This window comes from Perognathus longimembris, chromosome 28, assembly GCF_023159225.1.
Source record: "Perognathus longimembris pacificus isolate PPM17 chromosome 28, ASM2315922v1, whole genome shotgun sequence".
In the NCBI taxonomy this organism is placed as follows: domain Eukaryota; kingdom Metazoa; phylum Chordata; class Mammalia; order Rodentia; family Heteromyidae; genus Perognathus; species Perognathus longimembris.
The window spans coordinates 30,650,673-30,939,030 of record NC_063188.1 but is presented as its reverse complement, the minus strand read 5'-3'; the positions used below and the strand labels follow the sequence as shown (position 1 = coordinate 30,939,030).

Genomic DNA, 288,358 nt, shown 5'->3' with positions numbered 1-288,358 from the left:
CAGAGCCCATGGATGAAATCTTTTGACCTTGCCACAACATCAGGACACAAACAGTATACCCAGTGGGGCAGATTCAAGCTTTGACCTGCATCAGTTCAAGACTTAAAGTAGAACAGAGCACTCTGCCCCTTATAGTGTGCAACTCTCCACCACTATGCAATTGGGGGCGATCTTAGTTTAGTGTCAGTCTTAGTAGACAAAGGACTGGCTCTTCCACCTGTTATCCAACCCCAGGTAGCAAAGTTCCCATTAGGTCATGGCTCACAATTATACCTCTAGAATTTCACTGACACAAGGCTGAGAACAGTGCCCCCCAGTGGGATATAGTGGTACTCCTTGCCAGGCTATGGGCTCAGAATGTGACCTAATGGGTGGCCACACATGTGGCATAGAGCCTGGTTATTCTGCCAAGCTCTGGATGACCACAGAGTACAACTCTCAAGGTAGAGAATTGAGGAAATGTGCAACCCTTTTTAGTGTGTCTTCAAACTGATGTTGAACAGCACAGTGGATTTGGAACAAATCTAAGTTCAGATCGCCCCCTAGTGCTTATACAGTAGCAACACACCAACCGCAGATGTATGGCAATTCTGAACCAGAAAATAAGTACTCTGTGTCTTGTATATATGTTTATCTGATTTGAGGAAGGGAAGAGGAATAACAAAATGGTGAGAAAAAGGACAAAGTGTGAACTAATGCAACAGCGATACTCACAAGACAAGATGTTGGAAATGAACTTTACAACTTGTGGTGGGGGGGAGTCAAGTGGGAGGGAAAGTAGGAAAATCGGGGGATAGGGTAACACTGTTCAACAAGAAATGTACTCATTGCCTGGGGCCAGTGGCTCACACATGCAATCCTACCTACTCAGGAGGTTGAGATGTAAGGATCATGGTTCAAAGAGCCCACACAGGAAAGTCCAATTAACCACCCAAAAAACGGTAGTGGTGCTGTTGGTCGAGTCGTAGAGTGCTAGCCTTGAGCTGAAGAGCTCAGGGACAGCTCCCAGGCCCAAAGTTCAAGCCCCATGACCGACAAGAAAAAGAAAGAAAAGAAAACATGTAACTATAACTCTTCTGCACATCACCTTTACAATAAAATAAAACAAAATTGTTAAGAGAGCAAGATAAGAAAAAGGGAAAAAAACCTGCTTTGAATTTGTGGAAAGACAGAATAGGAAGACAAAGTCAGATTGGCAAGACTGGAAAAAAAAATGCCTACTCTTTCAATACCCAGATGCCACAACATACCAATAAGTATCAAGAACTTTCAGGAAAATATGCTCTTTTTTTTTTTTTGTCTGTCATAAACCCTGGGCCTGGGTACTGTCCCTGAGCTCTCCAACTCAAGCCCAGTGCTTTAACTCTTCAGCGATAGAGCCACTTCCCGTTTTTTTGGTGGTTAACTGGAGATAAGAGTCTCACAGATTTTCCTGCCTAGGCTGGCTTTGAACCGCGATCCTCAGATCTTAGCCTCCTGAGTAGCTAGGATTACAGGCATGAGTCACTGGTGCCCGGTGAAAATATGCTCTTATTTTGTGGTCAAAATAAGGCAACATAAACTAACCGGAGAGAATCTACTATGTGCAAACTCTTCTAAGGGTCTCTGAAACAAAATGAGATTTAGGAGAGCATAGAAGAATACTGTAAAAGAGAAACCGAACACACAGGGAAGAAATGTTTTAAAATAAAACAGAAACCCTTGCTTTAATGAGACACACAAAGTGAAAACTAAAATATGATACAAGGTATCAGAATAGATGAAACAGAAGAAACCATTTGTGAACTTGAGGAGAGGCTATATGAAAACATGCAGTTAGGGCTATGGGTATGCTTCAGTAGTAGAGAGCTTTGCTATTATTGATGAGACCCTGATCTTCAGGAGCACAAAGGAAGGAGGGGGGTAGGAGGAGGAGGGGATAAAGGAAGGACAGAAGGAAGGAAGGAGAGATGAAAGGAAAGGAAAAGTAGAAAAGGAAGGAGAAGGAAAGGAGAGAAGAAAATAAAAAGGGAAAATCAAAAGGGAAAATTTTTAGTAAGGCAGAATTGAAGGGCTGCAGGTATAGTTCAAATGGTATCTAGCAGGCATGATGCCCTGGGTTTGATCTCCAGCACAGGAAACAAAAGAAATAAAGAAAGCCTGTGGGCACATTAACACACAGCATTAAAAGAGTAAATATTCAGTTTATTTGGTATCCAAGAGTCATTGAGGGATCACACTTCCATTCACTTTATGATCTATGCCTCACAGGGCCCTAGGCCAACTGTTTTGCAGAAAGGCTGTTTGCCTAGAATTCCTATAGCACACAAGACATAGTTATATCCCCTAGTAGATAGGAACTGACCCCAACAATAAACTTTGGTAATAAAGACAAAAAAAGTCATTGAGATTATAACAGAAAGTTTCCAAAAGCTAAAATGAATAAAAATATCCAGATACAGGAAGGTCACCAAGTCAGATTCAACTCTCCTAATACCACCCCAAGATATATTATAATAAAAAAATTCAAAGATGTAAAATGAAGAACTGCATTCTCAAGACAGCAAGAAAAAAAGAAAAGTAATATCTACCTAAAAGTGTACCTATTCACCTGACAGTCAGCATAGCAACAGAAATAACAGGCATGGACAAAGTAGGCTGAGGTTTTTTAACAGTACCTAAGAGGGAATAGAAAAAAAGAACTTTGATCAGAGGTTGAAAGACTTTTTAAAGATATAATAATCAAAACAGACACAAATATCATTGGAGTAGAACAGAAAGTAACCGGAGTAAACCAGCATATCTATAGCAAGCTATTTTTTTTTACAAAGTTACTAAAAATATACATTGTAGAAAGGATCACATTTTCAGTAGTGTTGGGAAAATCCCTTTGACAAAGAAGAATGTTGCTAAACCCCAAACTCTCACCAGGAACAATGTATTAAAGACTTAATTGTAAGATCTAAAACTATGAAAATACTAGAAGAAAATACTTCAAAACATTGGAATGAGCAAAGAGTTTTTAGAAAACACCTCCAAAAGACAGGAATCCAAAAGCAAAAATATAGAAATGGGATTATATTAAACTAAGAAGTTGTATTACAGGAAAAGAAACAATTATCAGAATAAAGAAACAGCCTACAGAATGGGAGAAAATGTTTGCAAACTATATATCTGATGAGGAGATAGACAGACAGCCAGGACAGACAGATAAGATAGATGTGCTGAAAACAATCACTTTAGGAATATATCAAATGCAGATGATAATTCTAGGTGTCTGCAATTGGGTGTAACTCATCCAGACAATAATTAATGACTCTCCTGGTTGGACCATATTTTATTTTATTTTATTTTATTTTTATTTTTGGCCAGTCCTGGGGCTTGGATTCAGGGCATGAGCACTGTCCCTGGCATCTTTTTGCTCAATGCTAGCACTCTGCCACTTGAGCCACAGTGCCATTTCTGGTCATTTTCTGGATATGTGGTGCTGGGGAATCGAACACAGGGCCTCATGTATACAAGGCAAGCATTCTTGCCACTAGGCCATATCCCCAGCCCTGGACCTTATTTTAAATAGCAAGACTCAACAGACATACAACCTAAGCCACTGTGCACTTTTATCACACTTAAATTTATACAATTTATGTATTCACTAACTACACTTATCTGATGTTTATCATAGTAGACAGTGCACATATAAGTCTTTTGTATAAAGGACCATCTATTTTAGCACTTCAGGCCCTGCTGTTTGAGCATTTCAGACACTTCCTTTTTTCATCTTCCTATTTCTTTTTTCATGTAAGTCTTTTTAATGGGGTTCTTATTTGGGAATCAAATGTTTGAGCACAGACATTAACATCAAAGCATGAGAATGGACACTATACAGATCAACAGCAATGTTTGATTCCATTATTCTAGGGAATGGAGAAACAACTACATTCATTAACAGAGGGATCAAATTTCTCCTCATTCATGCAAACATTAGTTGTTTTCCATTTATTTGGCTATAGCTACCTACTGAGTACACAGTGGTATCAAACTCTGATTTTGAGTAGTAATTCTCTAATGACTAATGATACTGGTAACCTTTGTAAATATATTGCCTGTATGCATATTCTTTATGTTAGTTTGTACTAGGGATTGAATAAAAGGTCTTGTACATCCATTTGTATGTCTTTTTTGAAGAAATATCTATTCAAATCCTTTGCCTATTTTCATGTTATTTGTTTTTACTGTTGTGATTTAGGAGGGCTTTATATGCTCTGGAAACTTGTTCTCTATATTTGCAAATGTTTTTAACTTGTTTTATAATTACTAATTTTTGAATGTTTTACAATGAACCTAAGACTATGGCAATAAATACACATTAATTGAAACCAAATTTGGGTATGCTCAAAATCAGGGGCCTGTAAGAGAAGACCACTTTTTTTTAGATTAAATTTTTCTTTTGTCTCTCATCTGTTTGCTATTTTCTGGGATTGGAAGCAATGTGTACTAAAAAACAAACTTGGGCTGGGAATATGGCCTAGTGGCAAGAGCGCTTGCCTGGTATACATGAAGCCCTGGGTTCAATTCCCCAGCACCACATATATAGAGAATGGCCAGAAGTGGCACTGTGGCTCAAGTGGCAGAGTGTGAGCCTTGAGCAAAAAGAAGCCAGGGACAGTGCTCAGGCCCTGAGTCCAAGACCCAGGACTGGCCAAAAAAAAAAAAAAAGAAAAAAACAAACGTCTGCTCTTACCTCATTTATCTACTGGCCTACTGAACTCTGCTTGGTAATAACAATGAATTCTCTGTGAGCAGAGAGCTCTGTGAGCCAGTGGCTCACACCTTTAATACTAGCTACTCAGGAAGGTGAGATCTGAGGATCACAGTTTGAAGCCAGCCAGAGCTTATCTCCAATTAACAAAAAAAAACAAAGAAAGAAAGAGAGAAAGACAAAAACAGAGAGAGAGAGAGAGAGACAGACAGACAGACAGACAGACACAGAGACAGAGACAGAGAGACAGAAGAAAAAAAGGAAGAAGGAAGGGAGGAAGGAAGGAAGGAAGGAAGCTGGAAGTGGAGATATGGATGAAGTGGTAGAACACTAGCCTTGAGCAAAAAGCTCAGGAACAGCATCCAGGCCAGGAATTCAAGCACCAAAACAGGCACACACACACACACACACACACACACACACAAAAAAAAAAAAAAACCTCTCAATATGAAAATGAAGATGAAGAAGGGCAAGTAAAATGTAAGCATTTACAATATAAAAGATAACACCTACTACATACTAAATAGTGGCCAGGGAACATTGTCATCATTTTCACTCTAGCAATTAGGAAATTAAAATTCATATTTAATAATGAGAGGCAATACAGCTGATGAATGGTGGTAAGGTGAATTCAAGTCTGTCTTTAAAGCTCATTTTTCTCTATGTGACAGTATTAGTCATTATGATGAAATTTCTTCACTGAATCAGAAATTGGACTAAGTGACTTTATTTTCATTTTTAGATATTAAATGACATACTAACATAAAGAAGCATTGAGCTTGGTGTCCATGGTGATTTTTATAGGTTATAGACATCTAAAGACAAGAATCTTGCTAACTTTGAATAATATTAAGAGCAGCAACATATATATATATATATATATATATGGGAAATTAGTAACTGTGATGGCTATATATCAAAAATTGAGATTAAGCACACAAAAAGCAGAGATATATGATAATCACTATTTTTGGAGCTTTATCATTGTTTATGCAATAATAAACATAAAATTTATACTTACTGTACTCAGTATGAACTTGTTTTAGTGATATAATTTATATTGTTGAATGCAGATTTCACAGAATTAATGCAACATACTCTAATTTCATGAGAAAATCACATGCCACATCTAAGTGAATGAGGTAAACAAATTACAGCATGAAAATAAATTTATTTCAGCGAATTATTTTTTTAAAAAATCACTACAAAGGGTGGAAAAAATCACTACATAAATAATTACCTTTATATCATCGGCATAAATGAAATGGGTATATTAATGCCTAGTTAAATCATAACATGGAAGGCTTTCCAAAAGTCTAGAAAATACAGATTGTATTGTCACCCAAACTATATCAGAAGCAATAAGTCCTTTTATACTGAGAGTAAACAAGAGGGGGTAAGTGAATCATTCTTTATGAAACAGAGCATATTCCTGTAATTTTACCTAATGACAGCATATTCTAAAACATCTCAAATTTAGTGAATAAACCAGAAAAATATAATGTTGGATGAATCATTTCATATATTTAGTGCTTTTACTTGCTACCAATGTAGTGAATCTTTCCTTTAACTTGCATCATTTGAATGCTCTGATAGATGCATACTTCCTTTGGCAAAGGCATTACGAAATGTGTAATTATTGGTACTACAATTATTGGTACTACAAGATATAAAGTATCTTTTGGGAATTAATTCTTTACCAGCGCAGATTTTGTTTCCATTGAAGGATTTATGCCATAATTAGAAAAATAATAGCCAAATCCTAACGGGAAAATGGTGCCTTAATTGGTATTCATTTCTGTCAGACAAGTCCAAGGAAAAAATTCAGAGCTTTTTAAAGTTAAATTGTTAACCATGGAATTAACTAAATTATATTCTCATTCAAATATCAAAATTGACTGACCCATTTAATCACTTTTTTTGCCAGTCTTGGGGCGTGAACTCAGGGCCTGGGCACTAATCCCTGATCTTCTTTTACTCAAGGCTAGCACTCTATCACTTGAACCATCTTTTTCTGTTGTAAAATATCTCAACCTCAAATAGTAGAATTTATGTTTTGGGGGTTTCTTAACAGAAACACTTAGACCAATAGCAAATGAGCCAGTAGAAATACATGCCTAAAGCATTAAGATACTTGAATCTTTCAGTTGTATGATTAAAAAAAGTTTTTTACTGCTTAGCCATCTCCAGTTTGTGATAGCATAAAATCCATATATTAAATTAGTTGAGATGATTTATTGAGCATAATTTACCTGATGAGCTGGAACTTTTTTAAGTCAAAGAATAGTTTAAAAGAATCAAAACGTAAATTCTAAATACCAGTGTGTACATTGTACACATTTGAATGACTCATAAGAATGAAATTTTTTTCACATATATAAAGATCACACTACCTTTTCTTATCAAAAGAGGTTCAAGAAGAATCCTGATTCCAAACTGCATCTGTGACTGCGATTTTAAATAGACTGCATTTCAAATGTGCAACAATGTCACTGGTAATAAAGTTTTGTAATGGGTACTCATCCTATCATTTCACTACAAATAGGATAGAAAGCAAGATGAACTGATAATTTATTTTAAAATCAAATGGAGGATGTCAACATCTATATGAGCTCTCCTCAATCATCTGCTGCCATTTTTAGCAAGTATTCCTTATCAGTCTTGAAGAGTCTCCACCCTTCTTCACTGGACAGATCAGAAGCCCTTCTCCTATAGAAGTTGATAGATGGTTTATTCCATGTTGCCACCAAGAAGTGCATACTGCTGCAGCCACACTTTATGGCAATCTGGCTTAGATTCTTTAAAACATCTTATCCTATACCAAAGCCTATGTAATCAATCACTCATCATGAAGTCTTCAAGACACTAACTTGCCAATCTCTGGGTCATAGGTGAATTGGTACATGGCAAAACAATGTTGTGTTCTTCCAGAGTCCAGTGCTCCTTGAGCACTTCTGCACCCAGGCAGTAGTAGAAGGGATGCTCTCTGAAAGCATCCTCTACCAGGTCTTTTTCAGATAATATTACTTGGTTGTCCATGTATTAGTACTGTATTTAGCCAGTTCCTTGATCAGCCACAAATGTCACTGTAGTCAGCTTTGGTAGCTGGGTGAATCACGAATGTAGCCATTTTTTACTTCTGTTTTTCTTCCCTTAGCAGATTAGGCCCCTATACTTGAACAGCAGGTGGGGGGTGGGGGGACGGGGTGGGGGTGGGGGTGATTCCTCATTTGTCTCCTGGGAACATCCTCTTCTCAGTCAGGCTGCCATCATGACCTGGCAAAAAATCTTTCAGCAGAATTGCAACTAGTAGCAATCTGACCTGAAACTTTTAGGGTAATATTCAGTCTATTTGTCTTCATGAGTCATCCAAATGTTCTGGCATCCTCAAATTTAACTTCCATGCTACAAGTCACACATGGAAGTAACCCAAAACTCCTCTGTCACATGTTTTCTAGATTTTTCAGAATCCTATGCCAGGAGCGAGTGTCCCACACTTGTAATCCTAACTACTCTGAGATCTAAGGATCATGGTCTAAAGCCAGTATACATGGGAAAGTTCACAAGACACTTATCTTCAATAAACCATTTTTAAGCCAGAATTCGAGTTGTGGCTCTAGTTGCAGAATGCTAGCCTTGAGCATAAAAGCTCAGGAACAGAACCCACGTGCTGAGTTCAAGCCCCAGGAGTGGCACACACACACACACACACACACTCACACACACACACACACACACAAATTTATGTTATATTATAGATATGGTATTCATTAAAGATTTTAAAAGCCAGCACAAGAATTTGTAGAATTCTGCTATTGTGCTATTTTTACTGTTATGGAAGTACTCTGTGCTAACTGATTGCTCCACTGAATTTTTATATCAGACTTCATTTATCCCTCCATCACTCAATCCTGCCTCAAATTATGGACTTTGCTGAGCCTTCACATTCCTATTTTTGTTTTAAAGTAATTTCTTTTTGCGAAGACTATTTTCTTTCTGTGAATCACTGTGCTAAGTGCTAATAGCAGACACGAAGATGAATGACATGTTTCAATAGGCTTAAATCGAGTAAAGAGTGCAATATCATAACAAGGTTATAGGAGATTCTTCTTTCCTCCCTTTCTTTTCTTTGTCTCCAGGAATGTGGAATAGGCACCGTATTCAGACAACTTTCCACCCACAACAAATGGAACCCTTGGGGTTGGCAGGGGCTGAGAGCAAGGGCAGATTCCTCTGTCTTGGTTTGCCCCAATAATTCCCAGATCCCTTCCTAGCATACCCCAGATGATTTTGCATAGAAGACACATTGAGGACCTGGGCATACAAGCACTCCATCCTCTCCTTATGATTGGAGATTATGCAACACACGGAGTGAGTTGCAAGTGGTGGTGCACAACGTTGTAATCAGCCCACTTAATTTCCCCATCTCTCAGACATGCAACTGGAACCACTAAGAAACAATGACAAAACCTAGCATTCCTTTCAATCAATAAGCACAAGCTAAATTAAGAAGACAGACACAAACAACAGCTGTGGGAACACATTCTCCCTTGAAAAACTACAGGGAAACAGCTTCAGACTGGCTAAGATGCCATTTTAGAAAGTGCTAGTTATATCTGTTAACCTTTTGAGTGAATTCTGAAACATCAGTGTGCTTTCCTTCATGACAAGCAATTTCTCCTACCCCAAACTGCATAGGAACATTGCACACCAGTGCAGAAGCTTTCAAATTGAGCTTTTAAGGGCATCTTAAGCAACTGTGGTGCAACAGATGTTAAGAGCTCCCTGGAAAGCACGCCATTTTATAGCCTACCAAAACGGGTACTTGCCATATTTGAGGATGATGAAAATCACAGTGTCTTGTTGGGACAAGCAGATAACTGAAATCCGTGCTACGATATCAAGCAACTCACAAAAATCATATTCTGTGACATCTCCCTCCTTGGCAAAACACCTACATTGTAACAAGGAAAGGATAAAGGAGGAGAAAATCTTTAAAAACACTTGTCCTCTCCTTTCTTCCCTTGAACACACAAATGAGAAATTGGAGTGAACTCTCTCATGTTGACCTTGCTTTCTGAGATTTGAGAAGCTTTCATAAATCCTAAGTGAAGTACTTCACCTGGGCTCTGTATATGGAGCCCCATTGCAAGAATATGGAAATCAGACATCTACTGATTATACTAAGACAATCACTTTCCCTCTCCACTCAGAGAATAATTACTTTTTTGGATAATGGATGCAACTTCAAACATGTATATCAACAACAATAGTCAGGAAAAACAACACTAAATTTCCTGGGACTACTATATTTGGTCCTATATGCCTCCTCTAAATCATTATGAGTACAGAGAAGAAAAGTACATTATCAGTCAGGTAACTAAATTTTACTCTAAAAGAAAGTTGAAGTTTTCCAAGCCTTGTTATCAGGAGGCTGAGATCTGAGGATCACGGTTCAAAGCCAGCCCAGGAAGGAAACTCCATGAGACTCTTATCTCCAATTAACCACCAGAAAACTGGAAATGGCACTGTGGCTCAAGTAATAGACCTGAAGAGCTCAAGACAGGACCCAGGACCAGAGTTCAAGCCCTACAAACAAGCAAAAAAGAAAAAAAGCTATGCTAGGCTGTAGCCCAGTAGCTAATTTTCAATTCACTAAGATGAATAGCCTTACACTTATATTATTGGTGATAAAAATCTCAGACTTTCCTTCTCTGCTGGCTTCAAACCTCTATCCTCAGATCTCAGCCTCCTGAGTAGCTAGGATTACAGACATGAGCCACTGGCACCCAGCTTCAGAAGTGATTTTTTAAGAACTCAGTATTTAGCATGTTTCTTTCACTGAAGTAGCCAATGACATGGAAGACTGTCCCTTTAAAAACCAAAGAACCAGGGCTGGGAATATGGCATAGTGGCAAGAGTGCTTGCCTCGCATACATGAAGCCCTGGGTTCAATTCTTCAGCACCACATATATAGAGAAAGCCAGAAGTGGCGCTGTGGCCCAAGTGGTTGAGTGCTAGCTTTGAGCAAAAAGAAGCCAGGGACAGTGCTCAGGTCCTGAGTTCAAGCCCCAGGACTGGCAAAAAATAAAATAAAATAAAAAGCAAAGAACCCCTTATAATTGGTTATCTGCAACATATGAGGCATTGCTTCTCACAACACAGCTTGGAGTAGCCATAATCTGAAACCTGACAGTGCTTTGCAAAATAATGTTGGTAAAAGGGGATGAAATTACTATTTAATATGACACAGAGGGCTAGTTCTTCAGTAAGGCAATGACTTTTCTACTGAACTGGATCAGGTGAGTCTCTTATCTCCAACTAACCAGCAAAAAAAATTCTGTAGAAGCACACCTCAAGTAGTAGGGTGCCAGCACTGTGCAAAAAATCTAAGTAAGAGCATTAGTCGTTAAGTTCAAGTACCAGTAATGGCACACGACACATACATCAATAAACAAAAACTACTATGGAATAATTTTAAGATATGCTTTTATATTATCTTGAATGCTCACAGCTAATAAAAACTTTCATGTCAAAAGCATTATCAGAGGGCTGGGGATATAGCCTAGTGGCAAGAGTGCCTGCCTCGGATACACGAGGCCCTAGGTTCGATTCCCCAGCACCACATATACAGAAAATGGCCAGAAGCGGCGCTGTGGCTCAAGTGGCAGAGTGCTAGCCTTGAGCGGGAAGAAGCCAGGGACAGTACTCAGGCCCTGAGTCCAAGGCCCAGGACTGGCCAAAAAAAAAAAAAGCATTATCAGAGAGAAACCTTTATAGAGCCTACAGGAAAGAGAAGCGACTAAGCCAGAAAATGCTACAGAGGTCATTTTCACACTGTGGATATAGTGTGAAGCAGAGATTGAAGAGCAAAGACCAAACAGGTGAACAGACTGAGACTGAGAGAGGAAAGACAGGTTCAGAGAGGAACCCTGGCTTGGCTCTTTTCCAAGACCTACCTGACCGGGACCAAGTACCTTGGGGAACATCATCTGTGTTCCTTTAAACAGGAGGAGATGGGAGGAAGATGCACTGAGTACCAAGAAGAAGGAAGTTCTCTCTCTCTCTCTCTCTCTCTCTCTCTCTCTCTCTCTCTCTCTCTCTGTGTGTGTGTGTGTGTGTGTGTGTGTGTGTGTGTGTTAAAGGAACACAAGTCTCCCTCCCATATGTGAAGGTATAATATACTGCTGTTCTCAGGTAATAGCATTAGACATTAGCAATTCAGAATAGGGTATAATTCCCAGGAACTTTTCACTTAACATTATTTTCATATTTTTCAAAGTCAGAAATGTTGGCCAAATACATTTCAAATGTAAATCTGAGCTAAGAGTGAGCACTAGTGGCTAAGGCCTGTAATCTTACCTATTTGGGATTTACATATAGGGAGAAATGTGCTTGTCACCCACCGTAAGTCCTAAGCAGTAATGAAACTTTAATGTGGCAAATTCCATTTCTATAGATTTCACTTTCTTATCTCTACTTTTTAAATAAATATTTCTTGATATTTGAACGTCTATCTGCCAATAAATGAACCTTGACCTAAACTTCACACCTCAAATGAAAACTGAAAATGGGAAAAAAAAATATAAAGCTACAAAACTTCTATTAAAAAACATATAGGGAAATTTTTGGTATCTAGATAAATCTTGTCAAAACTGTTACATTTGACACAAAATAACATGATTGATAAAATTAAAAATTGATAAACAGACTATAATCACATATCCAATATGGTCTTTTTTTTGGCCAATCCTGGGGCTTGGACTCAGGGCCTGAGCACTGTCCCTGGCTTCTTTTTACTTAATTATTTATTTTTTATTTATTTATTTTTTTGGCCAGTCCTGGGGCTTGGGCTCAGGGCCTGAGCACTGTCCCTGGCTTCTTTTTGCTCAAGGCTAGCACTCTGCCACTTGAGCCACAGCGCCACTTCTGGCCATTTTCTGTATATGTGGTGCTGGGGAATCGAACCCAGGGCCTCATGTATATGAGGCAGGCACTCTTGCCACTAGGCCATATCCCCAGCCCCCTGGCTTCTTTTTGCTCAAGGCTAGCACTCTGCCACTTGAGCCACAGCGCCACTTCTGGCCATTTTCTGTATATGTGGTGCTGGGGAATCGAACCCAGGGCCTCATGTATATGAGGAAGGCACTCTTGCCACTAGGCCATATCCCCAGCCTCCAATATGGTCTTATACATATATGGAATACTCAAAACTCAAAATGGTCTTGTATGTATATAGAATACTCAAAACTAAAACAAACAACCTAATTGTGAAATAAGACATAGTGGTACTTGTCTGTAATCCCAGCTACTTGAGAGTCTGAGGCAGAAGGCTCACAAGTGAGACCCCAGCTCAAAAAATGGGAAAAATATGCATAGATATTTTATCAAACAGGATCCACAGATGGACACTAAATACATGAAAAGATGATTGATATTATTAGTGATTAAACAATGTAAAAATATAATGAGATGTCACTACATACTTATCACAATGGATAATGAACAATATGATACTACTAAATAATAGTGAGAAAGCAGAAAAACTATCATTCATACATTTTTGTGGGGATATAAAAGGGTCCAACCACTATGGAAATAGTTTGGAAAATCCTTTGAAATCTAAAAATAGATGTGCCATGCTCCAACTATTGCACTTTTGGCATTTATCCCTGATAAATGAAGACATACTTTCCCACAAGAACTTATACATGAATGATCGTAGCAGTTTTATTCATAACAGTAAAAAATTGGAACCTAACCAAATGCCCTTCAATAGACAGATGATTTAATAAACTACTTGGGAGTAAAGAAGAGCGATTTATTGATACATGTAATAACTTGAATGGATCTCAAGGGCATTTTGTTGAGTGACAAAAAGCCAGTATAAAAAGTTCACATATCACATGGTTTTTTTGCATAAAATTTATGTAACAGCATAATAATTATGGAGATGGAGAATAAGAACTAGGAATAGAAGGGAAGGAGATTGGTGTGGCTACTTAGTGATGAGCAACTTGAAGGAGTTTTGTGGTGATTGTATAGTTGAGTAAGCTGATCACAGTGGCGGTTATGATAAAACTGCATACAGTCATCCCTCGCTATATTGCAGTCCATTTATTGCGGCTTCACTGTATTGCAGGTTCTTTAAAAAATAGGTAAATATGGGCTGGGAATGTGGCTTATGGGTAGAGTACATGCACAAAGCCCTGGGTTTGATTGCTCAGCACCACATGAACAGAAAGCCAGAAGTGGTGCTGTAGTTCAAGAGGTAGAGTGCCAGCCTTGAGCAAAAAGAAGCCAGGGACAGTGCTCAGGCCCTGAGTCCAAACAACTGGCAAAAAAAAATACCTAAATAGTGATCCCTCACTTATCACAGGAATTATGTTCCAGAGATTCCCGAGATAGGTGAAAATCTACAAAGTAGCAATAAGTGAACCACAATATAGAGAGGGACAACTATATAGTTCTGGGATGGGGGTGGGGGCTCTGGATCATTAATTCCTGAGATAGGTGAGGGATCACTGTAGACAAAAAGTTCATGTAAAATTGCTAAAATATGAACAAGCTCTAAGATTTATGCTAAATCTGTTTCTTAGTTTTAATATAGTTCTACAATTAGGTAAGCTATTAACATTGCAGAAAGCTGAGGGGGAATATACACAATTTCCCTGTGTATTTTTTAAATTTCTATGTAACTTTCTGTGACTCTTCAATTACTTCCAAGTAAAAAAAGAATTTTAACCTCAAGCTATAATCAAAGGATAATTAATGGTTATATTTTCCGTCTGTGAAATCTGCCTGATGGCAGAGGCTTTATATATCACAAAGAATAATTTTAACTGCATTTTATTACCTTTAACATGTCCTTAATTTTTTTGTTTATAATTTATTTATTAATTAAACAAAATTTTTTTGACAAGGTGTTGTGCAAAAGGGGTACAGTTACATAGTAGGGCAGTGTGTACATATCTTGTGATATCGTACACCCTGTTTTTCTTTCCCTTCCCTAGGTCAGGTAGACATATATACAATACACAGTGTACCAAGAACATATACAGTGGCCACATGGCCTACACCAAAGAAAATTCGCCTAGGGCTTTAAATGTAATGTCGACAGTAGACAATATGTCGACAGTAGTCTTATATGAACATACATACATAGCTTTTGAGCAATTGTGATCCACTGAGAAGTCTATTTTTGACCTTTATATGTTGAGTACTTGTTTGGTTTTAGTTACATAATGTAGGGTCGCTGACCCAAACCTGTGGGATATACCATTTGACAAGAAGTTTTTGGTTTCGCAGACCTGGTCTCTACTGTCCCCCCCTCCCCCCTCCTTAACAGTCATATATCAGATCATGCCCCTTTGTTTTCTGTGTTCTAGGCTTGTCTCGCTCAACATTATTTGTTCAAGTTCTGACCATTTCCCTGCAAATAACAATATTTCACCATTTCTATCGCTATGTAGTATTCCATTGTGTATAGGTACCATATTTTTTTGATCCATTCATCTGTGGAGGGGCATCTGGGTTGTTTCCATATTTTGGCTATTGTGAATTGTGAAGCGATAAACATGGAAGTGCAAATGTCTTTTTGATATCTTGGGACCTGTTGTTCAGGACAGATGCCTAGGAATGGTATGGCTAGGTCATAGGGTAGGTCTATGTTGAGCTTTTTGAGAAACCTGCATACTGTTCTCCAAAGTGGTTGTACTAATTTGCACTCCCACCAACAATGGAGAAGGGGTCCTTTTTCCCTGCACCCCCTCCAGCATTTGTTGTTGCCTGAGTTCAGAGTATAGGCCATTCTAACTGGAGGGAGGTGGTATCTCAGGGTTGTTTTTATTTGCATTTCCTTTACTGCCAGGGATTTTGAACATTGCCTCATATGTTTCTTTGCCATTTTTATATCTTCTCTTGTGAAGTCTCTCTTTAGCTCCTTTGCCCATTTCCTAATTGGTTTACTGGGCTTGGAGGGATTAGTTTTTTGAGTTCTCTGTAAATGACAGATATGAGGCCTTTGTCTGTTGCTGTGCTGGTAAAGATCCTTTCCCATATGGTTGGCTGTCTTTCTAGTTTGGTGGCTATGTCCTTAGCTGTGCAGAAACTTTTTATTTTGTAGTAGTCCCATTTGTCGAGTCTCTCCCCTATCTGTTGTGCCCCTGGGACTCTATTCAGGAAGTTCCTTCCTGTGCCTATAAGTTCTAGAGTCTTTCCTACTCTGTCCTTCAGTAGTTTCAAGGATTCAGGTATGATGTTGAGGTCCTTGATCCATTTTGAGTTGATCTTGGTGCATGGTGATAGGCTAGGGTGTACTTTGAGTTTTCTACATATGGCTGCCCAGTTTTCCCAGCACCAGTAGTTGAAGAGGCTCTGTTTATTCCATTGTATGTCTTTAGCTCCTTTGTCGAATATCAGGTGACTGTAAGAGTGCGGTTTTATTTCTGGATCTTCAATTCTAATCCATTGGTCTTCAGGTCTGTTTTTATACCAATACCAGGCTGTTTTTGTTATGATGGCTCTATAGTAGAGCTCAAAGTCTGGTATTGTGATACCACCTGCACTGCTTTTTTTTTGCCTAGAATTGGCTATTCTAGGTCTTTTGCTGTTCCATATAAATTTATGGGTTGCTTTCTCTATTTCAGTGAAGAATGTATCTAGGATTTTGATGGGGATTGCATTGAATTTGTATAACAATTTGGGCAATATGGCCATTTTCACTATATTGATTCTGCCTACCCATGAGCATGGGAGGTCTTTCCATCTCCTTGTGTCTTCTTTGATTTCCGTTATTAGACTTTTATAGTTCTCATTAAATAGGTCCGTCACATCTTTGATTAGGTTGATCCCTAGGTACTTTATTCTTTTTTTGGCTACTGTAAATGGAATTATTTCCATAATTTCCTTTTCTGCTTTTATATTGCTGGTGTACAGAAAAGCTGCTGACTTTTGTGGATTGATTTTGTAGCCTGCTACTTTGCCAAAATGGTTTATTAGGTGTAGGAGTTTGGGGACTGAGTTTTTTGGGTCCTTCAGATATAAGATCATGTCATCTGCGAATAGGGATAGCTTGATTTCTTCCTTGCCGATGTGGATCCCTTTGATGTCCTCCTCTTGTCTTATTGCTATGGCTAGGGATTCTAGCACTATATTGAAAAGAAGTGGGGAGATTGGGCATCCTTGTCTTGTCCCTGAGTTTAGGGGGAATGATTTTAGTTTCTCCCCATTTAATACGATATTAGCAGTTGGTCTGTTGTATATGGCTTTTATTGTTTTGAGGAATGTTCCATCTATTCCTGTTCTCTCCAGAGATTTTAATAAGTATGAATGTTGTATTTTGTCAAAGGCTTTTTGGGCATCAACTGAGATAACAATGTGATTCTTAATTTTAGTTCTGTTTATGTGGTGAATTACATTGATTGATTTACGGATGTTGAACCATCCTTGGGACTGTGGGATGAAGCCTACTTGGTCATGATGTATAATTTTCTTGATCAGTTTCTTGATTCTGTTAGCTAATATTTTATTGAGGAGCTTTGCGTCTGTGTTCATTAGTGATATTGGTCTTTAGTTCTCTTTTTTTGTTGGGTCTTTGCCTGGTTTGGGGATGAGTATATAAATAGCTTCATAGAATGAGTTTGGGATTTCTTCCTATGTTTCTATTTCGCGAAAGAGTTTGAGAAGTATTGGTATAAGTGCCTCACTAAAGGTTTTGTAGAATTCATTGGTGAATCCATCTGGGCCTCGGCTTTTCTTTGTTGGGAGGCTCTTGATTACCCCCTGTATCTCGCTGTAAGTTATTGGTTTATTTAATTGATTTATTTCTTCTTGGTTCAGTGTGGGCAGTTTATACTTCCCTAAGAATTGATCCATTTCTGTAAAATTATTGTTTTTTAGTGAATAGAGTGAATATTGTGTGTATTTGTTGTAATTTTTCCAGGGGAGTCCCTGATTTTACGTATATGAGTCTCTTCTCTTCTTTTTTTGGTAAATCTTGCGAGGGGTCTGTAGATTTTATTTTCTCAAAGAACCAGCTTTTAGTTTTATTTGTTGAATGGTCTTTCTTTTTTCAGTCAGATTTATCTCTTCTTTAATCTTTGTGATCTCTCTCCTCCTAGTCATTTTAGATTTGATCATTTCTTGTTTCTCCAGTTGTTTTAGTTTCATCGTGAGGTTACTCACCTGCTCTGCTTCCATTCTTTTAATGTGAGTGCTGTGGGCAATGATTTTGCCCCTCAGTACTGCCTTAGCTGTATCCCATAGGTTTCTTTGTGATGTATTTTCATTGTCATCGTGGCTTATGAATTCGTTAATTTCATCCTTAATTTGGTCTGTGGCCCAAGTGTTGGATAACAGTGTGGGGTTTAGCCTCCAAGAATGTGTAGAGCCTCTGTGGTAACCGTTGTTATTGAGGGTTACCTTTATTCCACTGTGGTCAGATATAATACATGGGATGACGTCAATACATTTTTATTTGCTGAGGTTCTTTGTGTGGGCTATGACATGGTCTATTTTGGAGTATGATCCATGGGCTGCTGAGAAGAAGGTGTATTGGGTCTCTGTAGGGTGACAGATTCTGTATAGATCTGTCAGATCCATTTGGGATATGGTGTTACTTAGGTCCTCACCTCCCTTGCTAATACTCTGGTGTTTGATCTGTCTCTTGAGAGAGTGGGGTATTAAAGTCACCCACTATGATTGTGTTTGAGTTTATCTTGTTCTGTAGTTCTGTGAGAATTTGCTTGACATATGTAGGGCCTCTTTTGTTCAGTGAGTATACATTTATCACCGTGATGTCTTGGTTCTGGATTTTTCCTTGTATTAAAATGTAGTGTCCTTCTTTGTCTTTTTGAGTTGATTTTAATGAGAAGTCCAGCTTGTCTGAGATCAGGATGGCTACTCCTGCCGTTTTGGTAGGTGCGTTTGCTTGGAAGATCTTGCTCCATCCTTTCATTCAGAGCCTGTTTTTATCCCTTGCTGTAAGATGGGTCTCTTGTAGACAACAGATGGCAACTTTTTGTTTGTGGATCCACTCTGTCAGTCTGCTCCTTTTTATCAGATAGTTTATACTGTTTATATTCAAAGAGATCTAGGATAAGAGTGTTTTTTCTCCTTCCATTTTCCTGTTAGTCTGTTTTTCCTCTCTTTTTTCCTTGTCTTTAGTGAGCTGCTCTTTCTTTTTTTTTTTTTTTTTTTGCCAGTCCTGGGCCTTGGAATCAGGGCCTGAGCACTGTCCCTGGCTTCTTCCTGCTCAAGGCTAGCACTCTGCCTCTTGAGCCACAGCACCACTTCTGGCCATTTTCTGTATATGTGGTGCTGGGGAACCGAACCCAGGGCCTCATATATATGAGGCAGGCACTCTTGCCACTAGGCCATATCCCCAGCCCCAGTGAGCTGCTCTTTCTGTTGGGCTCTGGATATTGTAGTTTCTTTCTGTTTCTGCCTGTGTGTCCTGTACCATTTCTGTTGGGTGGGGTTCCCCTCTTAGAATTCACTGTAGGGTTGGTTTTTTATTCACATACTCCTTTAGATCCTCTTTGCTATGGAAAGACCTGTTTTTTCCCTCGAATATGAACACTAGTTTCACTGGATATCTGATTCTGGGTTAGCAATTGTTGGCCTGTAGGACTTGGATTGTGTTCTTCCACTCTCTTTGTGCGTGGTAGGTTTATGTGGAGAGGTCTGCTGTTATTCGCATCCTTTTCCCATTGTAATAAATCTCTTTCTTCGCTTTGGCTGCATTCAAAATTTGCTGTTTATTCTTGAGATCTGAAGTCTTGATTATTATGTGCCTGATCGAGGATTTTCTAGGGTCTGGTCTGCCAGGTGTCCTATAGGCTTCAGTTACCTGGGTGAGGTCCCTTGTGAGATTGGGGAAGTTTTCTGCAATCACTTTATTGAGGATATTTTGAAGCCCTCTGCTCTGGTATTTGGCTCCTTCTTCTATTCCAATTATGCACAGATTATATCTCTTGTCTTTGTCTGCTAGCTCCTGGATTAGTCTGCCCTGGAGCTTTACCATTTCTTGGAGTGTGGTAATTTTCTGGTCCTTATCAGTTGCATCATCATCTAAGAGAGAGATTCAGGATTCAATATGGTCAATTCTTTGTGCTGTGGATCCAAGTGTGGAGTTTATCAATGTCTGGAAGATATTTATGGTTGCCAGATCAGCTCTGATCGTGGAAATTTCTTCCGTTAAAGAGTTGTATTTTAAATCTATTTTTTCATGAATTTTGTTTGTCAGGATGTTAAGGTCTTCTTTAACGGAGGTTTGCACTGTATCCATTTTTGCTTCCATTTCTTTCTTGACTTCCTGAAGGTCCTTCGAGACTTCGATTCTAAACTCCTGGAATTGTTTTCTGAATTCATTCCTGAGGCTTTCCATTATTTCTGCTATCATAGCCTCAGTTGTTTTTTATTCTCCATCTCCTCTTCAGTCGTACTGCTTTTTGAAGCTGGCGAGTTGGCTTGCCCTTTCATCAAATTTGTAATATTTCTTTGTGATTTGCGCATCTGGAGTTCTGTAGGTGCCTTCCTTGGGTTGGCTTTGTGCTGGTTCCCGCTGGTCCGTCAGTGGGAGACTTGTTTGTGTCCTGGCTGTGGGTTTGAGTTTGGCTGTTGAACCTTACTGCCCAATGGGTGAGCGTGACCGGCTCGGTTGTTGCCAAGGTGGTCACCCTCACTGCACTTGGGGGTGGGTAGGTTCTGTGTCTTTTTCTGCAGGATAGTGTCCTGCTGCTGTGTTGTGCTGACCCTAGCGTGCCCCTGGTGGGGGTTTGCGGGTCGCTGATTCAGCGTGGGGTGGAGGCTTTTCTCTTCTTTGGTTCTTTATTCCACTTGTTACCTTGGTCAGAGGAGCTCACCTCTCAGATTGAGATTTGCCGCTGAGAGGCGGCCCGCCCACCTGTGTGGAATGCACCTATCAGAGTGGGCACTGCCGCTGGGGGGGCCCTGCCCACCTGTGCGGCGTGTACCTATCAGAGCAGGTGTTGCTGCTGAGGGGGCAGCTTGCCCGCTTGTGCACTCCCGCGGGGGTTTGGGCAAGAGATCCTTCTGCTGGAGGGCAGCAAACTGGCCCTCGCTGGCCCTCCGGGGGGTGCGTGCATGTGCACTCTAGTGCTTCCTTTGGGACATGCTGCCCCGAGTTGTTGGGAGGGTGCTTGTGCCCTCTCACAAGTTTGCTGTGGGGGGGTGTGGTATGCGTGGGCCCCAGAAGGATCAAGTATCTGGGCATGGGTTGGTGCCCACAGACTCTCTGTGCCTCCGCTGTGAGGGGCGTGTGTGTTCGGGCCCAGGTGTCCCTGCTGGGCTGGTATTGCACACCAGCAAGCCTATGACTGTTGTTCATAAAGTCTTCGAGGACCAGGTGCCTCAGGTGGGGCTTCCAATGCCTACCAGTCCCCAGACCTCTGCTGGGGAGGGGCCGGGGCCAGTGTGGCCAGGTTCAGGCTCCTCTGCTGGGGCCTTGGGGGGATGCCTGACTAGGGTGTTTCCTGGTCCCCTTGTTGAGTGCCCCACCTCTGCTAGCTCCCGTTTTCTCCCAGAGGCTGTAGGGTCCTAAAGCTGCCAAATATGGGGCTCCTTTGTTCCCTCGGGATAGGGGAGGGGGAGCTCTAGCTTCTTTGTAGGTTTTGGGTCTCTGCTAGAGCTGGTCTCCCATTTTGGGGGAGGGTAATGGGGAACTTACTGGTCCTAGATTGTGTGTGTGTCCTGCGCTGCTGTGGGCTTTTCAGGGCTGTGGTGCTGGGGTGTGGCGATTGGCCGTTTGGTGGTGGTGGTCCTGGCTCTCCCCGTCTGCACTGCCGGTTCCCCTGCTACTTACGTCTGATCCCGGCCGTTCGGTCCCGCAACTCCAGTCCCTTGCTGCCGCTGTCTGTCTCGGTCAGTCTGCACTCAGTCTGGGATCCGTGGAGCTCCTGCTGTCTGGACTCTGTGCTCCTGGCGTGACTTTTCGGCTGTTGGTTTGCTGGTACCGGGTCCCCTTTCCCAGCCTGGCCCTGTTCGGGCCATGGTCGGCGGGTGGGGGAGGGGTACCCCGGAGATTTTCCGGCTCCGTGCAGGTTATAGGCTCTTCTTTTTTTGCTCTTTTTCATTTCCTGTGTTTCTCTGTTGCTTCTGGCTGCTGGTTTTGCTGGATTCTTGATGGGGTGTTGGGTGCTAGAGTTCCCAGCTCGCTATTCAGTTGGAGTGAGTTGGGTGCCTCCCTATTGTGTTGGCACCATCTTCCCTCCTCATGTCCTTAATTTTTAAAAATGCATATATCCCAAGGTACAAAAAAACACAAGGAGAAATATATTTTCTTGTAACTGTTACCTTCTTTATGGTTATTTAAAATATTTTCTATTTGATAGAAGAGATCACAGTATTGTTTCTCTATTGAGTTTCTGTGTGTCTGTGTATATGTATGTGTGTACACACATGCATATACATGTGCGTGCCAGGCTTGGGGTTTGAACTCGGGGCATGGGTGCTGTCCCTTAGCTTCTATACTCAAGGTTAGCACTCTATAACTTAAGCCAATGCTTTATAGTTTTTCTTTTTCTTTTTTTTGGTGGTTAATTAGAGATAAGAGTCACATGGACTTCCCTGCTCAGGCTGGCTTTGCACCTTGATCCTCAGATCTCAGTAGCTAGAGTAGCCTGAGTAGCTAGAGTTACAGACATGAACCACTGGTGTTTGACTCTCATTCTTTAAATGTTTTCTATATGCTACTGATGTATTTTGCATTTTGTGTTATGAGGAGAAATCTATGTAACAGAAAAATAGAACAGAAGAGAAGACACTTTGAAAGAAAAGAGTCATTGGGAGTGAAAGGGATAGAAGAAAATGTAAATAAAACACAATCACTTTTTTGAGGGCCTCCATACTTAGATCAATTTTTTTCAGTTATTTTTTAATCCCTTCAAGAACAATAAGTATTTTATGTACTGTGAAATGGTCAGAACTGCAACTATGTTAATTAAAATAACACTAGCTCCAATAATATAGGCTATATTAAAAGTTATTTGTGTATTATGAAAATGAAGCCAGGGATGGAATATGGCCTATTGGTAGAGTGCTTGCCTCATATACATGAAGCCCTGGGTTTGATTCTTCAGCACCACATATATAGAATAAAGCAGAAGTGGCACTGTGGTTCAAGTGGTAGAGTGATAGCCTTGAGCAAAAAGAAACCAGGGACAGTGCTCAGGCCCTGGGTTCAAGCCCTAGGACTGGCAAAAAAAAGAAGCCAAAATTTCCACTTTTGATGTGAGTCTAAAATCACTCATCAGTCTCCCCCAAACATACAGAATGACGTACTGTTATATTAACCCTATATTTATCAACTAAGAAACATTTTTTATCCTCTTTTATGAAAATTATTTCTTAAGACAGGCTCATTAAGAACCAAAGATAGCCAGGGGTTGATGGCTTACACCTGTACCCTGACTCAGGAGACTGAGATTTCAGGATCTCCTTTAAAGCCAGACCAAGTAGGAAAGGCCATGAGACTCTTGTCTTCAATTAACCAACAGAAAACTGGAATTGGTGCTATGGCTCCAACTGTTAGATTGCTAGCCTTGAACAAAAGAGCTCATGGAAACTGTGCCCAGGCCCTGAGTTCAAGCTCCATGACTGATTAAAAAAAAGAACCAAAGATAGATGAGCTATCAGAATTGAAAACAATTTTCATGTAATGAGGAACAACATGTAGAGTTACGACATTGAAAAAATACCCAGGACATTTACTGAAACCCATTGAATTGTATACTGTAATTGGGTGAATTATATACAAAATATGTCTCAATAAAATTATTTCAAAATATTTAGGCAGTATGCCAGGCACATTGACTCATGCCTGTAATCCTAGCTACTCAGGAGGCTGAGACTTAATGATTGTGGTTCAAAGCCTGTCTGTGCCAGAAAGCCCATGAAACTCTTATCTCCAAATAATTACAAAAAGCCAGAAGTAGAGTTGTGGCTCAAGTAGCAGAGTGCTAGTCTTGAGCACAAAATTTCATGGACATCGCCCAGGCCCAAAGTTCAAGCCCCAGGACCAGCACCAAAATAAATAGAGTAAGAAAAAGAAAATAGAAGTAACCCACATTTTTTCAAGTTATTTGGATTTTTAGAAAATATAGTCCTTTACTTGCAATAAGTTTTGAGACCATGGTGGTATAAAAGCTATATGTATTCAATAGAAAGTCTCCTCTAAATTTGTATTTTTATATTTTTCCTAACTAGTTATATTCTGTGTGTGTGTGTGTGTGTGTGTGTGTGTGTGTGTACCAGTACTAGGGCTTAAAATCAAGTCCTGGGCATGATTTTAAATATTTTTTCACTCAAGATTGGTGCTCTACCACTTGAACCATAGTTCTACTTCCAGCTTTTTGGTGAGTAAGTGAAAAGAATCTCAGTTACATCCCTGCTCAGTCTAATTTTGAACATCGATCCTTAGCTTAGTCTCCTGAATAGAATAAGAGGTGTGAGCCACCCATTGGAACTTGGTTCCAACTAGTAATACTCTGTTCCATACAGTTTGGTGATGCTGTGCTGCAGCTGTGACCTGCAAATCCCAGTCAGTAATGTAAGCACGGAGGAAACAACCATATCTATGGTGTGCACTGTTGCTAAGCTGTGATTGTTAATGAAATAAGTGTAATAAATGCACTTCCAACTTAATGATTTTTCAGTTTATGGTGATTAACCTCTTAAGTTGAGCAACAACTATATACAGATTCAGAAAAGGGCACTTACAGTAAAAATAACATTTTAATTGGTAATCTGTAATATATCCTACATATTGAATTCAAACAAATACCTTACACAGCTATCCTTCAATGTGGGTGAAATATGCCACATTAGAAATGGATTTGTTAATAATATCACATGACATTAGAACTCTAGCTATGTCAACAAATCATTATTTGTTCTTTTTTTCTGGAATATTTACTATCACATATATTTAATAATGTTCAGCTCATAAAAACCAACCCCACAACAACTTTCACCTTATCACTGATATATTTGTATGGGAAAACACAGCAATATTTGCTATATACATATATATATATATATATATATATATATATAATCTTCTACTTAATTAGTACCTCAGGGCTAGTTGTTTATAAACAGAAAATAATAAGGGGACATGTTAAATATCCCCAGCAGTAATCTCTACATACAATCAGGTTTAGAAATAAGAGTTTGCATTCTAAGCTGCAAAATAGCAATCTACAAGATCGTCAATAAGTACAAGAGATCCAAGTAGAATAACTTGTGGTCCATAAAGAAATAATCCCCTTTCTGCAACTTCATGTACTGGAGAAGTATATATGGTTCCCATTAGCTTGGAATCAGAAATGCTTTTAGAGGATAACATGTAAATAAACACGATATTTTTGATTTCAATTTTAAACTTTACTAAAATATCATCCTTGAGATATGTACTAACTATGCCCATCCTCCACTTTTCAGTAATCATTCCCAAGTGATCATCTAGTATCTGATTACAAGGATTACTATAGAAATCAGTCACCAATTAGGGAATACCTGCCTTAGAAGAAGCATAATGAGTTGCAGAGGTTGGCACATCATATTTCACATGTAGATGAGGTTTCCATCTGGTGGGTATTTTCAAAAATTTCAAAGCCTAACAATCTTGTAGGTGGAACTATTCTGACACTTTTAGAGAACACAGTTTCTTCCAATATTTGTTGTCTATTTTATAAACCACTAAATGACAGCCTGTCCTTTATAACTCACTATGAGAAAAATACCAGGAAAATGAGTACAGTGAAGCTTCAGATTTAAAAGACCATAAATGTGACTAATAGTTTACTAGAGTTTGCTAAACAAAAAAAAAGGTCTCATTAATATTAAAAAGTCTAAGAAGTGGCTCTGTGCCTCAAGTGGTAGAACACTAATTAGCCTTGAGCTGAAGAGCTCAGGGACAGTGCTTAAGCCCAGAGTTCAAGCCCCACTACGGACAAAAAAAGTTAAAAAGTCTAGGGCTGGGGGCATTGAACAAGTGCCCCTAGCTTAAAGTGCAGCACCACCATTTTTTAAACTTTAGAGACAAGATCTATGAAATCTAGGAAGTCTGTTTTAAACGTTAAAGTAACTTTTGGTGTTGTGCAATTATTAACTTGATAGCCTGGCCATGGGGACTGAGGGTCATATATATATATACTATAACTGAATCTCTTATCAACTTTAATACAGATGAGTATTGATAGAAATAACACATCCATCTTTTTTGTTTTCCTTTTCTTTTCTTAGTGTCTCTTAAAAGGCAAGAAAATTGAGCAAAACAATGTACTAGAAAATCAGCCAAGTGTTCTATGCTAAATAAATCTCAGTGAATTACTTTCTATGGTTGCCAAGAAGCCATCTCACAGCTATATTGCCTGTTGATCATATAAAAGGGCAAATACAGGTGGGAGTGGATGAATGTTAATCTACCATGAGTGAGGCCCTAAATTTAACCCAGCACCACAAAAATAGCAATGGATCATAAAGTAAGAAAGGAATACATATCTTAATTAGATCTGGATTAAAATCTTACCTCTGCTGTTTTGGGTTTACTTTGTCTTAGGTTAGTTCTCTGGGTCTCGTTTCTTAGCTCTAAGAAAAAGAGGGACAAATGTTACTATAGGAAATATAATGGATTGTTATAGGGATAACAGCACTTTCAAATTCAGAGAACTAACTTATTGGTTACATGTGAGTAACTCTTTTTGGAAAAGTATATACTCTGTCCTTTTCATGTAGTACTCATGCATGTAATTCTTACAACTGTCTGAGCCTTCTTTTTTTAAAAATTTATTTTTGCCAGTCCTGGGCCTTGAACTCAGGGCCTGAGCACTGTCCTTGGCTTCTTTTTGCTCAAGGCTAGCACTCTGCCCCTTGAGACACAGAGCCTCTTCTGGCTTTTTCTATATATGCTGAGGAATCAAACCCAGGGCTTCATGCATGCTAGGCAAGCTCTCTTGCCACTAGGCCATATTCCAGCCCTGCGCCTTCTTTTTAAACTGGAGCCTATCTCCTTTTCTACTGCAAAGCTTTTAATTAACATTGCCGTATAGTGTGAAACTGATGACAAAGCTAATTTAAATGTAAAATAAACAGAAACAAAACATATACATAAAATATTAAATTAACTTAAATGCACATCAAAACAGCAAATGCAATGTTATATGCATAGTATTTGTGACTTGGAAAAAAATTTCCTTCATGGTAAGATGAACACAAACTTTTTTCATCTGTCATGAGGCTTGAATGCTGGTCCTGTACACTGCCTCTGGGCTAATTTTGCTTAAGGCTAGTGTTCTACTACTTTGAGCCACAGCTTCACTTCTGAATTTTGCATTGTTAATTGGAGATAAGAGCCTCTCAAGGACTTTTCTTCCTAGTCTTCCAACCCTGATCCTCAGATCTCAGCCTCTTGACTAGCTAGGATTACAGGTGCAAGCCACTGGTGCCCAGAAAAGCTTTTATGTAAAAAAAAAAATCTTACCAGTGCCAGGCAATCAATCACAGAAAAAGCCAGAAGCAGTGCTGTGGCTCAAGTTGTAGTGTGCTAGCCTTGAGTGAAAGGAGCTCAGGGAGAGCACCCAGGCCTAGAGTTCAAGGCCCAGGACTAGCAAGAAAAAAAAAAAAGGCAGGGGTGGGGATGGCAGATGGGCTGGGAATGTGGCTTAGTGGTAGAATGCTTGCCTAGCATACATGAATCCCTAGGTTTGATTCCTTAGTTCCACATACATAGAAAAAGCCAGAAGTGGTGCTATGGCTCAAGTGTTAGAGTGCTAGCCGGGGACAGTGTTCAGGCCCTGAGTTCAAGCCCCAGGACTGGCAAAAGAAATGTCTTGGGAAATCTCTCCCTCTTTTCCTCCTTCCCTCTCCCCCTCTCTCTCATAATGTCTTGCCTTGGGAAATCTGTCTCTCTGTCTCTGTCTCGTGTGTGTATGTGTATGTGTGTGTGTGTGTGTGTCTGTATACATGTGAGCGCGTGCAAATGCCTGAACCAAAATACCCTAATTATGCCCTATGCATAGCTGAGATGAAAGTTGCATGCTCAGTTTTATTGGTTGAGAAGGAAGAATCAACTTTATACCCTAACTGGCATTCAACTTTCATCTTCTCTATCTCTGCCCCCAGAATAGGATTATAGGCTTGATCCTCATGGCCTAGACTTCTGTTTTTTGAGGAGGTCTCCCTATGTTTCTGAGGCAGGTCCTCCCTATGTTGCAGAGGCAGGTCTGGAACTCTTAGGATCAACTGATCCTCCTACCTGAGCCTCTCCAGTGCTGTAACATGTGGCCGTAATTCTACTTTGAAATCGCCATTCTACTCCAAGATAAGCATAGCAGGACTGATTTATTTGCCCAAGTTTCAGTCCTGGATCAGGGTTGATTTTTTTTAATAAGGCACTTCTGATTAGAATATTAATAGCCTTTTGAAGCTTCTAAGCCATTCAGTTTCACTTGTAACCCTTGGATGAAATTCTCTTCTTGGGGTCTCTCCCTAAAATATCCTGAGATGAGATGTTAGCAAGTATACTTATTAGGAAAGTCATTACAATTGTTGTGCCAAGTCGCGAGACGACCACCAAGAAGGCCACCGAGACTCAGACATTCCGAAATGCAAAAGCAAGGCAAGGCTTTATTCAAGCGAGCTGCAACTCGGGCCTCGTCCTACCCACTGACACAGCGGAGGTTAGGAGGAAGCCCCAAGCTGTGATTCCACAGGGCTTATAAAGGCAAAAAACCAAGTTACAACAACCAGGTGTTCAAGCAAGATTAGGACACAGGAACAAATCTGATTGGCTCAGGGTTCGAGGCATTCTAGGGGTGGTCAGAGTTAAGCATTCCCAGCGGTTAGAGTTCTAAACCGACTGGGCCCTAATGGGCTTGTTCTGGGTCTGCTCACAGGGCCTGCTTATCTCAGGTTCATGTGGTAAAATGGGGTTTACGTGGTAAAGTGGGGCCTGACTTCAAAGTCTGGCACTTCATTTCCCCCTTTTTCTTTTTGGTACCTTGGGAGCCAATCATGGCTCCATTCTGTCCATTTCAATGGCTTGCATGTCTAGGGGATGATACAGAGGTAAGGCATGGGCCAGTAGGGCCCAAAGTAGTATCCGAAAATAACTCTGGTCCCTCGGTTTTAAAGGGGGGCTGATGGGTGAAGATCATCCATCTTCTGTAACTTCTTCAGGCTGACTGAGGGGCGTTGACCTTACCTAGCCAGGAAGCTATAACCTTACCAAGGGACTGCAGGATTACTGCAAACTGAAAATTAACTTTCAGCTATACAGACTTACCATTAGCTGTATAGTGTTTAGTATCCAAATGTAAGCAACAAAATAATACATAAACTTCTCAGCTGTGCCCAAAACTATCTAAAATAAGGGGGTCACCTCACTTTGGAGTTAGCTGCCAAAATAACATCAACACTAGCCAGGGTAGAAGGCAAAAAGAAAATGATAACAATGTTCAGTTTAACTTTCTTTTCTTGAGGCGAAGGCAAAGCGGCTGAGTCGGGTGCTTGGAGACCTCCCATGTTCCACCACAGTAGTCATCGTCCAGGGCAAAGGGGTCAGCTGGCCTGGTGTGGAAGCAATGAACCCAAGTGGTGATGCCGTCTAGGGTCCCTTCCACCGTGGTTCTAAGGATTTGGGGTTATGCTTCCGGATGAACACCCAGTCCCCTGGTCTGAATAAATGGGGGGTAGGGACAGAAACAGAATCATATAATGCCTTAAGTTGGGGTCACATATTCTTGTGCACGAGCTGCAAATAATCGAGTTTACACAAAAATTCAGCATCATCCAAATCAGCAAGCAATAGGGATAATGGGCGGGGGGTACCCGTACATTATTTCAAAAGGAGTAAAGCCAAGCTGATAGGGAGAATTTCTTACTCTAAGCAGAGCAAACGGAAGGAGTGACACCCAGTCTGCGCCAGTCTCTAAGGCCAGTTTAGTTAAGGTTTCTTTTAGAGTCCGATTCATTCTCTATACCTGTCCTGAACTCTGGGGTCTATAAGCACAATGCAATTTCCAATCTGTCCCCAGTGCAGAGGCTATTCCCTGACTTACTTTTGAGACGAAAGCCGGTCCGTTGTCCGACCCAATGGTGGATGGGAAGCCATACCTGGGTAGGATTTCTTCCAGGATCTTCTTAGCCACTACATTCACGGTCTCATGCTTTGTTGGATAGGCTTCAACCCATCCTGAAAAGGTGTCTACAAATTTTTCCAGGTTTAATTTCTGTGAAATCTACTTCCCAATACACGCCTGGCCTATCCCCACGGAGGCGAGCTCCTTTAGTAACTGGTTGATTGAGGGTGTTGGTGAGCTGACAGGCCTTACAATTTGTAACAGTATTTTCAATAAGTCGATCTCCTTTCTAATTTTCACTTTGGAGTGTCGGAGCAAGTCCTGCATTCTTTGGGTTCCCATGTGAGAAGCTCGGTGGATTATCTTAAGGATCCCCTTACCCAGCCCTTGTGGCAAGATAAGTTTCCCTTCACAAGTTTTCCACCAGTCATTGTTTCCTTCTCTGTCCAGGGGTTTTGTGGGCCATGGGCATTTTCTTTATCCACTCCAAGTCTTCTTGGGAATACTGGGGCACAGGAGGCAAAGCTCGTGGCCCTGGGTCTACTAGAGTCAATACTTCTCTGGGCTGAAGGGCTGCTTCCTTAGCTGCCTGGTCGGCCAGATTATTCCCTCTAGTCACCAAATCAACTCCCTTTTGATGACCTGGACAGTGCATAATGGCAATCTTTGCTGGTTCCCATAGGGCCCGGATAAGGCTTAAAATCTCCTGCTTGTTTCTAATGGTCTTTCCTTCGGCTGTCAGTAGCCCCCTCTCTTGGTATTCATTTTAAGTAGGCCTAAGGCAGGGGCTTCCAGAAGGCTTTTCTAGATTGCCTCAAAGGCTTTTTGCATTTGCTCAGTCCAATAAAATTCTGGGAGGTTTTTGGTGGCTTCATATAGAAGCTTGGCCATCTCAGCAAACCCAAGTATCCACAGCCGGCGAAAGCCTGCTGTTCCCAGGAACTCTGACTTATCTGGCTGACTTAGGCACAGGGTTTTTCAGCACAGTCTTTTTACATGCACCTGACAGTCAATGCTTGCCCTCTCTTAATATGAAGCCCAGATAGGTGACTTCAGGTTTACAAATTTGTGCCTTTTAACATTCTAGTTTGTAAAAGCTTTTTCCTGACTGGCTGGGGAACTGATCTCTGATGACCTAAAAAAATTACCTTTGCAGGGGGCTGGGGAAATGGCCTAGTGGCAAGAGAGCTTGCCTCGTATACATGAGGCCCTGGGTTCGATTCCCCAGCACCACATATACAGAAAACAGCCCGAAGTGGTGCTGTGGCTCAAGAGGCAGAGTGCTAGCCTTGAGCAAAAGGAAGCCAGGGACAGTGTTCAGGCCCTGAGTCCAAGGCCCAGGACTGGCCAAAAAAAAAAAAAAAGAAGAAAAGAAAAAAAAATTACCTTTGCAGGCCTTTAACAGATCTCAATAAGGACACAATCTCAGGTCTACAAGCTTTCTTTCCTGAATAGATGTATCAGCTTAAAATTCTCACTGCCAGTCAGAGCTTTCAGTAGATGCGGGGGGTTGAGATTTTAAACTATCCTCTCATTTGACAAACTTACCCTTACTAACCACTATCACAGATGACTGGCAAGTTCCTGCCCAGTAGACAGACATGGGCATTGGAAAGGCATGCTTATGAACTATTCTTCTAGGACTTCCCAGCTTTGATTAACTTTCGAAAGGCCAAACAGGAGTAACTCTAGGATCTGACACCATCTCTGCCATCCAAGCAGTGGCTTACTGCCTCTGGATGCTCTATCACTTTTGTCCCAGGAGGAGTGACTTTCCACTGGACTTGGACTCAGGGCCTGAGTGCTGTCCCTCAGCTCTCCAGCTCAAGACTAGCACCCTACCACTTTGAGCTCCACACAACTCAGTTCCCAGCACTCTGCTGGCTGATTAGAGACAAGTCTCTCACAGGGACCTTTCTCTGCCCAGGCTGGCTTTGAACCGCAGATTTCAGATCAGTGAGTCTTACAAGAGGCCACTTTACTCCAATTAAAGCAACAAGGTGGTCCACACAGAAGTAGTTTTAAGCATGCTCTTACGTGGAACCTATTAAGGGCCAGTATTAGATCTTGATAAACTTGTAGGAATTACCTGTGCTTCTCTGTGGGCCTGCTGGAAACTGTTACAAAAAAAAAAAAAACCTACAAAGAAGCTGGAATGGCAATTAAACATTTTGGTAGCCATAACTCTCCTTTTCTCACTTTGCAATAATTATTTAGGACAATTTTACTTCCAAATTTCTTATCTAGAAATGTATTCTTGATTTCCAAAGCCTTTTTACTAACCCAACACTTTAGCTTTTACCTGCATTGGAAAAACTGAAGCTCACAGGCATTCTGAAACCAGGTGCCGCCCTTTGCCTATGGGCTGCTTGTTTCAAAAGAGCCTCTTTTTTTTTTCTTCAGTCCCAGTTACTGCATGGCATGAAGACCTTTGAACTCAAATGACAATTTTTCCTTAATGCAAGAATTCCAATTAGTAATACTTATCCATTCAGCTTTCCAATATATTAGTGAGAAACATTGGCCCATTTTGCCATTTCTTCCTACATACATAGAGTTAATGAGAGTTTACTTCTATCTCCATTAGTTTAATATATATCTTTTTAAATCCAAATTTCTGACACTTAGCTCTGATTAAACATTTTTTAACTATAGTTTCTCTTTAAACAATGCAATAATCCTTTAAAGTATTTGGTAATGCCCAAACTTGATGACCATTTGAATTTAAACTTAAATTCACTCAATTTTACATCATACTAACAGTCTTGAACATGTTCACACTCAGACATGCACACACACATACATATTCACAAGATCTTAAAGCGCGCAAAATAGGCATCGGCCGTACATTTTCCAGTGGCAAGAGATATTTTTGCCAATCTTACTTCTGCAACACGCAAATTTTAAGACAAAACCTTTAATATATGATTTTATCATTCTCCAGCCTCATTTTCCAGGGCTTGATAGTCTTAGTAAAACAGCTTAGCACACCAAATAATTTTCTGCTTAAGAAGGCTGGGTGGGGGTCCCCCTAGAGTTCTTTTTGCGGACACTCACACTGACTGTGGGCTGTCGCCTGTACGTCTCATGCAGGTTTGACACAAAAGAGACTATCAGAACACAAATGACAGCGCTGCGCGGTGGGGTCACTCCCCACTGCCTGCAGGTGGCTTGGGCTGGCCCCGTGTCTGCCCCGTCAGCGGCGGCTGTGGGTCAGGACTCGGGGCCCTGGGCTGCCGGCGCCAGGACTGGTCATGACCCTCCAAAGCGGAGGACACAGGTGAAACATTTTAAGAAAGGCCGAACCCAAGCTGGAGTGTCCCTGTCAACTAGTTCCCTCCAGGTGTCTATATAAGGAATCTGGTCTAGATAGCCTAAATGAGGGGCGTTGATTTAAAGCTCCCCTCAGGTGGCCAATTAGCTCTCTCAAGGATGGGCCATTCTGACTTGCACAGGGTAAACCTAGCAAGTCAGAGACTGAGATCTTGAGAATTGCAGTTTCTCACGGGCCACACCTTGGTTCTGAGCTATCTCCTTGACCTCCCTCCAGTGAGCTAGAGTCAAATCTAGTGGGGGCTAGATGTAGGTCCCCAAGATAGAACATTACCCATAGCTCTGATCAGATGTTTAGCTCAAAAGGTTACAAAAAAAAACAAACAATACAACACACAGGCCTGAGAATATGAAAAGGGTTGGAGAGCTCTTAAGTTGGCCTACAAGCCTCCTCCTCCTGCTAAGCAGCAGGAGGAGACCTAAGTTGGCCCAACCTCCCGCAAGGGTGCAGGAAGAGTGGACCCGAGTGGACTCAGAGTCTGGGGCTCAGGTAAGAGTGGAGAGTTCCTTAGATTGGCCCACAAGCCTCCTCCTGCAAGAAGCAGCAGGAGCAGATCTGAGTTGGCCCAACCTCCCGCAAGGGTGCAGGAGGAGTGGACCCGAGTGGACTCAAGTAGTGGTGGAGAATCTCCTAAATTGGCCAACAAGCCTCCTCCTGCAAGAAGCAGCAGGAGCAGATCTAAGTTGGCCCAACATCCCGCAAGGGTGCAGGAGGAGTGGACCCGAGTGGACTCAAGTAGTGGTGGAGAATCTGGGGCGTCTCCCAGTCTCCCACAGGATTGCGGAGTAAGCGTGTCTGCTTCGACAACCCCTTAAAGAACCCCTTTAAGAAATAAGTAAAAGCAAAACAGACAAACAGACAAATTACAGGACACGACAAATAAACAAATGAACAGCGCTGTTTCCTTATCTTCAGAGTCTGGAGTCTCGGGGGTCTCTGGGGCGATCCCGGACAAGCCCCCAAATGTTGTGCCAGGTCCCGAGACGACCACCAAGAAGGCCACCAAAACTCAGATGTTCTGAAATGCAAAAGCAAGGCAAGGCTTTATTCAAGCGAGCTGCAACTCAGGCTTCGTCCTACCCACCGACACAGCGGAGGTTAGGAGGGAGCCCAGAGCTACGATCACACAGGGCTTATAAAGGCAAAAAACAAAGTTACAACAATCAGGTGTTCAAGCAAGCAAGATTAGGACACAGGTACAAATCTGATTGGCTCAGGGTTCAAGGCATTCTAGGGGTGGTCAGAGTTAAGCATTCCCAGCGGTTAGAGTTCTAGACCGACTGGGCCCTAATGGGCTTGTCCTGGGTTTGCTCACAGGGCCTGCTTATCTCAGGTTCACGTGGTAAAGTGGGGTTCACGTGGTAAAGTGGGGTTCACGTGGTAAAGTGGGGCCTGACTTCAAAGTCTGGCACTTCACAATAAAGGAAGAGCAGAAAACGACCTCAACGGTTCAGATCAACTTTGAAGATGGACACCATTTTGACCAGAGGATAGTCAGGAAAGGGGGAGGGGCACAAGGGTGAAGGGAAATATATAGATAGGGTAATGGTTAGGGGGCAGGGTCACAGGGAGCTCCAGGGTTTCAGGGTGGGATCAGGGGCCCAGGTAGTGAGCTTGAGGGTTCAGAGTTTCTTGAGTTTATGGTGCTGGTCTGGCAGGTTCAGGAATCTATTGTTTAAGCCCCCTTCCCTATCTGCTTTCTGGACTTCAGGGGCCTAACACCTGGGGGTGCGGATGGGGGAAAGGATGTTCACATTTAGATTTAGATTCTAAAAGAGAATCTCCAGAAGGTTCCCTGGGGGAAGGGTAGTCAGTGGGCCAAGCCAGGGGAGCAATAGTGATTTATGAGAACAAAGCAGATTCTCACTAATACTGATTACTTACTGCAAGGCCAGGGACCCTGTGACAGAATCCTGTAGTAAAACAAACCAGAACAATTTTTTTTTTTGAGGAGGAGAGTGGGAGTGGGAGGATTTTTTCTGATTTCATGCTGTTAGTCTCTATTTCTTGAAGTTATCATTGTCATATCTGAAAAAGATTTTCTGGTCAAACCACATTATCAATTATATCTTGTTATAAAAGAACAGTTTTATTAAATCCCTATAAATTAGACATATTATAAAGTAAGAATATTGATCATTTAATATTTTTAACAATCATGTGGACAAAAAACTAGATGTTCTGATTTTGTTCATAAAAACATGCTTTTCCAAATCATCATAGGCAATAGTAGCCTGAACAAAAAACTAAGTTTTCAGTTTAAAATCTGAGGAGCCATGAGTCTTTGGCTCACACCCGTAATCCTAGCTACTTAGGAGGTTGAGATATGAGGATCATGGTTCCAAGCCAGCCTCAGCAGGAAAGTCCACGAGACCATTCTCTCTAATTAGCCACCAAAGAGCCAGACAGTGAGCTCAAATTGGGCACAGTGTTAGCCTTGACCAAAAAAAGCTCAGGGGCAGTGCCCAGGCTGGGCATTCGAATCCCAGGACTGTCATGAAAAAAAATCTAAGGAAATAATATAAAAAGTCAATATTTTAAAAGAACCGTCATTTAAAATCATAATGCTTTTATGTACACAATGGACTTTTACTCAGCCACTAAAAAGAATGATATTTAATCATTTGCAAATAAATGGAAGGACCTAGAAAAAACATGTTAAGTGAAGTAATTGAAGCCCAAAGAGACAAAGGATGCATTGTTTTGCCTCTTATGTGGAAGTTTAGAATTAATTTATAAATATATAAGGAAGTATTTCACTTCAGGGTAGTTATCCAAGTATATACTAAAATGCATTAACTGAAATAATGTAGATTTAGGGTAGAACTTAAATGGCATAATTCCTTAGAAAGGCTAACTCGCAGTCCAACAAAATAAACACCAGGTACAGGGCAACTCAAAATGGGGTGTTGGGCCAAGAGAGATGAAGTAGATATTTGAGGAGAGGAAGGATGAATGAATGAAGTCATAAAATTCAGTGCATATTCCACAAAATTAAGAAAACAGAGGAAGGGAGTGGTGTTGGGAAGTGTAGGGGAGAATGATGAAAGGGGTGACACCAATCAAGATGCTTTATATTCATAAACTGCTTTGATGAATGGCAACTCCTTGCACAACTACTTAGTTAATAAAAGAATATTTTTAAAAAAAGATTTGCAGCTGCTACTCTCTACCCAGGGATAGCTACCCTGTCAACCTTGGCTGACATCTTTCTTCTACATGACTATGTGTCTGTGTGGTTTCTTGGCTGGTGCTTACAGGGACCACATTCTAGGTAGGGAGAGACAGGGATTCATGGAATCCTTAGGAAGATTGTGTAAAGTATAATTGAGTCAGACTGAGTCCTATACTAGCTTGCCTAAAGAGTAGAGGAATTTTCTCTGAAGGGAGGCAGCATCAACAGGAGCACAGGAACTTTTCCTTACACAAAGATGGATGAAACAGGTCAAGAGAATAAAAGTCCTACTAAAAATGCACACTACACCATGATTTTGGAGTTAAAAGACTTGAAAGGTGAAATAATTCTAATTAATATACATGAGAATGGGGATAAAAATTGAAATATCATCAGAAAGATGTCATTTATTATAAAATTAGTCCAATTTTCTACTGAAAATGATAGTTGAAAATCAAGACTGAAGATTAAAATTCCATGTTTAAGTTTAAAGCATATTGGAATCATTATAAGTAAGGAGTGAGAGTCAGGCAATCTCCAAGTAGAAACCTTACACATTTGTAGGATTTCAGTCTCTGGTGTGAGATGCATGCTATCTGCACACATGCAGACAAGACCAGATGAGCAAGGAAGTATCTAATGCCAGTGGGCCTTTTACTGTATTAGACACTCTGTGTGAACTCTGCAATCACTAGCATGTACATGTCACTTTACAAATGGTTGGATCTAGCCTTGAATACCTTCAAGACATTCCTGATATTTCTTCAGCAACCCAACACATTTCCCAATGATTTAAAGATATCTTGGTGGTGCTGAGAATTGAACCGAGAGCCCCTGCAAGTTGAGTTATTTGCTGTAAAAACTCATGAGGACAAATGTACATCAGATTCTTTCTTTATGATAATGCCAGAGGAGTTTGCAACAGATGTGCCAGGCCCTTCTGGTAATTCTGTGGTATATGTATAGTCAGAGAAAAAGATATACACATATCTATACTTCTTTCCACCTATATTAAGATTTGCTATGTTAGTCATTTTATGTGTACTACCCAGTGACCTTAATTACATCCACAATTTTATATATTACTAGGAGTTCTAAAATTTTCATTATCTTAAAGTAGAACTCAATATCCTTCAAACAATGCCAGCCTTCCACCCCTCAGCTGCTAGTATCCTTTACTTCCTGGACTCTTTGACATTTTATTTTATTTATAATTTTAGATAACAGTTGTTCCAGTAGATTTTTTTCCTTTTCTTTCCTTTCTATTTATTGTCAAAGTGATGTACAGGGAGGTTACAGTTACATATGTTAGGCTTTGGTAGATATTTTTAAATTTGTATTTTAAAGGTGACATACACAAGGGTTACAGTTACATAAGTCAGGTGTTGAGCACATTTCTTTTTTAAGTGTCACCTTCTCCCTCATTCTGTACCAGTTTTTTCCCTCCAAAAACAGTTCTCAGAAAGTTGTATAGTTCATTTGCAACTAAGACATCCAGACGAAGAAATTCACCTTTAGTCCTACAGAGGCTGAGCCATAAAAAAAAAAAAAATTTGAAGCCAGACAAGAGGCTGAACTCCTAGAACTATTACTGATTGATATTAAAGTACTTCTTAGGGTTCCCGAGGAAGACGGCGGAGGAGAAGCAGAGCCCTAGCGGAGCTCCCTCCGATATCGTAATTTTCTCCCCCCATAGAAACTTTTACTCCTAGAAAGACAGCCAAAGTAAGTTCTAACAGTACAGGGATTCTGACCAGGAAGGAAAATTCGACTTTGCTGGGCTGAAAACACAGATTTGAGATCCGGGCGGCGTCCCGCCGCCGTGCCAGTGCCGGCACCGGCACAGCGCCCGGCACAGCACCCCTGCACTCAGCGCAGCTAAAGCGCACAGTGTAGACCTACGAGAAATACTCCAGACGGCGGCTGAGCACGGGCGACCTGACATCGCAGAGACAGCGTGAGTACCCCACAAAAGATATTCTCACTCGTGCCCACAGACCAGCTTCTGGAAGGCATCCCTGTCCCCACCGCCAGAGCAAAGCGCCATCTTTGCCACTGGCATAGGGTCAGACCAGATTGGAACTGAAGCGGGCCTGGGGAAAGCGAGGTCAAAAAAGCCATCTTTGAAAAGGGCAGGAGGGGCGGAATCAGTGAGAACCAGCTCCGCCCAGAAGAACGCCCCCTGCCCTGGCGGGAGGCGAGTCCTGGGCCGCAGCTTAGCCAGAGGTGCCTCGCCCTGCCCGCCGGAATTTCTAAACTTAAAGCAAAAACTGCAAGCAGCTACTGGCGGCACGGAAACACCAGAGGGAGGAACAAACAGTTCCTGGGACAGCTAAACGGGCCCATCACAGAGGAAGCTAATTCCCAGCCCAAAACAGAGCTGCATTCCATACCCACCTATTCCAAGGAGGCCGCCTCCCTCAGGCAAGCAACTCTCAGCCAAGCTAAACAGGCCAGAGGTGCCCCGCCCTGCTGAGTTCACAGCCTAGTCAAGTTCAGGCATCAGAGGCAGCAGCCCTACAGCAGACAGAGGAGCCACAGTTCCTGAGACTGCTCACATCCCCATCGACAGAGGACCCCAAAGGCCTGCCTGGAAGCCGTGCGAACCTCAGAGATCCACGATTGCACCAACAGGGGAGAAGGGTCAGAACAGATCCACCCCTTGCCAACTGAAATCAAGTCAAACCAGCCAATCAGGAAAATAGACTGCAGACCATTGCAGGGAAACCAGAGACTGGGGAGAAACCACCCAAAAAAGGAGGACTCCTTTTTCTTTCTTTTTTTTTTTTTCTTTCTTTTTCTTTTCAAACATTTTTTTAAACTTTTTTTTAAATTTTCTTTTTAATTTTTTCACATCTGAAACATCATTGGTTGTTTTTTTTTGTTTTTTTTTTTGTTTGTTTGTTTTCCATTTTTACCGGTTTGTTTTATCAAGTTTTTTTAGTGTTTGTTTATTTGTTTGGGTTGTTCCTTTTCCGTTATTTTCCTTTTTATTTACTTTTTCTTCTTTTTTAAATAATTTTTCTGTTTTATGTATCTGTCTTCCAGTATTTTTACTTTATTTCTCTCATTGTGTTCTCTTCCTTTAAAAATTACTTTCCTATGAATAACACCGCCACTCTTTTCGGCTAACTCTCCAGTGTCTGTCATTTTAACCTTGTTCTTTCTACTGATTCTACTCTTCTCCACATTTCCAGGTCACTGAAACTAAACCAAAATCACCACCCCCCCCCCCCAATACATTTTACTCTATTCTCTTTACTACTTGCAACTTACCCTCCTGACTTACTGCCTGGACCTCCAGGTTCCATTGACCCCTGGTTATTGGATAGAGGGTATCCCAGCTTAATCCGAGTGACTCAAAGAGGTTCATAGAGAAAGCCAGTCCTAAAAGATCTTAATATAAAAACAAGAATTGCGTATAGGGTTGTAACAGTAAATAAGTATCTACTGAATACAGGGCCCAGGATCGGTTGTTATATTGAAATTGTATTCTTTAGGAACACCAAATCTAACTTTATAGACAGATATACAAGTTATCTGTATATAATTGTGAAATTGTAAGATTTACACAACAGTGCTTGGTGAGGGCTGCTTTGGGTCTTAAACGGTGCTCACAGGTGCTGGTAGACTGGCATTCCCAATCCAAATGGGCAGAAGAAACACAAGAAAGATGGCAAACAATGAAGTCTTATCCCCCACTCAAAACAAGCAGGAAGCAGAGCAGTCAATCAAAAACATAGAAGAAAACCCCCAAAATGCTCTACAAAGTCTACTGATAAACATGATAAATGAATAGTTTGAATCTCTTCAGTCAATTATGTTAGAGCGTGAGGAGGCAAAGCAAAAATTAATGGGGAATTTCATGGCATCCACAAATAGAAAGATAAATGAGCTTCAAGAGTCAAATGAAAAGATAGCTACCCAGCCTAAAGATTTGAGAGACAACACTCAAAACCAAAGTAATGAAGTTAATAAAGTAAAGAAGTCCATACAGGACCTAAGAAATGACATGGAAATCATCAGGAAAGACCAGTCAGAAGCAAAAGAGATTCGAAATCAAGTAACTAGCCTACAGTCCCTACTAACTGAAGCAGAGGATCGAATCTCAGGAGCTGAAGATTCCTTAGATTCTATAGAGAAAGATAAAAAATCAATACAAATCCAGTCCAAGCAACAAAACAGATCGCTACAGGAGATTCAAGACACGATCAGGAAGCCCAATTTAAGGATAATAGGTATTGAGGAAAACTTGGAGAAAGAGGTTAATGGGATAGGCAACCTATTTAACAGAATATTAGCTGAGAACTTCCCAAACATCCAGAAGGAAAGGCCTATACAGATACAAGAAGCATTTAGAACCCCAAATCGACCAGACCAGAATAGGACACCCCACCGACACATTGTGATCAAAACAAGATCAGTACAGTAGAAGGAAAGAATCCTTAAAGCTGGTAGGGAGAAGAAAACAATCACATATAAAGGAAAAGCAATCAGAATTACCCCAGACTTCTCAGCAGAGACCATGAAAGCAAGGAGAGCCTAGAATGAAGTATACCAAACTCTAAATAAAAATAACTACCAACCAAGAATTCTGTACCCAGCCAAACTCTCCTTCATAGCCGAAGGTCAAATAAAAGTCTTCCACAATAAGAAAAAACTGAAACAATATATCTCCACCAAACCAGCCTTACACAAAATCCTTAAAGATGTACTATACAGGGAAAATAATCAAGATCCCAACACAGAGAAATGAACCCTAATTAGTAAACACTAGATCAAGAAATGGGAAGACACAGCTTTAAACAAAATAATGATAATGAAAGGAACAAATGATCATCTCTCAATCCTAACTGTCAACATTAATGGGCTTAATTCTCCAATCAAACGACATAGGCTCATAAATTGGATCAAAAATCAAGATCCAGGGCTGGGGATATAGCCTAGTGGCAAGAGTGCCTGCCTCGGATACATGAGGCCCTAGGTTCCATTTCCCAGCACCACATATACAGAAAACGGCCAGAAGCGGCGCTGTGGCTCAAGTGGCAGAGTGGTAGCCTTGAGCGGGAAGAAGCCAGGGACAGTGATCAGGCCCTGAGTCCAAGGCCCAGGACTGGCCAAAAAAAAAAAAAAAAAAATCAAGATCCATCTTTCTGCTGCCTCCAAGAGACACATCTATCCAGCAAAAGTAAACATCTTCTAAAAGTGAAAGGCTGGAAACAAATCTCTCAAGCAAATGGCCCCCATAAGCAGGCTGGAGTTGCAATCCTAGTATCAGAAAAAATTCACTTCAAATTAAAAAACGTAAGAAGAGACAAAGAAGGTTACTACATACTAGTAAAGGGATCTCTCCAACAGGAAGAAATAACCATTCTAAATATCTACACACCAAATGCAGGAGCACCCAACTTCATCAAACAAAACAAAGAAACCACAGAACTAAACAATTGCATAGACCAACTAGACTTAATAGACATCTACAAAATATTCCATCCAGCAAGGACAGAATACACATTCTTTTTGGCAGCACATGGAACATTCTCCAAAATAGATCACATCTTAGGGCACAAAGAAAATCTGTACAAATACAGAAATATCAAAACCATTCCCTGCATTCTCTCAGACCACAATGGAATAAAACTAGTGCTCAACTCAATCAGCCACCACAGAAAATCCCACAATTCATGGAGACTAAAGAACACACTGTTGAACCATCAGTGGGTCATTGAAGAAATTAAAACGGAAATTCAAATGTTTATGGACTTCAACCAAGTTGAGGACACAAAGTACCAGCTCCTTTGGGACACAGCAAAGGCATACATCAACAAACTGGAGAAACAGCAACTCAGTAATTTAAGGAAGCACCTTAATTTTCTGGAGAGAGAACAGCAAGCCAAACCCCAAGTCAATAGACGGAAGCAAATAATTAAAATCAAATCAGAATTAAATCAGAGATGAAAAAACCATCGAAAGAATCAACAAAACAAAGAGTTGGTTCTTGGAAAAAATCAACAAGATAGACAGACCCCTGACAAACCTGACCAAAGAACGAAGGCAGCACACTCAGATAAACAAGATAAGAGATGAAACAGGTAGCATCACCACAGAAATAACCGAAATTCAGAAAATAATAAGGGACTATTTTGCAAACCTTTATGCCAACCAATTCGAGAACTTGGAAGAAATGGATGATTTCCTAGAAAAAATTGATACCCCCAAACTCAACCATGAAGATTTAAACCTTCTAAACAGACCCATATCCAGTATTGAAATAGAAACGGCAATAAATGATCTCCCATCCAAGAAAAGCCCAGGTCCAGACGGATTCACTGCAAAATTCTACAAGGCCTTCAAAACAGAACTAACTCCACTATTTCTCAAACTCTTCAATGAAATTGAAAGAGAACGTTCACTACCAGACTCATTTTATGAAGCCAGTATAACCCTCATCCCAAAACCAGGCAGAGACTCATCACGGATAGAGGACTACAGACCAATCTCCTTGATGAACATAGATGCAAAAATTCTCAACAAAATTCTGGCCAATCGACTTCAACAAGTCATCAAAAAAATCATACACCACAATCAAACTGGATTTATTCCAGGGATGCAAAGTTGGTTTAATATACGCAAGTCAATTAATGTAATCCACCACATCAACCGGAGCAAGGTAAAGAACCACATGGTTTTATCTCTGGATGCTGAAAAAGCATTTGATAAAATCCAGCACCCATTTATGCTAAAAGCCCTGGAAAAACTGGGATTCCAGGGAACATTCCTGAATATAATCAAGGCAGTTTATGACAAACCAACAGCAAGCATAATTCTAAATGGTGAAAAACTAAAGCCATTCCCTTTAAAATCAGGAAGAAGGCAGAGATGTCCACTCTCTCCCCTGCTCTTCAACATAGTACTAGAATTCCTAGCCAGAGCAATTAGGCAAGAAGAGGCTGAAATCAGGAAAGCAACTCCTTTTGCAATATCTCCCAAAAACATAAAATACCTAGGAATTACCTTAACCAAAGAAGTGAAAGACCTCTTTGATGAGAACTTTAAAAGCTTGAAAAATGAAATTAAGTCAGAACTAAGAAAATGGAAAAACCTCCCATGCTCCTGGATTGGGAGGATTAATATAATCAAAATGGCAATATTGCCAAAGGCTATCTACAAATTCAATGCAATACCCATTAATATCCCAACACCATTCTTTAATGAAATAGAGGAAGCAATCCAGAAATTCATATGGAACAATAAAAGACCTAGAATAGCAAAAACAATCCTAAGCAGAAAGAACAGTGCTGGAGGAATTACAATACCCAACTTCAAGTTGTATTATAAAGCTATAGTAATAAAAAACAGCTTGGTATTGGCACCGGAACAGGCCTGAAAACCAATGGAACAGAATTGAAGACCCAGAATTAAACCCACAGAACTATGCCTACTTAATCTTTGATAAAGGAGCTAAAACAATAGTATGGAAGAAAGATAGCCTCTTTAACAAGTGGTGCTGGCAAAACTGGCTCAACACATGCAACAAACTAAAACTAGATCCTTATATATCACCCTGCACCAAAATCAATTCCAAATGGATTAAAGACCTTGAAACCAAAACAGACACCCTGAAACACTAAAGGAAGGAGTAGCAGAAACACTTGGGCTCCTTGGTGCAGGACGGAACTTCCTTAACAAAGACCCAGAAAGGCTACAAATCAAAGAAAGGTTGGACAAATGGGACTGCATCAAACTGCAGAGCTTCTGCACGGCAAAGGACATAGCTCGCAAGATAAAGAGAAAGCCCACAGACTGGGAGAAGATCTTTACCGGACATTCAACAGACAAAGGCCTCATCTCTAAAATATATGCAGAACTAAAAAAAATTACCTTCTTCCAAAACAAAACTGCAAAGAACCAATAGCCCCCTCATCAAGTGGGCTAAAGACTTACAAAGAAACTTCTCTGATGAGGAAATGAGAATGGCCAAGAGACATATGAAAAAGTGCACTACATCACTGGCCATAAAGGAAATGCAAATCAAAACAACATTAAGATTCCATCTCACCCCAGCAAGAATGTCATATATCAAGAAAACTAATAATAACAATTGCTGGAGGGGATGTGGCCAAAAGGGAACCCAACTTCATTGTTGGTGGGAATGTAAACTGGCTCAGCCACTCTGGCAAGCAGTATGGAGATTCCTCAGAAGGCTAAATATAGAACTCCCATATGACCCAGCAGCCCTACTTTTGGGTATCTATCCAAAAGACCACAAACAAAATCACAGTAATGCCACCAGCACAACAATGTTCATTGCAGCACAATTTGTCATAGCTAGAATCTGGAACCAACCCAGATGCCCCTCAGTAGACGAATGGATCAGGAAAATGTGGTACATATACACAATGGAATTTTATGCCTCTATCAGAAAGAATGACATTGTTCCATTTGTAAGGAAATGGAAGGACTTGGAAAAAGTTATACTAAGTGAAGTGAGCCAGACCCAAAGAAACATGGACTCTATGGTCTCCCTTATTGGGAATAATTAGTACAGGTTTAGGCAAGTCATAGCAGAGCATCACAAGGCCCAATAGCTATACCCTTATGAACACATAAGATGATGCTAAGTGAAATGAACTCCATGTTATGGAAACAATTGTTATATCACAGTTGTAACTACTTTCAACGTCCTATGTGTATCTGTAGCTTCCATTATTGATGATGTTCTTGTATCACATTCCTGTGGTTGTACCTACACTATCTCTGTAATCTTATCTGAGTATATTGGAAACCGTGTTTACTGGTATTGGAAGTAGGAAATTCAAAGGGAATACCAAATTTGAGATACACAGGGTAAAAAAAGAGAAACAACTACAAAATCAAGACTTGCAAAACTGTTTGGTGTAAGTGAACTGAACACCTGGGGGGGGGGAAGGGAAAGGGGGGGGGAGGGGGGTATGAGGGACAAGGTAACAAACAGTACAAGAAATGTATCCAATGCCTAACGTATGAAACTGTAACCTCTCTGTACATCAGTTTGAGAAATAAAAATTTGAAAAAAAATAAAGTACTTATTAGTTTGTACATTTTTATGAAACAATAAAACCAGCTTAAGTTTGTAAGTAAAAAATAAAATCATAATGCTTTTAAAATTCTTATGAATCACTTTTTGTTCTGCTTAGTAACCCATCCTTTTTATGAGTCTACTTTTTTCATAAATTTTGGAAGTTTTCAACAAATTCAGTAGTATGATGTTAAAGTCATCAGAAGCCTATGGTCAGCAGTACATGTAAGGGCCTTCTTACATAATTTTTCTTGAAGAAGAACTAATGAGGACTGTGAAGCAATTGTAAATGCTTTTAGAGAAGAATCAATGCTTGTAACTGGCTGTGGATGAGATAAACATAAAATGGCCACAATTAAAAATCTGATGAGAGTTCATAATAACAATCAATAAAAAATTTGATTATTTCCATAGTATCCAATGTCATGTCAGAATTATGGTTAGTAATATATATTATATCAGGTCTTCAGAAATCATACAATTTAAAATGCATATTAAAAACATACTTTTACACAACTCAGAGAATTGCTTTTTTATGTTTTACTATAGTTATTTTAACATTATAACCAAAAAACCCAACCAATAATGTATTTATTTTCCTCATATTCACATAGGTTTTAGGAAATCATTGCCCTTTCCCGGGAGAAAAAACCTACAGGATGCAAAAGTAATATTACCACATTGGGAAATCTGTAAACCCCACAAATCAGTAGCCTGAAGGGAGGCAGGGAGGGAAATGAGTGTCACAAGAGAGGAGAGACAAGCACCATGATTTACAGGACAAAGCAGGAAGGCATCCTTTCTATTCATAGCCACTAATCAAAAGGATCACTGTTTACTTATGGTTTGAAAACTTTTTGAATAATATAAAAACTGCTTTGAAGGGAGATACGAGGCAGATTCAAATATGAATAAATCATGCCAAAAGCCAAGGTCAGAGAAGGACCTATAGTATGAACCTAGGAGTGTCTAGCTCCTTCCAGTGTCTCTAGTGGACACACTTGAGGAAATATGGAATACATTTCAGGGTTCAGAGAGGGCAATCCATCACATGCCTGCAAACCCTGCTGTTGCCTTCCTAAGTGGTAATCGGCTTATACCCTGAAGCAACAAATGCAGTCACTGAGATTAGGAAAGTTGAAAATATAGGTAGAAAATGTGCTTCCTTCTATATGAATCAGCTTTCTGAATGCATTTTGTCCTGGCCAGTAAGTTTCTCCTTTTCGTGCTGCTACAAAGACTTATTCACTTACCCTTGGGAAGAAAAGGCTAACTGAAGAGTGAGGATTGGGTAGTCCTGAAAAGATAAGGCTCTGAAAGTACAGTAGTCAGCACACACTGTGCTCTCTTAAGGGCTCAATGTTCCTTCCAGCCACAAAACACATTCTCAAGATTAGTGTGAAGTTTGTTTGCAAGCCCATGACTAGCTAACTGGGGCAGTGTGACCAGGAGAGGTCTTCAGTATTGCACAGTATGAGATAAAGTTACGTTTTTGTTGTTGTTTGTCAGTTCTAGGGCTTGAACTCAGTGTTTGGGCAATGTCCTGGAGCTTTTGCTCAAAGCTAGCACTCTCCCTCTTGAGCCACAGTGCCATTTCTAGCTTTTCCTGTTTAGGTGGTACTGAGGAATCGAACATAGGGCTTCAGGCATGCTAGGCCAGCACTCTCCCACTAAGCCACATTCCCAGCCCGCTAACTACCACTTTGAGCCACAATGCCACTTCTGGTTTTTGAGAGGTTAATTGGAGATAAGAACCTCACAGGGCCCAAGGTTGGATTCAAACCTCCTTTCTCAGTTCTCAGCTTCCTGGGTAGCTAGGATTATAGCTTGAGCCACCAGCGCCCGGCTAATAAGTTTTATAAAATAAAATTAAAGTTGCACTTGAGGCTGGGCTGGCACCCCTTCCTTCTCCGTCTTGGTAGAATGTAGCTGGGGCAATTGGGCTACTATGGAAGCCGTCAGTGGATAGGCACAGGCTTGAGCACTGAGGTAAGGAAAGCACAATAGGCTGGGACCCAGCCAATAAGGATAAGTGTATGCAAATGACCTCTTAAGGAGGAGGAGCCGGAAGCAGAAGGTGGGAGCAGACCATACTCCTCTGCTTCCAGTTATAAAATCAGAAGGTCTGGAGCGCCTACCCCTCAGCCTCCTGGCTGTAGACTACTTGGTTTTCGTGAGGTAAGCCATACAGGTTATGGGGGACTCTTGCCTCATACCGTGGGCCAGGGCTTAGCCTCCCTTTCTCCTGACACAGTTAATGAAGTCGTTGGGGTTTCCTGGTAGGCACTTTGAGGATAGGGGAAGGCTTTCAACTAGGCCACTGTGGTATTTGGCCTGAGGCTGAGGCTGAGCACTGGCTTTCCACACCGGCTGATGAGGGCTCTCTCACTCTCCATCTTTTGTGAGGTGGGTTTTATATCCATACAAGCCTGGGGGTATTCTAAGTAGAAGGTCTCATATGGGTCTCTGAGGAAGTAGACTTGCAGACAAGCCAGCATCCAAGTGAGCTAAACAATTTCTTAGGGCAGACTCTACTTATCTTCTGGAAGCTTCTGCCGGTAGAGGCTGCTAGGGTCTAGTACAACCACCACTCTGGCGCCACAGAGGCCTCTGAGCAGCGACACAGGTGCCTCTGGGCCCTGCAGCCTTTATAAGGTAAAGCTACCCTTCTACTCACCCTCCCCAGAACTATTTTAGCCCAAGTGATACGGAAGTTCTGGGTTTCTTATCTAATTGTGTTACCTTTCATTTTGTTCCTTAATACCTGGCAGCAGATTCTTAATGTTTGTTCTTTCTTTTGTTGTGGTGGTTTTTGTTGTTATTGTTGTTGGTTTCGTGGCTTGAACTCAGGGTCTAGGCCTCTCTCCCTGAGCTCTGTTGTTCCTGGCCAGTGATCTACTAATTGAGCCACTGCGCCACTTCAGGTTTTCTGATGGTTAATTGGAGATTGGAGTCTCACAGAATTTCTTCCCCAATCTGGTTTGGGCTTTGAATGGTGACCCTCTGACCTCAGCCTCCTGAGTAGCCAGGATTACAAGTGTGAGCCAGCAGAGCCTGGGGATTCTGTGTGTGTGTGTGTGTGTGTGTGTGTGTGTGTGTGTCTGAGCTATATCCTACTCCCATTTTATGTTTGTGTGTGTGGAGGGGGGAGGGTAGATTTCCAGCTAAAATAGAAATAGGAACATTGGACTCCAGATTTAGAGTTGATTGTAATTAAAATGTTTCAAGAATATTCCATTCTTAAATGTATACAAAATGTATAGGAAAGCTTTACTCATAGGCATACCCAATAAAATGAACCAAAAATTATATAAAAATACAGCACATCAAAAGAAATCAGAAAACTTATTAAAAATGGAAAAAATAGCAATCCTATCAAAATCCAAGTTCATTCTAATCCTAGCTTAATGAAAACCCTATTACCCTATTACTATGAATGAGGTTTTAACAGTATTTTGGGCTTCTACTTTCTGATTTATTGCACAAAAATGTCTGATTACTCACGTACCCCTTAGAGAAAAAAAAATAATTCTGTACAATAAAGCAGATGAAAAGCTGTCTGCAGGAGAAGAAACAATTACAAGTGGTAACCCTAAATTTAAAAGCCATACAAATAATTTAAAACAATGTAAATGGTATTTCTTCATTGGCAAAAGAGAATTTACTGAGAAAATGAAATGTTATTGCTTCAACAGCACATATACTAAAATTTGAATGAAAGAAATTTGTGTTGGATTTTAAGTTTGTTTGTTTTTCTAATAAGTCATGGGGCTTCTGGGCCTAAGGCTGTCCCTGAGCTCTTCAGCTCAAGGTTAGCGCTCTACCACTGGAGCCACAGGTCACTTCCATTGTGATGGATTTCAAAAGGTTATTTTACAGGCTTTTACATACAGTTCAGATAACTGTTTGTGAATGTATGTATGTATGTATGGATATATATATATCAGCATTATGTACAATAGCAAAATATGGCATCAGATTCATAGGTGTCTATCAACCAATGCCAGTTGCTATATACAAAAGTACAATTTAAATGACTGGCTTATTAAACTATTTCTATTCAGATGGGAAAATTCAGAATATGCTGGTAACAGAGAAAACTTCACTGTGGTTTTTGTTATTTTGTATAAAACAATATTATTTGATACTGTAAAAGCAAGTCTAAGAAATTTATAAACCAATAAACAGTATTATTTTGTTTGGGTTTTTTTTTTTTTTTTTGGCCAGTCCTGGGCTTTGGACTCAGGGCCTGAGCACTGTCCCTGGCTTGTTTTTGCTCAAAGCTAGCATTCTGCCACTTGAGCCACAGTGCCACTTCTGGCCATTTTCTGTATATGTGGTGCTGGGGAATTGAACCTAGGACCTCCTGTATATGAGGCAAGCACTCTTGCCACTAGGCCATATCCCCAGCCCAACAGTATTATTTTGCTTCAAAATCAGTTGCCTATATTGAGTGTGTTGTGGCAATTGAAATAGAGATAATAATTGTGGACACTTTTTGGCCATTTATTGTGTTAGATATTGGTTTCAGCTCTTTACATGTAATAATTCATAGTAATAATATAGCTACAAATTAAACACTGTTATCGCCATTTTACATGTAAGCAGATGAATGTATAGGATTTGTAAATTGCTGAAGGTTAGAAAGCTTTAAAACCATGATAATTTTAGAATTGAAACTCAGGTAGTGTGACCCCCAGAACCATAGCTCATATACTATTCTATGTATTCTATATTCTATATAAATCAAGAATCATTTGTCTTTTGGTGGTCAATATATCTACTGTACTCTAGAGTAAATATGCTTTGTCTCTACTTGTGTTTACTATCAATGCCAAATCAATAAATTGTATTTTAATTAGTTATTACCAGTTTTTATAATAAAGAGCAATAAGAAGAAATGTTAGAGGAACGCATAACAGATAAGTAAAAGTGGAGGTTTCCTACCACATTTTCCCACATGCAAAGGACATGTGAGATATGAGGTGTGCACATGAGGTGGTATCATACAGGCCAACTTTTCATGCATCTTGTCTCAGGTAGAGTCCTTGTTTACAAGCTGAAGTATTTATAGTGGGTATGAAAGAATGGTAGAATTACATAGTGAAGGTGAAAGTAAGTGATGGTGGGGCAAATGGTAGAAAAATAAGTTAATAGATGGAGATAGGGAAGCAGCTGAGCAGAGGTAGCTGTTCAAGGTCTCAACTGGGAATAAATTTTGGTCTGCTGCTGGCCACAAGAATTTTATCTCGTCTGGGAGACGTTAAGGCTGCAGTGTTAAATGAATTAAGACACTGTTCTAGGGTTTCAAACACCAAGTATGTCAAACTTAACCAGGAAAGATATGTGGTACTCAGTGACGCCAACCCAATGTGTTTGGATTTTTTTTTTTCACTGCTTGTGGAAAGAAAAAAACGAAACCCCAAACAATAAGCCCTTACACTTGCCAACGCTGCACTTTCTAATCACGTGGCACCTCCAGGACTCAATAATCCCGGAGGCTGTTGCCAAGCTCCGCCTCTTTCACTCTGTCGGGCGTTAGCACCGCCTCCGTGACGCAGCTTCCGGCGGTGCGATTTGAGACTGACGCACGCCTGAGATGAAGTGCGTGTTTGTAACCGTAGGGACCACCAGCTTTGACGAGCTTATAGAGTGTGTTTCGGCGCCGGACAACTTGCGAGTGAGTGGGAGGGTGGGGAGGGGCGAGAAAGGGGGCAAGGCGGGCGGCGGCCGGTCGCTGGATACGTTTAGCCCTTCTGCTGGCCTTGGAAACCTGGCTTGGCTGCGGTATTGGTGGGGGGGGGGGGCGACCCAAAACGTTGGCGCTGTCTGGTGCCAGTCCCCTTACTGACCCGTCTCGGTTCCCAGCTGGCCTCTAGTGCTCCCACGGCGTCTCGTTCTGTGGCTTCCTCTCCTCAAGCCGCTCCTTCTCGGTGTTTCTGACACCTCATTTCCTGGGCTTTCTTCCCTTCACAATCCCGCGTCTGCTCGCTTTCCTACGGCTTCGCCTTTCGTCACTGTGGCTGGGGTCCGGGTGAAGGTCCGGGGTCTTACCAAACCTCTGGCGTGAGCCCTTGAGCATCTGAGCCGACCCCTCGGGCCTCATGCTTAACCACGCCTTTCCTCACTTCAGGCGCCCTTTCAGGGACAGCGTCCCCGGCGGCGGGTCCTGAACTTCTGAGGGTTTAAGAGGTGTTGCACTAGAACCTGTGAGGCCCAGAGGGCCTTTCAAAGTCCTAATGCTGCGCTGTGTTCTTACATTCCTCACGGTTATTAATTCCTGTTCCTGGACCGGGAGGTGGGGGGAGGGATGAGGTACTTTAGAAAACTGAAATGACCACAGGTGTTCTGGTTAGAACGCCCACTTGACGGTTGATTATTAACTCTTGCTCTTAATAGTAGCCAGGCCCTGCTGTTAAGAGTAGCCTATTAAAAAGGCCCGGGTTTTCTTATTTCCTTTTATAGATCATCCAGAGTCTTGGTTACAGCCGAATTATACTCCAAATTGGTAGAGGAACAGTGATACCTAAACCATTCAGTACTGAGTCGTTTACTCTGGATGTTTACAGGTACAAAGATTCCTTGAAAGAAGACCTTCAACTAGCAGATCTTGTTATTAGTCACGCAGGTAATTTTTTTTTATAATTTCAAGAGTTTCATCTTTGATTATAAATTATATTTTTACCGTATCATGATAAGACCACTACATTTACTGTATAATAAATTCAGTTTAGCTTTGTTAGATATGTTGCCCCCTTGTGAATGCAATTTTTATATTTGCGGATAAGGATAGGAAATAGCCCAATTTTTAAATAAGATCTTCAATTCAAAGGGACAAAATTATTTATTCAATTGACATATGTAACAAATTGTCAACTTGAATTAGGACTTGAACCAGAGTTCAGGGATTAGAAGCATGGCGCTGTTCTTCTTGCACTAGCCAGTGAGTGAAAAGTGGCAGGTACGGAGTTTGAGTCCCAGTCTTGGACCTAAAAGAAAAAGAATGTTCAATCTGCCAGTTAGTTCAGATGCTCGTGAGAAATTGTCACATGAACATATTTTCAAATTTTATTCTGCGTCAGTGTGAAATAAGTGCAATAAAATATGTAACTATGTACTTAGGAAATTATTTCTAACTTCTGAGAACCATCCTGATTATTAAGACTTATCTGCCTTTAGAAGACTTGCTGTTTTGAATGCTGTGTGTTGGAGGGATGTGTCTTTGTTTTCACAAAGGTTTTAGTTTGAAAAGACAAGAGTCACAAGAAATGAAACATTGTACAGATTGCTGACTAAGAATGTGTAGCTAGTCTAAATGCTTTTGTCTATATTAACTTGTTTAATCCTTCCAAACAATTCTGTTCACATGTATTTTTCCATTTTATAGATGAGAAAACACATAAACAGCTAAGTAGCTTGTCTAGCCAGGAAGCAGTAGATAGATAATTTGATACTGGAATGTTTGTTCTTTACAACTACCCTAGCATGGGATATCAAAAATAATCTCATTTAACAATCTCCTCACTCCCATTCCCAATATCTAACTGATGAGTTTTAGCTCTCATGAGCTCTCCACGAGTATGGCATAGCACAAAATCATAGGCCATAATGTTGTGAGTTGCTATAAAATTATGTATTATTTTTGCAAGTACCAGGGGTTTGAATCTGCCTAGCAAATATGAAGCCTCTAGCTATAGTATTAACACTGAAGAACAACTGATAAGTATACTCTAGTTTACATACATTACTCAACTAAGTTCCTCAGCTTTATAGTTCAGAACAAGACTTGGCAAATTACTTTTTGTTTTTGGTTTTGGGACTTGAACTCGGGGCCTGTGCACTGTCCATTAGCTCTTTTGCTCAAGGCTAGCTCGCTACTACTTTGAGCCACAGCACCACTTCCTGTTTGAGAGTGTTTAATTGGAGATAATATTCTCACAGGGACTTTTTTCCTGTGTTGGCTTTGAACTTCGATCATCCTGAATACTTAGGATTACAAGTGTGAGCCTCTGGTGCCTGGCTAGAGTAAGTTTTAAATATTGTATTAGCAAATTTGATTTTATTTTTTAGGTGCAGGAAGCTGTCTGGAGACTCTAGAAGGTGGCAAGCCACTTGTGGTAGTTGTAAATGAAAAGTTGATGAACAATCATCAACTGGAATTGGCAAAGCAGCTATACAAAGAGGGACATCTCTTCTACTGTACCTGCAGGTAGAGACTGATTATTTGATCTGTTGTCTAGATTTATTCATCTGTTCTTACCCACCTACCTAGCCCATCTGTCTCTTGTTTCTTTTCCGAGGCATACTTTGATTTTTCCCTCCTATAAAACATATCACTTTGATCTCTGTTGCTTTTTTTCCCCTTATGTCATTTCTTCATATGTGAATTTGAGACTTTATATTTTCACCTTGATGTGTAAGTTTCTGTGAATCTAATATTCAAGCTCATTATTTTTGATTTTTGGTTCTCAAGGTATTTGCTTCTTTTTGTTTGTCCTTTATAAATTAATAGAATCCTTAAATGTGTTACTCAGTTATATCTAACAATGTAGCAGACACTGTTAAGTGCTGAGGTAAAGTCCATGCTCTTACTATATTTGAATTCTAGTGGTAGAACTTCATATGTTGAAATATGCTACAAAGAAACAGAGTGATTAACTGGCTTGAAGACTAATTAGGTAGAATAGTCAGGGAAGGCTAAACAAAGTGTAAACATTTTAAGTGAGACCTGAGTTATAAGAAGAAGCTCTAGAGGACACTCTGGAGGCAGAAGAGCTGAACTTCAAACTCTCTTAAATTATGAGGGTAGTAAGTGGCACTAGCCATTGAGTATAAAGGACAGTTACCATGTTCGAGTCCTGGTCTGAAACCTAATAATAGAAAACCTCCCTATGTTAGGAATGAGCTTAAAGTTTGATGTTCTTAGGAAATAGGAAAGTTAGTATGACAGGAGTGTAAGGGAATATATAGTAGGAGGCAGAGAGAAGATTGCTTATGTGAGAGATCTGATTTCACTGAAGAATATTAAGCATATGAATTACGGTAAGAAAAATTGTTTACTAGAAGTACATTAGAATTAACCAAGCACTGACCAACATTTTAGTAGAAATATGAGGGAAATTGGCTGGATTTTCTTTGAGGCTCTCCAAACTTGCTGAAGGGCCAGGCCAGCTCATCAGTAATTGACAATTGTTTCAATTTAAGGCCTATCATAAAGTGATGTTTAAGAAAGTAACATTCTCTAATGGTACTTTACTTCATAGGATAGTTATACATGTGCATTTCATGTTATAGTAAATTTGTTTAAAAATAGACACTAGAAACTAGTTACAAAACATAGGTTTTTTCCCTACTTTTTTCTCTTAGATATTCAGTAAATACTTATTAACATTTAATGTGATGATGTGTGTATATATGTATGTGTGTGTGTTATAAATATGTAGACAGATATGAAGAAAACAAAGATTCCTGCTCTCATTCAGAAAACATAGGAGGGATATTGGCTGGAGGCATGGTTCAAATGGTATAGTACCAGCTGAGCAAGCAAGTTGAGCAAACATGAATCTCTTTAGTTCAAATCCTCCTACTGGCAAGAAAAAACAGAATCCAGGTGTCACTGGCTTGGACCTATAATACTAGCTACTCAGGAAGCTGAGATCCAAGTGAGTGAGTTCGAGGGTTCAGCAGGAAAAAAGTTCATGAAGCTCTACAAAATCACTACCGAAAAAGCCAAGCTAGAGGTCTCTCAAGCAACAGCCAAGCACTCAAGATGAGTCATGAGGTCAAACTCTATTGTGAGACGAATATGATGGAAGTGAAAGAATGCAGTTTTGAAGTACCGTGAGTGAGAAAATAATCTAAACAGTTAAAATTATATATGCTATAGATAATGGCTTTCTGCACTTGGGTAGTTGAGATTGTTAGAGGTTGACACCTTTTAAAAGAGGAATATATTCTTGTGTTATAAACTATTCATTATACAAGTTAGTGTTTCTAGATAACTTTTGGTAAATTTTCACTCATGTTAAAATTAGCCTTGATTTTAAGTGTACAATTAAAAAGATTTTTGATTTCACAAAAAAATCTAAATTTTAACTTCAGTTGAAGAAGAAACTGTACATGTCTTCAGTTTCTTTTCTTTCTTACAGTATTAGAAGTTATATGTTATTGTCAGGAAAAGCAAACATATGAACCATTAAGAAGCAATTTGTTTTGTATTTTCATTTTAGGTAAATCATTTATTTTCCCCAAGCCTAGACTGTCCTCTTTTAATTTAGGAGACTGGTTCATACAAATGCCTGAGGTAATAGTTTCGTGTTGTAATTTGTAACCTTATTTCTAACATGTAGTATGACTGTATATTGCTTAATTATATCTGAAATTATAATAGTAAATTCCCAGTAAGAAATTATTTCCCAATCTTTATTCATGGTCTTACAATCTCCATTAATATTTTCTGTTGCTATAGAAATTTCAGTAAGCATATCATATAATACTAAAATGAATAAAAATTCACATCTACAGTTTAAGGAGCATCACTGTATTCTTGGAAGTTAGAGTCAGTCATCAAGTGGACAGAAGATGAACTAATGAAATTTTCTCCCATGTTACCTAATATTTTTCTTCTTTTGTTTTAGCACGCTTCCTGGACTGTTACAGTCAATGGATTTATCAGCACTGAGATATTATCCTCCTGGCCAGCCAGAAAAATTTTCTGCATTTTTGGATAAAGTTGTTGGATTACAAAAATAAACATTAAACTTTCAACACCTAAAAAATACCCTAAATACAATGCATTAAATGTGATTAACTCAAAGTAGACATAAACTTTACAAAATAATATAAATATACTTCATATGCTCATCGAATATAAAGGCAATTTTATGGTATGAACTGTGCATTTGGGTCAAAATCCTATTTAAGTTCATAAACAGCAGATTTTTCTAATCTTTAATATGCAGTGAGCCTTCATAGTTTTGTCCTAGAATCTCAAATAGATTTGGAATTTTTTTTTTAAAATGAGCAAGGTATGATGATGTACACCTGTAATTCTAGCTCTGAGATGCTGAAGCAGGGGAATCATGAGTTTGAAGACAGCCTGGGCTACATAGTTAGATTCTATCTTAAATCTAGAAAAGTAGGCTTGGCGCCGAGGCTCATGCCTGTAATCCTAGCTGAGTAGGTGGCTGAGATCTGAGGATGGCTGTTCAAAGCCAGCCCAGGCAAGAAAGTCCATGAGGCTCTTATCTCCAATTAACCACCAGAAAACTGGAAGTGGTGCTGTGGCTCAAGTGGTAAGAGTGCTAGCCTTGAGCTCTTCTGAAGAGCTCAGGGACAGCGCCCAGGCCCAGAGTTCAAGCCCCATTACCAAGAACAACAACAAAACTCTAGAAAACTGTTAACGATTATAAATGCAGTTTGATGTTCTTTAAAGTATAAAACAATAATACAAATTATTTTTGCATGAGAGCATCTTTATCTTCGTGATTCAAGACCAATTTTTTTTTTCAAAACAGCAATGATGAAGACCTTGGTAATTGTCTAAAAAAAGATAACCAAATTTAGATGATATATTGTACTCAGAGAAACTACTTTTATCCTGAAAAAGAGTGGATATATCTACTTTTTATTCTAAAATATAAATGGAATGTGACACAACAACTTTTTCTTTTTTGCCAGTCCTGGGGCTTGAACCCAGGGCCTGAGTACTGTCCCTGGCTTCTTTTTGCTCAAGGCTAGCACTCTACCACTTGAGCCACAGCGCCACTTCCGGCTTTTTTTCTATATATGTCGTGCTGAGGAATCAAACGCAGGGCTTCATGTATACAAGGCGAGCACTTTACCACCAGGCCATATTCCCAGCCCTCAAAATAACTTTAGATATTGTCAAAGCTTTTTAGTTGAAAAGAATAAAGCTAATGGTTTGTGTATTGTCTGGGCACCAGTGGCTCATGCCTGTAATCCTGGCTACTCAAAGAGGTTGAGATCTGAGGATTGTGGTTCAAATCCAGTTCTGGTAGGAATGTCCATGAGACTCCTATCTTCAATTAACCTTCAACAAGCTAGATGTGAAACTGTGGCTCAAGTGGTAGAGCACTAGCCTTGATCTAAAACAAAAAATCAAAACTCTTCTGGGACAGTGCCCAAGTTCTGAGTTCAGTTCCCAGGCCCAGCACATACACACACACACACACTAGTTTGTACTTAGGTCAGTAGATTTTTCTGTTAATTTTTAAGGATGTTCTATCGTAGTGATAATGAAATATGTACTGTATCAGAGAACTGGACATTGCTGTGTTCTTATAAAAAGTAGTTTTACAAATGAAAAATAAATGTGTATAATGGCTTAAATACATGGTTGTAAACTCATATGTATATCAAATGTATCCAAGTCAAAATGAGTACATTTGAAATTATTTTTGATTAGGGTCTGTGCTCTCAGCACCTTTAATTTGGATTATCTCTGAAGGTCATAGTTCTGTAGTAGAAAGCTTAGATATACAAAAATAACATTCTGAGCCTAGTGCAATGGTGTAAACCTGCAGTTCTAGTACTCAGGGAACACATGTGAGTGGCAAGTACTATGCCAACCTGGGCTACATAGGGAGACCTATCTCAAAAACCTAAACAAAAATCTTGTTCACTATGATGATCTCATTGTTTCCTCAAAATGTTAATGTATTCCTACCCTTCTACTTGGGATATAGTACATAATGATGGTTTTTGTAGATTTTTTTATGTGACTCATTAAATTTTTACTAGTGGCAGAAGGTGGTGGCTGAGTACACTGGGTAATAGAAGCCAAATTGGATTAAAATTTTTAATGTAAAATTGAAGAATTCACTTTTATATAGTTGAGAATTCACAGGCCTGTAGTTGTAACTATTGTGCATTAATGTTATCTAGTATTATAGAAAAGGTTTTATTTAGATCCAAAGAGAACCTTAGGCTTTTGAAAACTTAATTGTGGAATTTCAAATCTAAGGACACTGTAGAATGAGTTTGATTTGGTAAGGATCCTCAAGCTTAGTTCCATTGTTTTCAGCTTAGTAATGAGATCACTTTACAGTTGCCTCATAACAGCTTTTGGCAGAAATGTCACTAGAAATAGCTCCTGTGTTCTTTCTACATGCAATAATGTTACAAGCTTTCCATTTCTTATAATTTTTGCCTACATATTCTTTCTTGCTTATTTGAATTCTTTGTTTTGATAGGAAAATTTCACACGTAACTAGATTTTTCTTTGGTGTATGGATAATCATATTTAGAAGTCTATGATTCATGAGTTTGGGGAAATTGCTAAAATGCTTTGTGTCGGATCCATGATGCATTGAATGAATAAAGAATGAACAATTATAAACTTTTAAGGAAGATGATTTAGAGAATAGTAAAAACCATTTCTAGATGAGGAAACAGACATAAGATATTAATTTCCAAGTTTGTATTTCACTGGTCCATTCACTGGGTGGGGGAGGTAATTCAAATTCTATTTGAAATATTTTTATAAGTTAAATTTTGTTTCATTACATAGTAAGGCTTCAGGTTCTCAAAGCCAATTTGTTAAATGGAACAGGGTTTATTTAGCATTTTTATTAAAGGTACAATGATTCCTTGCCTATTATGTTCCAGAGACCACAGCGATAAGTAAATCTGCGAAATAGAAGTAAGCTAGGGACAACTAAACTGCTACTTCCCGGATTTTCACCTATCTCAATGGTTTCTGTGTGGTAACTCCCGTGATAGGTGAGGATCACTATTTACATTTTTGTTTGTTTTTAAATCACAATACATTGAAGCCACAATAAGTGAACCGCTGTATGGCAAGGGACAATTGTATTTAAACTTTCAGGGATAAAGAAGCAAAAGTTTAGTATTGAAAAAGTCACATTATGAATAGGTTCTGACGTGGACAACTAATCATGAAAATTTATAGAGTGGGTGTACTTAAAGTTTTTATGAGATGACCTTAGGAATTAGAGATTTTAGATAATGATGCTTGTAATAGGAAGGAAAACTATAAAGCTATCATAATTTAGACAGTCATGCCAGTGAACTAGGTGTTTGGTATGTTTAAACGTGTACTATTTGAAAGTACTTTTCAGATGTTCAATTTTGTTTGTGCTAGTTCTGGGACTTGAACTCAAGTCCTAGGTGCTGTCCCTGATTCTTTTTTACCCAAAGCTAGTGCTCTACTACTTGACCTACAACTCCACATCCAGCTTTTTTGGTGCATATTTGGAGGTAAGAGTCTCATGGATGTTACTGTCTGTGCTTGTTCTAACCATGATCCTCAGCTCTCGGTCTCCTGAGGAACTAGGTAGATTATAGGCACCAGCCACTTGGCACCTGGCAGATGTTCTATTTTAGACAAGATGTTTGATTTTAGAGTTGGTTTTAAAGGGAAGTTGTGTAGGCACAAAAAACGGCATATAAAAGGTTAATATTTAATTCCAGAATGATTAACAATAATGTAGGAGTTTTCCTGGTACTTTATTATGGTATAAGCACTTAATCCCACTGATTAGTTTATAATACAAAGAAAAGGAGAGATGACTGAAAACCTACATACAATCTTGACAAATGAGATGGGGACAGATTATTTGAAATTAATTTTAGGAAAGATTTGGAATGTATGGTCAAGAGAGCCCTGTGATCAAATTTTAAAATGACATTTTATGGATGAATAGGTAATGAAGAATAACAGTTGTAGTTAACTCTTGCTGAGTGCTTAGTATATATGTTAGGTATTGTTCTGACCACTTTAAACATACGAATTCACTTAATCTCTAACCCTACAGAATTGCTATTATTGATATTGTTACATTTTGTAAATGAAACTAAGCTCAGGATTATTATGTCATGTATATATCCAAAAGAATGAAGGTGGTCTGGAAGTATTAATGGGAATACTACTACATATTTCAACCAATAGGAAGGTATTTAAAATCAGGTGAGTCCCAAGAAATTCAGATTTTATGTTAGCTATATTAGGCTAAAATACATATATGTATGATATATACATATATAATGTAAGTTATATGATTCTGTACATTGCTATTTAAAAGTACACTGCTATTTGTAGGATTTGTGTGAGGAAATTCCTGGTTTACCTGATTGTTCTTTGTTTATATTTTCCCTTATACATTTGTGTTTTAAGGTTCTCTTTGATGTTCTTTTATTTATATATGTTTTTTGGGATATTTTCCTAGCTCAGTTTCTTTATTACTGTATAGATCCCAACTCTGATTAGTGCTTCTGAGTACTATTCCTAATTTCTTAAGTTCTGTGCCTGTTAATTCTGTAAGCACCTCACAGCTGGTATGCTCTGAAATGAAATAATATTGCTCTCTTTCTTCCTGAGATACTCATCTCTATTGATAATGTCAATTGGGTCCACCAGACTTTAATTCTTATGTTGTCAACCATTTATCTCATTTGACACCACATAATATAAGCTGAACTTACTAAATATCTCAAAGTCTACTTAATTTGCACATTCAATCTTTTAAATATATATACATATTGAAAAATCTACCTTTGTGTCAGCAGGATTCAAGATAATCCTATTCTGGAGTAGCTCTTAATAGTCTTGGGAAGAAACAACCTCTGTCTCATTTTTTAATCCTTTTATATAGAACACAGGCCTTTTCATAAATGATTACTGCATTTCTGTAATTTAGTACTCTTTCCTGATTATTTAGATTAGGATTAGAAAACAGTCCTCTACATACATTTTATTTATACTGTTGTCTCCAAAAAGTATATAATAATAAGCTTCTTGTTGAGGAGGAAATTTGATATATGGTGAATTGTTTATGAATAATTACAAGAACGGCATAAAATGATCCTATGAAATGATTTATTCATTTTTTAAGTTTTTGTCAAATAATGGCACCTATTGGGGATTTGTGGTGATGTATGATATTTAAATGTTGAGTATATGAAAAACATAACTATAATATTTTCTAGTTAAAGATTACCTGGAAAAGGATTATACTAGTATGCTATCCAATAATATTTGAATAATTATCAAATTATTGTCTCCATGAATTTTCTAGTAAGTCTATATTGTACAGTTCTTTTAATTCTTACAAGTTTCCTAGATGGCCCAATAAAAGATGGACAAATCTAATGCCAAGATGTAAAATATAGAAATATTTTTGAGGGGCTATGCATGTATTATCTATATTATTCTATCTTTACACAATTTTGCCACATCTTAGAATTATTTTAATCTACCTTTCAACATGGTTTTATTTTGTGGTTGTAGTTGTATTTTCTAAAACTGGTTCATAAGCATCTTTTGGTCCTAAAACACTAATTGGACATATGTACAAGTGAATTGTCTTTCAAGGAGTTTACAAGCATCATATTAAGAATCTCTAGACTGAGACAAACGTTACCAACATTATTCCTTGGCCATTGTTCATTAGTATTTTGGTAATAACTCATAGATTGCTTTATAAATAAACCCTCCTGTGTAAAAAATACAAGTTTAATATTTATTCCCTATAATGTAACAAAAGTTATAAACTTTCTTCATTTAAAACATTTAAAACTAAAACTAAAAAATAATTATTACACTTTTAATTATTTTTCCTTTTTTTTGCCTGTTGTGGGGCTTAAAACTCAGAGCCTAGGCGCTGTCCCTTAGCTTTTTTGCTTAAGGCTACCACAGTACCACTTGAGCCACAGCTCCACTTCCAGCTTTTGGGGGGTTAATTAGAGATGAGAGTTTCATGGACTTTCCTGCCTGGGCTGGCTTCAAACTGCAATAGTCAGTTCTCAGCCTCCTGAGTAGCTAGGATTACAGGCGTGAGCTACTGGCACCCAGCTATCCCAGTTTTTTTTTTTTTTTATTGCTATCAAGAGTATTGTGTTAGATTTAAAACCATCAGTGTTCATATATTGTTCTTCCAAGAAGTTTTCTTCATTTAAACATTGCAAGAAGATATAGACAATTCTAGCAATTAAAAGTATAAATTACAATTTTGAGGCATATTTTGATATTAAAAGCATATATTATTGACTAGAATTAAACTGTTCTACAATAGATCTCACAGTATGCCTCGTTTTCAACTCCATTTTCCATCTCTCCCTCCCTCTCATCCCCAGACTCTTGTAATCATCGATTTACTATCAACCATCTACTTTTCTGAGTTCATCTTTTTTGATTGCACACATAAATCATACAGTACTGTCCTATCTGCGCCTGGCATAGTTCACTTAGTGTAATGTTCTTTAGGTTTATATTCATGTTGTTAAGGCTGAATTATATTCCAGTGTGTACAGACAAAATTTATCATGGACATTTAGGTTGATTATATGTCTTGGCTATTGTTACCAATGCAGTAATGAACATAGAAATGCAGATAACCCCTTTCGCACAGACTTAATTTCCTTTGGATATGTTTCTAGAGGTAGGCTTGCTGGTAGTTCTATTTTTAGGGTTGGACATAATCTTTATATATTCTGCAATGAATGTACTACGAGATAATCTTTATACATATATTCCACGATGAATGTACTAATTTGCGTTCCCACCAACATTTTAGGAGAGTTAGTTCACTTCTCCCTGTATACTCTCCAACATTTTTGCCTTTCATCTTTTTGATAAAAGCTATACTAACAGATGTGAAATGATATATCATGATTGATTGATTTATTAAGTTGTGGGGCTTGATCCACATCATATTATAGAATCATGCGTTTTTTTTTTCAGATCTTAACATTATGCTTGTTTTTTAAACATGATTTCTTCTAAAATGATATACCAAATACAGAAAAATATTGCATACTGCTTAACTTCTAAAAAAAATTCAGGGAGAGGATTTCGCTAATAGTGGATGAAGAAAGAAAAAAATAACCAGTGTTGAAAAATAAATGAAAATGTAATTTTTTATTGAGTATTATTTTTTACATGAAAAGCATACTGAAATTAAAGCTACGTTGAATATTCCACAATGAAAATCTATACAACATGAATGACCAAAGTTGCATGTACAATACTGTGCTCAATTAACTATCCAGATGTTTTTCTGTATTTAGGTTACCTGAATTAACGATTTTTCAACAAAACAGTAAGGTGCAGCTTTCATATAATCTTTACTGGTACCAACTGCTACTTGTTTCTTAAATTTAAAGAAAAACAATAAAAAATCTTGTATAGCATAGCCAAGTCTAAGAAACAAGTTGATAAAAAAAAAGTAACACATATACAAGTAGGCACCCAGTGGGACAAACAAAACACAAGCACTTACATAATTCAGACTTGTCACTAACCTTGTAATATTATTGGAGTGAATGCTAGTTTGTGAATTGAAGGGCATAGCTTAAATATGTTAAGATATCCCAGTAATTAATAATGTATATGGAAATACTAACTTGAAATCAGATTTGGAACAGTTTGGTGTTCGTGACACACAATTCTTTTTACTTTATTCCTGTTATAAATTCTTTAATGTTTCTTTACCAATGCACAATTACCTAAAATAATATGGCTAGGCACTTTCAAATACATATGTTCTTTCCTTGGACAATCCAGTTTTTGACAATACCCATTAATTAGGTCTAAAAAACAATGGTTGGATAATTAGCATTGCCTTTGAATGAACTATTCAGATTAGACAAGCATGCTAAGCTATAACTGTACTCTATGCAAGTAACACACACTATGTCTGCAAAATGTACTCTTAAATGTTTTGGGATATACTTTTGGGAACATTCACTTTTACTAAGGCTAGCATACCCACATACTTGTTTCATTATCATAGTCCTAGTAAATGTGTAAATGATGTGTCATACATTTTTCCTAGTGACTAATTATGTTGCATATCTTTTTATGAGTTTATTAGGAATTCCTATACCTTTTCTGTACAACGTTGAACTATTTTTTTTGTTATTCACTTTCAGTGTTCTTTTGTCTTTTTCTCCGTGTGGTTTAGGGATTGAACTCAGGGCCTTTTGCATGCTCTGCCAGTGCTCTTAACACTGAATTACATCTAGCACCAGAGAGTTCTTTTGATATTTTCAGTAGTAATTTTTTTGTTACCTAAGTGAAATACAAATATTTCCTTCTGGCTTGTGAAAATGTCATTCATTTTCAGAGAAAAATATTTTAATTTTGATAGAGTCCAATTTTTTTTCTTTTGTGCTACATTTAACAAATTGCCTAAACCGGTTGAATAAATATGGGTTTACAACTTGAAATTTCCGGTGGGATAAGGTATATAGAAAGTGTCCTTGAATTCTTGTTTCTTTCACCCTTCTTGGGAGCCAGCTAACCAGCCCAGGGATACATCCAAAAGACTATATTTTACATTTAGCTCTGTATCCGTTTTGGGTTACTTTTGTAAAAGGTGTATAATTCAGGAGTTACTTTCTACATATGAGGTCAATACTTTTATCTGTTGAATTGCCTTTGCACTTTTGTCAATCAGTTGGCCATATTTATGTAGTTCTGTTTCTATGAGCTTCTATTGCATGTAATTTTCCCTCTATTTTTTCTTCCAGTTCCTAATTTTTCTGATCTTATTTCCAGTTGTCTCCTATTTTCTGTTTCCTCCTCATTTTTCCTTGCTCAAAATGTAGTATATGAATCATTCATTTTAGTTTAAAAAGCAATAGATATGAAGAGTTTTTCTTTGTAAGTCATGCCAAAATTAACTTTATAAACTTTAACTCTTCTCTGAATTAATGATCTTAAGATGGTGATACCTTCTTCCAAACAGTATATTTCACAACTTTAGCAAAAAGCACCACTTTCCATTTTGTGTGGTTATTTAAAAAAAGATAATTTCAAATTAGCATGCTAAGGGAAGTCAAGATATTATTCCATGCAAACTTTTATTTCATCCCTAAATTATAATGTTTTTTCCTGTAGGAAGCAGTCATTACTACTGCATCAACAAATACATGCAAAATAAATTTGAAACTCTTAGTATTACAATTTCTCAGCTTTTACCTATATATGTATGTATGGTAATTTGAATCAATCACCCTTAAATATTTTTTCTTTTATATTTTTATTTTCATGTATTGTACAAGTTTTATTTATTTATTTTTATTTTTTTATTTTTGCCAGTCCTGGGCCTTGGACTCAGGGTCTGAGCACTATCCCTGGCTTCTTTTTGCTCAAGACTAGCACTATGCCATTTGAGCCACAGTACCACTTCCTATATATGTGGTGCTCTGGAATTGAACCCAGGGCTTCATGTATACACAGCGAGCACTCTTGCCACTAGGCCATATTCCCAGCCCACAAGTTTTATTGTGGTATGTCCATACATGTATATAATGTACTTCAGTTGAATTCACCCTCTCTAACCCATTTGTTTTGGTTTTCCCTCTTCCCCTTTTATTTATTTTTATTTTAAAAAACATAATTGTTACTATCTTTGTGTAGTTGTACAAAGGGAAAAAGAACTGGATTGTAGAATTTAAATAAAACTAAGGTTCTATATAATAGAATGAAATAATACAGTTGGTCTTGTCTTTGACCCTTAATATTTTACTTGACTTTTCTTTGAACCCAGGGCATTTTTTTTCTGGCAGAGTACTACAATAATGAATTGAAACATATCTCTAGTGTATATTGCCTCTTTTGTTGTTTGCCACAGCACCTAAAATGTATCATATTAAAAAGTGGGTATTTTCAGAGTTATTGTTTCCACTCTTTGGCTTAGTGCCAGTTGTTTACCCCTGTAATGCAGGCAAGTTGGGAGGCTGAGATTTGAGGACTGTGTTTTGAGATTAACCTAGGCTGAACATTTCAGTGGACTTCTTCAAAATAACTTATCAAAAAGCAAAGTAGGAGGTATGGCTCAAATGATAATAGTGTAAGCAAGCAGGAGATCCTGGGATCAAACCAATGTTTTTCTTCGTATTAGTGCTATACAGTAGTATATATAGCACTATAGAAACATTGTTCAAGAATTAAAAGCAGAGGCTGGGAATATCGGTTCGATTCCCCAGCACCACATATATGGAAAACGGCCAGAAGGGGCGCTGTGGCTCAGGTGGCAGAGTGCTAGCCTTGAGCGGGAAGAAGCCAGGGACGGTGCTCAGGCCCTGAGTTTAAGGCCCAGGACTGGCCAAAAAAAAAAAGAATTAAAAGCAGAGTTTCTTAGCATAGATAATATATTGGATTTTTGCAATCCTGGCAGGTAGTTGTTATCTAGAATTAATTGATCTGTGACCTCTTCCTCCATAGATAAAAAGATCCCTCTTTGTTTAGAAAACATGCTTCTTATTAGCATATGCTTATTGTACAAAATGGTTTCATTGTGATTTTCTTTTTTTTAAAAATTATTTTCAAGGTGATGTACAGAGGGGTTACAGTTTCATATGTTAGGCCATGAGTACATTTCTTGTACTATTTTTTCCCTCCACCCTTATTCCCCCCTCCCCCTTTCCCTCTTCATTGTAATTTTCATACATGCATATCACTCAATGTTAATTTTTTGTTTGGTTGTTTTGTTTTCTGCTCGTCCTGGGGCTTGGACTCAGGGCCTGAGTACTGTCCCTGGCTTCTTTTTGCTCAAGGTTAGCACTCTGCCACTTGAGCCACATCACCACTTCTAGCCTTTTCTCTATATGTGGTGCTGGGGAATCGAACCCAGGGCTTCATATACATGAGGCAAGCACTCTACCACTAGGCCATATTCCCAGCCCTTCAATGGTAATTTTTTTGTCCTGGTTCTAAGGCTTAAAATTTAGTTCCTCACACTCACTTGGTTTTGTTGCTCACTGCTGGCCCCTCTACCACTTGAGCTATACCTCCAGTCCAGGTTTTGGCTGATTAATTGGAGATGGAGTTTTACAGAATTTTTTTCTGCCTCACCTGGAATGAAACTGAGATCTTCCAGGTCTCGACTTCTTGAGTAGCTAGAATTACAGGCATGTTCCATTGATGCCCTTCAAAAAATATAATTGTGTGTGTGTGTGTGTGTGTGTGTGTGAGAGAGAGAGAGAGAGAGAGAGAGAGAGAGAGAGAGAGAGAGAGAGAGAGAGAGAAAGAGAGAGAGGGTACACTCCCGTGCATGCACTCACGCTGGTAATAGGGCTTGAACTTAGGGCTTCAGACTTGTGTGAGTCAAACCTCCAATTCCCACAAGATACACTCTTTTTAATTTTATTGTCAAGGTGATGTACAGAGGCGTTACAGTTACTTACATAAGGTAGTACATTTCTTGTCATACTTGTTACCCCTTCCCTCATTTCTCTCCCTCCTTCCCCACACTCCTCCCTGCCAGTTGTACAGTTAATTTCCAACATATTTTCTTGTATCACTGTTGTGTTGGTTTGTCCTTTGTTCTTTGATGTTCCCCCTTCCTTTCCTGAATTCAGATAAATGTATATAAAATACCCAAAGGTACCAAAAATCAAATAGAGTGACAAGGGATAAACCATAGGAAAGAAAAATGAAAGAAAAAATCAATAGTTTCACATAATATGTTAAAAATAACAAAATATATTCTTAATGCAAAAGCCTAGTAATTAGGATTTTCTCCCCACATTTCCTGAAACTATGAAGAGAGCAGGGCATTTACAGAAACTAGTTGAAAATCCAGACAGAGATCTTAAGGTGGAGTAGGCTATATTGTGCACACCTGAGACTTAACTATAGGCTGGCAATTGCAACTTCATACAGCAGTGTCCCTGAGTGAAGCTGTAAACCCAGTTTCCCTCTGAAACCAGAGCTCAGCTGCTTAGTATGCATACTTTTCTCAGTCTTGTACCGATTGAATTATTCCCACCCTTCCAAAGCTGTACATCTTCTACCTCCAACGTTTCCTCTTCAAGTTCTTTATTCCTGGGGCATTGCTTCTTCCTCTTCTTTTCACAGGGTTCTGCCTTGACTTGAGCCATCCAGTCCCCTGCTTTTCCTGCTCCTGGAAAGTACCAAGATTCCAAGCTCCTGACTCCAACTGCCCCCACGTGCCTAGACCTTGAACTGCTTTGTGGATATACCGCTGCCTATACTTAGCTGCACCCTACTTTTGCTTCATTCTACATCTCTATTTCTTCTTCCCGGTGGCACGATGCATAAAGGATGGAAAAAGTACTGCAGCCAGAAGTCTTTGAATGAGGCATCAATGGATGAATATTTAGGCAGTTTAGGGCTGTTTCGAAAGCTGACTGCCAAGGATGCCTCTTGCCTCTTTCGGGCTATTTCAGAGCAGGTAAAACAAAAGGAAATATATATGTCTTGCTGTTGTCATCTTTCTCAGTTTGAGATGGGTCATGGTCCTGTAGCTAGATCTGTAGCCTAGCCAAAAAAAAAAAAAAAGCAAGAGAATTTCTTATTTTTGATGCTTAGTGAAAACACCCAGGTCTGTATAAGAAGTTGGTCCTTGTTAGTGCAAACTGCAACAACTTGTGTCCTTGCTGATTTCTTCCAAGTATGTTGCTATCTTTTCTGTTTATATTACAGTTTGTAAGATAGTTGTATTAAGATAAGTGAGTTGAAGTAAATTTAAGAAAGTTATCTTAATTCTTCATAAACTATGCACTTACGGAGTAGAAAGGGGACAGGGGCACAAAAAATATCCCCTGTCTCACTAAAAGGTATGAATACTTGATTTTGCTATTTCCCACATATATTCAAGGGAAGGGAGGTTTGTATCCAGTCCATAGTCTTTAAAAGCTTGTTTCAGATTATTTTAATGGTAAGTCAGTCTTTCTCTTCTTTTTTAGTTATTTTGCAGCCAGGTTCATCATTTACAAGTCCGGAAGGCTTGCGTCTCATATATGAAGGAGAATCAACAAACTTTTGAGTCTGTAAGTAGCATATGTACCCTCAGGTACATATTGCCGGTAAAGTAGATGTGCAAAAAGAATTTTGAGCATGTACATATGGAAACTATATCTTATATAAGTTTCCTCTTTCTGCAATAGTAACTTTTGTAGCTGGCCTCCAACTTAGCGTGCTCTGTACTTCCTCTCAGAAATAGGCTGTTTTGTAAGGTAACTTAAAGAGAAAAAAATTTGAGTGTGATTACACATGCCAAACACTTACAAGGCTTTGTAAGGCAGGAGGAGTTCCAGGTGAAGGCCATCTTGGCTAGAGCATGAGACCTATCAACAAAATTAGATAAAAATCTTTATATTTCCCACTTCTTTTCCCTCCCCTAAATTCTAAAAAGTTATTTGACTGCTATTTTTATTATATATTCCTCTTATCTATTGAAGAATTTTTAATAATTCAAAGAAGGTTTCGCTCTGTCTGCAAGTTTAAAATGCACATTTTAGTATATGTGCAATAATGTTCAATTTGAAGAGTTGTAAACATTGTAAGGAAACAAATTAATCTTAATATCTTTTTGCATATGAAAAACTGTAGTAATTGTAACTGTTTTGCTAATGATTGAATTTAAGTAAAACAACTTTTAGATACTCACTACTTTAGCTCTTGTTAAGGAAACAGGAAGTTTTACCAAGTGCCATTTTGATATGTCCCCTTCCATGTGACTTTTTAGTTTTTACATTTATACCCCTTCCAATGCTAAGTGCCTCCTTTTTATTTATTGTGTATTTAACTGCTTTCTGTTTGAAGTTTACTCTTAATTTTTTTAACAGGATTCAGTGAATTTTAAAATGCTGTAAAGGATTCTTCAAGGCTTGTTACCTTGAAGTTGATTATATTTTCCACACCCAGGAAAATCATTGTTTGTGACATTCAAAAAAAGACCATGGTGTAAAGAAGTGTATCAAGTATATTTGTACATTCACATCACCTGGGGATCATGTTAAAATATAGATTCTGATTCAATAGGTCTGAGTTGAGACTTCAGATGAGATTTCTGCATTTTCACCAAGCTCCCAAGTCATACATAGTGTTGGTTCCTGAATTGCATTTTGAAAAACAAATGTGAATTTTGAAACTATGGATAAATCTCATTACATTGAGTGATAAAAGCTAGATGTTGCTAAACAAGAAGTTTATACTATGTGACTGCCCTTTAAAAAACAACCTTTAGGGAAAATACTAATCTGTAGTGACAGAAAGCAGGTCATTGGTTGTATCAGTTATATAGAGGCACAAAATTTAACAGGAATTGTAGATGTATTATATTAATTTTGATGACTAATGGGTGTATGTGTAAGTCAAAATTTGCATTGTTTAAATTATGAAGTTTTTGTATGTCATTTAGGTCACAAAAGTAAGTGAGGAATTTATTTTATTTATTTTTGCTGGTTCTGGGGCTCAAACTTTAGACTTAGGTACTTGTCCCTGAGCTCCTCTTTGCTCAAGGCTGGCACTCTACAACTGCTGTGATTAATACGAGGAAAGAGTCTTACAGCTTTCTTCCCCCAGCTGGCTTTGAACCTCAGCCTCTTGCATAACTAGGATTACACTGTCACCAGGCTAAGTGAGGAAAATTTGAAACTGCATTTTAAGTCTAGTTATATACATGAATGGAACTAGAAGAGTTCCCTGATTTTACTTCAGATTTTTTTTGTGCCAGTTCTGGGACTTGAACTCAGGGCCTGGCACTGTTACTCAGCTTTTTCTGCCTAAGACTACCACTCTACTACTTGAGCCACAGCAGTACATCTGGTGGTGGTTAATTGGAGACGAGAGTCATAGACTTTTCCTTGCTGGACTGGATTTGAACTGTGATCCTCAGATCTCAGGATCCTGAGTTGAGTATCTAGGATTAGAGTCGTAAGCCACTTGAACCCAGTTTTATTTTTTATTGAGATGTACTTTACATACAGTTAAGACAGACCAGTGTTGTTTCAGCATATTTAGTTCTTGCCATCACATACACACACACGCACACACACACACACACACACAATCATAATCATGCAGTTGTCATCACAGTCATGATATGGAACATTTCCATCACACTCAAAAATTCCCTTGTGCTATGGGCTTTTGAGATAAATGAAATTCTCTTTTAAAGTTTCTCAGTTAAACTTTGAATATTTTTTCTATCAAATTTGAAATCTTTACATTTATAGACCTTGTTTGGTTTATGAAAATTGTCAGATTGCCTAAACGGGCATTTTAAAAGAAACTCAAAGCATATTATTTGATGAAATACACTGGCATATAGATGAGGCAGGACAACTCCTCAGGTATGTCTATAGTGCGGCTTTTCTCCACTTAACACTTCTGTGGAAGTCTTCTTGAGTTGTTGTACAAGCTAGTAATTTAATACCATAATTATTAAGCTGAATAAAAATTCTATAATCAGATGTCAGTAATCCTATTTATTTGGTTAAGTCAAGTTTGTTTTATTTTTGAAGTATGTGGAGGGATCTTTTGAGAAATACCTGGAACGGTTGGGAGATCCTAAGGTAAGATGAAATAATGGGGATTTAATATTTTCAGAGTGATTTAGAATAGTAACTAAACATAGATCTCTATCACTATAACTAGACCCAAAAATATTTTCTGAAGTAGCCAGATGTATTGAATGAAATAGTTACCTTGAAAAGGTAGGCAAGGAATGGCCTATTGTTTTAGTGATAACAATCTCATCATCCATAGACTACTGGAATCATTTCTTGGGAAAAAGAACAGTGTTGAGAAACACTTTACTTTAATGGTTGGGAGTTAGTAATGTTACTATGAGATCATTTTTAAAGCGTTAATAATTGCCCTATTGGTACTTATCTTTTGTGTGGAGATATAATTTTAATGCATATTTTATGTGGTTGAAAATAATATGTGATAAAATTGATTCCAATTTTCTGGTAAAAAATTTACCAAATATTCTGCTTTGGTTTTATTCTAGTTCCACTTTTGTGTCTTTTAAATCTCTCATGTTACTTGTATCATTATTTAATTGTTACGAAGGACTTTCAGTCCATTTTTAAATTATTTACTGTGTCATTTTTACATTCTCAAAACAAATTACAGTATGTTCTACAAACCCTTTCTATGAAGCAATATTAAAAACAGTGCTAAAAATTGTTGAACTTAAAAATCTTCCTAACTATAAAATGCTTTTATAAACTTGCATACTATTTATGTTTAGGAAACTGCTGGCCAGCTGGAAATACGAGCACTTTCTATAATTTATAGGTAAGTAGCATCTCCTTTTCTTTGAGAAAGTATATGTGTAAGACTTCTATTAAATTCCATTTGGGGAGTTGATAGGTTGATGATGTAGAGTGAGAAGGTCAAAAAAATCAGGTTATTGTAATTTTGGTTACAGAACCTTGTTAAAAGATGATAGATAGTCAGGCGCCAGTGGCTGATGCCTATAATTCTAGCTACTGAGGAGCTGATATCTGAGGTTTCAGTTCAAAGCCAGCCTGGGCAGGAAAGTATGTAAGACTCATACCTCTAACAAACTACTCAGGAAAGGTCACGAGTGGCACTGTTGCTTAAGGTAGAGTGCTAGCTTTGAGCACAAAGAGGATCAGAGTCAGAGACTAGACCCTGAGTTCAAATCCCAGGACCAGCAAAATAAAAAAGGATGATAGATATGCTTACGTCTATCATTTGTGTCTGTTATCATAGAAAGATAACTTTAGGAACTCCTGGAAGTTGAGTATGGTGGCACAAACTTGTATACCAGAAATCCCAGCACTTAAGCAGTTAGGAGAGAAAGATTGTGAGTTTATGAGACTAACTGATCTATATAGTGAGACCCTGAGTCAGTCTAGTTACTGTAGGAAGTCAGAGAATATTTATCTTAGAAAAATATTGAATATTTAAATTGGGTTTTCAGTGTGTTCTCAGTGGGGCAGTATCCCTCTTAACAAGCTAGAAATTGGTTTGGGAGCTGGTTGCAATGGTTTAAGCCTATAAAGCTAGACACTTGTTATCTGGAGATCAGGGAGTCTTGGTTTGAGGTCAGCTCAGGCATAAAATTTTGCAAGACTCCTCTTCAACCAGTTGCTGGGCACAGTGAGGTGTTCCTGCTCTCTAGACTGAGTTTGGCATAGTGGCAAATGCCTGTCATCTTCAACAAGACTAAATGACAAAATAGGAGGGATACAGATTAAGTTAGCTTAGGCATAAAGTGAGACACTTCCTCAAAAACAACCAATGCGGAAGGGGACTGGAGGTATAGCTCAAGTGACAGAGTTACTGCCTAGCAAACAGGAGATCCTGACTTCAATCCTCATTACTGCCCAAAGAAGAAATTGGTTTGCGGTGGAGCAAAACATCTTAGATACTCCCGTGGCTTATGGTGCATCAAAGAGAGTATCTTTACCTAAATAAATAATACAGTATATCTGTGTTATTAAAATTTCATGGGGAAATTAAGTCTCCTTATGGAAGTTGTAATGATGGTATAGGAAGCCGGGTGCTGGTGGCTCACGCCAATGATCCTAGCTTCTCAGGAGGCTGAGATCTAAGGAAGAGGGTTCAAAGCCAGCCCAGGCAGGAAACTCCATAAGACTCTTATCTCAGAAAACTGTAAGTGGCACTGTGGCTCAAGTGGTAGAGTGTTAGCCTTAAGCTGAAGAGCTCATGAACAGTGTCCAGACTCAAGAGTTCAAGCCCTATGATCAACCAAAAAAAAAAAAAGATATAGGAGCACCATTCTCTTGTTTTCAGAATTCTGTTTTGTATCTTTAAAGTTGAAAAAATGACATTGAGGAAAACTGTAAGATTTTGAAAAATACCTACCTAATGTAAGCTATATGCCATTGGAAATCTTGTTTACTCAAGAATACTGATCTGTATTAAAATACTTGTAGACTCTCAAAATAGTAAGATGATAGAATCAGAAATCTCTTATGAGTACTTGCTCATCATTGTTTTTGCAATTTGATCATTTCTTATTAAATCTCATAACAAGTATAGATAGGCTGGGCACCAGTGGCCCATACCTTCATATTCAAGAGGCCGAGATCTCAGGTTCATGGTTCAAAGCCGGCCCAGGCAGGAAAGTCCGTGATACTCTTAGCTCCAGTAAACTACACAGGAAAAGGCTGGAAGTTGTCATGTGGCTCAATTAGTAGAGGGCTAGAAAACCGTGCAAAAAAAGTTCAGGGACAGTGCCCAGGCCCAGAATTCAAGTTCCAGGCCTGGCAAAAAAAGAGACATTGAGCATGTAAACAGTTGTTATTTCCTCATTTGCTTGATTGCTTGCTTATTTATTTATATTTTTGAGACTGGGTCTCATTATGTAGTCCAGGCTATCCTAGAACACACAGTCTTCCTGCCTCAACCTCAGTCCTGGGATTTCAGGTGCACATCACCACACCTGGCCCTAGTTGTCACTCTTAATTCACACGTCAGCTTTGAAACTGGCTTGATGCGTATTTGTGTACGTTCCTTTAGCTAAGAATTATTATTTTTAAATGATTACAAAATCTAAGGAAGAATATTTCAGAGCATTTATAACTGTGTTGAATTCAGGTTTTAATGTTGATAAATGAAGCCTGCTGAAACACAGTTATGCTCACTTGTGTAAACATTGTGGCTGCTTTCATTCAAAAGCAGTTATATCATCCATATGGCATCCAACAGCTGAAATTGAAATGTTTCTTGTCTGGCCTCTTATACTCATTCAAAATTTTCTGCTTCCTAGCAGAAAACTTGTTTATTAGCTTCGCAGACTCACAAATATGTAATATTAATTTGTGTGAGTATATGTGTATGTATCCATGTATTTATATGCCCACAAACATGCCTGCTTGAACTGAGAGGGCCTGTGTTCTGCCTCTGAGATTTTTTACTCAAGGCTAGAACTTTACCACTTGAGCCACAGCTCCAGTTCTGGCTTTTTTTTTTTTTTTGGTAGTTTGCCATAGAGTAGCGGATTTTGCTGCTCAGGCTGGCTTTGAACCATCATACTTAGAACCTCAGCCTTTTGAGTAGGATTATAGGCATGAGCCAGTTGTGCCTGACATTAATTTCTTAATCCTCATGTTACTCCCAAATAAAGATATTTTTGGAAAAAAAAATCTATAGATCATTTTGCAGTGATTAACTCGTCCTTGAATTAACATTAGTTTCTTAGTATTATTTTAAAGCCAAACATCAAGTTGAACATGTGGATTATTTTAGATAAATAATATAGTAGTTGAAAAGCACAAATACTTGTTTGTGTATCTATTTCTTTCATATTCGAAATTACCTCTTTCCACACCCACTTTTGTATTCTCCCCTTGTAGTCGGGATTTCATTCTTTATCGCAATCCTGGAAACCCACCAACTTGTGTCACAGATAATGGCTATGAAGACAAGGTAAGATCAATGAATGTGGAAGAAAAGAATTTGAATGATGCTACTGGCTTGCCAGGATATTAGGGGAAAAAATCTTTTAATCTAGTTAATGGAAAAGTAAATAGTTTAATCGACAATATACTCTCATTTTAACCTGTCCAGTCATTCTCAATGATCATAATGCTAAACAGATCTGTTCTTGTCACTCCTCTATAATTGGGAAAACACCAATACTTTTAAAACCCTAATTGACTCCTCACAGGTCAGAGGATAAGGCTCAAAATTTGAACCTAGGCAAATGGTGTCATAAAGTAACCAAGAAGTTACAATGTGTGTATGTACACATGTATACACCATGCTTCCAAATGTCAATTCTTTGAAGTTTTCCAAACTCCTCTGAGAGGTATTTCCTTCTTCCTTTTTTTGTCTCCATAAACAGTTTCCATGTAATTACAGTATTACTATATATTTGTATACCTGCTTGTTTTTTTGTATTGAGGGCCAAGGTTCTGCTAAAGAAAGTTCTTAGGTAGAAATAGTAGAAGCTAGTTTTATTGTTTGAGAGGAGTAAGCAATTAAATTGTGTTTCAAAATACAATATTTCTTACACAAAGAGGTTTTTAATTAAAAAATGTCTATTTAATTAGAGAATATGAGACTAGGTAATATTGGACCTTTCTAGTTCTTCACACCACTGATTGTAATTCAGATACCATTCTAATGATGGCAAGGCAAGATTAAATCACTGGCAGAATTATTATACAGTTACAGGGATGTAGGCAAAAAACATGAACTAAGGAAGTGTTGTCAGGAATAGAAAAAACTGAATAGGAGATAACATAGAAGATAACTGTAAATTGGGACATTTGCTTTAATAATGGCTACCGGTTAATTTGTTGAGCTTATAATAAACTCCTATCATATAACAGACACTTCTCTGGATTTTGAGGGTACCAGAATGATTATAATAAATATTTGTCTTGCAACATGAAGAGCATTGATTATATATATGAAAATAATAAATTACAATGATGTAATCTAGTTTTGTAATAAAGCATGTACAAAGGAAGCAAAAGAAAAAGTCTTTCTCTGCTTGTAATTAGTAGAAAATGAGTCCAAGTGTGAAGGGCAGTCTACTCAGAAGGAAAGAGATCCTTGAAATTAAATTGGATATTTAAATTGGATATAGACAGGCTGATGCTTGACAAATTGGGTAACATTAAATAATGAGTGGAATAAGCTGGTCCTATGGTATTATGGGTATTATGAAAACAGTAGAAGCTTTTATCAATATATTACTAAGATTTTCAAACATGCAACTTAACAAGAATTTATATTTTATATAACTTAGTGTCCCCTTGATATCCTTGTTCATTTTTTTAAATCATTTTTCCATAATGTTATCAATCCCTATACATTCAACATCTTCTGTTGTTTATTCCAGTACCAGTGTCATGGAGCTCAGGGCCTCACATATCCTTGCTCATGGATAGCATTGTACCACTAGAGCCGGGTCACCAACCCAGCATTTTGATTGAATAGTGGAGTCTCATGGACCTTTCTGCCAGACTGGCTTCAAACCGTGGAATTCTCCACATCTCAACCTTCTTGATTGCCATATGAGCCATTGGTGCCCTGAAATAGTCTGTTGAGTTAAAAAAAAAAAAAACAGAACTATTTTGTTTTGTTTGGTTTTATTCCAACTTCAAACCTGGTACCCAGCTTGCTTGCTCAAATGGCACTTACCCCTTGAGTTTTCAACTGGCACGCCAACCTTTGATGTATTTTGTTTCAAACATCAGTGTACTTAATCCTAAATGTAACTTGACAGTGTTTAAACAGAGTGAAAGATAATCATAATTAAAAAAGTATTAGCTTTTATATATTAGTAGTTGTATAGAGCATTAACTGACATGAGATTTGGACGTTTGCATATTTACCAGAGACTTTTAAACTTTTAGTTTTTCTCCCAACATTTTTGACCTAGTTTTTGTGTGTGTGTGTGCGTGCTAACACTGATGCTTGAACTCAAGGTCTCACACTTTTGCACAGCTTTTTTTTTTCTTTTTGCTCACAGCTGGTACTATATCTCACCTACAGTTCTCTAAAATATTTTCTACACAGAAAAGTTGAATGACGCATACAGTAAATATACAGTTAAATAGTTCCACTTTAGATAAGTCTTCTACATTTTGCAGAGATACTATTGAGCTGATTAAGGGGAAAGATCACCCACTGAAAATCACCATAGAGGTACAAAAGTATCAAATCTTTTGGTATGTAAACCAAAGGATACCATTATGAGGCTCATGTGCACATAATATGCAGCACTAATGCTTACTTTTAATTGGGAATTGGTATACACAGGATAGTAATAAGTATCTGATTTGGGAATTTATAAAAACAAATACTTTTGGCCTGGTGCTGGTGTCTCATACCTCTAATCCTAGCTACCTCAGGAGGCTGAAATCTGAAGATCATACTTCAAAGTCATTCCAGGTGCATCGCTTATCTCTAGTTAACCCCCAAAAAGCTGGATGAGGAAATGAAGCTAAAGTGGTAGAACACTTGCCTTGAGCACAAAACCTCAAGGATGGCACCCAGGCCCTGAGTTGAAGCCCCAATACTGGCATGAAAATACTTTTGTTTATATTGAAATTATAGTATGTAGCCAGGTGCCAGTAGCTCACACAAGTACTTCTAGCTACTCAGGAAGCTGAGATCTGAGAATCACAGTTCAAAGCCAGCCTGGGCAGGAAACTCATTGAGACTTTTATCTGTAATAAACCACCCAAAAAAGCCAGAAGTCGAGCTGTGGCTCAAGTGGTAAATATGTAGCCTTGAGCAAAGTAAGCTCAGGAAGGGTCCTAAGGTCCTAAGTTCAAGCTCCAGAAAAGTATTTAATTTCTCTAGTCATTATTAGATTTTTCTTGTTAGGCTTTATGCTTTAGTCATTCATTTCCCATGTTTCTGTTTCTGTGGTGGTAATGGTACTTGAACTCAGGGTCTTGTGCTCTTGCTTGGCTTTTTTGCTCAAGACTGGTGGTCTAGCCTGGTGGCTCACATCTGTAATCCTATCTACTCAAGAGGCTGAGCTAGAAGGAACCAGATTCAAAGCCAGGTCAGGTAGGAAGGTCTATGAAACCAAAAGCTAGAAGTAGAATTGTTTCTCAAGAGTGCTAACCTTGATCAAAAAGCTCAGGGAAAGTGCCCAGAATTAGCACACACAAAAAGACTTGCGCTCTACCATCTAAGTAAGCCATACCTACACTTCTGTTTTTGTTCTGGTTAATTAGATACAGTAAGCCATACCTACACTTCTGTTTTTGTTCTGGTTAATTAGATACAAGAGTCTCATGAATATAGTCTACCCAGGGTGGCTTCAAACTGCAATCCTCTGACCTCAGCCTCCTGAGTAGCTAGAATTATAGGCCTGAATCACCAGTGCCTGGCACTAGCAGTGATTATAATCTTGACATTTAAAAGTCACTGACTGTAGCGCTGGGGAATAACTCAGTGGTAAGAGTGCTTGCTGGCATGCATGAAGCTCTGGGTTCAGTTCCCAGCACCAACAGCAAAAGCAGAGCAGTAATTCTTAAAAAAGAAGAAAAAAAAGAAGTCACTGACAAACAACAATGTTGAAAATGAACTATACACATTGTAGGTGGGGATAGGGGAGAAAAACTGGGAGAGAGCAAGGAAAGGAGTGACATTGTCCAAAAAGAAATGTATACTTTAACTGACTTATGTAACTGATATCCCTCTGTACAACACTTTCATAACAATAAGATATTTTCAAGTGTCACTGGCAAGAAAATTTCCTTGTGAGGTAGCGTTTATAATCATTTATGTTTCAAATTTTAAAATTATAAATTCATTTAGTTTATTAGTTGTTGATTACCAACTTGATTTCAAGACTATAAGATGTAATATTAGGTTTTCTGTGTTTTTTTTTTCAGATTATGCTCTGCTATACAAGTAATGGTCATTATGATTCTGTGTACTCAAAACAATTTCAGTCAAGTGCAGCCATTTGTCAGGGTATGTGAAGGCATTATAAATAATTGGGTGTGATTTCAAATGACTTGTTTGAAACCCTTAGATAAAAGGTCCCAGCATAAAAAGGATCCTTTGAATAACTTATTGGTATATAAGGTGTTTATATATTTGGGTTCTGACTAGTTCCACATTGTTACAAAGTATCTTATTTTGGCAATTAAAGTTTTTGTCCTTTTATTCCTCCAGCTGTTCTGTATGAAATTCTGTATAAAGATGTATTTATTGTGGATGAAGAAGTGTTGAAAGCTGCAATTAGTTTGTTTCGAAGTGGTTCCAGGAGGAATAGAAACAATGCTCTGGCCAGAAGTGAGAATGCCATTACTGATCAGAAGAGTTCAACTCCAGATAGGTAATAAAAGGAAAAGGGATGTCAACTTTAGGATAATCATTTTTTCATTTGTCTGTATATTGTCAGTGGAAAGTGGAAGAGGCCTAATAAGCTATGACTTTGATTGCATGTACATAAATGCATAATACATGTGTGTTTTTTAATGAAGGGAGAGAAATTCTGCCCAAAAGACATATTTTCTTGTGAAATGTTCAGACTTTTGGGACTCTGTTCAAGTCACAATGTATTTTATGTTTTTAAAAATGACTTGAAATGAAAAACCTAAGGGACAGGGCTGGGAATATGGCTTAGTGGCAAGAGTGCTTGCCTCCTATACATGAAGCCCTAGGTTCGATTCCTCAGCACCACATATATAGAAAACGGCCAGAAGTAGCGCTGTGGCCCAAGTGGCAGAGTGCCAGCCTTGAGCAAAAAGAAGCCAGCCAGGGACAGTGCTTAGGACCTGAGTCCAAGCCCCAGGACTGGCAAAAAACAAAAAAACAAAAAAAATGACTTGAAAGCTGTCCAGTGACTTTCAATATTTATATATTAACTACTCAGCATTAGACAGATTTCTGGGCTTATTGTCAGATTTTTGATGTTAGAGTAGGTCCATAAACCTACCTTCTTTTTAGTGATACTACAGTTTCACCTCAAGGTCTCACACTTGTTAGGCAGTTGCTCTTGTACTAGAACCATGCAACCAGCCCTTTATTCTTATTCTTTCAATGTAGTGTCTTGTTATGTGGTCTAGGCTGGCCTTGATACTCTCATGATACTTTCTCCCTCAGATTCCTGAGTGTTGGCATTATAAGCATATGCCACCTACAAAAAACAAATAAATGTGAAACAAAAGCCCAGAGTATTTGGGTGTATTAGCTTATAAATCATGCTCTGAAACATAAGGATTGTCATTTTGAAATGGCAACTGAGATTGAATGGTAACATGCATACACATTTAGCAAATAGGATGTCTCTGGTTAAAAGGACATTAGAAGCTTTTGAGTATATTCATGAACTAGAAGTGGATACTGTGGACCTCTGAAAGCTGCTATTATTAAATAGATGTTGAAAACTTTTCAGTTTTTATATAATGAAGTGGATATTATATTTCTTCCTGATTCTTAGCTTTGTTTGGAAACTCAGATTTTGTATCCATCAAGTGTCATCTAGCCTTGTAGTTTTATTCATGTTTTTCAATTTTACATTCCTGATTTTTTAGAAAGAAATTTGGAGAAAAAGTACAAGATATTCTTATAGAAGGGAGTCAATGCCACATCAACTGAAGAAGGGAATTAACTCTTGGAGCAAATAGGCTTTTTTTCTATTAATGGAATTGCTTTTAACATTACTCAACTATGAAGAAATCTTTGGTCAGTGGGAATTATGTACTATATGCATTAAAGATAAATGGATAAGGATAAAAGCTTTGCTCCCTTAGCATTAGGGAATACAGGTAAAAAAATCATTGATAGTCATATAATAGAGATTTTTTGGGGGGGAGAAACCTTTTATAATTTATATATAAAATCTCAGTACAAAACCATGTAAAATGACAGGTATATCCGCCTTACATTAAAAGCCAAAATAAAACAAACAATCCCTCTCCCTGCCCCCCCAATATAATAGAGATTTTATATATTGCTAGCGGAATGATAGGTCATCCGAGTTGGATCATAACAGCTGTGGGAAAATACAGGGACGAGCATTTGAGAAAAGAGAAAATAGAGAAGAAAGGCTCAAAAGGTTGCAATTCTACTTAATATTTAATTCTTGCAACTTTTTGATAGAAGATAATTTAAACTTTCATTTTTGTTTTTTTCTACAGGTGGTTATAAAAGTGGGTTACAGTTGCACATGTCCATTTATTTGTTTGGTGCATCTTGATCAGCCACCTCTTCTCTCATTCTCCCCTCCTACCCTTCCCTTCCTCGACCAGTTATGAGATAGAGTAAGAGAGAGAGAGAGTATTTTGAGTGAGTTCATCCACCATTCCATTTTCTTATTATCTGGCATCTAGCCCCCTCTCATTCAAAATGTGTTTCAGCTTCCTGATACTTACTTTGTTACCTAAAAGAATGAAAACAAGAGAAGTTTTTATGCCAGTACTGGGGCTTGAACTCAGGGTTGTGTGCTTTCACTTGGATTTCTTGCTCCTGGCTGGCACTCTACCATGTGAGCCATGTCTATAGTCCAGTATTTTTGCTGATTAGTAGTTTTAAATTTTTCTGCCAAGGCTGGCTTTTTGAACCATGATCTTCAGATCTCAGCTTCTTGATTGTCTAGGATTACAGGCATAAGCTACTTATGCCTGGCTAGAAACAAAAGGTTTTTTTGTTTTGTTTTTTGTTTTACCAGTCCTAGGCTGTGAACTCAGGGCCTGAGCACTGTCCCTGGCTTCTTTTTTGCTCAAGGCTAGCACTCTGCCACTTGAGCCACAGCGCCACTTCTGGCCATTTTCTGTATATGTGGTGCTGAGGAATCGAACCCAGGGCCTCATGTATACGAGGCAAGCACTCTTGCCACTAGGCCATATTCCCAGCCCTAGAAACAAAAGTTTTAAACCTTATCTGCACCCACAGTAGATGGTAATGATGTTTTAGGGTTAAAGTTGCTTCATTCTTCACTAATTACTTATCTGACGGACTCCAGGATTAGGCAAACCAAAGAAGTAGTAAGGCAATGTTTCTTGGTGATCTACTGCCACCAAATTTTCAGATAAGGCAACACACTTATGGCTAGGTTAAGTGGTGTAGGAATTTGTAAATTGTTTTAGTTGAATGTTCTGATACTTGCATAAGACTGTACTAAAGGCTTTATCCAGGACTGAGTTTTTACCTGGTGCTTTGATTAGGGAAGTACCCGCTTCCATATTCTTGGTTCTTGGTAACATTTAGTTTCCCCCAGCTATAACACTGATGCTTCAGTGTTTTGCTTTCAGTTAATCAGAGGAAACTACCTTCAGTTCTTTTCTACATTATCTTGGTGAACATGGCTGGTGTTTTCTTACTAGTGACAGTAGAGTGAAACCAGCAAGATGAGTGCCACAGTCTTTTATAGTGTAATTGCATAAGTGGTACTCTTGGAGAAGGAATCACATGAGTGTAAACACTAAGAATCAGGACCATGGGAACTATCTTAATGTATTTGTGTCTTCAGCAGCTCTAAAATACAGATATAATCTATTGAGTAAGTGTATTATAGCACATACTTAGAAGGAAGGCATAATGCAGATGGTGGGTATCCAAACTTATTTTTTCTTATTTTTAGGTCTGAGCTATAGTACTACTAGGGGGTGACATAGTTTTTTTTAGATGTGAATAAAGTAATTACTGCATTTAAAGCCTTGCTCAAAATCTTTTCAATTAGGACTGAAGAGTGTGGTGCCTACTGCAGTGTGGAAAACATCCCAGAAGACTGTACTCAAGGATCAGAAGAATCAAAGGTTTGGTATTTCTAAGACAAAAATATTTTCATATTCCTGCCTCAGTAGCACCATAATTTAAATGTTAAGATCAAATGACTCATTCTAATTTTGTGGGGCTCATGGAAGAAGTGGTCATGTTTTCCTTTATTAAATTCCTACCTGTCTTAAAACTGTGTGCATTATTTTTTCTGAATTACTATTAATGAAATTGTGAACTGTGAACAACACTTCAGAAATTTCAGATACTTATTTCAAGTTAATAATAATAATAATAAAATACCAATATTTAGGTTATAGGCAGTCTTCTTGCGCTAAAGTTGCTTTATTTCCCATAAGGGATATAATTTCTATCTTATTTCAAGAAATTAGGTACTGATACTGGTTGGAGAGAGGAGAAATGTTAACCTGGATACATACCTCTAAAATCAAGTGGTTTTTAAGTTTGTAGCTAGATATATGGGTGAGTACCCCAAGTGCTGATATTTAGTATAGTGAACGGCTAAGAAGCAGGAGAAAAATAATTCCTTGAGGAATTATAGTAACTTTCACCGAAATATATTTTTCAGAAAAAATATTTGAAAATGGTGAACTTGTTGCTTGATTATTTTTGTTTTAGTCTCCAGAAAATCTGCCAAAGTTGTTCTTCCCCTATAAGGTGCTCAAAGCCCTGGATCCAGAAATCTATCGTAATGTAGAATTTGATGTTTGGTTGGATAGCAGAAAAGGTAAAGAAATGGCGATAATTTTGCAAATTATTTCTTAAATGTTTCTAACATACTGATATACAAAAAAGCACTCTATTTTAACACTATCTCTCTCTATCTTAAATCTCGAGGAGAGATGTAGGTTTAGAAGTGGGGAGGGATCTTTTTGAACCTTTTGTTTATCTGGAATAAGCAAAGATTATATGGACATAAGCTATAGATAACTTTAAGAGGGCCAGACAGAAACTTTTTATGACTAGAAACAAGCCTATCTGAACGTCAACCATTAATATTACCCTCGAGGAGTAGCTGAATAATTTAGACCTGTGGACCATATATGACTTATTACCTATTTTCAGTTCATGAGCTACTCATAGTCTTTACATTTTAATTGATAGAAAAAAATAATTAGAAGTATTTGTGACATAATGTTTATGAAGTTTAATAGCAAAATGAGTAGTTCTGAGTGGGCCAGGAAATTTAAAATATTTATTTTTTGTTTTGTTTTTGTTTTTTGCCAGTCCAGGGGCTTGAACTCAGGGCCTGAGCACTGTCCCTGGCTTCTTTTTGCTCAAGGCTAGCACTCTACCACTTGAGCCACAGCGCCACTTCGGGAAATTTAAAGTATTTACTGCCTGGCTCCTTTCAGAAGAATTTATCAACCATTGATTTTTTTTTTTTTTTGGTCAGTCCTGGGGCTTGAACTCAGGGCCTGAGCACTGTCCCTGGCTTCCTTTTGCTCAAGGCTAGCACTCTGCCACTTGAGCCACAGCGCCACTTCTGGCCGTTTTCTGTATATGTGGTGCTGGGGAATCGAACCCAGGGCCTCATGTATACGAGGCAAGCTCTCTTGCCACTAGGCCATATCCCCAGCTCCACCATTGAAATAGATATTTATCTCTCCTAAACTGATCAAATTAAATCTTAAAAATACTGCCCTTAATGTAAGTTTTTAATGTGCCACATGTTTTTGAACTTTGGTGAGCCAAGCATGATTAATTAAATGAGGTTAAGTTTTTGTATAACATAGTAAGTTATTTATTAAAGAAACAGACAGCTGGGAAAGAGATCCATAATATTACATTCAAATGGCCCCGCTTTAGTGTAACAAATTAGAAACTCCGTGTTTCAATCTATTTGTATTTTAAAACACAAAACTATTCTATAAAGCTGCTCTAAATTGACCATAGGAATAATCATTTAAGAATGCTAAGATGGCTCTAGGACTTTATCTCTAGATTTTTCCTTACAATGATAGCATTGTCAAAAGCGCTATGATAAAAATAAATTCGAGAATGATTTAAAATAGGAAGTAAACCAAGTCAGTTGTAATCCAGTTTTGTTTTTATTTTTTTCAGAACTCCAGAAATCGGATTACCTTGAGTATGCTGGTAGACAGTACTATTTGGGAGACAAATGTCAGGTTAGTTCCTTCTTTGATCAATAGCTTATTTTCCCAAGATTGTGCTTGTAGTCATTAAAATGAGTTGGGCACAGTAGTCACCTATAATTCTTGCAGTCAGGAGGTTGAGGCAGGAGGACTATGAGTTTGAGGCAACCTTGTTCCAGACACATTTAAATGTCAGCTTGATCTATGTATAGTGGGCCCTGTCTTTAAAAAAAAAACTATGAATTGTGACTATAACTCAGTGGTAGAAAGCATTTGATTAAGATATGTAAGACTGGCCCATCCGAGGTGGGGCTCTGTCCCCGCTGGCTGCCGGCCGTGGGTTGCGGCCATGGAACTCACCGCTGACTGCATCTGAGAGAAGCTGCTGAGGGGCCTGGAGGTGGAGCACGTGGAAGTGAAGGACACAACTTTGAACCATTACGCCACCAGCTTCTGAGTCTTCCTCCTGTTTGCTAAGTTCGAGGGGAAGCCACTACTTCAGAGACACTGGCTGGTGAATGAGTGCCTAGCAAAGGAGCTCTAGTGCATCCATGTCTTGGAGCAGAAAACACTGACCCCAGAACAGTGGAGGAAGGAGTGTCAGAAATGAAGGATGAAGTTTGTTCAGCTATTAAATGATATAAATGGAGGTGGGGAGGATATGTAAGACTCTTGAGTTTGATCCCTCATACCAGAAAAAGATTTGATCAAGATTTTATATACAAAATATTAAAGATTTTTTAGCATTTAATTAGATTATGGTGTTTTATTGATTAGTAGATTATAATATTTTATTAGATTATATTTACAAACCTTTGTGATACTTATTTAGATGTTAGGTTCTTCTGGTATGAATTTCTTTCATTGATCTCGATGGGTAGTGTTCTCATTTAAAATAGTAGATATTGAACTTCTTTTGGGGAAAAACATTGTTTTGGTTTTGGAAGAAGCCAGATATGTTAGTAGACATGACTAGATACATTACCTTTCAGGTCCGTTTGAAATTAGATGGAAAATTTTTGAATGCTCACATTCAAGAAGTAGGAAATGAGAACAATTCAGTAACAGTTTTCATTGAAGAACTGGCAGAAAAGTAAGAACATAATAATTTGTTTTTTTAAGAAACGTAATTTGTTAAAATATTGAAGTCTTGTACTCCTATGGCATTTTCATAGTATTAAAAATTAACAGTGTTAGTAAGATAATCAGATGTATCTGTTACCGGCCTAATATTTTACATTATAAAGCATCTGCTAAAATATGACACCTAAACACAGGAATCACATATAAAAATTTCCAAATCCTAGGCAATGGCCAACTTATTACAACTTACTAGGTGCTACAGATTTTTAGTATAAAACTGTTAATCATAGTATTTGAACAGGTAGTTGTTGAGTTTCTCCAGCATCAAAGTAAGCTAGTTCCATCCCTTTCAAATTTAACTGCAATGTCAAAAACAGACTGAGCTCAATCTTTGAAGTCCCAAAATTCTTAATTATTCAATGTCTATAAGTTGAATTCCTAACAAATTTCCAGGTGTTGTTTATGCTGTTAGTCCATTTTAAGATACAGTGAAGTGACCTGGGCACTGGTGTCCCACACCTGATTTGAAGTCAGCCTTGACAAGAAAAGCCATGAGACTTTTATTTCTAGCTAGCTAGCAAAAAAACCTAGAAGTAGAACTGTGGCCCAAGGACTAGAACAAAAAAGCAAAAACCTCAGGGAGAAAGCCCAGGCCCTGATTTTAAGCCCCAGGATTGGCACACTTACCAAAGATAGATTAAACTGAACTATGCTGACATAACAATCAGAAACATAACAGCAGCTTAAAACAGTAAAGTTAATTTCTTGCTCATTTAGCATGTCCATAGTGAGTCAGTAAAGGAAGATCTAGGGTAATATTGGTTCTGTTTAGAAAAATGCTTCCCTGTTTGCATACATTTTCCCATGATTACAGTGAAGGAAAGAATATAACAGACCACTTGCTGGTCCTTAAAAATGTTACATTTTATTGACCAAAGTAAACAATTTCTATAGCATTTGGAGTGGGGAACTAAGATGATATTCTTCTAAGAAGAGGCAACAAATCTTTATGATTAATTAAATCCACCACATATGACAGTATGTACTTCAAATAATTATGGAACTGTACAAACTACTCCTAAATTTTTAAAAACAAACCTGACCAGGGAAGCTAGCGACCATAAGTTTAAAAAATACACTTGGAAATGAAGCATGAGGAGTGGTGATATGAGTACTGAATTAGAGTAAAGTCTGTGTTGCAGTGGCTTCATAATGATCCATTTAACTTTAAGGCATGTTGTTCCACTGGCTAATTTAAAACCAGTTACCCAAGTGACATCTGTTCCTTCCTGGAATGCTATACCAAGTCGAAAAGGAAGAGGTTATCACAAAATGCCTGGAAGCTATGTCCCAGAAATAGGTTTGTATGCTAAAGATTCTTACTGTTTTTCTCTTTTGATAGCCCCTTTTACTTACCAACATTGTACTTTTAAATGTATATTTTATGTCTTCTGTGGTTTCTCAACTTTCATGTTACTAGTATTTTGGGATGATTCATGCGTTGTTGTAGAGAGAGGGTTCTCTTGTGCATTGTAGAATGTTCCCTGGCTTCTATTTGGTGCAAGTGTGACAATCAAATAGGTCATACAAGATGTCCCCCAAGGAAGAGAATGCAAAATTGTCCATAATTGAATAACCATTGTTGTAAGGTGTTGTGTAAACTTAAGCTGGTGTAGATTTTATGTTGCTAATTAACTTGAGGGGAAAATGTTTTTCAAGTCACCAAGAAAATGAGTCAGGGAAACAGCCACACATAGGTAGCCTTTTGAGGAATAGTAATGTAGGTGACAATTCCCCTCCTTATATGTCTTTGGCTTGTTCTTATGAAAAGTATCTGGAAGTTTTAAGGGACCCATGTAGGAGTAAAGAGCTGCTGGATCTTTTATTTTGGTTATGAAACTTACTATTTGTTTGTTTGCCAAAAACTGTCAGAGATGAGCATGAAGCAACGGAAGAAGTCCTTCAAAAAAGGTCGAGGGAAGGAGGGCTATGTGAATATGGCTTTTGGCAGAGGACAACAAATCCCCCCACCTAGGCCCAACCATGGTATGCATTATGGACATGGTCCTCCATTGCAGTACCCACCGATAGCTGGCAATGTTATTTCCAGTGAATATTTTTATCCACAACATTCATCTCAAAGACATGGTCGTGGCTATGGGATGTTGAGGTAAGACTTTGATTTTCATGATAGTATATGTCTTTTTACGAAAATAGTTCCTGGACAGAATTATAGAATTAAGAAAAACTAATTATTTACATACTTTTTATATTCTGTGTCCATAGAGAGTTTAGAGCGGATATATACTTAGTTCTTGTCAAATGAATTTATTGACAAGTTTATATTCTCATGTTTGGAAATGTGAAATACACAGAGATAACTTGAAGATAAAATGCTACCAAATGAGTGTCCTTATGATATTTGCTACCACATACATGGATAAACCTAATACCAGAGCAAAGTTCTTCCTAATTGGTGTCCCCAGAAAGGCAAGCTGATTCTGTCTAATTACAGAGATTGACTAAAAGAGTTAAAGAGTTCCATTTTCCTTTCTCTTTATTTTTTAGGGATCCATCTCGCTTTGTAAATAGACATAACATACCAAACCCTAAAGTTGGTTTTTACCCTGGCCCAGGTAAAAGGTACTTCCAGAACTATGATAACATCTCCTATAGATCTCGGTAAGTAATTAAAGTGTTGAAAGTTAGAAAAAAATGGTTATGTTTGGTATCATTGTTGAGAAATGGTAGTATGGACTAGTTTTTTAAAGTATCAACTTTAATATATTTGAATTGTTACTTAGAAAGTATAAGGAAGGTGGGCACTGCTGGCTCATGCCTGTGATCCTAGCTACTTAGGAGGCAGATTGGGAGAACTGTCATTCAAGGGCAGCTGAGTAGAAAAGTTCACAAAATCCCTTCTCAATGGAGAGCTGGATGCAATGGCATTTGTTAGCTATGCCAGAAAATGCCTGACATAGGCAGATTATGTCCAGGCATGCATTGAGATAGAAATCAAGATGATATCTCAGAAATAACCAAAAAACAGGCACATTGATAAGAACACCTGCCTGGCAGACTCCAAGCCTCAGAGTCCAAACCCTAGTACCTTACAAAAACCAAGTTAGCCAGGCATTGGTAGTTCATGCTTGTAATCCTAGCTACTAAGAAGGGTGAGGTCTGAGAATTGCAGTTCAAAGCCAGCCCAGGCAGGAAAAGCCTGTGATAGTCCTCTTTCCAATTAACTACCAAAAAATTGGAAATGGTACTGTGGCTCAGTGTGGTAGAACACTAGCTTTGAGCACAAAAGCTCAATTCAAGTCCCAAGACAGGCACCAACAAAACAAAACAAATTATTACCATTTCTTAACTTACTTCCCCCTTTTACTTTCCAAATTATGTAAGTTCCTTTAGACGTCACCGTCAGATGCATTGTATGAATAAGGAATGCCAGTATGGCTTTGCCCCAGGATACCAGATTCCCGGTGGCCTGGAAGAAACTATTACTTACTATGAAGTTGCAGAAGGGAATGAGACTGCTTATCCAACTTTACCTGTAAGTGTATCAGAGCTTCACTCATAAAGCGATTTAAGCCTTTTAAAAATTAAAGGTAATGTATATAAATTTTTAGGTTTTTTTCCCCCTGGTGCTAGAGATCAAAAGCACTCTATATTTTTGAGGTATATCCTCAGGTATAATTTTAAGTATTACTTTGAACAACTAAATAAACTTTCATGGCAAACACCAACTTTCCTCTTAGAGCTTTTAAATATTTTTCTTGAGACAATATCTCATTATATAGCCTAGACTGGCTATGAATTTAAAATCTTCCTATCTCATTCTCCCAAGAGTTTGGATTATAAGAATTTGCCACTATACCTGGTGAGAAGAAATTTTTGTTTCCAAATACTATTCTTGGAGAAATGGACAGAGTTAGACAATCTTGCCTCCAGTTTCTTGACCATTACTTCACATAATTTTCAGTTCTAAACTACAATTTGAATTAGTTACTTAACACACTTCTTAAAATTGCAGTTTGTAGTACTAGTGTAGTTTCTCTAAGTTACTTTCAAATCATTGTTCTAACAATTACTGACTTATAAGCAGAGAATTCAAAGTGTGTGTGTGTGTGTGTATGTCTTGGTACAGAACCATGGAGGTCCCCCTACAATGGTTCCTGTTACTTCAGGATACTGCGTTAGAAGCCAAGGACATGGCTCAGGAAAACAGACTTTGAATTCAGTGGAGGGCAATGGCAGTAATGACAATGGTGAGTCATTTAGTATCAAATAGTTTTTAAATGATTATTCTTATGGAATTAGAACATAGGAGCTGTGAAGTCAACCAGAGATTTGGTTTAAGTAGGTCTCTTTTCTGGTAGCTTATTAAAAATAAGAGCTCTAAATTCTCTTTAACTTTGAATATGTTATTTTTTTTGTCTGACTCTATGCATTGTTGTCTTTTATTATGATGATTTTTATTGTTAAAGTAATGTACAGAGGGATTACAGTTACATACGTAAGGCAGTGAGTACATTTCTGTTTTTATTTTTAGTTTTTTTAAATTTTTGTTGTCAAAATGATGTACAGAGAAGTGTCCCGAGGTTTTCATACATTTCTATTTCAGTAGACTACCACATTGTTATAACTTATTTACAGTACTTTGAGTAGAGTGAGTTTTGATTTGGTGAGATATCAGTATGGAAAATACTCCTTAATAGTAATGTACTATCCATAGTTTTCCTTACCATTTGTATAATGTAGGCTTCATATGTGACTACTGCTTTACCTGGTAAGACTTATATGAAATAACTCCTTCCCTCAAAGAAGTCCATTTAATCTGTAATTATTACTATTTATTGGATCTTATTTTGCTATCTGTTCTAGGGTGTGTATTTGTAAGTTAATGAAGTGCTTATTGCATCCTTCTGAGAAATTTGGAATCCCTATTTTATACATGAAAAAAAATGAAACTGATATTGCCAAAGCCATACTTTTTGTAAATGGCAGAGATACAATTTTTGTAGCAACTTTATTGCAATATAATTTATATATTGTACAGTTTACTCATTCAAAGTGAACGGTTAAGTAGCCTTTGGTATATTGAGATTGGCACAGTCACTACCACAGTTAATATTAAGACATTTTTATTCTAAGAACCCCATATCCACTATCATCCACTACCATTTACCTCTGATCTCCTTCCCCCCAGCCCTTGCCAATCACCAATCTGTGGTTCTGCTCTGGACATTTCATTTAAATGGAGATATGAATCCTTTATGAATAGAAGAGAAAGATTTTGAACTGAGATATATCTCTAACCTTGTACTTAACACATACATATCATACAGACACACACACACATACTCACACACACACACTTAATACTTATATTGCCTCTGACCATGAAGTATTTACTTTAACCATTTACTTTTTATGTTTTTTGCTGACCCTGGTACTTGAACTCTGGGCCTGGGTGTGCTCCCTGAACACTTTTTTGCTCATGGCTAGCACTTTAGCCACAGTTCTCTTCCAGCTTTTTCTGTGATTAACTGGAGATAAGAATCTCACAGCCTTTCCTGTCTGGGCTGGCTTTGAACTGTGATCCTCAGATTTCAGCCTCTAGAGCAGACAGGATTACAGCCTTTCCATTTACTTTTAAATAACATATATGTACTGAAAAACTACACAAGATTTAGTGGCTTCAAGGCATTAGGTAATCTGAATAAATGAAATTTCTTGTGATATTCTTCTTTTTGCTATTTATATAGAAGAAAACACATTTTAAGAATTTAATGAGGACAAGAATATCTGACACAAATATGATATGCAAAAACATGCATGTCCATGTATGTTCTTAAAGATCCTTACTGTGATTTTATTCAGATGACTCCTCCTATCTTTTCATTTTTGTCACTATGGGTAGGTAACTGCAGATATACTACTCATCTATTGTGACATATTTGAAGTAACAAAATCTTCATTCTAAACTTAAGTCTTGTTATCTGATTGGATGATAGTGCTATGTTTTTAAAAATCAAATCCAATTTATATCTGTTTGTTTTATTTGATAGAAAACTATAAAATTAGAGATTGACTTAATCTATGTTTCAGTGGCCTAGTGATATTAATGCAAAGTTCATGTTGAGCCATCCTTTAAAGAAAAACTGTACACATACTTTGAAGAAAAATTTGAAGAAAAACTGTTCACACACATACATATATATGTATGTATACACAAACACACACACACAAGAAACATGCTAGAAAACAGATCAGGAAAGAAATTACTTTTTTGTGATGCTGAGGTTTAAACTGAGGCTTACACTTGCTAGACAGGTACTCTAGTGTTGGAGCAATGCCCTAAACAATTTTTAGTTTTGATTTATTTTTAATTAATTTATTGTCAAAGTGATGTACAGAGGGGTTACAGTTTCATACATAAAACAGTGAGTACATTTCTTACCAAACTTGTTACCTCCTCCCTCATTTTTCCCCTACCTCCCCCTGTTCTTCCCCCACCATGAATTGTACAGTTGGTTTACAGCAATTAGTTTTGTAAGTATTGCTGTTGCATTGGTTTGTCTTTTGCCCTTTGTCTCCCCATTTTGATATTTCCCTTCCCTTCCCTAGTTCCAATACACGTATATACAATATCCAGGGTACCAAAGTCAGTTATAGTGATATCAAGGGTAAAACCATGGGGAAGACAAAAGGAAAAGGCTTTTTTTCACATGGTATGTTGAAAATAACAAGAATGACAAACCACTTGTTTCCATAACTTGTAGTTCATTTTCCTTAGAATCAGTGTATTCATATGTACATAGCTATAGAGTTATTGTGATCTTCTGCTAGATTATCCTAGACTTGTACTAGTTAGTTTTGATTAGGTAGTGTTTTGTATCTTTGCCTAGGACTTACCTTAGACCCTGATACTCCTACCTATGGCTTCCTGTGTAGTTGAGACAGCAGGTATAGCTTATTTCTGGTTTCATTATCTATTGATTAATGCTTAAATAACAATCAAGATTATATACTAATTTTGGTCTTGAAAATATGCTCATGAAACTTGAGAAAAAGCAAGTTATGCCCACTGGTTCTGTTAAGCTAATATACCCTATATAAACACATTTTCCACATCACATGTTGAAAGTAATTACAACAGTGATATAACAGTTGTTTCCATAACATGGAGTTCATTTCACTTGGCATCATCTTTTGTGTTCATAAGGGTATAGCTATTGGGCTCTTGTGATCCTCTGCAGTGACTTGCCTAAACCTGTGCTAATTATTCCCTATGAGGGAGACCATAGAGTCCATGGTTCTTTGGGTCTGGCTCACTTCACTTAGTATAATATTTTCCAAGTCCTTCCATTTCCTTACAAATGGGGCAATGCCATTCTTTCTGATAGAGGCATAAAATTCCATTGTGTATTTGTACTACATTTTCCTGATCCATTCATCTACTGAGGGGCATCTGGGTTGGTTCCAAATTCTAGCTATGACAAATTGTGCTGCAATGAACATTGTTGTGCTGGTGGCTTTAGTGTGTTCTTGTTTGTGGTCTTTTGGGTAGATGCCCAAAAGTGGGGCTGCTGGGTCATAGGGGAGTTCTATGCTTAGCCTTCTGAGGAATCTCCATTCTGCTTTCCAGAGTGGCTGAGCCAGTTTACATTCCCACCAACAATGAAGTAGGGTTCCCTTTTGGCCACATCCCCTCCAACAATTGTTATTGTTAGTTTTCTTGATATATCACATTTTTACTGGGGTGAGATGGAATCTCAATGTTGTTTTGATTTGCATTTCTTTTCTGGCCAGTGATGTAGAGCACTTTTTCATATGTCTCTTGGCCATTCTCATGTGAAACTGTAGCTTCTATTGTTGATGATCCTCTTGTATCCCCTTTCTGTGGTTGTACCTGCACTATCTCTGTATCATATCTGAGTACATTGCAAATCGTGTATACAGGTATTAGAACTAGGAAACTGAAAGAGAATACCAAAATTGAGAGACACATGGTAAAAAAGACAAACAACTACAAAAGCAATACTTGCAAAACTGTTTAGTGTAAATCTACTGAACAACTCATGGGGGAAAGGGAAAAGGGGAGGGGGGAATGAGGGAGGAGGTAACAAACAGTACAAGAAATGTATCCAATGCCTAACGCATGAAACTGTAACCGCTCTGTATATCAGTTTGACAATAAAAAATATATATATATATAAATAAATAAATAAAAAGCACATTTTCCTGTTTTTTTTTTTGTTCATAGGAGAATATCATGAAGACTATCTTTACTCATCAGGTCAGTGAGATCTGCATAAAACCTTATACTTGTCATTGTTGATGAAATTTCAAACTGTAAAGTAATGTTTTCTTTTACTTTACATTCACTATATCTTCTAGAAACTGACTATGAAAATTCTGATGTATATAGCACGACTGCATCTACAGCAAACTTGGTAGGTATTTCAAAATAGCAAACCTTAGAAGTGGTGCTGTGACTCAAGTGGTAGAGCGCTAGCCTTGAGCTGAAGAGCTCAGGGACAGTGCCCAGGACCAGAGTTCAAGCCCCATGACCGACCCACCCCCCCAAAATCCCCACAACAAAATAGCAAACCTTGTTAACACCTACTGTATACTAGGGAATTGTTCTTGGAGCTCTACATATAAATGTGTTTAAGTCAGCAAAACACTTTGAGGTTTAGCATTCCCATTAGATAGATAAAATTGAGGTGCAGAGATAAGGTAACTACTTTTATATAGATATTTTATGAACTCCTTTTATAAAGATATTCCTATATCTGTTGGTATAAGAGGAAATTCTAACATTGGCAGTGACATTCTTTTAGATGTTTTTATTACTTTTTTGTACCAGATGTTTTTATTATGATTTTTGTATAAGAATGAGATATATAATTTATTTGCTTAATACAGTAAGTTTGCCTCTTGTTTATGTGCACAGTAAAAGCCTATAAGAGAACCGGTTTAGGGACTTGGTACGATTGAAACTATTCCATTCATGTTTGCCAAGGCAGGAAATCAAAGGTGGTAATTGGTGCACTGACTCTTAAGAGTTTCCACTGCCAATCCCACATGCTATTCTTTCCTGTTTCATTGGCTACAGCAAGTCTCACTGATGAATCAAAGCTTTCTCTTTCTGGAAGGCAAAATGTTGGAAGCATTTTGACAGAATTAACACTATAATATTCAACTTGATTTCCCTCCCATAGGGATAAAAGTGATTTTTATTTTAAGGAAGGCAGCCTCTAAGTCCCACTCAGTGTATTCAAATGCAGAGTTGAAGATTTCAGAGTATTTATGAAGAATTCCGTATAATTGGTCCATCTAGTGTTCTTCCTGAACTTGAAACCTAAAATAAAAAATGCAAAGTTTTACTGTTCCTCAATTTTATTTATTTATTTTTTTTTACGTGAGGACAACTGTTTTATTAAATGAACATTGCTGGATACAATTTGCTCCCAACTCTTTATTTTGAAAACTGTCAAATTTACAGAAGAATTTACAAAGCAATCAAGCAATAGTCACCTGAGCTAGCGATTGCTAGCACAGTGCCTTATTTTTCTATCTCTACACTCTTGCCTTGGTCTGGATTATCTGAAATGTTCAGACATGCAGACTTCAGCCCTACTCCAACATCAGAATGTGCACTCTAAGAACAAAAAGAAGTCCTCTAATAATATCACTAGCATCCCTAAAAATAAAGAAAATGTTGTCTCTTGTGATATTGACATTGCTGAAAAGTCCAAACGGATTCTATATTGAATTTATCTGGATATTCTCTCTTGGTGAATTTGGGTATAACATTTCGGGACGAACCTTACAAAAATGCCCTTCTCAAAAAGACAGGCCTTGTAAACAGTGCTTAACATGTCTCTCCTACTACTGTTGATGCTAGCAACTTTGTCTCAGGAAGCATCTATTAACGTTCTCCAAAGGAGCAACGTTTCATAGAATAGACTGTGTTCCCCAATTTTAGAGTGGCGATGCAGGAGATGAATAATTAATTACACTAGAAGTCCTTCTCAGAATGGGGGAAAATGGAAGAAATGTAGTTTCTGGCCCGTCACAATTCTGAGATTATTATTGTCATATAGTATAGCCACCAAGCTATGCATGGGAACTGTTTTCTGGTTTATTTTCTGGATAACTGGTAAGACCTGCCTTTCTCTGGTGATATTTAAAATTGGTAATTTGGTGGGTTTTTTGGCCTACTACTTCTACCACATGACTGGGGCTCATGGATTGTTTTACTTCATTTGAATAATTTTATTTCTGAGTCATGGTTTCTTTGACTATGAGAATAATTTATGTAGATCCTCTATTCGATCCCTATTAGTTTTGTGTAGCAACAACCATACTTAAGATTTATTTTATAGATATGCTAATCAGATTTGCTCTAATGCTTTGCTTTCTTATTTCTTAGTTTTAATTGATTGTAAACATCTAAACCCAGCCTTACTTTGGATATATTTCCTTGATATATTTTATCTGCATGTGAGAATTTAGTGTTTGTTTTCCATAGTTGAACTTCCTTTGAGGCATTTTTGCTCCAGAGACTTTCAACAATGATTTTGATTCATGCTATGAACCTGAGTTTTTCCTGGTTTTTCTCAAAGTATTCACCGTATACTTTAGAGTTGAAACAATTGTCTTTTCAACCCCATGAGTTACTTTATATTAGGGCCCTCTTTTCCTTTTCATTCCTATCCACAAATTACTAATTCTTTCCTATAAAGGACTGCTGATTACAGTTGGAACAGCATGCTAGTATTTGTTTTCCTAAACGAATTTCCTTAATCATAAATCTTCCCAATAAGGGTTTTTTCCATTTTGTATTATTTATTTTTAAAATATTTTATTGTTACTGTATATAGAGGGGCTACAGTTACATGACTCAGGTGATGAGTACAATTCTTTCTGAACCATGCCTCTCCTTCCCTCACTCTTTCCCAGCTTTTCCCTCCTTTCCCCCTCCCACAAGATATACAGTTCATTTTCCACATAGCGACTAGTGACTACCACTGTTGTATTTGTTTTATTTGATAGGTAATTGGAGATGGATGTCTAAGGGACTTTCCTGTCCAGTCTGGCTTCCAACCTTGCTCTTCAGATCTCAGCATTTTTTTTAAATTTTAGGAGTTGTTTATAACTACTGTGAAATCCTCATCTCTGTACTCTATTCAAATATTGTAACAAATTAGCTTAAATTTTTTAATTTCACTTCGTTCAACTAAATTTCTGTGTTAAAGTCTTTTCAGGACAAAAGACCTTGTTCTTTGTCTGCTCAGGACATTTGTAGTGGGTCCAGCAGCGGAAGTGGATTTTCCCTTTCCATTGCCTTTAGTCAGCTATTTGTGTTCCTCTAAGTATTATTGTATCTTCTACTATGCTACCTGCTTCTCACTATTATATGTATTGGCCTTTTACTTATGGCCACTGTAAACCTGTCATTGAATCAATACTATATTTACCTGTCAGAACCACCTGATTTACTGAGAGCTTAATTTAAAGCTCTTCTATAGAATGTGTACTTGAGATAAAAAGGTAACTTAAATTGTAGACTGAATAACATTATCTTGGGGAAAGGAAGCTATTGGGAAGTGTGTCTTGGACAAAACCTATGAATTGCTAAGTTTAGAAAACAGATACAGAAGGAATAGACATGGAGGTGGGAAAAGCAGGAGAATGTACTATTTTGGAAGCTTTGGGAAGAGAACATTTCAGTGATCAGTCAAGCCTTATTTACTGCCTATAGGTCAAGCAGCATAAATATTAACAAGGTTAGTTGTTAATGCAGACAAGTGTTGACTTTAAATGTGATATCAGGGGCCACAGTAGCAAGACTCTGAACCCACAGTGAAGTGGGTGATAGAGAAACAGAGGCTGCCAGTGAGGACAGTGAATTCAGATAGTCTTGCCCAGGCATGGTAACTCATACCTATAATCGTAGTTATTTGGAAGGTGGGGCAGGTTGTTGTTTAATAGTTATCCTTGGGAGAAGTTAGGAAGACCCTGTTTGTCTAGGTATGATGGCATATGTCTGTCATCCTAGCAAGGTGACAGGCAATAAGTAGGATCATAGTCTAAGGCCTACTCTGGGAGAGAAAACTGGCCTCAGATCGTGATATTACTACCTACTTGTAGATAGGCCTCAATCCTATCTAAAGAGTAATCTAAAACAAAAGTAAAAGAGCTACAGGTATTGCTCCAGGGGTGTAGGACTTACTAGAGGCCCAGAGCTCAAACACCAGTCCCATGAAAAAGAAAAAGACTTATAGCTCTATATTGTATGTTGTGAGAAGGCAATATGATCTCTTAAACCATATGGCCTAAGTAGAAAGTGAAGCCTCAAGCAAAACTGTGGCCTCATGCAGTCGCAAAGTTCCATAAAATGCAAAGGGCCTATTTTAAGAAACTTTGTGCGGGGAAGTATGTAGTATATGTGGATATGCACACATATGTACATATATACTGCACAGATAATGTGGGAGTATACATATAATAAATGTAAATATAATACACATATGTATTATATATCTCTGGAATAGTATGCAGAAAATCCAGGGCTTACCTTTTGTGGAGAAGGTAGCTAGGCAGATGGATATCAAGTTAGAGAGAAACTTTCCATTGTACACATATTGATGTTTGATTTTTAAATTGTATTAATAGTTACTGTTTCAGAAAGAAATGAAAGTTCAATCTGGAATCTTCTCAAATAAATAGTTTCCTTTATGTGGTATTGATAGAGATTGGCTTCTTGTTTTAGTTAACAATACACATTGTTCCTTAAAACTTAGGATCGGATAAGAAGTTAATATCTTTTGTGAAATCAAACTTAAGAGTCCTGAATTTTCTTCTCTTTATAAGGTGATAAGAAATTCTGCAGCAACTGAAAATTCCTGTGCTACTCATGTTCCAGCTCCAGTCTTAGCTAACTGTGCAGCAGGGGATCAATCTAGTAGTACCTCATCGGTTTCCTCACAGAATTCTATAAAGCCTGTATTTGTTACTCCACCTACAGATGGCAAGCCAGGTAGGTTATGAGAAGTTGCTTATTTTGGGAGTCTCTTTTTGATGATTAACATGTACACACAGCCATTTTGGTAATCAGGTATGTTCAATTTCTATAGTTAAGTTTGTTTAATATTTGTGTTTTCTGTCATGAGATTTAAGAATCAAGGTTTAAGTTCTTTTCTGGTAAATTTTACTGGCAAAATTTTGTACCTCTCATTTTCTTGTTAACTAAAAGTACTTGAACTAGTTTCTAAAACGTTAAGTTCAGTTTTATTATTTAAAAATCGACACAGGCATGCTTTCCCATTATAGGATACATTTCTGAATATTGGCTGTAAATTGCTTTCTTTTTAATGAACCATAGCCCCAAGAATCTTGTAATCAAGAATATTAGGCATCCAAATGAGATATGGACTAGAATCCTAGTTTCATTAACTTACTTACAGTATACTTTTGGACCAGTTATCCTTTCTTATGTATGAGTTTGGGAATACTAACAATACCAATTCTTGAGGTTGTGGAATATCAGTATATTAGCAGTTCTTGGAAGTGGTGCAACATCAACATAGCTTTTCAATCCGAGTTCTGCTATAAAAATGGATTTAACAGAACCAAAACCCATAGATAGTATCTTGAATAAAAGCAGGTGACATGGTATGCTCTCAAACTTCTAAATTTAAGCAGATAGGGGCAAACCGCTATTCACAAAACTTGCACACTGTCAGGTGTGTGTGGGAACAAGAAGATGGAAGTTTAGAGAATGTTGCTGTGTTGGCTTGAGAATATGAAGAAAAGAGTTACTAAGATTTACTGGAAAGTAGAGTGGCCATTTGGAAGCAGCATCTGAAACTGGGAAGGGACTTGATCTGTCCAATGCTGAGTGCATAAATGAAATAATAAAAGGATTGAAAGGCTTAGTGCCGTCAAGCCACTTTGAACTCACAGAAGTGATCTGTCTGGGCTCCTTTTCAGGATTTTTTTTTTTTTGGGGGGGGGGCCAGTCCTGGGCCTTGGACTCAGGGCCTGAGCACTGTCCCTGGCTTCTTTCTGCTCAAGGCTAGCACTCTGCCACCTGAGCCACAGCGCCCCTTCTGGCCGTTTTCCATATATGTGGTGCTGGGGAATTGAACCGAGAGCTTCATGTGTAGGAGGCAAGCGCTCTTGCCACTAGGCCATATTCCCAGCCCCTCAGGATTGTATTTTTTAGTAAGGAAAAAACCACTAGGAATGGACTGAGAATTCATCAGAATGGGAAAGAGTGTATCCAGATTAAAGTTGGACAGACCACAGTTAAGGAATTATAAATATCAGACATGTTTTTGAACACCATATAAAATCAGCAAGAGTGTTCTGTGAATTTAGAAAAGCTACCATTTATCCCACCTCATTCAAAAGGCCATGAACAAATACCTAATTTTTTGTTCATTGGGGGGCTTGAATGGAGCGTCTGGGGTGTCCCTGAGCTTTTTCCCTCAAAGCTAGTGCTCACCACTTTGAGCCACAGCTCCACTTCTCCTTTTCTGGTGTTCAGTTGGATGTAAGAGTCTCATGGACTTTACTGCTTGGCCTGGCTTTGAACAACGATCCTCAGAGCTCAGCCTCTTGAATAGTTAGGATTATAAGGCATGAGCTATCAGTGTCTGGCTAAGAAAATATCTTAAGGAGGGGGGAAAAAAAGCAGAATAATATTGTAGAAGAGGAAAACATGTTCGAAATTTGACAACTAAAAAACCCCTAAAATCTCTAAGAAGACTTCCAAAATGAGATAGATATTAATGAAATGATATAAAACTATTACTGAATAATAGAGTCACAATTAGAAAAATTCACAAGGTGACAGAATTCAGGAAAGACTTGGAAAGAAAATATCATTTCAGACTGTAAAGAGCCTGAGTGTGTGTGTGTGTATATGCTTTAAGAGGAATACAGATATAAGTAAGGGGAAATCTAAAGCTAAATAAAAATCAAAAGTAATTCAAGAGTTAGGAATGTGGCTTAGTGGTAGAGTGCTCACCTAGCATGTATGAAGTCCTGGGTTTGATTCCTCACTTCCATATAAACAGAAAAAGCCAGAAGTGGTGCTGTGGCTCAAGAGGTAGAGTGCTAGCCTTGAGCAAAAGAAGCTCAGGGACAATGCCCAGATCCTGAGTTCAAGCCCCAGGACTGGCATTTGAAGAAAGCTGAAGAGAACGGAACAAAGACTCTGAAGGCATAATTACAAAAAAAAATTGATTGAAATTTTAAAAGCTCAAAAAACTTTGAAACATTCCTAAATAACACTTATCATACATGAGAGCATTCACTCAGAACAAGCAGCACCAGGATAGTCTAGTAAAATTTCTGGACTTGAAAGACAAAGAAAATTCTTTGAACTGAACCAACTGTGAAATATAAGAAGAAATTAGGGGCAGCATGTAAGAATATGAGAACAAGATTTCCATAAGCACTTCTGAAGAATCTGGTAGTGCTGTGCAGTTAAATAAGGTATTCACTAGCCACATATGGCAATTTCATTAAGTTACCATTAAATAAAATAAACTTCATTTCATACTCTCATGAGCCCCAAGCCAGTGCTCAACAACCCATAAATGGCTTGTAGTCACTTATTGGACAACACAGAGTAATTTGCACTATCATAGAAAGTTGTTTGGGCAATACTATATTAAAGAATGAACTTTTTACTTTTGAATTACCAAAAGAAAATTAGAAGCATTCATGGAAGAACAATGTCAATATTAAATACACGGATACCTGTAGACTCAAGAGGTCTAGGAGGCTGAGAACCTACTATGTAATAGCCTTATATTTGGAGAAGAAAGATAAGCCTTTTTTAAATTTTGGGTGCTGGTCTGGGCTCGGGGCTTGATTATTGTCCCCGAGCTTCTTTAGCTCAAGGCTAGCTCTCTACCACTTGAGGCACAGCTTTAGTTCTGGCTTTTTTGGTAATTTGGTGAATATAAGAGTCTCACATCCATATGAGGCACTTGTCTGTTGTATGGCTAGTGAAGATCTTCTCTCAATCAGTGGGCTTTCTGTTTATCTCACTAGTTATGTCCTTTTCCATGCAGAAGCTCTACAGTTTAATGCAACCCCATTTATCCAACTTTCTTTGATTTGTTGTGTTTCTGGGTCTTTATTAAGAAAGTTTTGACCTGTGCCAAGAAATCCTAGTGTTTCCTCGATTCCTTCTTGTAATATTTTCAGGATATGTACTTAGATCTCAAGGTCTTTGACCCATTTGGAATTGATTCTGGTGCAGGACGATATGTAAGGATCTAACTTCATATATATGGATAGCCAATTCTGCCAGCTCCATTTGTTGAAGAGTCTGGCTTTCTTAAATCTTTATCAATGACTAAGTGTATGTAAGTCTGCAGGTTCATTTCTGGGTCTTCAATTCTATTCCATTCGTCCTCAAGTCTGTTCTTGTGTCAGTAGAAAGCTGTTTTTATTACTTTGTAATACAGTTTGATATTGATACCTCCAGTACTGTTTTTCTTGCTAAGGATTGTTTCTCCCTAAGGCTGGCTTCAAACTGTGATCCCTAAACTCAGATCTCAGCTTCCTGAGTATTTAGCTAGGATTACAGACAATGGGAAATTTGAGATAAGATATGTAAAACATTTTAATGTCTTCAATAGTCACATTAGATTCTTTTATCTAGAGTCTCATTTTAATTCTGAGAGTAACAAATGAGCAGTCATCATCTATGTCCTTGTGAATCAGAATTCTTAGGGGTAATACAGGCATTTTACCCTTAAACATATAAGTGTATTTTTAAAATCACTTCACTTGAAAGCAATAATTATCAGAAGCAGTAAATACTCCTGCCACCCAGTTTTTGTAGTCTTAAAATAGCATATGCCATTTTGAAAAAATATATAAATTTGTGGGGGAATTCCAGGTTTCAGCAGGACATGTTGAAGATGAACATTGAACCTCATAGCTTGGAAGCTTTCAAAGAGTTTAGGGATTCGAGTCAGGAGCTACCTTTATATGTGGTGCTGCAATTTGGCTCAGGTATTCACGATTGCTAGGCATTTGAGCCACAACCCCAGCCCCTTTATGCCGCAGTTATTTTTTGAGAAGAGTTTTAGACTTGCATGGTCTGGCCTCAGACTGCAATCCTACCTACATCTCTCATATAACTGGATTTGCAGTTTTAATCACCAAGCCAACTTGTTTTTAGACATGGGGTCTAACTTTTTTTCCAATTTATCCCAGAACTGGAATTTTTCCAATTTCCATGGGGATTACAGGCATGAATCACTGCATTCAAGGTATCAGGAGCTTTTGTAAAGATGTTTCCACAGTTCCAATTGAGCATCAATAATGATAAATTGTAGTAGATTAAAACATAACAAAGCATTGAAATTTCTCAGCTCTTTTTCTTTATTGTCAAAGTGAAGTATAGAGGGGTTACAGTTTCATATGTAAGGCAGTGAGTACATTTCTTATCTAACTTATTAACACCTCCCTCATTTTTCCCTGCCTTTCCCTCCCCTTTGCTTGAGCCTTTGCTTCTTTTTTTTTTAATTTTTATTATCAAACTGATGTACAGAGAGGTTACAGTTTCATACGTTAGGCATTGTTTACATTTCTTGTACTGTTTGTTACCTTGTCCCTCATGCCCCCCTCCCCCCTCCCCCTTTCCCTTTCCCCCCCTGAGGAAGGACTTGGAAAAAATTATACTAAGTGAAGTGAGTCAGACCCAAAGAAACATGGACTCTATGGTCTCCCTTATTGGGAATAATTAGTACAGGTTTAGGCAAGTCATAGCAGAGCATCACAAGGCCCAATAGCTATACCCTTATGAACACCTAAGATGATGCTAAGTGAAATGAACTCCATGTTATGGAGACAACTGTTATATCACAGTTGTAACTACTTTCAAAGTCCCATGTGTATCTGTAGCTTCTATTATTGATGATGTTCTTGTATCACCTTCCTGTGGTTGTACCTACACTATCTCTGTAATCTTATCTGAGTATATTGGAAACCGTGTATACTGGTATTAGAAGTAGGAAATTGAAAGGGAATACCAAAATTTAGAGACACAGGGTAAAAAAAGACAACTACAAAAGCAATACTTGCATAACTGTTTGGTGTAAGTGAGCCTTTGCTTCTTTTTGCTCAAGACTAGTACTCTGCCACTTGAGCCACAGCGCCACTTCTGGCCATTTTCTATATATGTAGTTCTGGGGAATCTATACATAGGCAAGCATTCTTGCCACTAGGCTATATTCCCAGCCCATAAAATAATCTATCTTGATAAAGTAATTATCTCATGTATTTGTTAATGTAATGAGAGGTTGACTAACACAGATTGTAACAACAGTAAGACATTACCTATAAATGTGTCAGTCCATAGTGATCAAGTCTCCTGGATCATGTTCACCATACAGAACATGTTGACCTACATGAATAAATGATGGACTAAATTTATACTTTGGGAAGCTCAGCATGTTCAAAGGATGCAAATTCTTTAAAAGAAATATTAAGAATATTAAGAAGAAAAATATGAAAGAGATGGAAGAGCAACCAATAAATTATAAAAGATTGAAGACATCAAAATTTTAAGGACTGACAAGACTGAAAAATCATCTAAGGATGCACATTTAGGTCAGAAAACTAGAAAGTTGAGAACCACATGTGTGTTACTGTTAAAGATCAGGCTAATCATTACTGTGAGAGGGAGAGTTTTTTTTTATTGTCAAGGGACTACAGTAACATACATAAGATAGTGAGTGCATTTCTTGTAAAACTTGTTACCTCCTCCCTTACTTTCCTCCCACCTTCCCCCCTCCCCAACCCCCTCCCCACACCTGGGGAGAGTGTTTTAAGAGGAGAAAATAGAAATTTTCTGGAGTAGCTGAAAGGAGGCTATTTTTGGTTTTGGTTTTGTCAATAATAGGTTTTGAACTCAGAAACTTGTTTGCTCAGCCGGCATTGTCAGTTGAGCCACATATCCAGCCTAGGTTTTTACTGATTATTTTGGAGAGACAATGTCATGGACTTTTCTACCTAGGATAGCTTGAACCATAACCCTGGCTCTCAGGCTCATGAGCACCTATGATTATAGGAAGGTGCCATCAGTGCCTGGGAGGTATTATTTCTTATCCTGTGTAATATTTACTGTAAACTAACTCATTAACGAAAACATCAGATTTACTTTCTGTATTTGTTTCAGTTAGAAGTAAAAAAAAACCAACGTTGTATACCTGGAGCAAAGACATACTATCAATGATAGAGTTTTCATTGGAGATGTCATTGTAGACTTTGGTTTTACTACTTGCTGCTAATGCAGGGAAAAAACTGGCTGGTTGCTTCCAGTAATAGTGTGAGCTTACAAAATGAAAAAACAAAAACAGGTAAATCAGCCACTGTAACTCTTGTATGGAATCATTCAGTGTATTCTTTAAATACCAGTATTTTTCTAAAAGTGACTGCAGCCTTCATTTTGCATTTTGTTCTTTAAATCACTTCCAAGTCAAAGATAGATTTAGTTTAACATTTTTACTGCATTTTAGTAGCTTTTATTCATATCAGTTCCCCAAACAAAAAACAAATGTTTCTTGCTTGGTTCATCATGTTTCTTTGTCAGGCCCCTCCCCCTCTGCTTTAAGTTAGGAATCATCTGACATGTAGCTTGATATAATGACTGCTTTTAATGTAAGTCTTTCTCATGGGTATTAAGTCCTATCAGCTTCAAACTTTTGAATGTGGTAGGTAATCCTATAGTTTTTGCTAGTACCAGAACTAGTAACTTATTTTCTTCTAGTACAAAATTTAAGGAGCATTAAAAACTCAACAGTAATCACCATGGGCAGTAAATTTTTTGATGTTTGTGGGCTTGAACTCAGGTGTTGGGTGCTATCTCTGAGCTCTTTTGCTCAAGGCTAGTGCTCTACCACTTTGAGCCACAGCTCCACTTCCAGATTTTGAATGGTTAATTGGAGAGTCTCATGGGGAATTTCCTGCCCAGGCTGGCTTTTGACCATGATCCTCAGATCTCAGCCTGCTGAGTAGCTATGATTACAGGCATGAGCCACCAGATACCAGTGCTTGTCTATAAGTAGTATTTTATTTTAATTCATTATTTTATCTAGCTTTCCACAAAGTTAGAAAATTTTACTTCCATTGTTTCCTATTGAGTTTATGAAACCATTATTAAATTAGAATGAAATAATCTTTAGAGAAATTGGAAATTATGAAGTCTTTTTCTTAAAAAGCTTATTGTTACAGTATTGTACAGATTTCTTCTGTGATTCTCTCAGTACTATGATTTTTAAGTTATTTTTGTGTCTAGTAGTTGCTTAATTGGCTATTTTACTTGTGTTACGCAATGTAATATGGGGGTTGAAAGCCTTGCTCATTTGGTAGAGAACTAGCCAGTGGGCCAAAGCATCATGTATGGAGATTGAGTACCAGTCTTGGACCAAAAAAAGTATAATTTGTTTTCAAGTGTCAGTTTTAAAGAAATAAGAACAATTTTGTTGGAAGCCAGTTCACAAAAACAATATATACAAGTAGAGTTTACTAGTCAATATTCTGAAAATTAATTTCTTCTGAAACTATAAAAAAGTAGAGGTTTCTAAATGTGTATCACCATGCAAAAACATTGGAAGTTAAAAAAAATTCTGTTTAAATTTAGTAATATTCATGTCTGGTTAGCTAGTTCTTCAATTTTTTTTGCCAGTCCTTGGGCTTGAACTCAGGGCCTTGGCACACTACCACTTGAGCCACAGCACCACTTCCAGCCTTTTCTGTTTATATGGTACTGAGGAGGGCTTCATGCACGCTAGCCAAGCACTCTACGACTAAGCTACATTCCCAGTCCCCAGTTCTTCAAATTTTGACATGCATTATACTGTATAATGACTACCACAACCAAGAGAATTTTATCACTTCTCAAAATTGATCATCAGAATATGGATTACCATAAGATACCAGATCTATTACTGCTAACTTATAACTATATGGAAAGTATAAATACATAGAGTAACAAATCCAGCTTATATGGACTGTTGCCATACGAAACTTTAAAGCCAAGTTGGTGGCATATGTCAATATCCCCAAACTTATTTGGATGACAGGACTATTGAGAGTTCAAAGCCAGATATAGCAAGTATTCTTTCTCAAAAAAGCAACAGAAAACAAGAAACAAATCACACACTATAAAATCTATACTAAATTCAATGCATTCTGCATTTAATCTTCTAGAGAATAAGAGAAAATTTTACCACAGCAATCATGTCTGATACTTTAGTTTCTGAATTGGCCAAAATGAAGGGCCGTAGCATTTATCATTTATCATTTGTCAAAAAAATTGAACAGGGCTGGGGATATAGCCTAGTGGCAAGAGTGCCTGCCTCGGTATACCCGAGGCCCTAGGTTCGATTCCCCAGCACCACATATACAGAAAACGGCCAGAAGCGGCGCTGTGGCTCAAGTGGCAGAGTGCTAGCCTTGAGCGGGAAGAAGCCAGGGACAGTGCTCAGGCCCTGAGTCCAAGGCCCAGGACTGGCCAAAAAGAAAAAAAAAAATTGAACAAATTGACCTGGCATATATTTATTTGTCTCTAGCCTTTAGATTCTGTACCTCTTAGAAATGGAATAATCATGTTTAGAATTTCCTGTATTCCTCAGATGTTACCAAAAGATCTTCAGCAATTGCTGATACTTGTAATCGGTGTAGTCTCTTAGCTTCTGTATCTTGTGATTTCAGAGTGTCAAATTAAGTCAAATCTTAAGAATTAAGTGTTTGTTGATCGTGCTGGGAACATAAGAAAAGCAAAATACTGCTTATAAGATGTTATTGTTGTGCATTGTTTTTATTATTTCAGTAGTTGTACAAAGGAGTTACCATTTTAACAAAGCAGTTAATGAATAAAATAAATCTTGATCATTGTTACCCCTTTCAACATCCCCACCCATCCTTACCGTATGTTTTGTTTGTTAGTAATTACTTCACTATCCTCTCTATACTACTTTGCTCCCATTCTAGGTGTTGTGGCCTCTCTGCCACCACCACCACCTCCTGTACCACATCCTCCTCCCCCTCTTGAGGTAGGAGACGCTTCTAACCTAGCACCACCACCTCCACCTTATTCCTGTGATCCAAGTGGAAGTGATCTGCCTCAAGGTAAGCATGTTTTCTGAGAGTTGGATAGGGGATATTTACATTTGAGATTTATGTGGTAGCTACTGGTAGAAACAAAATGAAAATTGTTAAGAACATAATGCTAGGGAAATGACTAAGGAACTGAGCAGCAACTGAACACTGAGTATGTTTTCTACATATTCAACAGTAGGTTGCTTTGATGCATTGCTGGGGTTTTTGTTGTGTTTTGATAGCTGCATGGCTACTCAGAAAAACATCCTCAAATGTACAACTTTTGTCAACTGTTTTTCTTGAAAAGCAGGAGTCACTGAAGTTTCCTTCATTTCTTAAATTCTTTCACAGGTACATGAAATTGTTACAATCTTCAAGATTTTGGATGATAACTGAATTGTGAAAATGTGGAGGCTCCAAAGGTTCTAATCTCAAGATATTTATTATATGAGATAGGGGTTGAGGTTTTTATTTTTTTCCTCCTACTATTCCACCAGTACCGTTTGTCAAAATGATTTTCCTTTCCCTGATAGAAAACTTTGGTGTTTTGGTCAAAGCCGAAATAACGAAAGTGCTATTATATTTTTGAGCTCTGTGATTTAACTTTTTTTTTCAATCCTTATGCTAGTGCCCCAACCATGTTCGTTGTGTTTTTTCTTCCTCTTTTTCCATTACAAGGCTTGAACCCAGGGCCTGGCCACTATCCATGAGGTTTTGTGCTCAGTGCTACCACTCCACCACTTGAGCAACAGGTCCACTTCTTTTTACATGAATAATTGGAAGAGTTTTAATAAAATTCCTTCCCAGGCTGGCTTTGAACCATTGTCCTCACATCTCAACCTCCTGAGTACCTAGAATTACAGCTGTGAGCCTACAGTGCCTGGCCCACAACTGTTCCTGTAAATTTTAAAATTGAAGTCAGGCAGAGTGAACCTGTAAGTTCTTCCACAGTTTTCTTTCTACGGGATAGCTTTAGATACTCTAGGGCATTTGTATTTTCAACCAATTAGCAGTTTTTTACCCCTACTTTCTAAACAATACTGGGAATGGGGCTACATTGAATCTGTACATGGATTTCGAAAGAACTGCCATTAATCAATATTATCTCTTTGAATCCATGAATTTATGGTCATAGGAATCTGTTTAGGATTTATTTGGTTTCTCACCTTTTTTGGTATAGTTCTCTATACCTTTTGTTAAATATATTCTTATATGTTTGGATTTGATGTTGTCATAAATCGAATTAAGAGCTTCTACTTTCCAGTTCTGTCCTTGTAGTATGTAAAATACAATTGATTTTTATGTTAGCTTTGAACAGTTAGTTACTTCTCAGTTGATTTCACACCTTAGCTTTGTGTATCACTTTATGTCTAATCCTAATCCTATATAGTTAAACAGATTAATTATGGTATTTGTGACTTTCTCTAATCTAGTTTGTGCCCTATTCCAACTTTATCTTATATAAACTGTATGCCCTGGTTTCCTATTCCTAAGCCTTTGCTCATGTGATTATTCAACTCAGATTCTTTCTATATCTGTTCTTCCATCTTTCAAAAATTACTTCATACCCATTAATAGTTGCTCCCCATTTCACTTAGCCCAAGCATCCACTTGTGATTTTTCTATTTCTGTAGCATTGTCTATTCTAGATATTTAATATAAATAGCATAGTTCTGAGATTCATCCTTGTAATATGTTTGTTTGTTTGTTTGTTTTTGGCCAGTCCTGGGCCTTGGACTCAGGGCCTGAGCACTGTCCCTGGCTTCTTCCCGCTCAAGGCTAGCACTCTGCCACTTGAGCCACGGCGCCGCTTCTGGCCGTTTTCTGTATATGTGGTGCTGGGGAATCGAACCTAGGGCCTCGTGTATCCGAGGCAGGCACTCTTGAGCCACTAGGCTATATCCCCAGCCCTTGTAATATGTTTTTACAGCTAAATCATAAATGTGGTGTATGGATATGCTATCTATTACTTTTTAGAGATTTGGGTTGTTTCTATTTCTTTTTTTTGTCCTACGGCTTGAACTCAGGGCCTGGGCACTGTCCCTGGGCTTCCTTTGTTCAAGGCTAGCACTCTACCACTTGAGCCACAGTGCTACTTCTGACCTTTTCTGTTTATGTGATACTGAGGATTTGAACCTGGAGCTTCATGCATACTAGGCAAGCACTCTATCACTAAGCCACATTCCCAGCCCTGTTTTTAATTTTGACTTACTGCTACTATAGACATTTGTATACAAGTTTTTGTGTTGATATGTGTATTTATCAAAGAGTAGAATCACATGTCACTATGACTCCCTATTCTTTTCATGTTCTTTAGCCTGAGCATTTGGCTTTACACTCTATTTCCATGTAATAGTTCAAGTACAAGCTTGTCTTTAAAAATGACAGTAAATATATTTTCAAAGGGAATCTCTAACTTAAGAAAGAGAGATTTTCTGAGAATTTGTCTATTAGTGGGATTCTGGTCATATCATCTTATAAGAGTAAATGTGCTCCTTAGGCTACTTAGTAAACATAAAGTTGGAAAAACAAATAGAGTGATCCTAGCAGAGCTGGGAATGTAGCTCAGTGCATTGAAGACCCCGTGGTCAATTATTCCCCCCCCCCAATTAAACAAGCAAACAAGAATGTGAAGAACAATCCCTCTATCCTCAAACATATAAGTCTATATATATTTAGGTATATAGGTGAGGTTTTTGGGTGTTTGTCCTGGGAATAAGACTTGAACTCTGGGTGCATATGCTCTTGACTTTTTCTGTTTAAGGCTGGCATATTTACCACGATCTCTTTTGGATTTTTACTGGTTAACAGTGGGAGATGACTTTTCTGCCTGGGCTGGATTTGAACTGTGATCCTCAGATCTCAGCCTCCTAAGTGGCTAGGATTACAGGCGTGACCAATTAGAGCTTGGCTCATAAAGGTTTTTATTTTATTAATGAAATGTGGTAATAATATCTGGAGAAATCCTTATACTACATACCTCATTTTGAGTTGTCTTCCTCACTGCATTTCTTTGAAGTTCTTGTGATTTATTAGTCAATGAATTGTCTAATATGTTTTTTGTCTCATGAGGTATAATAATCTCAACATTAGTAGATCATTATTTTGTACTGTGAAATGATTGTACGCATGTGTGTGACTTTTTTTGATGCTTGGTATTCTGAGTATATGTTTCCAAAGATTGCAGTTGAAGATAAGCAGCCAATGCTCAGGATGAACAGAATGTAAACACAACTACTGATAAAGTGGCTCAGAGCTTTTCCACATCAACTGAACTTCATAATGCACAATCAAAAAATTTTTTTACTTGAGTTTGTCAAAACTGTGTATAAATAAATCTATGAATAGGGAGGCTTATTATAATGTTGCAGTAAAATTCACTCTTCTGACAAGAAAATACTTTTCCTGTTTTTTCTATATATTTACAGAATAACATTCCTGTAAATTTTGTGTAATACTAAGGCTAGAGATAAAGCTTGCATTTTCATAATTAAAACTTTGTCAGAGAATGATCTTAATCATAATGGTAAATAATGCTCATTTGGTATAAAGTAAACTTGAAGGTGATATAAGTGTAAGAAGAAGATAATGGTATCGAATAATGCTTAAAGAAAAGACTTTTAAGGGAGGGGGAATGAAGGTGGAGGTAACAAACAGTACAAGAAATGTATCCAATGCCTAACATATGAAACTAACCTCTCTGTACATCAGCTTGACAATAAAATTTTTTTAAAAAGGCTTTTAAATGATAGTTCTAATTGCTTAAGTCAGTTCCACTAAATTAATATTCTTTATTCTAGATACAAAAGTTTTGCAGTATTATTTCAATCTGGGATTGCAGGTAAGAGTCATGATAAAATTTCTTTCACAATTCCAATATTCAAAATACAGTCTTTTAGAAAAATCAGACTCTTGAACTTAAAAAAACCAACTATATTGTGATGATCTAAAAATTAGTTTTCTTAAGATGGTTTAGGTCAGATTTTTATTTTAGCCTCCCGGTGATTTAGTTTCTCGTATTATAAAGTAGTTATTAGGTTGAAGATAGTAAGGACTCAGCATATATTAAGTTTCATATTTAATGCTATATACCAACCCTCTACTCTGTTATATATTCTACTTATTTAAAGTGTTTTGTGATTATGTATTTTATGTAATTAGACTAAGTCAAAAGATTTTTGAATATACATACACATATATGTTATACTGGGGTTTGAATTTAGAACCTTGTGCTTGCTAGACAGATGCAATATCACTTGAGCCACACCTTCAGCCCTTTTGAGGGGAGTCTTTTTCCCCCCCTCAGACCAGCCTAGATCGCAATCCTCCTATTTATCCTTCCAGGATAATTGGGATGACAGGCACACATCACTGAACTTAGTTTTTTAATGGTTGAGACAAAAATCTCAAAAGTTTTATGCTTGGGCCATCCTTTAACTATGATCCTCCCAACTGCTGCTCCCAAGTAGCTAAGATAACAGATGTGAGTCACTATACCTGGCAAAGGTAGCTATATTTGTGTGTGTACCAGTGCTAGGGCTTTGAACTCAGGGCCTAGGCCCTATCTCTGAGCTTTTTGGATTAAGGCAACCACATGAACCACAGCTCCACGCCAGCTTTTTTGCACGTTAATTGGAGGTAAATAGTCTCACAGACCTTCCTACTCATGTTGGCTTTGATCTCAGTTTCCTGAGTATCTAGGATTACAGGTGAGCCACCAGTTCTTGGTAGGTTACCTGTATTTAAAGCACTTACATATTTAACTCCCCTGAGCTGTAGAGATGTGGGTATTAACAAGTGTTGTGATACCACTGAAAGATGTTACTAATTTGAGACAACAGCTCTGTTATTGTATACTTTAGTGAAATATGACACACATTATTAGAAAATAACCTTCCTCAAAAGTACAACTCTATATAACTTTTCCCTAAATATAATTTCAAGAATTGATTAATTATTTACACTTTTTTGGTGCTGGTTCTGGAGCTTAGACTGAGGGCTTGGATGCTGTCCCTGAGCTTTTGTGCTCTGCTACTTTGTGCCACAGCACCATTTCTGACTTTTTGGTAGTTAATTGGAGATGAGTCTCACAGCCTTTCCTACCCAGACTGGCTTTAAACCATGATCCTCAGATCTCAGCCTCGTGAGTAGCTACGATTATGGGTGTGAGTCACTGGGGCCCACTTTTAATTGTATATTATATATTTAGTTATATAGTTACATATGGAAACTTTGTTATATGGTGCACAACACTGAGGCATTTAAAAATACTCTTCTATTCCAAACACAATAGTCCATATGGATAGTCATAGCTACTCGGGTGGCTGGGGCAGGGGGATCACATGACCCCAGGAGTTGTAAGTAGTCTGGACAACAAAATGAGATCTCATCTCAAAAAAATGTTCTGCTTTTACATCCCAGAAATACATAATATTTTAATCATTTTTTGTATTAAAATTAATTGCATTTATGAAGGCATGAAGAACCTCAAAATCTTCTGTATATATACTATATATGTGATATATTTCCTTTTAGTTTTCTATTTTTGTTATAAAATATGGAATATACTACATAATTTCTTATCATTTAACTTAATACAAGTACCCTTTAAATAGTTGATAGCATGCTTTTTTTTATATACTATTAAAAATAATGTATACCTAGGTTCAGTAGCTCACACCTGCAACACCAACTAGGAAACATAGATCAGGGGATCATGGCTTAAGGACCTCCCAGAGAAGTAATTAAAATGACTGGATTCCAATAAATTAATCAAATGTGGTGTTGCATAGCTGTTATCACAACTCTTGGGATGCATATGTAGAAGGATCATGGTCTAAGGCTGGCCTAGGCAGAAACGCAAAAACTTAACCTGAAAAGTAAAAAAAAGAAAAAAAAAGACCTGAGGACATAGCTAAAGTGACAGGGTGCCTGTCTAGCATGTGAAAAGCCCTGAGGTCAGATCCCAGTTTTGTAATAATAATAAATAATGCTGTAGCTAATATATTTGTTTACAGGTTTTTATGTATATTGTTAATTTAGCATGCTTTTCTAAATGAATTCCTAGGTCTAATTATGAGATACAGACACTACAAAAATTCCCAAAGTTCTTTTTTGTTTGCCAGTCCTGAGGCTTGAACTCAGAGCCTGAGTACTGTCCCTGGCTTCTTTTTGCTCAAGGCTAGCACTATATCACTTGAGCCACAGTGCCACTTCTGGCCTTTTCTGTATATATGGTGCTGAGGAATCGAACCCAGGGCTTCTTGCATGCTAGACAAGCACTGTACCACTAGGCCACATTCCCAGGCCCCCAAAATTCTTATAGAAAGCAAATTTTATAAATGTTAATGCCAACATCTGAAAATTGAAAACTCAGTTCTCAGAACCTAGTACTTGTTCAGTTCCCACTTCATCACTTGAGCCATGCCTCCAACACGTTATTTTCTTTCAAAAAATTTTTTATTTAATTTTATTGTTATTGTAAAGGTGATGTACATAGTGGTTAGTTATATAAGTCAGGGAATGAGTACATTTCTTTTTGAAGTGTCTCTTCTTCCATCATTTTCTTCCATTTTTTTCCCTCCAAACCCCCTTCCCTACAAGTTGTATAGTTTCATTTTCAACATAGCGTCCAGTGAGTATCAATGCTGCATTTGTTCACCATTTTTCCCACCATTTCTGTGCTCTCCCTTACCTTCCCCCAAACAGATAAACTTACATACAAGACAAAAGGTACAGAAATGAAAAACAGTTACAAAGGAAAGGGTGGGGAAAGAAAGGAAGAAGCAAAACAACATAAAACCTCTTGTTTCCATTTCTTGGCACTTCTCTATGACCCAGAAATTCCACTCCTGGATCCAATAGATGACTAAAAAGGCAACACTAAAACTAGCAGGACAGCATGTTCATTGCAGCATTGTTTACCACAGACAAGATATGGAATCAACCCAGCCACCCCTCAGTAGACAAATGGATCAAGAAAAAAATTTATATACATACACACACACATACACAATGGAATCTATGTTTCCATCAGAAAGAATGATATTGTACCATTCTTAAGTAAATGGAAAGATTTGGAAAAATTATACATTATATTAAGTGATATAAGCCAGACACAAAGGAACATATGCTGCATGGGTTCCCTCATTTGTTCTAACTAGAAAGTGCCTATAAATCTACAAATAAACACACCAGACGGTAAAAGACAAAATATACTTCGACATGAAAAATTATACAGGACTCTAGATATTCACACAGTGTAACTATGGAAGGATATTCTTAGGAGAGGATCACAAAGTTTCAGTAGCTATGCACATATGATTATATAAAATGATGTTTAACAAAATGAACTCCAGGCTTTTTAAAAAAACTGATTCTATTGGGATATGGAATCTCCCAGAATTCTTTCTGGGCTTCCTTCTAACCATGAGACTCCACGTCATGAGTAGCTAGGTTTACAATTAAGTGATTGTTTATGTCATTGCCCTTCTCTTGCTCCAGTGCTATCACCACAACTGCTGGAATTCCATGTTCTACATGCCACAAATGCAGCCACAGCAGCTTCATGTAGAGAATTTTCCAATATGTACTGAGTCACCTCTGGTAGACCAAACTGCTCCTCACTTATACGGTGAGGTAGAGATAGCAGATGGTACACAGGCAGAAGCATCAACAAATGGTGAGTATCTTATGAGCTTGCCAGAAAGAAAGGCAATTGAATTTTATTTTGGACAATTTAGTTATAGCATTCAGATATTTGATTAAGTCTATATAACTAGTCCAGCATTTCTGGGAAAAAAAAATCATTTGTGGTTCCTTTGGGGTTTCTGAAACTCTTTAAAGGGATTCATAAGGCCAGAAATATTCACACTAATATTTTGATTTTATGTTTTTTTCACTGTGTTACATTTGCATTCAGATGTAAAGATCATTGGTGATTCAAACTTCTGGCAACTAATAACAAATCAGGGTACTGGCACCAAACTATGCTAGTAATCATTATCTTTCTCATTGCCACTTACTTTGAGTATAAAAATCTCAAATGTCAATTTATCTTTTTGATTAATCAGAGATGTTTTTCTTCTTTTTTTTCTTTCTGGTGCCAGTCCTTTACCTCAAGGGCCTTGAGTGCTGTCCCTGAGTTTCTTTTGTTCAAGGATAGCACTCTTCCACTTGAGTGAGCTACAGCTCCACTGTGGACTTTTTTGGTAGTTTAGTGGAGATAAGAGTCTTACAGGCATTCCTGTCAGGCCTGGCTTTGAACCACAATCTTCAGCTCTCAGCCTGCTGAGGATCTAGATAATGGGCGTGAGCCACCTGTGCTCAGAGAGGTGTTCTTATTTTTACTAAATCTTTTGTTCTTAAGCAACTGTGCATAATATTCTCTGTAATAAAATGGGAGTCATTTTCATAAAAACACTTCTGCAAACAGAAGTGTCATGACTGATTTAAAGAAAATGATGTGTGTTACAGAATTACTAGCTAACTGCATAGAACACTCTCTTTACATGAAAGAATGAATGATAAATAAGCTTTTCAGACTTGGTTGTTCCGCCCAACATTTTCTCAAATGAAAAACTGAGTCTATCACTTAAGGAAAATCACCTAGTAATATTTGTTATTAAATAAAATTCCAGATTTATAATATAAATTTAATTTTTGAACATACTTGAGCATGCTCTCATAAGTTTGTCAGCCCCCAGTATTTGAAACTAATTAGAAGAGTTTTAGTTAGGTGGGACTATTAGTCACTGTAGGTTTTCTTTTAATTGTATAGTGGAATGTGTCCATACTTGGGATATCTGTATAACTCAGTGAAATAATGTTCCCAATTGCTCATGTATGATATTACCCATGTCCAATTTTGTGAAAGAACTATCTCAAATTTAGCACAGAATAACAGATTTTTTGGGTCACTTGTGGGGCTTGAATTCAGGGTCTGGGCACTGTCCCTGAGCCCTTTTGCTCAAGGCTAGCACTCTACCACTTCCAATAATAATGGAATTTAAAGTAACAGAATATGGAAAGTCCACATTGCTACTGGTCTTAGAAAAACAACCACTTCTGTACTTTTGGTGAAGCACCAAAGAATATCTGCAATTGCCTGAAAAGATTTATTATTTTAAAAAACACATCATTTCCAATAAGGCCAGATTTCTTCATATATTTAAAACAGTATAAGTAGATTAAATAACAGGACCACTGTGGGAATCCAGCTTTTATTTAGTCATGCTTGAGAAATTTGTACAGGCATAGAATAATCACACTTTTCCTTGTTTTTGTTTTTTTTCATTTTCGAAACTGCTTAATTTTTATTCAAAAAATGTTAACATGTAACATGCCTATTGTTTGGATTAATATTTTACCTCATTTAAATGCCTAACAGTAAATACTGATATCTATAGCTCACATAAACAAAAGCTATTTGGGGTTCTCAATTTTTAAGTGTAAAGCCATTATGAGGTCAAAACTTTATAGTATGAGTTCACATTATAATAGAATGAGGAAATATTTGGAGGAATTTAGAGTAGGATCTTCGAATTTTCCTTCCTAGCAAGAATAAGCAGAGGGAGAAGGAATGGTAAGAACGAATCAAATCTGTTTCACATTGCAACATTGCTACTCACTGTTTGTGTTCTTGACTTTTTACTCATTCTCCTTAAATCTGATAGAAGAGGAATAGGAAATACATGAATTGATCTAGATGCATTGTACTCATAGACTCAAATGCTGACTTGTAATCTTGTACAACTAAAGATAAAATATAAGTTTATATAGTAATATAAGTAATATAAGTATAAATATAAGTATATAAGTAATATAAGTATAAAGATAAAAATATAAGCAATTGTTTGAAACACTCATGTATACTATCCCTGGTATCATACTATGAATGCTGATTTCCTTTCTTTATTCCTTTCTCTTTTTAAATCATGTTAGTGGTTTGCAGATGTTACTGGTGTTAGATACTTTTATCCATAGTGTGCTGGTGTGAAGTGGTCATAAAAATGTTAACCTTCATTGTATTTTTGTACAATTTATCTTTTTATTTTTGTGTGTGTTCCAAACTTAGTGCCTTGCCCTCTTGCTTTTTTTCCTGCTCAAGGCTAGTACTCTACCAGTGAGCCGCATCTCCACATCTGGCTTTTTACTAGTTAACTAGAGATAAAAATCTCTTGGGATTTTCCTCCAGCTGGTTTCAGACTGCAATCCTAAAGTCTCTCTGCTGCTTCTTAAGTAGCTAGGATTACAAGCTTGAACACTGGTACCCAGCTACAATGAACCTTTTATAGCGCTGTTTATAATATAGTAAACCAAGAGACTAGCACTTTTAATTTTACAGAATTAGCTAATCTATGTTAGTCTAAGTAATGAAAGTTTCCTTTTTATTTAATATGTATAGTCAAGGTAGAAAGTCAGAATAGCATCTTTTCCACTGAAAGTGATTTGTGGCAGCAAAACTCATATACAATTAAAATGATAGGGTTTTTTTTGGGGGGGTGGGTAGTACTAGAGGTTGAGCTTAGAGCCTTCTATTTGTTTGGCTTGCTTGCTCAGCTGGAGTGCTACTATTTGACCCATGCCTCTAGCTCTACCTTTTTTTCTTTTTTCTTTTTCTGGTTATTGGAATCTTCTCTGCCTGGCTGAACAAGAGAAGCTGTGATCCTCCAGATACCAGCCTCCTGAGTAGCTAGGATTATAGATGTGCCACCTGTGCCCAATTTGATGCTAGGATAACACTTGTGAGAAGATATTTTAGGCAACTTTCAGAACCATATCTTCAGATATAAACCAGATAGTATAGATATTTGGGAATTTTGTCATTGCTAAAGTGGTATAAAACTACTTAGGTTTTATGTGTTAGTACTGGAAACTATAGGGTAACTTAACTGCGACCACCTCTTCTTAAAGCCTAGTCAACTAGATTATTAGAAGGATACTGGAGAATGTTCATGCATTTTTGCATATATATAAACAACATAAGTATTTTTAAATTTTGATAATTTCATGTAATCTTTTAATGGGCCATTGTAGACACTATTGTTTATATCTTATGTGTTTCTTCAGTTTCTGTGATCTTATAATTAGTAATATTTAATTTTCATCTGTAAGAATATCCATTTAGTTTGTAATGCATTTTTTTTATAATATACTGTATCTGTTCTTTGTTTCAGATACTTTTCCAAATGCTGACCCTGCATCTGTCAATCATGGAACAGTCTATTATCCAGTAATGTCAGATCCTTATGGACAACCACCTTTGCCAGGTTTTGATTCCTGCTTTCCTGTTGTGCCAGATTATCCCTATGTTACCACCTGGCATCCAGTTGGTGCAACATATGGTGGTTCTTCTCAAGTCCATGGTGCTGTAAATCCTGTTCCAGTTGGCTATACAGCTTCACCTCACTTGGCTTCTCATTACATACCTCAGAATATGTAAGATTCAGCAGTATGAACTTCATTGCACTGCCATTTGATTGCTATTTTGTTCTCTAAAGATGTCTTATGTATAAGTAATTTTTGTAGTTAAAGCGCTTACTCTGTTGTATCTGCCTTTAAGATTTTTTTAAAATTTAAAGTAGTCCTTTAAAATGAAAAATATTACTTTTGAGTTTTTGAATAAGAAAATTGAGAAGGATGTATAACTACCCTTATATTGTTATTTTTCTATCAGCCACCTTGTCAACATTGTGTTAGTTGATGATGCCAATTGACAAATGGACTCAATTGTACCAGTTATTTCCTTTGTTATTTTGAGCATATTAAATTGCTCAAAATTGGAATTATTTCTACTTTCCTGGAAAGTAAAGTATAAAAACAGAGAGCCTTTGATTATAGGTACTAAATATTAAATGAGAGATTTCCCTATATTTCTTTTAATTTTATGAATGGGGTTGTATTCTCTTACTAGTTTTGAAGGAACATGGTGCTTGGCTTTAGATTTATTCCATATGTGTTCCTAAATTTTGGATTTATTTGATTGTTTTACTGCACAGTATTGAATTGATGTCTTTTGCACAATTAGCAGTAAATAAAAACTAGCATTTAAAATTGCCATAAATGATTGGGAGTTTCTTCTACTCTGCATTTTCTTTTTTTTTTGATTATTGATACACTTATTTATAATGAAAATTTTTTATAGTTTTTTTACAACATATAGGGAACCAGAGGATGAGTTTGTACAAAGCCAGTCTGCAAAGTATTCAAATGTGCAAACGTGACTGTTTATAGTATGTCAAACTACTTCTAGTTCAACAGACTAGCTTCTTCACTTTCACACATCAATATTTGATACAAAAATTTTCTTTTAGCAAAATCTGTAATGCCAAGAAAAAAGGGCAAGTTTCAATTTCAGTCACTAAGTCCACCATCCTATTGAGCGCTGTCCAATCTCTATATTTTAGCTGTAACCAATTTCCTGCATTTTCATGGCAGCAAAGAATATACAAGACATTTGATTGTTTCAAAATATTTTCTCTGTCATCTTGTTTGCAAAAGAATATGAATTTATTGGTTTAACTGGAGTAGAGTATTTGTAGGACCACTTGAAATTTTTTTTTTTTTTTTTTTTTTTTTGGCCAGTCCTGGGCCTTGGACTCAGGGCCTGAGCACTGTCCCTGGCTTCTTCCCGCTCAAGGCTAGCACTCTGCCACTTGAGCCACAGCGCCGCTTCTGGCCGTTTTCTGTATATGTGGTGCTGGGGAATCGAACCCAGGGCCTCGTGTATCCGAGGCAGGCACTCTTGCCACTAGGCCATATCCTCAGCCCCACTTGAAATGTTTTTGAATCCCAGGTCACTGCAAGGCATAGTACTGTGTTGTATTTCTGTGATTTTAAAATTTTATTTATTTTATTTTATTTTATTTATTTTGACCAGTCCTGGGCTTGGTCTCGGGGCCTGAGCACTGTCCCTGGCTTCTTTTTGCTCAAGGCTAGCACTCTGCCACTTGAGCCACAGTGCCACTTCTGGCCATTTTCTATATAAGTGGTGCTGGGGAATCAAACCCAGGGCTTTATGTATATGAGGCAAGCACTCTTGCCACTAGGCCATATTCCCAGCCCTGTTTTTTTTTTTTTAATTAAAAAAATGTTATGGGGTGGGAATATGGCCTAGTGGCAAGAGTGCTTGCCTTGGGCACATGAAGCCCTGGGTTCAATTCTTTATCACCACATATATAGAAAAAGCCAAAAGTGGTGCTGTGGTTCAAGTGGTAGAGTGCTAGCCTTGAGCAAAATGAACCCAGAAACAGTGCTCAGGCCCTGAGTTCAAGCCCCAGGACTAGCAAAAAATGTTACTACTTTCTTATGGAACTTTAGCATAGTCTTATTTTCTCATTGTGTTATACTTACAATAGTTGTTCATATCTTGTAATTTTGTCATTCAACTTAAACCTCTTAAGGCCTGACTTACCTGTGACTTCCTGTGAAACATATTTCATCATTCTTTTTTGCCTTTTACTTTTCAACTATCACAAAAATCCCATAAGATATATATTGATTATTTATTTTCTGAGGACTAGTCAACAAATACAAAACTATATGGCTTTACTTTATTGCCACAAAACCTATTTAAGAATGACATTTTCTTTAAAGGTCATTCATACTTGTGAAGCAGTCCATGTTTTATTACTTTTGTAATTTTCCCCCCAGGCAAAAGGACCTATTTTAGCCCTATTTCTTGAAGTACTTGGGCAGTAATAAAGTGTAATTCATCTTACAGGTGCTGTGTATTCAGTCCTCTAGCCTCAACATGATTGAAAGTAATGATTCCCAAATAGACCAACTACTTAGAGTTTTGATTCATAATAGACACATCATTCACTCATTTGTTGTTTTTTATATATCTTTGAATTTAAGAATGTTTTGATTTACCAATTGACATCTGAAAAATTTAATGGATGATAATACACTTATCTTTCCAACAGCCAAACTGTATATAGGGGTGGGAAATGTGGCTCAATGTTAGTATACATGCCTAACAAGCATGAGACCTGAGTTCAAATTTCAGTACCACCAAAAAAGTTCCCCCGGTATGTATGCTAATATTTTCATATCTCATCTAACCTTTTAGGGTGTCATTTTGTCCTGTCTATGGTTTGTTTTATATAAGGGTTTTATTTATGGTTATAATATTGGAATAATCTCTTTGTAACTTTTGTTTTTATGCCAGCCCTGGAGCTTGAACACAGAGCCTAGGCTCTGTCCTGAGCTCCTTTTGTTCAAGAATAGCACTCTACTACTTGAACCTTTGCTGGAGGGGTAGTTACTGGAGAAAAGGGTTTTATATAGACTTTCCTGTCCAGGCTCACTTCAAACAGCAATCCTCAGATCTCAGCTTCCTGGGTACCTAGTTCTTACAGTGAGCCACTGACACCCTTCTCTTCCCAGCTTTCTTTTTACTCTTAGAAACATTTGTAGAATTTTATATATCTCAAAGCAAGTGTGTTCCTGCCTATTCAATTGTTGCTGGCTCACTAAATGGTGTCTAAGTAATATGGTAGAAGGTAAGGAATTTGGCTGGGTTTGAGAAAAGTGTGTCTTCTAAGGAAGGTAGTTGTTGACTTTTATTTCAAATTTTATTACTAGTCGATGCAGCTTAATCACATGATTATCCTTATCTAAAATCTGAAGTCAGAGTTTATAAGTAGATTGACCACTGCTGTCAAATGAAATCTTCAATATTTATGGTTTAAATCATACAAATAGAAGCCTCTTTGTTTACTATCTAATAATAAAACAATGATCCCTGGCCCTCTGGATGGGATGAGGTAAGAGTAACCTACAGAAATTTACAGTGATCCATGGAGACAGCTGCCACGTAAAAAACAAGTGGCTTTTCTGGAAATTAAGAAAAACCAAAGGATGTTGGACACCAGTAGATCATGCCTGTAACCCTAGCTAATCAGGAGGCTGAGATCTTAGAATCAGGATTCAAAGCCAGTCTGAGCAGGAAAGTCTATAAGACTCTTCAGTTATCTACCAGAAAGACAAAGTGTAGCTGTTACTCAAGTGGGGTACAGCTATAGACATGAGCAGAAATGCAAAGAAACAGTGCCCAGGCCCTAAGTTCATGCTCCAGTACTAGCACAAAACAACAAAAAGTACAAGAACAACATCCAACATTTTAATCAGCCTGTATCAGAGATGGGGGAATGGTTATTTTTTATGTATTTTTATTCATTACCTCTTTAGTTGCTCTTAATGCTACAAATACAGCAGTTTTCGCAGTTTTCTCTACTCTTAACCAAATTACATCTAGTTAAAACTAGTGGGAGGAGTTAAAAATGCACCATGGTTTTATACATCCTCTACTTCCTGATATAGATCTAGTATACCAAAGGTAGAATCTGGATAGTTTCCATAGCACAGAAAGAATTAGAATTCATTTTTATGCTGTACATATGTTCTCTCAAAACTAATTATGGAATTTGTCTTGATTAAAAACAGAAAAATACTGAATATTTTACTTTTGAAATTCAAAACTTGTAAATTTTAAGCATCTTTCATTTCCTTGGAGTCTATAATCAGAGTGTAACCTTTTAATTATCTTTGGAAATAAGAATATAAACAAATGATTTTAAAAAACAAACATCAAAATGATTTAGATATAAATCTCTATGAATAATCCATTGGGGAGAGTGGGACATTACATGTGGGATAGATTTAATCTGTTTTACATGAAGCCTCTTAAAATCATATTATATTTCTGTATCTAATACAAGCTTAAAAATATAAGAGACAGCTGGGTGCTGCTGGTGCATACCTCTAAACCTAGCTACTCAGAAGGCTAAAATCTGAAGATTGCTGTTTGTAGCCAGCCCAGGCAGAAAAGTCAATGAAACTGTTATCTCCAATTAACCAGTAGAAAACCGGAAGTGCTGCTATGGCTCAAAGTCGAAGAATGCTAACCTTGAGTAAAAGAGCTTAGGGACAGCATCCAGAGCCCAGAGCCTAGCACTGTGAACAACAAAAACATTTATTTATTTGACCAGTGTAACAAAAGACAATCTCCTGGTTTCCTCCCATCCTACATAGAATATTAAATTTCAGTGGAAGCTTCCTGGTTTAGCATGTTTACCTCCCCTGCCACCTCAATTATCAGGCCATATTTTTATTATCAGCATATTTTTTAGTCATGAGGAATATAACTTTAAAAAGATTCACTTGACAGCTGGGAATATGGCCTAGTGGCAAGAGTGCTTGCCTCGTATACATGAAGCCCTGGGTTCGATTCCAAAGCACCACATATATAGAAAACAGCCAGAAGTGGCACTGTGGCTCAAGTGGCAGAGTGCTATGCTTGAGCAAAGAGAAGCCAGGGACAGTGCACAGGCCCTGCGTCCAAGGCCCAGGACTGGCAAACATAAATAAATAATTTAAAAAAAAGATTCACTTGAGTTCAGGTAATTTTCTACTATTTGGCAAATCTACCTTAGATTGTTTGGGAATGCTTCATCTAGGGAACAGTTTGTAGGTGAAAGATTAGTTGTGTATCGCTGATTATTAAGTAACAATTGAAGTTTAGGTCCAATATACTTTACTTTTGTGTGCATTTGAAATTCTTCATGACAAAAGAAAACTACCATGATTTCTGGCCATTTGGACAAGAAGTATTTGTTTATAAAGTTAGTAAGAGTTCAAGTTTTGTAAAGTACTGTTTTGAATTAAAAGCAAACCTTTATAAAATTTTGGGTAAGTTGTCATAAGATTTATCATTCTACCTTACTAGAGATAGAAAATGGGGTCTTACATTTATTTTTAACATAATACATTAAAATTTATTGTACAAATCAATCTCACTGGTATTTTTATACATACATAATGTTTAATCAATTTTACTTGTTCTATTACACTTTCTAAACCAGTTTTAATGGGTTTCATTATTCTGTTTGGGGGGGGCAGCTGTGGGGCTTGAACTCAGAGCCTGGGCACTGTCCCTGAGCTCTTTAGCTCAAGGCTAATTCTACCACTTTGAGCTACAGCTCCACTTTGAGGTTTTTTTTTTTTTCAAATTTTTATTATCAAACTGATGTACAGAGAGGTTACAGTTTCATACGTTAGGCATTGGATACATTTCTTGTACTGTTGGTTACCTTGTCCCTCATACCCTCCTCCCCCCTCCCCCTTAACCTTTCCCCCCCCTGAGGTGTTCAGTTCACTTATACCAAACAGTTTTGCAAGTATTGCTTTTGTAGTTGTACACAGGGTAAAAAACACTTTGAGTTTTTGAGTGGTTAGTTGGAGATAAGCGTCTCACGGGACATACTCTGCTTGGGCTGGCTTTGAAGCATGATCCTCACATCTCAGCCTCCTGAATAGCTAGGATTATAGGTGTGAGCCACTGGTGCCCGGGTCATTATTCTATTTTCATACTTGAATTTGAAGTGTCTCTTTTTCTATCACATCCATTCCTCCTCTTGTAGGAAATGGATTATTGACATTATGTAATTTACAAAGGTATTCTTTAAAAATATTCTTGAGAATTACAAATTTTCAAGAATCTTCACTTGTAGTTTTCATTCATTTCCAATTGAAACTAATTGAGGTTATTGAGCCATTTCAGGTATTATTTTCAGTAATGTTTTCCTAAACATCACCATTTTTGAGTTGACCTTTTGTGAAGGGAAGCGTGTTTTTAGTAACACTGATATTAAACTGATTTTGTTCTTATGAATCCAGACCAGTCAACGAGTAAAAATGTTAAAGTCTGTTCTTATCAAACATTGCTGGTTAAAGTATTGATTTACTCACATTATAGGTGGCAAACCCATTCACATAACTAGCAAATCTTTCTTGCAAACATCATTATATAGGCTATATAAGTTATTATTATATTATTTATTTTTATATATAATTATATTATTTATATTATTTATATATTTTATTATATTATATATTATAAATTATATATTTATATTATATTATTTATATTATTATATAAGTTATTATATAAGTTCAGGCTATAAAAATCATTTGCATATTTCTAGAAGAAAATTTCACACTAGTACTAGAATGCTAAAGTAAGATGTTAAAATAGTGTTACTACTTGGTATATTAACCATCTCAAAGTGAAAGTCTACCTTAATATGCAGCCATCTTAATTAGTTATTTTATTTCTCTCAACAGTTTTTATTTTCTTTCATTCCTTCTGCTTTGCGAAAATAACTTGGACTAACCAAGCATGGTATAGTTCTGAGTTTTGTCAATTTGGTTCTTTTCACCTTACTCACTGCTTATTTTCCAAGATTTTATTTGCAAGAAATATAGAAAAAATTAGAGTTGTACTGTGTACATCTCTATATTATATCTTCCTCTTTAAATTATGTAGTGCACATTTTTGCTATACTTCGTTTTTCACATATTCTTTTGTAAATCCTTACTAAATTTTAAAATGAAATTGGAGACTTAAATGTAGCCTGCCCCTAGACATTTTTGGCGTGCATAAGTATTAACTAGAGGACTGTATTTAAGATTCTATTTTTTTCCCTTGGAGGTTAGGTTCATGAATAGACCTTAAGTGCTGGATGTAATGAGTTTCCATATACCAGTGAATACTAAACCCTCAACTGATACCGTATCACCACCCCACAAAAAAATCCTTCCATGATTCTTCCTACTCAGTACCTGCTTCTATCCCACTCACTGAGTAATTAATACTCTCCCTCATCCCCCACAGTACAGATTAACTTTTAGAAAGTGTACATATGTGAACCAAAATGAGTTCTTTTGTGTAATTCTTTTTAGCATAATATCTAGGATTTGTGTATGTCAATAGAGTGTTCCTTTTTATTTGCAAGTAATATTTCACTGTGTAGATACACCACAGTTTATCCATTCTTCTGTTAATGGACACCTGGTTGCTTCCAGGTTTTAGATGCTCTGAATAAAATGTCTATGAACATTTTTCCTCAGGTCTTTTCATGAGTACTGTTTTTGTCTTGAAATAAAAATACTAGGTCATAAGTTAATTAGATACTTAATTTTACAAGGAATTACTGGACATTATCCTAAAGTGAGGCTGTGCAATTTTAGACATTGATCAGCAACGAATGACAGTTTTGTCAATTTGGTGGTCATCTTTTATTTTCAAAGCCATTCTAGAAAATGTGTAGTAAGTGATGGTTTACTGTCATTTTAATTTGCATTTCCTTGGTTATATTTTTTCATGTCAAGCATTTTTTCATATGCTCATTCATTAGATGTGTATATTCTTTTGAGAAGTATATTCAGATCATTTACATTTGCATTACAGGAGTACTTTATAAATGTTGGTTGGCAATCTTTGTCAGATATTTGAATGCTTTATGAACTGTCCTTAGCTAACTAGGATAGAAATTATATACATTCATTTGTTCTGAAAATAATGAGTTTGGAACCCATAGGTGAGTGATTTAGCTACACTTAAGCTGTGTTGACATGCTAGATGATGCTCTCCCTAAAAATTTAGTCAAATGTAATACAATAAAACTTTATAATCTGAATCGGAGGGAATGTAATCACAGAATTCTACTAAAATAGTAAAACTGATATCAACTGATAATTGTATTATTCAAATGTGTTCAAGTTGTACTAATCATGACCAAATTAATTTCAACTAACTGAATATATTCAAATTGTTTCTTTCATACACAATACATCATAATACTCAGTAATATTGTTTCTTAGGCTCAAGCCTGTACATATTTTTGAGTGTTATAAGCTATGTTTCGTGTGTGTGTGTGTGTGTGTGTGTGTGTGTGTGTGTGTGTGTGCGCGCGTGCTGGTGGAGCCTGGGCAAAAGCTTTTACTCACCCAAGGCTGGTGCTCTACAATTTGAGTTACACCACCACTTAAGCTTTTTGGTGTTTAATTGGATATAAGCATTTCAGAGATTATACTGCCCCAGCTCATCTTTGAACCACAATCCTCAGATCTCAGCCTTCTGAGTCACTACAGTTTTGTTTTTTTGTTCTGTTGTAGGGCTTGAACTCAAGGTGAGGGCACTGTCTGTAAGCTTTTCTTCTCAAGGATAGTGCTGTAGCACTTTGAGCCACAGCTCCTCTTCCAGTTTTCTGGTAGTTATTTGGAGATAAAGTTTCACAGACTTCCATCCCAGGCTAGCTTTAAACCCTGATCCTCAGATCTCAGCCTCCTTAGTAGCTAGGATTATAGGCATGAGCCACCAGCACCTGGCTGTAACTACAGTTTTATACTTGTACTGTTCCATTTACTTCACCTCAATTCCTTATGAATGATAAATTGTTAAGTAATAATAATAACATCACTTAATCACAAAGATAGAAATTAAAACAATTCTCAATCATACACTTTTCAAACTTTTAGATTCTGAAGGCTCGTTATTATTTCTGCTGGTTAAATTATGTGAAATCCATTGTTGTTCATAAATGTTTATTAATAATTGCTAACTATAAATGATTACAATGGAAAAGGGAGGAACAAAGCATTTTTAAGTAGCCATACATTTTGGGAGAAGAAAACAAATGCTTTAGTTTTGTTTATACTGAAGCTAAAATACACAAAATTATTGTACAAGATTCTTTTAACACAGTTAAGGTTGACTTTTCAATTTTTACAGAAATTAAACAAAAGTAATAGTTACTCAGAGAAAATTTAGCTTTAAAAATAGTCTGCTAAGCCAAAAAGCCATTTGCGCAAACACATTTGAAACTTTCCCTTTCATGAATTAAGCTCAGGAGAGATAAAATTTTAGCCTTAAATATGACATATTTTTTGATGTGGTGATGTGTGTCAGGCTGCCAACTAGGTTGAGAAAGTGAATTAAGCATAGCCTATATTTTAGAGTATTTCTCTCTCTTGCTATCAAGTTTGCCAGTAGCTTCAAATTGCATGCATTGTTTCGACTAGGAAGAAAGACCTGATCCTCAGTATCAACCTCATTTTAAGTAATCTTGAGGAAATAGACTCTTGTGCCTTGCTAAACACTACCTCTAAGTGTTTGTTCCACCAATGTACTTTCCCTTGAAAAGGGTGTGTTTATCTGGTACTATCTGGGGAAAGATCTGTCTTTATACTTGAAAGCTGAAATCATATGGCTTTTATTATGTTAAAGAAGTAATTTGAACAGGTTGTACTTTACTATGTTAAAGATCTAATTTGAATAAGTGTGTTTGTGCGCGCGCGTATGCGTGCATGTGTGCGTGCCTGGGGCTTAAAGTCAGATCCAGGTACTGTCCCTGAGCTTTTTTGCTGAAGGCTAGCACTCTTCTACTTGATCTTCAGCTCCACTTCCATCTTTTTTGATAAGAGTTTCACAGATTTTTTGCCTGGGCTGGCTTCAAACCACGATCCTCAGACCTCAGCCTCCTGTATATAAGTGAGGATTAGAGGAATGAGCCACCAGCACCTGGCTTGAACAGTTATTTTAAAAGAGAGTAATTTATAAAATTGGATTTCCTTTAACATGAACATAAACAACAGATTGATGTGTTAATCATTTGGGCCTTAGAGGTCTCTATGAAGTTACACAACTTTCATTTTAGTGCCATTGATTTCAGTGATCCTGCTAAACAACTTGAGAATCCTGCTTCTGCACAAACATGCCAAATATAGTTGTCACACTTTATTCAACCATTTACATTGGTTATTTCAACTGATTGTTTTATAAACTATTTTTTAAGTCTTGAAAGATGTGACCACAAAGTGATAGAGCTATGCTTTAAATAACTTGTGCAGGAAACACCATTTCCTGGCCTAAATATGGGATTTTTCATAGTATCTGAAAATTCATCTAACTTCTGCCATTGTTCCACTACAGCCACTTTACACTTTATGGGAAGTGGTATAAAATGAGCAAATCCAGCTTAATTTTACTTGCATGATTGATAACTTTCAGTGTATGTTACCTCTGCTACCTATTTATTCAACTACCCTTCGGGGCAGTGCCTTGGGCAGGTATGTGTTTGTACATGTCATGCATTTGTATGTTGAGGTACAACTCCTAGGATGTTAAGTTGTGAAGCTTGCTAAAGTCAAAGGGCAGGAGATAGGTTGCAAATTCATTAAAATGCCTTTTCTCATTGTAAGCAATATTCATCTACTTCCGTCATCTGATTCTGGTTCTATCAAGTCTTTTGGAGTTGCAAAGAAGGCTCTAGGGAGAGGGTCTAGGACGAAAAGTGTTGATCACAACAATCTAAAGTTGTGAGCTCTAAGTACAGTTTTGTCACTGGTGTGTTGATAGGAAGCTTCTACAGAGATGTGACGACATTCTATATCAGATAAGAAAACTAGCCTGTTGTCCTGTAATGGCATTTATCCTAATTTTGAATTTAAATATGATCCTTAACATATAGTTATGATTCTTATGTATATGTTTCTCAGATGACACCATTGATGTCTTTACCAAAAAATAGAGATGCTGGTGGCTCCTGTCTGTCTACCTACACAGGAGGTTGACACACAGTGGATAGCAGTTCATGGCCAATCTGGACAGGACAGATAGTTAATTTTCATCTCCAAAATAGCCACCTAGGCTAGAATCATAGCAAAAGGAAAGAGGACAATTCAGATGTAATAAACAACTGAAAAACAAATGTAGTTTAGAGTTGGAATAACACAAATACAAAGCTTAAAGTTGTTATATCCCCCTGCCTTTGCTAGCTGTATCATCCCAACACTTAACTCCTCTGTTTTCCATTATTCCACTTTTGGAAAGAAAAACTCAGAAGACACATACTAGTACCTTCTTACGACCATCAAGCAGCATCCTGGGGAGTATTCTAGGTCACATTCTCAGTATCTTTCTGCCAGAAAGTATGTACATTTTACAGGAGTTTTCCTTCCTAAGTGCTTTATTTTTTTTCTTAAAACTAGAAAGGCTGAATCTTGATACCTCTCAATATAACAGGTGTCGTATAATAGAGGATGTTCTTGTGGCAGTTCATTTAGCAGTTCCTTAACACATCTCAGGAAATACCTTTCCATTGAGAAGTTTTTTTCACCTTCCTCTCCCTCCAAAATGATGTAGCAATTAATAAAAGGTAAAAAAAAAATCAAGCCCAAAATAAGCAAATGCTAGTATGGTTTTTGTTTTGGTATGCATATATACAAAGTTTTCAGTTACATTTCCCAAAAAGCAAAGCAAGCCAAATGCACAAATGTTGGGAAAGGTACCTTTAAAGTGGTCATTAGCAATACAATTGAAACAGCATTTCTCTATACTAAAATAGGGCTCACATTGGATTGGAATACTCAGTTCATAATGGATAATTCTGTTCCAGCAAAGTGGGTATTTGGAGCAATTAAACAAGCAAAAGGTGTCATCTATAATATATATAGTTTTGAGGCAAAGCTTTCAGGAATTGCAGTTAGGGAGAGCTGTAATGTGGGTTTGAAGAGGTTATTTGGATGGTCTAAACAAATACATCATTAACATTGACTAGTCTATAAAAGTTTACAAATACTTTTGAAAAGTTGATGACTAAATAATATGCTCAGTATCTCTTATGTACTTTTAAACAAAAGGGGATTTCTGCCTTAATTCAAATGCTTTTTACCAGATCATTTAACGAACCAAGATCTGTGCTACTAAAACAAAGTCAAAACACAACTTGAGTTCTCTGCACAATGCCACACAAATACAAAATGGTTGTTTTTTATTTCCTGGCTAAGGTATCAATTCTTATTTTTTCTCTAAAATTCACATTGAAGTGTTCAGAGGAAGTTCGTATTGCCATAAGAACTATAAAGCTTATTTGGAAAATCACATTTGTTTATTAAGTCATTCAAAGATGAAGGCTGCCCCCATGCCTGTAATCCTAGTTACCCCAGAGGTGAAGATCAGGAAGGTAATGGCTCAACATCAGCCTGGGCAAAAAGTTCACGAGACACTATTTTAACCAATAGCTGGTGTACAGTGACGTGTGCCTGTCTTCCCAGCTATGCAAGAAGCCAAGATCAGGAGGATTGTGTTTCCATGTCAGCCTGGGCAAAATATGTGTGAGACTCCATTCAGCTGAAAATGCTGAGGATAGTGCTGCACACCCGTCATCCTAGTTGTAATGGGAAATATAAGTAGAAGAACCATAGTCTAGGATGGCCTAGGCAAAAAAATTGAGACTCTTCTCTTGAAATTAACCATAGCAATACAAGACAGGGGGTGTGGCTTAAGTAGTAGAGCCCCTGCCTGGCAAGCACCCCAGTACTGCCAAAAAAGAAAAGTTGGAGGCTGTAATTTTTTTAAGTTCTTTAATCAAATTGCAGATAGATGCGTAGATGTTTTAGATTTAGCTCACAGAGTCTAAATTAGGCCACAGTAAAATGGAAAATGATTATGTCAGAACTGGAAATTTTTCTTAAAGGCAGAAGTATTACTTAAAACATTTTTCACACAAAATGACGCTATGTATTACAGGCTGTCCTCTTAATCCTCCTGCCTCAATCTTCTCATACTGCTGGGCGGGGGGAGTGGGTAGGTTATGTGCTACTATACTTGACTAGCTTGGGCCATTTATATCCATGTAAAAATTTGCATCTTCCACAATCAATTATTTTGACTTTACAATCATTCCTCTGTCTTAGCATTTCACTGGACTTAAAGTGTAGGCGATACTTTAACAACACAATTTTGTGACCACACAATTGAATCTAGTGTTCAGAAGTTACAAGAAAGCCAACTGTGAATGATGACATGGTTATTGTTTGTGATTAGTAAATCTTTTTTATGATATTTTTTACTTTACATTTTTATTTCATCTTTAAATATGTTGGTATAAACTTTTGTAATGACAGCATTATAAGAAAATGGGTATCTGTATAGTGGCTATTTTATTTGTACATTTTTATATATAACATGTAAGCTTGATTGGTAACACTTTGTTTCTGTGATACAGAATACTTGGGTTCATTGATCAGCTCTGTGACCTTCTTTGGAAACCTCCTTCCCTCTTATTCTTTCTACTAGTAAAATATGAAACTGTAGTCAAGTTAATACTCTGAATCTCTCTTTTTCTATGTTCCAGTCCTGTGGCTTTAACTTGGGGCTTGGGCATTATCTCTGAGCTTTTGTGCTCAAGGCTAGTGCTCTACCACTTGAGCCACAGTTCCACTTCTGGTTTTTTGGTGGTAACTGGAGATAAGACTCTTACAGACTTTGCTGCTTGAGCTGGCTTCAAACTACATTCTTCATATCTCACCCTCCTGAGTAGCTAGGATTATAGGCACGAGCCAATGGGTACCCAGCTAAGGTGCTCTTTTAATGCTCTTTTTGTTTACAGGGTTACTATTAAGTTGTTATATCTTCTCTGGAATCAGAGGACCTATTAAAACATTTTGATATGGCCTACATATAATACTTTTTTGTTGTATGTGTAGTACTAGTTATAGAACCCAGAGTCTCATGCTAGTAGGCAGGTATTCTGCTATACCCTCAGCCTTGAAATATGTCTTTAAATAATCACTGATCAGGAGTGCAGAAGGGTAAACACAATCATCTTTTCCCTTCATTTTTTTATACTGGATTAATGAAGATGATGTTTTCATCAAAATGGAAACTAGCCCCCAATCTAAATGAGGCCTCAACATACATTGTGAAGTCCAAGTAAAATAAGAAGTTCTGAAAAGGAATGTACTCCCTTGAAATATGACACTAGTTTCTTTCAGTAGTAAGTATTGGCTACCGTGATTTACAGTTTCTCTCTAGACATAACTGAGAAGACTATTTTGGAGCTCTTTTCTAAAAAACTGATTTATGAAAAAGACATGTTTTTCTTCTTATGAGATAGGGTTATATATTGGTTTATTTGGTACCATCAGTGTGAGTTAGGAATGGAATCCTGGTTTTATAATTATTAAAAATAAATTTGACAATTGGGAAAATTGAATATGTAAGTGAGAAACCTTCCATACGGAAAGTCATTAGTTCTAGTGTCAGAGCCATTTATGATAGTCCCATTTAGTGAAGCAAAGGAGAAGGTGGATTTGAATAAATGATCACTTTAGACAAGAGTAAGGAATTATCCTGGGACAAATACTTGCCAAGAAGGTCTTGATGCAGCATTCTCTTCATTCCTTTTTCCTGGATCTGATATTTGTGTTTTTTTAAGACCTTCACTTCCTCCTGTTCCTCCCCTGATTTACCTCTTCTCTATGAGGAACACTTTGATCATCATCCACCAGTACTAGGAATAGAGATGGAGTCAATTCAAATAAGAGTACACTGTTAGAGGTTCTGCAGAGACATATTTGCATTGCTTGAAAAATCCCTCCCAATTTACTAGCACAACAAGCGGTCAAGAATTTAGAAGGCTTCCTAGTGTTACATTTAAAAGAACAAGGTGACACATAGCTTTCTTCATCTTCACTCCTCACTTTTCTAGACAATATATTGTTATTCTCCAAGAGCCAAACTTATGGATATTTCAGATAATATTAGATTCTACATTAAGGAAGTCTTTGTGCTAATAGTGGTTAAAAAAACTTTTTCAGCAGGTATTGCTTGGTTGTTACCATGTGTAATGTAATTACCAGAAACATTATAAATTTCTTTTAAAATTTGTGCCTTCATATTCAGACAAAGTATTCTTATAATGTGGGAATAATTAGTTTGGATGTGTAAATGATGCTTTTCTTGAAGCCAGTAGACCTTGTGTCCCATATACAGTTTCATGGATCTGCTAGGGCTTGTTATATATGTAACAGAAGTTTATGTATGTGATTCTACTGAATAATAGATCTGCAACTTGAATTAAGGTGCCTAAACCTAAAATTGTTTTGTTGTTTTTCCCAGAAAGTAATTAATCTGGCAAAATGTCATTTTTTGTCATTAAAACATGTCAAATCCAGGCTTTCCTTATAGAAACACATTGATAGCAATGATGACTAAAACTGCCAGCGTAGGTAAGCCGGCACAAGTATGCCAGCTACTTACTTTTTCTTGCCAATGTATGAGATGTCGTCACTATTGATTAGAATACAGTAGAAGTTCTGAAAAAGTATACCTCCTAAAAACTAATTTTGATGCTATCAAATTTTAAAATGTAATCCGTTAACTGAAATACATACACATAGGAAAGGGACTCACTTAACTTTTTAGATCTGACATAGATGCTAGAGTACTATCCCATTGGCACACATTAACAACACATCCTTAAGGAAACAAAAAGCTTAACAGTGCCTACAATAAGAGTAGTGTTTAAAAACAAAACAGAAAGGCCTACTACCTAGAAGCCACAGGTGACAATTCTTTGGAGTCTATTCAGCCTCCCTTTGATGCTGTTTATTGAACCAGCATAGGCAGCATGTAGCACTGAATGGCAACAAAGATAGGCAGATTGATTTGCCATATCTGCTAGCTAGTGGGGAGTGCTGAGCACATCCCTCAACCCACTGGGGAGATGGCGTGAGATCCTGTGAGAGTTCAGGAATCTGTATGGTAGCAACAGTAACAAAGTGGCACCTGGAGCTTCAAGGAATCAAAGGTAAGCAAAGCAAAGTGAAAGGGCTAAGCACCCAACTGTACCTCAGCTGATTAGGGGCAAGACCCCTTCAAGACATCTGTGGGATGGATTTAGTGTCTATACATATAAAAAGGCAAACAATAGTAATAATATTAAAACAAGAACACAAATGGAGAATGTGGCTATAAAATGTGGGGGAAATTTTAGGAGTTTCACTCTCCTTTCTAGGGGCAGTGAGGGAATCATTCTGTCACCTCTGACAACAAGGAAATTACAAATTTAGTCTTGAGTTCCAGAACAGGTGATAGGGACTTAGAGCCGAGTTGTAACTTGTTCTTCCTGTCCGTCACCCCATTTGTGCATGAGCAAGTCACAAGCCTCTCCCCAAGTTTCAAATACATCCTCAGAGGAGTCTAAAAGTTTAGAATTTGAGGAGCAGATGCTGGATGCACAGTGAAGAGAGCTGGAACAAGCTAGAGGGCATTCACTGCTCTGAGCAGCGCCCCGAACTTCAGCTAATTCTACCTCACTGAGGTTAATTTCACTTTGAGAACAGGCCTCTGCTTTCCCTTTCTCCATTTGAGAATATCTGATGTCCTGCCACATATAGTGCTGCTGAACGAGTCCATCAGAAATTGTGTACATTGGCTCTGAACTGGGTTCAGACGAATGACCATTAAACTTGGAGAATAAGAGACCCAGTTTCTTGAAAGAAGGACCCATGAAGGAGCGTTTGCTTGATGACTCCACTTTTGACTTTCCTTGGGCACTGCTGGCTCTTGGCATGGTTCTGATGAGAGGGGTCCCATGACCATGACAGGCCTTCTTTTTGCAGCCTATATTAAAAGAGACACTCTTGGATTTGGCCCGGGCCCCACCACTGCCATCATTGGTATCGTCCCTCTGAGAGAGTTCAGCGCTGCTAGTGGAAAAACTTCTCTTTGGGGGCTTTCTATTTCCTAAGAGATCAAGCACTTCATATCGAAAGCTGGAGATGTCTTGCTTTAATTCCTAGGAGAAGAGAGGAAACAGATTAGGAAGCTTGGTCTTCAGTTCAAAGATGGCACATTGGATACTCTTAGGAATATTCTGAGTTTAGCCTGGTAGCAAACCACAACCTCTATCTACTGGAGGCTGCTCTAATAACCCAATGTATTACCACACTGCCATATGTGCCCTGGAGACAAACTTACTCCTGGTTGAGAATAACTGTTTTAGGTTTATGTTTATTAGCTCTGACTAGTTCAGAATACCTCATATTAGTTCATAAAACTGTATGAACATTTTAATATCTAATGGTAGAGTTTGTTAAGACTTTCAATATAAGAACAGTTAGGATTTGTTTTTTACCTTCACCTTATGTCTCTTAAGAAGAAGGCCTTTAAGTCTGCAGCCATTTTTCCATCTCACCCATCACCGTGACACTTGTTGTGTCATTTAAAGCTTGTGATTCTCACACTGAGAGAAATAACCAGAAAAGTAGAGGAATGTAGTGGACAAGTCTTTGGTTCATAAAACGAATTGGTGAGTAACAAATATTGGTAAAATATAGGCAATCTACTGGATTAAGGATATTATGGATAGGTAAAATTCCATGGACAGAAATCGTAAACAGTGCAAAACATAAATTCTACTTAATAAATGAGAAGTTAGGGCTAGAGTGTAACTCAGTGCTATTGCACTTGTCTAACATGTTTCGGGCAGTGGTTCAATCCCCAGCATTACTGAGAAATATCAAAGGACATCATAATTAAATTACCTTAAAATTTTCTTCTGTTAACCCCTCATTTGTTTTGGAATTTCTTATCATGGCAGCCACATATCTTTTCACTAAATTCCTGATAACTTCCTAGAATTACAGGAAAAAAAATCATAAAGAGGCATTCAGTTTCCTTCTCAAGCTGTCAGGGAAATAATCAACCTACATAGGAAATAAAACATTCTCAGACCATCTGTGCAATACAAAGTCCTCTCCAGTTGTTGTCTATAGTAAGTATTAAGTCCACTGGTTAAATAAGTTATTGCATCTGAATTTGGTGGTAGAATGTGACAGTCAAATCAGATTCAAGTGAAATTAATTTCCATCCAAGAACAAGAGAAACATATATTCCACTTTACAGACCAAGAATGTACTAAGTATTGACTGACTGGCCATTGTAAATATTCTTTCTCTTCAGGCTACATCAAACATTAGTGCTATTAAGGTGAGAGCTTTTCCTTTTGATTAAATCCACAATCACAAAGTCAAGACATTTTAACATTTTTGTGTGTGGCATGGTTCTGGAGTTGAACTCAGGAACTTGTATTTGCTAGTAAGATATTCTCTCACTTGAGGCATGTCCCTAGCTTGGAATTTTTGCTTTAGTTAATTTTTGTATATGAGTCAGACTCAGGGTGTGATGCTCCTGTTAATGAATAGCTGGGATTACAAGCATAAACCACCACACTTGAATTGGAAAAATCTCAATAACCCCCTTCTCCCCCAGTGTGTCCTCAACTCACAATCTTCATCATCTCTGCCTCCTTAGATGAGACATATCAAAGGCATGTGTCACCACACCAGCCTACACTCTTATATTATTTTTACTTAGCCTCTAGGGGAATAGCATATGCATGCTCACTCTGATTTGTGTTAGTGATGGTGTGACAATAGCTCCCACATACTGTAAAGGTGTCCGGCACTATGCTAGGTAACACATGTACCACATCACTCTTGACAATTCTATTAATCAAGTTTTACTATTTCCTCATTTACAGATGAGGAAGCTAAGGCTCAGTAATGTTGAATGACTCTTTCAAGGTTACACAACTAATAAATGTAAAACTTAGGTTCCAGTTCTGCTTTAAGCTGATCTCAATGCCTATAGTAATAATAAGCAATGTTATATTTATTAATTATACTTTTTCACACATTTTATTAGTATATATTAGTAGTACAGAGGGTTTTATTTTGATATGTTCATATATGAATTCAATGTACCTTTTTCAGATTTACCTTCTCTATCACTGTCCCTCATCCTTCTTCCCTTTTGCCTAACCAATTTCAACAAGCTCTACTGTTCCATTTTTCACATGACTACATAAAGTATTTGACCATATTCTTTGCCCTTTCCATTTGCCTGCCTCCCTCCCCCTAGGATACACACTGGACAGAGTCTGTTTTACATTCCTGTCATATGGATTTTTTTGTGCATGATAATTGTTCAAGGGATTTCAACATGCTATTTCACACATGCACGCACAATACCTTATAGAGATTGACTTCCTCAGTCCTTCTCACTTTCCCCATTCCTACTACCCCATAATATTCAGTAGCTTTCAGCAAGTTTCCTTTGTCATCTTCATTCACAGAGGAAATATGCTTCACGGTTCATCCTCTAACATTCTCTTACCTCTTTTAATCCCTTCAAACAGTCACATAATTACAATCAAGTTTATGTGTGTATATACATATGTGTATGTAAATATACACACACATATATACCTATACACATATATACACACATACATATATGTATGTTATACATGCATGATCCTGTGTATGTATATGTTTACCTTTTAAGTCTAGCATCCACATATGAGAGAAAACATGTGGCATTTGTCCTTAAAGATGTCATTGAGGGGCTGGGGATATGGCCTAGTGGCAAGAGTGCCTGCCTCATATACATGAGGCCCTGGGTTCGATTCCCCAGCACCACATATACAGAAAATGGCCAGAAGTGGCGCTGTGGCTCAAGTGGCAGAGTGCTAGCCTTGAGCAAAAAGAAGCCAGGGACAGTGCTCAGGCCCTGAGTCCAAGGCCCAGGACTGGCAAAAAAAAAAAAAAAAAAAAAAAAAAAAAGATGTCATTGAGATGCTCAGCAGGCATATGTTTGTGAGGAATATGAAGCAGAAATTGAAAGCCATGAATCTTGTTTGAGATTAATAATTGTGTAAATAAGAATTAGAAGGAGTAGCAAGAGAAGGGATACTTATCAAATACTGTATTTTATTTCTCTTTGTTAGTTATGGCGTAAGAGGAACAAAATTAGGGACATCACCTGTAGAGTAAAGTTGAATTTCTTTAAGCCTGGAAGAACATTTTTCTGCTTTGGATTTCTTTTGATCAGGAAGGTGAGAGATTATTGGCTCTTATTTGTAATTGGCAAGGGTTGGTCTCGAGATGAGTCACATATTTAGATGTTTGGTTATCTTCTGGCTGCTGGGACAGAAATGCTTATCTATTTGTTTGATTAAAGTCTTGTCATTTAGGAAGAACTAAGTTCCTAATATAAAACTTTTACTTCATTGAAGTTATCTTCCTGTTATATATTCCTATTGTAATATATATTCCCCTTACCCTGTCTTGTTTTGTTCACAGCAGGTTTTACACTTGGAATCACTTAATTTTAATCATTCAAATGGCTTGATAGTAATCTTCATAAGGGAAGACATTGTGTCTTGTTCACAGTGATTGTTCGCAGTGACTTCTCTAATGTCTATTTTAGTGCCTGATGTACAGTATGTGATAAATAGTTGTTGACTGACTGTCCAACCACATACCCTATTTTAATCTAAAACAGGATAGCTTTCCAAATTATGAATATTGCTGATCCAGCTGGGAAAATGCGATACAGCTTGGTAATTCTACTTAGAAATTGCTTCCGTCTCCTATTCTGGTTAAATTTACACAGAGCCAGAGTAGCGTTTGCTTCCATTTCACATAAGTGGCCGAAAACTCTTGCACCTAGTCTTGTGAGAAAGCTTTACCTGATAATGTTGATTTTGTATCAGGCTGTCAGCATGTCGCTCCTGTAATTGAGAATGGATAGAGAGGTTACATCAACAGTCTACTTGCACTTTAATCTACCCACCCATCCCAATATATTTTCAAATATTAGGACAGGAGAATGATGTGAAGAGCTCTTGCCTGATAAATCCCCAAAGCATAAGTGGGTTGTAATGATGTTGTGTAATTAGATAGGGACTGTTAGAAAGGAGGAAAGGGAAGAAAACAGTTTTATTTAAGAAGAAAGTTTTTAAAAGGCTTACCGTGAAGCTTCTCAAGTTGTGCCTTCTCCGTCTACCATCAGGATCTCTTTTGGGGCAGAAAGTATTGTTGAACCAGCTACCAAGATACAGAAATGATTTGGGACTGGGGATGATGTTGAAAGGGGGTGGTAAAGTACCACCTTCATCAAAATAACTCATCCAGAGCTTCGTTCTTGCAAACTTCCATTCAATATCAGCATGATCCTATGAAAGACAGAGGTTTTGTTTAGAGACTGGAAAATTCAAAGTGCACCTATGTCTCATTCTAAACCTCCTCTTTGATTCTGCAGAGGTCAAACCATTAGTGGCTATATAAATTCAAATTACTATACCTGGAATCCTACTTCTGGAAATATATTGTATCATGGCTGAGTAAGGTGATGTAATCCAACAAAAGAAAACAAAACAAGCAAACAAACAAAAACAACGAAGGTTGGGCTGGGGATATGGCCTAGTGGCAAGAGAGCTTGCCTCGTATACATGAGGCCCTGGGTTCGATTCCCCAGCACCACATATACAGAAAACGGCCAGAAGTGGCGCTGTGGCTCAAGTGGCAGAGTGCTAGCCTTGAGCAAAAGGAAGCCAGGGACAGTGCTCAGGCCCTGAGTCCAAGGCCCAGGACTGGCCAAAAAAAAACAAAAAACAAAAAAACAACGGAGAAAAAGACAGGACAATGAGTTCCAGGACAGTATGGGGCTACATAGGAAACTGTCTCCAATAAATTTCTAAAACTCAAAAACATAATAAAATTTACCTATTTTAAGTGTTTTAGCAACAAGTAATATATACACTATGTGAATTAGTCACACCTACATGGTTATATGCTTCTAGAACTTTTAGGGTCTTTATAGATTGTTGTAATCACTGCCAGAATCAGAATATACAACTGTTTCTACATTCTCCAAAATTCTCTACTCTTGCCCCTTTGTTAACCAAATTCTTGGTTACTCCTAGTCCTTGGCAACTTCTATGCTCTTCTCTGTTACTATACTTAGCGTTTCCCAAAATGCCACATAAATATAACCGTGCCATAGAAGCCTTTAAGTTTGAGTTTGGCTAATTTTACTCAGACTTTCCCAGGTCAAATGGGCCAGTCATCTAGAGATGGGTTTTGGGGAAGCTCCTATCCAGTGACTGTCTTGATGCAGTGGTTGTTGTTTCATTTACTTGTTTTTCAAATACCAGTACTAAAAGTCTTATTTTAATGAAAATTCATTTTGTGATTATTTGACACATGATTCCCAGTTCAAATATTTGAATGACAATGGCACTATAAAACCCTATCCATTCCTTTAAAATTATTGATATAAACATTCTGTAGCACTTTTATAAGAATGGAAATTAAAATAATTGCTGCTGAATCCCATTTCTGAATATTACTCAATATTTTTCCATAGATACAGTAACTATTGGGAAAAAGGCCCATTCACATCTTTCTCCCTTTTTATTATCTTCAAATAGTTGTAGAGAGGGGTTTCAATTTAGTATGCCCATATATGTGTACAACATATTTTGATCAGTCACCCCTTCCATCATTCTCCCTCCTTCCATCTATCCCATCTCTACTTGTCTCACAACCCTAGTTCCATTTTCAAATATGTACCTTGTTAGGACAATATTTGCTCACCATTTCTTTCCATTTTCCCACCCCACTCTTTTTAGTCCCTCCCCCCTCAGTTAAGACAAGTTACAGGTTTCTTGATATTCGTTGTGTTAAATCTTTAAGAAATGTATTTAGCTTTTATGTCTAATGCTTATCAAACTTTATATTTGTGTTCTTTTGAGCAGTTTGAAAGTACTGATAATTGAATGCTAAGTAAATTCAGAAGAATAATATTAACATTGTAGATACATGGAATAAAATTAAATTTTATCTTTTGTTATTAAGAAATATGAAAGGGTATTGAAAAACAACAAAAAACTTGAAATTCAAGAATTACATAACATTAGGATAGAGCCTTCTGAGGATTTATAATGGAAATAATTCAAGAGATAATGGAACAACGGAGCTTTTTGCTTTTAAAGAAGACTGTAGTCATTTATTTTTTAAACATATGGTTAATTATGAGTAACAAATCATTATGGCATTAAGATTCCACTAGATACATTTGAATGAATAACTGGATAGTTTTATTTTAAATGTCAGTCTACCATATTTTGGAAATTACATCCTTTGCACTATTTAAACTTATGAAAATTAGATATAGATTGCCAAATACATAAGAAGAGGCATAAATTTTGTTTTTCTAAATTCATCAGTACACATTCCAGCAAAATGTCTGAATGTCCATTATAACCTTAATTTGCATAACTTAAACATATAAATTACACACATGTACACACATTATGGCTATGATAACTACCACTATCCTGAAGAACTGCTGTAGGACAGGATGTTGGTATATGCAATGTAGGATGTAGAGAGGGAGAGGTGGTAGCAGGACAAAATTGAGAGGCATCATGACATTGTCAAATGGGTAGGCGTTTTGGAGTCAAACCAGTGTTTGGAATAAAACTGTGGGTTTTTTTTTTATTATCTGTGTGACTTCAGTCCAATAAATTTAAATATTTTTGATTTATGGCTCTAAACTATAAAATGTGCATAAATATCTACTAAGCCACACGGTTGTAAAAGTAAATGTAAAATTCCTCAGCTACTGCCTTGATAAGAGGTCCATAATTGTTAGGTCTTTTTGTTATTCTGAGCCTACAATTCCAGGAACAAACCTTACATTCCCATTTTTATTTTTGAATAGTCCATAACAGCCAATCTGTCATCCTCAGAAATACATTTGTGTTCTCCAACATAGTTCTTGAAACAAAGTGGGCATTCACTAGGTATTTCATAACATGAACTGAGTTGCACGTACAGTCCCAAAAATCTATCTCAACATGTTCCAAAAGGAACAGCTCCTGTGAACATTTATTTTCTAATATACTTGGATGGATAGCTTTATATCTGTAAACAATCTATTATTAGTACTTATATGAGTTTAGTTTTTAAAATTGTATGTATATTTGTTTTAGTTATGTGTTTGAAACAGAGTCTCACTATGTAGCCTATCCAGGCCATGAACTCATTACTCTCTTATCTCAACCTTTTGAGTACATGTGTTTTAAATATCAGCTACTATATCCTTTAAAAATAATTTTCTAAAGGTCTGGGAGAAATGTGTTTGATTTTGACAATGAACAGAAACATGAGGTGGAATACATCATAAACCATAGGAAACTTTGTTTTTTCCATTTAGAAGGCTTCCTAGAGCTTCTTATAATTTTTGCTAAGTATTTTGAAAAGAGTTCTTGGATTGAACTTGCCATCATTCCATTCCCCTAGTGTTCAGGTGACCTCAGGTTGCAATTCATCCCACTAACAGTCTTTTTCTCTTCATTTAGTATGTCATCCCTTCATTATATAGATAACCCTTTAGGTTTTTATTTCTGTGCTGAGTATCTGCCCAACATTCATCTTTTTTGAATACAGAAAGATGACTGTTCATTGGCGATGGTGGGAAAACCACAAAGAAGAACCTGAATCTTTCCAACACTTGATCTAAATGGAATTGCAGACATCTTGACATGGCTTTTTATAATCACATTTATCTACATATTATCTACATATTCTACATATTATCTACATATTCCCTAAATATATAATGCGAAAGAGGTCTCCCTTTGTTTGCTAGAACTAACCTTTCACTTTACATGATAGATCAATCTGACACAGACTCTTCCTTTGTTTATTTCCAGTGTCTGATGATGTAGACTCCTATTCTCTATCTCACTATCACTTTCAAAACTTTTCTCAGATCAGTCCCTGACTGGATGTTTCTGGAAGGTATAACCTAGAATGCCACAAATAATGTGGTCCTGCCTTTTGCCAACTTCCCCAAGTTTTCATGACTTTGGTGCTACTATAATGTGTACTTAATGACTCATAATCTTAAAATATGTTCTTTATGTGCTATGCTGCATACCTTTGAAGAAGTCAGCTTCCATAGAGCAGGGCAGGGCTTTTATTTGTTGTAGCTTTTAAAAAATTTTTGTGCCAGTCTAGCATACTCTAATTGTACAGCACACCTTCAAATACTGACTTGTTCAGATTCTGAGCACATGGCCATAGCTGTCAAATGAACATGTCTGTTCAATTTCACATTTCTCAACAATCCCAAGCTCAAGGTTATTTTCCTTGCAATCAAACTTCAAGTCCAATTTCATACTGACTTTTGACAGAGTCTTATGCATTCTCTCAGATCTTCTGCAAGCAACCATCTTGCTTAGTAAATTGGAAAACTTTATAATTCAAAGGAATAGTGGCAGGCACAAACTCAGTGAGAGCAGGCAGAGCTAATAATAACCATTAAGGAGACAGACGCTCCTAGGAACCTTGGGCCCTATAACAGGATGGTTGAAGGATATTTTGGGTAGGGGACATTTTTATATCCTTCACATTAATTAGTGACTTCATAAGACAAGCTCTACTTGTCTGTCTTTTGAGGGGAGGCACCTAGCTACTCAGGAGGTAAAGCAACAAAAATTACTGTGATGTGCATAGCCTGAATAGAGTAGAAAGTTCATTTTCATTGACATTTCAAGAAAAGTCTACCTCATTTAGTATGCATTCATCTGATAAAATTCAGAGCATGTTTCTCAAATGTTAGTATGTCTCAGAAGCATATGAAGAAATTGTCAGAAATGCAGATTCTTGGACTTACCAGAAGTAATACATTGCATTTTCTTTTTTTTTAATTGTAAAGGTGATAAGTAGAGGGGAGGTTACAGTTACAAAAGTAAGATAATGAGTGAATTTCTTCTTAAAACTGCTACTCCCTCCCTCATTTTCTTCTGCTTACCCCTCCCCTCTCCCTCCTCCATCTGTATAATTCATTTGCAACATAGTGTCAATTGACTATTATTGTTACATCAGTTCATCTTTTTTTTTGTCAGTTTTGGGGCTTAAACTCTGGGCCTTCAGCTCTTCAGTACAAGGCTAGCTCTTTATCACTTGAGCCACAGTGCCACTTCCAGTTTCCTGGTGGTTGGAGATAAGAGGTTCATGGACTTCCCTGCACAGGCTGGCTTTGAACTACGATCCTCAGATCTCAGCCTCCTGAGTAGCTAGGATTACAGGTGTGAGCCACCAGCTCCTGACTTAGTTCATCCTTTGTCCTGCTGTTCCTGTTATTCCCTATCCTTTCCACTAATCAGATAAGCTTATAAACAAGACAAAGGGTACAAAAAACTAAAACAGAAAGAAAATAGAAATAACTACATACAGGACATCTTTGGAGTTCATTTTGAGTAGTCTAAGAATGAGCTGATTTTCTATCCCCGAACAAGATTCCTTATCTCCTTTCTAGGTTTTCTAGGTAGTTAGCATCTCCCGTTCTAGTCATTCTGGCATCTACTGGAAATCAATTTGATAGGACATGTGTAGTAGAGAGCTTTGGTAGTGACTGATCTAAGCTAAAAAGGAGAATTCATTCTCCAGCTTTAACTCATTGTGTACCCATGGCCGCAAACCAACCTTTCTTTGTGTTCTAGTACTTATGTCTCACATTCCATCTAATCCTTCCCAAACTGCAAGAGCCCCTTTAGTTGATGTGGCAGATACTCCTCCATACTCAACATATATAACCTGTATAATAGAAAGTAGCCATTATGTAGCTTTCCCACTGAACTCATCCTTCAGTATGGAACACATGATAATCCTCCTCAGTTATGGTTGCTAGGTGGTTGGAGTTACTGCTCTGATCATTTGAGGACTTGGTGTGTGGTAATTTTTTTGCTGTTTGCTCATTTTGCACGTGTTGTAACAATGTCAGATCCAATGCACAAACTTAGGTGCCAAACCTCAGGACAAACCTTATACCCATTCTCCTGCTCTATTCTAACTCTCTCATCCTCTCACTTCACTGCTGACACCAATTAGTATCTGCCTCATTGTTTAAAAAATTATCTGAGCTATTTGCATGTAAGAAGAAGAAAACATTACACAGAAGTCCTATTTGGGCTGGATCTTGAGAGACTGGCAGGGTATGAATAGGCAGAAATGGAGGGAACGGACTTTTTAGAAAGAGGCAACAGTAAACAAAGTCATGAATAGTAGAAAGGTTGAGAAGTCAAATGATCTAATCAGCATTTTTTTGTAATTACTTTCAACATGCCACGTGAAACCGTAACTGCTTTTCTTGATGATACTCTTATATCCCCTTCCTGTGGTTGTCCCCGTGCTATCACTGTATCTCATCTGAGTACCCTGGATACTGTACATACTGGTATTAGAACTAGGGAAGGGAAAGGGAATATGAAAATCGAGAGACAAAGGATAAAAAGACAAACGACTCCAAAAGCAATACTTGCAAAACCATTTGGTATAAACCAACTGAACAACTCATGGGGGGAGAGGGAAAGAAGGAGGGGGGAATGAGGGAGGAGGTAACAAACAGTACAAGAAATGTACCCACTGCCTTATGTATGAAACTGTAACCCCTCTGTACATCACTTTGACAATAAATAAGTAATTATTCAAAAAAATAAAACTGTAAGAAAAAATCACTAATTTGTTCATTTACCCAATGGATATTGAGTCTCCTATATGCCAAAACATGTGTTCTAGTTCAGGATGGAGGAACTTCAGCATAAAAGTGTCTGAGTTGATCCGTTTGCCTGTGTAAAATGTATGAAATAAAGTACTGAGGAAAATCTTGTGACATAATGCCTTAGAGGATTCCTTAGATGATGGAAACTTCCGAGAACTTGCAGAACTCTTTACAGCAAAGCCATTAGGAACATGGGTGGAATTAGTTGAGAAGGTTCCAAGTCCCATTCATTCAACCTTCTTTAATAAGGCCGACAATACTTTCTTTTCTTCTAACATGGGAGATTTGTAATATGCCACAATTTCACAGAAAGGATTTTGAGATACATAAATTTATCATCAAGTATGCTTAGCTCACAATTTTATAGGGCCAGACATTCCCTAAATTGAATTACACAGGGAAAACTGTGAAGGAGAAGAGAGAACAAGCAAAATCCTGTAAGAAAACAAAGGTGAAAAGAAAGAGCACTGAGGACGCAGCTCAATACTAGAGAGCTGCCTAATATGTGGAGGACACACACACACACACACACACACACACACACTCATGGGGTTGGGGAGGAAGATAATTTCCTCCTTATTTTGAGTTAGATGTTCTCTCTTTCCTCTTTTAAACAGCAACAGATTTACCATGAAGCTAGGATAATGTGGACTCTGCTGTCAGGGCTCAAGTAAAAGGTAGATAATGTAGTCTGTTGTAACCTTCGATGATCCACTGTGTCTTTTGACTTCTGTGTTATAGCTAAAACACACCTCCTGGCCTGTTCTACCTCTTGTATTGAATGGGGCTATGACAGAGACTACAGTGAACACAGAAGATAGAGGCCTTCTTTACCTTGTTATTACTGTTTGTAGTTTTTCAATAAATTTATTTTGACAATCTCACTGGGCCTACACTGGCCTGGAACTCATGATAAACTGTCAATTAATTCATTATTCACCTGACTCAACACCCAAAGAGCTGGGATTACAGGCATGCCAGGTTCTACAACTACTTGGAAGAACCCTAGTTAATATCAATGACTGAGAACTCACATTTAGTTTTCAAACTTCAAGCGGAAGCCAAGCATGGTGGTATATGACTATTATCTCAGCCCATGGGAAGCGAGGCAGGAGTATGCATTTTAATCTAGCCTGAGCTACAGATCCAGACCTTGTCTCAAAAAACTACAAAACATAAGTAATATAAACTCTCAAGCAGTTCCATAATTCAAGAATATTTGTGTTATTAGAATGATCTAATCATTAGAATCTTACTCCCCAATAATCACCTTTGGGCTATGGATGTTTGACTCATCCACAAGTATTATTGTTTGTATCTTCTAACTAAATAGGGTATCCAAAGAGCAATCTTAGAAAGGACTATTATTCTACATATAAGAATTCTTTCCAAGTCTGAGCTCTAAATTCGTTTTGAAATACAAGTATAGTCATTTTTATTTCTAGAATATTCATTGGTCATTGTTACTTTATGTAGCACCTACATGCATCATTGGCTGTTGTGTAGACCTGACCTGGTCCTTTGATAACATTCTTCTTCAGTGCTTCCAGTCTCTTTCTTGTTGGTGTTCTCTCCCCAGACCTCAGGTACACTTTCCTCGTGGACCCTTCCATTGCATGGCCCCATATGGAAACCTGACCTAAGTAAGGAATTAATTTGTATATATTCTGTTGTCCTAAGTGACTCACAAACTGATCGAATAACATTTGCATCATAACAGGGAAGAAAATTAAAGTGATAAATTCTCTCAATGTCAGTGGGAAGACGTGTGTGTATGTGTGTGTGTATGTGTGTGTGTGTGTACTCTCTGTATGCCCTCTGAAACTTTTAATATTCATGAAGCTTATTAATATTCATGAGATTATCAAAGGAGTCCAGGAAACTCCCTCCAAAATAAAGGGTTATGGTCAGTCTTAAGGCAAAGAAAGAAATGAGATAATGGAGTTGGAAATTGTAGTTTTGTCATTGTAGACTCGTGAGAATGGGGATCAAGTCAGTCTTGTTTGTCTATCATATACTGTATCCCTGGTTTCTGGAATGTAACAGAGCTGGTGGTACCTTAATAAATATTTGTTAAATCCATTGATTTTCATTCAAGAGATAATTTTTAGTTAAGTGGATGAATGAAAGTGTAAAGGCTCCCAGTCAGTAAATGAGACAGGTATTTTCTAGGCTTTGGACCTATCCTGTCAGTCCTATTTTTATTGGACTTATTGAAGAAGAAAGAGAGTTTTTTTTATTTGAAAATACTAGGAACAGAGGGGTAACAATTATATAAATCTGGCAAGGAATACATTTCCTTTTGGACAATGTTTCCCCTTCCCTTGCTCTATCCCAGTTTTTCCCTCCAGTCTCCACCCACAAATCATATAGCTCATTTTCAACATAGTGTCTAGTAAATACCATTGCTGCATTTGTTTACCCTTGTCCCTCCATTTCTGTGTCCCTATTGCTCTGCCAAAGACATATAGACATATAGGTCGAGTTTTTATGACAACTATTGATAGTCTTAGTGAACACACCCAGGACAGGTGAAATCTGGGATACAGAAGAACAGCACAGTCATCAGCTATTGGTTGCCCGATAGTTCACAGAAACCAAATCCACATCTTTAAAGCATTCTCTTTTCATTACCACTTTGTATGTTTCTTGCTTACTGAAGTCTTTAGCAGTCAACAGCAGGGATCAGAGGGTTACTCAGAACAGATCTTCTAGAATACCCTATGAGAACATTGAAGTGAAATGCTCTGGTTCCCAACAGTTCTCACTCAGCTTGCTGACAAATCAGGAAGCCTGATGCTGAATGACTAAGAAATATGTTCCTGTGTCAGACCACTAGGGGGAGAGCTAAGCTAGTGCCAGGTCTGTGAAAGTCAGCCTCTAAAGCTCCTTGCATCATTACACAGAGAAAATACTTCATCTTCCTTTCATGAAGGTGGACGTTGTCCAGTCCATTGCCAACGTGGGTAGAATGTCAAAAGAGGTTTTAGTTATAGAAGAGCTGTTTGGGAAAGAAAAGGATTGAAATCTATCAAATATAAGTTGAATGAGCGTGTGTGTGTGTGTGTGTGTGTGTGTGTGTGTGTGTGTGTGTGTGTGTGTGTGTGTTGCCAGTCCTCGAGCTTAAACTCAGGTCCTGGGCACTGTCCTTGAGGTTCTTTTACTCAAGGATATCACTCTACCACTTGAGCCACAGCCCCACTTCCAGCGTTTGGTGGTTAATTGGAGATAAGAATCTCATGGACTTTCCTGCCTGGGTTGGCTTCAAACAGCAATCCTCAAATCTCAGCCTTCAGAGTAACTAGGATTACAGGTGTGAACCAACAGTACCCAGATGAATGAGGAGTTTTTGTCATGCATATGAGCTTGGTGTCAGACCTATTGGCTCTGTTCATTTGGAAAGGCTGGCAGAATTAGTGACAAGGCTGAGTGGCTGAAGTCTAGTAGACAAACTGAAGGAAAAAACGACTGAAGTCTAGTAGACAAACTGAAGGAGAAAATGACTGAAGTCTAGTAGACAAACTAAAGGAGAAAACGAGCTAGTGGGTGGGTGTACATGATGGTCGGCATCTCAGTTTAGGAAATAGGGCACGAAATCTGTTCAACCAAGAGAAAGGCTTATTAGAGGATCCCTTTGTTTAGAATCCAAGGGACAGTTAGAATTCAGAGTCAGTAAACCAAATAGAAGGGTAGATCCTGAGAAATCCAAGGAGGATGATTAGGGCTGAGCTTTGGATTTGAGCTCTAGGCAAGAAGGGAGGAGATAGGATATTCTTATCACTTTGAGAACAGAAGAACTTATCAAGAGATTGCCTTGGGCTGTGTTTTAAAAAATAGCAATTTCTGCTGGGAATGTGAAGAATAAAGAATTCTCACACATTGATATTAGAAGAAAAATTAATGGAAACATTATAGAGAAGAGTATGGAGGTTCCTCAAGGAAAACAAAATAGATCAATCATGATCCAGCTATCCCACTTCTGGGTATATGTCTAAAAGAGATAAGATTAGCATACTAAAGATGCCTGCAGCATTGTTCACAATATCTAAGACACAGAATCACCCTAGGCTGTGTATCAGTGGATAAATAAAGTATAAACACACGTATATACATATATAATCATCAAGAAAATTAATCCTGCAATTTGCAGCAAAATGGATGGAACTAGAGGACATTATGTTAGGTAAAATAAAGCAGAAATACAGGTACCACATACTCCCTCTTATAAGTAGAAGCTCTAAAAATTTGACCTGGAGCTAGAAGTGTAGTTGTAATGGATGAGCACATCCTTAGTAAGTGTGAGACCCAGAGTTCAAATTGCAGTACCACTAAAAAATTACTATGATTTAAAAGGTTGACCTAAATGGAAGACAGTGATTGCTAGAGTTAGGAAAGGTGGGAGAGAGGATGGGTAAAGGGAGGTAGATTTGATTAGTGCATGCTGCATATGTAGTTAAATAGCATATTTAACTTCCTTAATATGTGCAATTATATATATATGTATCTCAAAAATAAAACAGGAAAAAGAATGTACCACGAGGAAGTCACCTTAATTTTTGAGCCTCGATTTCCTCACCTATAAAATAAAACTAATCATAGTGCTTTCCTTAGAAGGTTATTGTCAGGATTTAACGAGGTTATTTGTACTGTATAGGTCCATTGTAGTGTGTGGTACATAAGTGCTCAGCTTGAAATGTTAGTTATTAATGGTTTTAGTAACAGATAGCAACAATTTAATTCACTGTTTCTAATAAGGTCTTTTCTAAATACAAGGTATTCTTATTCATTATATTCTAATTAAAGAATTTCTACACCTCAGAGAAGCTCTAAGTCTTTAGCTTGAAGTAAAGATGAAGGCATGGGATTTGTCCAGTTAGCTCAGGGCACTGAGCCACATAGACATGTGGGCCCAGATTGAGAATGTGAATCTATAATATCAGACATTATGTACTTTTATTCTTTTTCTACAGGCAGAATGTGGACCTTTGATGCAGCTCCTATAGGCATTAGTCATCTACATGTTTCTCTTCCTGGCTCCAGAGTACTTCCTCTTGGAGAAAATAGGACTTTATTCCCATTTGAAAGAATTGCATGGAGAATTATAAGATAAGAAGAAGGAAGGCAACTTCTGTGGCTTGTAAGCAATTTCCTTGCCAGAAATAAGAGCTAACCCCCTTGCAATTGCACATCTATCTCCAAATTGGACCCATCCTTCAAGGCTCAGGTAAAACATACACTTCCTAAATCTGACTCATAACAATCCAGTCAAAAAGGAACATGTTGATGGTACAGCAAACAAGACAGACATCACCGAGTCTTTTCAAATCTTGAAGATTTGATACAGAAACGGGATTCACAGGAGATGGAAACACTGAGAAGCTGAATGGGTGGTATGGAGTCAACTCATAATTGAGCAACAACAGGAAGCCTCTGCTATCCCTACAGTAGTTAGCAAAGAAGAGGTAGTGATTACAGAACCCAGAGACTGGACTCTTTGGCAGGAGCTAGAGACAAGATAGGCCACCCTGCAAAAGCTGGGCCAAGAAGGGAAGGGATGCCTGCTGATTTTGAACAGGCCTCTCCAATGCTACTGTCTAAAATTCAGTTTGTGATTTGCACTCTTTTCCCACTCCTCCCCATCTCACTAATGTGTTAACAATACCTTTCTAGTTAGTTAGGCAAAGCAAAACTTATTGTCATCTTTGACTATTGTCTTTGATCCATATCTGATCTTGGTTATATCCTCAAAATAGAGCCAAATCCTGACCACTATTCTCAAAACCACTTTTGCCTATACTAGTATCAGCTCATATTTGCTATAGGCAGTGGTCTCATAAATGGTCCTTCTGTCTTTGTCCCTATTGCCCTTGAGTATATTTTCTATTAGGCACAGAAATTTTACTAACATATAAACTAGATCATACATCTCTTCTGCTCCAAACTCTCATATGGTTCTCTATCTCCCTCACAGTAGAATTCAAAGTCTTTATAGTGGACTATGAGGCCCTACTACAAAGATATTCAGACTAAGAAACTATTCAGACTATACACTAGATGTAACACTGGAGCAGGCTCCCAGATACTCTGCCATTCCAGATGTTATCCGCTACATACTGGAATCATGGAGGGGTGCAAGGATGTCCCACAGGGAACAGCTGGAGCAGCAGCTATTTACTAATGGATGTGGAAATATATCTAATATCTTCACAACTGGGAAGATATATTAATGTGTAGCAGTTGCTTCTGAAACCTGGTTAGAGGATTCAAAACCTTAGTGCCGTTTGTGAAATACTGCCTTTTTCTCTGCGCTTTGCGATTCAGAGATTGTCCCTAGATGACTGGAGGTGGGTGGGGAGACCACCTGCCTTCTTTGGCACTTCAGTGGTGTGCAACAGCTCTCCCTATCCTTGTCTGCTATTTTTGCAGTGCCAGGTTTGTTTAGATGAATGTCTTCATTTGCATGGCCGTCTTCTGCAGTGGGAGAGTCTATTCATCATCTGAACCTCCACATGCTGCCACCCTAAGGGAGACAACGAATCCTATGGATTTAGGCTCTCCACCGGCCATCAAGCAGCTCTGGCTCAGTGAGGCACATGTTGTTTACTTATTGACAACATTAGACTGAACATTACATAGCAGCCAACAAAAAAATAAGGGTTCTTTTTGCCCTAAATAGAGTTCTTATTAACTTATTGAATGAGGCATGGTCACCGATCATCATGAACCCAATGCTTGGTGGGTGGGTTTGAAGGAAGGAATAGGACCTAAGATAAACTTTGGGGACTTGCTCAACTCTCCTATTGAATATTTTGCAATGATTGAATCTTATGGAAACAGGATCAGGAGAAGCTTCTCGATGGGACATGGGCATGTTTATCAAGAACAATAGTGACTGGTATTGGAAGTAGGAAATTCAAAGGGAATACCAAATTCGAGAGACACAGGGTAAAAAAAGAGAAATAACTACAAAAGCAATACTTGCAAAACTGTTTGGTGTAAGTGAACTGAACACCAGGGGGGAGGAGGGAAAGGGGGGGAGGGAGGGGGGCATGAGGGACAAGGCAACAAACAGTACAAGAAATGTATCCAATGCCCAACGTATGATACTGTAACCTCTCTGTACGTCAGTTTGATAATAAAAATTTGAGAAAAAAAAATAAATATCCCAACACTGTCTGTGCAAAAAAAAAAAAAGAACAATAGTGACAAGGAGGCTGTGTTGAAAAAGTGTACAGATTAAGCAGCTGCTAATAAAGGAGCTTAAGAGTGCTATGAAGACAAAGGAAAGAGTAATTCATTGTTCATTAAAAATACCAGTAACATAGCATGGCCAGCTTCACCTGTTAATGCTAATGGGAAACCCATAGGACAGACATGGAGTGATCTCTACTTCACTCAGTCTTGAGGATGACTTTGTATATCACCCATGTGGAGTCTCCTCTGGCCGAGAAATACAAATTGCTACAGATTTCTGGAACTAGATTACCATATCTCTAAATATTATATGAATTGTTGATCAATTATTCATCAGATTGACATTAGCTAGGGTTCTGGGACTCTGAGCTGGAATGTACATGGGCTAGATTCAGAGTGCAGTATGCTGAATCTCAACCTAGTCGGTCGGCTGTGATGACTTTTGAAGCAAAAGAAATTGACCTGCAGTGGTTGCTATTTCTGTAGCCTCCCCTACACAACATGAGAGTCCTTCTAAGAATTATATTCAATGCTGAAGTAGAAAGATGAAATTAAAACTACTTAATGGTCCTTACCACTCAAGCCGATCCAGGTATTTGTGTAATCAGACCAGTATCAAACCAGACCTATTTCCACATGATACCTATCCATGCCCAGAGAATCTCAAAGCAGCAGGAATTCAGAACGGTTGATGATGATCTCAGGTGTATTTGATGGAATAGCTCCCACTCAAGTCATCTAATTGATTCCTTCTCCCCGTGGTGGGGGAGAGGAGCTAGGTATTTTCTTCAGATGTAGCCATAGATGGTATGAAAACAAAACTACCTTCTAGCATGTGGTAAAAGAAAAACTGGTGTTAACCATTCACACCCTTCCTTGAAAATATCACTGAACTCAGTGGGACAGACTCCTTTATCCTGTGACAAGAAAATCTTTCCCTCTTCTACTATCCCTAGAAAAAAGTTGGCTTCCAGGGACTGGGAATGTGGCTTAGCGGTAGAGTGCTTGCCTAGCATGCACAAAGCCCTGGGTTCGATTCCTCAGCACCACATAAACAGCAAAAGCCAGAAGTGGTGCTGTGGCTCAGGAGGTAGAGTGCTTGAGCAAGAGAAGCTCAAGGACAGTGCCCAGGCCCTGAATTCAAGCCCCAGGACTGGGAAAAAAAAGTTGACTTCCAGATACTTAGTGAGAAAACTACCTTAGCACAAATATTGCCATTTTTTTTGGCAGAGTGGAGTGTGATACCAGCTAAGGGGGCAGAGAAATCAACCCCTCAGGTCCCATGCCTACCCTCACTCTATCCTACAGAAGACACACTAGAAGTGAGCATAGATATTTTCCCAATTCTTGGTCTAGTTGGGTTTGAATGAGAGAAGAGGAGGGAAGGGAAGAAGAGAAGGAGGAGGGAAGGAGGAAGTGAGATGGGGGATGAGAGGGAAGAGCAAATAAAACCTGAATTCTATTATATTTCAAGAACAACAGATGAACAGAATTCCAGAGCTAGGAAGGATGTTATAAGCCTATTTCATTCATGTACAGGCACAGAGACTGATAGAACTTGCTAGAATATTAAAGATGACCAATTCTTATTCATTCACTTTTTGGATGAAGAAAAAGAGGCCACAGGAAGTAAGTAATCCATGTTCTTCCCATTATAAGTGATAGAACCAAAGTGAGTAGATTTTATTGGAGATAAGAGTCTCACGGACTTTGCTGCCTGGGCTGACTTCACACATTTATCCTCAGATCTCAGCCTCTGGAGTAGCTAGGATTATGAATGTGAGCCACCAGTGCCCAGCAGGAAAGGTTTATTTTGGCTTGTGATTTCAATGGTTTCAGTCCTACGTCACTTGGTCTAATCTGTTATTTGGGCCTGTGGTGGAGCAGTTAACTTGGTGGTAACGTATGTCAGAAGAGAACTGTTTACCTCATGATACCCAGGAAACAACAAGACAAAGAGGAAAGGATACGGATCCCACAATTTCCTTTGAGGCCATGCTTCCAAAGACCTAGCTCCTTTTCAATATTCTTCAGCTACTAAAGGTTCCACAACTTTACAATAGGTTCAATCAAGCCTTTAACACATAGGCCTTTGGGGACATTTCAGATCCTAACTATAGAGCCACCTGTAAGAATAGATTCCATTGCCATTTATAGGTAGATAGTAATACCAAATAGAGAACTCAAAACACTCCCATTGCAACCTATACCCATTTCTTGTTGGTTGGTTTGTGTTGGTTTTTGTCCTTATCACACAATAGATCACAGATGTTCACTATTACCAATACTATCTAAGAAATGCAGACAACATGTGTTTACGGGTATATACATGCCACAAACATATATGCCGATGCAGCATATATAATAATTTGATCATTTTTCTCTTTGTTTTCACTTAATTATGTCAATTGATGAATACAAAGCATCTTGATCAGTACTACTCTTGATTTTCTTCTATATGCTAAATTACTCCTTAATGACAAAGTAAATTTGAGAAACAGCACATGGGAAGATAATATGTGCACTAAAGCAACAGTTTTCAACAACATCTTGATCCCCAGAGGGCAATGTTTTATCTTAAAATCTAGCCCTCCAAATCTAGTGATAGCTAACTAAACTTGGTATTGGATCACGAAAACTCTTTGGTCAACACTCAATTTCTAGAAATGATGGGCCAATTATGAGAAATTAAGCAACTATTAGATTTTTACTTCCATAGCAAGAAACAGGGTTGGGCCATATCCACTGCCTTCACTATTTTTAGTCTAGAGTAATAAAAATACTGATTGAAGGTAATATAATGTTTTAAAAATCAGCAATGAGGGCTGGGAATATGGCCTAGTGGCAAGAGTGCTTTCCTTGTATACATGAAGCCCTAGGGTTGATTCTTCAGCATCACATATATAGAAAAGGCCAGAAGTGGCGCTGTGGCTCAAATGGAAGAGTGCTAACCTTGAGCCAAAAGAAGCCAGGGAGAGTGCTCAGGCCCTGAGTTCAAGCCCCAGGACTGGCAAAAAAAAAAAAAAAGAAAAGAAAATCAGCAATGAGGGTCAGGCATGATAACTCACACTTGCAATCCCAGCACTCAGGCGGACAGGCGGAAGAGGCTGGAGAATTGCAAGTCCCAGGCCAGTTTGAGCTACATAGTGACTTCAAGGCCAATCTGACCTAAACAAAAAGACCTTGTCTCAAAACAAAAATCAACAAGTGATTCTAAGATCCTATCATAATGGAGTGATATTATGTACCTATGATTTATCAAAAGAAATAGCCTCTCTTTTTCTGAACAAAGGCCATCTGCGTTAATGAAATTCCCAATTTGGTTAGTAGGATATTTGGATTATTCTATGTTCTTCCTGGAGATTAAGATTAGCTGAATGTGCCAGCCACCAATAGTCCATATCTGTAATCTTAGCTACTCAGGAGGCTGAGATTGAGGATCACTGGTCAAAGCCAGCCCAGGGCGAGAAAGCCTGTGAGAAGCTTATCTCCAATTAACCAACATCTTGGAGATTAGTGTGGTGCCAATTTGTGTAGCCAGCTGTACTCTTTTCACTTTTTTAAACTAAGACAAAAATTGAAACTAAGCCTCAAAATTTCAAAAGTATTTGCAACAGATGGCAAGGAAGTCATTAATTAGCCATTAACCACCCTGCATATGTTACTAAGATTTAGTAGACTAAGACACCAATCAGAATTGTCTTGGAAAGAAATAAGCCAATCTAACAACTGAAAAAGCTAATGTATGGGGGGGGAGAGAGAGGGAGAAAAATGAAGAAGGGGAAACAGGTATGACAAGAAATGTATATGTATTCACTACCTTATGCATGTAACTGTATCCACTCTGTACATCATCCTGACATAAATAAAAAAAAAGAACTGTCATACGAAACTGTAACCCTGCTGTACTTCACTTTGACAATAAAGAAAAAAAGCTAACGTATGTTAACTGAGGCAGATTATTTCATTTTACTGAGCTTGCCATGGGTTCTGTGGCACTGTAACCATTCCTGAGACCCAAGTAAGGCCCTTGTACTCACAGCAATAAGCTGGTAGGAGTTGTTCATCATAGCAATCAGCATGTTCAACAGCACTACCAGGGAGATGACATTGTACGTCCCAAACATGGTAGCTCCAACAAACTCAGTGAACTCATGTCTGGCTTTCACGTTGGTGACATAGAGATTTAAAAGGCCAAATACAGACCAGAAGAGTGACTGAAGGGTTTCAAAGAGCCTGAAAGAGATCAAAGAGCTGGTTAATTAGTCCTATCAGAAAAGCAAGAAAAGAGGGCAAACATGAGGCCATCTGTAATTTGCAACATGTATACTGATGAGCTTACATTATTTTGATCTTGTCCCTAGTAAAACTGATAACTAGGTCACTTTGTTCTTGTTTCCATGTCTCACCCTTTGCTCTTCTACCTGGAATACCATCACTCTTTTCTCAGCTTACACATAACCTAAACATTTGCAGAGCTTATTTCCACCCTCTCATTCTTCAGACACTGTGATCTACTATCATTCTAATTATGCAGGGGCAGAAAATGCAGCACGGAAGAATATGGAATTTGGGTTATACTGTACTGGGTTGAAATCTCGGCTGTGATACTTGTTAGCTGAGTGAATGTGAGGGAAAGCTATCTTTTTTTCTTTTTGGTGCTGGTAATGGAACCTAGAGCCTCAGACATGCTAACCTTGTGTTCTGTCACTGAGCTACACCCTGATGCACAAGTTTCTGAGAGTTCTTTTTATGGTTCTCACAGGACTCAGATGGTGCTAAGGCCAAAGGACAAGATCTGTTACATGAACTGTTAAATGAATACTTAGATGCTTTACTAATATGATATGCATTATTATTGGAAATGTACTCTATATAAGCATATTAGGCACTTTTATGTGTATTAGCATGTGATCCTTATAAAAATTTATTATTCCTGATGAAGAAACAGAAGTACAGAGATTGAATGACTTCTTTAGGGACACTCAGGTAGTCAGCATTCAAAACCAGATCGACCCGACCTCCGGGTAAGTCAGTCTAAGATATCTTTGCCAATTATTGCTTACTGTTTAAGTCTCCACACTCAGAAATGTAACTTTGCAATTTTATTCACTTGGTGTCAAGGGCTTCTGTTGCCTTATATTTAAAAAATCTTCACATAGCTGTAAAATGCAGGGCACTTCTGGGTAGCATAAAACAGCCATTTCCTATGCACACAAAAGAGGTACAGAGTGTACAGTTTTTCAATTTGTCTGAACTGTGTTGTTCTTATGCTGGATTTTTATATGTGGTATTGGAGATTGAACTCTGGGTTAGGCAAATATTTTACACTGAGCTACATCTTTTTTTTTTGGCCAGTCTGGCTTGAACTCAGGGCTTGAGCACTGTCCATGGCTTCTTTTTGTTCAAGGCTAGCACTGTACTACTTGAATCACAGTTCCACTTCCAGCTCTTTCTGTTTATGTGGTACTGACAATTGAACCCAGGGCTTCATGCATGCTAGTCAAGCACTCTACCACCTAGGCCACATTCCCAGCCCCTGAGCTACATCTTAACACAAAAAAGTGTGCTGTTCTCACTAAGACCAATGTATTTTAAGATATTTCAGAATTTGTGGTTGGGTTCATTTGGAGGGGTATAGGATTATGTTATTTTACTTATGCTGGTCCTGAGGCTTGAACTCTGGGCCTGGCCAATGTTCCTGAGTCTTTTGTGCTCTACTACTTGAGCTACAGCACCACTTCTGGCTTTTTCTAAGTAGTTTATTTTTTAAAGTCTATGTCTTGGAGAGTCTCCACAGTTGTTTCTTATCATCACTAATATCTCAGCTCAAATGTCACTTCCTGAGAGGCCTTTCTTGGTTGCTCTGCTTAAAGTAGCTCCATCACTTATTTTCTATCCAATTGTCTTGTTTAACTTTGTAGCATTAAAAATTCCTTAAAAGTATATTATTAAGTAATTTTGTGTATGTGTTTATTTTCTATCCCAGTCCCTAGAATGTAAGATCAATGAAGACAGAGACATAAAACTCCTATATACCTATTGTATATTAGGTATTCAATCATATAGGTTAAATAGAATAATGAACATGTGTTAAGTATTAGTCAAGAAAAATTCCATAACCACTAAAGAAATTTCCAGTGGCATTGATATTTGTAAAGTCTGTAGGCTGCCCAGTGGAGTAAATTCATGTGGATGGGGCCTATGCTTTGCCCTGACCTCATCATCATAGGAAATTTCCATGCTATTTTAACTTTTGAGATAACCTAGAAGGAAGAAAATTGTTTTTCTTTTTCTTCCTTGTTTATTTGTGGTGCTGGAGATGAAGCCCTGTGTATCATACATTCTAAGCCCAAGATATTTTCTACTTCAAAAAAATTGAGCTAACTTCTTTTTGCCTGTTCGATTTTATTTTTTAACTGACATAATAATTGTATGAAATGGTGAGGTACCGTACAAAGCTTTGATACATGTGTATACTGTGTAATTTAAACAAGGTCATTTCTATCTTCATCTCCTGAAGAACTTAGCATTTCTTTGTGGGGAGGAACAGTCAAAACTCTCTTCTATTTTGGAATGTGTAGTGCATTGTACTTTAATCTTAGTTTCCCTATGTGCCATAGAACACCCAAACCTCTTGTTTCTATCCAACTGCAACATTGTGCCCATTGGCCAACCTTCTTGCTTTTTTCCAACTGCAATATTATACCAATTGGCCAATTTCTCCCCTTACTCTGATCCCTATCCCCTGCCTCTGTTAATCACCATTCTAGAAATGTGCTATTACTTTGGTGTAAGTTCCAATTGATGAAGCATTTTCCAATCATCTGTGAGATGAGAGTGTAAGCAGGCCTTCAAAATCAGAAAACATGACAAGTCAAACCTATCATGGGATCTGAATTTCCAGAAGACTCTACCATTCCAGGCCAGACAATATGATGTGTCACTGAGCCTGGCAGAGAGCTAAAAAACAGGGAAGATATGGGGTTCAGAAACCCTGGTCCTACTAGAAGGGTTCAGTGAAGACTTAAGTGGTGTCTTTTAGCTATCAGAAGTCAGAGCACGAGGGAGGCCAGAAATGGTACAAACTGGTAGCATGGTATCTGGGTGACAAAAGCTGAGGTGGATATGGTTCTGAAAAGCAGAAGCAGACAGTGAATATAAAAGCATTCCAAAGCATCAGTTGAAGGAATCAGCAAGTTGAGTGCATTCACACAGGCATTCAATAATGATTAACTGATTGCATGACAAAAGGCAAATGTTATCAGCATGTTGGTAGGGGCTGGTGATTTTCCTGAATGTGTAATATTATATTTCTTTACCCATTTTATCTACAACAACTAAAATGTAATGGTTAATGCTTTATGTTGAATCTATTGCTAGTTGTTCCACTGATGTATACAGATTCTCGAAAATTGAGAGTCTGGTCATTTAAAGCTTGCCTCAACTGTAGTGATGTTCTATTTTGAGGAGATTCTATGGATATCGTTATACAGGAAGGAAAAAAGAAGGGTGATAGGAAAGACCATTCTTCAGTCTTGGTTGTTGGTAGTGAGAGTGCTCTCGATGTGTGCACAAAATTTCAGTGTGACCAGTTCACTAGGAGAAGCTGGCCCGCTGAAGGCATGCTCACAAGCTGAGCATGTAGTACCCACTTGTAATCCAAGCTACATGGAAGGTACAGATTGTGAGGCTCTGGTTCTAGGTTATCAGGGCAAAACTGAGCAAGACCCAATATCAAAAAACAAGCTTGGTGTTTGACACATGCTTGCAGGGAAAATAAAACACAACAACACATGAGACCCTAGCTGAAAAGTAAAGGGAAATGGTCTGGGCTGGGTGCTAGTGGCTCCTGCTTATAATCCTAGCTACTAAATAAACTGATCTGAGGATTGTGGTGCAAAGCCAGCCAGGGCAGGAAAGTCCATGAGACTCCAATTAATCACCAAAAAGTTGGAAGTCAAGCTGTGGCTCAAAGTGGTAGAGTGCTAGCCTTAAGCAAAAAGCTCAGGGACAGCGCTCAGTCCCTGAGTTCAAGTTCAACAACGGGCACACACACGCACACACACACACACACACACACACACACACGATGTGTAGTGTGGTTCAAGTGGCAGAGCATTTGTCTAACAATCATAAAACCTGAGTTCAAACTCCAGTACTGCAGAAAGAAAACAAGCATAGGAAGAACAACAACAACAAAAAAAAAAAACAAGGAAGGAAGAAAAAGAAAGGCATATTCAGGCAAATAGAAGGGATTTACAAGTGAAATAGGTAAGAATCTTCTAGTACAACATCTGTAGGAAGTCTTCTGGGCTGGAGATGCTGTTGCATTCACAGGAAAAAAGTTACTCTACCTGAGGGGCATTACTTGATCTACAAAAAATCATCAAAGGGATGGAAAGTCTTGTTGAAGACTAGACTTCTAATACCAAAGAAAATATTTTTTTCATTTAAAAAGAAATTATTTTGGAGAAGACAACCATCTCATTTTATTTATCAGTGAGTAAACAAACATATGGATATTGCTAGCTCCAGAAGGTACAAAGACAGCAGATGGAAGAATTCTAGAAGACTTATATTAAATGTATGGAAGACAAATCTATACCAGGTGTTTAAGGCAGAACTTGCACCAGGCATAAGTAGATCACAAAGCTAAGGAAAGTGCAAAGCAAAAACTGGAACTTCAGTCCTTTGGATAATTTCTGAAAATCTCATCTTTTCTAGTGAGCTTAGCATAGTTGAGGCCTTGAGTTTTAACTTCAGTACTGGAAAAAAAACACATATCAGATATAGGTACATTTTTGTGTATTAAGAATCTTCATATATATCATTTCTATAGCTGCTCAAAAGTCCACCCAACAAAGATCAAACTTGTCTGACAGTTTTGTTTTGTTTTGTTTTTTTGCCAGTCCTGGTCCTTGGACTCAGGGCCTGAGCACTGTCCCTGGCTTCTTTTTTGCTCGAGGCTAGCACTCTGCCACTTGAGCCACAGCGCCACTTCTGGCCGTTTTCTGTATATGTGGTGCTGGGGAATCGAACCCAGGGCCTCATGTATACGAGGCAAGCTCTCTTGCCACTAGGCCATATCCCCAGCCCTTGTCTGACAGTTTTATCAATGCTTTCAATGAGAATCCATGGCATGCTTCACAGATTTTTATGTGATGCATGATAATGACAAGATTGAGATTCAGAAAGAATTCAATATCTTAGAGCAATGAGATAGAACTAATAAATTGGAATATAATAGGGATCAATGAAGAGCTTTACTCTCAAGCCAAAATGTCCAAGTACAAAATGAGAGAGATCACAGAAAGGCCAAATTTTTTTTGCTGAAAGCAAGCTCAAAGTATATTAGCAGAGTAACAGGGCTGGGGAGATTATGTCAGTCATCCTAGATGAGAAGATGCAGAAGCAAATTATCAACAATTAAAGATAGGACTATTCCAGGCCCATTCACATAGTCTCAAATGGCTTGCATGTTAACTGGTAAAGGTGAGGTAGATGAAGAGATTTAGCAATGCTCATTTCCTGGTTGTGATATTGTATTATACTTGTACAGGCGTTACCACTGGTAACATTAGGTAGAATTTACAGGTTTATCTTTGTATTGTTATTATTTTTCCCTCTCAGGGCTTCATTGTCACTTGGCTTGCTTACTCAAAACTGGTACTCTACCACTTGGGCCATGACCCTAAAATGGCTTTTTGTTCATTATTGTGGAGATGGAGTCTACCAGATTTTTCTGCCTGGGCTGATTTGAACCCTGATCCAAAATATTTTACCCTCCTGAGTAGCTAGGGTTATTGGCATGAGCAACTAGCACCTGGCTGTTTCTTACAATCATGGGTACATCTATCATTATCTCTATGATAAAACTAACAATGCTTGGCACCAGTGGATCACATCTATAATCTGAGTTCTGAGGATTGTTGTTCAAAGCCAGGCTGAGCAGGAAAGTCTGTGAGACTTTTATAAAGAGCAAAAAGCCAGAAATGGAGCTGTGGCTCAAGTGCTAGAACATTAGCCTTGAGCACAAAAGCTCAGAGACAACAACTGTACCCTGAGTTCAAGGCTCAGGGCCTGCACATATACATACAAAAAAAAAACACCCCAAACCTAACAAAAACTAACAAAAAGACAAGATTGTTACTGGTCTTCACTACTGGTCTTCATCCTTTCACACAGTTATTCAGTAGACATTTTGATCACCTTTGTGCAATGATGACTGAAATGGGAATCCCAATCTGGAGAGAGACAAACAAAAGTGATTAAACACCACCGTAAATGTTGTAAAGAAATGTGTTAAGACTGCCATGGGAAACAGAAGAAGCCTACAGCTGAGGGTAAGAAAAGACTTTAGAGCCAGTAACACTGACAGAACTGGAAGGCTGGGGAAGAGGTCCCCACGCTAGCTATGTGGGGAGGGGCATTCCAGGCAAAGAGAGTGGTGTGCCACACACTCATTTATCGAACTGAGATGCTCTCCACAGCTGGGAAATAGAAGATGCTGACTATAGAGGAGAGAAGTAAAAGGATAGAAAGGCCTGGGCCAGATTCCCAAGGCCCTGCATGTTGTTGTAAAAAGACTACATTTCCAGAGAAGACGGAAATACAAGGGTAGGCATGAAAGCAGGAGATGACAGAATGAGACTAGTATTTATAAAGAAACTTTCACATAGGGTTTGGAGAATGCTCAGAAGGGAAGTAAGACTAGAGGCAAAGAAGCTGGTGAGAGGCTATTGTATTATAATGTAAAGAGATAATTTAGGCCTGATTCAAAACAGTGGTTTGTTTATGTGCATGTGCACACACATGCATATATATATATACACACATGCATGCACATATTCATATGCACTCAAATCCATGTATGTTCAGTGTATCCACAATAGATTGAGGAGCTATTTATGAAATTGAATGGTTAGGCCTGAGTGATATACACTGGATGTTTCATAAGGAAAAAGCAGCGTCCCAGGATGATTCCTAGGAGTCAGGCTGGTGTTATTTCTAGAGATGAGGAATGAAAGGGGAAAAATAGGTTGGGGATGAAGAGATGGAGATAAAGAATTCCTTGTAGACATTTTGTGTTTGAAGGGCCTGTGGAACAGTCAAGTAGGTTCAGTAGGCATCTGGAAATGAGCGCCTGGTCCTCTGGAGAGAAACGCAGAACTGGAAGTTAGCATATTTCCTCTTCACCCTCATTGCTCTCACCACTTCTGTGATCTGAGAATGATAGTCCCTTTCCTTTCTCTACAGCAGATGAAAGCCAGATACTCTCAGTAGGAAATACTGAGCTCAGATCACAGTGTTGCCATGTGCTTGTCAGCAAGGACAAAGCGTTCCCTTCAAACTATGGGGCGGGGATAAAAAAACATTCTCCATTGTTTACGTAGTAGAATTCAGTTAGCTCTCTGGAGAATCATAAGGACAAGGATGACAATAATTGGGTATATAAACTTTTCATCAGATATATAAACAATCTCACTTTCCTATTCACTAAAAGCTGAAACTTTCTGATAATCTGGCCAAGCACGATATATTTTGATAAGTATTAAAATTGCCTGAGCTGAAGCATTTAGGTGAAAATATAAATCTGAGTCAGGCCTCAGTGCAGAGAAAAAAATAGATAAGAGGAAAAATTGAGGTAACATTACTGCTAATAGAGCCCCATTATGACACTACTTCTCCGTAACTGACACCTCAAGATATAGTTTTGTATAAAACAGGTGTCCATTTTTGGCAATTGTCCCTGCGGAGCAAGTGAATGGAACAAAATATCAGTTGATAACAGGACTGTTAATAATCACTCTGAACGTTCAACAAGGCCTTTCATAAACATTCCTGGTGAAAAAACATGGCCTTCTAGAAGGCACCTTGCATTCAGGTGTTCAAGCCTGTTGAACACTTTGATAGGAACAATTGCAGTCTCCTGGTGCTCCAACCACTACAAAATTGCTGTTTATGTTGAAACGAAGTTGAGTTCTGTTCCCAGGGATATGCAGGAGAGGAAGCTGTTGCGTTGAAGCACTAGCAAGGTGGCAAAGTACCATTCTGCCCTCCTGGTTGACTTAACAAAACAGCAGTCTCTCTTGGCCATTTCCTTTAGATTCTTTCCTTGTTTCCCATGTGTTTGGTTTCCCACCTGAGATTTTGGCCTGAGTTCAGGGAGGAGACAAAGCTATGGCCTCTTGGATGGAGAGGGGAATGTTACAATGGACAATGGAGTGAGCCAACAGTTTGAACTCCAGTTCACTAGCGCACCATCCTGCAGAGATTATTGAATGATAACAAGGGGAAGAATGTGTGTAGCCAATGTATTTGGAAAGACCTCTCCCTATGTCACATATTTATGATGGAAGGACACAGAGAGGCTCTGTACTTGGACACCTTTTAAACTGTGTCTGGATACTTCCATTTTCATGTCTATTAACATGCCACTTAACTGTGTATTTCTGCAACCTGTGTTAAGAAATATTGTAAGAGGTAAATGAGATAGATATGTCACATAGCACTGGTTTCTCCCTATCAGTAATACATTTGGCCAAGTAGGAATCTCTGCTCCTGGCCCTTTTTGTTCTTCTGAGACAGATTCTTACTATGTAGCCCAGGATGGTCTTGAATTTTCTATGTAGCCCCAACTGTTTTTGAACTTGTTATTCTCCTGACTCAGCTTCTCAAGTTCTAGAATGACAGATGCACCATAATGCATGTCCTGACATTTGTTATTTAACATGTTTCTAGAATGCCAGAGTCCAGTGGACTGACTTTTAGAGTTAAAGGATGTTAAAAGGATGTTATATGATAAGCTAGACAAAAGCTGTTGCTGGTATTGATGAATAGCATACTATTATATATATATATATATATTATTTGACTTTTTGGAGACTTTAGCTGTTCTGTCAACTTTGGAAAAAAGTATCCCCCTTTACTGTGTTGAGTTGGCATTGTACAGAAATCAAAAGCCATATTGGTCTAGAAATGTTAAACATAACTTTTTCTATTTGTTCAGGGGTAAACACACTATTAAATATGTAAAGTCTTATTTACATGGGCATGATTACAGAAACAAATAAAGTATTGTCTAAATTTAAAAAAGCAAATATTGCAGGATCTCCCCTTGAGAAAGAGTAAGGAGGAAGGTGGAGAATGGGGAAAAGCTACTAAGTGGATAAAAGTTCTACTTGGATAGGAACAAGAGGTTCTGAGGTTCTGTTGCTCAGAAGGAGAACTATAGATAAGGACAATGTACTCTGTATTGCAAATTTCCTAGATAAATGCTTGAGGTGATAAAGACCCTGATGTGATTACTACACAGTATACATACACATGCATCAAAGCTTCACATTGTACCCTGCAAATTTATACAATTATTATGTATATGATTATTTGTCAAAAACAAAACAAGGGGAAAAACACTGATTCTTTAATGACTAAGAACCCTGCATAAGTGGAGGCCATTACTTTAGGCACCAATTATTTGTTGTATTCTCAAGTGGCAATGGAGATGGACAAAGTGGAGGCCAGTGTGTCCAGCTTAATTCCTTGATTTGTGCTTACTTTCTTCTCTTGGAGATTTCCTCTAACATAGATTTGGTAGAAAATAAAAGGCATTCAGGGAGTTGAAAGTCCAAGATAAATATGTCTTGACAGTAGTGAGAACAGATATGAAGATTTTTCAACCAAAGGCAGTGGATTCTTGGTCTGTCCCTTGTATCCCATGTGAGAGTGGCAGACATTTTCAGTCAATGCTTGGTAGTCTCCTATCCTGTGTATCCTTCCATTAATCCTTCTATTAATCTTGCCTTCATCTTGCCTCCTTACTAACATAGCTCTGTTAAAGGGAGGGAGTGCATTAAGATATTTTTTGCATACTTTCTTACTTTGGGTTTGATTCCAGTTATTGAAGTTAGCATTGGTAAGTCACCTGGGCTGACTACTAGCCTGGTTATTTCATTTCTTTGTGACTGCCACGTTTTTGAGTGAAGAATTATCTACCATGCCAATATTAAGTCTTTTTAATATGTAACATGTTCTAAACACACTTCGAAATGAACTCTTTATAATTGTGTTTCTGGGAGTGTGCATATGTTTCTTTTTCTGTCCTCTGTCCCCAAACTTCTTTCTCTTCTTTCTCTCCTAGTCCACTGTAGTAAGAGAAGGAAACACTTTCCTCCACCTCAGATATTTGAGTGGATCCACAGTAAGCTTTGCCTACAGTCAGGATGCAGTGATGCATCCTGGTGCTTAAATAGGACAAAAAAATAAAAGGCAGGAAAAGAGTAAAATAAGAGACAGAGTAGTCTTACGTGGAGAAGGCATTGTTCTGTTTCTCACACCGGATCCCTTTGCAGTTGTTAGGCTCATCGATAGCTCTGGTCTCATAATAAAAGTAAAGCTGGTTCAGTCCATTCGCAAAAGCCAGTAGTACCAGACAGTAGATAAAGAGGAATTTGAGAATATCAAGCAGCATGCGTCCTAAAGAGATCTGTAGAGGCCCTAAGTGGGAATTGGCTGTGAAAAGGGATATGAGACGCAAGGAACTCAAAATGTTGGATATTGCGAAGAGTGCCTCTGCAATCAAAGTTGGGTGCCACATTTCCCATTCCTCCCTTGGACGAGAACCATTATACTGGAAAAAAAACACAAAACAGCATATAAGATGAGAAGTACAATAAGCAGTTGTAAAACTTTCCCCCACTTTCTTTCCTTTCACATTCAAATAAAGACACCATAATACACATCAAACAATCATTTATACAAAATACTAACATGACACTGTGTTCTCACTCTATTCAATCAGTACTACTATCTTCCTCCCACTCCCATCCAAATATATACCCAACATATATACATAGTAGCATGAATCTTGGAGCAATCATCTGAAGTAGCCACCTGTGGTTTATCAATGGTCATTTCTGAGACTTGGTTTACCAGATTGGTTAGAGATTGTTGCTGACATAGTCAATGGTGTGCCCAAGGGAGGAGAGACAGATCATTCTGCTTCCTAATGAGATTTCAAATCAAATCTGTTTCCTCAGTCCCCACATTGGGTCTGAGCTCCATAGTAACTGCAGTTACTAAAGGACAAAAGTAGATGGAGCCTCAGTGTGTGGTGTTTGTCCTTTCTCTCTGCTAACTGTGGTTTGGGTCTTAGAGAGCTTCCCTGGGGAACTATTCATCAGAGCTTTCTGCTGAATTTTTAGCAGTTGGTAATATATTCTAACACTACTGTAAGTGGCATGCTAATCTTCCAGATATTGAATTTAGTACTTCTCCACACAGAAGCATATGTATTTTACTGGTTCTTTGACAACCCTACAAGTTAGAATCTTCCTCCAGTCCAAATGAAAAGCCAGAGGGTGGAAGGAGAGATATAGTCGAGATTTATAGAGTTGTTTATTCATTTGTTAGCCCTATCCCAGGCCTTCAGCTTCCAAAATGTGGGGAATAGTGTTGTAGAAAGATGATGTCATTGGGAGAATTGAGCTCCAATTTGAGAATTATCAGTTAAAATGGCCTGCATTTTTCGCATTTACCAAAAAAAAAAAAAAGAATAATGCCTATGCCTGCCCTCTCTGCTCATACTTATTATTCTGTATATATATGCAAGTCTCCATAAAGGGAGACGTTAGGGAAATACAAGGAATTACTTGCTTCTTTTTCCAGGACACAAGTAGATTTTTCCTGGGATTCAATTTGAATCTGCCATTGCTTTAAACTCTCATTATATGTCATAATTTTTCAGGACTAAATAAAAACAACTTTTCTGAGATACTGCATTGGGCCCAATTATATTGTTAGTATTTCTAAAATGTTCTTCATTTTCAGCAAGCAAAAAAACTGGTATTGTGAAAATAATTTGTATGTATCCAATACACTTCACTGTCAAAGGAATTGGGGAAATTATGGCACAATATACTTCTGTTTCAAATGGAGTTTCAGGTGGCCTAATTTCATATTGCTACATATTCCTTCTGAGAGAGAGAGAGAGAGAGAGAGAGAGAGAGAGAGAGAGAGAGAGAGGTCACTGCATTAGTATGAGAGGGTACACAGTTAAGGCTTGTTTTACAAATGGAAGAATTGAAAGCTAGAGAGGCAGAGTGACCTGCTAAAACTCTCACAGCAAAGCTGGTGACAGAGCCAGAACTAAGTCTAGTAGTCTTTTATTAAATGTCACTCACATGATAGTTTATCTCAGAAAATGGATGCTAGACAGGCCTATAAAGGTTTCAAAGTCTATGTAAAGATGGAGATGGACAGTGTTTGCTGCTAACAAAACACACACACACATACACACACACGCACATATGTATATATGCTGGTCTTGGGAGTTGAACTCAGTGCCTGGGCACTGTCCCTGAGCTTTTGTTCTCCAGGTTAACACTCTACCATGTGAGGTACAGCTCCACTTTCAGCTTTTCTGGTATTTAATTGGAAATAAGAACCTTATGAGCTTTCTTACCTGAGCTATCTCCTCCTGAGTAGCTAGGGGTACAGGCCTGAGCCAGTAGCAACCATAGAGATCTATATATGTTAATACTGACAATAATCAAGTGGAACAGATCTAGCTTATAATTTGTGGGTTTTTAATCTCCCCAGCTAGAATGATAACTATAGAGAATTCTGCTACTCATGGGGTAATCAACTAGGATTTGCAGAGCACTCAGAAATATGAAAGATTATTCTCATGACAAATTTATATATATATATATATATATATATATTTTTTTTTGGCCAGTCCTGGGCCTTGGACTCAGGGCCTGAGCACTGTCCCTGGCTTCTTCCCGCTCAAGGCTAGCACTCTGCCACTTGAGCCACAGCGCAGCTTCTGGCCGTTTTCTGTATATGTGGTGCTGGGGAATCGAACCTAGGGCCTCGTGTATCCGAGGCAGGCACTCTTGCCACTAGGCCATATCCCCAGCCCACAAATTTATATTTTTGTATATATAACATTGGAGAACTCATGTCTTGCTTAGCATGTGAATGCAGGAAATTAACTTGGAGCCGTCTAGCATAGAGGTCAGAATTTTTTTTTTTTTCTGTGAATGTCCAGATAATGCGTTGTTTGGGTTTGTGGGCTATAATATGTTCTCTGCTGCCTCTACTCAGTCTTTCCTTTATAGTATGAAAGCACCCATTGAAAATATGTGAAAAATGGAGAAGTAGGAGTAGTAGTAAGCCAGACTGCTTTTGCTGACCCCTGACACAACTGTGTTTTCTAGAGCTTTATGGTTTAGAGATACTATGGGAGCATCTACTGCCTGCTAGATGAGATGAAGAACCCTAGAAGATTCATTCCACAAGCCAAACTTACCCTTTTGCTCTTATATTAGAATTCTATGTATATTGCTTGAAGACATGGTTCCGTGCAAATTAAAAGCTTGAACACCAGTATTCTCATCTAATTTTCTTGTTTATTAGAGGCAGAATTAAAGCTCAGATAGGTAGAGGGATAGGCTGTGGTAATGTAGCTCATAAGTATCAGCGTGGGGATTAAATTTATATCTGCAAACATTTGTGTTTGTGATACTAAGAAGCCAATGATCTCTCTTGGATTATTTGAGGGAGGACACATCTTGAAATTGTCTCTACAGTCCCTTCAAAGGGACTGTGAATTGCATTCTGCTAACCTAAAAGCAATCTCTGAAGGCAGCTCAGTCTCAGGTGAGAACTTAATAATAATATAGAACCTGGTGCTGGGATTATGTTTGTAGCCAAGTGAAAGTTGAAATAATGACCATAGGTCATTTTGCTACCCACTGACTATATCCAAAATAGCCTGTGCCATCTACAAGGGAGATGGTGGAGGGATTCACTGAAGTGGTGCCATCTCAGAAGATAAAAGCTGATTGATTATTTTTTTAATTTGTTACATGATAGGAGGGTAGAAGATCAACCTATGTGCATTTGTTCTTTTCGCGACCTTGAATGTTTACCTTTTGTTTTTTCTTAATTTAGACTAACTTAGCTAGTGTTTTCTCTAATAAAGGATTTTCTTTATGTACACCTCATCCCTTGGCAGGTACATATGCCATCAATACAGTGGTTGGTTTTGTCTGCTTAAGGAAGGTCATCCCAGACTGATAATGCCTCCGTGGATGAGAAGATGAGACCTAGCCCATTTCCAAGTTCTCATTACAGTGTTAATTTCTTCATATACCATGTCTTCTTTAAGTTATGTATTAAGAGGAGGAATTCACTAGCTCAATAAAGTGGTGAGGAGGTGTGTAGCTTTTTGGAAACCTCAGCAATGAAGTTGGGATAAATACATAGTTAGCTAGTGCTGAACATTTGTAGACATATTTTTCATTCTACCAAATGCTAGTCCTTTTCTCCATAATTCATTCTAAATATTCCTATGTAAACAAATCCAAGAAATTTTTATATTGATAATTTATGGTTTCACCAGTGTATCCATGCCACTTCTGAAAGAAGCAATGTCCCCCCCCCCCAATTTTCCTCATCAGTTTTTCTTTTAAGGAAGTTGTTAAGTTTTCTTTTAAGGAAGTTTCTTTTAAGGAAGTTGCTAATATGTGTTAAATGATCACCACATGCATAAGGCATACTCTTGGGTTCCTTTCAAAAATGTTTCATGAATGCATTCAATATTCATACTCTACCAACTCCCAAGGTCTTAAAATTTATGCAATATGCATATTAGGGATATAAAAATAAACTAAGTTATTGGAGATTTGGGGGACAGCCATATTGCCATTCTAAAAGTCCTTGATGTGGAATTTAGTGCCAAAAGGATGCTTGACTAGACAATCTTTTTTTTTTTGCCAGTCCTGGGGCTTGAACTCAGGGACTGAGAACTGTCCCTGGCTTCTTTTTTTTTTTCTCAAGGCTAGCACTCTGCCACTTGAGCCACAGTGACACTTCTGGCTTTTTCTATATATGTGGTGCTGGGGAATTGAACCCAGGGCTTCATGTATATGAGGCAAGCACTCTACCCCTAGGTCATATTCCCAGCCCCTTGACTAGACAATCTTGCAATCTGAATTATCAGCCATCCCTCATGGTGGAAAAGTTCAACTCAGGGTAGAAGAAGCATGGCCATCATTTAAACTCACAGCCTGTGAGCACTCAGAATTGTGGATATGAAGCTATTCTTACAAGAATTCAAGCTTCACCTTACATGGTGAATGTATCAAGGTCGTGTGTGTGTGTGTGTGTGTGTGTGTGTGTGTGTGTGTGTGTGTGATCATTTCTCAATTGAGAAGTATAGGTTGGGTGATACTCAAAAAGCTGGAATTAGCTTGCTATTGGAAATGCTAAAGGAAGCAGTGCTACGAAAGGTCTTTGTCACCTGTAGTGCATTTTCTGAGGTTCTGCTATCTTTTACATGAAGAACAGTAGAGAGAAATAGGAATATTTAGCTTTGAGAATCAATGACTCAGCGGGTAAGGGAGAGATGACTTCATGCCCGGAAGCACAATTATGGAGAAGAAACATCCTTGTTCTCTATGACCCCACAGAGAAGAAGGATTGCCAATGGATGTGGCATGGGGAGAATAATATTAGACAAACATAAATTAACTCCGTGACAAGATTTAAAGGGGCATTTGGAGATTGTGAATTCAGTGAATTTTCTGTCCTTGTCCTATGCAAGCATCAATGAATGATCTTCTTGGCAAGAAGCACTGACAGCAGAAGACCCTTTACCCTGGGCATCTAAAAAGCTGATGATTCATTTTAAAACTGTTCCATTTTCTTTGCTTAGGCAGCCACTACCTACAAACCTTGGATCTAAAGTCTGTTTATGTGGCACTTTCTCACATGAACAGAACTGTCACCATTACTTGTCCCTTAAATTTTTATTTTATTTTTACATATTTGGTGCCAGTCCTGGGGCTTGAATGCATTGTTTTGCTCAAGGCTAGTGGTCTATCACACGAGTTACAGCTCCAATTCCATATTTTTTATGGTTAATAGGAGATAACAGTCTCACAGTCTTTCCTTCCCCAGGCTGGCTTCAAACCACTATCTCCACATTTCAGCATCTTGAATAGCTAGGATTACAGGCATGAGCCACGGGCACCCAGGTTAATATCTTATTCTCTCAATGCAAAAAATATTAACATAAACCAATAACAGCTTAAAAATGTCAGCCATTCCAGTTTACCTTGACATAAGCCACAATCTTCAAGGAAATTGTTGCCAGGTAGAGGGAATTCATTGCAAAATCCATCAAGTTCCACCAGTCATGGATGTATTCAGTAAATCCACCATCCCACATTTCCTTAATCTCCCCCCAAATGAAACCTGAAGAATAAAGGCAAAAAGTTTATATCTACATATAGCAGGTCTAGTCTTCCTAGAAGCCTTCTGCCAAGTAAATGAAGGTGAACTCAGTGAATGTAGCACTTACTTAACCTCTCCTTTCCTATCTTAACTTCCAATGTTGAACTTGTCATACACGGTAGGCTTTTCCCAATGATGTCTCTAAGTTATATGGTTCTGGGACCTTTCAACTATAAATAGTGGAATATTGTTGCCCTTTTGTCCTATTGTGTGTGTTTAGATGTACAGGGATTTGAACTACAGACTCATAGTTCCACATGTTTTTCATGATTCTACCTCTTAAGCAACATTTCCACCTTGTCTTTTTGCTGATTACTTGGTGAATAAACTTCCAATTAATTAATTGAAACAAATTGATGAAGACTTTTCTTCCCAAGCTGCCTCTGCAAACCACAATCCTTCCAGGACTCAACCTCCTGAATTGCTAGGATTACAGGTATGAGACACCAACATGAAGTATTTTGTCTTTTAAAAAACTGCCTGATTTAACCTTCTTTCCATTTTGGAGGTACAGATTAGATCAATATTACCTACAGTCACTATGTTATAATAGGTACTAGAAGGAGATCTTCCCATCATTTTCTTAGAAGAACAAGATGACCATGAACCATATCACTATATATTGGGACTGAATCTAGGCAGTGAGTCCCAAAATAATTTAGAAACCTCTTTTCTTCTTTTTTCTCTATTTGTCTGGGGGGGGTTGTGGAATTTTTCCTGATGAAATAGATGTCTCAGTAAAATGCTCTGGCTGTGATCAAAGGTATCACTTCTCAGACTTGAAAGTGCATGTGAGTCAACTGGGGATCGTCTAACATTCAGTTTTGGGATGTGACTTAAGATGTCTCACAAGCTTCCAATTAATACTGAGAGTGCTGGTTTGGAGACCGTAATTTGAATGTAATAGATGTAGATAACAACTGTATTTGGAGAGTCCAATGCCATTAATTTATTCCTGGAAATGACTGTAGATATATTTTTAACATGATGTGCATGAATTTCCCAGGTTTTCTGTCTGCCTGTAGAATCGATATCCAAATAGGTTGTGTATCCTGAACAAATGTTAGGGTTGTGTGGAGTAACCATGATAAAGTAAGGTGATATATTTATTTCTTGGTTTATGGAAGAAGACTGTGACTAGACTCATCAGTTCTTGCCTTGCTTATCTTATCTTTCCTTGCCTGAAGCTCAGTCTGATTGATATTTGACTTCCTGCAGAAACAAGTGAAAACCACATTTTTTTTGGCCCCAGAAGATGTGAAGTTAGCAGAGACAAGGTCTGAGCAATCTCATGGTAGACCATGCAATATTGAGTGTCCAGGACTTGTCACAGAGGAACTACATTTCTAACACCCCCAACCAAGTTCTTTCTCCCTGCACAAAGTAAAGGCACCTTAAATTAGGGACTGTCTGATTGCCTGTATTTTCTTTAAACAAATCTAGAAGGCAGTACGGCCATTGTTCCTGGACCCTTTCACTTACCTAGAACCCAAGGCAATATCATCCATTCTACAACAGTTGGGGGCGGCCCTTGGACATGAAGGTCTGTCCTGACGATGTGCTGAGAAGCCAGGAGAAGCATGAAAAGGAAGGTCAAATAGGATGCTGTGTGGCAGATGAACTTGATAAAAGGTTTTTTGATGAACAGCCCAAGGTTGCTCCTGGGTGAGATCAGATAGGCTATGGACAGCATAGGAAACAGGAACCCAATGGTCATGCAGGTCAGAAGTTTGACTACCCAGTGTTTCCGCCGCCATCCAGGGAAGCCATCATACCACAGAGTGGCAAGCAACTGTTGGCAGTTGGGCTGAGCAACAAACTGGAATAAAAGAGAATACGTTTTATTATTAGGATGTTCAAGAGGAAGTCTACATTCACAGTATCATTCCAGCACGGGGCTATATGGCTGATAACAATAAGAAATTTATTTTCCATGTTCCCATGAATAGATTTAACCGAGACAGCATTACATGTTAAGAAGCTACATTTTTTCTTAGGGTTTCTTATTTTTTTTTCATGTGACAACAATTTTTTTTCCTTCTTTATTGTCAAAGTGAAGTACAGAGGGGTTACAGTTTCATATAAGGCAAGTACATTTCTTATCCAACTTGTTACCTCCTCTCTCATTTTCCCCATCTCCCCCTCCCCACTTCACCCCCCATGAGTTTGTACAGTTGATTTACACCAATTGGTTTTGTAAGTATCGCTATTGCAATGGTTTATATTTTTATCCATTGTCTCTTGACTTTGGTATTCCCTTTCCCTTCCCTAGTTCCAATAAATGTATATTCAGTATTAGGGGTACTAAGATCAGTTACAGTAATAGCAGGGGTAAAACCACAGGAAGGGAATATGAGATTTAAAAAAAAGGTACAGTTTCACATGGCATGTTGAAATTCACTACAACAATGATATACCACTTATTTCCATAACTTGGAGTTAATTTCACATAGCATTATTTTATGTGTTCATACGGGCATAGCTATTGAGCTATTGTGATCTTCTGCTATGACTATACCAGAGATGTACTAATTATTCCCTATGAGAGAAACCATAGAGTCCATGTTTCTTTGGGTCTGGCTCACTTCACTTAGTATTATTTTTTCCACATCCTTCCATTTTCTTATGAATGGGACAGTATCATTCTTTCAGACAGGGGCATAGAATTTGTTTATATGTACCACATTTTCTTTTTTTGTGGGTATTTTAAAAATTTTTATTGTCAAACTGATGTACAGAGAAGATAAATTTTCATACATTAGGCATTGGATACATTTCTTGTACTGTTTGTTACTTCCTCCCTCATTCCCTCCCTCCTCCCCCTTTCCTTTCTCCCCATGAGTTGTTCAGATGATTTACACCAAACAGTTTTGCAAGTATTGCTTTTGTAGTCATTTGGCTTTTTACCCTGTGTCCCTCGACTTTGGTATTCCCTTTCAGTTTCCTAGTTCTAATACCAGTATACATGGTTTTCCAATGTATACAGATAAGATACAGAGAAAGTGCAGGTACAACCACAGGAAGAGGATACAAGAAGATCGTCAATAATAGAAGCTACGGTCACACATAGCACATTGAAAGTGATTACAACAGTGATATAACAGTCGTTTCCATAACACGGGGTTCATTTCACTTAGCATCATCTTATGTGTTCATAAGGTTATAGCTATTGGCCTCCTGTCATCCTCTGCTTTGACTAGCCTAAACCTGTGCTAGTTATTCCCTATGAGGGAGACCATAGAGTCCATGTTTCTTTGGGTCTGGCTGACTTCACTTAGTAAAATTTTTTTCCAAGTCCTTCCATTTCCTTACAAATGGGGCAATGTCATTCTTTCTGATAGAGGCATAAAATTCCATTGGGTATATGTACCACATTTTCCTGATCCATTCGTCCACTGAGGGGCATCTGGGTTGGTTTCACAGTCTAGCTATGACAAATTGTGCTTAGAAGAACATTGTTGTGCTGGTGGCTTTAGTGTGTTCTTGTTTGTGGTCTTTGGGTAGATGCCCAAAGTGGGGCTGCTGGGTCATAGGGGAGCTGTATGTTTAGCCTTCTGAGGAACCTCCATACCACTTTCCAGAGTGGCTGAGCCAGTTCACATTCCCACCAACAATGAAGTAGGGTTCCCTTTTGGTCACATCCCCTCCAACAATTGTTATTGTTAGTTTTCTTGATATAGGACATTCTTACTGGGGTGAGATGGAATCTCAATGTTGTTTTGATTTGCATTTCTTTTATGGCCAGTGATGTAGAGCACTTTTTCATACGTCTCTTGGCCATTCTCATTTCCTCACCAGAGAAGTCTCTTTGTAAGTCTTTAGCCCACTTGATGAAGGGGCTATTGGTTCTTTGAGGTTTTGTTTTGGAGGAATGTAATTTTTTTAGTTCTGCATATATTTTAGATATGAGGCGTTTGTCCATTGAATGGCTGGTAAAGATCTTCTCCCAATCTGTGGGCTTTGTGTTTATCTTGCAAGCTATGTCCTTTGCCCTGCAGAAGCTCTGCAGTTTGATGCAGTCCCATTTATCCATCCTTTCTTTGATTTGTAGCCTTTCTGGGTCTTTGTTAAGGAAGTTCCCTCCTGTGCCAAGGAGCCCAAGTGTTTCTTCTCCTCTCTTTAGTGTTTTCAGGGTATTTGTTTTAATTTCGAGGTCTTTGATCCATTTGGAATTGATTTTGGTGTAGGGTGATATATAAGGATCTAGTTTTAGTTTGTTGCATGTATTGAACCAGTTTTGCCTGAAGCATTTGTTAAAGAGGCTATGTTTCTTCCATCCTATTTTTTAAGCTTCTTTATCAAAGATTAAGTAGGCATAGTTCTGTGGGTTCATTTCTGGGTCTTCAATTCTGTTCCATTGGTCTTCAGGCCTGTTCTGGTGCCCATACCAACCTGTTTTTATTATTATAGCTTTATAATACATCTTGAAGTTGGGTATTGTAATTCCTCCAGCACCGTTCTTTCTGCTTAGGATTGTTTTGCTATTCTGGGTCTTTGATTGTTCCATATGAATTTCTGGATTACTTCCTCTATTTCATTAAAAAATGGTGTTGGGATATTAATGGGTATTGCATTGAATTTGTAGATAGCCTTTGGCAATATTGCCATTTTGATTACATTAATCCTCCCAATCCAGGAGCATGGGAGGTTTTTCCATTTCCTTAGTTCTGCCTTAATTTCATTTTTCATCTTTTTAAAGTTCTCATCATAGAGGTCTTTCACTTCTTTGGTTAAGGTTATTCCTAGGTATTTCATGTTTTTTGAGGCTACTGCAAAAGGAGTTGCTTTCCTGATTTCAGCCTCGGCGTTCGGTACCACATTTTCTTGATCCACTCATCTACTGAGGGGCATCTGAGTTGGTTTCATATTTTAACAATGACAATTTGTGCTGCGATGAACATAGCTGTGCTGGTGGCTTTAGTGTGTCCTTGCTTGTAATCTTTTGGGTAGATGCCCCAAAGTGGGACAGCTGTGTTGTAGTGGGGCTCTGTGTTTAGCCTTCTGATGAACCTCCACACTGCTTTTAGGAGCTGTTGAACAAGTTTACCTTCTGACTAACAATGTAGTAGGGTAGTTGGCTAAGACTATGGCCTAGTGGTAGAATACTTGCCTCCCATATATGAGGCCCTGGGTTCGATTCCTCAGCGCCACATATATAGAAAAAGCCAGAGGTGGTGCTGTGGCTCAAGTGGTAGAATACTAGCCTTGAGCAAAAAAAGCCAAGGACAGTGCTCAGAACCTGAGGTCAAGGTGTAGGACTGGCCAAAAAAAAAGAACACTGTAGTAGGGTTCCCTTTTGCTCACGTGACAACAATTTATTCTGTTTGGTTGAGGCCTTTGCATGCTTCTTTCTTTTTTTTTTTTTTTGCATGCTTCTTTCTTGTTCCCACTTCTAGTTTTTACTTTTCATATTAACTTTAAGTTGTTATACAAAGGAGTTGCCATTCAGCAAAGCAGTTTTGAATACAATGAGTATTGATCAATGTCAACCACTTTCAAAATTCTCACCCAACTCTCCCACCCCACCTCTTGCCTCACTCTTAATATTATATTTATTGTTTTTAAATTTATCTTTAGTTGGGGCTGGGAATGTGGCTTAGTTCTTTCTTCATATACATGAAGCTCTGGGTTTGATTCCTCAGTAACACATGTAAAGAAAAAGCCAGAAGTGGCGCTGTGGCTCAAGTTGTGAAGGACTAGCCTCGATCAAAAATAAGCCTGGGACAGTGCTCAGGCCCTGAGTTCAAGCTGAAGGATTGGCAATAAATAGTTGTAGAAAGGAGTTTCCATTTAACAAAGCCACTTATTAATACAATGGATCTTGATCAATGTCACCCCTTTCAACATTCTCGCCCATCCCTTCCCTCACTCTGCTTACTTTTGTAGAAAATCCATTGGATTCTTGACTGCATTCCCATTTTCTCCTCTGTATTCATTGAAATGTCTCTCCTTGACCTCATTCCACCCTTTCAATTACCTGTTTCCTGGTGTTTATTTTGTTGAACTTTGACTTGACCTTTCTAAGGAATTACCGTATTTCAGTAAATACATTTCTAACCACTTGCATACAACACAACATATTTATTTATATGTTTATAAGCTAATTCTACCTTCCATATATGAGATAAAATATGCCATATTTGTCTCTCTGGGCCTGACTTCACTTAACATAATTTTTTCCAGATCTTTCCATTTCTTTACAAATGATACAATATCATTCTTTTGAATGGATGAGTCAAATTCCATTGTGTATATATATCGCATACACCCCCTACCTTTTTAAGTCAGTGGGTTTCTAAATCTTGCTTTGTATTAGAATCATTCAGAGTATTTAAAAAATAGTACCACAATGAAGTGGCTAAATAAGACATTGGAGGGGGAATGCATCGAGCCTAGAAAGTAGTCTCCCAAATCCTCCTGGGCATATACACACCCCTTTGCTAAGATTCATGGGGATATTTCATTTCAAATAAAGTCATTTCTCCTCATTTCCTTGCCCCCCTCTGTGAGGTCATCATTAAACATGCACTCAGGGCAGTAGAAAATTTGCAGAGAATAAGCCTGTTCCTGTAGCTATAGTTTGAAATGGAAATGAGTTCTCTTTTTGATTTTGCCTTTACTTTCCTATTTTGTTTTAAAAATCTCTTGGTTGACTTGCATTGTATCAGGTTGCTGCTTTGACAATTATTTCACATTCTCTCAAGTCTATCTATGCCACAAAAGAAAAAATCTTGGGGGTCAACATTACAAAGTTGTATACTAACCCAGTTGAGGCAATGTACAAAGTATCAGTAATTAATAATGAAATAATTATCAGCATTGCAAGTCACTGTCCAGTTGCTACTTTCTGATAAGTGACCAGTACAAAACTTTACTCTCATCTATGGTTGTAAATACTGTCTGCTACAGGTTGAAGAGATGCACCATATAGCTTACTAGCACAAAGGAAATGAACCTTTTCCATCACTTACACAACACTCAGTGCATGTTAGCTCAACTGATAACCTTCCCATCAATACCGTTCTTCTCTTTGAGCACATGGCTGGATTACATCTTTTGCTTCAGGCAGTGTGGAAATGGCTTTTGTTATAGAGTCAGAGTGCTTAAACATAAGCCCCGTGAATGAGACTTTTCTAGGTAGTTGCCTGATGGGTCATAGAATATTGAATCTGGGGTTCCATCCCTTTGGGGTGATTCAAAACCTGTCTGCTTCCAAATGGGGGTGTCAGACTTTTCTCCAGATATTCTGGCACCAGGGCTTTTGGTTTTCAATGCTATTGTGGAGCTGTGCCAAATAAATGGGATCAGGGCAAGTTAAAATACCTCAAAGCATGTGGTTCTTTGGAAATTCAGTCGATTTACTTGAATCAACATTCCTCTAATTGTAAGCTTTTGGTTACTTTCCAGATTTGCAAATATGTTGATTTTTGAAAACAAAATTCCAACAACTTATTGCTATTTTTTAAAAGTGGATTTCTCACAATCTGAACTCCATCATTCTGGAAGTGCTTTTCTTCCTAACTTTTTAAAATTAACTTTTCATGGGAGATGATTATTTGTGTGGGGATTGGTGAAAATGATAGAGTCCTTGTCCAGTCCCCTTCCATAGGGACTCTAAAACAGACAAGTTAAGCAACCCAACAAAATGAAGTTTGATGACTGAATATATGATTGCTCTGTTTGTCTCTGTCTGTCTGTCTGTCTGTCTCTTCCCCTCCGCCCCCCGTGCTTTTCTTGTGGCTTGAATTCAGAGCTAGAACACTGTCTCTAATGTTTCTTGCTCAAGGTTAAGGCTCTATCACTTGAGCCATACCTCCACTTCTGGTTTTCTGGAGGTTAATTAGAAATAAAGGTCTCATTGGACTTTCCTGTCCAGGTTGGCTTTGAACCAGGATCCAGAAATCTCAGCCTTTTGAGTAGCCAGGATTACAGGCTTGAGTCACTAGCACCTGGCAATAGGAGCTTCTTAGAAGCCAGAACGCTGAGTTGTTGCTTAAGGACTCAGAGCATGTTTTGTTGAATTGTTGCTTAAGGACTCAGAACATGTTTAATTGTCCAGTGTTGATGCTCAATAATTTTTTGATTGAGTAGTTGAATAAATTATAGGACTATGCTGGATGAGCTATAATGGAACAGTCTTTAAAAAATCTTATGTCCTTCATGAAAAAATTCTAGTAGCTAAGAAAATTCTGTTGGGAATTGTGCTTAATAAACAACTCTTCACACAGGCAGTTTATCATAGGTTGGGTTGTTATAATGTATCAGACATTGCAACAGATTTTCATATGTACTATCTTACAGCAACCTTGTAAGCAGATAATAGTATCATGTCCATTTTACAGATGATTGGACTGAGCTCCAGTGACATTTCTTGGTAAGTGGGAGAGCCAGGGCTGGAACTCTAATCTATCTGACTCCCATGCTAAGCTCTGAAACACTGCATTGTTTGCAATCCATGGAACAAATTACTTGAGAATTTCTTTTTCTTTCTTGTGCTTTCTATCATTTTCTTTTGAGAAAGGGTTTTTCTATGTAGCCCAAGTTGGTCTCAAACCTTTGATTCTTTTTCTTCAGACTTCCCAGTATTGATTGATGTGTACCCTCATGCAAAATGATGAAATCTAAAATTCTTAATAACTTGCCCATTGACCTTGCTACAGTGATTGCAATGCCCATAGCACTTATTGCTTTGGAGGAAAGCATCGTTGTTGAGTTACAGATGTAGGATGTGGTGGTACAGTGTATGAAGCTAGTAAATATCCTTAACAATTTGGAGTGACTATATTATAGTAGCCAGTTAAGGGACCTGCCTGGAAGCAATGTTCAGAAATGGTAAGACTTTAACTAGGTGACTCCTGAGTAGCACCTAGGAGAGGTGAAGAAAGACAGGTCATGGGAGATGCACTAAAGACTTTCATTTCATGATCTAGCTCCAACTCAGATCTGTATAGGACCTACCATTTTAGTCATTCCATTTCTTTTCTGCACAAATGTGCTAGGATCCTGGCTGTAGTTTTTTCCCTCTACAATGCTTCAGTTCTCCAACAGTATCAAGCATAGGTTGAAAATTGCATTTTCCCACAGTTTAATAAGTTTTGGCTTTTTTTCTCTATGACATTATATTATTGTGGTTTGAACTCAGGGCTCCATGCTTAGCTCAGCTTATTTGCTCTGTCTGACTGTCTATCACTTGAGCCACACCTTCAGCTCTACTTTTTGCTTTACTGGTTGTTTAGGAGACAGTCTTGAAGATTTTATGCTTGGTTTTGAAATGTGACTCTCTAGATACCAGCATTTTACATACTGCTGGGATTATAGGTATGAACCACTGGTGCTCACTCTAAGTTATGTTTTAAATGGAGTACCTCCATTACTCTTAGCCTCTTACAGTAATAATTCATTTTGTTTGGTTGAGACAGATTCTCACTATGTAGCCCAGCCTAGGTCCATGTTTCTCCTACTTCATCCTCCTTAGTGTTGTGGTACTATGTCCAGATAGGAACAATTCTTGATGGAAATAATGTGAAGTTATAGCCTTCTCCCAGAAATGAAGGAAATGCATCCTTGTATTTCATCTCATCTGAATTCTGACATTTGTCCTGCAGTGAAAATTATCTTCCTGTCCCCTCATCAGTCTATTGTATGTGACTTGTTTCTCCAGTTGTCTGGCTAATAAATGGGCTTTAATGGCTCATTGGCACACTGACCCCAAAGTGTAACAGACTTTCACTTGCTCACTGCAAGGCTTGCACATAGACTGACTGGCACGTGGGGGAGGGTCACAAGTACATCATTTTAGGATGATGTGTTGTAGGAGCTCCTTGGGAGGCCAACCTAACTCATGTGAAACAAGTAAAGATGTCATAGTGTTTGTGTTCAGAAATGCATGAAAGCAGCACAGATGGTAAATGTGTTGGAATCCCAGATGGTTGGCTCTCACAGATGAGGTAAGGCTACTCCTCTCCAAATCAATGGATTTTTTTTGCCAAGTAAGAATATGAAAAAAGTTCATGACTATTCTGTTATCGTTTTATAGAAGAAGGGGCAGAGCCCATCACTGGTGGATCACACTTGTAATCCTAGCTCTTCAAGAGGCTGAGATCTGAGAATTGTAGTTCAAAGCCAGCCCTGGCATGAAAGTTTCAAAGACTCTTTCCTATCTCCAATTAATCAGCAAAGGCCAAAAGTATAGCCTTGAGCAGGAAAACTAAGGGACATTATCCAGGCCTTGAGTTCAAGCCTCAGTATCAGCAAGCAAAGAGAAAGGAAAGAAGGAAGAAAGAGGGAGGGAGGGAAGGAGAGAGACAGAATAAAGGACAAGTACTGAATCTGAACTCATTTCAATGTAGGGAAACCTCACAATTTTGTCACGAGACATCATACTTTGGGAACTTTGTCATTCAGAAATGGAAAAAATCAGCAGGCTTTAGAATCCTAAGGAAAGGCCACTGAAAGTTATGGCTTCCAAGTGGAAGCCATCCCTGATTGTTTCAGTCAGAGGTGAAATCTCCTGTGAGCCCAAGGCACTTTGCCTCTTCTTTGTTGTAGCTCTCTGGGTCTGCCTTGGATTACTCTTGCTTCCTTGTAGAACCAGGGACTCAGATTCCTAATCAGATCTTGAGCTTCTGAAGGGAAAGGACATTTACACGTGTCATTTCATACCTCAGTGGGTTTTGCTAGTGTTGTTTTGTTATAGGGAGACAAATCTCCCCTATCCCTTCCTGCTAAAATTCTGACTGCAATGTTCAAGTATGCAGTAGGCATTTCCTCTTGGAAAGGTGAATCACATCATTCACTCAGAAATCCCCACTACCAGTCAAAACACACATTTTTTTCTTGTTTCAGCTGTGTCCTGGGGGCCCTGTAGAACACTTGTGTAGCAGCAATCATTAAAAGACAAAATGCACACAGAATCTCCTAGATTTTAGATACTTTATTTTTCTGCTGGTCCTGGGGCTTGAACTCAGGGCCTGGACTCTGTCTCTGAGCTTCTATTGCTCAAAATTAGCACTCTACCTCTTGAGAAGCCCCACTTCCAGCATCTTTTTAGTAGTTTTTTGGAGTTAAGAGTCTCCTGGACTTTTCTGCCTAGGCTGGTTTCAAACCACGATGCTCAGATCTTAGACTCCTGAGTAGCTAGGATTATAGGCATGAGCCACTGGCACCCAGATTGTTCTAGATACTTTTAAAAGCACTTTTTATGTACAGACTTATGATGGTTCAATTTACAATAGTGTAAAAGAGGTCTGTATTCAGGAGAGATAGTACTTGGATCTTTGTATTTGGCTCTTTCCCCAACCTAGAGATATATACTCTGACACTCTCTTTTAGTGCTAGGCAGCTACAGTGAGCAACAACCTCCAGTCAGCCACTTAGTCCTGAGGGGGGTGGGGAATGAATACTCCCCTGTGCAATGTGTTTCTAAGCAACAATGTTCAGTGTTAGAGCAGGAAAGGTGTATTCAATGGACTTTTAACTTCTGATAGCTTTTTTATTGTTGTTGTTTATGTGGTATGGAGGAATTGAACCCAGGGGCTCATTCATGCTAAACAAGCATGCTACCACTAAGCCACATTCCCAGCTCCTTCTGATAGTTTCAACTTGTGCTAGTTTCAATTTATGATGGGCGGCTACCCCATTGTAAGAGGAGTTATAGCTATATTAAAGAAACTAGAAGAAGATTCATATTACTATGGCAGTCATTTCACAGATAAGAAAACTGAGGCTCAGGGAGATTAAATACTACTAAAAGCAAGTAGAGCAATAGTAGGTCATACATGTAATCCTAGATACTCAGGTGGCTGGGATCTGATGATTGCAGTTCAAAGTCATCCTAGGCAGGAAAGTCCATGAGATTCTTATCTCCAATGAACTTCTTAAAAAGTCAGAAATGGAGCTGTGGCTCAAGTGGTAGAATGCTAGCCTTGAACAAAAGAAGCTCAGAGACAGCATCCAGTTCCTGAGCTCAAGCCCAGGGCTGGAAAAATATTAAAATTAAGAAAAGAACAAAAGCAATTAACACAGGACGGCCCTCAGTGTATCAGGCTCTTTTGTAGTGACTGATCATTTAAGAATTAAAAGCTTAACTGGGCACTGGTGGCTCACACCTGTAATTCTAGCTACTCAGGAGGTTGACATCAAAAGATCACATTTGAAGCCAGCTGGGGCAGGAAAGACCATGATACTCTTATCTTAATCACCAGAAAACCAGAAGTGGAGCTTTGGCTCAAAGTATTGGTGTACTAGCCTTGAGAAGAAAAACTCAAGGACAGTGCCCAGGTCCTGATTTCAAGAACCACAACACACAAAAATAGAAATAAATGGTAAGGATAGATTTCTCTGGTTATTAACTGACTTCGTACCATGTAAAGAGGCAATAGAAAATGGGCAAAGTCTCCTTGTAGATGTGAAAGATCTAGAGAACATGCTCTTTAGATGCGAACCAGGCTATGAGGCAGAACAAAAAGCTAGCAACATTGAGATTCAATGGTTCCATTATGAGGAAGCAATAATAAGAGGACAGATCTTGCTTGCTTACTTGCTTGCTTGCTTACTTGCTTGCTTGCTTACTTGCTTGCTTGTTTACTTGCTTGCTTGCTTGTTTTCTTTCTGATGGTTCTGGGGCTTGAACTCAGGGCCCATGCACTGTCCCTGAGCCTCTCTGTGCTCAAGGCTAGCACTCTACCAGTTGAGCCACAGTGCCACTTCCAGCTTTTTCTGAGTAGTTTATTGGAGATAAGAGTCTCATGGACTTTTCTGCCTGGCCTGGCTTTGAACTGTGATCCTCAGATTTCAGATTGTTGAGTAGCTAGAATTACAAGTATAAATCACCAGCATCCGGCTGACAGATCTTTATTAATCTCCCTCCATCTTGTTTTGGGCCACAGAACTCTCTGTAAGAAACAAGGTCAAACAAGTTAATAACATAATTACCTAAATGGTTGTTTTCAGATGACTTAAAATTTGAATATGTACATAAAATGAAATAGGAAGTCAGAAAGGTCAACTTAAACCTGGCTTGCTATTCAGAAGTTTGTAAAGTAACAAAATCGGGCCTCAGCATCCTCACATTCAGTCAACCTAGGATCAAAACATTTCTGTAGGCCAAATGCCTTGGAGACACTTATCTCCAATCAAGCATTCCCTCAGACTTTGAAAGGGGAGCCTTGGCTCAAGTGGTAGAGAACTAGCCTTAAGCAACAAAGCTCAGGGATAGCGCCCAGGACCTCAGTTCAAGTCCCAGGACCAACACTCAAAACAACAACAATTTTTTTTTTACTATTGCATCTGTGTCAGCCCCTAAACAGTACAGCATAACTATTTATATAGACTTCACATTGTGTTGGGGTTTTAAGTCATCTAGGGATAATTTAAAGTATAAAATATACAGAAGAATCTGCAAATACAATGTTACTTTATACAAGGAACTTGAGCATCTGATGGTTTTGGTGTGTGGGGGAGTGGGGAGGGTTTGCAGAACCAATCCCTACCTGCACAAGCTTATTGTTCTCTGAAGTGATTTGTTATCTTTTATGTTTCTAAAAGAAATCAGTGGAGTTAAAGCTGGAGAATTTCCACCTATCAACAATTCTTTCTTTACTCCCTTTTGAGATATTGAAAATTTGGGAGATGCAACTGTGTCCTTCCCTACTCAAAAGTAGGTAGGTGAATATGAAGAAGAAACAGCAGTTTCGTGTTATAGCAAGAAAATGGCAGACATGAAATGTAGGGGTAGATGTGAAAAGAAAATGAATATATTACATTTTAAATAATATATTTTTGTCACTTAAAATAAAAGGATGAATTACTTAACATAAAATCTTGGTCAGATCTGGCTAAATATTTATTGAATTAGTTTAATTTTGCTCTTACTTATTTCATGATTGTTTATTAATATTTTGCAACCATTATTCATAACTTGTTACCCTTCCTAGACTTTTTAAAAAAGATTTATTATCAAACTGAATTACAGAGAGGTTACAGTTTCATACATTAGGCATTGGATACATTTCTTGTACTGTTTGTTACCTCCACCCTCATTCCCTCTACCACCTCCCCCTTTCCCTTTCTCCCCCATGAGTTGTTCAGATGATTTACACCAAGCAGTTTTGCAAGTATTGCTTTTGTAGTTGTTGGTCTTTTTTTACCCTGTGTCTCTCGATTTTGGTATTCCCTTTCAACTTCCTAGTTCTAATACCAGTATACACAGTTTCCAATATACTCAGATAAGACACAGAGATAGTGTAGGTACAACCACAGGAAGGGGATACAAGAACATCATCAATAATAGAAGCTACAGTTACACATGGCACGTTGAAAGTAGTTACAACTGTGATATAACAATCGTTTCCATAACATGGGATTCATTTCACTTAGTATCATCTTATGTGTTCATAGCTATTGGCCTCTTGTCATCCACTGCTGTGACTTGCCTAAACCTGTGCTAATTATTCCCTATAAGGGAGACCACAGAGTCCATGTTTCTTTGGGTCTGGCTGACTTCACTTAGTAGAACTTTTTCCAAGTCCTTCCATTTCCTTACAAATGGGGCAATGTCATTCTTTCTGATAGAGGCATAAAATTCCATTGGGTATATGTACCACATTTTCCTGATCCATTCTTCTACTGATAGGCATCTGGGTTGGTTCCAGATTCTAGCTATGACAAATTGTGCTGTGATGAACATTGTTATGCTGGTGGCTTTAGTGTGTTCTTGTTTGTGGTCTTTTGGGTAGATGCCCAAAGTGGGGCTGCTGGGTCATAGGGGAGCTGTATGTTTAGCCTTCTGAGGAATCTCCATACCACTTTCCAGAGTGGCTGAGCCAGTTCACATTCCCACCAACAGTGAAGTAGTGTTCCCTTTTGGCCACATCCCCTCCAACAATTGTTATTGTTAGTTTTCTTGATATAGGACATTGTTACTGGGGTGAGATGGAATCTCAATGTTGTTTTGATTTGCATTTCTTTTGTGGCCAGTGATGTAGAGCACTTTTTCATATGTCTCTTGGCCATTCTCATTTACTCATCAGAGAAGTCTCTTTGTAAGTCTTTAGCCCACTTGTTGAGGGGGCTATTGGTTCTTTGCAGTTTTGTTTTGGAAGAATGTAATTCTTTTACTTCTGCATATATTTTAGATATGAGGCCTTTGTCCGTTGAATGGCTGGTAAAGATCTTCTCCCAATCTGTGGGCTTTGTGTTTATCTTGCGAGCTATGTCCTTTGCCCTGCAGAAGCTCTGCAGTTTGATGCAGTCCCATTTGTCCAACCTTTCTTTGATTTGTAGCCTTTCTGGGTCTTTGTTAAGGAAGTTCCATCCTGTGCCAAGGAGCCCAAGTGTTTCTTCTACTCCTTCCTTTAGTGTTTTCAGGGTGTCTGTTTTGATTTCAAGGTCTTTGATCCATTTGGATTTGATTTTGGTGCAGGGTGATATATAAGGATCTAGTTTTAGTTTGTTGCATGTGTTGAACCAGTTTTGCCAGCACCATTTGTTCAAGAGGCTATGTTTCTTCCAGACTATTAGCTCCTTTATTAAAGATTAAGTAGGCATAGTTCTGTGGGTTCATTTCTGGGTCTTCAATTCTGTTCCATTGGTCTTCAGGCCTGTTCCGGTGCCAATACCAAGCTGTTTTTATTACTATAGCTTTATAATACAGCTTGAAGTTGGGTATTGTAATTCCTCCAGCACCGTTCTTTCTGCTTAGGATTGTTTTTGCTATTCTGGGTCTTTGATTGTTCCATATGAATTTCTGGATTGCTTCCTCTATTTCATTAAAAAATGGTGTTGGGATATTAATGGGTATTGCATTGAATTTGTAGATAGCCTTTGGCAATATTGCCATTTTGATTATATTAATCCTCCCAATCCAGGAGCATGGGAGGTTTTTCCATTTCCTTAGTTCTGCCTTAATTTCATTTTTCAAGTTTTTAAAGTTCTCATCATAGAGGTCTTTCACTTCTTTGGTTAAGGTTATTCCTAGGTATTTCATGTTTTTTGAGGCTACTGCAAAAGGAGTTGCTTTCCTCATTTCAGCCTTGGTCTTAGGGTCATTAGCATAGAGAAAGGCCGTTGGTTTTTGAGGGTTTATTTTATATCCTGCAACTTTGCCAAAGTTTTGGATCAGCTCTAGTAGCTTGGGGGTAGAGTCTGTGGGATTCTTTAGGTATAGGATCATGTCATCTGCGAAGAGAGAAAGTTTAACTTCATCTTTTCCTATTTGGATCCCCTTTATATTTTCTTCTTGCCTACTTGCTCTCGCTACGAATTCTAGTACTATGTTGAAGACCAGGGGACAGAGTGGACATCCCTGCCTTGTTCCTGATTTTAAAGGGAATGGCTTTAGTTTATCACCATTTAGAGTTATGCTTGCTGTTGGTTTGTCATAAACTTCCTTGATTATATTCAGGAATGTTCCCTGGAATCCAAGTTTTTCTAGGGCTTTTAGCATAAATGGCTGCTGGATTTTATCGAACGCTTTTTCTGCATCCAGAGATATAACTATGTGGTTCTTTACCTGCTCCGGTTGATGTAGTGGATTACATTAATTGACTTGTGTATATTAAACCAACTTTGCATCCCTGGGATGAATCCAGTTTGATCGTGGTGTATGATTTTTTTGATGACCTGTTGAAGTCGATTGGCCAGAATTTTGTTGAGAATTTTGTGTCTATGTTCATCAGAGAAATCGGTCGGTAGTCCTCTTTCCATGATGAGTCCCTGCCTGGTTTTGGGATGAGGGTTATACTGGCTTCATAGAATGTGTCTGGTAGTGAACGTTCTCTTTCAATTTCCTTGAAGAATTTGAGAAATATTGGTGTGAGTTCTGTTTTGAAGGCCTTGTAGAATTCTGCTGTGAATCCATCTGGACCTGGGCTTTTCTTGGATGGGAGATCACTTATTGCCGTTTCTATTTCAATACTGGATATGGGTCTGTTTAGAAGGTTTAAGTCTTCATGGTTGAGTTTGGGGATATGAAGTTTTTCTCGGAAATCATCCATTTCTTCCACGTTCTCGAATGTTCGCATAAAGGTTTGCAAAATAGTCCCTTATTCTGTTCTGAATTTTGGTTGTTTCTGTGGTGATGTTACCTGTTTCATCTCTTATCTTGTTTATTTGAGTGTGCTGCCTTCGTTTTTTGGTCAGGTTTGCTAGGGGTCTGCCTAGACTTATTTTTAACATACTTGGTCTAAATGTTAAACATAGACATAAATTTGAAGTAAAAAGTAGAATCATAAGAAAAGATGGGATGTAAATGCTTTGTCAGGCAGAGTGAAAACATCTGGTGATCTTTCAAGAATCACTTCTTGCTCATTCAATGAATGGCTTTACATGGAAATGGGCCAAACTCTCATTGCATTCTATGTGAACTCTTCCAAAGATAGTCTGGTTGTAAACAAGTGTGATTTAAAAAATCAGCTAAAGCTGCGTGTCAGTGGCTCATACCTCTAATCCTAGCTACTCAGGAGGCTGAGATCTGAGGACCACAGTTCAAAGTCAGCCTAGGCAGGAAAGTCCATGAGACTCTCATGTCCAATAAACTACTCAGAAAAAGCCGGAAGTGGAGCTATAGCTCAATTGGTAGAGTGCTAGCCTTAAGGACAAAGAGGCTCAGGAACAGTTCCTAGGCCTTGAGTTCAAGCCCCAGGACTGGTTAAAAAACCTAGCTCAGGCATGGAGGCATGACCCAGGTGGTCAAGCACCCCCCCATGACTAAAAGTATCAGATACTGAGTTCTGGTCTTGGGGCTAAAAGAACAACCAAAACAAATAAATTAATTGAAGTCAGCTCAGAAGGAATGATTTCAGGCAGGATGAGTTTTCTTTCTTTAGTAACTGTCAGTTTAGCGGGGCTTTGAAGGGGGATAAAAGTACTCAAAAAGAACATCTGCAGCAATGCAAATTTTCTGAAGGAGAAATGTCCTAATACCTTCTTTCCCTCACTTTTGCAATGAGCTTGCTGAGTCATACTTTTCCTAAACAGTGAAGCTCTTTCCTCTACTGTAGCAGACATTTGAGAACAAAAAATAGGTTACCCCAAAAGTTTCAACCCAGAGTATGATTGGAAGTGGTCTCTACATGTTCAGTGAAGTCTCTGTCTAACATAATTTAACCTTTATTCCCTCAAATCCCTAATCGACATACATTTTATGACGAAAGAAAACTGTATCTCTGAGAGGTTTTGTAGGAAGCTTGCTCTGTTTCTACAATTAGATTGTACACTTGGTTCCTAAGATTGACTGCCAACAGTAGTGAAACACAGGTGCACTCTCACAAATTAAGTCATCCTTGGAATATCAACTGAAAGATCTATTTCTAGTGTCAACCTAGAGGTAACTTAGCCTCACTAATTTGAACTCAGTGGAGGAAGAAGTTGAGGCTAGATGCTGAAAACTGTTCTCGAATACTATACTTTTCTTTTAAAAAGCATATATAAAAATCAATATAGATAAAGCATATATGTGTATAAATTTGCAAATATACATAGCAACCAGAATTAATTAGCTTGATGGTGTTTCTGGCAGAAGTTCTGATTTTCTTGTGTTAGGTATGATGGACTCTGAAAAAATCTCTAGAGCATGAATTCTTTCTCATGAAATGGCTTGTTGCAGGCATAAATTGGCAGCAGAAGGTGGTGAGAGTGCACTTCCTAATCCAAAGAGACCTTCGAGGTGGAAAGGGGAACCATATATTGGAAAGCTTCTCACCAAGGAGGGAGCTTGTCAAAGCAAGCGAAGAGGCATGCTAGGACGCTTACTGAAGCCAAGTAAGAAGTGATAGAGAGTTTGATTGGGTCAGATGGGAGATACTGTCTTATGGTTTAAATCAGGAAGCTGCAAGGGACATTACCTTGAGGAATAAACATATCAGAGAGTAATAAATCATTGATCAAGCTAAATGATAGATGGACAAAGAAGCGGGAAAATATGTTGAGAGTTAAAGTTGTACATGTTTGTAATGGCTTTGTCTCTGAGAGGTGGTTTCTCTTGGAGAGCTGGGTCCCTACAGTGCCAAGTCCAATGCTGGGAGGACAGGTCTCCAGCTCCATAATCCCTATTGTGATCCCACCAAAGATAAACATGCTGTGTGTGTGGGTGCATGCGCACACGTGTGTGAGCATGTGCACAAGTGCACGCACATGCACACCAGTCCTACAACTTGAAATCAGGGTCTGGACACAGCCTCTGAGATTTTTTTTCTGCTTGTGGCTAGTACTCTACCACTTGAGCCACTACTCCATTGCTGGTTTGACAAATCTTTTTTTTTTTTTTTTTTGCCAGTCCTGGGGCTTGAACTCAGGGCCTGAACACTATCCCTGGCTTCTTTTAGCTCATGGCAAGCACTCTACCACTTGAGCTACAGCACCACTTCTGGCCTTTTCTATATGTGTGGTGCTGAGGAATCGAACCCAGGGCTTCATGGATACGAGGTAAGCACTCTACCACTAGGCCATATTCCCAGCCCTCCATTGCTGGTTTGTTGACTTTTTAAAAAAATTATTTTGGTGTTTAATTGGAGTTCACTATCTTACAGACTTTCTTGCCTAGGGTGACTTTTAGCTATAATCCTCAGATCTCAGTCTCCTGAGTATCTAGGATTACAGACATGAGTCACAACTGCTTCTCATAAATATGCTTTAGAATTCAAACTTTGTCCTCTATTCAGACACTAACAAGTTATCTGTAACATTTCCGGTATGGCTTGAGGCAGCCCTCACAATCACAATTGAAATTTAGCAAATAAAAATACAGAATGTTCAGTTGAAGTAGAATTTTTAAAAAGTCTCTTGTAATTTGGGGTCATACTTACATTCAAACATTATTTGTTTATCTGAAATTAAAAGACAACAACAACTGGGAACCCTTTCATGTAATGAGTAAACCTACTATAATCAAACGTGTGAATTTTATCAGCAGTGGAATCTATGAATACCTAAACTCAATAGGATAAGAACCATACATTGCACATAAGGTCTTATAACATTTGGACTGACACTGACCACCCCTGTCATCGTCTAGACTTATGGTAGTGTGAATGACACATAGACTCAAGATGAAAACAATTTCTATGCTCTCCTGAGCTATCAGTCTGTGTGGTCTGGCTCACTTGTAAAGCTAGGAAACAGTGGGAAGACACAGCTCCTTTGATCACAAGTGGAAAAATCAACACTGTACAGGGTTACAAAGCTACATTGTTCTATAGCTTAGGAGTATTAAGTAGTTTTGACTGAAGATTGTTTTAATTTACTGTCAGTTTTTTTGTATAACCCCACTGTAAATCAAGAAGTATCTATATTGAACTTGGACTCAAGCTTGGCCTCTGATTTGTGATGGGACTGGAGAAATTATTTGTGTAATAGTGATGCTAACTGTGTGTAAGAGTGATAGAGCACTTTACTACCACGCTTAAGTCCCTGGGTTCCATTCCCAATATTGCAAAAAAATATTATTTTGTTTTTCCAGGCAGTGACAAATATAGTTGTCTTACTGAGGACAGGAAGACTTACTAAGCACCTACTCTGTGCCATGTCCTATGACTGGCACTTTGGAACACAGGCATGAAACCTTAGTTTTCAACATGTCATTCCTAAAGCAGTCACCTAAGAAGATTATAACAAAAATCAGACCACTGACTCCTGTGGTGGAGTTTGCAGGGCCTGACAGGAGCTACAGTGAAGCCAAGCTCTTTCTCACAACAAAGTAAACTCACAACAGAACATTGTTCCTCCATAAGGAGAAAGAATCAAATGAGCTGGAATCCCAAGGGAGTAATTTCTGTTAGCTATGGAGACCATTGGGACCTTTCTGCTTTAGTTTGAACAAATCCTAACCTATGTTCTTTCTCCTTCTTTCCAAGGGCAAGGCTTATTAGTAGTCATTTTTTTTTCTTCCAGGGCTGGGGATGGAGCCCAAGGCCTCTGCATTGGAGGAAAGAGCTCCTTCACTGAGCTACACCACAGCCCCAGTGGTGGGATTTTTATAATAATGACTTATTGACATCTTGACCATGTGGCAAACACTTGGTATTTATTCATTTCCTTTTTTAGGGGAGGGGGGAGGGCTGCCAGTTCTGGATCCTCAGGGTCTGCATATTGTCTTTGACCTTTTTTTGCTCAATGTTCATGCCTATAATCCTAGCTACTCAGGAGGTTGAAATTTGAGGATCGTGGTTTGAACCTAGCCTGAACAATAAAGGCCCTGAGACTGATATTTCCAATTAACCACCAAAAAGCCAGAAGTGGAACTTTGACTCAAGTGGTATGGTTTTAGCCTTGAGCAAAAAAGCTAATTGACAGTGCCCCAGGTCCAGAGTTCAAATCCCAGTCCTGTCTCTCTCTCTCTCTTTCTGTCTCTCTCTCTCTCTCTCTCTCTCTCTCTCACACACACACACACACACACACACACACACACACACACACACACAATTATATGACCAATGGGAAGGCAGATGAAGATTCCAGCCTGGAGTTTGTGACTTAAAATAGAAAATTCCCTCTTGCTGGGTGCCAGTAGTTCACACTGGTAATCTTTACTCAGGAGGTTGAGATCTGAGGATTGCAGTTTGAATCCAGCCAGAGCAGGAAAGTCCATGAGACTCTTATCTCAAATAAACCACAAAAGAAAGAAACAAAGAAAGAAAGAAACCAACCAAACAAAAGTGGTTCTGTGGCTCAATGGGGTACCATGCTAGTCTTGAGCAAAAGAAGCTCAGGGACAGTGCCCACGCCCAGGACCAGGAACCCTGCCCCCCCCTCCCCAAATCCCTCTCCTGCTTTATTCTTGAATGGACTCTGATTCCAATTTTTGAAAAGTAACAGTTTACTAAGGATTGCAGTCTATGCTCACCTTCCATTCCCCAGGTTCCTGTAGCAACTATAGAAAAAGCAAACAAACAACAAACCAACAACAAGACAATAGTTGTTCTTAGTTGTGCTTGGTTAGTTTCCCTGATTAGAGGCTAAATGTCTTTAGGGCAATGACTATGGTTTATATCTCTTAGGTTGGGGGAGAAGGAAAGTATAACTTCTATTAAAAAATAGAGGGGGTCTATGGATGCTGTTCAGCCTTAGAACACATATGTAGGATGTGAAAAGCTCTGTATTTGATCCCCAGCATCTAAATAAATACATACGCATAAGCAAACAATGAAGGGGTGCCTGTTTGTGGTGTGTTTGTTTCAGACTGGAAAGTGTTTCAAATGAGTTTTCAACGCAAGGTTTTAGGCCTGCGTTTCTCACCTATAATCTCAACACTTAGAAGAGTGAAACAGAAGGAATGAGTTTTAGGTTAGCATGGGCTACATAACTAGACCCTCTTCACCTCACTCCACCACTAAAAAGCAGCAGCACAAAAAGCAAGGTCTTTGTGAGATATATGAAATATTTCAATGTTTCAATGTACTGTTAACCAGCCCAGAACAAACCTCCCCATAAAACACAAACAAAATGGAAAAGGCAACATAGCAAGAAAATCTCTCATTCAAAACAAGATACCAACTTCCTGTCCACTGATAAAGACATCATGATCAAGCAAATTCTCAGCTTGCTTGCATAGCTAGCATGGAAAACCCACAGTTGTTGTAATAGGAGTTGAGAACAGTATGGAACAGGCGGTAAATTCCAGCAGCCTAAGGGAGTGAATGAATTCTCTCTGAAGCTATCTTCTTTGGAGCAGAATGTAACTTTTGACTCATTTTGTTTCAGATGACTATCAAGGTTATAACTAGGCTTTACCACCCGGGGTTTTGTGGCAGTACTTCACTGGCTTGACTGGGGTTGCCATCTACTTCTCCCATGAAATGAGAAAATACGAAGTTGCGTCTGAAAAACCCAAAATTCCTGCCTTCTCAAGGGTATGGTGATTTTGTTATCTTTACCTTTACCTTTGACTTAGCAGCTCATATAATTACTAGGTACGTTGCGATAACAATTCTTTCTAGTTTTACTCTGAAGTCCTTAAGGGAGAAGACTCCTTGGGTTCATACTATTTTTAGGGTTCGGACTGCATGACTTCCATATTGACAGAAAATAATTACCTATGTTTGAATACAGTTATGTTTCAGAACAAGGACTCCTTTCAGCGTGGAAGATAAATTTCCAAAGGGACAACGTTGGGAGACTGAATGGCTGGGGGTCAGAGGGACTAATTAGGAGTTTATTGTAACTCTTGCATGAGAAGCCATTGAGACTTGGATTAGATTACAAGATGGTGAACACTGCAGTGCCAACAATGATGTTGGTAAAGGAATTATTTGGGAGACAAAATTGACAGTATTTGAAATCAATTAATTGCATGAGAAGATAGAAGATAGAGGCTGGGGTTTATGCCAGGTGATATTTCTGCTATTAAGTTGGTAGGGAAATCTGGAGATCAGAAAGAAGATAGTGTTTATGATCAATCTTGATGAGATCGGGGTGACTTATTGTCCTGACTTGCCGGAGTTTAAGAGAGTTCCCTGGGCATGGGACTTTCAGTGCTAAACATATCCAGGAAATAGGACAGGTTGGCTACTATAAATTTAGAATATATTGGGTTAGTCCAGAAGGTTGCTGGATATCAGCAGTATGAAGGAAAAACACTGGAATGATAGGTGTAGTTTGGGGACTGTATGCAAACCAAAGAAGTGTGAGACCCTCTCAGAAGTAGACAAGATAATTAAGGGAGACGATACAGCATTACGTCACTACTGCCTCAAATCCTTTGTATTCAAAATAGGAAGGCACGAAAATGAATGATTATAATGTTTAATAGGAAAAATGGCAAAGGGCTGGGGACTGGAGGTTGACTTTCAACAGAAACCTGAGGCTGAGCGTCAAGAAGACCAAAGGTATCGTAGTTCATTTTATGATCTCAGCTACTGAGAGTCATAGAAAAGAAAATGGCAGTGCAAGGCCAACCTCTCAGAGAAGCAAACACATAAGAGACCCTACAAGCACTAACAAAACACCTATGAAATGTTCTTTTCCAAAATCAATATTGAAGTTTGAACTCAGGGCTTTATGTTTGGTAATTAGGTACTTTAACACAACTCAACCCCTTTTCTCTGTCTCTTCTACCTCGTTCTCTTTTTTTCTTTCTGTTTCTTTTTTCTTTTGTGGAATCTTGCTACCTTTTCTGCCACTGCCTGTGATTTCTTTAAAAGCCAAACAGGATCCACTGGCACAGTGGGGGTAGGGGCACAAGGGGGAGGGGCGATGGGGACAGGATAGTGGGCGGAGCTGGGGGAGAGTGGGAGGAGGAGGAGGAGGGGGAGGAGGGGGAGGAGGGGGAGGAGAGGAAGGAGGGGGAGGGGGAGGAGGTCAGCAGTGGGGTGAGTGTTGTGGAGCTTGGGATATTCCTTTTAGTTAAACTTTTTTTTTTTTTTTTGGCCAGTCCTGGGCCTTGGACTCAGGGCCTGAGCACTGTCCCTGGCTTTTTTTTGCTCAAGGCTAGCACTCTGCCACTTGAGCCACAGCGCCACTTCTGGCCGTTTTCTGTATATGTGGTGCTGGGGAATTGAACCCAGGGCCTCATGTACACGAGGCAAGCACTCTTGCAACTAGGCCATATCCCCAGCCCTAAACATTTTATTTTTAATGTGACATACCTAGCTTGCTAAACACAATGCTCACGGTCTTCACACTTTTCTACTAAAATATGTGGGGGTTTTGCCACTCATTTTTTCATTAAAGAAGGAAACTTCCAGATGTTCAAGAAATTGCTTTGGAAGTCCGGGGACAAGCTAACAGCAGAAGTGAGGGTGCCTAAGCATTGTTGAACTGCTGGAGGCAGATGTTACCAGCCGTGTGCCTCCAGGTGCGAAAGGCCACTTTTCTGGGCAGTCTGCTATAACATTCATTCACATCTGTGTGGCAGGCCGTCCTTGCACTTTCCTACCCAGTGGGTCCATAGGATGAGCAGCACTCAGTTACCACCCACACCACTCTCAGGTGTGGTGGGTAGGCAAGGGAAAATCTGCACATGGAGAAAAATTACATGTATGCAGAAAGTTCTCACGCCCAGTGTTCAGTACAGCTTGGATGGTGAAACTGCTACATCTGGTGGCCATTGAGAACTGTGTTGAGTCTTCTGGCCTCCAGGGTGGGCTTGAGGTGGATATTGCTTTGTCATCACTGGTCTGCCAGATTGTAGCTCATTTCTGCTCAAACTTACTCTAATATATCTCCTAGCATCTATGGGTGGATATGGGTCTACGGTGACAAAGTCACATGCCACATATACAAAACTACCAGTGGTGGTTTTCTTCCCAGTCTTTGAAATATTGCCACTGTGGCTGTATGTATGAGAAAACATCTCCAAGAGTAGTTGTCTTTCTTGTTACCTCAGGAACCACCTTGCTGCATCTAACTGATGTCAGTGTGTATGTGTGTGTATGTGTATGTGTGTGCATTCGCCAATCTTGGGGCTTGAAGTCAGGGCCCGGGTACTGTCCTTCAGCTTTGTTGCTCAAGAGACTAGCATTCTACTATTTGACGCGCAGCTCTACTACTATTTGAGGAACAGCTCCACTTCTGGCTTTCTCTTTTGTTAATTACAGAAAACATTTCAAGAACTTTCCTGCCTGGGCTGACTTTGAACCAACTCATGAGTAGGCAGGATTACAGGCCTGACCAATGGCACCAGGCTTAAGTGAAAAGTTTTTTTTTTCTCTTGTGACCAATTGCAATTCAGAGCCATGGGAGGGGCTAAGGCAAGAGGAGGAGGCCACGCCCACATCGTGATCCCATAACTTTTCCCAGCGCCTGTAGCTTTCACAGGAGGTGGTATGTGAGCCTGTGGCCAGTTGGGTTTTGCTGCTTTGGAGCTGAGCTGATCCTCTTCACCACAAGGTACTGTCCACTCTGCCCCCAACACCTCCCCTCCAGTCTTTTTTAAACAAAATTTGAGTGAGGCCCTGCTTTATGTCTTATTGTTTCATGCCAACTTAAGGAAATAAATCTTTGGAATTATTAAGAAAAAATGGTCTTCTGGTCTCTACGTACTATCCACCCCTCCACCTCTCCCCCTCCATTTTTAACCAAGTGTTCCCCAATGCGGGTGTATGTTGGGGGGGGGTAGAACTACTGCCCTTTTAGTCCAGCACTTCTGTGTTGTGTGTGCGCTAGTCCTGTGCCACAGGACCCAGGCACAGTCCCTACTCTTCTTTTTCTCAAGGCTGGCACTCTGTTACTTGTGCAGAGCTTTACTTACAGCTTTTAAAAGAATTTAGAGATAAAAGTCTCTCTGACTTTTTTTTTTGCCCAGGATAATTTCTAGAATCTCAATCCTCGAATCTCAGCCCCCTAAGTAGCTAGGGTTGCAGATGTGAGCCACCAGTGCCTGGCTGAGGGCCTCTGTTTATTTCCTTGTCCCAGGATTATTCAAAGCTATTTACAAGTGGGAAGTTTTTACATCTAGCCTGTAATAGATAGACAGACAGACAGATAGATAGATAGATAGATAGATAGATAGATAGATAGATAGACAGACAGATAGATAGATATAAGTATCTTAGTTATTGGTTTCTGTTCTGAGACTTAATCATTTCTTTCCATGAGTATCCCTAGAGTGAGTGACTGGCTCAGTACTTGAACTAACATACTAGGTATTGAGCCAGGAATAAGTGGATCATTCCTATAGCTTTAGCTACTCAGCAGGCTGAGATCTGATGTTTGAGGTTCAAAGCCAGACCTGGAGACAAATATGAGACTCCTTGCTCCAAAGAGTCAGGAAATTTGCTGGAGTGTAGGTGTGGTTCAAGGGCTGAGAAAACTAACCTGGAGCAAGCAAACAAAAGAAACATTTGTAGCTCTAGAGATTCTACAAAGAAATGCATAACCGCTTGCTTAGTTACTCTGGTAAATTCCATTTAAGTGATCAACAAATATATAATCCTAGGCTAAATACTATGGTAGAAGTTTGGATCAAATTATCAGTCTTTTTATACTAAGTGTATGAATCCATTAGACAGAAGGATGGCTTGTACTGTGGTTGTATTCATCGTGTTGTTCCTTCATGGTGAACCTCAATGTTCTGTAGGAGGCCAAGCCATTACCCATTGTACCAGCTCTTTCCTCCCTGTAGGACTGATTAACTTCAGTGAGTTGATAAGAGTCTCCTACCTCCAGGAGATCCTGGAGGGCATTTCTCTTAGTTGTTATTTGCATATTCTGAGCAAACTGGAGAACTGAACTTTTTCTTCTCAAACTGTTAATGAGTTTTGTTACAAAGTATAAATGTTATGGAAGAAGTTTGCAAAATAAGTAAGTGGGTGGAGCTTAAGTTTACTTCCAAGTTGTTTTCTTTGGTCATTATATGTGTGGTCTTTGCTCTTTAGTAGCTGGCTGGCTGGCTGGGGTGAGGCTAGAAGCTGTCCTGTCTCCTGCTGGAGTTAGGTAAGACTGGGTATTACCCATGTTTTTTCTGTGTTCTAGGGGGCAGCCTGAAACTGCAGGTCACCAAGGGAGGCCTAACTTTTTCCTTTGTAAGGAGTTACTGCAAGTTAGTCATGGTCTAACCACTTCTTAGTTAAGGACTAGAGCCTGAGCTTAATAAATACTGGGGCTGGGAATGTAACTTAGTGATAGAGTGCTTGCCTAGCATGCATGAAGCCCTGGGTTCGACTTCCTCAGTATCACATAAACAGAAAAAAGTTGATAGTGGACCTGTGGCTCAAGTGGTAGAATGCTAGACTTAAGTAAAAGAAGCTCAAGGACTGGGCCCAGGCCTTGAGTTCAAGCCCTAGGACAAGCCCCCCCACCAAAAAAAAAAAAACCTATACTGCCTCAATCTCCCTAAGACCTTGTTAGTCCAGTTAAAGTTCAGTCAGTTTTGTTAAAACCTAATGTGAATTTATTCATAGCTTTTTAATTATACTTCAATTCATTCATTTGTTACCCTTAGTTACCACCCAGTGTATTTATTGTCTATTTTTTTTTGGCCAGTCCTGGGCCTTGGACTCAGGGCCTGAGCACTGTCCATGGCTTCTTTTTGCTCAAGGCTAGCACTCTACCACTTGAGCTACAGCGCCACTTCTGGCTTTTTCTGTGTGATGAGGAATTGAACCCAGGGCTTCATGCATGCTAGGCAAGTACTCTATCACTAAGCCACATTCTCAGCCCCTTACTGTCTATTCTTAAAGATGCACAAGCCATAAATTTAACTAAATAAATAAGTCAAGTAGTTTTAGGGGAGAATTGGGAACTTAATGAGGTTGGGAGTGGTATCCAGTTCCTTTTTCTTTTTAAATTTTTTATTTTATTTTATTTTCCAAGAAGTATGGACTTCTTCACCCATTGTCCTTTCTTTTTTATTTTTATATTTATATTTATTTTTTATTTTTTATTTTATTGTCATAGTGAAGTGCAGAGGGGTTACTGTTTCATCCATAATACAATGAGTAAATTTCGTATCCATCTTGTTACCTCCTCCCTCAAATTTTCCCTGCCTGCTCCCTCCCCATTTCCCTCTTCCTAGTTCCCTCTTTCTAGTTTTGTAAGTATTGCTGTTGCATTGATTTGTCTTTTTATCCTTTGTCTCGATTTTGGAGTTCCCTTTCCCTTTCCTAATTCCAATGCACATATATACAATATTCAGCGTATTAAAATCAGTTACAGTGCTATCAGGGGTAATACCACATGAAGGGTTATTCATAGTTATGTTCTAGAAAGAACATACATAGGAGCCTCAGAATAAACATGTTTGAGTATTGGTAGTCTATGGTGAATGTCTATGTCTTGTTAAAAACGGTTGAGCTGGAGCCAGGCATTGATGGCTCATGACAGTAATCCTAGGTACTCAAGAGGCTGAGAACTGAGGATTGTGGTTTGAAGCCGGCCTGGGCAGAACCATCTGTGAGACTATTATCGCCAATTATCCAGCCAAAAGCCAGAAAAACATTGTGGCTCAATTGGTAAAGCACTAGCCTTGAGCAAAATGCTCAGGGACAGCAGCCTGGCCCTCAGTTCAAGCCCTAGGACTGGCAAGCATGCACGTGTATACACATACACACACACGCACACGCACACACAACTTGTCTACCTGGGAGTCATGTGCACATGTGTAGTACTGGCATTTGAGAGGCTGAGTTTCAGGCCTCAGTTGATTGGTAAGACCTAGTCTCTAAAAAGAAAAAAGTGATTAAAATATTTTCAGAAGCCTTGATAGTGCCACAGCCTATGTTAAGAACAAGTAATATAAATGGAATGAATTTGATCAAAATACATTGTATGCGTGTATTTAAGTATTACAGATTGCCTTGTATGATTAATTTATGATGATAAAATTTCTTAAAGATTAGCTTCATGTAGTTATGCATTGTAATCCCACTGCTCAGCCTGATGTAGAAAAATCACAAGTTTAAGGCCAGTGATAATTACATAGGGAGTGCAAGGCTTGCCTGAGCTATATGGTGAGACCTCAAAAACTGAGGGCTACGAATGGAGAAAAATGTTGAAAGGGGTGACATTGATGAAGATGCACTGTATTTACAAATTGCTTTGTTGAATGGCAACTCCTTTGTACAACTACTTAAAGACAATATAAAAAAATCTGAGGGCTGGATAGCATAATGGTAGAGCACTTGGCCAGCATGTACTGTGCCTTGGATTCTATCTCAGTTCTGCATGTGTGTGTGTGCGCGGGCCCCTGTGTACAGGCCCATGTGTGGGAGTGTGTGTGTGTGTGTGTGTATGCATGTACGCTGTGTGCTCGCATACGCCACTTGAGTGTGTGCGTGGAACTTAGTTAAGACTTATCAAGGGCCTGTTCCCAGTTCATTTATGATTAAGTGTAGTTTTGGTCTAGATAGGGTCTGGGGCTAAAGGCAAGTCAGCATCCACTTAAGTAATAGTGCAGAATTAAACTCAGTTTTGGTCTTGTTAGAAATTAATTTAGCCCTAGCTAAAGTCTAATCCTGTTTAGCTTCAGTAAGGACTCAGTTCAACTCCAACTGTTCCAATTAAACTCCAATAAGCTCTAAGCCTAATTTACTTCTAGATGGAACAGATTTTACCACTACTCTTGGTCTAAGGCTTGTTTCAGTCTAATTAAAACCTAGTTAAACCCTACCTAGTTCTCAAGCCTAGTTAGTATTAGAGTCCATTTAAGAATTATCCAAGACTACCTAAACTTCATTTAGGCCTCAGGCAGTGTCCAGCCTAGGTTTTATCTAGTAGAGTTTAGTGAAGGCTTAGGCAGGGCCTAAGTGTACTTATACATTTCTCCCAGTTTAAATCTGGTCAACCCATGTAAGGCTTAGGTAGGATCTAGACATTTTTAAGAGTCCTGTCAGGACTAGCCCCACGCCTGAGCACAATGAAGGATTTCCAGAGTCTTGTTGAGGTTTAGCAAGGCCTAAGTAAAGTGAAAACTAGCTAGTTTGGTTAATACCTCTTCAGAATATTCTGCAAATAAATCCAGTGGCTGAATAAGTTTACTCAGATGTTAAGCCTTAGGCAGTCCCTAAGCCTGAGTGGTAAACATAGCCTGGTTATAAACTCTGTTCTGGGCTTATGCCTAGTGTGAATCTAGTTGAAGGCCAAGTAAATCTTAGCCAAGGTCTAATTCTTCACAATTCCTCGTCATTGGGTAGATACATCTTAGTCAAGTCATCAGCATAATTAAGAGGTGTCCCTAGCAAACTATAATTAAGATCTAAGAAGGGCCTCAGCCTAAACGATAGCCAAAATTCACTTAAGATCCATCTAGAACCTAAGATAGATTATATTGATTTGAAGTACAAGCATTTCAACACTCAGGATACCTAACCAGATTCTGTAAAGCCCTAGCCAGGGCCTATGACTTGTTTAGCCAGTCATACTAGTTCAATTCTAACTAGTACCTAAACCTTTAAAAATATTATTTTAGCTTTAACTAGTTTTACAAAGGAGATGCCATTCAATAAATCAGTTTATAGATCTGGGTACAGGCAACTCACACCTGTAGTCTTAGCTACTAGGGAGTTGGAGACCTACCTGGGCAGGAAAGTCTGTGAGTGAGCCTTTTATCTCTAATTAACCACCAAAAAGCCAGGAGTAGGGCTGAGCTTTGAACAAAAAATCTCAGGGACAGTTCCCAGGCCCATTCCAGGACCGGCAGACACACACACACACACACACACACACACACACACACACACACACACATTTAAAGAAGTTTATGAATACAATGCATCTTGATCAGTATCCCTTCCCATTCATCATTCTCTCCATCCCTCCCTCCCAGCTCCACCCTGCTCCTGCTCTCAATTTTGTTGATATTGTAGGATAGGCATACGTTTTGTAGAATTTTTTGGCTACATTTGCCATTCCTTATCTTAATTCGGTTACCCACTTCCCCTTGATCCCGCCATCACTTTTTGAGTACCTATTTCCTGGTGTTTCTATTTTTGTTTTTCTTTAATTTGTTTTTTTTTTTTTTTGCCAGTCTTGGGGCTTGAACTCAGGGCCTGAGCACTGTCCCTGGCTTCTTTTTTTTTTTCTCAAGGCTAGCACTCTGCCACTTGAGCCACAGCGCCACTTCTGGCCTTTTTGTATATATGTGGTGCTGAGGAATCAAACCCAGAGCCTCATGCATATGAGGCAAGCACTTTAACACTAGGCCATATTCCTAGCCCCTTAAATTTTTATTTTTATTGTTATTATAAAGGTGATGCACAGAGGGGTTACAGTTACATAAGTCAGGTAATGAGTACATTTTTTTTGGACAATGTCACTCCTGCTCTCTCTTCTCTCCTAGTTTCTCCTCATGCCTCCCCTCCTCTTCCTAGTTAATTTTGCTGGACTGTGAGTTAGCCTTTCTGGAATTAAACTGAGTTCTTCCCTGAAGATACCACACTTTCAATAATAAATTTGTATATACTTGCATACCACTCTGAAATATTTATTTATACATTTATGAATTAATTCTAGCTTCCATATATGAGAGAAGACATGGGTCCTTTGTCTCTCTGGGCCTGTATTACTTAACAAGATTATTTTCCAGGTCCTTTCATTTCTTTGAAATTATATGATATTATTACTAATGAGATGAGTAAAATTCCATTGTGTATATCTACCTCATTTTCTTGATCCATTCGTCCATTGGGAGGCACCTGAACTGATTTCATATCTTGGCTATGGGGTGAGTATTGCTGCAGTTGGTTGTGCTGGTGGTTTTACTGTATCCTGGTTTGTAATCTATTGGGTAGATTCCTGGGAGTGGAATTGCTGGATCATAGGGCAGTTCAATTACATTACTTAGTCCTATCAGAGCTAGTTGAGAGTCATCCAGGACTGTAAGTTAGTGAAGAGATAACAAAACTTACCTGAGGTCTTCACAATGCCTGAGAATAGTTAAGTGTCAGAGCCTAACTTATGGCTAATTTAGGTCTGTAGATCTTAGTCAGGATCTAAGCTTCATTTAGGTCTAGAAAGAACCCAGTTAAGCCCTATCAGGGGAATAAGCATGGTTGAAATCTAGTAATAAGATTTAGCCTGATCCCAAGCCTTATACAGGTCTAATTTAGTTTCATCCAAGCAGAGATGTGGTTAGAACAAATGTAGGGCCTACATAATGTATGTCTTATTTAGGCCCAGTTAGAGTCTAGTTCAGCCCTACCCTACCTAGTAAGTAACCATAATTTAGATTCTGCCAGGTCTCTGGGAGTTTAGATCTACTTAGAATACAGTTAAACCACTTTGAGGTCATAAGTCTAGTTTACCTCTTAATGAATTTAAGTCTTAGAAAAGAAACCAACAACTATAATACCTGTCTGTCTGTCTATCTATCTATCTATCTATCTATCTATCTATCTATCTATCTATCTATCATGTATCATTTATATATCATCTATTTATCTATTTCAGGCTAGATGTAGAAGTTTCCCACTTGATAATAGCTTCTAATATTCTTTTAACAAGGAAATAAACAGCGGCCCTCAGCTAGACACACTCTAGACCTTCGTGGCTCACACATGTAATCCTAGCTACTTAGGAGGCTGAGATTTGAGGATTGCAGTTCTCAAAATCATTAACTTCTTCAATTAACTTCTTTTAAAAAGCTGGAAGTATGGAAGTGGCCCTGTGGCTCAAGTGGTAAAGCACTAGCCTTGAGCTGAAGAGCTCACGGACAGTGTCCAGGCCCAGAGTTAAAGCCCCATGACTGACATCCCTTCCCCGCCCCCCCAAATAAAAAAACTGGAAGTAAAGCCGTGGCTCAAGTAATAGAGTGCTAGCCGTGAGAAAAGGAAGTATAGGAACAGTGCCAGGGTCCTGTCTTCGAGCTACAGGTCTAGCACAGAGAAAAATTGTTAAGAGTAATTAAGGCCCAGTTGAGGGGTTAATCACAGCCTACAAAGCATGTTACCAAACCCTTGTTTATGTATTAATAAGGCTCAACTAAACTACAGTCATTGCATAAGGGTAAGTTAAGATTAGACAGGGCATAAATCTACTTCTGGTCTACTCAGCCAAGTTTAATTCTTGTCAGCCCCATTCACTCCTAGTCCAGGTCTCAACATAGTTAAAAATGAGAAAGATAATATTTAGGTCAAGCCAGATTGTCAGCATATTTATTGCCTGTCTAGGTATTGTTAAGGTGTAGTCAGGGATTGTGTCTCATTAAGGACTAATTAGATTGGTTAAATATTCCAGAATATACTTTTTTCTACTCTCTCTCTCTCTTTCTCTCTCTCTCTCTCTCTCTCTCATTTTTGGCTGCTAGCAGAGTTTGAATTCAGGGACTTTTGCACATTCAGCTTGCTTGGTTACAGGTGGTGCTCTGCTACTTGAGCCACACTTCTATCCCTGATTGTTGCTAGTTATTTTAATCATGGAATATGCTAGGTTTTCTACCCAGGCTGGCGCTGAGCTGTGATCTTCTGGATTTTTCCTAATTAATGCATAGGTAGAGATTCAGTCTAGTTAAATATAAGATCTTACTTAATATCTAGCCAGTGCCTTAGCAAAGTTTAAATGTTTCCAAGTTTGTCTAGTTAGCCCAGATAAGACAAAGGGGAACTTTAGTCTACTTAAATCCTAATTAGCCCAGGTAAAGCAGTATTAGCTCAGTTGAGGCATAGTTAAGACCTAAACATTGTTAAGATATAGTGAGAACATATCAGCCCTAGCCAGAGCCTCAGCAAAATTAAAATATGTAAGTCTTGTTAAGATGCAGCCAAGGCCTAATTCTACTTAAAAACTTACTTGCTTAATCAAGACTTATTCATACCATGTGCTAAACGTAATCAGAGGCCTAACCTAGTTAATGTCTAGTCGAATCCTAATAGGGCCTATATGGAGCCCAGTTAAATTCCAAATCCAGGTACTAGTCAGTTTTTATCATGTAGCAAAAGCCTGTGACTACTTTACAGACCAGTTAATTCAGTTAATGACTAGTCACTCCACTTAAGGCCTACTCAGGGCCAAATCCCAGGGTTTTTTTTATCAACATAGTTAAGACCTCCTCAAGGTTCAGTTGAGGTTTAGTCAAGGTCCAGTTTAGGCTTAATCTGAGTCTAAGGCTTAATTAAGCTAAACTGCTTTACTGGGTCAAACCAATAAAGGGTTGACCAGAAAGTAAAGATAGTTTATCCCCAATCAGCATACAGGTAAATTCCACCCAGAACAAATGCCTAGTTAAGATCTAGTCAAGGTTGACTCAAGGCAGAGTTAAAAATAGCCAGTGACTGAGTCTCATATAGTTTTTATCCCAGACTAAGAAAAAGTCTAGGCCTACATCTAGTTCAGGCCTAGTTATCTCAGTTCATTATTATTCATCCAAACTCAGAGCCTAAATGTAGGGAAGACACTTGGAGTTTAGTTGAGACAAGTCTAGGCCTACTTATAGGTCTGACTATGAAGGGCCAATGCTTATATAGGGACTAGAAATAGAATAATAGTAGCTAATAAAGTAGCTAATAGTAGCTAATAGTAGCTAATAAATTAATTCTGAGTGAGGACCAAAGTCTAGTTAAAGTTTAGTCAGAGTTTAGTTAAGACAAAGATAGGGCTTAAACCTAATTTAAGTCTACCTAGGTTTGTTAAGGTATAGTTAGCTCAGTTATACCGAAGCCTAATTAAGGTCTAGTTAGAGCCCAGTTATCTTAGTCATAGATTATGCCTAGTTTACATGTGGTCAGATTATACTTAAAGCCTTGTAGGATATAATCTACAGAGGGGCTATTCAAAGTGGAATTTCAGGTATAACAAGAGCCTGAGTCTGTTTAAGGTCTTTTCAGTTTTGTTTAATATCATGAAAAATCTAGGCTTGGTTAAATTCTGGTAAGAGCCTAGTGAAGGTCTAGCAAAGACTCAAGATTAGTTAATGCCTTAAAGACAAGGTACAGCAAAACCAGGATCTAAGTCTAGCTGAGATCCAGTCATGCCAGTTAAGCTTGTTCAGAGCTTACTCTAGATAAGATCCAGTTGACTAGAATAATCAACTTATTCTAGTTTGCCTATGACTTTTGATAGGTAATGCTGAAAATCTTGAGCCCTAGAAAGCCCCCTAGTTCCTGGCAAATCACGTAGGTTAAGATGTTTTTAAAGAAAAATGTTCTTTGCCTTGGGTTTATGGTTTACTAAATTTATTTTCAACATTATCATTTGACAATTATAGCATCCATTTGAGATAGATGCCACCATCTCATAATAAGTAAATTCAAGTTTACAGAGAAATTAGTGACTTCCTACCTTTAGTATCAGAGAGAGGTTTAAATCTAATTTTAACTCAAAGGACACACCATTAAAACACGACCCCTAAGGTTATTAGGGCATCCCTGTAAAGAAAAATGCTTTAAATCACAATGGGAATACTTTCTAAAGGTATTATCATCTTTATTTCTGATCATAAAAGCAAGTGATAGCAAGCCTAAATGGTTTGTAAAGGTAAGAAAATTCAACTCTCACTGACTATAATAATGCTCATATGTTCCAATGCTTCTTCTATTTTTCCAACTTTCCCACATCAAAGCATTCAATATATGCCTATGTGACTGAGGTTGTTGAAGGTGTCTTCATGTGTCAGTGATAGTTGTACCTGTGTATTCTCTGAGGTCTACCAAGCATTTGGTAGGTTATGGTTTGTTGTTTGTTTATGGGTTTGTGTGTGTGTGTGTTGGTCCTGGAGTTTGAACTCAGGGGTGTGGGTACTGTCCCTGAGTTTTCTTTACTTAAGGCTAGTGCTTTACCACTCCAGCCACAGCTCTACCACAGTTTTTTTGGTAGTTAATTGGAGATAAAGAATATTAGGGACTTTTTTGCTTGGCTGGCTTTGAAATTAGCTATTCAGATCTCAGCCTCCTACGTCTAAGTAGCTAAGGATTACAGCCATGAACCACAGGCACCCAGCTTGATGTGTGTACTTTTGGCCTAAAGTTTATTTTTTGAATTGATTGTTTGCAGTTTATTTAGGAGATATATGCTGAGTTGATAGTAGAGACAAGCTTCAACTACCTCATCTACTGTAATTTGGGAAAGGATCATTGCGAAAAGGACACTGAAGACAAATCTGGTATACTCAGTAATTTGGGAGTGTTACTGGATTCGTCTCTGGTGTAATGATATTGGGGAGCCAGGGAAGGAGATCTAGGCCTTACTCATTGGTACTGTGGATTCAGCTGCCAGAACTCACTGAGAACTTGGCTTGCCTTTTCCTGGCTGTACCATTTCTGTCATCTCCTGTAAGCTTACCAAGGATGACTGGCATCTCTATTAAAAACCCTGTACATAAATATAGCTGTATCTTCCATTATGTTATCCTAAGGAGAACAGTCACCACCCCGTAGAATGGAGATGTTTCTTGATTTGATGCTAATGGTAGCAATATGCCAAGCATAAAGTCCCCTGTGCTCCTGCTGTTCAGTAAACATCAGCTTCCTCTTCAGTGGTATAGTTACAAGAACACTGTCCATTCTCCTTTTGTGGCAGTGGCAGTAGCATTTGGGGAAAACTTGCAACATAAGCAGTTAATGGCTTAGATGATACCACAGGAGAAGAGGCCACTGGGATGTACTGTAGCTTTCAGATGCTTTCTTGGAGTATAATTTCCCCTTTATGTTATTATAGTGCTGTAGAGAACTGTTTGGCTTAATGTGTAATGCAAAAGGATGCCAGAGGTAGTTAAGAAGAAACAAATTTCTTCCACTGAAGTATTAGTGTTTTCCAAGATTGTTGAGATGAATAAAATGAAAGTATGTACTCAATTAGACATTCAATAAATATGCCGCAAACCTCAGCCACTTATAAACATACTATTTGTGTACTCGACAAAAGGCATCAAATATAAATAATTTTGTTCTAGAAGTTTCAAAGTAAAACTCAAATATACATAATTCCATTAAGGACTCTGAATATGATTCACATCCTGGACTTTCCTAGGGTATCTTTTCTTTTCACCAAGACTTTCAATCTATCAGTGCAGTCTGGGAACAATCCTCAAGGGATAAAGACAATAATTGTCTTCTTCAAGGTGACTTTCAGCTTTTGATCCAACTGATTAGTCAGTTCTCATGGTTTATGATGTTCTTATTGATATCCTAACCCTGGCTCTTATTTTTCTAGTGATTTGGAGGTCTTTAGAGCTTTAGAAGACAAACTGCAGAAAGGGAAGACTGCTCAGAGGGCTGAGAACCTGAAGAATCAGCTCTTCAATCCTTGCTCTGTAATCAACCAGCTGTGTAATCTTGGCAAGTAAGCTATACTTTGTGGGTTTGTACTTTCTCAGTTTTAAAACAGGAAAACTCCTTGTGGCACAGGGGTGTTGTAGATTGGAGTACATGAATACACTTGAGGATATAATAACCAGAAGGAGATACTTCCTTCCACTTTTTGTAGTACCTGCAGACATTTCCTCTCCTGCCTTCCAGGGATCATTAGTAAGGAGCTAGGATGCCCCACATATTGTGTTCTGGATCTAGAATTTTTTCAGAACAGTGATTACGAACCAGTATTTATTTGTCACATACCATTCTAAACTCATTGTATGTATTAACTCACACAATTCTCATGTGTGTTATTTTCGTTTTATAAATGAAGAAACTGAAGTAAAGAACAGTTTAAGCAATTTTCCAATCAGTGATAAATTTCAAATTTGAGTATGGGTCTGCTTGATACCATATCTTACCTTATAATTTTTAGCATCATTGTACTGTCTCTTCCAAAGAGAATATAATTCTCTATAATCAAACAAAAAAACCTGACTTTTTTCCCTCACAGAAAGCTGGAGGAAGAATTAGGGATAGAACTCCTTTCCTCACTATTTTCAAGTTCTGATTTTATTTTCCATCCCTTAGACCCTGTCATTTATTCAAGTTCTGATTTTATTTTCCGTCCCTTAGACCCTGTCATTTATACTGGTAATATTTAAAACAAACAAAAAGACTCTTTGTCTAGAGGTATTATACCAATTTCTAGACAGTGGGAATCTGGGGGCATCTCATAGCTACCAAGCTTCACAGATAAGCTGGTACAGGTTCCTCCAAGTAAAGATGGGGTGTTTATCCTCATGTTTGGACAATGTTTTGAGGAATTTTTGTGGTTCTCTCTAGGAAAATAACTGAAAGATATTTTCAAAAGTAGTTGTTTTCCTACAGTGACTTAAATTTTTTTTTCTGAAGGGTAAGCTAGAGTCTGCCAATCTCTTCAGCAATGAACAAATTTGGAGAAGGAAAGAAAATTCAGTAGAACTTGGTTGAAATTTCTCATAAGGACATTTCCTACTCCCCCATATTTCAGTTTCTGTTTTGATTTTTTTGTGTATTTTCAAGAAGGGGCCATCTTTAGCTCTTCAGCTGTAAAATTCTTTCCTCCTTTATTCTTGATGTATTAAAGATGGTTCATGAGGATTTTAAATGTCAGATCCTATAACAGGCAAATGCCTTATTGCACAGTTTTTTTAAGGCAAAGTTTTGAAGCTTTAAAAAATAGTTTGAAGGTTGAATCCTATTTATTTTTTTCCTGGTACTCTTCCAGAGATGTTCCTGCCATGTTAAAGTGACAAAATTTGCCCTTTGGGGATAAAGTGTTCTTGATGTCTCCTCTGGGTAGAGAGGGCAATGAGAACTTAGGTATGCATAGAGGTGTACTATTTTTTTTTTTTTTTGGCCAGTCCTGGGCCTTGGACTCAGGGCCTGAGCACTGTCCCTGGCTTCTTTTTGCTCAAGGTTAGCACTCTGCCACCTGAGCCACAGCGCCCCTTCTGGCCGTTTTCCATATATGTGGTGCTGGGGAATCGAACCGAGAGTTTCATGTGTAGGAGGCAAGCACTCTTGCCACTAGGCCATATTCCCAGTCCCAGGTGTACTATTTTTTAAGTCTCAATTGAAAGCATATATCCAAATGGAACTGCAATGCTAGAAAAGGGATCATGGTGAAAAAATATTCTGTTTGTAAGTAGGAAACAGGTGTCTGCATTCACCAAAGGCATATTTGAATCTCTCCCACAAAACTGGCTATGTTCCCCTTGGATATGAACTAATTTACCTTGCCTTATACAGAGCAGCTTATCAACTATAAACATAGACCCAGAGGATTTGAATTCTTTTCTCCTCTCCTATTCTACTGGTAGACACATATTGCCAGATTTCTAGTTTAGAAACAGTGCAAAATAAGAGTATACTCTCTGTGAAAAGAGAAATGGTGGCTTTTCATTGGTTGTGTGGGCAACATTCTAGGTAGCTAAAGGATAAGCATGGACTCTTCCCCAGCTATCTTTCTCAGCTACCTATAAGATTATCTATCTCATGTGGCATCAGTTAAACACTGTCTAGCGATTAGGTCCTCTTGTTTTAGCACTGCTATGAAGTAGAGAAAAACATTAGTTAGCCAAAGGGTTATTTCCCTCCTGCACTATTCATTCATGCTTCATTCTATTTTCCCTAGCTCTGATGACTGGCTTGCTAAACCTTGACATCACTTTGATCATTTCTTATTATCTTCACATTATCATCATCATCATCATCATCATCATCATTATTATTATTATTATTATTGTCAGTCTTGAATTTTAGATGTGGGCGCTGTCCCTGAGCTCTTCAGCTCAAGACTAGCACTCTAGTACTTGAGTCACAGTGCTACTTCTGGTTTTTCTGGTGGTTAATTGGAGATAAGAGTCTCATGGACTATCCTGCCCAGGATGGGTTTGAACCACAGTCCTCAGATCTCAGCCGGAGTAGCTAGGATTACAGGCTTGAGCCACTGGTGCCCGGCTCCTCACTTGTTTTATAGGAAAAAGACCTGGCATTTGTGTGTGTTTAAAACTTTTTTTGAGGTATGGTATGTTTATACCCAAGATTCAAATTTTAAAGTTACAGCTCAATGATATTTTGGTTGTTTATATATGCAATCATTTCGAGAGCACACCATTTTTAGTACTCCAGAAAGCTTCCTTATATTCTTTGCTACTCAATACCCTTCTACCCAGATTACCACCCTGTTTCTGTTTCATAGATTTACTTGTATGTTCTTGAATTTCAATTAAATGTAATGATATAATGCAGTCTTTTTTGTATCAGTCCTGAGACTTGAACTCAGTGCCTAGGTGCTATCCTTGAGCTTTTTTTTTGCCAGTCGTAGGTCTTGAAGGGCTTGAGCACTAGCCCTGGCTAGCACTCTACCACTTGAGCCACAGTGCCACATCTGGCTTTTTCTATATATGTGGTGCTGAGGAATCAAACCCAGGGCTTCATGTATATGAGGTAAGCACTTTACCACTAGGCCATATTCCTAGGCCCCTAATGATAATGTATACTGTACTTTTATGCAGCTGGTATGTGTTGACATTCTTGTACATATATGCAGTTATAATTTGTTTGTATGCTCCAGAAAAAAATTGTAGGTTCTTGAGGTAGAATTGCCCATTTAGTACAGATTGTTCTCCAAAATAGTTATATCAGTGAACATTGTCTTCAGCAGTGCATAAAAGATAAAGAGTTCTAGTTGTTTCATGTTCTGCTCAGTGATTTATATTATCAACCTTTCCAACTGAAGCTATTCTGGTGGCATTTTGTACATCACATTGTGGTTTTAATTTGCATTTCTCTGGTGAGTAATACTGAAGAATATCAGTTTATATGCTTGTAGACCATTTGGACATTTCCTTCTGTTATATACCAATTCAGTTCTTTTGCTTTATTTTTAAATGATACTGTCATTTTCTTATTGATTTGTAGGAGTTAGAACGTATGTATAAAATGGATATCAGTCCTTTGCTGGATACATATAATTAAAATTTTCACCCTCTTATGATATCTTTTGTTCCAAGGAAAGTTTTATTCAATGAAATTATTCTTTTCTTTCATAGTCACTTATTTTTTGTACATGATAAAATTTTGCTCTCCTAAGATCATGAATATTTTTGCCTGTGGCTTTATCCAGACACTTTATTATTTTACATTTCATATTTAGGTTTTTCATCCATTTTAATTATTTGTGTTATTTTTATAGTATTTGGTATGAGGTAAATTCATTGTTCCATTTATTACTTTGTCTTCTTCCCTTGTGCCAATAACTAGGCTTAGTTATGTTGTAGAGCATCAGAACATACTGTCTATATTTCTACATTCAGATTGACTAGGTTTTCCTTCCATATATGAGAAAGAGCATGCTGTACTTTTTCTTACAGTGTTAGAATTAGAATTGATAACTCATAGTACATATATTCTCTGGGTTTCTTCTTATCGAAGAGATTTAGCTATATTAAGCCCTTTATACATCCTTATGTAAAGAATATATAGAATCATAAAATCCAAAGTACCCTTTGAGTTTTTCCTACGTTCCACTAAATTCAAAATCTAGGTAACCTCTTAAGAAGGAGACCACACTTTGACTTTTCTGTCTAGGTGCCAGCCTACAGCTCAAAGAACTCAACTAATTTGAGGTTAATAAAATCTTGCCCTGCATATCATTTATTTCCAGTTGATTATGTTAGCCTGCTGTAACTACCAAAAGTTATTCTAGTTTATTCTTTTCCTTAATAGAGTCCCTCTTCCTTAGGACCAAGCCTCATCCTCAACTTGTGATTAGAATTAGCAAATGTCACAGTGAAGAAAAATACTTATGACTGTTGCTCATTTAGGAAGGACTCCTTGCTCTCTGAAATTTTATTTCCACCTCTCACTAATATCCTTAAACCTATCAATTTAGTAATTTATTTCATTTTTAGGATAGAATTTAGTTGTATTGGGATTACTCACATCCTATTTGAAAATTCATTTCTGGAAATACTTTCATAAATATAGCTTTGACCTTAACCACCATGGCTCTACCACAGGTGAGTGAGTAACTTACCATCCTTTAGGCCAGTTCAACAGAACAAGGGATGGGCAGCTAAAGGATACTTCCCCAAACTGCCACATCACACATGGCAGAGAATTCCAAACTGCTGGGGATTGATCTACTTCTCTTTATACCCCATTCTTAATCATATTCAGTTTAGGATTGGCCCACTTCTTGGTAGTGCAAATGAGATTAACATTCACAGGGATTTTCCTGTTTAGGAAAATGAAACGTGGTCTCTGATCCTACTAAGGCAAATTTTCCACTGCAGTCACCTAAATTTGGATAGTCTCACATAGAATTATATATTTTTTTTATTTTTCATTTTTGGTCCTGGTCCTGGGGCTTGAACTAAGGACCTGGGCATGATCCTTGAGCTTTGGAAGTAACCAAGTTACTACAGACAAGTTACTTAATTCCTCTTGTTCTCAATTTTTCCATACATGATTTCATAGGCTATTTTGTTATGGGAATTAAGTATACTAAACTATGAAAAGTGGTTTTCATAGTGCTTGATAGGTTTCGTATAAGTGTCAGCATTTATTAGACTCTGGGCATGCCATCTTGTGTGGTACATATAAATTGAAGTTACTGCTTATGCTTGGGTAGTTTGGAGGGGAATAAAATGTATGTAGAGAGAAACACAAAGGTATTAACAGTGTCAATGAGTTTTACCAGTATATATTCTTTTTTTTTTTTTTTTTTGGCCAGTCCTGGGGCTTGGACTTAGGGCCTGAGCATTGTCCCTGGCTTCCTTTTTGCTCAAGGCTAGCACTCTGCCACTTGAGCCACAGTGCCTCTTCTGGCCGTTTTCTAGATATGTGGTGCTGGAGAATCGAACCCAGGGCTTCATGTATACGAGGCAAGCTCTCTTGCCACTAGGCCATATTCCCAGCCCAAGTATATATTCTTGAGTTACATACAACCCTCTTTAAAATATGACAGTTACTGTTCCCCTAGAAAGTTCTTCTTTATCTCTCCCAATAACTTCTCATTTGCCTAGATGCAATCAAAATTTATCTTGCATTTTCGACCTTGAATTTTCTTGAATTTTTGAGAATTTTACATGAGTGGATACATACACTATGCATTCATTGGGGTCTGCTGTCTTTCATGAAGTAAATGCACTTGCTATTTATCTATGTTATCTCTATCAACAGAACCTTTCTTTTAGTGAAACATTGTATTACTAACCCAGTTTTTCTATTCTGCTCTTGTTGGACACCTGAATTTCTGACTTTTTTGGCTAATATACAGAGAGCTGAAATAAGCATTTTTATAGCAGTCTTTTCATGACCTTTGATTTCTCTTGAGTATATACTTAGGAAAGGACTCTCTGGGACATAGATACTTGCATGTGCAGTTTTTGTAAGATCTGAAAGGCATTTCACTAAAGTTGTGCCATTTTGTATTTTCACCAGCAGTGTGGAATAAATCTGGTTCTTATTTATACATGTTTTTCAATATTTGGTATTGTTATTATTTGGTTTGGTTTAGTGATTGTATTATGATATCTTACTGTGATATTAGTGTTCTTGATGACTAATGTTGTTGGATATATTTTAAAGGGCTTATTAGTTGTTTGTATTTCTTTATAGAATGTTTGTCTAAATGTTTTGCCTATTTTTTCTTTGCGAATCAAGAGTCCCATTTTGTATGATAGCCTGGGCTTGACAGTTTGTGGGTGGACTCTTCATTTTTAACTGTATATTTTGATGGATTAGTTTATCTTTTTACTTAAATGAGTAAGTGAAAGTTGTTGTTCCTATCCTTCTTCCCTTCCTTCCTTCCTTCCTTCACAGGAGACTTACTGATTACGTATCATGTGGCAAGCATTCTTCTGTGTCTTAGGGATAGAGCAGAAAACAAAGCAGACATGTTTCCTAATCCCATGACATGTCTGTGTTAAGTGTGGAGTGGGAAGCAGAAAAAAGAAATCAACAAAAACACTGAGTTAATCAAATAGTGGTACCCTAACACAAAATTGAGTGTATACTTACTGAGAAAAGACAGAATTTTGGACAAAAATAGTATAATCTAAAATTATTTAGGCTACCTGGAGAGATTTATTTAACTCAGGCAGTCAAACAAGTCCTTGTGGTGACCTGCAAGCTTCATGTAAAAATCATACACCATTTGGCTGATGATTTGCTGCAATTCAATAAATATCATTAGGATAGAGTCAGCTGGGGGTGAAGCCTGTGACTGACTGTCCCCCTCTCACCAGACTGCTGGAAACTGGTCCATCATTGACATAGTAGTGTCCTAAAGGAAAGAGAAAAGCCTTGAGAAAGAAAATTAGACTAACAAGATTATTATCCAGAAATCTAATGTGTAGATATGTCCCCTAAATAATCTCATCATGCTGATCAGCCATAAATTAGAGATATATGTTCCAATAAGTCAAAAATTATGGGCAAAGATTATTGCAGGAAAAAACAATCTGGCAAAAGGATATATGAAAAATCAGAGAGGAATTTAGAAATCCATGTAGGATATTTATCAGTTCCTCAGAATGGAAGGACAATCTATTGTATTTGGAATGACAGAGGAGGCAATTTCACACCCCTGTCCTCTGAAAAACTAATAGATCATGTAACCTTGGATTTCAACTTTGTTCTCCCTTGTCAGTCTAATTTAAGGTCTATGGAATGGGCATGAGAAACCTCAGGGCATATGGGCATAAATTTTAGTTCTATTAGTAAGCAAGAAGAAAGAATGAAAAAAGCTATAAATACAACAAGTGAATAAGCTATACAAGATATTTAAAATTGCTAAGAACTTCTTGCATCCTTAATAATCATCTTAATGGCAGTTAGGAGTGGGAAGACAGACTGCTAAGGGCAGATAGACTATATTGGGGCCAATTCTTAGGGTATTTTTTGAGTGTAGGTCTCACCATGTTGCCCAGGCAGGCCTGGAACTTACTAGTTAACTAGATTTGCCTTGCACTTGTAAATCTTCCTTCCCTAGCCTCCCTAGTGCTAGGAATGCTGCAGTAGGTTACCATGAGCAGCTCAAATACATGGACTTTAAAAACAAAGAATATTGCCTTACAGAGGTATACTAGTCTATTAGTAGCAAGTTAGAAACATGGTATGTAGAGCCCACAAGAATTACAGATAAAGATATTATGACCATAGCTTTAGATATAGTTTGAGGAAATAGCTGCTAAATATGGAGGGCCAGCAGTAATGGAAAACAATGGAAGAACTAATGTTACAAATAGAGCTATTCAGAGTTTGGCAAAAGGTACAGAATATGAGGCTTTCACTTAGCATATACTCTACAGACATGATCATAGACTTTCATAGGACCACTGTCCTTATTCAATACTTGATTACTATTATAATACAGTCAACATCCTCATTTCTTATCCAAACCAACTATAAGTAACAGTTGCCAGCTCCACAGTGTCCACTGCCATTTACTACAGCTTTCAGTAATAGAAGCATGTGGTTGGGGAAAATTCATGTACTAGTTAGTAGACTCCTTGATTTTATACCCAATTAAAAAAAATAACTGAAGAGCCTTTGCCATTTATTTCACGATAACATCTGTCTTCATAATGCTGGGTAATTGGAAGATTCAATGCATGGATTATTTTTTTATGAATATACTGTTAAGAATACAGAAAACATTTATCGACTTCAGATACAAATGGCAATGAGATAAATATAAGGAAGAATTCAAGAACTTAAGTGGATGTATACTTTCTTAATAGAGATGTACAAAGACAGATATTCAATATGTTCTCATTTTATTCTCATTGCTCCCCCAAAAGAATAAAGATCACGAGAAATTCCGTCCTCATAAGGCTCTCTGAAAAAGAAATAGCAACAGCTAGAGATCCCCTGTTATTGTTAAGCACAGTTCTCAGTAGGGGTTTTCTGTGGGCAAAATCTGTATGAAAAAATGAGGGTCAAGGGTATTAATCCATATATTTCTCATTTCTATTATTAGATCTGCTTGCTGTCTTATCTTCGCTGTGGCAAGAGAATAAGAGTGCCACTTCGTGAGAAGTTCACCAACTTCATAAAATTTTCTGTTCTACTGGCCTGACTCCATCACCATCATAATCCAAACATCCTTATTTCTCATCTAAACCACCTGAAGAACCATTGTCACTTCTACAAGTTTTTCTGTCATCAGGTGAGAAGAGCAATGGAGGCCAGGTCAATTCCCGCACTAGTCAGCGGACTTGTTGAATGCGTAGCCCAGCTGATAAGAATAGCTGAAGAGCTTTTGCAGTTTATTTCACAGGAACAACAAGTTCCTTACCCAGTTCCAAGTGGCCTGGACGAAGAAATTTTACCTCCTTCTGAGGAAGTTCCGCTGCCAGATCTCGCTGATCTCTCTGACCTAGAGTCAATACTTTCACTAAAAGAAGATGAAGATCTCATCCTTGACATCGATGAAGCAATGTTAGATATTGACAGCCTTTATGATGTGATACCTACTGATAATGATGACATAAGCAGTGAGTAAAAGCCAATATACACTCTCCAACCATGTGAGAGCCAAGCTTGTTTCAATTATCTTTTGATTTTTCTATTCATTAGCAATAACCATTTTCTTTTACACATTTTTACAATTTTTGCTGTACCTTTTAATTATTGCAAGTTTATAGGCTAAGATTTGATTTTTTTCCCAGAAGATATTGATTTTTGTAAAAATTTTGACTTTAGTGATATGGTTTTGCCTTTAATTCTACTTGTCCTGTTAAGAGTTCTAATGACAGAACCAAAGCATCTACCCTACCTAACAACAGGGTGAGAAATTGATGATCTCCATCACATCTCAGGACATGTTTTTACGATAAGTAGGTCTTAGAAAGTGGATATCCCCCAGATTTTTATTGTGGTGAATATGTTTGTATTGAAAGGATACTCTGGAGACACTTATATTGAAAAGTTAGAATTCCTTACTGGGTCTTTAAGACAAAATTGGTCCAATAAAGCTAAGCTAAATAACTCCAAAAGAGCAATATCTGCGAGATGCTACAACTACAGAAAGGTTTTTAGATGACCACTGCCAGAGAGAAACCTGGGAAAATGCTAAGGCCAAGAGGACCAGTGTGAAGAGGTCCTATAAATGCTGATCCACCTTGAAACTGCTTTGAATTTTTTGCTTAATGGAGACGGTACATCTCCAAAAGATGTAAAAGAGAGGATACAGAAGAGAGGATTCAAAAGATGCAGGAGAGAGGATGGCTGGATCAAGCCCTACAAAGACTCGTCACCAATGTAAAGGCAACCACTTAGTATATAGACCTACAGATGATGTTTCAGGAGGGAAAGTGGGATAAGTTTGTTGTTGGATGTAACTGAGTTTAAAACAAAGAGTTGATATGCTTATTACAAGAAGACTTTTACAATATTGTCCTGCTAATATTTACTATTGAGAGGTCACTTTAATAATGAATATAAAGAAAATGTGGACTAGTATTTAGACACATACATTCTTCAAATACCAGAAGAGGAAATACAACCTGTGGAGCACTTTCTTACTGGAACAGAGAAATGTGCAGGAAACTCATGGATGACATTGATTCTATGCAGAGAGTCCTCTCAGTTTCATGGGGAAAATTAGTTATGCAACACTTTGGACAAATCCATGGGCGAACACTGTGAACTTCTTAATATATAAGAAAAGACATGTCTATCGCTGGCTGGGTAATTTGTTGTGGTGGTATGTGCACATCATAAACAAATGGCATGTGCAAGATAGTATACTCATTAGGCATGTGATAGTGAAATGTTTAAATGACGGTATAGGTGGTTTCAGAGTTAAATGACATCACAGACACTAATATTAAGTAAGGTCTGCATAAATAGTTAGTTGTAAAGATAAGTTGGGGAAGGCGGTTGTAGGCTGTAGAACCAGGTCCTATTTGGGTGAACAGTAACAGGAAATACATAAATTAGTTTGTCCACTGACTTTTCAGATGAAGGACTTTAACAAATTTAATAAAGCATATTCGATGTTCAGAAAATCTATTCTAGATCCCATTGAAGAATCAGAATTTACTTACTCAATGTGTCAGCAGAAAAAAGTCCCACAACAGACTACTCCTGTGTAAAGATTAATGAGTGCATGAGGTTCTAAGAGATTTTCAGGGACAAACAACAGCCCAAGTAGGAAAAATAAAAAGGGTGATATGAAGATACTACTGTGAGCAATTAGAAGCCATATTGGGCAGCAGATTGTGGGACATTGCTGCCATAGTAACTGAACAAATTTTCCCAGTGTAGAAGAGTCCAGGTGTGCAGAGATAATGAAAGAAGCAAATATCTGATATATTTCAAGTACAATTTTATGTCAAAATGTAAAGCAACAAAGTCAGTACAGAGTTGACTTGATGTGCTTCAGCCATGGTAGATACTGAAGGGTAGCTTCTCATTCCAAGTGGAGCTCTGGGATATAGACTTTATAACAGTTCTACAGTGGATTAGTGTGAGCTTGTTAAGACTGTTAATGTCTCATAGGAGAAAACAGCAACCATACAAACTTAAGCAGGCTGTCACAACAGTGTTAAGAAGAAAAGTCTAGGATGACTAGACAACTTAAAATGTGCTAGTCTTGAGCAACTCTGAACAAATAATGGTGGTAAGTATAGTCAATCCAGGGAGATGTTGCAGCCTCATCATAGGTAGATCTTCTGAGCCTCCTGTTAAACTAGGTCATCTGTAAAGATTTAACTATGGTGGTATTTTGGATTGTGTGATTTTTACATGTTTAGAAATTACGATGTAACACTATGCTAAGAAACAGACTTTTAAAAATTACATTTGCTATTTAGAAGAAAATTAGAAATAGAGTTACAAATGATAAGAACTTTAAGAAATAAGAACATATTTAAGAACTGGACCAAGCAAGCAAGGTATTTTCAAGGGAGAGATAAACATTCCTAAGTCATCAAGATTTATATAGCTCTTCAGAGTGGGAAGCTATTGTATGGAGTTATGGCCCAAGCAGGTTCATAGAAATATCTGGTTGGTTTTTGACCTAGGTCATGTGCTTCAAAGTTCAAGGTGAGGTAGAAATAATTACACTCTACTAACTGAATGCCTGTGAGTGAAATATTTTTCTTGCCAGTCCTGGGGCTTGGACTTGGCCTGAGCATTGTCCCCAGCTTCTTTTTGCTCAAGGCTAGCACTCTACCACTTGAGCCACAGCACCATTTCTGGCTTTTTCCATATATGTGGTGCTGAGGAATTGAACCCAGGGCTTCATGTATGTGAGGCAAGCACTCTACACTGGGCCATATTCTCAGCCCCCTGTGAGTGAAATCTTGACCCTCTTACAGGAAAAGGGAGGCTGATCATTTTTTGAATGTAATACTTTTCTGGATCTTCTTGAGAACATTGCAAAGTCAGGTTTTGCATGACATGGAGGAGTAAAAAGGGAGAGGAGCCCATTATTCTGAAGCAAGCTTGAAGGCATTAGAACTAAGGGAAATGGGGCTGGTGGATAGCAGTTGACTAGGGAGTGCAAATTTTCTCTCATGTACTTTAGCTGAGGTATATGGACACACTTATGTGTCATGATTGCTTCCAGTTACTGCTTATTATTTTAATTAGCTTTTAGTCTAAACTAATTTACTGTTTTAAGAGATTTGAACTAACATTTATTGTTTTTAAGATACTTGAACTAATAAACTTTTATTCCTAAAGCAAAGAACTTGTGGTTATTTTATTTGGTCATTTACCTGGTTTGTGAATTTGGAGCCTAACAGACATAAAAGAACCTCACTCGCAAGAAGTTATCCAAATATAATGAAAGAATATTATACAATTCTGATGTTCTGTTGCTTCTTAGATGATTTCTATCAAATCCCTGAATGTAGTCCTTTACCATTTGTAAAATAAGTATTACAGGAATGTTTCTGCTTGGCTGTATTGGCACTAAGGAATAAATAACTCAGTTTTCAAAGTCTTTGGTACATCTGCAACAGGACAGAATACAGAAAATCAAGACTTTTCATAAATATTTGAAAGCTATCTGCATGAGAATACCTGAAAGTCTACTTGACATGTAAGGATTATCCAATAGTTTTATGCCTGCTTTCTACAAGACTAAAAATTTATTCTGCCATTTTGCATCAAAGTTGTAACTTGGAAATCAGCTTTTGTTTCATTCTTTGGAGCTTATCTTTTTGCCAAGTCAAATTCTTTTGGGGAGTCTGAGTTTCAGTAGGAATAATAATGAGGAAAATACAATACTGAAAAAGGCCTCAGGAAATAATGAATTATATTCCATGTAAAGCCAAGATTTTTGCTCCTGAGAGTGTTTTTTAACCAAACAGTATTAACCCCTCAGGACCCAACTAGATTTTGTACAATTATCTTTTTCACTAACGCTGACTACTCTGTATTTCTTATGATGGGCTTATCCTTATAGACTAAAGATATTTAATGATTCCTCTTGAGAATATTTAATTTTTTCCTCGGAACTCTTTTTTCAAGTCCACATTTAAAACTTGATTTTCATAAACATCTATATATGCAGAAACTTCACACATCACACAACAAGCAGGAAAACCTCAAAAATAGTTTCTGTAGTTATTTGGGAGTTAATTTGTATTGATTTATACAACTGTCCATTGATCTTGAATGTTCCTTTGCCAACATTCTTTAGGACATCTGGAAAAACTATCCTTTAAAAATGTTACCAACTTGCTTAAGGGAGCTCTCAGACTAAATATGTTCCAGTAGATCCTTGGGTATGATCCATTATGTAGCACAACCTGTCTTTGAACTCACTTTGTAGCACAGGTTGGCCTGGAGCATAAGACAGGATTCTACAGCTTCAGGTTTCTGAGTGATTTGATTACAGCTGTGAACTTCCGTGACTAGCTTGATCTTGATCATTTTACTAGTTTTATTCTAAAAGTTGAGAAATACTGGCCTTTTTTTTGCCAGTCTTGGGGCTTGGACTGAGGGACTGAGCACTGTCCCTGTCTTCTTTTTGCTCAAGAGTAACACTCTACCACTTGAGACACAGTGCCACTTCTGGATTTTTCTGTTTATGTGGTCCTAAGGAATCAAACCCCGAGCTTCATGCATGCAAGGCAAGCGCTCTACTGCTAAGCCATATTCCCAGCCCCTACCTCCTTTAAACTTTAAATAACAACAATGTCTGAATGACCAGCTGTGGAAATCAACTGTGTTTGAGGTCAATTTTAGAAAAAAACAGATGGATTTTTCCCCCCAATGGAATATAGATTTTCAGCAAAAGCTTTTTTTTTTTCTCTTTTTAGTGTTGGGGTTTGAACCTAAGCATTTGAACAACAGCTACAACAGAACCTTTATCTCAAGTTTTTCTTTTGATAATACTGATGTATTAAACTCAGGGTCTCATGCTTATTAGCCTGGCCATCTACCTCTGAGACATGCCTTCAACCCTTGTTAAGTGCAAGTTTTTTTTTTTAACTTATTTTTGTGCTGGTCCTAGGGCTTGAACTTTGGGCCTTGTCACTGTCCCTGAGCTGCTTTGCTCAAGGGTAGCACTCTAACACTTGAGCCACAGCTCAAATTCTGTTTTTTTCCTTGCTTAATTGGAAAAAAAGGAGTCTCATTAAGGAGTAAGAGGTGTGGCTCAGTTTGTAGAGTGGTATCCAATGAGTGGAAAGAGACAGGTACCAAGTTTGAGTCCTGGGCTGTGATGGATCTAAAAGAAAAAGGGAAAAAGTCATTAAAAAGCCTTGCATACTGGTGCTGGTGGCTCATGCCTATAATCCTAGCTACAAAGCAGGCTGAGTTCTGGGATTACGGTTCACAATCAGTACAGACAGGAAGGTCTTTGAGACACTTATCTCCAACCAACAATCAACCAATTGGAATTTGAATTGTGGATCACATGGCAGAGTGCCAGCCTTGAATAACAACAAAAAAACCCTTAGGGACAGCACCCAGGCCCTGAGTTCAAGCCCCAGGACCAGAAAAAGTAAACCTGCCAGGTTCTGGTGGCTCATGTCTGTAATACTAGCTATTCAAGAGACTCAGACCTTAGGACTGTGGATTGAGGCCAGCCTGGGCAAGAAAATCTGTGAGACTCTCACCCAATGAACCACAAAAACCCAGAAGTAGAGTTGTGGCCCAAAGTGGTAGAGTGCTACCCTTGAAGAAAAGGTGTTCAGGGACAATACCTTTGCACTGAGTTCATGCCCTGAGACCAACCCCTCCTCCCTCATCCCCCATAAAATACCTGGCATTACTCAGGAATCTGAAATCTGAAGATCACAGTTTGAAAGCACCCCGGGTTGGCTGTAGTGAAAGTCTTACCAGACATGTCCATCTGAAGCTGAATGTATGAGTGAACTTATCTTTGGGTCCTTTTCCCTGGTGCAAAAGTAGCTGGTGCTTTTTCTTTATCATACCTCTCTACTAGATGATTGAATAATATATCATTAATAATAAATGAGTAGTGGCACATGTGCTCTTTCCTGTTTTTGATTATTGATGCTGAGGATGCATCTACCTATCCATGCAAATTATAACCTCATACTCTAACTGGTAAGAAGTATGGGACCAAGAAGAAAAAAAAAATGACAGGATTTTATCTTTGTTGTCCCATTCTCATCTGGACATCATTTCTCTTTGAATAATTGGAGTACTGGAGATAATTCTTGTCCATTCCTTTGCCATCTTTCTTCAGGGCTTGAAAGTCATCTAGAAAAACTGTCCTTTAAAAATGCCATTAACTTGCTTAAGGGATCCCAACATGTAATTCTCAGATTGAATATATTCTAGTAGATCCTTGGGTGTGATCCACTTTAGACATTAATATGGTTTTCTCCTTGATGAGTTAACACACAAAAGTAAAGGCCTCTAAGGGATTTGAAGAATCTGTTTAACATGAAAAAGCCAAGGGCTGGGAATGTGGCTTAGTAGTATAGTGCTTGCCTAACATCCATGAATGAAGCTTTGGGTTCAATTCCTCAGTACCTCATACACTGAAAAAAACCCAGAAGTGGCGCTGTGGTTCAAGTGGTAGAGTGCTAACCTTGAGTAAAATGCTCATGGACAGTGCTCAGACTCGAAGTTCAAGCCCCAGGACTGGCAAAAAAAAAAACAAAGTCGAGTTCATATGTCATAAACAAAATAGAAGGATAAAGTTAGATTTTATTTGTGCTCAATATAAAAGCTGCCTAGTTTCATCACATCCTACATAAAGAGATCTTTACTCCAAACATTATTAAATAATATTCTATAATAAATCATCAACATCATGACATTGTCAAATATTTCTTTCCATAAGAGTTGTGTATGTCTCCTTTAAATCTAGAAGCATACTCTGCTCTTCAGATCAAAGTATTTGTACCTTCAAACAGGGAGGGAAAACTGGGAAAGAGAGAAGGAAGAGGTGACATTGTTCAAAAAGAAATAGACTCATCTAGCGTATGAAACTGTAACTCCTCGGTACATCGTCTTTATAATAACAATAAAAAAGAAAAAACCCTCAATTATTGGAATCTTACTAATTTACAAGATTGTATTTTATATCAAACATACTAAAATTAAAAATTACCACAAGATAAGGGCATTGTTGATTTATTCAAGAAAGTGAAATTATTCAGTGTTAAACTACATACATACATTGAATAGAGAGAAATTACAGATTATTAGAGACTCAGTAGGACCAGATGTTTTTATTTCTTCTTTTATTTATTTATTTATTTATTTATTTATTTTTATTTTTTGGCCAGTCCTGGAACTTGGACACAGGGCCTGAGCACTGTCCCTGGCTTCTTTTTTGCGCAAGGCTAGCACTCTGCCACTTGAGCTATAGTGCCACTTCTGGCCATTTTCTATATATGTGGTGCTGGGGAATTGAACCCAGGGCTTCATGTGTAAGAGGCAAGCACTCTTGCCACTAGGCCATATTCCCAGCCCCGACCAGATGTTTTTAAAAAAGAGAAATTTACTGATTGAGAAGATTATAGTTCGCAGTGAAAATTAAATCCCAATTCAGAAGTGATTTCTTGTTTCATGACAACCATGTTTTCCTTTCCTAAAGCAATGCCTTTAAAGCATAAACTTTAAGATTTCTAAATTCCCTAACCTGACCTCCTAATCATGAAGTTTAGTAAAGCATGCTAACAAAGGTAAAGCTGCTTTATTTCCATTGCTAAAATAATTTAGCTTACAAGGTTTGAAGAAAAATATATAAATTGCAAAAAGTTTCAGAAATCTTAGACTACTGGATTAAACATATATTTGAGTTGGTGTAATTCTAGGAAGTGGTATTCATTATTAAAAATATTGACATTAGCTATGCACTGGTGGCTCACACCTGTAACCCTAGCTACTCAGCAGACTGAGATCTGAGGATTACAGTTTGAATTGAGTCCAGACAGGAAAGTCTTAGACTCATACTCAATGAACCATACAAAAACTGGAAGTGGATGGGTGGCTCGAAGTAGTACAGTGCTAACCTTGAACACAAAAGCTCAGGGACAGCTTCCAGACTTTGAGTTCAAGTCCCAGGACTGACAAAAACAATTAACATTGAAGCTGAGAGTTAGTCATTCCTCATGCTGCCAAGCACAACTTGGAATGTGCTCTGATAGCAATAATCCAGTGTACTATAAGCAAAAGTTTTCTTTGATTTGACTCATAGTGATCAGTGAGTAACATGAAGCTAAAAATTTGTTGGCTTGCATAAATGAAGCACTTTTAGTATTGCTTTCATTTTATTATTGAATACCCATAATTTTGAACAGATAAAAGGTAACACTGTGCCAGTCTTACAAAAACAATGTGTCCTTTGGACAGCAGTCTGGAGGTTCCTCAAAAAACTAAACATGGGTCTTCCCTACAACCAAGACATACCCTTCCTGGGCATCTACCCAGAACATCACAATAAAGATACCTGCACATCCATGTTCACGGCTGAACTATTCACAATAGCCAAGTTAAGGGAACAATCCAGATGCCCTAAAATAGATGAGTGCATTGAGAAACATGGTGAGTATACACAATGGAATTTTGCACAGCCACATTAGAAAGAATAATACTACATCATTTTCAGGGAACTGCATGGACCTAGAGCAAATCATGTTAAGTGAGGTAAGTCAAGCTCAGAGAAACAAATGATGCATGATTTCTCTCATACGTGGAAGCTAGATCTAAACTACATGATAAATTGTACAGCACTCTAGGTATTCACACACAGTGAGATCAATGGAAGATACTCTTATGAGAGGCACACAGAGGCACAATGCCTCTGTGCTTCTGATCATATAAAGTAATATTTACTGAAATGAACTCTAGAAAATGGAAATGAGTCCTTTTTTGTTTTGTTTGTTCATTTTTTGGTCTTTGAGAGAGCATGAGGAAGGCACAAAAATGTAGGGAAATAGGGTGAACAAATGCAGTAATGCTTAGTAGAGAGTATTTTGAAAACAAACTATACAACTTGTGGGTGGGGACAAGAGGAAGAATCTGGGCAAGAACAAAGGAAGGTGCTACATTGTCCCAAAAGAAATGTACTCATTAGCTATCTTAGGAGACAGTAACTCCTCTGTATATCACCTTTTAATAACAATAAAATTTTAAAAAGTGTGTTCTGCAAAACATGAAATTCGAATTGCATGTCCACACTATTGAAGGAAAAGTGGATATCCCCAAACTTAAGAGACTGCAAATATGAATCCTAGTGGTGATGGCTGCACAGCATGAATGAATGACCCTAATTCCACTGAGCTAGAAGTGTAAATGGTTCCAGTGGAAAATGTATATCATGCATATTTTACCAGGGTGAGAAGATAATTCCTAGCCAGGCACTGGTGGTTCTTGCTTGTAATTTTAGCTACTCAGGAGGCTGAAATCTGAGGGTCATATGTTGAAGCCAGTCCAGCAAGGAAAGTATGTTACTCGAAAAGCCAGAAGTTCTGCATATATTTTAGATATGAGGCCTTTGTCCATTATATGGCAGTTAAAGATCTTTTCTTTTCCCATTCTGTGGTCTTTCTTTCTTGCAAGCTATTTCCTTTGCCCTGCAGAAGCTCTGCAGTTTGATGCAGTCCCATTTGTCCAAACTTTCTTTGAATTGTTTCAATTCTGGGTCTTTATTAAGGAAGTTTTGTCCTGTGACAAGGAGCCCAAGTGTTTTTCCTACTCCTTCTTGTAGTGTTTTCAGGGTATCTTTTTATTTCAAGGTCTTTGATCCATTTGGAATTGATTTTGGTGCAGGGTGATATATAAGGATCTAGTTTTAGTTTGTTGCAGGTGTTGAACTAGTTTCGCCAGTGCATTTGTTAAAGAGGCTATCTTTCTTCCATCCTATTTTTTTTTAGCTCCTATCAAAGATTAAGTAGGCATAGTTCTGCAGGTTCATTTCTGGGCTTTCAGTTCTATTCCATTGGTCTTCAGGCCTGTTCCTGGGCCAATATCAAACTGCTTTTTATTACTATATCTTTGTAATACAGCTTGAAGTTTGGTATTGTAAATCCTCCAGCACTGTTCTTTCTGCTTAGGATTGTTTTTGCTATTTGGGTTCTTGAATTTCTGGATTGCTTTCTCTAGTTCATTAAAAAATAGTGTTCAGATATTAATGGGTATTGCATTGACTTTGTAGATAGCCTTTGGCAATATTGCCATTTTGACAATATTAATCCTCCCAATCCAGGAGCATGGGAGGTTTTTCCATTTCCTTAGTTCTGCCTTAATTTCATTTTTCATGTTTTTAAAATTCTCATCATAGAAGCCTTTCACTTCTTTGGTTAAGGTTACTATCCATACAATGGACAAAGGCCTCATATCTAAAATATATGCAGAACTTAAAAAATTAAATTCCTCTGAAACAAAACCTCAAAGAATCAACAGCCCCCTCAATAAGTGGGCTAAAGACTTAAAAAGAGACTTCTCTGATGAGGAAATGAGAATGGCCAAGAGACATATGAAAAAGTGATCTGCATCACTGTCCATAAAAGAAATGCAAATCAAAACAACATTGAGATTCCATCTCACCCCAGTAAGAATGTCCTATATCAAGAAAACTAACAATAACAATTGTTGGAGGGGATGTGGCCAAAAGGGAACCCTACTTCATTGTTGGTGGGAATGTAAACTGGCTCAGCCATTCTGGAAAGCAGTATGGAGATTCCTCAGAAGGCTAAACATAGAGCTCCCCTATGACCCAGCAGCCCCACTTTTGGGCATCTACCCAAAAGACCACAAACAAGAACACACTAAAGCCACCAGCACAACAATGTTCATCACAGCACAATTTGTCATAGCTAGACTATGGAACCAACCCAGATGCCCCTCAGTAGATAAATGGATCAGGAAAATGTGGTACATATACACAATGGAATTTTATGCCTCTATCAGAAAGACTGACATTGCCCCATTTGTAATGAAATGGAAGGACTTGGAAAAAATTTTACTAAGTGAAGTGAGCCAGACCCAAAGAAACATGGACTCTATGGTTTCCCTCATCAGGAAAAATTAGCACAGGTTTAGGCTAGTCACAGCAGAGAATCACAGGAGCCCAATAACTATGCCCTTATGAACACAGAAGATGATGCTAAGTGAAATGAACTCCATGTTATGGAAACTACTGTTATATCACTGTTTTAATTACTTTCAACATGCCATGTGAAACCATAGCTTCTTTTCTTGATAATCCTCTTGTATCCCCTTCCTGTAGTTGTCTCCATGCTATCACTGTATTTCATCTGAATACACTGGATACTGTATATACTAGTATTAGAACTAGGGAAGTGAGAGGGAATATCAAAATTGAGAGACAAAGGATAAAAATACAAATGACTCCCAAAGCAATGCTTGCAAAACCATTTGGAGTAAACCAACTGAACAACTCATGGAAGGAGAGGAAAAGGGGGAGGAGTGGGGGGAAATGAGGGAGGAGGAAACAAAAAATACAAGAAATGTATCCATGGCCTAATGTATGAAACTGTTACCCCTTTGTACATCACTTTGACGATAAATAAGTAATTATTATTTTTTAAAAAGCCAGAAGTGTCACCCATGAGATTAAGCACCCAAAAAGCCAGAATTGGAGCTGTGGCTCAAGTGGTAGAGCACTACTTTTGAGAAAATTCTCAGGGACAGTGCCCAGGCTCTGAGTTCAAGCACAGGACCAGCACACACACTTTCTTCTACAATGGGCACAGAAGAAACAGTGTTGGCATTTGATGCATAACTAAGGGAATAAAAAAGTAAATACAACTCTTTGGTACATTTACATTAGTAAAGTGATACTGAGAAATATACCATGTGAGCCCTTAACAACATAATTATAACATAATTATGATCTGTAATAGCAGTAAGGAGAGACATTGTGAAATAGGGAATACAAGCCAAAGGTTTAGCACAATAAAAGGAATAAGAAAAAGAACATAAAAATAGCAAGGCAAACTAGGGTTGAAGGGCAGTTAATTTAGATGTCAAGGGTGACTCCAGATGCCCTTGAAAATGATAAAGTCATGAATAGTTTCCAAATGGAGCAGTCCCTAAAACTGGCAATAAGAGGGAACTTCTGAATTTAATGCAAAAACAGCCAGCAGCTCCCGGCGGCACAGAAACACCAGACGGAGGAACCTGAGACAGTTAAACAGTCCCGTCACAGAGGAAGCCCAATTCCCAGCCCGAAAAGGGGCTGCTTTCCATAGCCACCTCCGCCAAGGAGGCCGGCCCGCCCAGGAGGCAGAAGCCTCACACAGGCAAGCAACTCTCAGCTGGGTAAAACAGGCCAGAGGCGCCCCGCCCTTCTCAGTCCACAGCCGATTCAAAGGCAGGCGTTAAAGGCCTCGGCCCCGCAGCGGACAGAGGAGCAAACTGAATTCTGCCAAACCCAGACAATCAGGAATATAGACTGCAGATCATCACAAGGAAACCAGAGACTGGGGAAAGACCACCCAAACAAGGAAGACTCCATTTTTTTTATCTTTTCAACATTTATTAGACTTTAAAAAAAAATTTTTTTTTTTCAATTCGGAAACGTTGTCGGTTTTTTTTTTCTCCATGTTTTATATTTTTACCTGTTTGTTTTATCAAGTTTTTTTTTCTTTCCTGTTTGTTTGGGTTGTTCCTTTTATGATTTTTTTTCCTTTTTATTTTATTTTCTTTTTAAAATAATTTTTCTCTGTTGTGTGCATCTGTCTCTCACTATTTTTACTTTATTTCTCTCTTTGCGCTCTCTTTCTTTAAAACTTACTTTCCTATGAAGAACACCTCCACTCTTTTCTGCTAACTCTCCATTATCTATTATTGCAACCTTATTCTCTCTACTGATTCTACTCTTCTCGACACTTCCATGTCACTGAAACTAAACCCAAATCACCACCTCCCCTCCCCAATACATTTTACTCTATTCTCTTTACTACCTCCAACTTACCCTCCTGACTTACTGCCTGGACCTCCAGTCTCCAATGACTCCTGGTTATTGCATAGAGGGTATCCCAGCTTAATCCGAGTGAATCAAAGGGGTTCATAGAGAAAGCCAGTCCTAAAAGAACTTAATATAAAAACAAGAATTGCATATAGGGTTGTAACAGTAAATAAGTAACTACTGAATATAGGGCCCAGGATCAGTTGTTATATTGAAATTGTGTTCTTTAGGAACACCAAATCTAATTTTATAGACAGGTGTACAGGGTATCTGTACATAATTGTGAACTTGTAAGATTTACACAACAGTGCTTGGTAAGGGCTGTTTTGGGTCTTAAACGGTGCTCACAGGTGCTGGTAGACTGGCATCCCCAATTCAAATGGGCAGAAGAAACACAAGAACGATGGCAAACAATGAAGTCTTATCCCCCACTCAAAACAAGCAGGAAGCAGAGCTGTCAATCAAAGACATAGAAGAGAACCCCCAAAAAGCTCTACAAAGTCTACCGATAAACATGATAAATGAAAAGTTTGAATCTCTTCAGTCAATTATTCTAGAGCGTGAGGAGGCAAAGCAAAAATTAATGGAGAATTTCATGGCATCCACAAATAGAAAGATAAATGAACTTCAAGAGTCAAATGAAAAGATAGCTCACCAGCTTAAAGATTTGAGAGACAACTCTCAAAACCAAAGTAATGAAGTTAATGAAGTAAAGAAGTCCATAGAAGACCTGAGAAATGACATGGAAATTATCAGGAAAGACCAGTCAGAAGCAAAAGAGATTCGAAATCAGGTAACTAGCCTACAGTCCCTACTAACTGAAGCAGAGGATCGAATCTCAGGAGCTGAAGATTCCTTAGATTCTATGGAGAAAGATCAAAAATCAATACAAATCCAGTCCAATCAACAAAACAGATCGTTACATGAGATGCAAGACACGATCAGGAAGCCCAATTTAAGGATAATAGGTATTGAGGAAAACTTGGAGAAAGAGGTTAATGGGATAGGCAACCTATTTAACAGGATATTAGCTGAGAACTTTCCAAATATCCAGAAAGAAAGGCCTATACAGATACAAGAAGCATTTAGAACCCCAAATCGACCAGACCAGAATAGGACATCCCACCGACACATTGTGATCAAAACAGGTTCAGTAGAGTGCAAGGAAAAAATACTCAAAGCTGTTAGGGCAAAGAAAACAATCACATATAAAGGAAAAGCAATCAGAATTATCCCAGACTTCTCAGCAGAGACCATGAAAGCAAGGAAAGCCTGGAATGAAGTACACCAAACTCTAAATAAAAATAACTATCAACCAAGAATTCTGTACCCAGCCAAACTCTCCTTCATAGCCGAAGGTCAAATAAAAGTCTTCCGCAGTAAGGAAAAACTGAAACAATATATCTCCACAAAACCAGTTTTACAGAAAGTCTTCAAAGATGTACTATACAGGGATAATAATCAAGATCCCATTACAGACAGAGAAATGAACCCTAATTAGTAAACATCAGATCAAGAAATGGGAAGACACAGCTTTAAGCAAGATAGTGATAATGAAAGGAACAAATGATCATCTCTCAATCCTAACTCTCAACATTAATGGACTTAATTCTCCAATCAAACGACATAAGCTCATAAGTTTGATCAAAAATCAAGATCCATCTTTCTGCTGCCTCCAAGAGACACATCTATCCAGCAAAAGTAAACATCTTCTAAAAGTGAAAGGCTGGAAACAAATCTATCAAGCAAATGGCCCCCATAAGCAGGCTGGAGTTGCAATCCTAGTATCAGACAAAATTGACTTCAAATTAAAAAAGGTAAGAAGAGAGAAAGAAGGTTACTACATACTAGTAAAGGGATCTCTCCAACAGGAAGAAATAACCATTCTAAATATCTACACACCAAATGCAGGAGCACCCAACTTCATCAAACAAACACTACTGACTCTTAAAACACTCATAGACCCAAACAAATGATAGTTGGGGACTTTCACACTCCACTATCACTTCTGGACAGATCAACACACCAAAACCTGAACGAAGAAACCACAGAACTAAACAATTGCATAGACCAACTAGACTTAATCGACATCTACAGAATATTCCACCCAGCAAGGACAGAATACACAGTCTTTTCGGCAGCACATGGAACATTCTCCAAAATATATCACATCTTAGGGCACAAAGAAAATCTGTACAAATTCAGAAGTATCAAAACCATTGCCTACATTCTCTCAGACCACAATGGAATAAAATTAGAGCTCAACTCAAACAGCCACCACAGAAATTGCTACAATTCATGGAGACTAAACAACACACTGCTGAACCATCAGAGGGTCACTGAAGAAATTAAAACGGAAATTCAAATGTTTATGGAATTCAACCAAGTTGAGGACACAAAGTACCAGCTCCTTTGGGACACAGAAAAGGCAGTACTCAGAGGAAAATTCATATCTCTGAGTGCATACATCAACAACCTGGAGAAACAGCAACTCACTAATTTAAGGAAGCACCTTAATTTCCTTGAGAGAGAACAACAAGCCAAACCCCAAATCAATAGACGGAAGCAAATAATTAAAATCAAATCAGAATTAAATCAATTAGAGACGAAAAAAACCATTGAAAGAATCAATAAAACAAAGAGTTGGTTCTTTGAAAAGATCAACAAGATAGACAGACCCCCTGGCAAACCTGACCAAAAAACAAAGGGAGCAAACTCAAATAATCAAGATAAGAATTAAAACAGGTAACATCACCACAGAAATAACCGAAATTCAGAAAATAACAAGGGACTATTTTGCAAACCTTTATGCCAACAAATTCGAGAACTGGGAAGAAATGGATGATTTCCTAGAAAAAATTCATATCCCCAAACTGAACCATGAAGATTTAAACCTCCTAAACAGACCCATATCAAGTATTGAAATAGAAACGGCAATAAATGTTCTCCCATCCAAGAAAAGCCCAGGTCCACATGGATTCACTGCGGAATTCTACAAGGCCTTCAAAACAGAACTCACACCAATATTTCTCAAACTCTTCAATGAAATTGAAAGAGAACGTTCACTACCAGACTCATTTTATGAAGCCAGTATAACCCTCATCCCAAAACCAGGCAGGGACTCATCACGGAAAGAGGACTATAGATCGATTTCCCTGATGAACATAGACGCAAAAATTCTCAACAAAATACTGGCCAATCGACTTCAACAGGTCATCAAAAAAATCATACACCATGATCAAACTGGATTCATCCCAGGGATGCAAAGTTGGTTTAATATACGCAAGTCAATTAATGTAATCCACCACATCAACCGGAGCACGGTAAAGAACCACATAGTTCTATCTCTGGATGAAGAAAAAGCGTTTGATAAAATCCAGCACCCATTTATGCTAAAAGCCCTGGAAAAACTGGGATTCCAGGGAACATTCCTGAATATAATCAAGGCAGTTTATGACAAAGCAACGCCAAGCATAACTCTAAATGGTGAAAAACTGAAGCCATTCCCTTTAAAATCAGGAACAAGGCAGGGATGTCCACTCTCTCCCCTGCTCTTCAACATAGTACTAGAATTCCTAGCCAGAGAAATCAGGCAAGAAGAAAATATAAAGGGGATCCAAGTAGGTAAAGATGAAGTTAAACTTTCTCTCTTCGCAGATGACATGATCCTATACCTAAAGAATCCCATAGACTCTACCCCCAAGCTACTAGAGCTGATCCAAAACTTTGGCAAAGTTGCAGGATATAAAATAAACCTTCAAAAATCAATGGCCTTTCTCTATGCTAACGACCCGAAGACCGAGGCTGATATCAGGAAAGCAACTCCCTTTGCAATAGCCCCCAAAAACATAAAATACCTAGGAATAACCTTAACCAAAGAAGTGAAAGACCTCTTTGAGGAGAACTTTAAAACCTTGAAAAACGAAATTAAGTCAGAGCTAAGGAAATGGAAAAACCTCCCATGCTCCCGGATTGGGAGGATTAATATAATCAAAATGGCAATATTGCCAAAGGCTATCTACAAATTCAATGCAATACCCATTAATATCCCAACACCATTTTTTGATGAAATAGAGGAAGCAATACAGAAATTCATATGGAATAATAAAAGACCTAGAATAGCAAAAACAATCCTAAGCAGAAAGAACAGTGCTGGAGGAATTACAATACCCAACTTCAAGTTGTATTATAAAGCTATAGTAATAAAAACAGCTTGGTATTGACACCGGAACAGGCCTGAAGACCAATGGAACAGAATTGAAGACCCGGGAATGAACCCACAGAACTACGCATACTTAATCTTTGATAAAAGGGCTAAAACAATAGTTTGGAAGAAAGATAGCCTCTTTAACAAATTGTGCTGGAAAAACTGGCTCAACACATGCAACCAACTAAAACTAGATCCTTATATATCACCCTGCACCAAAATCAATTCCAAATGGATTAAAGACCTTGAAATCAAAACAGACACCCTGAAAACACTAAAGGAAGGAGTAGGAGAAACACTTGGCCTCCTTGGCGCAGGAAGGAACTTCCTTAACAAAGACCCAGAAAGGCTACAAATCAAAGAAAGGTTGGACAAATGGGACTGCATCAAACTGCAGAGCTTCTGCAGGGCAAACGACATAGCTCGCAAGATAAACAGAAAGCCCACAGACTGGGAGAAGATCTTTACCGGCCATTCAATGGACAAAGGCCTCATATCTAAAATATATGCAGAACTTAAAAAATTACCTTCCTCCAAAACCAAACCGCAAAGAACCAATAGCCCGCTCATCAAGTGGGCTAAAGACTTACAAAGAGACTTCTCTCATGAGGAAATGAGAATGGCCAAGGGACATATGAAAAAGTGCTCTACATCACTGGCCATAAAAGAAATGCAAATCAAAACAACATTGAGATTCCATCTCACCCCAGTAAGAATGTCATATATCAAGAAAACTAACAATAGCAGTTGTTGGAGGGGATGTGGCCAAAAGGGAAACCTACTTCATTGTTGGTGGGAATGTATACTGGTTCAGCCACTCTGGCAAGCAGTATGGAGATTCCTCAGAAGGCTCAATATAGAACTCCCCTATGACCCAGCAACCCCACTTTTGGGTATCTATCCAAAAGACCACAAACAAAATCACAGTAAAGCCACCAGCACAACAATTGTCATTGCAGCGCAATTTGTCATAGCAAGAATCTGGATCCAACCCAGATGCCCCTCCGTAGACGAATGGATCAGGAAAATGTGGTACATATACACAATGGAATTTTATGCCTCTATCAGAAAGAATGACATTGCCCCATTTGTAAGGAAATGGAAGGACTTGGAAAAAATTTTACTAAGTGAAGTGAGCCAGACCCAAAGAAACATGGACTCTTTGGTCTCCCTTATTGGGAATAATTAGCACAGGTTTAGGCAAGTCACAGCAGAGGATCACAAGATTCCAATAGCTATACCCTTATGAACACATAAGATGATGCTAAGTGAAATGAACTCCATTTTATGGAAACAATAGATATATCACAGTTGTAACTACTTTCAACATCCCATGTGTATCTGTAGCTTCTACTATTGATGATGTTCTTGTATCACCTTCTTGTGATTGTATCTACACTGTCTCTGTAATCTTATCTGCGTATATTGGAAACTGTGTATACAGGTATTAGAACTAGGAAATTGAAAGGGAATACCAAAATTGAGAGACACAGGGTAAAAAAAGACAAACAACTACAAAAGCAATACTTGCAAAACTGTTTGGTGTAAGTGAACTGAACACCTCAGCGGGGGAAAGGGTAAGTGTGAGGGGGGAGGGGGGTATGAGGGACAAGGTAACAAACAGTACAAGAAATGTATCCAATGCCTAACGTATGAAACTGTAACCTCTCTGTACATCAGTTTTATAATAAAAAAAATAATAGCAGTAAAAAAATAAATAAAAAACTGGCAATAAGGGAGTAAATAAATGGGAAGGGTCAAGTCATAAAAATGTTGGAAGGCAATTGAACAAAACAAATTGAAGTACTATAGTGAAAATCTACAAAATAAAATGCTTTGCCAATTCTCAGAGAAGTGAAGGGAACCTGTAATTGTCAAGTTTATCTCCTGTCCACTGAGGTGAGGAACACAAATTTGAGTTGCATTGTGCAACATGTATGTCTTCAAGTATTCTGTTCCTGTGAGCTGTTACTCACGTTATTTATGTTCTAAAGTCCTTGTGAGTTTGTTCTCACAGTATTACAACAGTTTATGTAAAGTGAAAAAAAATCAACTGAAACTGTAATATGTGTCATTAATGGAAGTACACAATACATCTTTCAAAATGCAGAAAAATCAATTAGGCCTTATAGTAGGCTATTCAACAAAATATCTGACACTACACCTCAACAGCAGAGCAGTGAGATGGAGAGGGTGGTAAGAGGGGTGGGAATTGGCTAAATTTATTACTTGCAAGGCAAACAGATCATCTCTATGTGGAACATGACAAGGAATAGCAGTACTCTATATTCATTGAATGCCTATTGTGTACTCACACATAAGCACAATACTTGTTTTAAATATTTTTTACCTTTCTCCAGGGTGGTAAATGCTCCTTTTATTTCCCTATTTGTCAGAAGGGAGAAGCGAGGTTAAGTAACTCTATGCTTACAAAACAACTTAAAGCAAATAAATAGCAAATGTTCAGGAGTAAGGCTGTGCATTTATCACTTCTCACAGGGTAGCCCTTTCAATCTTTGGGTTGCCCTTTTATCCCTTTGTAATTCCATGTGTGTAATTTTGTTTGTGTAATTCCAGGGGATAATCAAGGTTTGAACTCAGGGCTCTTGTTCAGTTTTCTCCCTGACAGCACTTGAGCCGCACTTCTACTCCAGATTTTAGTTGTTAGTTGGGGTGCAGACTCAGATTTTTCTTCCTGAGCTGGCCTGAAACTGAGATCTTTCATATTTCAGCTTTTTGTGTAGATTACAGATATGAATCCCTGGTACCCAGATTCCTTTGTAAAATTTTTCAATCTTCTGGGAAGTTGTCCTTGGCCCAGATGTGGTGGCTTACAAACTTTCAATTCCCAGCACTTGGTAACTTGAGAATAGAGGATCAGGAGTTTGAAGCCACCTTTGGATAATGAGCCAGATTCCACAACATGGTTGCTGCTAGTCCCTGATTTTGTCTTATTTCAAAGGCATGGTATTTTTTTCTGAGATAAAGGAATACAATGAATACAATGTAATTTGTCTCAAAGACAGAATCTATGAAGAAACCACACAGCTAGTTGCTCTTTAACACCTCTTGGTTCTACCTGTTTGAATTTGAGTGTAGGTAGCAGGGAAGAGAGCTGGAAAGGGGCACTCAAGCACCTTTTGTGCTGGGTACTGGACACCAACTTTCCTTGTTTATTCTCACAAATCCCTATGAAGTGGAGAAAGTACTGTCTTCTATATTTTATAAATGAATAAACCAATGTATTGACAATGGAGTGACTTTTCTGAGGCCACAGAGCTACTAGGTTGCAATTCTGTCCTCAGTTGCTCTAACTCCACAGTTCATGATATTTCTATGGTCTTGTGCTATTTCCTTAAAGTGGTCCTGTGCTATTTCCTTAAAGAGTGAAATACAGTTTGTTACAAAGCTCCCTAAAATTATTGAGCATGATGGCATAGAGTAATACTTTCTTGATGATACATCTGGAATAATTGGAAAGCAAAGCATGTCCGGTGAATCTGCTTGAATTGGATTTTCTCAGAGGGGTGAACCATAACAGTCTGGAGGTCACCAAAGCTGATGTGGCATATTCAGTGGTTATCAAATACTTAGTGTTCACCACTAGTGATGCTCTATGAAAGCAGGACCTGTGCCTACTTTTTGTGTCCCAAGCACCTACAACAGTGCTCAGTAAGTATTTATTAAATGAATGAAGCCTGTAATCCTAGTTATAGAGGAGGCTGGGACCTGAGAATCATGATACAGAGCCAATATGGGCAAGCAAATCCTCAAGATTCTTATCTCCAAATAACCAGCCCAAAGCTAGAAGTGGAGGCATGGCTTAACAAAACAGCTGATCGGGAGTATGAACACCTGAGTTCAAGCCCCAGAAAAGGCAAAGAAATAGGAAGAAGTAGGAGGAGGTGGAGGAGGAGAGGGGAGGAGGAGTAAAGAGGAGGAGAGAGGAGGAGGAGGAAGGTGGAGGAGGGGTGGGGAAGAGAAAAAGAGGAGGACAAGGAGAGGGAAGAGGAAGAATACCTTCCTTTTGAAGAGCCCTGTGGCTCCGTTAAGGGTATATACAAAGACTGCTGTGTCATGGATAAATGGACATGTTTGTGATGCCTGTCCAATCCTTCGTTTTGTAGAAGTCTAAGTGAGAGGAAAATGTTACCTCTGGCTTTGGAGGCCTTACACTGCCCTGAAAGTAGAGATGATCGCAACTTACCTCTTTCTGGTGGTATTTGATTGCCACCTTCAGCTTGGCCAGGTCATGGTACTTCTGAGGGTCAAGCTCTTCACTGTGGTCATCTCGGTGGTTGAGGATGATCTCGAGTTCCCGAGAGCTTCGAGCTTGGTCCAACAGATCTTTAGCAAAAAGCTTGCACTGCTGGGAGAGCTCCTCATATTCAGCCTTGAACTCATTCTCCACCTTGCTGAGCTCCTTGAGCTCCCAGCCCAGACGGAAAGCAGTTAGAATGGGGTCCTCACTTGATAAGGCAATGAGTGAGGGGCTTGCCAGAGCCTTATAAATGTTCAGTCGGGAGCGGGAGTGGCGCAGGCTGTCCACTTCTGAACTGGACACACACTCCACACAATTGCAGCGGATCTGGTGAGGTCGTGGAATAGTGACCCGTTTTTGGACAAGCAATTTGATAATTTCATAGTTATTGGTATGGGCAGCCAGCATGATAGGAGTGATGTCTGGTGTGAATTCTGAGAACTGAGTGTCCATCATCAGAGTGGGCACCTGTGTGCAAGAAATGACAAGCAAAGAAAGGCAGAATTAAACTAAGGAGAGAGAAGGACCATAGAAGCCATGAAATGGTAAACCAGGAACTTTATTCTCCATTCTTTTGGAATTTCTCCTTAGTAGAATAGCTAATTTTGTGGAATATCTACTGTATTTCAGGCATTGTCCTAGGTACTTTACATGTATTCATTCCATTAATACCCATAACAACACTGGGGGAGGGGCAAATATTCTGTTCATACAAAGGAACTGAGGCACAGAGAGGCTGAAAGACATACCTAAGATTACATAGCTTTAGTAGCAGAGCCAAATCTAAAATAAAAGCATTAAAAATTAAGAGCCTGGCTCTTAAAATTAGTGTACTGACACATGCCCAGTTTGGCCTGGGACAGAATAGGGGAAAACAGAAATAAAGAATGCTGTGCTGACCTTGAGTTATGTATATCGAACCCATATTAAACTGGTAACAGTACATAGTAGTGTATGTTCAGTCCCAAAGGAGATATAGAGACTGCCAGAATAGTCGTTTGAAAGGCTAATTACAGCTAACCATCTTAAATACAGTTCAAATCATCAAGCAGTGGTGCCTGAAAAGAAGACTTGCTCAAATGGTTCCAGTGATGTGTGCATAGGAGATCTCAGGGAACCAAAGACCAAGGCCAGACATAGTTCACCTAACTTCCTCTAGGTCCTAGGAAGGTAGAGAACATTTGCTATGGTCATGAAGAAGTGCTATGGACATGAGGAATTCTACATTTGCAGTAAGGTTAGTTACTAATAGCAAAAAAAAAACCTTTGACAAAACTGCTGCTTGTGTGTTTGGAGTAAATAGAAGCTGGAGATGAAGGGTACACAGTTCTTTAGACAGTCAGGAGCACCTCTGAGAAAGTATGTAGAACTTGACCAATGAATTAAAAAAATCTTCCAAATTTAAGATGTGATTTTGGAATCTAGACTGTTTTCTGTCTCATACAGGAACTAACACAGTTCACCAGACTTAAACATAATCCAAATGTGATAGGATCCAGGAATAGAAGAGTCAGAAGAAACCTTATATGGGATAAGATTTACTATTCCAAATGTGGATAGGATTCCAGAAGATAGGAAAATATTAATCGTATCATACTTAAAGAATCAAAGAAAAGAGTTCCAAATACTCATTTTTTAAGTGGAGAGAACAGAACAGAAATAATGGAAAATCTCACAAAATAGACAAGTATTGTTTTAAGCAACAGTTGTTTAATTCTCAAAACTACTTAAAAAGCCAGATGCAGACAGTTCACATCCAGTTTATACCTGTAATCCTAACTACTCAGAGTTGAGATCGGAGAATTGTAGTTCAAAGTCAGCCAGGGCAGGAAAGTCTGTGAGACTTTTATCTCCAATTAATCATGAAAAATTTAGAAGTGGAGCTGTGGTTCAAGTCGTAGAGTGCTTAGCCTTGAGCAAAAAAGCCCAGGGAGAGTGCTCAGGCCCTGAATTCTAGCCCCAGTCCCAGCACCAAAAATTTATTAATTAAATTAAAAACAAATATATAAAATCAGAAAAAAAGAAAAACAACAACTCAGAGTTACTGGAAACCTGAAGAAAGGATGAGTCACGTTGTAATCATTCATTTTTGTTGATACTAGAGTTTGAATTCAGTGTGAGGCTTGTTTGCTCCCAGCTGGTGTTCTGCTACTTGAATAATATCACCAGCCCAGAGTTTTGCTGATTAATTGGAGCTGGAGTCTCTTGGACTTTTATGCCTGGGCTGGCATTGAAACTCAATCCTTCATATCTCAGACTTCTGGGTGGCTAAGGTTATAGATATGGGTTCCTAGTGCCCAGTGTATTGTTCATAATTTTTGCCTCCCTCCTAATATGCATGAGGAATTCCTAAACAGACAAGTGGCTAGCAATCAAAAGAGTAGGAAAGAGGTGGAGGAGTTTGCATTCTTCACTGAGTGGTTGCACCAGCCTTTGAAGAGTTGAAAATTGGCTGCATATTGGTCATCAATTGCTATGATGGAGCAGCGAGTAAACATTGTTAAACATTTAGAAGGAGCAGCTACAAACAAAACAGCAGGAAGTGAGCAACTTGGCTCATAAAGTAAATTGGACACAGGAAAGAATAATCTCTGAAATTAACATAAGCCTACAGGCTAAGGAAGAAGTGGGTCTGAGTGGGCCTGGAAATGAATATAAGCACAATCCGCATAAAACCTAGAGTTGGGAGAGAAGGTAAGTGAGCAATTTGTCACAGTTTTCCCAGGAAGAAAAAAAAAGCTCACATCTGAAAGTTTTGTTCTTTCTCTGTCACCATCTAAAGGAGTTGGGAGAGTGGGGGAAGAGTAGAGACTTCCTTCACTTTGGTTGGTAGGACTATCTACTTGCTGTGTTGCAGCTTATCTTGTCTTCTTTCCCCCTTCCTTGCTGTTTCTATTTTTCTTTTTCCTTTCTTTTCTTTGATGTCAATGCTGCCAAGACTGCCCAAGACAAACAGAGTTACCTATGAATACTGTCTTAGCCTCTCGTTTTATGGGGCTGACAGGTAACTATGTTTAACATATGGAGTGCTTTCCTGGAACGTATCCAGGTTCCATTGTCCAACAAGGGGTATTGTGAGTCTCCATTTGGCTTTCTAAGTAATTCATATTAAAAAAGAAATATTTTAAAATATATTTATTTACTTTTTGCTGGTACTAGGTACTAGGGTTTGAACTCAGGGCCTTGTTCTCACTCTGCTTCCTTGTTCACCTAGCACTCTCCCATTTGAGCTATGTCTCCAGCCCAGCCTATAGCTGTTTTTGTTGTTGTTGTTGTTGTTTTTATTTCTGGTTGTTTTGGGGATAGATTCTTGTGGACTTTCCTGTTCAGGATGTCTTTGAACCTTGATCTTCAGATCTCAGCCTTCTGAGTAGCTAGGATTACAGGCATAGGCTACCATCACCCAGCTCAAAAACGAAAAATCATTTAGAGAAAACTTGTCTATAGTGACAAACCATCCCCATTGTCCTTTTTTCTGTCCTCCCATCCCCATTGTCCTTTCTTCTGTAGCCAGTGCCATTTTTACCTCACTCACTCTTCTCCTGGTGGATCCTTCTGGGGATGGTTTGACTCATTCTTTTGCCAGCCAAGGGTCATTGTAAATTCTAGCCTATTCTGTAGCTCCTACTTCTAATTTTGAGCCCATCATTTGCTGCCTTCTCAAATATTGTAGGTACTAGGCTATATCCAAGGCAGCCTTCGTATGCCACTTTACATTGTCATTCAACTATTTAACGTATATACTTCTTGCTTCCCCAGTAAGGCACAAAAAGGAAATTATTTCAACATTTTGTGTTTGTTGAAGACTTGCTTTAAGGTCTAAAATTTGATCTATTTTGGGAAGAATCTACTCATACCAAAATTCCCTAGTTTGTACAAACAAGGGCAGCAAACATCCAAGACTAGGGGTGCCCCCAAGTGTGTTGGAGAGTGGAGGAAGCAAATAGACGACTAACATCTGCACTGAAATATGAGAAAGACCTAAGGGAACAGAAAACTTTGCCTGCTTGTATCAATTATTTGAGACTCTACCCAACAACACAACATTTGTGGAAGGAAGGAATCTGAGGAAATTGAGCAATTTCCATGAACCTAGACTCCCAAATCTCAGTCCAATCAAGAAGAAAACATATGGCAATCAGTCAGCCAAAGTTCTGAGGTTCTCTAACCTCACAATAATCCATACATAATGGGGCTTGCTCATTGTCACGGAGTCTATGGTCACAGACTACAAATATCTGCAGAGTGTAAAATTTCCACTGCTTTAAACTTTTCAGTGGGTCCATATCTGGTCCTTCTGCTCTTCATGATTGCTGTCGCCCACTCGCACATTGTGACATGGTATCCCTTGGTTCCCTGAGCTCCACCGCTCCTTGTTTCCAGGACCTGAGTGTATCTTGGTCTGAAACAATAGGCCCTCTGACAAGATGATACTTGGCTGTAGCACGGATCTATGAGGGAGTGATGAAATGCATTTCTTGTTCAATACTAGCCTTCCAGATAGGGGACATCACTAGCACACTACCACCCCAACTGGATTTAAAGAGTACAATAAAGGTACATTTCTCCAGCCCATTGTCATTAGAGCTGCCTGACTTACCTGGTGCTCGTGGTTTTGGTTTTTCCTCCTCACTAGTGACCTACAGTCAGAGCTATGGATTGTTGCTTAATTTTTTTTTTCTCAAATTTTTATTTTCAAACTGACGTACGCTTAATTTTTTTTAATGATGTTTTTCCTCCCACTGTATTTTTCCATGCTTTATAAATGCCTTGTCACCTTTTCCTGATTACCAGTTCTCTTCTCTTTCTCTCCCTGGAATACAGTTTCTCCTTTGTTGTCCCAATTATTCTCATCACAGAGTCACAAGACAAATATTTGTAATCTAACATTTTACCCCAGTTTGTATTTTTCTCCCCTTATCATCCTATTGTTTTATCTTTTAAAAACTTGGCAGGGACCGTGGACTACCATAAAGATTGTGACGAAAAGAAAGAATAAGATTTTGCAATGAGGATCAGAAGTTTCTGCTCATAATCTAGACTTTGAGATAGTCCATACTAGGGGCCAATCAAAGAACAGATAACAGAAATGAGGTCCAGATATATGTGTATATACATAATCCTTCTGGGTGAATGGGAAGAACTGCTAAACTGTAGGAGCCATTACAGCTACTCTCCACCTCCTACAATTATGTGCATTAACATAAAAGAGAGTTTGGTGGTGTTATTTTCAGGAGGAGTCAGAAATATGAATTTTGGATTAGAATTTTTAAGGTTGAAAGGTTGGCTCAATTTAAAAGACAGTGTGCAGGCCAAGCATACATACACATATGTACACACAAAGACATACACAGAGACACACACATATGTACGGAAAATTTGGCTCAAGTAAACCCATTTGTGACACTTGTGACATAAATTGTGAGACTAAGGAGAGGTAGGTGAGGAAACTGAACATTTACACAGAGACAAGATGATCAAAAGCCTTGTATGCCATTAAAGAACTTAGGTGTTATCTGTTGGCTGTAGGAAGTGACTGAAGTGTTTCAATCCGGAAAAGAGCATAGATTAATAAGTGTTGTACAAAATCTAGTTCGGACAGAGTGGGACACCAGCAGCGGTAATGTGTTGGTAAATATTTAACAACTAACTTGCCACTGAAAGAAACATGAAAGATCTTGATTAGTAGTGCTTGCTGATTTATACAGTGTATAGATTTCCTCTGGGACAATTTCAAGCTACTGAATTGTGGATCATAGGTTTAGAGAGAGGAGCAGACTACCAGCCCTCACTAGGTGGTATGAGCCACGTGCAGCAGACATGAATTTGAGAATGCTAAAACTAGTTACAAGATATAATTAGTCTGGGTGAATGAATTCTTAAGATATTAAACTAGACGTCAGTTCTGGAGACAAACAGGAAAGAATGGATTTAAGATATGCACTGGGTGCATTAGGAAAGAAAAGCAGAAAAAAGGATGTTGGGTTTCTTTATTGCATGCCTGTTGAATGGTATTGTCAATTATTGTAATACTGAGTAGAGAATGGCAAATTTGAGATTTTAAAAAGTTCATTTGGGGACATATTTAGCATGATGCCTTTATTGAAATAGCAACAGAAAATTGTATCACTCAAGCCTTAATCTTGAAAGAAAGGTCAGGACTGAAAGTAGAAATATGTGAATCTTCTATCAATAGTAGAAGTTTGAAATAAAAAATGGAAGTGGTCAACTTGAGCTTGCCCACTGATGTACTTACCTAGTCCAAACACTCTGCTCTGTTTCAGTTTCTAGAGCAATGGAAGCCTGAGGCAAAAAGTGTGCAAGTGACTAGTCTCCTCCATTCCAAGTTTAAACTTTGGGGTTCCTTGTTCTTTAATTTCTGGACCACAGCATCTTTCATACACATGTGGCTATGAAGGAAGATGGAGGATCTGCACCTTAAGGAGTTTGATTAATTTAGACCAGGAACCAGAAGAAGGGGGAAAAGTTACAGATCAAAGAGAGGGTTTCATGCCTGAAGTGTTGAGATGAGGGCTAGAGCAAAGGCATTGTGATGGTTAATGTTGATAGTCAACTTGGTTGGATTAAAAAATGCCTAGATATGGGGCATAGGTGGCTCATGCCTATAATCACAGCTACTCAGGAGGCTGAGATCTGAGAATTGAGGTTCAAAACCAACTAAGGCAGGAACACCTGTGGGACATTTATTTGCAATTAACTACCAAAATGGCCAGAAGTAGAGCTGTGGCTCCAATGGTAGAGAACTACCTTGAGGAAATAAAGTTCACAACAGTGCCCAGGCCCCAAGTTCAAGCCTCTGGACCAGCACAAAAGGCAAGAAGAGGAAGGAAAAGAATGAAGGAAGGAAGGAAGGAAGGAAGGAAGGAAGGAAGGAAGGAAGGAAGGAAAAGAGAAATAAATTCCTAGATGAAAGAAGCACACCTCACATTAGTGTGATGGTGAGAATATTTCCTAAGACAAGTTGATCATGAAAATTATGATTGGGCTGGGAATGTGGGTTAGTGGTAGAGTGCTTGTCTAACATGCATAAAGCTCTAGGTTCGATTCCTCAGCACCACATAAACAGAAAAATCTGGAAGTGGCACTGTGGTTCAAGAGGTAGAGTGCGAGCCTTGAGAAAAAAAACAATCCAGTGCTCAGGCCCCGAGTCCAAGCCCCAGGACTGGAAAAAAAGAAAATTATGATCAACATGAATAGATTAATTTCTAGGTGCATTTATAATATGATGGCATTATTGATCAATGGTGAAGAGTAGAAGGGAGTGCCCAGTTAACAGAAGTAGCATTCCTTTGCATCTATTTGCAGGCTTCAGTGACCTAAACAGGTCTGTTCCACTATGTCCTCCCCACTTTGATGGACTGAAATCTGTGAAACTGTGATCCAAAATAAACTTTTCCCCACTTAAGTTGTGTATTTTAGGTATTTTTGTCACAGGGTTGCAAAAGTAGCTAACACAGATAGGAATAGGGGAGGCTTGACCTTAGTCTGGAAGAAGGACCACTTATCCTTATTCTGGAGACTGCAGGTAAAAGGCAAATTGAGTAGAGCTATGGTAAGTATGCAGTTGGAGAGGGCTGGAAGCTGAAGTACTTCCTATCTAAAAATACTTTCTCATTGAAGTAGAAGGTGAGATGAGATGCTATGAGTGAGGTGCGTGGAGAGAGCTGAATGTATATGGAAAGGATTTGCTAAAGGAAAAGTTAGCAAACTGACCAAGGGCAATAGAAAGTATTGCTGGGCACTAGTGGCTTGTGTGTAATCCTAGCCATTCAGGAGGCTGAGATCTGAGGATTACAGTTCAAAGCCAGCCTGGGCAAACTTTTTTTTTTTCTTTTGTTATTCCTAGGGCTTGAAAAGTTCTGGGTTTTGTTAGTAGTTTATTGGAGATAAGAGTTCACAGGGACTTTTCTGCTCAAGCTGGCTTTGAACCATGATCCTCAGATCTCAGCCTCCTGAGTAGCTAGAATTATAGGCATAAGCCACCGACGCCCAGCTCTGGGCAGACATTGACAGCCAATTAAATACGAAAAAACTGGACTTGGTACTATGGCTTAAAGTGGTAGAGTACTAGTAGCTTTGAGCAAAAAAGCTCAGGGAGAGGGCCCAGGCCCTGAGTTCAAGCCCACAATTGACAAAAAAAAAAGAAAAGAAAAGAAAAAGAAATGAAGGAAAGAAGTATAGCAATGAGGGTATATATTTTTGATGGCAATCATGAGTGGTAGTGTGTGGTTGGTTATTTTTTTCTGCTCTCAAACTTTTAAAAGTCTAGATATAGGAATAGAGAATTCATAAGTTAAGGTAATAATCACAAGGACCAGAACAGGTAGGTAAGGTCTGAAATCCTAGAAGGCATCAAGAGAATTAAAATCTCTTTGAAGTCAAATGGTAGATAGAGTAGGTAAACTGGAAGGGTAGGGACTGGCTTGAAAGTGTGGCAATGGAGGAAATGATGACCAGCCCTGTGTTGTCTATGAAAAGGGTGGATTGCCATGAACTGTATGTGGTGGTGAACAGAGGTAGAATGGCTGAGGAGCTTATAGGCCAGGATGTTCATTGACTTGTCCATATAGAAACTGAAATCATCCAAGGTGCTGTGATGATACATCTTGGACTCAAGAGAACAACTGTGATCTGTAGATCTGTGATGCAAGGTCATCATGGATATGACTGGTAGGAAATAGATCAGTAGATAATCAGGAGACGGGGAAAAGAGATGCTGTGGTCACTCTATTCTGAAGTGTTCTCTCTCCCACAGTATAATTTAGGCATACCTCCCTTGATGTGGTCATTTACTATACTTACTGTTTGTCCTATAAAATTGGGAAAATGATAGTACCTGGTTAAAATCATGAGGATTGCATGAGATTATATGTATGTTGTTTACACAATAGGGCTTGGCACATACAAATTTCACAAGAAATATAGTCTCTCTCCTCACAGCAAATAATGCTATAAAATATTTCAATAGAACTGCACATTCCTTAGCAAAGAAGTTTTTTGTTTTTAAAAATTATTTTTATCTGGGTGCCAGGGGCTTATGCCTGTATTTCTAGCTACTCATGAGACTGAGATCTGATGATCATGGCTTGAAGATAGCCAGGGCAAGAAAGCTTATGAGACGCTTATGTTCAATTAACCCCTTAAACGCTAGAAGTTGAGCTGAGGTTCAAGTTTGAGAGAGGTAGCACAAAAGCTCAGTGACAGTACCCAGGCCCTGAGTTTAAGCCTCAGGACTGTTACAAACACACAAATTTTTTTTATTTTATTTTTGAATTAGGGATTCACTGTTTTAATTAGTTTTTAAATTTATTTTTATTTTTTTAATCAGTCGTGAGGCTTGAACTCTGGGCCTGGTGCTGTTTCTGAGCCCTTCAGTTGAAGGGTAGCATTCTACCACTTGAGCCACAGCACCACTTCCATTTTATTTATTTTTTTAGAAAGGGCCTAGGCTGGCCTAAAACTTCAAGTCTTCCAGCTTCAAACTTTCCAAGTTCTGGCATTATAGGCTATCACCACCATACCCATCTTATATGTTTTCTTCCTGTTCTTCACTATATCATGTACGATACTGACATATTGAAAACCCTAAAAGTAAACCTATAAAAACTTTTATCTTTTGTGTACTTTTTCCCTTATTAGCAATAGTAGAAATTGGACTCAGGGCCTAGTCCATAGTAGATGAATACTGCACAATTTGAAAGCCCCCAGTCCTTTTTTAAAAATAGTCTCATGCTTTTGCCTAGGCCAGATTTGGATTGTCACCTTTCTAGCTTTACTTTCCAAGTTGCTGGGATTACAGGAATGAACCAATCTCCTGGGCTTCTCTTCAATGTACATTTTAGTTATTTCTCTAACAATACAAGTTAACCCAGTGCTTCATTCACCTTCTGTTTGTAATCTCAGGGATGTTACTTACACAAGTTGACTCTGTGAACTTAATCAGTATTGCCTTCTATGGGATGTTCTTATAATTTAGATTACTTTTGCACAAATTAGGTTAACTAAATTTCAATTTTTTAATCCTCAACCTGTGGGTCTTTGTAAGTGACAAAACCTTCAAAATCCTATCTGAAAGAATAATTAAAACAGAAGAGGATGGGAGGTAGCCCATACCTCTCCCTGAGTTCAAACCCCAAGACTGAAAAAAGAAAGTTGGCAAGGAATTTAGATAATGCCAAAAAGAAAACTGGAAGTACTTTATAGAATTTTTTCTGTCTTATCCATGCCTTTGATTGCTTTTTAGTTCATAGCTCCATATATTATAATGTAAATATTTCTCATCTGATGCCTTACAATTTATTATTCCCTGTTGATAATTGATTACTTTGCATCCATCTGTAATTTATGTCAGCGTACCTGGTGGCCTTGAGTGAAGACGTTTTCTGTAAAAGAACAGTGAGTGAGTATTTTAAGCTTTGAAGAACTGTGTCATTATATCCGGTAAATGGCCCTAGACAGTCAAAAATGGCCAGGAATGGCTATATTTCAATAAAAAATATATTTACAAAACCAGGTGACAGCCCAGAATTTGGCTGTCTCACAACCCACAATTTGCAGATCCCTGGTTACTGATTCTGTAAATAAATTAAATGAAATATTTGACATGTTCTCACTTTAAATTTTAATGAAGATTAAAAATTATTCTGTGACTGCCATTTAGTATTCATATTGAGGTCAGGTAGAAAATTCAATTTCATTGTTTCTCATTAAATTTAGCCTTCTTCTTGAACTCTAAAATCATGCTGAATGATCTTTTGATTCCTCTCAAACATTTTGTTTTATAAAAAGAAATAAGAAGGTGGTAGGAATAGGATAAAGAAATCAAAAGTTAATAAATTAGATTTCATTCATACCATCTACAAGTGTGTTTCTAAAGAAAATTGGTACCTCAATCACCTTGATTGAATTTTCAAATTTGCAATGATGTAGGCTAAGGAAATGACCAGTAAAGTAGTTTCATTGTCTGCCTTTCCCCAAGGCTTCATATTCAGGTCCTAATGAGCTTGTTCTGGGATTTGCCTTATGGTTCCTTGATGAAATACTAGTATTATATTCCAGGATCCTTCTAGATTAATGAGCAGGGGATAGAAGTGTAATGTCCTTACAGTGCAAGGAACAGAGTGAGAGAAATCACCTTCCTTATATTTTTTGCCTAAACTTTATCACCAGAGGAAATCAGAGGGGATAGATCATGCTCCATTCTTCCCTCTCCAAGGACTGCCTATACATGGTTATTGTCTACAAGTGGCTCAAGTCATACATTTCCATTAACCTCATCACTGGAAACTATCTGTGAATTGAACAGTTTTTACCTTATTGTTACTAGACATACACAGGCACCCTTAGTGGAGTTTATCACAGTTTTCTGAAATTAAACCTCCACTTGTAATTAATGAGGACCCTTACCAGGAGCCACTTCATCTGTGCCCACAATACCATGTGTTTATAGTCTCAGCCTCGCTGGTTGGCACTTCGTCACGCAGCTAGCCTGACAGTATCATGTTGGAAATGAATGTTCTGTCTTACGCCTGGATTTAGTGAAATTGCAATCTCCCTCCTTTTCCACCTACTGAGTCCCTTCCTCCCCATTGCAACATGCCAGATAAAATCAGTGTTCAAACATTTTTTAGCAGTCCAAAAAATGATTGGACATGAAATTTCAGTTCTCTGTATTATACAGAAATGGAGAACACAGGCATTCAATCATGGCATATTGCCATGTTCCTGTTCTGCCTAACTATAAGGTTACTTAACTGGTAGTGGTGATGCATGAGCTACATTGGCACGAGATGAAAAAGAATATGCTTCTTAGACTCTAGTAAAAAGAAAACTGTGAGATTGTGAATTAGCTGGATTATGTCAACTGGTTTCAAAGCTAATGTTTATAATAATTTAGGCTAATAATAGATTACACATCCAAAATGGACAAAACTTATTTGCATTACTCAGATTCTTGTTGTCACAAAAATATCCAAGATAGTTTATAAATAGTTTTATGTGGCTTAGAGGTTCAAACATAAGATAAAGTAGCCTATTGGTTTGGCCTCTGGGGTGTCAAAATTCCTTCTGAGGCCATGGCCAAAGATCTAAGCATCTGCCACTAGAGTACACCTCCTAAATATTCACAGCTACCTTAGGGGCCAATCTGTTAACATAGGAAGTGTGTGTGTGTGTGTGTGTGTGTGTGTGTGTGTGTGTGCGTGTATGCGCCTGCATGCTGGTGCTTGAACTCACAGCCTGGGCACAGTTCCTGAGGGTTTTTTTTTTTTTTTGCTCAGGCTAGCACTCTACCACTTGAGCTATACCTTCTGCATTTGTTGGATGGTGAACCGGAGATAAGAATCTTACAGGATTTCCCGGGCCAGGCTGGCTTCAAAGGAGGATCCTCACATCTCAGGTTTCTGAGTAGCTAGGATAATAGGCATGCACCACCAGGAACTTTTGAAGAGCACTTTTAAAGTTAATAGGAATAATGTCACAAAATCCACTTAATTTTTTAAGACACATAGAAATCAATAACGAATATAACAAATAAATAGCAGAAATAAATCTAGTACTCATGGTTACTGCTTTTTGAACACTTTCTGTATGCTAGGCACCATGTTGGAATGTCCCATTTAGTCTTCACTGTAGCTCTATTTTGTAGGCATAATAGTTATCCTTATTTCACACCAGCAAAAACTCAGCCAGGGAAGCTAAATGCTTTGTACAAGGTTACAGATCTAGGAACTACAGAAGTCAGAATTTGAACCTAGAAAATTTAACCCTGAAGTCTCTATTGTTATTTATCATAGGATTCCATCTTCAAACCTGAAAAAAATCAGCAATATGATTAACATCCATATACAAATCTTAAAACCTTAATATTGAATGTACCAATATGTATTATGGAATGAATTGGTTTTGAATGTCAACATTTTCAACTAACCTTCTACCACATGCATAGATACAGCTTTTAAAACATTGTTAAAAATTCCATAGCCTTCGGCTGGGAATATGGCTTAGTGGTAGAGTGCTTGCCTAGAATGCATGAAGCCCTGGGTTCAATACCTTAGCACCACATAAACAGAAAAAGCTGGAAGTAGCACTGTGGCACAAGAAATAGAGTGCTAGCCTTGAGCACAAAGAAGCTCAGGAACAGTGCCCAGGCCCTGAGTTCCAAGCCCCAGTACTGGAAAAAAAATTTCCACAGTCCACAACACCATTGTTTATTTCACATCAAATGGTAATTCTTAGGTTTTCAAAGGTAAGTCCTAATCTAAAAGAAAAAATATATATGCTGACTACATGGGTTGTGAAGATTTACAGCTTCAGGGTTCTTGTGGGAGGAAACTCAAAGACAATATTCCTAAATATCAATAGTCGCAAAGAACAAAGGGTTAAATGAATTCTGAAAAGTAAGGTGTGCCCTGGGATGGATATTAGAAATGAAGGAAAGACAAAATATGCCAAGGGAGGAAGAGGGGTAGACTGTGGGGTTACAGTTCTCTGTTGAGGGAATTTTATGCATAGTTAAGATATCACCTGATTGAGTATTTTGAAAAGATATGTTTTTTTTTTATCAAGATAGGGAAACTGTGAGAAGTGCTGTTCTGATCAATGTGTCTCAAGAATTGTGTGGAGGATTGGAACCTTAATCTAACAGTGTGAGGACGTAAGTTCAACTTTCAGGTAGGCCTTCGGCTGAGCTTAATATAAATAGATTTTGAGGAAAGCCCATAGTTCTTGGTTCAATTTTTATAGGTCACTATGTGAGTTTTAAACACAATTTCTCTTACAGATTGCTTTACTGGAAAGAAGATAGCCACATTCTGATGTAGTTTTCCATGACATTGCTCATCAAATTACTATGATGGGTTTGAGTCATATCATAAAGGTTTCTGGACAGAGCTGAGAAGCCAGGATGATGGGAGGACACAATAATTAGGTTGTCATCAACTGTATGATAGAATTCAATATAAATAATCTTTATCCTTTCATAATTTTTTAGTTGGCACTCAATCTTGATAGGAATGCATTTGCCAGCAAAATGAAACAGAAAAAAAACAAAAAGAGGAACTTGTGCAAGCAGATGGATTATGAAGATCTATTTTGATTTAAGCAATTTATAGCCATATAGTAGAAAGTAGATAGTCATCATCAGGTATTCCAGTTTAGGCCTAGAAGAGTTTGGATAATTAAAAAATTAGCTTATTTGGTCCTCAGGAAGTAAACAGAAAATTATAAAAGGATAGTTCTCATGATTGTCCTCAAAGGCAGGGAATAATGAAAAAGAACTAAAGTTGATTTGGATAAGCTACTGCTAGAGCATATAAGATAGAAAATTCTATGCTAGAAAGGCAAAAAGGAAGATACAGCATGCCACACATACATCTAAATCCTAACATGGAAAACCACTGTCAGTTATTTTTTTATTTTTTTATTTTTTTTGTGCTACTGAGATCCAACTCAGGACTTCTAGCTTGCTATGCAGGAACTCTATCGCTTGAGATACACCTTAATCTCTCGCTTTTTGTTTGTTTTTCAGATAGGGTCTGTGCTTTTGCCTTAGCTGATTTCATTCAGTGATCCTCCTATTTCTGCCTCCTAAGTGGCTGAAATTACAGGTATGTACCACCAAGCCTGGCTTGTTTATGAGATAGGATCTCGTGCTTTTTGCTTGGGCTGGACTCAAGCTGTGATCCTCCTATCTTGTATACCTGGGTAGCTGAGGTTGTAGATGTATGATACCATGTCTATTCTGATACTTACTATTAAAACTCCACAATAATCTCCTTTGACTCCACATCCAACTTTCCCTCCTGGACTAGCTTCGAACCATGACTTTCAGATTTTAGCCTTCTGAGTAGCTAAGATTACAGGAGTGAGCCACCAGTACCCGGGGCTTCATTTCATTTTTTGAAAATGCTCTTTAACCCTAGCACACAGCCATACGGAGGATTTTCTGAATCTTTGTGCTGTTTCCCTTTTAATTGTAAGTTCTATTTTAAGGCATCTCTTTGCTCTCTCATTTCATTGTAAGCAGTTAAAAGTAGTCGTGTCTCTGCCTGAGTGCTTTGCTACGTAGAAATTTCTTGTACCAGATTTCTCTAGTTTACTGATTTTAAATTCAACATTCCAAGTCTGAGCCAGTGGGCACAAATCTACCAACTTCTTTGCAATTGTATAATCAATATGATCTTTCTACACTTCCTACTATCTTGTTTCTCAGACTCCTGAGACCATGTCATAATGGTCCTTATTTGGACAGCCAAATTTCTATCAGCATTCTGGTCATAACCATTTGAGCGATCCATTAAGAAGCTAGAGTTTTCCTCGTCTTCTTGAATTCTTCTGAACCTTCTCCAGTAATACCTTTAATGCTACATGCATAGTAACACAGGCTTTTCAAGGTTGGTCCTCCAAAATTTTCCAGCCATTTCCACATACTTAATTCTAAAGTCATGTCCCCATTTTCAGATGTTAGTTTTGTTAGCAACAACCTCACTTTTGTGTACCAATTTTTTAACTAGGTCCATTTTCTGCTGCTATAAATAAATGCTAGGTCAATAGGCTAGATCAAAACAGAGAAGCTTAAAAAATAATTTCATGGTTCTAGAGATTGAAAAGACCAAGATCTCAGGGTTAGCATCATGACATAGAAAGGGAATGATTTGGTGAGAAGGAAGTCAGGGTGATAAAAGGAAGACCGACAGCTTACTTTTTATAATAAAACCACGTCCATAATAATCCATTAATCCATATGGTAAATAATCTTCTTATGAGGACAGGGCTGTCATGATCCATCATCTCCCAAAGTTCCTACATTTCAAATGCTCTTAACCTATGACTTTTGAGGATTCAGTATCCAAGACATGAAATTTGGAGACTAAAACTGTAGCACCAAGTCTTCCTAGGTGGCAGGTTTAGTAGGTCTCCAAACTGGAGACTGCTGGATTGCCAGAAGTTTATAGCCTCTGAAGTAGAGTATGAAACAAAGGCTTGATCACATGTCAATAAGGCAGGAGTTCAGGTGTAGGTACCAAAATACTAGCTTCAGAAGGGAGTAGAACCTTGTTCAACTTGATGATGATACTGAGATACTGGCCTCTACTTCTAAGTGTCTCATGACTAGGAACTGCATTAGACACAAGTCCTTGACAAGGAGAGTCATCTCACAGGAATGAGATAATGAGTTCCTCACTGAGGATTAGATATCTTCATCTGTAAAAGTTGAGGCTGGAGTAGACTGAAGGGCTACCATGATAACTGTGCAGCTTAGGTTTCAACTATTTTCTATTAGGCTGTGATGGGCCCATGTGGTCTATACACCAGATGCTAATAGAGCTGATGTATTAAGTACTGGAACATCAAATGGATTAAGAGGAGTTATACCAGTGGGTGGTAAACACCTGTCATCAGCCATACTGAAAAAGAAGCAGTGGGCATATATCTAATAGCAAAGCCACCATTAGGGCCCTTGATTATTATTGTAATGTAAACTCCTGGAGTTATGGATGTTCTAGGCAAACATGAGACAAACTTGCTATGACTACAACCAATGTCAAGATACACTGTTAATTGTTGATGCTGCTAGGGGTACCCTGTGACAATTTTGTATTAAAGATCTTTCTGCTGGAGCTCCCCATCTGAGTTTTATGAGGTGTTTCTCTCAGAGACATCCATCTACTCCTCACTCTGTATCAGGACTTGACTAGAGTTGGGAAGACTTTGAAAAAGAAGCCTGAGCCTGAACAATGTGAGCAAACTTTTAGCATAGACATCTAAGATGGACATATTTCAAGAATAATTTCCCTCTCTACCAGAAAATCAATATACAGAATTCCCTGGTGGCTATTATAGCATACAACATGTGAAGAAGTTGTGGTTTCTGCTGGGCACTGGTGGCTCACACCTATTATCCTATCTACTGAGGAGGATATGATATGAAGATTGTGGTTCAAAGCCAGCCCAGGCAGGAAAGTTTGTGAGATTCTTATCTCCAGTTGACCATCCAAAAAGCTGGAAGGGGTGGTATGATGTAAGTGGTAGGACACTAGCTTTGAGTCAAAAGCTCAGGGACAATACCTGGGCCCTGACTTCAAGCCCCAGGACAGACACATGAGCACACCATACCACACACATACACACACACACACACACACAGACACACACACACACACACACATGAAGTTGAGTTCTCAATACACAGCGATCCTGATATAACAGAGATAATTAAAGTCTTACAACTTTTGGTTGATGTAAGAATTTGCCTAGGTCATCTTGTGATTAAACCTATGGCTATTATGTTGCCATCATTCAATTGCAGGCAAGCTCTTTTCAAACAGTCTTTGACAAGAAAAGTTTTTCAAACAGTCCTTAATGTATTGCATTTAGTCATTAGTTTTTCTTCTATCACATTTTGAAAGGGGAAATCTCAAGAAAAATGTTCCTTTTTCATAGTATAAACCCTACACTTGAAGCTGAATGTTTATAGCACCATTTCAAGCAGGATGCCTTTTGTTTTTGTTAACATACCAAGGGTTGATGGAAAGGTAAAGGTTGGTTGCCTTGTTTAGACATATGGAATAGGGTAAAGAGAAGTCTTTTATTTTCTTTTATGCTCTCAAGCAGAGGGTATGGGATGCTGGCACTCAGGGAAAGGCAAGAAGGGTACTAATCAGTACTGAATTAGGAAAAGATCAAATGCTGTATCCTTATTTCCTTGAAGTCAAAAGTTCCTCAAATTTGAAACAACATGGAAAAGCAAAAACATTTTAAATATAGTGATGATTTTTCAATCACTTTTAAAGCATTTGCCTCGGTGAAAGACAGATGTGATTTGATATCTTACACAATCAATAAATCTTTCACTCTGCAGCAACTTTCCTGGAGTTCAAGGCCAGAAAATGTTGGCCTTGAAATATATGAGGTTTCCAAGTTAAATTTATGCAATTTTCTCTTTCATTTGTAATTAATAAGGGGTAAAAACCTTGTGATGATGGATAAAAAGTTGTAAGTGGGGAAGTGAATAGAGTATTCAGCTCCTGGAATACTCCATAGACATAGGGATTGTCTTAACTTCATCTATAGTCACAGTTTCAAGCTAGACATTGCTTATTCCAGATATACATTTGAGAATTCTGTACAAATGATAGTTGGATATGATTGCTTTGAGGTTTCTTTCATACCCTGCCAAGGTTTTGATCCATCAAGTTATCATAACAGTATTTAACTCTTTCACAGGCTAGAGGTGAATATATTAAATGAGTTATAGTGACAGAAGAATGACATTGTATTTCATTTAATCCTAATGATTCTATGATTAAATTGATCACCAGCAAACAGATATATCCCAGAGCCCCAGAGGTTTTTATGCTAAGAAATGTGTCAAGACATCATTGCCTGTGGGATTTTAGTGAAGTCCTCTGTTTTTTCTTTTAACATGTATTTACTGGGGATTTGTATTCTTACCTCTTTCCTAAGTATCAGGTACAGCACCCATTTAATAAAGACATAAAATACTTTTAGAGTATTTTGAAACATTACACCCTTGTGAAATTGTTAATTGTTAGCATTTCACGTTTTTTGTGCCTGTCCTGGGGCTTGCACATGGGGTCTGGGTGCTGCTCTTGAGTGTTTTTTCTCAAGGTTAGTGCTCTGCCATGTGAGCCACAGCTCCACTCACAGATTTTGATGTTAATTGGAAATAAGTGCCTCGCAGACTTTCCTGCTTGGGATGGTTTCATTCCATAACACTAAGATCTTAGCCTACTGAGTAGATAGGATTATAGCCATGAACCACTGGTGCCCTGCCCTTTCATTTTGATGATAGCTCAGTAATTTGTCTCCATCCAGTGAACAGTTGAAAGATAAGCAACAAGACAAATCTACTCCCATACTTGGTTTATTATATTGAGTACCATAGTTTATACACCCACTGTAAAACTGTAGACTTAGCATAGATGTGGAAGATGAGATAGTCCAATCTCTTCATACATGGCAACCCTTTTGCTAACACTCTGCCCATTGTCTAGTCTGCCTCTATTTTAACATGCTTTGAGGTGATATCCCATTCTATTTCTCTCTAGTGATGAGAGTATTGAAATTTCACCAATTCTCTGCTTACCTTTAGTGAGAAGAGGGGCCCCATTGTTAATTTTAATGGCTTTGTAAACCTGGCTTTTATATAATAAAGCCATTTAACTCAGTCCAGAAAACGAATAATGCTTTCCTACCTTGTAGTTCATCCCCATTTGGTACAAGGTAGCTCTGTGCCTATCTCCTCAATCTACTGGATATTGTTCTCAAGAGTATTTCAAGGTGGTTAAGAAGAGAGAACTCAGGATTAGGTGTGCTAATTCTGTTTTCTTCTTATTATTGGACTTCTAGGTTGTGTTTTTCAGTCTTGACCCTGCTAGTTAAATTATTTAGTTTATTAACTCCAGCTTAGGAATGGTCAGTGAAGGTTAGCCTTGCACATTTAAACACCTTCCCTGAAACAAGCTCTATGTCATTTTCTCCCAAGTAGATTCCAGGATGCAGAGAACATGCACTCCCTATTCTGATCAGACAAGCTATTGCCCAGAATAGCTTAGCACTGACAGTAGAATATGCAAAACCTACCTTGTCTCATTTCCTGCTTTACAAATGGAGATCAGCTAATTTAGAAATTTTGGCAGTCTCAGATTAAAATGATAAAAGGTTTTTAATGCTAAAAGCCAAAAATGTGGTTCCCAACAGGAAAAGCAGAAGTTAATAACACAAGGTCAAGCCCAGGCTCACTGCTATATGCTCTCTGATTAGGCTCAGGGGAAGGCTAATTTGTTAGTAACAGCTCTGAATTATGATAATATTGGATAACATGAATGAGTGGTTCTCATTCCATTCCAGGGACTGTAGACTACACACCAAATGAACTTGTTTTTTATATCTAAGTATTTCGTTGCTATTCTGACAGACTATAATAATAAGGAAACAAAGATATGGTCACCTCAGTTCATTCAATGAGTTTCAAACCACATGTTTCTGGAATCTGGCTATATGACAAGAGACTTGCTTTATGACATTGAGTTTTTTTAAGGATACTGCAGAGATCAGTAGTTTTGCCTCAAATTTCAGTTATAATAGATATCAGCATCCAAAAGGAACACTGTATTGATTTAAAATTTTTTAGCTTTAGGATGTCTTTCCTTTCTACTAAGAGCTAAAATTTGGGAGATTGCTTAGCCTAAAAGGGGAAGGATTTATGTTCTAGGAAATCAAGGAAAATGTTTTCACCTGTTATTTTTATTTTCTCAACAACTTCATTGCAATCAAATCAGAAAAAAGAATGGATGGATCTCTATTTTTTTGGGGGGGTGTCAGTTGTGGGGCTTGAACTCTGGGACTGGGTGCTGTTCCCAAGTTCTTCAGTTCAAGGCTAACGCTCTACCACTCCTGAATCTTATTTCTTTCACTGTCCTCTTATTATAACTAACTTTTATGCTAACGACCAACCTCTCTTCTTGTTTCTTCTTTCTACCTCACTTGGGACTGAGCTATTGTCTTGCCTTCTCATACTCTTTTGTGCCTCCCGCTCAATAAACTGTCACTTTAATAAGAATATAGGCATTCTTTCCATTGAATTATGATGCTTAAACACTAAACTTCAAACTTGAAAATAAAAGAAAAATTTGATATGAATAGTCTTTTATGACAGAGAGATGCTTAGATATTTTTAAGTATCATTTAACAATCTTGTTGCAGGAAGACTAAAGGACCTATCATACAATTATAGTATTGTTCTTTGCTCTAGACATGAAAGTCTGGGTAAATCATTGTTCTCTAATAGATCAAAGTGAACAATATAAAAGTAATCAATGGATTGTTAATGATCTTAGTATACAAAGACTTTAGATGAAGTCAGTAAGAAAATAGTATATAATCCTAATAAAATATGGTAAATCACATTTATAGTGAAAATCTAAATTTGAAAACAATGAGATAGAATTTCTTGCCTGTTGGATTATCAAAAACATTTGGTGTTTGGCATTTTTAAAATCTATGATTGCAAACATAAGAAACAGGTACTTTCATATACTGCTGGCAGGAGAGCAATTTGTCAACTTACAGCTAAGTTTAAAAAATGGATTATACCCTATCCTTATTAGTAGGAATTGATCTTACATATAATAATCACACAGGTGTTGAAAAAATATGCATGTAAGATATTATTCACCACAGATTTGTTTAGAAAAGAACAGCAACAAAACAACCAATGAATTTTGAGACAATATAAATGCTCCTTTAATAAAGGATTAGTTAAATAAATATGGCACATTTGTATAATACATTATTGTCAAAACAATGTAGAATTTGTAAACATTCCCACAGTGTAAGAGAGATACTATTAAAGAAAAACAACATGTCCTGAATTATTTGTTAAAAAATGAATCTGAGGACTATGTGTTCTACTTTCAGAACCATAGGGGAAAAAGATCTAGTATGAGGTGGGCATGGTGGTACACACCTGAAATTTCAGCATTTTGGAAGCTAAGGGAAAAAATATCACAAGTTTAAGAGTAGCGCATACTTATAATTCAGCACTTAGGGAGTTGAAACAGAAGAATCATGAGTTCAAGGGAATCTTGGTCTATATAGACAGACCTTGTGTCAACAAAATAAAACACGCAAAAGTAGTTTGAGTTTGTGTGTTATTCTCTTTGAGATACAATTTTTTTTTTGCCATTCCTGGCACTTGAACTCAGGGCCTGAGTACTGTCCTTGGCTTCTTTTTGCTCAAGGCTAGTACTCTACCACTTGAATCACAGCACCACTTCTGGCTTTTTCTTTATATGTGATGCTGAGGAATCGAACCCAGGGCTTCATGTATGCAAGGGAAGCACTCTACTAGTAGGCTATAGTCCCAGCCCCGTGTTACTCTCTTTGAATACACATAGGAAACATCAGGGAGTGCCTACATAGGTTTGTCAGAGCTACAACCTTAAGAAAATTAGTACTGAGAAGGGGAAATGGGTATTTTTGCTTATAGGTTTTTGTATTATTTCAAATCTATGTGTGTATGTGTGTGTGCATGTATCTACATGCGTGTGTGCATGCCAGTCCGGGGCTTGAACTCAGGGCCTAGGCACTGTCCCTGAGCTTTATGCTTAAGGTTAGTGCTCTCTACCACTTGACTTCAGCTCCACTTTAGGTGTATATTTGGTCGCTAATTGGAAATAAGTCTCACACAGTCATTCTACCTTAGGCTGGTAGCTAGGATTATGGGTATGTTCTACCAGCACCTATCTTATTTCAATTCTTATATTTCACATATATTATTTGTAAAACAAAACTGCTAAAACAAACCAAGGGATGTATAGTGGTGGCGACCTAGCCCCCTTAAAATTGAATAAGTCCATGTTGTTTATTGGAAGTTAACAACTTAGAGAGTAGAGGGAAGAGTTGCTTAAGTAAATATGAGACTTCTTCACTTTGCTTGTGTAGGCAAAGCCCAGATTGTCCCAAGGGCTGCCTTTCTGAGAAGATATTGAAACCCTTCCCCACATAGAAAGGTGAGGAGATACTGTATCCTGGTAAATCTGAGGATAAAACCTCTTTGATGGCAAAAGGATGCATTGCAATGTTTCTGCTAATAATTTTCATCAACAACATTCTACCCCCAATTCTGAGATGCACAATGGAGCTGATGGTAGGTGCACACAACAAATAACTACAGGCTGCCCTAGAAGAATAGAGAGGGATTTAGAAATTCTGCTTTATTACAGGTCCTCACTCTATTTTCTTGGGGTATAACAATCTCAGAAGTAATCTTACATGGGTGTCAGCATCCTTTTTCATCTTTAATTTGAGGGTTCTTACAGTGTCTTTCTTTTCCTTTTAATCTGGCTGACAGCCTTCCTTCAGTATTGGATAGGCAACAACAATATTTTCTCAGAATAAGGCAGAACACTCAGCCCTCTTTCATTCAAGCTCCTCCTAATAATGTACTGTTCCCTCCTCTTCACTGAGAATTTCCATGAGCGGATTTCTTAGAACAGAGAATACTTTGTGGATTGGGGTCAGTTAATCCTACCAGAGGCAACAAAATGTTTGGTTTTATCAGAAAGTCCATGAGAAAAAAAAATAGTGATGCCAAAAAAAGAAAAAGACTAAGAGATAGTGAACAAAGAGGAGGTTTGTGATAAAATGGATCACAGACAAAACAAAGAAGCAACAGAAACATTTTGGAGGTGATGGATGTGTTTATGATTTTGATTGTAGTGCATGGATGTATGCATATGTCCAAATGCATCAAACTACTTATAAGCATAGGCTTTGTGCATATAATTTTACCTTAACAGGATGGTAAAACATGGGATAAAAACATTGGACATGTTCTTATGGAACCTGACGGGTGAAGGAATTTCATCTGGAGATGAGGATAGATGAAGGAGGAGAGTGTTGGAGGCAAATATGGCCAATTCCTCACAAATATTTGCTAGAGACTGGTCCTTCCAGTCAGGCCCCAGATGATTAGTGATTTTGCCTTCTACCTTTCATTTTACTCCAGCTGTATTTTTCCTGACTGCCAAAAGGCCACTGAATCTGCTGGGATGTGGTGCTTGTTTAACTAAAGAGCTGCTCAATAGTTGGCTCTAGTTTTCTCCTTCTTGTAGATTTCCACTGATCTCAGCAAAGTGCTGTCTGTTAAACACCAGCAGTCTTCGTTGATCACACTTAAGGGCCCAGATGGCCTATGTTCAGTGGAGGGTACATCAGCTTCAAGCTTTGCTTTCATCACCAGCCCTTCCTTCACTGTGGTACCCACAGTGAACGAACTACTTTCTTTTCCATGCTCCCCATCATTTCTCATTTACTTCCTTTAGACCATTATATTCTTTCTGTGTTTCCAATGCAAAGCCCATTTCTTTTCTGAAATGGCCTTCTATATTGTCCACATCACATTTTGGAAGATATAGCACACTTTTTTTTGCACTATCATGTTTGTTGTTAGCATATGGGAAGGAAGAATCATTGGGTCATGTTTAATGTGTTAGGAGAGTTGGAGGGGTAGCAAAAGGACTCTCAGTTTTGTACTTTTTCCACACTAAAACTGGAATTATTTACAGTGACCAGAGCCATAAACTGGAATAAAAGGAATTAGAGTAACATGTTGTATGGCCAGTGGTAAAAAGAGGTAAAATTGCTATGAGATACCTGTATAGATGAAGTGAAAGAACAGAGAAATGGTATGAAACAGATGAGACATACTTACCCAGGAACAAAGAGAAGAGACAACTTCCTTGCTGGATATGTGCATATGGCACAGGGAAGAAAACCCTAAGTTGCTTGCTGGAAGTCTTAAAGTGAGAGGTTTGTGGCTAAAATCTCAAAGAACTTTCATCTCTTAAGTCTTTTTGTCCCTGGGCTACTTAATAAGGGTGGTATGGTTGGACAATGTATGCATATCTGTTCTTCCCAAGAAAGAGACTATAAATTCTTGCAAGTCCCTAGCTATATGTTTCAATTAGTTTTTGCTGGAATATGTGCTTAGTAGTCAAAAATATTTTAGAAGTTGAATTTAACTGAATAGAATTAATCATCTGCTAAAACTCCGTCATCAGTGAGTTATTTTATATAGACATTACTTGTAGCTGTTTGTTTGGTAGATAGCACCACATCTAACAAACTCCTCAAAGAAAGTATAGATATAGAAAAAATGCTTGGGGATAAACATTTTAGTTCTGGCTCAGCTGAGTGACCTTGGACATGCCACTTTAAACCAAATAATCTCTGCATTGTACTGTTGAATTCTGTGTGCTAAGTAGATTATTTTTACTGAAAATAAGCATAGATGCATTTAAGGTGGCAGCTCAGCTTACTAGTTTGGCCAGTATTATGCCATTATTTTGCCCACTTAAATTTGAACTGGCCGATTTATTTTTCTTGACTTGATTGACATAGTTCATGTCTTTGGCTTAGGCCTTTGAGTTTGGAATGGGAAGAAATGCAAATAACAGAATTAAAGCTGTTACTCAGATTATTAAGAGTGCCTTCCTCACCCCCACTCTAACATTGGAAAATTTACAGAACACAGAGTTAAGAGTAATATCAATGCTAATATTCTGGGTATCATAGATTGAAGACCATGTGTCACACATTATGTCAAGTGTTAAAAACAAGTCTAATTTAGACAAGCATTGCACCATTGAGATATACTGCATCTCAAAACCAATTCTCATTTAAATCTCACACACAACTTACAACGTAGGTAATATCATTCACTCCATTGTATAAAGAAATTGATTTTTAGGCAGGGCAAATGATTTCCCAAGATCACCTCGTATGAATTCTTAACCACTCTGTGTTAGAGTAAACACAACACATTTTGAATAAATAAATGTATTATCTAGCAGATGATATCAGAATGACTTCAAGTAGAAAGATGAGTAGTAGCAGTAGCTGCCATGTCCTGAGTACTTTGTATGTACCATGGATTTTTCTAGTTAATATCTGCACATGATTTCATTCTGCTCTTACCTTAATTCTGTGAAATTGACTCCATTATTGTTCCTAGTCACGAATGAAGAAACAAGTCTATCAAAATTAAGTGACATGTCCAAGAAAACACATCTAATAAATGGATGAGTCCAGAGCCATTGATCTTTCTACCAGAACAGTCTGCCTACAAATAGGAGGGGGCTCTTGTAATCTTTCTTATGCTGTCGTCTCTCATAGTGAGTGGTCAAGTCTTATATGATAGGTTCTATAGATCCCCTTGTTTGTGCTCCAGTAACCTTTGTATAGATTCTAAATGTTCCCCTCCATATGGTAAAACCCTATCCTGAGGTCACAAAGCAGACAGGCTCAAGAGTAAATGCAGTGTCCTTGTAGAATTTTTATAATCTCAACACAAACACTTATCAGTGGTGTTGAGATATAATCTTGCTAACTCATTTGTGAGACCAATTTTAATTGAATGCCATCTGCCACAGACAAATGAGTAATTATGGCACAGTCCAGAAGGGTAGGCCATGGGGAGAAGATTGGCTTAGCCTCTTTCTGGCTGGCTGCATTAATGCAAGTAACTAGGATAGAAAATTACTTGGAAGGCCTATAGACGCAATGGCCAGAAGCTCTACCTCCTTGTTCAGATTCTTAGATTTTAATGAAAAAGGAAGAGTGATTTTGTGATCATGTGGCCTCCTTAACAGCAGAAAGGAGACAGACCCGTTCCCAACTGGACCACTCAAGAAGAAAACTATAGATCTGGCAGCTTGCTCTCCAGCCTTCCCACAGACTTTACTGGCTGACTGTGAGCTCCACTTGACAATATGACAGGCCAAGTCAAACTGAAGTATAAAGTTGTAAGTAATGATCCTTAATTGCCAACACTAAACGCTTTCCCCCAAAAGTTGGATCTATCTTAATTTAAATTTCTTCCTCAGAGTAGGCCTTTGAGTTAGGCATTGCTATCTAACAATGGTTAAGATTTAGAAATTTTTAGCTTCATTGTAAACATGATGAAATTGAACTAGAAAAAGATTGTGTGACTCATCCAAGGTCACCCTGCTAGCTACATGCTGACTAGGGCCGTGAACTGTAAATGAGAGTCTGTTCTCTGTCTTCTAGGTTGATATTTTTCAGACTGTGCTCACTATTCCAGGGCCAAGAGATAGAGGAATGCATGCATGTGTGCATGCGCGTGTATGTGCATGTGTGCACATGTGCATGTGTGCATTTGTGTGACCAAGTAGGGTGCTCTTGTGCTCTCTCTCTCTCACTCTCTCTCTCTTTCTCTTTCTTTCTTTGTTTTTGTACCTTACTGGGTTTTGCTCAAGGCTTGTGCTCTGCTACATGAGCCAAACCTCCAATGACTGATACTTCTTTGTACAAAAAAGAATGAGACTTGGATGTAGACACAGAAGAGAATGTTGTATGACAATAGATACATAGAGTGAAGTGATAACGCTAAAGCCAAGTGATGCCAGGGATCACAAGCAACCATCAGATGCTAGTAGAGAACCATGAAAATGTCTCCCTCTAGAGGAAATCAGCCCAACTAACACCTTCATTCCAGATTTCTGGCTCCTGTCCTGGAAGCTAATCCATTTGCATTATTTTAAGTCACTCAGCTTATTGTAACTTGTCATGACAGCCCCAGCAAACAAACACAGAGGGGTACATTGACCTCTTATCTAGTAGAGGTGGAGACTGGCTTGTTAAACTGATGGTTTCAGGTCTAAACCTCAGTATTCTGATTCTGTAGTATATATCAAGACTTCAGAACTTGCTCTGTGACATGTTTCCCAAATGCACAATAATTGTTGAGCTGGCTTATAACACACAGAGGGATGAGTCTCCTCTCAGACTGTAAATAAACTTTCTTTTCCTCTTCATGATGCTCCTCTAATGGTCCCTAAAGCTAGTGGCCTCAAAGCAGCAAAATGAGATATGCTGGCATCATATTTTCTGTTGTCTAGAAATTTTGAATTCTGAGACCATATTTTAGTGTTTACCTAAGAATTCACAAAGCCTCTAGTTTGCTAGAATATACCAATAAAGAAAGAGGCCATAATTGATAGGGAATGGGCCAAGAGGATCAGAGGACTACATAGATACATAAACATGTTTGGTATGGAAAATTCTGCCGGATAGTATATCACCATCTTCACTGTAACATGAGGTCTCTATCGAAAATTGAAGTCTCCAGATGAGAGCTGATACTTGAAGAAGGCCATGTTAGCCATTTATGCTCAGCCTTTGATCTTCATCTGAGAGTAGTTATAATAGGCCAGAGGAGGGGTGAGGACAGAAAGGGAATGGAAGAAGGAAGAAGCAAAAGGGTCATGCTTCCCACCTGGAGATCAAGTCTTTACCCAGTAATGTCAAGGACATCATGAGTTTATCTTCTCAAGATTGATGGAGATCAGCTCTGCCTAATCTCCTAGAGAGATAAGGAGAGCTGTGTGAAAAAAGGACAGTTGTTTGGATTGTCTGTGTGGAAGGAATGACTTGTCTAGCTGAACTCAAGCTCCTTTAGGAGGCCTGTGTTTGCTCATATCCCTGATTGCTCCCAGGTAAACAAATCTTTTCTCTCCCAGAAAGACAGAGCTTCAACAGGCAGGTGGTTGTTATAGTTACTGACATATGACTTATCACAGTGAATTATCATAGGACTGGAAGAAAATAAAATTTAGCAGAAGCTGTTGGTTGTGGGTGGGGGAGAGAGAAGAACTAGAGGACAAAGCTGCTAAAGAGACTGAGAATAATGAACTTGTATGGTGTGACATCTAAACATGGACAAAGGATGTGTCTCTAGGTGTCCTGGTGAGAGAGAGCTTGATCCATGTAGCTTTACCTTGGTTCCACAGGTGCTGAATTTCCAGCACAGTGGCTCATTCCTATGAGATAAATTCTGCCTTGCCAAAGAATAGACATGCTTTAGATTGTACCTCCACGTAAGTTTATCTGGTAGGCGGTTGGTTGTGAGGAATTCAGGGCCTGGCCACTTTCCCTGAGCTTTTTTCATTTTGAGCCACAGGGTCACTTCCAGTTTTCTGGTGGTTAATTGGAGATTAGTCTCATGGCTTTTCCTGTCTGGGCTGATCCTCAGAACTCAGCTTCCTGAGTAGTTAGGATTATAGGTGTGAGTTACTGCCTCCTGGCTTTACCTAGTGCCTTTCATACTGACTGTCAGAGCCTCAATGTTTGCTATAGCACTGGTAAAAGATGGGGAAAATATGACCTATCAAACAAGGAGTTGGCCTCCATTCAAAACTAGAACTAACATCAGTAGGTGCTTTTTTCTTCCTCAAAACAGTTATGAAGCTAAATATAACTGAATATGAAAGTCCTCAGTGTCTTGTTTAATACCAGGTTACATGTTTTCCTGGGATATCTACTGAACGCTTTCATATCTTTCAGCAAGCATTTATCAATTACTAGGAAGTTGATTAGGTACTGATAGAGTAAGTATAGAAATAGTTGAGCATCAAATTTAAATCTCACATTCAAGAACAGGTCCAATTATAGCCACTAAACCTTTTTTAAAAGAAAAGCTAACCAACAGTACAAAGTGGTATATGATTGGTGTCAAAAGAAGGAAGAGCCAATGGGCTGTAAGATCTTGGAGATGGGCAGTCATCCTAGAGCACAGGAGCTGGGAAAGTCTTGCTGTACAAACAGTAAATAGCCCCAGCACACAGCAGTGACTATGGGACACAGAGAAACTCAGTTTTTTTTTTTTTTTTGCCAGTCCTGGGCCTTGGACTCAGGGCCTGAGCACTGTCCCTGGCTTCTTTTTGCTCAAGGCTAGCACTCTGCCACTTGAGCCACAGCGCCACTTCTGGCCGTTTTCTGTATATGTGGTGCTGGGGAATCGAACCTAGAGCCTCGTGTATCCGAGGCAGGCACTCTTGCCACTAGGCCATATCCCCAGCCCCGAGAAACTCAGTTTTGATGGAAATGATGAGATGGTCTCAGTAGGAAACATACTCACCCTTCATACTTTTCTATTTATCTAAACCCTTCATACTTGTTCTTTACAGAGAACATATCCATATTCCATTCACTTGCCCTGTCTCAGAATATCTATGTCAAGACTCCTAAGTTTACATCAGACTTCCAGGAAAGCAGTGTGGTCTAGTGGTTTTGAGGGGATTTAGGAACTTGGCTGCCTGCAATTGAATCTTGGTTCTGACACTTAATGTGATCTTGCACAGTGGACCTAATTTTCCTGTGACCCAAGTTTTCTTACAGGTAAAAAGCAATTGATATTGACACTACAGAGCTGCTTGGAATATTAAATGAGGTAAGCTATGTTAAGATGCTTGATTCTGGTTACATATTAATCATTCATTAAATAAATATTTATTGAATGCCTCAGATGTTCCAGACTCTCTTCCAGTTATGTATAGCAGTGAATAAGAGGCAAAATCCTTACGTTTTGGGGAACTAGGTTAAGGGCTTTGGGGGAAGGAGGAAGTTAGGCTCTTCACTCAAGAAACTTTTAGTGTCTCATCTACTTGGACAATTCTAATTGTTAGTCTTTGAATTATCATAGTTCACTCTCATTTTTGGGTTTATTTGGTGGAAGCAATAAAGCTATAGACTTACTTTAAACCCAGCTTTATATATACCCCATAAGATTTGATGTTGAAGGTTTTCATTACAATTGTTTACAGAGTGAAGTCAGTCCATGTGACACTTTGGCCTTCTCTGTATGTAGTTGATTCCATTTCCATTTTCTCCACAATGTTATGATACAAGCAAGGAGGCCCTCATCAGAGGCTGAACAGACAGACCATTTAATGTTGGATTTACAGCTTTCAAAATTGTGGACAAAAATCAATCTATTTTCCTTATACTTAGTCTTGGGTATTTTGTCATAACAATAGAGAACAAACTACTAGAAGGAGACATGGTAGTTACTGAAAGATTGAGCAGGAAGGGCAGAATTATTCTGTTATTTTAAGAGGAATAAGCTAACTTCATTGTTCATGTCTCCTTCCTTGAGATAAGGAAAAGGTAGGGAGATCACTGAGAAGATTTTTATATTTATCTAGGACAGTTGTTCTCAAATCTAAGCATGCATGAAAATCCCTGGAGGGCTTGCTAAGGTACAACTTGTTGGGTTCCACCCTACAGATTGTGATTTGGAGATTGTGGTGGAGACATAACTACTTGAATTTTTACCACGTTCCCAGGTATGGATGATATTGATGGTTTAAGGATCACACTTTACTTTTATTTATTTATTCATGTATTCATTCATTCATTCATTTATTGCTACTATAAGGTTTGAACTCAAGGCCTCTGCAAGTACTTTACCACTTGATCCGTGCCCTTAGCCTTTAGACTACACTTTGAGAACCACCCATCTAGCAGAGATCATGAGAACATAGTCATAGTGGTGGGAGCTAGGCTAGAGAAGAGTATGTAAAAGATATTGGGAGCTAGGTGTGTGAGGCTCATATCTGTAATCTTAGCTACTCAGAAAGGAGGATCATTCTTTAGTTAGCGTGAACAGAAAAGTCTGCAAAGGTCCATCTTTAGTTAACCAGTAAAATGCTAAACTGGAGGATTGTTTCAAGTGGTAGAGCATCAGTTCTAGAGTGTGAGGTCCTGAATTCAAGCTCCGGTCCCAAAACACACACACACACACACACACACACACACACACACACACACACAGAGAGAGAGAGAGAGAAGAGAGAGAGAGAGAGAGAGAGAGAGAGAGAGAGAGAGAGAGAGAGAGAGAGAGAGAGAGAGAGAGAGAGAGAGAGTTAGAGCAACTGGAACGGAAAGCTCCTTCACAGGACTTTGGACATGAAGGCAAGTTAGAGGAAGGACTCCAAGCCGGCTAGAGTGTCATATTAAGTGTTCTAGAGGATAAGAGTTACAGAAACAAAACTTCAAACATCTAGGTGTGAGATGTAATCACATAATAAGTGCTGGAAAAGATGTGAAACATGATTTCCTTTTGTATTTCCCATCCGAGCCTGTGGCATTCCACTGTCTGTATGCAGAAGAGAGGAGAAAGCCCAGGTCAATGTTTCTTCCCTTGTCTATACTATACCTTCTGTGTAAAAGAAAAAAATATAGAAGCTGGGGTTAAGGAAAGTAGAAAATTTTTGTTGTATATTCAAGAAAGAATATTCTATCTATACCTTTGATTGTTACGTATTGAATGGACATGAGCAAGTATCAAAAAGGAAAAGGTAAATGAGTGAAAATGAGCCTGAGCCATACAGGCAGGCTCCACAATACTACCTGAGATTGTTCATACAATTCTTCACCTAGGGCCTCTCAACTACAAACTTCCTAACGTTGCCTAGTTTTAAGACTTTGGACTCAGGTGTCCTGACATTCCTGGTTATTTACCAGCCGATAGGGAATTCTTTTACCTGCTTCTCTCCACTGGGCTTTCTGTAGCTGAGCAGAAGCTCCACAGCCCCCACCACTTCCTTGCGGATGGCATAGAGTAATGCATCGCCCACATACACGCTGTGGTTCAGCAGTAGCTCCATGATCTCCAAGTTCTCGTTCTCAATTGCAATAAGCAGGGCACTTCTACCCAGAGGATCCATGCAGTTGATGTTGACATTGTAGTAGATCTCCGCCTCCTGCAGCGCCTGCTTCACAGTGGCATAGTCTCCCTTCTCTACAGCATTGAGGAAGGCCTTCTCCTCTGCTGAGAGCTCCGTCTCAGCTCTCACGATTTGCAGGGGGATGCGATCTCTATATGGTGAGTAATTGACTTTCTTGTAGTACAGCTGGGCCATGGCTTATAGCAATTTAAGGCTAAGTGAGGAGAGAGAAGAAAAAGAATACTCTTCGTTACCCCAAAGTCTCAAATGGCCAGTTATACAGGGCAGTCTCATTAAGTGGTCGGAAAATTCCGAAGTATTTAAATGGCACCATCATTTTTGTTTTCCCAAAGGATATAGCAGAGAAAGCTCAGGCTTTTTACCACTTACCAGCTGTGTGACATTAGATAAGTTACTCAAACTCTCTGTGCTTCATTTACCATGGTTTTCCATGATAAAAATATTACTAGCAATTATTATTTGGTGCCAGGTCCTGTGCTACAGAAAAATTTCCACCTCAAAAAGTTTTAGTAACAGTGAAAGGGCATATACATTATGACGGCAAATTGCACAAGGAGACCCATATAGAACATCAAAGAAGTTAAATCCTTTCTTCTGAAGCTTGAAAATACTCAATGAGATACTTTTGATCAGTAATGTAGAGTTAATGCTTACTCATCTTTGGCCAGCTTCCTGTTAAACGCTTGGTCTGTGCTAAGATTAAAAATTACATTTGCTGTCATTCATAGATACACATTCTAGACATACTGTTTTAGTGCTACATACAGCTCTGCTTCTTGTTGTTGATTTAAATAGGCCAAAGCCACCTGCAAAACATAAGCAGGCACTCCCTCAGCCCACCCATGGGTTTTTTTTTCCTGCCATTGCTCCTAACAGATCTGAGTATCTGTTTGATTAAATTCCACATAGGGAATGGTCTGTTTTATTTGTGCCAGATCTAAAGCTAGATTACACTTAATAGAATTGATTTTAAAGTTAAAAACCTATTTACTGTGCTCCTATAATGTGTTTAAACTTTCTCTGGGAGCCCAAGATGAAAAGATAAGTCTTTTCTTTCATTCTTAGAATGAATCACAGGGCAGAGCTCTTGCCTTTAATTTACAGATCAAATTCACTCACATTTCTCTTGACTCCTTGTACTAGCCCTGTGAGGTGGAAGAAAATGAAGCTCAGATCCATTAGCTGATTGCTTCTATCCCTCCCATTCCTCAGACCCCCAGGCCCCTTTAGAAGCTGAATTAGGGTGCACCTATTTCAGTGGTTTTCATTATAGAACTGTTTTACCAGTGAAAAGAAATGGAAATGTGATAAAGAGCCCCTTGTCTCATCTCCTGGATGTAAGAGAAGATGAAGACAAGGAGCTTCCATAAACATTTACCTCACTCTTTTAGGTAATTATATCCTGGCTTTGGCAGAGGGAGAAGCATATATTATATCAAGCAGCATTTGCAATTCATATCGTTGTGATCTTCTGGGAAGTTAGTGTTTGAAGCTAAGTGTTGCCTCTTGCCCTGAACAGGCCTGAATGACAATTTTCTTTCTGCATCTAGTGTAGTGATATTTTTCTTTCACTACTTTCATGTAAGCTAGCCATGACTAAAGGAAAGCAGCTCTTTGAGGAAGCATTTGACATTAAAAAGCACATGACATTAGTAATACTAATGATATACTGCCTTTTGTGTTCTCAGCAAAAAGTGGGAAAGAAAAGACTGTGATCTCCCAAAGACAAAACCCAGCGACCCAAAGCTTCCTTCGTTTACTACATCAAGAGCTTCAGAAGTGCCCTGCAGTCTACTACACTGAACAGTCCTGCCCTCACCCACACCATTGCTGCAATCATTATTATTTCCCACTCTGTGTCACCTTACACACTCCTTCAAGTTATTCCAGGAAGCAGAAATCTGATTCCCATTACATTGCTTCCTGCTGCTCTTGTGCTGAAAACAATAGTACTTATGAGGCCTGCAAGAGCTTGGTTTCATCATTACCTTTGTGATTTCTTCTTCTTCTTCTTCTTTTTTTTTTTCTGAGATCTGCTTTTTAATTTCCAACATGGAATGGGGCTAAGGTCAGCCTGAATTAAAAGTAAAACCCACATGTTCAAAATTCTTTTTTGTAGTTTTTAAAATTTCTAAGGTGAAATTATACTCTTATCAGTAAAAGAATGTATAAAAAAACTAAATCGTGAGAATGATTATCAAAGAAAGGCAATATGAAAACAACTACTGGAAGTGTAGATAAACCAAGAGCCATGCAGGCCAAGGTCATCCCCAAGGATTCTCCATAAGCCATGAAGCGTTCAGCTCTTTGGAGGCACTGGATTCTGTGTGTTGGCTAATGATCTGGACACTTCACACACTGTTCCATATCTGCCCCAGTGGCAATCTTATTCTCTGTGCAAGGAGTGCAATCAAAGCAGCACACAGCCTTCCCCTCCTGATGGGATTTCCTGGATCCAAGACCACAGCTCTCCCTGTGCAGGGGAAGGCACTGTTCCTTTCCTATTTCCCATTGTTTGTACTTCTGTTGATGAAGAAGCATGTCATGGAGAGCCTGGGCCACAGCATACACAGCACTGTATATATTGTAACTGTCTGCAGACATAGTCATGTCAAAAATGTGTTCAGTCAACCAATCCAAGGAGGCCTCATGAGGACAGTTCTCCCACGTTACACAGTCAGACTCAGAATCTGAGCAATTAAAAGAGAGAAACCACATCCTAGCAAGGAAAAAGTCTTCTGGGTACCTGGAAGGGCTAACTGCCTGTGAATCCAGAAACATCTGGGTGATGGTGTGAGAAAATGAGAAGAAGATGAAATTAACCCAGCATGAAATATCTGTTTCTGAAGGTCTTTGGATAACAGTTGGGTTTGAACTCAGAGTCTTGAGCTTGCAAGACAGGCACTTAAACCAAATGAGTCATGCCTCATCTCTATTTGCTTTATTTTTTAGCCATGGTCTCAAGATTTTCCACCCAAAGGCTAGCCTTGGACTATGATTTTCCTACCTATGACTCCTGTTAAATTGGGATTACAATCATGCCATGCCATGACTTTGTTGTTGGTTGAGATGAGGTCTCAATTACTCTGTGACCTGTCTGGACTCAAATCACAATTTCCTGATTCTTTGCCCCCTGTGTAGCTGATATTACAGTTGGGAGCCCCCATATCTGGCCTCTCCAATGTCTTTTTAAGTCACTTTCTCATTCTCACTCAGCCAGTACCCTGTGGGGCTCGGGTCGCCTCCCCTGGTGCGGAGATCCTCGCGTGGGTTTTGCCAACCCACATTGGGCGCCAAGTTGCCAGGCTCGGGTCGCCTCCCCTGGCACGGGGATTCAGGCTCTGCTATGCTTCTAACAGCTCCCTTTCTCATCCTCTCCCCTGGTCACCCGACTCGCAGGTAAGGCCAGGGTGGAGTGGGGGGCTCAGGAAAGACCTCAGGTGCACGGGGCCGTATGAGATCGCTTTACCCACCTCCTTACCTGTGAAGAAAGCCAGGCATGGGCGGATCTCGGAGACGCTTCGTGAGCAATCTGATTTATTAGGGCGGGGAAAAGGCTAATATGGTAGGAGGGGACGAGAGAAGGGTGATCGGCCATGGCGCTGATGATAGGCTGGGCTTGCCATAGGACCCCCTCATGAGCTAACGTCACTTGGAAAGCGCCACGCCAGGGGTGAAAACCCGCGAGACGGGGGGGGGGGGGGGGGGGGGCACATGGGCTGGCGAGAAAGTTGGGGGCTGGTTGCAAAGCCAGTTCTTCTGGTTCCGGACCCAGAGAATTGTGGCCTGCTTCCGCATTCCCCAGGGCTGGGGGAAGGGCGGCGTCTTGGGCGCGCTCTCCAATGCCCTTCCTCCTCAAGGCCAAGGCTGGACCCCAACAGTACCCTTTGGTTTTTTGGAGCTTCTTTTAATCCTTTCAACATGCTAAGCTTTTTTCATAACTCAAGACCTTGGAACACTGCAACTTTCTTCTCTAACTCTTTTCATATTTCAGGCTTTACTTCAGTATTCCTTCTTTAGATTTTCTCTCACTAACCACTCTGTCACTCTTTTCTTCCTTTCTTCTTAATGCTTATCACAGTTTGTAGCTATATACTTCACTGTCTTATGAGGTAGCTGTCTGTCCTGTCTACTTTGGTTCTGAACCTCAAGTACAAGTATGGGTTGGTCCTGTTTTTTCTAGCATATGCACATATTCCAGTGCCTCACATACCCTGAACATTGATATGCAATTGGAGAATTAATATGCCAGTTTTCTGGGGAGTATTCCTTTTTCTCTTCATCCTACCCTAAGTTCATATTGAGCCATGTTCTCTGAGTTGCACTTTTATGACCATGGCTTTGCACATGGCTTCATCCCCCTCATTCCACTTACCAACATCCTGTCCATGCTTCAAGTAATGGCTCATAGTCCCCTTTCTCTGTGAAGACTTTGCTCAGCCCCCTCAAGAAGTCAGCCAGTTTACCAGGGTTTTTTTCTGTCAGTCATGGGGCTTGAACTCACTGTCCCTGAGCTCTTTTGATCAAGACTAGTGCTCTACCACTTTGAGTCACAGCACCACTTCTGTCTTTTTGGTGGTTAATTGGACAAATGAGTATCATAGACTTCCTGCCCTGTCTGGCTTTAAACTTGGATCCTCAGACCTCAGCCTCCTGAGTAGCTAGGGTTGCAGTGTGAGCCACTGGCATCCGGCTTCCAGTTCTTTATTGGTCCTTGGACCAGATTTATTGAAAGCATCCAATTTCATGTTCTTCTTCCTACCATGGTAGTACTTTTTTGACTTGTGCTATCCTGGCACTCACACAGGTTTGAAACATGATAGGTACTCAGTTAATGGGTATATAAGGAGCAAAAGCAATCAAGTGGAGGAGAGCAGGCCCAGTCAAGCACTGAATTAGATGGTATTGATTTGATGCATTGCGATTTTAGAGAGAGCTCATGATGACTGGAGGTCTTTGGAGAAGATTCTATAGAGTTGGTAGCTCTTAAGCAGATTTTTGGAGGATGGGTTGAATATGAAAATGCAAGGCCACCCCAGTCCCTACAGAATGCAAAAGCACAGGTGGTGATACTTATCATGGCCTGATTGGGGGATGGTTGTAGGGATCAGAGGGAGCTATTTTTAGTTTATAACAAGATACAGGGGGTGACAGATGAGCTGGAATTCCAAAATAATAGTTCATAACCTCAATTTTCCCATCTGAAAAACAGTCTTGAACATGTGCCTTTTCAGAAGCTGTCACTGAATGAGAGGCTGAATGACTTTTGTGATGGTGTTGCTGACAGTGCTACAGGGAATAGATGATTCTTCTAGTAAGGCACAGTTGTGGAAGAAATAAAAAGTTATATATCCAAGGCAAAGGTGAGGATGAAGGGAAATAATTCAACCATTTCTCTATTATGTGCCAGGCAGTATGCCAGGATCTGGGGCCATACAGATACAAAATTAATTCTAATTTTGAATAGTTGCCATGGTTCAGGCCCTGTGCCAGGGACTGGGGCCGGCATGATCACTACTACTACTTCATCTAATGGCAATCACAGTGACTGCAGAAAGCAGTGCCATTCATTGAATTCTGACAATGATTTACTGAATACAAGATTCATGGACATAACTTCAAGTAGGAAGGACAGACAACAGTAAAATCATGACAATTGAGACTTAAATAAGTGTATTTGAGTCAAATCAAAGTCTACTTTTACTTTGTATCTCTCACATTTGGATTAATCTGGTTTGTTTCATTTCCAGTGGGCTGTGATATGAGAGGCCTCATAGAATTCTGTTGTAGAAAAATGTCTCTCCCAATCTTTGCCTGAGACTGGGCTATTAGAGAGTCACTCTTTTACACTAAGGTACTACATCTCTCAAACTACTTCTGGAAGGAATAATAAATCATATGGCTAACAGCTAGTAACAGCAGAACATGAATTCTTTTAATAAGAAACTTATTGTGACTTTGGGAGGAAGTAAAATCTGACAAGAAGATGGGTGTTGAAGTTTCATGCCTTCTGTCTTAACTTCTTAGGAGGCTGAGAACTAAAGAATTGATGTTCAAAGCCAGCTTGGGCAGAAAAGCCTAGGAGACCTCATCTTCCAAACACCAGCAAAAAGCCAAGCTGGGGCCACGGCTCAAGTTGTAGAGTGCCAAGTGAGCAAGGAAGCTGAGAGAGTATCAGGCCCTGATACTCATACACTAGGAAACACATACACATACACTGAGAAAAAACACAGGTGTGACAAGAGAAGCAAAGAAGATGTATTCAAGGCAAATGGAAAAGCCTGGTGTCCAGCTTTGGAAATTTCTTTTAAGTAACAATGTCAGTCACTGCACTATACATTGAGAATGATAAAATTGATTTCCTGCATTGTCTGTCAACTTATACACTCATGCAAATGTTTATTATTTTATCTCCTTTCTTGCCCTCTTCTAATTCTCACTGCTGGAGTCACTTGACTGTGCTAGCTGTGGCCTCACTCTAGGGTCTGAGATCAATCCCTTTTCCATATGTCTGCCATTAGTTCTGCTTTGCCATGATTTTTGGAATAGGAAGTAATGATGGAATTTCTGGCATCTCTTGAGGGTATGTTATTATGAAGATTCTTTTCCATCACCCTTTACCTTTATCCTTGGCAAGTTGTGTTCAACTGCCATTAATCTAAGCCAAGCCTGAGGGATATATTTAACTCAAGAAAATGCACAACTAGTCTGCATTTCAAGCCATTCGGCTAGAGAAGCACATTGTTTATGTAGTCCTGCAAGTATGAGAGATTAACAATGGTCTAACAGGCTGTCTCGGAGGGCTTATCATGTTTTCTCTTTCTTTGCTGTTGGCCCGAGGAGTTTGTCTAATAGTATCTGTGACATTTCTGGGATTAAACTATGTAATTTACAGAGCAAAATCAATGGGCTGGGCAGGTGCATGCAGAGTGGCCTTGCCAAATCCAGGCCCAGATCAATGCTGGGCACAGGACTTTGTGATGGGGATAGCCTGTTTTCAACCTAAGGAATTAATCAGTTCACAGGGACCTGCTGTCTGCACATAGCTTATATAGGTGTCACATTGATTGGAGTTTAAATGGTGAAACCTTAGTGACTTTTCACCATTATTCATATTCATGTGTTCAGTTGTCTATTTCCTCAGGGTCATTCTAAGACAAGGAATTTAACATGATAAATTTGTTCAATTTAAATTATGAATGGCTGAATATTAATATATTTGACAAATGATTCTTACTGTATGCCAGGCACTGTAATATAAGTTGGTAGTTATGCTAAGTGGCTTAACAGCCTTACCTCTTCTAGGAAAACTTACATATGAACAGAGAGTAAATTGCCAGTCCTTAGAATGCCTACAGTATAAATGTCATGCATGAAGGCACAGGGTTGGGCTATTCAGCGGTAGGTTGTAGCATGTGGATTTTCAGAACATCTTATCTCCTTTCATATAATCACTTTGATATCTTCCTAATTTTATTTATTTATTATCATTAACTAGTACATCATTAAGTTGTACAAAAGAGGTGACATTAAATGAAGCCATTTATGAATACAAGGCATCTTGATCACTGCCACCCCTTTCAACATTCTCCCCCATCCCTCCCTCCCAACTCGCTCCTTCCCTCAATTTTCTGAATTTTGTAGGCTGTACATTGAATTGTTTTCCTTTCCCTAGGTGTTGTCTTCTCTAGAATTAATATTCTGTATTTCCAATACTTCCTCATATTAGGCAACATCCAGAGTTTACAGCATTTCCTTGGTCTGTTTCCAGTGACCCTGTGCTTTGTTGTTTTTAAAGAATGGTGCTCAGAAGGGAGTACAGAGCTCTAGAAATGACCAGGCCAGTGCATATGACACTGTGCAGACTTGTTTTGTTATTCATTCATTCACTCATTCATTCATTTATTCATTCAGTTATACTTTTTGAAGATCATTATGTCATCACATCTTGATTCAAGAGGCATGTTAAATGTCCCAGTGTAGTGAGATTTTTGCAGTATTTTGTTTTTCATATATATGCACATAAATATTACCAAGCCAACAGTTTCATTACTCAATAAAGTAATACTTTATGAATATTTGGTATGTATGTTCTATGGATAGCTTGTACTAAGTGCTTTATAGAAATTATTTACATTCCTCCTCTCTTTTACACATTGAACCTAATCTCACACTTTACTGATTGTGAACCTGAAGCACAGACAGGTTAAGTAAGTTCTTTAAGGTCACACAGCTAGTAAATGGTATAGAGGGATTGAAACCCAGCTTTTGATTCCTGAGTTTACATTTTTAACTACTAAAATGGCATTCGACTCTTTTGTATGTTTCATAAAGCCTTTGGTACTAACAACAATAGTAAATATTCAGTGCTTTAATTCAGGAAGTACTTGTTATGTATCTATTGGGTAACTGGAGCGTACAGGGTAATAGGAATTACAATCATGCATATACAACTAAGACTCCTTGCTTTCAAGAAGCTCCAATCCAGAGGGAGACACAAAACGTGTAAACAAATAAGACTTTTTTTTTTCTATTTTGAGACTATGAGGGTAGCTAAACTAAAAATTGCAGCATACATACTGAAGGTGGCCACACTGGGCCTTTACTGATGTCTTTGAGCCATTGAATTAACCAGCTAAGGTTGGCTCAACCTCCATTCTTCTCATTGTATAAGGGGATAGCCCCCTTTTTGTTAATCCACTTTGATTCATGTTTTTTTCTCTTTCAAGGAGCTGAAGAAATCCTGAATGACAGCATTTTCCAAAATACAAATTACCAAATTAATCCAAGAGATAGAAAACCTGAATCACAAAAGAAATTCAAAGAGCTTGAAATATTCAAATAAAGCCACTTTTTAAGCCAGATATAGAATTTAAAAATGAATACAATTTCAATGATATTAAAAATATTTCAGATCATAGAAAAAGAAAGTTAATTCTGCAAAACTAGAATATCTTAATAGTAAAAACTCAGTAAGGCTGTTCCCAAATAAGAAATATAGATCAATTTCAGCCATGATGAAAATCCCAAACTTTCTAAATGAAATATTATCAAATTTGAACTTGAAATAACTCCATTGATTATGGGTAGGTGGGATTTCTCAAAATACAATATTGTCATTGCAATTCAGTGAATAGATATGCAATATAAAGGAAAGAAAATATGAATGTATCAACCGATAAAATTAATTTGCTAAAGGAAGAAAGGACAAAAAGTAATTTGATGCAAATTGATTTATTTTAGTATCTATTTACTTTAAAGCTTGAAGTGAAATTATAAAAAAAGTAAAATTCCTATATAAAAAGATAATTATTAGGGGCTTGGAATATGGCTTAACGATAGAGTGTTTGCCTAGATTCCTCAGTACTACATAAACAGAAAAGGCCAGCAGTGGCGCTGGTGACTCAAGAGTTAGAGTGCTAGCCTTTTGCAAAAAAAAGCCAGGGATAGTGCTCAGGCCATGAGTCCCAAGCCCCAGGACTGGCAAAAAAAAAAGAAAGATAGTTACTCAACGTCAATAATAAATTTCATAATAAATTGTGAAATATTTCACCTGTTGCCGTTAAAATCAGGAATAAGGTAGGAATACTCCTATCACTAGTGTTATTCAACTCTAGGATTCTGACTAATATGTAATAGGAGAAGTACATAAATATTTTATAGTTGGACAGTGAAAAATTACCTTTGTAGGCAATATACTTGTATAATAATATATCCAAGAAACTTTCTAACAGTTTGTTAGAATAAGAGCCTTTTTATCAATGCTTTTAAGGAATCTATACCAGAAATCATCACTATCATTCAGAAACTGAAAGAAAAAAATTCATTTCTTAACAATAACACCATCTTAAGATACCTAGGAATCAATTTAGCAAGAAAAAGCTAGTATTCATGCAAAAGAAGATATTGAAGAGTTTAAAACAAGGCCAAAGTGCATAGGAAAACATTATACTGAATAGATGTATTCAATACACGAGGCAAGCACTCTACCACTAGGCCATATTCCCAGCCCCTAAAATAGATTAGCTTAATTTTGTTTTTGTTTTGTTTATAGTTTGGATTTTATTTTTCTATATACCTCTCATTTCCTTTTTCTTTTTTGCCTGTCCTGGGGCTTGAACTCAGGGCATGAGCACTGTCCCAGGCTTCTTTTGGTTCAAGGATTCCACGCTACCACTTGAGCCACAGAGCCACTTCTGGCTTTTTCTCTATATGTGGTGCTGAGGAATTGAACCCAGGGCTTTGAGCATGCTAGGCAAGCACTCTACCTCTGAGCCACATTCCCAGCCCTGATATACTCAATATAAAAATCTAATTTTATCATGTTAAGACATCAATTTTAAAAAGTGTCTTATTCATGTTTTATATGAGATGGACAAAAATTGAACTTTAAATAGAAAGATAAATTTGTAAAATATTTCATTAACTCTTTGATTTCAAAAGAAGGATGCTATTAAAAATGGCATAACAGAGATTTCCAAAATCCCATTTCCCACTAAAGCATTGATTAATCTGTCAAGAAATATCACAGTCAACTTTTTCTGGATTCTAGAATGTAATAAAACTCTTACAACAACCAGTTGAGTACTTGCTAAAGACACTTGTTAAATCTTGGTAAGATGTCTGTGGTATTTTTACTGAACCATGATAGCCATGATAGTTGCTTTGAGGTAGCTGTGGTGAGAATGGTTACATTCCTAACGCATCTGGCCAGAGATGGCTATAGAGATTTTGCAATGAAGAAATTGTGACTGTATATTTTGACTCATGAATCCATACGTATTAAATTACTGTGTGAAGAGATATTGGTTCAGAGGATTTTCTTTGATTTGCTTGCTGCCCCTGTAATGTTCTCAGAATTGGAGTAGCAGTGCTTGCCAGATGTCAAACAACTTATTTTAGCAGGTGGATGAAAGAATCAATGAATTTGAAGATATAGCAATTGAAGGTATTGAATCTGATTAGTAGATAGTAAAAAGGATGAAGACAAATGGATAGTGCCTCAGAAATGTGTGAGGCACCTTCAAGAATACCAAGAGATTTGTGAAACCAGAATAAGAAGAGGAATAAAAAGAGGCGCAAAATATATTTGAAGAACCACTGGCCAAAAGTTTGCAACATTTGATGCAATATATGTATTTACACAACCAAGATTTCTAGGGTGACTACTAAGAAAATAAAGAATATTCAAAAAAGGAAATAAGTGAATTTAAATCATACACTACAAAAAAATTAAAGATCCTAATAGCCCATGCTAATAGATCCTAATTAGCCCATGCTAATAGCCCATGCCTGTAATTCTACTTACTCAGGATGTTGATATTCAGAGTACTGTGATTCAAAGCAGCTCTGGCAGAAAAGACCTTGAGATTCCATTTCCAAAGCAATCAACAAAAGTTAGACTGTAGACATGACTTATTATAGAGTAACCACTATAAGCAAGTGAACTAACCTAGAGTGCAAGGCCCTACGTTCAAGCTCTACAAGTGGCATGAAAGAAAAGAACGGTTAATCAAACAAAAGAAAGCAGTAATGAAGGACTTGGGACATAAAGCCCATCTAAGAAATATAGAAAACAAGTTTCAGACTGGTAGTAATCAACCAAGTAATTACAATTTTAAGATTTGGGTGAAGAAAATGAGAGATAAGTACAGTACATTTGGATACGTTGGTATTTGAGGTTTCTGTGAAGATTTTAGTGGAAAGATTTAATGAGTAGATGGAACTAAGTGTTGAGAGCTGGAGATACAGATTGGAAGGCAGCAGTAAACTGATCAAAGATTCTCAATGCTAGCCACACAATTCGAACAGCTTGAGTAACTTATAAACACATCTATGCTTAGGACAGGTGTCTTCCTTATATTCACATTTGAAGATAGCTCAACAAATGAATTTCATCCAGGCATCCAAGCTTGACAGCCACATTATGAAAGGTAAGTAAAGCCATTGAGAGTGAATATGATCATCAGAAAGGATGCAAAGTAATTAGATGAGCAAGGTGGTTAGTGATTACAGGATAGAGAAGCCACTGGGTACATGTAGCTATTTCAATTTATTGAGATGAAATTAAATCCATTTTTTAGTTACACCAGGCATATTTTTAAACTAATTTTTTCAAAGTGATATACAAGGGGGTTAGTTATACATAAGGCAGTGAGTACATTCCTTATCAAACTTGTTACCTTTCTCCCACCTTCTCACTTCCCCAATTCCCTCCCCCCAGAATTATACAGCTGGTTTACAGCATATAGTTTTGTATTGCTGTTGCATTGTTTTGCCTTTTACCATTTGTCTCTATTTTGATGTTCCCCTTCCCTTCCCTAGTTCCAATAAACATATATACAATATCCAGGGTAACAAAATCAGTTACAGTGACAGCAGGGGTAAAACCATGGGGAAAAAGACAAAAGAAAAAGGCATAATTTCACATGTCACATTGAAACTAACAACAATGACAAACACTTATTTCCATAACTTGGAGTTCATTTCACTTAGCATCATCTTATGTATTCATTCATATGTACATAGCTATTGAGCGATTGTTATCTTCTGCTAAGACTATCCTAGATATGTACTAATTATTACCAATGAGGGGAACCATAGAGTCTATGTTTCTTTGAGTCTGGCTCACTTCACTTAGTATGATTTTTCCAAGTCCTTCCATTTTCTTATGAATGGGGCAATGCCATTCTTTCTGATAGAGGCATAGAATTATATTGTGTATATGTATCACATTTTATTGATCCATTCATCTCCTGAGGGGCATCCGGTTGGTTCCATATTTTAGCGATGGTAAATTGTCAGCAGACACATTTTAAACAAATAACCACACGTAGTATATGTCTACTCTATTGGTTAATAAAGGCATAGAATTTTTTTTATTACTGCAGGAACTTCTGTTGGGTGGTTCTGCATGACTTTACTATGTCTTCCACTTCTAAAACATATATAATACAAGG

The 288,358-nt window shown here is 38.3% G+C and overlaps 3 protein-coding genes and 2 pseudogenes across 3 annotated transcripts; 3 read left to right on the top strand and 2 right to left on the bottom strand.

The window, feature by feature from the left end:
• Positions 1 to 7,356: 7,356 nt before the first annotated feature.
• Positions 7,357 to 7,868, bottom strand: LOC125344016 (annotated as a pseudogene).
• A 43,071-nt stretch (positions 7,869 to 50,939) lies between these two features.
• Positions 50,940 to 120,754, top strand: Alg13 (ALG13 UDP-N-acetylglucosaminyltransferase subunit). The gene is given in 29 exon segments (XM_048335601.1): positions 50,940 to 51,088; positions 51,874 to 52,036; positions 53,479 to 53,617; positions 54,058 to 54,069; positions 56,626 to 56,638; positions 68,282 to 68,392; positions 68,394 to 68,591; positions 69,106 to 69,189; positions 71,668 to 71,718; positions 72,402 to 72,448; positions 75,502 to 75,574; positions 79,513 to 79,594; positions 79,799 to 79,961; positions 83,310 to 83,385; positions 83,984 to 84,092; positions 85,430 to 85,494; positions 86,454 to 86,554; positions 87,777 to 87,910; positions 88,474 to 88,714; positions 89,113 to 89,226; positions 89,950 to 90,100; positions 90,695 to 90,815; positions 94,817 to 94,849; positions 94,951 to 95,006; positions 99,436 to 99,601; positions 108,589 to 108,726; positions 112,497 to 112,537; positions 116,200 to 116,377; positions 119,874 to 120,754. Coding segments are annotated over 29 exon segments (3,207 nt in total). The 5' UTR covers positions 50,940 to 51,007; the 3' UTR covers positions 120,140 to 120,754.
• On the top strand, positions 85,811 to 86,441 carry LOC125343288 (annotated as a pseudogene).
• A 15,584-nt stretch (positions 120,755 to 136,338) lies between the features above and the next one.
• On the bottom strand, positions 136,339 to 275,601 carry Trpc5 (transient receptor potential cation channel subfamily C member 5). The gene is made up of 10 exons (XM_048336121.1): positions 275,196 to 275,601; positions 243,250 to 243,771; positions 176,732 to 177,068; positions 175,071 to 175,210; positions 169,252 to 169,574; positions 158,983 to 159,178; positions 141,147 to 141,350; positions 140,865 to 140,906; positions 137,875 to 137,964; positions 136,339 to 137,126 (listed from the first exon to the last, which is right to left on the bottom strand). The coding sequence occupies exons 1-10, from the start codon at positions 275,571 to 275,573 to the stop codon at positions 136,428 to 136,430; spliced, it is 2,931 nt and encodes a 976-aa protein (XP_048192078.1). The 5' UTR covers positions 275,574 to 275,601; the 3' UTR covers positions 136,339 to 136,427.
• On the top strand, positions 221,639 to 221,962 carry Trpc5os (TRPC5 opposite strand). Its single transcript, XM_048336122.1, has one exon. The coding sequence runs from the start codon at positions 221,639 to 221,641 to the stop codon at positions 221,960 to 221,962; it is 324 nt and encodes a 107-aa protein (XP_048192079.1).
• Positions 275,602 to 288,358: the final 12,757 nt, after the last annotated feature.

Excerpts from the sequence above, each read along its gene's own strand:
- Trpc5os (XM_048336122.1), top strand. The coding sequence starts at position 221,639 with ATGGAGGCCAGGTCAATTCCCGCACTAGTCAGCGGACTTGTTGAATGC.
- Trpc5 (XM_048336121.1), bottom strand. The coding sequence starts at position 275,573 with ATGGCCCAGCTGTACTACAAGAAAGTCAATTACTCACCATATAGAGAT. Across the intron at positions 177,069-243,249 it reads TCAAATACCACCAGAAAGAG|TTTGTTGCTCAGCCCAACTG; the intron begins GTAAGTTGCGAT and ends CTTTTATTCCAG. Across the intron at positions 137,965-140,864 it reads TACAAAATCAACATTATCAG|GAAGTTATCAGGAATTTAGT; the intron begins GTAAAGCTTTCT and ends CTGTAATTCTAG.